Source organism: Pogona vitticeps, chromosome 2 (genome assembly GCF_051106095.1).
Source record: "Pogona vitticeps strain Pit_001003342236 chromosome 2, PviZW2.1, whole genome shotgun sequence".
Lineage (NCBI taxonomy): Eukaryota > Metazoa > Chordata > Lepidosauria > Squamata > Agamidae > Pogona > Pogona vitticeps.
In genome coordinates, this window is record NC_135784.1 from 219,749,138 (window position 1) to 220,012,845 (window position 263,708).

The 263,708-nt window shown below is 41.4% G+C and overlaps 2 protein-coding genes and 2 long non-coding RNA genes across 6 annotated transcripts; 1 reads left to right on the forward strand and 3 right to left on the reverse strand.

Moving 5' to 3' along the window:
• Positions 1–8,598: 8,598 nt before the first annotated feature.
• Positions 8,599–11,199, reverse strand: LOC140704079 (uncharacterized). The gene is made up of 2 exons (XR_012083197.2): positions 11,075–11,199; positions 8,599–8,728 (listed from the first exon to the last, which is right to left on the reverse strand). It is a non-coding gene; the product is annotated as an uncharacterized LOC140704079 (long non-coding RNA).
• Positions 11,200–11,677: 478 nt separating this feature from the next.
• On the forward strand, positions 11,678–147,150 carry SLC24A2 (solute carrier family 24 member 2). The gene is given in 12 exon segments (XM_072988874.2): positions 11,678–11,875; positions 14,364–15,435; positions 85,999–86,028; positions 89,411–89,519; positions 100,682–100,707; positions 100,710–100,737; positions 109,223–109,318; positions 116,207–116,280; positions 130,873–131,001; positions 137,742–137,831; positions 142,832–142,998; positions 144,835–147,150. Coding segments are annotated over 11 exon segments (1,929 nt in total). The 5' UTR covers positions 11,678–11,875; positions 14,364–14,505; the 3' UTR covers positions 145,085–147,150.
• A 67,564-nt stretch (positions 147,151–214,714) lies between these two features.
• ACER2 (alkaline ceramidase 2) lies at positions 214,715–245,184 on the reverse strand. 3 transcript variants are annotated; one of them, XM_020790347.3, is made up of 6 exons: positions 244,797–245,184; positions 229,286–229,400; positions 228,080–228,221; positions 220,322–220,459; positions 219,111–219,248; positions 214,715–215,580 (listed from the first exon to the last, which is right to left on the reverse strand). In XM_020790347.3, the coding sequence occupies exons 1-6, from the start codon at positions 244,902–244,904 to the stop codon at positions 215,394–215,396; spliced, it is 828 nt and encodes a 275-aa protein (XP_020646006.1). In that variant the 5' UTR covers positions 244,905–245,184; the 3' UTR covers positions 214,715–215,393. The 3 variants fall into 3 exon arrangements, 2 of the variants coding, with proteins under 2 accessions (XP_020646006.1, XP_078241054.1); XM_078384928.1 differs by lacking the exon at positions 244,797–245,184 and adding an exon at positions 244,322–244,744; XR_013541446.1 differs by lacking the exons at positions 228,080–228,221; positions 229,286–229,400; positions 244,797–245,184 and having other exon boundaries at positions 220,322–224,214.
• A 7,484-nt stretch (positions 245,185–252,668) lies between these two features.
• Positions 252,669–258,489, reverse strand: LOC140704083 (uncharacterized). The gene is made up of 2 exons (XR_012083201.2): positions 258,401–258,489; positions 252,669–252,718 (listed from the first exon to the last, which is right to left on the reverse strand). It is a non-coding gene; the product is annotated as an uncharacterized LOC140704083 (long non-coding RNA).
• Between the last annotated feature and the right edge of the window lie 5,219 nt (positions 258,490–263,708).

The window sequence follows — 263,708 nt, forward strand, 5'->3', positions numbered from 1 at the left end:
ATATACCTGACTAGCCCAGTGGTTTTCCCTACTTTCTTCAGTTTAAGCTTGAATTTTGCAGTGAGAAGCTGATGATCAGAGCCACAATCAGCTCCAGGTCTTGTTTTTGCTGACTGTATAGAGCTTCTCCATCTTTGGCTGCAGAGAATATAATCAATCTGATTTTGGTATTGCCCATCTGGTGATTTCCATGTGTAGAGTCGCCTCTTGTGTTGTTGGAAAAGAGTGTTTGTGATGACCAGCTTGTTCTCTTGGCAAAACTCTTATATAAATACTAACAGATTTATCATAGCACAAGCTTTAGAGACCGTTCAGCCTAGTGGACTGGGTGTCCATGAAAACTCCTGTTATAATAAATTTGTTGACTTAAAGGAGCTACATAAGTCACTGTTATCATGTTCATATTGTACATTAACATATGTTTCTATATCTTTAAAAACTGAGAATTGTCGGCAAACACGGGTCCAAGAACACACGTGTAAGCCTGGACAGAGAGCAATCAGGAGTTTGCACATGCTAAAATGGGCTGAATGAGTCCAAATTCAGCTAGCCATGCTACAACACTCCTTCTCACAGGTCTGCCCACATAAGAACACCCTAGTACTCTCAGATATTATTATGAAAAGGTCAAGTGGGCTTTGTAGTCCTTAGACTTAACTTGCACCACTGACAGGAATCTAAGTAAGCTAGGCCGAGGCAGCACTCTCAGATGACCCTATGACAAGTGTACTGTTCAGGAAAACCACTTGAGTTTTATAATCTTTATTTTATTAAAGAAAAAGCATGTTACTAAGTATCAAAGCCAAATTAAACCAAAACAAATAAACTAGCATTGTGCTGCTTTGTTACACAGATGTAGTGAGGCAAAGAAAACATGAAAAATATAAAAGAGTTCAAAAAACGTACAAAAACACAAAAAGCCATTAAAAAGAATAAAAACAGTTCCAGTCCAGTATTTCATTAGTAAAAACAAAATAATCCAAATAGGTTATAAAAAGGCTATAGTCCTCAGTGATCCTATAGAATAAAAATCCCTAAACAAAAGTAAAAATCCATTATATGTCCCATAGTCCTTAGAAAAGAAAAATTCAGTAAATATACCATAGTCCTTACAAAATTACAAGAGCATAGTCCATATGGAGTATTCCAAGAAAAGGAGTTCATAAAGAATATTCCATAGGTAACAGTCTATAGAAAATAGTCCATGCACAGTCCTTAGGAAAAATCCCATGAGTCCAAAAGTAATCCAGCAAAGCATAGGAACCAGTCCATGTAGGTAGGCCACCAGTCCGTCTCGAAAGACATTAGGGTGAGTCCCAAATGGCTGAAGAGTAGGTCACGAATCACTGAAAGGTCGGTCTTGGAAAGACAATGTCCATAGGGAAAAAGTTCCTTTTTCAAGAGTAACTGGCAAGGGCTCATCGCACCTTCCCACGATGTCATCCAATCAGAGTTCGTTACTATGCAAACAGTCCTGTCGCACCTCATGACTTCTTTCTCATACGCACCAGATGTTATTTGGGTTACGGTGGTTTATCAAAGAGTCACAACAATTCCCATCTATCTAATCACACAGAGTCCTTTCTCAGGCTTTCAGAATAACATTCTCTCGGCTCGCCTAGAAAACAACTTGTCAGCCTAGCAAAGATACTTTATACAAAGAAACAAGATGGAACCTCTCTGGCTCATTTCATAATTAGAAAACCCATATGCCTTAAAAGATTTTAACTCAAAAACCCATCTCATCAAAATGAACTGAGCATGTGTTCTATAATTCTGAAGACTAAAATGCATATGAACATCTGCCAATAGATGGCTGAAATTAGAATAAAAATAGTGGACATGTTAAATCAACTTTATTTCTATAAGAATTCTATCCATCCTATCTAGGCTTTCACATTTCAACCTTTTGGAATGATTTCCTACTTGTTCTTCCTTAGCTAGTTGCTATCAGGAAATTATTCTTATAGAGAATCATTTATAAATTACTGGAATTATTATTATTCACTTGCTCATACTCAGGGCTTGAAAAATTTTAGAATGTCTCACCAGTCAGTCAAAAATTTCACCATTCAGCATGACCAGACTATAGCCTTGCAATTTATATTTAGACTTAAATTTAAATTTAAACTAGGCACTTTCTACATAACAATGCGTTCAAACCCAAAATAAATATATCCTCAGACTTGGGTTGCTTTATTACCTGTGGGGACATGAAGCTTGTATTTTGAATGCCTTTCTTTAGAATGTCTCCAGCAAAAATAAACTGAAAGTAAAAGCACCCGGCTTCTTAAGGAGCCACGTCATTCAGTTGAAATTGGGAGCAGAGAATCTCCATATTCTCCAGCATGGGACTACACTACATTCTCCTGCAGAGCTATATATCTATGTGCCGCTCGAACTCTCTACTCATGAGAAGAGGGCTGTTTTTCCTTTTGCAATGGGAAGGGAGAGGGGAGGACTGCAGGATCAGAGAGAGAAACACTGAGGGTAAGGAGGCAAGGAGGGAGGGAGCTGTGGTTCGTCAAGCAGCATTTTTTCACTCGTCACTGATAAGTGGACAAGTAGATTTTTCAAGCCCTGCTCATATTAATATGGATATTTATTCCAAAAAACACCACCTCACTACATATACGTCTGCAGAAAAAATCTGTTTTATTTTCTGACTCAGCAATATTACAGTATTTAAAAAGTGCATATATAATCAAGATTCAATTATTACATATATGATTACATGTGTCTGCATTATGTGTTGTTGTCAGAAACAACTTATAGCAACCCAACAGGCTTTCAAGTTAAGTGACATATTCAAGGAGTGATTATACCAGTCTTTCTCTCTCTGTCTCTTTCCACACTGGGTGTAAGAAATGCATGTTAAAGATGGGGATATTTGTATTTGTACATGAATACAAATATCCCCATGTAGCTGGATCTAATGAGGGTACACCCCCCAGGACCAGACCATCCACTCACACGTCCTGCTGCAGTGCTGGTCCTGCTTGTCCTTCCAATGGCACCCAGAACTCAGCTCTCTTCTTCAGATTTCATACTACTCTTGTTTGCAAGACATATGTGTCTTCTTTCATAAAAAATGGCACAATAAAATATTGATTTGATTTTTATATGAATGCAAGCTTTTCTGCAAACAAGCCCAACTCTTGATGCTTTCTGGCATTTAAGTATCAAGCAGCTATAACTTTTACTATGTTGAACAAGTAAAAGATGCATGCATCTCTCTTTGTTCTATATAATACAATTCGCATTTTATCTCCCCCAGTCCTCTTCTTTTAAAAGAGCACAAGTTATGAAGTATTAGAAAAATGATTGCCATTTCCACCATCAAACCTCCTATTTCTCTATTGCAATTAGCATTTAAAAGCCTAGTCCCAATTTGCATTTAAATGTGCCACCTTTGTAGTCATAATAATCTCCATCACTAGCACTTTCCAGTTTTTGAATTTGCTGCTGCAGCTAGCTATTGTTGGGTTGCTCTCATATGATCTCTTTTCTTACCCTTTTCCAGCACATACATAAGGATATATATACTTCCAAAGCTTAAGATCTGTTAAGCAAAGAGAATAACAGCAAAAAAGGCCAATTTTAATAATCTCAGAACAGGGATGAATAAAGTCCCATGGCAGGAGATCCTAACAAGAAAAGGAGTCCAAGAAGGGTGGAGTTTGTAAAAAGAAATTCTAGATGCACAACTACAAACAATTCCAACAAAAAAAAACATGGGAGACAACAAAAAAGCCAGCGTGGAAAGCTCAGTGAGGACCTGAAAACAATATATGTGCTTTCTGGAATTTAAGTATCAAGCAGCTATAACTTTTACTATGCTGAACAAGTAAAAGATGCATGCATCTCTCTGTGTTCTATATAAGACAATTCACATTGTGTGTGTGTGTACACACACACATACAATGTGATTAGATAGATAGATAGATAGATAGATAGATAGATAGATAGATAGATAGATAGATAGATAGATAGATAGATAGATAGATAGATAGATAGATAGATAGATAGATAGATTCGACCCAGGCCCCTCCCCGATTGGGGAGGCTTTAGGATGATGTAGGGGGTTGGTGAGGTTACTGTGGACCTATAGGAGCGGTTCATAGATGCGGGGGTCCCCCATGATCAGAGAGTAGCCTCAGAATTGACCCCCGAAGTAGCTTGTTACCGCCACAACTCTGTAGGCCAATGGGAGAAGGTTGCAGGAATTTGGCTAGAAAAGGGTTGGCTGTCAGACCCTCATGGGTCTGAAACTCCACAGCGGTGATTTCGAGGCCCTTCTGCACGTGCTTGCCGCTCTTTGTAGAGACCGGGACGGTTTGGAGACAATGGCAGACAAGGAAAACCTACAATAAGTTGAATAGTACAGTGGTCCTCAACCTTGGGCCTCCAGATGTTCTTGGACTACAACTCCCAGAAGCCTTCACCACCACCTCTTCTGGCCAGGATTTCTGGGAGTTGAAATCCAAGAACACCTGGAGGCCCAAGGTTGGGGACCACTGGAATAGTACAAAAAAACAAAAACCCATATTTTAATAAAATTAATTTAATACTATTCAAAGTAAAAAAAAATCCACATTTTTATACTCATGGCCTTTTCCTAAAATCTGTGTGTGTGTTAAAATCCATTTTAATTTTCCAGGAATCACCCCATAGAGTTTTAAGCAATAGTCTGCAGAGAGAGGTTGACCAGACCTTAATAATAATCAACAAAATAGACAACTCTCATAAGGCCTATAAACTGTTGAATAAAGCTTGCAACTTAAAGACAATGTGTAACTCTCAAAAATGTCAGGCAGCCCTGTACGCCAATGGGCAGATGTTGGAGGGGTTTGGTTAGAAAACTGGTGGTCGTAGGGTTGAAATTCCACAGTGGTTGCTGAAATGTCACTGCAGTTGTTTTGGGGAACTTCTGTGCATGCCTGTAGCTCTTTGCAGAGACCGGTGCGGCTTGGAAAAAATGGAGGACAATGAAAACCTGATTCCTGGGACAAGCCAAAAGGAACCGGTGAAAGCTAAAAGTCGTTTGCGACCCCAAGGTTACTACCAGGGGCTTGTGGGCTTTTCCAAGCCCCTGTGCCCCTTAGTCCCCCTACAAGGCTCAGGGGGATACTGCCTGAAGACCCAGAAAATCTAAGAAGAAAATGCAGGTCTGCAGAAGGCCTATTCATATTTACCGCAAAGCCAAAGTAGAAGCCGAAAAGCACAAGAAAGCCAGCCTGCACCCTGATGTAGGGTGATGATGAAGATGATGAGCTTCATTGTGATTGTGAACAATGGTTAAAAAGAGATTTACACAAGCCAACCAGAGATGCCCTGAAATCAGCAGAGGCTGTGGGTGGCTTTGAGGGGTCTGCCGATGGTCCTGAGGAGCAGATGGTGGAAGAGACTTCAGATGAAGGCTTTGAGAGTGCTACAGAGCATCGAGTCAGCCAGGTAAGTGCAATTTTCTAAAAGGCATAGTTATGGGGCATGTTATAAGAGCATTTTCTAAAAGCTATAGTTATGGGGTATGTTAGGGGGTTTAAGGTCTTTTAAAAACCTTACTAAAGGCTTGTTTCATTCTTAACCACAGGAGAAGGCTTGGCATGATGATGAGAATGATGGGCTTCAGTGTGAATGTGGACATGGGCCAACAGAACTGACCTGAAATGCCCTGTATTAATATACAGCCTGTAAATATAGAATGTATTGCATGTGGTTCTGCCTATGCATCTTGTAAAGCTAATCTGTATGTCATGTGTTTCTACTATCCCTGAGGCTTAGATGTTTGCTTTACAATATCTTTGTAATGTACTGTCTTTTAATAGTCTTTATTGTACCATACCTTGCTCATATTTGTACACATTTATAGTAAGTTAAAACAATTATTTATTGCAGATTCATAGTTAGTCCACTTTCCTGCAACACAGAAAGGGAAAAGAAGGGTTTATTTCTTTTTTCTTTTTAGTATACAGGGTAGGGTATACAAAAAGTAAGGGGGAATAGGGAAAAGGGAAAAAGGGTTAGGGGGATAGGAGAACACAGAGTATACAATCATCCAATCAATTCATATTAGAATAACAAATCAACTTTTTGCTTTTTCACAGTTTGCTTACCCTCCTGCTTTCATCTTATAATTTAATTTTAGTTTAATTCTATGTTACTCCAACACCATCTGATAACTGCAGCCATTTATACAATACATCCCATTGTTCAGTTTCCTTTTGAGTTGAACAATCTTTCAGCCCATCTGACAGGATATCCATTTTTGTCACTTCCCATATTTTCACAAGTTTCTCTTGTTTCAGTATCTCTGCTTTCTTAAGCTTTTTAACATAATACTTTTTAATTTTGGGAGCTGCATAGGTCACTGGATAACTCTTTATCCCATCTATGTTACCTGGTGTCATGCCCAATAAAGACGGTTCTGAAGTTTGTGCAACTTCATTTAACTGTTGTTTGGCATCTAATGTCCCCTCTTTCATCACTTTCATCAGATCTTCTATTTTGCTAAGACCTTCATCACTTGCTGAAACCCTGTTATTATTGTCTTTTGCATAGTAATCTGACATTCCTTTTCTATTTCTTGTACAACTATTCCAAAACTTTGAGATTGAACAGACCAGGTCTCCATTAGTTGTCTTAAATTTTTGTAGGCCATCTCAGGCGTTCCAGTAGGTGGGGTTCGTATAGATGGTACTATGTCCTTAACCACAATGATTGCCCCTTGGATATCCTTCAACAGTTTCTACAATTTTATCAACAATCCAAACCCATAATCATAAACCTCCCCTTAAAACTCCCTCCAATCTTTATCCAAATATTATAATATAAAAATCAACTTTTAACTCAGCAAATTCAAATTCAAATAGAACCGTGGCATAATTATTTCTTCTTCTCCCGAGTCTAGCAAGCTGCTATTATCAGACTCACACACAGTCCGACAAACCAAACAATCAGAGCGTCCCAAACTGTCCAGTAGTTGTCCTTGAAGCCCATCTTATGATCTTTCCATTAACCCGTTTATACTCCTCAGTCCAGTCAATCACATTGCTCCTTTCTTCTCCAGAAAACCACCAGATTCTATTATCAAAAGTTCACAGAGTCCAGGAAAGGGAAAGGAAAAATACGTCCAAGCCAAACTGCATTCACAAAACTCAAGTCTCTTGAATCCTGTCTGGTGGTATTACCATCTAGGATTTTTTCCAGAAACACAAGATTTATTTTTCTGTCTCACTCTGTCAGCTTTGAAACCAGTCTGCTGTATTAAGAGTTAGTTAGTTTCACTTTTGAAGCAGACTGATAAGATAAGCTTGCCACTGCTTTTCTTCTTTCAGCCAAATATTTTCATTCTTATTTTCAGCTTAATGGGGCTGTTTCATAAATCAAACACTTTAGCTTACTTAGTTGTTATATATTTTAACATTACATTGATTGTTCTCTTCTCCCCCAGGTTACTCACGGCTCCGTGCTGTTACGGTCAGCCATAGCATAACCTGTCTGTCACAGCTGGGAGGAAAAATCTCAGCCAATGAGAGGGCGGAGGGTGGTGCAGAGGTGGGAGGAGCTGTGATATATAAGGTGTGTGTGAGGTGTGAGTGGGAGATAGGAGATAGCAGATAGATGAGAGATGAGTGTCTGAGCTGCGAGTTAAAGTAATCTTAGTGTCAGTGTGAAAGAGTCTGTGATAGCTAGTGCCTGAGAAACAGTGATTGATTGATTATTCCTTTAACAGTGATTTACTATTCCTTTCTTTTTGTAATCAATAAACCAAGTTTTTATTTTTAAAAGTTATACTAGCCTGCTGTATGATTTATTTATTAAGGAATGGTTGGTGGCAGTAAAGTGGAGTAAAGTGTTTTAAAGGGACGTGATGGCCTCCCTTTGTGAGTCATGAGGAAGGCCGTTACATGTGCCAATATGGCTCCCGCCTCCGATCCGTGCTGGGTGATTTCTTCAGAGGGAAGAGGTCCGGGTTTGCATCCCATTCTTCTCCTTCTGCTGCTCACTAACTGCTTCAGAGAGAATTCTCCTAGACTCTCCTTCGATCCCCATTTCAAAAAGGGGATCCCGGACTGGATGGTTCCAGTTTTTCCAGAGAGCTCTTCTCTGGCACTACTGGCAGCACTGCAACAAAGCCCCGCCTCTCAAGAAGGGTTTATTTCTTTGCAGATTCACATCTAGAATAAGTGAAACTCCAACCATTGCACATGTAAAGCAAGCAAAAGGCTACACAGGTGTGCTTTAACCTAGTGGCACTCATAAAATTAAGAGCCACTTTCCACATTTTTATACCCAAGAAAGATTCCTAGAATCTCTCTGTGTGTGCGTTAAACCCCATTTTGATTTTCCAGGAATTCCCCATAGAGTTTTAAGTAACAGTCTTGAGAGAGAGGTTGATCAGACCTTAATAATAATAAACAAAATAGACGCGAAGATTTTTAAAAATGTACCAAGTAATATTTCTACATATCACCTTAACCAATTATCAACATCTGTTGCTCATTCTGCATATGACAAACAGGACAGCTCAAGACTAAGAGGTCCAAACCCATACTGTCAAATGGGGCTCCAGAGAGAATTGTGAGGGAGAGCTAATAGTATTCAATAATGTTATTTCAATATTTGACTAACCAAAATTCTCAATGTTGGAAAAAGTGTTAAGAAAGTCAAAAGTGTTGAGATTGCTGATCATGTCCTGCCTGTCCAGCGTAGTTAGTCCACTTTCCTGCAACACAGAAAGGGAAAAGAAGGGTTTGTTTGTTTTTGCAGATTCACGTCTAGTATAAGTGAAAATCCAACAATTGCACATGTAAAGCAAAGCAAAAGGCTACATAGGCTACATAAGCTAGCTTTAACCTAGCAGCACTCATAAAAGTAAGAGTCAGCACATGCTTGTTTAAGGCTTTGTCAGCTTCAAGAATTCCACAGGCTAACAGTGCTGTAGTGATGAAATCTTATAGGGTTTTTTTGTCTGAACACTGTCAGAGGGTTAGAATAGAGCAATATACATCTACGCTTCTCAACCTTAGCATTGGTTCACCACAAGGATGTGTGCTGAGTCCTCTGGTCTATACAGATGACTGTATTTCTGCTTATAACAGCCATACCAGCGTTAAGTTCACAGATGATACCACAGTAGGGCACCCCACATTGGAGGTGGAACGATTGATTAAATGGTGTAGCAAGAATAACTTGCTTCTAAATACTTCAAAAACTAAGGAGCTTGTAATACATAGGAAGAAGGGATCGATATTCCACCATTATTCATCAGTGGAGACTGGGTAGAAAGAGCAAGGATTTTATGTTTTTGGGTGTCCATATTGAGAAGAGCATGACTTGGAGCATAAATACCTCAGAGGTACTGGAAAAGGCTGTACTTTCTGTGATGAGAAAATTACTCCAGAGGTTGATTAATACAGCACAGAAGCCTGTTGGGTGTCTCCGCCCTGCATTGGAAGAACTGTACAGAGACTGTTGTCTTTAAAAGCACAAAATACTATAAGGGGCACTTCCCCTCCTGGACACTCTTTGCATGAACTATTGCCATCAGGAAGATATAGATCTATTAAAACAAGGCCAAATTGATTTAAAAGATACAGAGATGAAACCTTTTTACTGGCAAAACAAACAAACAATGACTTGAAGCAGCTTGCAGTGAAAGAGGAAGAAGAAAGTGCTAAAGCAGGCCTGCAGTTGAACATTAAGACAAAAGTCATAACTGCAGAATACACAACATTAATGTACACAATGAAGAAATTGCAATTGTTAAAGATTTTGTATACCTTGATCTAAATGGAGACCGCAGCCAAGAAATCAGAAGACTGAGACTAGGAAGGGCAACAATGAGGAAATTAGAAAAGATAATCAAATGTAAGATTATGCCACTGGAGACCAAGATCACCTACACCAGTGATGGCAAACCTATGGCACGCCTGCCACAGCTCGCATGCAGAGCCCTTTGTGCAGGCACGCGAGTCTTAAGTCACTGGATCACTACTCCGCTCCCCCCCGCGGCCGAACCTGAGAAGGCGGCTGCAGCCAGCCACAATGATGGTGCCCTGACAGACAGCAGGCCAGGATCCAGAGCGGTGCTGGATCCAGAGTGGTGCTGGTCTTGAGGCACCTCCATGCCCAGGATTCCCCCTTCTTCTGCTGCCACCTGCTGGGTTTTTTCCCCCGTTTGGGCACTCCAGCCCAAAAAAGTTTGACATCACTGATCTACACTCTGGTATTTCCATTCACCACATATACTGTGTTTCCCTGAAAATAAGACAGGGTCTTATATTATTTTTGCTCCAAAAACACTTTAGGGCTTATTTTCAGGGGATGTTTTATTTTGTTCATGTACAACAATCTACATTCATTCAAATACAGTCATGCCATCTTCTTCTGGTTGCTGCACAGTGGGGCTTATTTTGAGGGTAGGGCTTATATTATGAGCATCCTGAAAAATCATACTAGGGCTTATTTTCAGGTTAGGTCATATTTTCAGGGAAACAGGGTAGGTGTGAAAGCCTGACAGTAAAGAAAGCTGACAGAAAAAAAAATGATTTGTTTGAGATGTGATGCTGGAAGAGAGCTTTGTGGATACCCTGGACTGCCAGAAAGATGAACAAGTGGGTCCTAGATCAAATCAAGTATGAACAATCACTGGAGGCAAGAATGACAAAACAGGCTGTCCTGCTTTCGGCACATCATGAGAAGGCAGGATTCTATGGAAAAGTTAATGCTGGGAAGGGAGAGCAACAGGAATAGAGAATGACCAACTATGAGATGGGGCTATGAGATGCTTCCCAATCTTGGTTCATCTTGAAATACAACTCCCAAAAATCCTGGCCAGCACAGCACAGAACATCTTGGGAACCACTGCCTTACCTCAGGCTTGATTTTAGAAGAGCCAAGCAGAGCTGTGTTGAGGACCAGACATTCTGGAGATTGCTCATTCAGAGGGTCATAAACCAGAAGCGACTTGTCTAAACCTTACACAACAGGGCATGTTAAGAATCCATTTCTCAAAGGAAAACATTCTCCCCTGGAGAAACAAAACGAAAACACTCCAAAGCCAGTTTACTTGGAAGCAAATCCACTGAATAAGGTGTTGCTTTTCCATAATCCTTACACGGGATTGGAAAGTATGGTGTTCAATGAAAGAGGTATTTTTTATTTCGTTGTTTTCATTTTTGTTTTTGCCTGACAACGGAAGAAAAATACTTCACGAGTTAAATTCTTGCTCATCAAGTTCCCGGCTACCCCATCTGCTCTTGAACCACAACTCTTAAAAAAAAAAAATCCCGCCCTTCGTTTAAGTAGCGCGTGTATCCTCACAACCACCACCAGTTGGGGCGGCCGAAGTCAAGTCACCAGCCTCAGGTTCACTAGGGAGTGAATTCGAAGACGGCCACTTTCCCCCATTACACCCCGGTTTTCTCCCTCTTTCTGTGGGATCGCCCCAGTTCCGTGTTTCCAGGCTTCTGCCAAGTAACGAAGCTGCTGCTTCCGGGGAAACAACGTTTGCGCTCTTTCCCTTGCCACGTGTGTGAGAGAGGGAAAAGGGGGGGGGGCGGCGGCAGCTCTTCTTGGTGGGAGGAGTTTCGTGCTTCGCCCGGTGGGAGGGCGGCTAAGAGCCTCCTCCCTGTGGAGCCGGGCGTCCGAGGGGCCGGCGGCGGCGGGGGTCAGATTATCGCGGAGCTCGTTCGCTCAGGTGTCCTCCGCCGGCTGACAGCACCAAACACCCCTGGTTCGTGTCTTGAGCCCATCATCACTTTCCGGAGAGCAGGAAGAGACGGGCAGGCAGGATTGCCTCCATCCCTTCCTCGATCGAGGGTGGCGGGGTCTCAGGCAAACGCCCTTCCGCCCAAGGGTACACTTTGGGGTAAGTACGGGGAGGGGAGGGGTTGCGCAGAAAAGATAAGGACGGCTTCTCCGGAGCAGGAATGGGCGGGAGGATGGCTGAAGGCTGTTGGGTGTAGACCTCCCCAGTGCAAAATCGGCTGTTCCCCGAGGGGAAAAATATGCACCATGCCAGGTTTATGAGTGCCGTTTTTACTTTAGCATTTGATGACTTTGTTTTATTGTTATTATTTAAATGAAGGTTGGGAAGAAAGCACGATGTAGTTACCAGCACCCCAGCCGGGTCTCTCAGGAGCGGAGCAGAGGGATGTCACCCTGTAATTTATAAACTAAACCCCTTCCCCTTTTCAGCTCACAAGGCACCCAATTTTTGTGTCAGGAAATGTAATTTTCATGCTTGAACAGCCAAAGCTTTTCTAAAATGTAATGAACCTACAGTACTTTTATAAAGTTTCCTGCCCTCTCCCATTTTACCCAGTGTGACATTGTGGATAGAGTGATGGACTAGGATTCAGGGGGTCTGGATACCCCTGCTCAGCCTGGAAACTTATTAGGGGAGTGGAACTAGTGGAGTGGAACAGTCCTTAAATCCCTATTATATACCCTGAATTCCCTTTTAGAGTTACTATAAATTGGTTCCATACTATAAATTGGTTCCGCACACAACGTCTGTTGCCAGACTACAGGCAACAGTAAATTCATTCTCTGAAAAACAAGACAGATTAATGCAATTTGTTTTTTTAAGACTGGCTCTCACAGTCTTAGAAGGACTACTAATAAATAAATGCCATTGAATTTAAGGGAAGTTATTTCTAGCTAAAATGTGTGTTTGACTGCAGCTTTAAATGGGAAATAGACTTCTTGCATATTTTGCAGTGAGGAAGCTGCAGCCTGTTCCGTGTGCATTTCCTATAAACATCTTTCAAGACTGTTAGATAAATAGAAGAGGTGAATTAAAAGGCAATATTAATTTTTCTCTGAGACTCATCTACTTGCATTTTGGAAGTTTTTGTTTTGTAGAACTGGGATTTTGGTTTGGAGAGAAATGCTCAGGACTGAAACTAGGGTGGAGAAATCAGGGTTTTCCCCCAGGGCACCCAAATTTGGAGGGCACTGATGTCTAGAGGTCAATCTAGTGCTGTTTGTTAAGCAAATAAATGAGAACACTGCAGAGCCATATTCACTTTGGGCTGGGTTTTTTTCCCCTATTCTGTTCTTATCTTAAAGAGACACTTCATTGTCATCATCCTCTTTCTGGGGATGTGGTGGTGTTTATGTACATGAGGGTGGAATAGGTGAGAGATGGTGCTAATTGCCTTGGATGCCAAAATGTCTAGTTATGGCTCTGGAAATGCTGCAGCCTCACCTTGACAGGCAGAGGCTTCCCCAAAGGAACCCTGAGTCTTTAGTGTAATAGGATCAATTTACTGGGAAAAGTGCAGGGGTTGAATGAGGAGAGGCTTAATTCCTCAGCCATACTTTGTGTCTGCTTACAAGAATAGAATGTGCAATGGGAAAGAGAATGGTTGGATCCAGTGTATGTGTTTCATTTTTATTACACAGGTTGATGGTGCATTCTTAGATAGAGTGGGAGATTTTTACCTGCTTTCAAAAATAATAAACATTGTTAGCGTTTATTTATACCCCGTTTTTCTTAATAGCACAGAACAGGACTTTGTTGGTAAGGACACCATATTAAGTTCTGTTTAAATATTTGCATTGGAAGACTTTAAGGAAACTTTTAAGAAATGTTTATACTTTATAACACTGCAAATCATATATGCCAGTTGGATATGTTAATATTTTAAATAAATTGTAGATCAACCCACAGTTTAATTGAATTGTATCTAGATGTAAACCACTCTAATTAATTTGACTTCACTGAGTATCAGTTAATTAAAATGGCTTAAATCATGATATTTTACCTCAGTACGGCTATGGAATTGAGCTATTCTTCAGAAGACTCAACTGCATGGTACCTTTGAGTTTCCTGATACTGTACTTATCTTTGAATTTAAGTGCTCTCTTCCCTGCAAATTGCATTCTCAGGGTTTTTAATAATGATGAACTTAATAATGAATATATGCACATCTTCGATATGCCGGGATAAATTTGATCCAGCATGTTGAGAAAAGGAGAAAGATGTCTGTAGACAGGTTCTGTGGATGCACACTGGCAATAAAAACTAGTCCTGGGAGCATGAAGTAGCCATGTTTGGTTTTCCTGTAAGAAACTGATAAAACAAATACACTTGTTAGCAGGTTCTAGTGACTCAGCGTCATCACAGAAAGGCTTTTTGAGTATATAAATGTACAAATCCAAGTTTTCTAACACCCAGGGAACACTGCTAAAGCTATGCTTACTGTAGAAGATAATCATTTGTTACATGTGACCGTGTAATACAGTGTATTTTAAAAAGGGGTAGGGATATGTAGAGGGAAATATATTTTGGCACATCCAGCATTATAACTAAGCTGATAAACATTTCTCTCTCTCTTTTTCAAACACAGTTGAGGCATATGCACTCCATATAACGTATAAAAATCCTTGATTCAGTGAGAGGACGTCAAAGCACTGTTCACAGGAACAGCAATAGAATGACAGAACAGTCTACCTGACTCTATATTATAGGACCACAGGAAGGAGCTCAAAATGTCTCACTATAAGAACTTTGCTGATCATTTCCTTGAAGAGTGGTGTCTTCAGGAGCTACCACCTGGCTGTAAGAAACACCGGAGTGTTAGGAAAAAAAAGAGACTGATACGAATAACAGGACTTTTTCTAGGTATTATGGCTGTGAGCACACTCTCTCTTTCCATTAGTGCCTTTTTCCAGTTGGAACCTTATAGCACAGAGACAGACGGTAATCGAGGTAGCCAAAAGACTACAGATGTACATCAAAGAACTCTGTTAGACTTTAAGGAGCAGACTCAAAATGATACGCCTGATTCACCTATTTCTATGAAATCTGAAGCTGGACAGGAGAATAACACAGAAGAACACAAAGGGGAATATCCAGAAGATCTTTTTTCTTTAGAAGAGAGAAGAAGAGGTGCTGTAATCTTTCATATTTTTGGAATGATTTATATGTTCATAGCCTTAGCCATTGTCTGTGATGAGTTCTTTGTCCCATCATTGACAGTCATCACAGAAAAACTAAAAATTTCTGACGATGTGGCAGGGGCAACCTTCATGGCTGCAGGTGGCTCAGCCCCAGAACTTTTCACTTCTTTAATTGGAGTCTTTATATCTCACAGCAATGTTGGTATTGGAACAATAGTAGGATCTGCAGTATTCAATATCCTGTTTGTGATTGGGATGTGTGCTTTGTTTTCCAAAGAAATTTTGCACCTTACTTGGTGGCCACTCTTTCGGGATGTGAGTTTTTACATCATGGACTTGATATTGCTAATAATCTTCTTTCTGGATAACTTTATTATGTGGTGGGAAAGTTTAACGCTGTTGGCTGCTTATATGGTTTATGTGACCTTCATGAAATTCAATGTGCAAGTAGAAGAATTGGTGAAAAGCATGTTAAACAAGAACAAAGTGGAGAAAGTATCACCAGAACCTGAAGTAAAGGTTAGTTTTTGTATCCGTATGTACAGAAAAGTAATGTACTGTATACTTCATTTCTGCAATGATGATATATCTGCACACTATTGGATTTGTTCCTCAGCCAGTTTATATCTGCTGGTGGCCTACTGTTTTGTTTTAACATTTTAAATTTATATTTTATTTGTCTTGTCTTCCTGTAAGAAACTGATTTCATTTATGGTATTTTCTATATGGATAACAATCACAAACACTCAGAAGCAATGGAAAGTGTTATTAATGTCTGTATTGCCCGCAGAAAGGTCAAACAAACAAAAAAGCAGTAATGACAACCCCTTCAAGGGTTGCAGTGCTATTTCTAAGATTGAAAGGGCATAAAAGTAATAGCATGGCTGGATGTCTGAAGGCAAGCAGCACAGTAGGCAGCTCTCATTGAGACAATAAGTGAATGACACCCCTTGGTTGCTGCACCACGTCTTCTGTAGTCAAGGGCTGGACTTCATACAACAATGAGACTGAGAGCAGCACTTGAAGTGAAGACAGAAAGGGAGGCCTAGGTGCTCCATTTCCATATAAGAATATGTACCAGACATATGGATGTTTATCTCTACAAAGAGATTATACACTTGGTTTCTGCAGATTTGGCAAGCTTGGCAGCTGTGTTTTTGAATGTTTGTGGTGGCAGAAATTTCTGCAGTGTAGAATTATATATGCACTAGGCTAGAGGATTGCTGCCGATGTGAAGTTCCAGCAAAAATAATAAATATTGCAAGCTACTACTCACTTAAGGAGCTTATTTGCTCATATTTATTTCATTTGCTTTTTCGACACTGGTTCAGTTAATTTGTTATTTGTTAGGCAGGTGTGTGAGTAGAGAAGATTATGACTTATCATAACAGAATGAAAAGTGCCCATTTCAGCATGTTTTGGCAACTGTATGTTGTTGTAGCTGTACATTCCTTTAGGTCCATTTCATGATCATTTGATGCAGATCAGAAACACCTTTCTAATACACCACAGTGCAAGAATTAAAATGGCAAAAAGTAAAGGTTTTCTCAATGAGGAACAGCATTATTATGCGGTGGTTTGTTTGTTTGTTTGTTTGTTTAACTTCTGTTCTGCCCACACTACCCAAAGGTCTCTGGGTGGCTTACAACAATTTGAATTCGATAAAAAGATAAAAACAATTAAAATAGAATTAAAAGTATAAGGCTCTAAAAATTGCCATCAGGACTGCTCACGACCCGGGGTTCAATCCCAGGCAGGTAGCCGGCTCAAGGTTGACTCAGCCTTCTATCCTTCCGAGGTTGGTAAAATGAGTACAGTACCCAGCTCGCTGGGGGGGGGGGGGCAATGTGTAGCTTGCATAATTGTAAACCGCCCAGAGAGTGCTTGAAGAGCTATGGGGTGGTATATAAGCAGCATGCTTTGCTTTTTTTTCTTTGCTTTGATACTATTTCAATTAAAAACCTTCTGGAACAGGGAGGTTTCGACCTGGTGCTGAGACTCATCAGTGTCAGCGCCAGACTAATCTTCAGGATGGAGTTCCATAGTCTGGGAGCAGCTGCCGAAAAGGCCCTTTGTCTACAAGCCATCCCCCTTACCTCCTTGAAGGATGGGCCCCCTGGCTAGATCTTAATTGCTGGGTAGTTCATATAAGAGAGGAGCTGTGGGAATATGCATTCTCCAGTCTGCACCTTAATTGATCATTGCAAATTCACTTTATTTTTCAAAGAAGATCTTTTAACTATGTTTGAGGTCTGTGTTGTGCTAATCTAGGCCTGGGTGACTAGAACCCCTAGTTAGCTTTAACTAATTATGATAGATAGCAAGCAACTGGGGGTGGGTGAGACTGACTTTAAAAGGTGAGGTGGGCTGTAGTGCACATTCCTGTGACCAGTTGTTATCCCTTTACCTTGGTAAGATATATGTTGTGTTTTGACCTTCACTGGCCCTTTCTAAATGCATGTGGTAAGAATATTAAGTTCATGAAGAGGTTTATGAACCTTGAACCAAGTCGTGTGAGTTACTCCAGAGCCTGAAGGAAGTCAGTTTTTGGACAGGACTCAGAATCCTGTAGCTTGCATGAGCACTGGTTATGAAAAGTAATGTTTCCAAAAGCTGTCATGTGCCAGCATCCATGATGAACGTGAGTCCTACTGAACTGAGTGAGATGATCTCAGTGTACATTTTGTTTGATGCTGGAGTCTACCTTTAAAATAGACAAGAAACCAAAAGGATTAATTTGTTTCTTTCCTTTGGTATACTATAGATTTTCTGGAACACTCCAACCGTTTTGATTTCATTAGTTCTATGTAATTAAACAGTTACATAATTGCTTCATTTTGGAATAAAAGGGTTCTACTGTGCAGTCCCATATATGCTTATATGATGAGTTCAATGGCACATAGCCTGTGCAATCTAAGGCTTTTTTTTTTTTGTTTTTGTTTTTTGCACCATCTAGACAAAATGTGGCATTAGAAGCACTGGAGAGACAGCATTCTCGACCCTTATGGGAAGAGATACCTCATATTATACCACCTGTTATTGGCTACAAGCTTTTTCCTCATCACACAGAAATTACAGCAGTCAAAGGCAGCCAGGAAGGCAGCAAGCAAATTGATAAGGAAACCGGACAGCTTCTCAGGGGAATGAGTGTTCCTTTTCCTAGAGGTGGTTAATATGAGAGCATCAGTTTGAGATATTCATCATAGAATTCATGTGAATTTCTCTAGCAATTATTCTTCTAGGCATTTATAATACTCAGGACTAATTAAGTAAATTACTCCTGTTTCTCTGTAACTCTACTGCCAGATATGTAAAATGAGCTTTAGCATTGTTAAGCTGAAAAGTGGTCAGTCAAGGAAACTGTTGTCCCTGGTATTTATCTTGAAGACTTTGTGTTGTAATCTGACAGCAGGTCAAGAGACTTCAGAGGGACCTAAATAAAGAACCAAAGAGCTAAGGGGTTATCCTAGCAACAAATCTCCAGTCCCAAACAAAGAGATGTACACATTTCTACTTACATAAAAATATTTTGAATCTTGAGTTTTCTGTGTAGCTAGAGGACAATATGACAGCTCTGTTTCAGTAAAATGTTAGTGCAATAGGTGTTAGTGCAAAGAGGTGTTTCTTTATGAAAACACAACAGCTGAGAGGTTTGAGCATTTTGAAATATCTTGTTGTTGTTTAGTCATTAAGTCATATCGGACTCTTTGTGACCCCATGGACCAGAGCACGCCAGGCCCTCCTGTCTTCCACTGCCTCCCAAAGTTTGTTCAATTTCCTGTTGGTAGTATGTTTGAAGTATCTTAAGTGGGTTCAATTTAAATGTTTTTCATTTAGGGCCTCTTGGGTCTTTTGGACATGTTTTAACACTTCAAGGCCAGATATGTCTGCTCAGAAGTAACGTCCAGTGAGTTATATCAGACTTACTGTCACATACATTTTTGTAGAAATGAAGCTTAAATTATTAAAATTAGATTTCATCATTTTGATAAACCATTGTGTTCTGTATTGAAATAACTTATAAGTCTGTCATGGCACAAAGCCTTGTTATGACCATGGAAATGGTAATTTGCAGAAGAGTTGAGATGTATTTTACCCTGATTGGCAAGCACAATTTTGCAGAAATTGCTAACTGCCTTAATCCTATTTACAAAAATAAGAAAAAAAATAGTTCTGCATATTTTGTGAAAATGATTGGTTATTATGTTCCACACACCAGGACAGTAGAACAAGTTTAAGATTAGAAGTTTGGTATGGCTCTTTTAAGTGGATATGTTGGCAAGTTGGCTATTGCTGAAATGTTCTAAGATTACTGCTATGTTTGTTTGTTTTTTATTTATTTGACTTGTATACTGCACCAATTAGTGATAAACATTATTCTGGGCAGTTTATATCCAGAGGGGAACAGATGTAAAATAAAACAAAGCTTAAATATAATAAGAGGCAAGCATCACATATAATCAAATAAAACAAGCATCAGTTGATGGAAAACCGAACAATGGTGAACGGATAGTCTAAAAATAGTCAGTCCATAGTATGTTAAGAGAGGATGCTCTCACATTGTTCTGAGTATAAGTGCTGAAAGCCAAGTAAATCAGTTTTGGATAGCAGAACAAGATAGTTACAACTATTGTTAAAACTAACACATTTTTATATATTATATATTGCTAGCAAAATAATCTTTGCTGCTTTGCAGAAGCTTGCAGTAAATCATTATTTAAAAGTAATGTGGCTTGAAAGTAGTGCCTTGCACTGATCAGGTGGTATACAAGTATATGGGGGGGGGAAATTAAATGTTTAGGCCTGCTAAGCACAATATTTTTTTAGGAAAGAAGAATGTAGGATGTTTATTTAGGAATATGCAGTAAAGAACAGTGAAAGCTGTGCTCATCAACAGCTTGTAGTCTGAGTGGAACTATAGATCTAATCCTCTGAATCCATTAAGACCATGGGCTGCATGGTTGCTGTATTATGCCAAAGTAACGACAATATTACTTTTTCTTTGGCATACAGTTAAAAAGGGTATTTTTCATATATCTTTGGACAATTTGTTATCTATAAGAAAAGCAAAGGGAGTTTTGCTTGTACACAAAAAAGTCCTGAGATCCATAGTTGTTATATAGAAAGCATACAGATTTACTATACTGTATAATGTTTTTTCAGAATAAAAAGCTCAATAACTAATATTTGTATTCACAAGATCTTGTACCACTAACAGATGTAGGCTTTTGTGAGTTGAGTAAGATAAGAGGCAATTTTGGATGATTCTCCCCTTCTCATGATGCCCCAGACCGATCCACCTGTTAGAACACCACTAGCAAGGCAGCAGGTGGATAGCTACTGGTCCAAAGGTGATTCAATCAGTGCAGTGATACCAGTGGGATATAACCCTTGATAAACAAGGTCAAGTATTACAATACAGACTTTTTTAAAAATATAAGAGTTCTGACATGCTAATCTTCCAATGAAAGTGAGGAAACCAGAATTTTAATAGTTTGACAAAGTACCTCCAGGTGAACTACAGCAGTAGCCATAGTGCAGTCAGCACTGAACTGAAGCCTTCTCCTCACCTGCATCTGAATGTCGACAAGCTGGACCACTTTATGGGGGGAATAATTAGATCCTAAAATAGTAATCTGCATCTGCTCTCTCTCTCTCTCTCTCTCTCTCTCTCTCTCTCTCTCTCTCTCTCTCTCTCTCTCTCTCTCTCTCTCTCTCTCTCTCTGTGTGTGTGTGTGTGTGTGTGAAAAGTGCACCATGTGTCAAAATGGTAGAAAGCTGTACTATGGATGCTATTTTTTAAAAAACTGGCTTTTCAATTGCATGGCCCAGTGCATATCCAGTGAATGCGCTGCGCGATGCAATTCTTTGAGCTATTGGTTGTCAGTGGTTCTCTCAGTGATACCTTCAGTAATGACCTCTTTGTATCAGAACCCAGATTAATTTATAGCACTGCTTAGTTGTTTTATGCATGGTATTAAAGTTTGGTTATCTACTGGGATCAAATAATACCTTGCCATTTATACAAGGATCTACATACAGTGGTGCCTCACATTACGATGTTAATTCGTTCCAGCGAAATCACTGTAGAATGAAAACGTCATAATGCAAAAATAAAAACCCCATTGAAATGCATTAAAACCTATTTAATGCGTTCCAGTGGGCTAAAAACTCACCAGCGAAGATCCTCCATAGGGCGGCCATTTTTGGTGGTTGTCTTGTGAGGAATCTGACCCAGAAAACAGCGGGGAGCCATTTTATTTACCCAGCGGCCATTTTGAAACCACCGATCAGCCGTAGGAAAATTGTCGTTTTGCGAAGAATTGGTTCCCGAAGCAGGAAACTGATCATCGCAAAGCGAAAAAAGCCTATTCAGACCATTGTTTTGCGATCGCAAAAGCGATCGCAAAAATGTTGTAATGTGGTTTTGTTGTAATGTGGGGCAATCGTAAAGCGGGACACAACTATACTGTATAATGTATATATATTTATATACACACACATAGCCTTTTCATATGCAGTTAGAGGTGTAAATGGGATTTTGTCATCAATCTTAAATTCATTTACCTAGAATAGTGATGGCGAACCTTTTTGAGCCCAAGTGCCCAAATTGCAACACAAAACCAACTTATGTATATTTCAAAGCGCCAACACTGAAATTAAACTTGAATATTGAGGTTTTAGCTTAGAAAAAAAACCAACTGCCCCTGCACTGCAAGGGTTAAATGCTCCCCCCCGGGGGGGGGTTGTATTAACAGAGAAATATTTACTGGCCCTTCAGACCCAGTCCCCCTCTTTGGGCTAGACTACCATTGCACCCCTTCGCTGGACCACTGTGCCAGCAGAGGGGAGTGCCGAGATCCAGGATTGGAGGGGTAAGTATTTCTCGATGGCGACTTATGGCTTGCATGCCCATAGAGAGGACTCTGCATGCTGGCTGTGGCATGCATGCCGTAGGTTCACCATCACTGACCTAGACATTTCACTAAAATCATGGGCCTGACTTCTGAGTATAGGGTTGTGCTGTCAGGAACAAAAAGGTGATTTTCTCTTTTAAAACAGACATCCATGGTTAAATGGCAACTGACACATGTGACGAGCAAACCTGGACCATGATAAGCTGGCTATGTTTGATCATAAAGAATCACATGACTGTGGTTCTTTTATATATCATAGTCAGGGAGGCTGTATACTTTTGCATTTCCATCTCCCAGTCCTCAATGGCCTATAGGTTCCCGGATCATGCACACTGCAAATGTGCTGATGAAATCATTGGTAGTAGCTATTCCAAAGCTGGCTTGATAACTGAGTGAATTAGATGTCTAGCTGTGGAGCCAGAGGCTGGGAATTCAGTTCCCACTATGTATCCCAGAAGAGCCAGTTCCAGGATGTCCTGGAAACGAGGCAGCCAGCCAGGCACGGAAGAAAACACTCCATGGCAACGCTGCTGTAACTTTCACTCATTGAGAAATGTATCTCTGCTTGCATCAAGCCCGGCCAATGTCCCGCCCCTGAGAGCCATATACCCCACCGTGATTGGTAGGTTTGTTCAGCTCTGCACACAACACTGTAAAGTGCCATACATATCAAATCTGCGGGCCGCATTAACATTAAACTTTCATAGTAAGGTGGGGGCCACAAACTTTCATCCCGTGGGCCGCAAGTTTGAGACCCCTGATCTAGAGGGACATACATTCCCTCTTCTGTGTCCTAAAAGCAGAGGAGTTTTATCCTTTCAAACTGTATTTGATTCTAGCCCAGTAGAAGTTTCAAATCTCGCTTGTGCTTCCAGAGAAGCTTAGCAATATTCATCTGCTCCATCCTGAGCTGGCTGCAACCAAAAGTGCACTTTGGCAATTTTATAGAGATCTCAAATGAGAATAAATTTAGAGATATCTCTGCTCCAGTCTTCTTGGTCGTAACGGGTTTCTTTTATTGATCTGCCTCTGCTCTGTTTCTTTTAGTCTGGTCTTCATTTTTAAAAGATGCTGTTTCTTAAAATGGTTGTGACCTTGAGTAACTTTTAAGGTCAGGTGTTGGAATAGGCTTAAAAGATATACGTTGTATGGCGTTAAATATTCAGCAGAAAAAGAGACACATTCAGAAAAGGAAGAGAGCAGGTACAAGAGAAATACCTGAGTAGTTTTTTCATTGAAGAAACAGGTATGTTTTAGAAAATTGCTTGGAATATTCACTGTCAAAAGGAATACAGAAATAATGTTTTTTGTTTTTAAATATGTAGATATTTTATGGTCATACTTGAAGCTTCATTAGGAAATGCAATAAATAAAGGAATTATAAATTATGCCCTGCAATTAATCCTGTTTTGTCACTATTTTAATCCTTGTTGCTCCAGTAGTTTAAATGATATTATGAATGACATTTATTACATAACTAGTGCTAACATTTCACATTTTTCAAATGTGATCATTTTGATCTTTGCATATGTAGAATATGCTGTATGGAAATGGAAAATATTCTTAACCAGATTTTGTTAAAGATTATATGGAAAAATAGCATGCTGCTTAGAAATTGAGAATACTGTCATATATCTTCTGTCTTTATATACCTTTCTTCTTTTGGTGGACTTTTGTTTTGAACCTACTTACATGTTTATTGCTTGGTGCAATCTGATTTGAAGACCTTCTGTGCTTATTTTTTTAGGTTACTATTTATTTAGATTATTTCAATTATAAAAGTTGTCATTGTTTCTTTCTGTTCAAGGAAATATATAGAGTAAGACTCCGCAAAAATAAAAATACTGCAAAGTATAAAATAAATCAAGGAAGTAGTATCAGTGAGATCTTAAGAACATGCCTTAATCTAAGCAATGCAGTAAAAAGCCTCAGATGGGCAATGAAATCAGTATCTCAGTATAATATAATAAATGTGTTCCAGCATCTTGTGATGATAGTACTACCAATGTGAGCAGGTACAGCTAAATTTAGGTTTCCACTGCTGGAGTAGAACAAAAAGTAAAGGGATAGAAAACTGTCTTACAGTTTTTCTGCTGAACCTTTATTTGCTGCTGATTCTAGGATTTCTAGGATTGTAATGTGTCAAGACTATTGGTCAGTCTAGCTTGGTACCATCAATTCTGATTGGCAGGGCTTCAGGCAGAATTCTTTCTTCACCTTACCTGGAAATCACTGATATTCCTTGGTGGCCTTTCATCCTAGTGCCAACATTACTTAACTCATACAATAAGGCAAGATCACGGTGGTATAGTGGTTCAGAAGATCCTTTCTCTGATACAAATATGAAACTTAATTTGTGTTCTGCATTAATCCTGTATTAAATGATGTTCTTTCCTATTTCTCTAGGAAGTACTATGGAGTACTCTCACCATTAAGGAGTAGAGATGGGCACAAATTTAAAAACGAATCACCAAATTTGTTGAACAAAATTGCTAATTTGTCCATTCATAGTCATACGAATCAATGCCCCAACAAACACCCATGTATAACTTGGGTATATAATTTAGAAGTCTGAAAGCCAATTTTCACCAGACGTGGAAGGATTGTAGAGGAGAGTCAGTAGAAGCTTCTCTGTGATTTTGGTGTCTCTAGATGCCTGAGGGTACTTTTCCTGGGGGAGTCCTACTTGGAGATGTATAACTTGGACATCTGAAACCCAAACTTCACCAAACTTACAGAGCTTGTAGGGAAGAGTCAGGGGACAGTTCCCTGTGAATTTGGTGTCTCTATGTGCTTGGGGGCCATTTTATAGGGTTTTAAAATAAACAAATTAATGAATTGATAAATCAAAAAAATCATTAATTCATGATTCATCAGCCCTGATGAATCATGAATCAAAATGAATCACCATTTTTCTGATTTATCTCCATCTTTATTAAGGAGATCTGCAGCATAAAATGACTTTGGAGTGGAAGCGGTTCTGCTGTTCTAACGTCTCTCCCCTGGATGAAAGCTTCAGCCCAGTTGGCAGGGCTCAGACTCCTCTTTGCCCACAGACAGTTCTCCCATTGGTTTTCCTAATCCAGTCTGAATATTCTCAAAGTTTAAACAGCTGGTTATTTCAAGACAGCTTTCCATGTGAGGATTGGATAGGAAGTAGATCCTAAAAGACTGTTGTGTTCCTGTTGAATCTTCTGTTCCTTTCAGATTTCTAGGATTCCTGCAAAGAAAACTGGTCTGACTTGAACGTGATCTGGTCCACCCACTATAGTTACTCCTAATAGGTTATCTCTTCTTCTGATAATAACACAATAAAATTAAATTCCAAAAAGAATGTAACAAGTGAAATGACTCTGTGTCTCTGTGTTGGTGTAATGAGTAACACTTATTTATTATTCCTTTAATTTCCTGATTCAAGAATAAACAAGCTCTGGAAAGTGGCCAAAAGATATTTGTCTAGAACAAGGTTAGCAGAGGTGTACCTCGTTTTAGAGAATTGCAACCTTCAATGTCATACTGTAGTTCTTCAATTTTATTTTAAAAAAGGAGAGAATCATTCTGGTGAGTACCTGTGGCCAGAAAGAACAACCTTAGAAATCTATATGTTTCCTACACTCCCCCTCCCCAATTCCTGCTTAATTTTAAAGGGCATTTAGGAGCATTTTGATGAGGGCATTCAGGTTTCGTGCCATTCTCTTCATCAGTTCTGTATTTTCCCCCATCCCTAGAGCAGTAACAAAAGGCTGTTAAAAATGCAGCAAGGGACTTAATAAGTTACTTTTTAAAGGATTGCAGTGGGTAGTGAAAACAAATTCTTTATTGCACTATTATGCATAATAACTGATAGCTTAATTTAAAAAGTAAATTCCCAAGCTCTCAGCCTTCCTTACATTTTAATTAGCATGTGTGATGTCTCTTGGCACATGTATGTTATTTATTGCTGTTAAGAGTTCCTGAATGTGCACTTTAGCTTCTAATTTTAAAACTCATCACTAGATTTTTAGGAATTCTCAGGAAATTTTTTAAAAAGTGCAGTTAGTTCACTTTTGTTGTCTAATGACAAAGTCTCTGAATTCAGCTTTCCAAATAAATGTCTCAGTTGTGAAAGATGTGCTGAACGAATCGCACACAAGCCCAAAGAGATCAAAATGTGAATTGAAAGTTTGTGGAATATAAAATTTGAACTTTGACTTGCATAATTCAAGAGCAACTGGCAAACTATTATTTTTATATTTTATCTTAATTAAACATTGGTCACCATGGTGAAATCTTTTAACCATAGACACTTTGTTAAAAGGGACTTGATGATAGTATATAATTATTAGAGCTGGCTGGGTAGCTCAGTGAATTGTTCACATAGCTGCAGGGACAGAGGTTGGGAGTTCCATCCCATAGAAGAACCAGCCTGCGTAGCCTTGGGCAAGCTGCACAGCCCTTCAGCACCTCCAGAAAAAGGGACTGGTAGACAATTTCTGAGTACCCTGTGTTACATACAGCACTGATGTTACCTGTCTGTCATGGGTTTGGAGGGAAAGTTCCATCCTATGGGGAGTGGAAGGCGGGACATCAGGAGGAGGGGCTGTACTGTATATATATGTGAAGCCTGTGTGAAGAGGGGAGCTGAAGGGAGAAGCTGGAGAAGAGCTGAGAGAAGAAGCTTGAGTGGGAGTCTGTGTGTCAGACAGGGTACTACTGTGTGTCAGCCAGTACCAACCTGATAGGTTCAGGTGTCTGTAGGGTTAGCCAGAACTGATAGGTTCAGGGTCTGTGCTTCAAGTTAAGGGTTCTGTGTGAACCAAACTGTGTGTATGTATGATTGAGACTAAGCCACGTTACTGTATCTTATTCACCTGATCATTTTATTTTCCCTGTGTGTTGTTTTAAATAAACCTTATTCTTTTATTTGTTGAAAATCCATCCCTGGTCTGTGTGACTTCTTATAGGGAATGGTTGGTGGCAGCTTAGTGAAACTGTGGCATATCCCAGTAGGTCTGGGTTTGTCACATTGATTGGTGTCCAGCGTGTGGGATACGACTGGTCCAGTTGTCCAGTGGTACAGCAAAGCCTTGGCAAATGTGCCCAGAGCAAGGGTGGTCTAGTCAGGGACAATCTGAGGCGCGTAGGTAATCTTCTAGGTGTACCTCACGGGGAGGTGCGCTAGTGGAAGAACGTGCCAACTGGGGGCTAGATTAGGGAGCTCTGAGGCAGCCTGTTTTGGCGGGAAAAAGGCTGAGGCAAAACTGTAAAGTAGAAGTGATTTAGCCTGCCTGCTGAGAGGCCTAGCAGAGGGGGGTAGAGTCTGGCTCGCAACTGTTGCAAGTTAGTGCTGAAGAACAGCAGCAGTCTATAGAAAGCTGGTTCTGAGGCAAAAGAGAAAAAAAAAGTGGTCGCTTTATTTTGAGGCTTGACTTTTGAAAGCAGCCTGTTCTGGGGGGGGGATTATGCCCTTGACTCGAAGCCAAATGGCAGAAATGGGTGAAGTGAAAGACCCCCAGGTTGACCAAGGTTCTGAGGATGAATTTGGCTCAGTGCAGGGTGACAGCACGGGAGAACAAAACCCAGAACTCAGAAAAATACTCCTAGCCCAACAGCATGAACTGAGGGTGAGGGAAATGGAGGAAAGATTAGAGAGAGAAAGAAGGGAGGAAAGGGAAAGGCAATTTGAAATGGAGCAAAGGGAAAGAGAGAAACAAAGGCAATTTGAAATCGAGAGAATGGAAAGAGAAGAAAGATTGGAGAGAGAGAAAATGGCGTTTGAATTAAGAAAATTGGAACTGATGAACCAGAACAATAATAACAATAGGGATTCTGAGGGAGGCCAATTGTCTAAAGCTGACCTGAAGAAATTCCCTGTGTACCACAAGGGAGATTGTCCTGAAGTGTTCTTTTCCCTAGTGGAAAGAGCGTTTGTGGACTTCTCAGTAAGGGAAACTGAGAAGATGACCATCATGCGATCTTTAATCAGTGGCAGCCTTGCAGAAGTCTATGCAGAGATGCCAGAGGAACTGATGAAAGATTTTGCAGAGTTTAAAAAACTGGTGTTTGCCAGACATGGGATAAATGCGGAACAGCTGAGGCAAAGATTCAGGTCAATCACCAAGAAACCAGAGCAGACTTTTACCCAAGTGGGGGCCCAATTGGTGAGGCTGCTAGAGAAATGGCTATCTCAGGAGGGGACAGAGACCTTTCAGCAGCTCAAAGACTTGATAGCGCTGGAACAGTTCTATTCAGTCCTACATGGGGAGCTGAAATTCCAGGTGAGGGAAAGGAAACCGAAATCTGTGGCAGAAGCAGCCGAGATCGCAGATTTTATTTCCCAAATAAGAAAGCCCTTGGGTGAGGGGAAATCGATGGGGAAACCTAAAGGAACCTACAGCAAGTACTCTCAGGGACCAGGGAAAAGCCAGCAAGGGGGAGGGGCCCATGGTGAAGGGAAGCCCTCAGACATGAAACCAAGACCTCAGATTTTGGAGGGAAAACCAAAACAAGATGAGAAAGACTCAAAATATAGCAGAAAATGTTATTTCTGTCAGGGAAAGGGCCATCTAATCTCAGAGTGTGAGAAATTAAAGCAGCTAAAAGGAATTGTGCCTCAGGATTCGAGTGGAACCAAGCCAAAAGCTGTGTTCTGTGTCCAGAAAGAGCAAAGCCCCTTGTCACTGAGGGAGCCTGTTGCCATGGCTACTCAATCTGGAACAGTTACATCTGCTGGTCAGGCTGAGGAAAATGGTCCTCTTGTGGAGGTCAAGCGCTGCTTGCTCGTGAGAACAGATTCTCAGTTGTTTGAAACCGCAGGGGTGGACGTAGGAATACTTGACCATCAGTATCGGGGGCTGAGGGACACTTGTTCCCAGGTGACCCTGTGCCATCCAGATATTATTCCTAGGGAATATATAATCCCAAATGAGAGCATGAAGGTGGCAGGGATTGAGGGGCAGGTGATCTCACTGCCAGTAGCGGAGGTACCTGTGAACTTTCAAGGCTGGAGGGGAGTTTGGCGGCTAGCGATTTCATCGACTCTGCCAGCAGCCGTGCTCGTGGGAAATGACCTGGCTGAACATGTGAAACGGGTGCTAGTGATTACATGTTCACAAGCCACCACGGGGACAGTTCAGGGGGGTAATGATGAGCCCGAGACGGAAGCAGAGGGGAGTTCAGAAGCTGTGGTGGAAACCTTAACCACAGACAGCCGATTTGGCCAAGAGCAAAAGGCAGACGCCACTCTCCAAAAGTGTTTTGAACAGGTGACTGACGCCCAGCTAACACCTGAAACCCCAGTGAGATTTCTAGAGAAAAAGGGGATTTTGTATAGAGAGACCCTGAGGAATATCTCAAAAGGGGGAGATGGGATCCGAAGTCAGCTAGTGGTACCTGAAAAGTATCGCCCCATGATCTTACAAAGGGGGCACTCTGACATGCTTGCTGCGCACTTAGGGGTGAACAAAACACAGCAGAGAATCACACAGAATTTTTACTGGCCTGACATAGGGAAGCAGATCAGGGAGTTCTGTAAGCAATGTGATGTGTGTCAAAGGCAGGGGAATAGCCGCGACAGGACCAAAGCAAAGTTGTGCCCTTTGCCTGTGATTGACACTCCGTTCAAATGCATAGGGGTGGATATTGTGGGACCTTTGCCCAAGGCCACAAAGAGGGGGAACAGGTTCATTCTCACCATTGTGGACCATGCCACAAGGTACCCTGAAGCCATACCCTTGACTAACATTGAAACTAACACAGTGGCAGATGCCTTGGTGGGGTATATGTCCAGGATGGGATTTGCCTCAGAAATAATCACAGATTTGGGCGCATCGTTCACATCGAAGCTCATGAAACGGTTATGGCAAATCTGTGGAATTAAGCACAAGGAAACCACTGCCTATCACCCTGAAAGTAATGGGTTAACTGAGAAGTTCAATGGGACTCTAATGCGCATGATTAGGGCTTACTTGGCAGAGAATCCAAACAATTGGGACCAGAAGCTGCAATCCCTTTTGTTTGCTTATCGATCAGTGCCACAAGCCAGTACCGGGTTCAGTCCGTTTGAACTTTTATTTGGGAGAAGGGTGAAAGGGCCCCTTGATTTGATCAAACAAAATTGGGAGCAGATCACCCAGGATGACCCACAAGACGTTGTGGCATACATAGACACCTTGATAAATGACCTAAAGAGAAACCTAGAGCTAGCAGCAGAGACCCTGCCAGCTCAAAAGGTCAGAAAGAAAGCTTGGGATGACCAGAAAGGCAGGGAGAGGCGCTTTGACCCAGGGGAGGAAGTGCTTTGGCCTAGGCCCTGCAAAGAGAACAAACTGCAGCTGGGTAGCCCAGAAATAAAATACTTGGGTCACATAGTAGGGGGAGGAGTGATAAAACCCCTCGAGGCCAAGATAGAAGCAGTTCGTGATTGGCCCAGACCCAACACCAAGAAAAAAGTCAAATCATTTCTTGGGTTGGTGGGCTACTACAGAAAGTTCATCCCGAGGTTTAGCGAGATTGCGGCTCCGCTGACCGATCTGACGAGGAAGAAGACTGATGACCGCATCCCGTGGACCAGCGACTGTGAGGAGGCGTTCCAGAGGTTGAAGCAGGTGCTCATCAACTATCCAGTGCTGCGTGCTCCAGACTTCGACCGGGAGTTCATCATCTACACCGATGCGTCTAACAGCGGGGTAGGAGCAGTTCTTTGCCAGGAGGATGAGAATGGTGACCAGCATCCAGTGTCCTACCTGAGTAGGAAACTCCAGAAAGGTGAGAGACATTTGGCAACCGTGGAGAAGGAGTGCCTGGCCATAGTCTACGCGATCCAGAAGGCCAAGCCTTACATCTGGGGAAGACATTTTATTCTGTGCACTGACCATTCACCACTGCAATGGTTAAAGACAATGAAATCCCACAATAGTAAACTTATGAGGTGGGCTTTAAACCTGCAAGACTATGACTTTGAAGTGAAGGTGGTCAGAGGGTCAGTGAACTGTGTTGCTGACGCCTTGTCAAGAAGACCTGAAGAATGAAGACGGCGAAAGAAACATGGACTATGTATATATTTTGATGACAAAAAGTCAAATGTGTCTGTTTATTAAACATGTTGGTTTGTATGAATAAAGGTAACTTGATGTATTGTTAATGGTAAATGTTTAAATGCCTAAAAGAGTGTAAGTATAAGTAAGTATGGTATTGTATGTTATTATATAACTGTTTTTGTGTATTTTAACCAGGTTGTTTTTTGGTGAAAAGCACCTTAGCTTTCCCCCTACAAAACAACTTATAAAGAGGGGAGGTGTTACATACAGCACTGATGTTACCTGTCTGTCATGGGTTTGGAGGGAAAGTTCCATCCTATGGGGAGTGGAAGGCGGGACATCAGGAGGAGGGGCTGTACTGTATATATATGTGAAGCCTGTGTGAAGAGGGGAGCTGAAGGGAGAAGCTGGAGAAGAGCTGAGAGAAGAAGCTTGAGTGGGAGTCTGTGTGTCAGACAGGGTACTACTGTGTGTCAGCCAGTACCAACCTGATAGGTTCAGGTGTCTGTAGGGTTAGCCAGAACTGATAGGTTCAGGGTCTGTGCTTCAAGTTAAGGGTTCTGTGTGAACCAAACTGTGTGTATATATGATTGAGACTAAGCCACGTTACTGTATCTTATTCACCTGATCATTTTATTTTCCCTGTGTGTTGTTTTAAATAAACCTTATTCTTTTATTTGTTGAAAATCCATCCCTGGTCTGTGTGACTTCTTATAGGGAATGGTTGGTGGCAGCTTAGTGAAACTGTGGCATATCCCAGTAGGTCTGGGTTTGGGTAGCTCAGTGAATTGTTCACATAGCTGCAGGGACAGAGGTTGGGAGTTCCATCCCATAGAAGAACCAGCCTGCGTAGCCTTGGGCAAGCTGCACAGCCCTTCAGCACCTCCAGAAAAAGGGACTGGTAGACAATTTCTGAGTACCCTGTAACTGGAAAAGCCCTGGAAAGGGTCACCATAAGTTGGAATCAACTTGATAAGTAACTATTTGTTGCTATAAGGAGCCAGCCCAGCCAAAGAGGAGTCAATGATTGTACAACCTATATATTATGCCTGATTAAAAAGTCACAGTCAACATGGAGAGTAATTATCAACCCACCAAGACAATACTCCTCAGTCAAGGTTTCACCATATTGAGTGGAGATTAGTGAAAAGTCTGAGCTTCCTATAATGTTGAAAGCTGCTTTTAGTACTTTTTTTGAGGGAGAGAGAAAGGCAAGTGAGATTTAATTTAAAGGTGAGCAATAATTAAATTAGCCCAAATAATGCCAACAAAGAATTGCATTACCTTGATTTTTATTAAAATGACTGTGTGTGAACTAAAGTTTCTTAATTAAAAGGAGAGCAATCATTAAATTAGTCCAAGTGAGGCCAGCAAATGCTGATTTCTGTTAAAATGATTTGTATTAAAATGGGCTTTCCTGTGTCAACTGGCAAGCACACACACACACATACATTTTGGGGATATTTCAAATTCTTAAAAACACATTTGTTGTTGTTTAGTCATTAAGCCGCATCTGACTCTTCAAGTCCCCCTTGGACCAGAGCACGCCAGGCCCTCCTATCTTCCTCTGCCTCCCAGAGTTTGGTCAAATTCATGTTGATAACTTCGATGACACTGTCCATCCATCTCATCCTCTGTCCTCCCCTTCTCCTCTTGCCTTCACACTTTCCCAACATCAGGGTCTTTTCCAGGGAGTTTTCTCATGAGATGGCCAAAGTATTGAAGCCTCAGCTTCAGGATCTGTCCTTCCAGTGAGCACTCAGGGATTTTGATTTCCTTCAAAACGGATAGGTTTGTTCTCCTTGCAGACCAGGGGACTCTCAAGAGTCTCCTCCAGCACCACAATTCAAAAGCATCAATTCTTCGGTGGTCAGCCTTTTTTTAATGGTCCAGCTCTCACTTCCATACGTCGCTACTGGAAAAAACATAGCTTTGACTGTGCGGACCTTTGTCGGCAAGGTGCCGTCTCTGTTTTTTAAGATGCTTTCTAGGTTTGTCATCACTTTCCTCCCCACAAGCAGGCATCTTTTAATTTCATGGCTGCTGTCACCATCTGCAGTGATCATGGAGCCCAAGAAGGTAAACTCTGTCACTGCCTCCATATCTTCCCCTTCTGTTTGCCGGGAGGTGATGGGACCAGTGGCCATGATCTTAGTTTTTTGATGTTCAGCTTCAGATCATTTTTGCGCTCTCCTCTTTCACCTTCATTAAGAGGTTCTTTAATTCCTCCTCACTTTCTGCTATCAGAGTGGTATCATCTGCATATCGTAGTTGATATTTCTTCCGGCAATCTTAATTCCTGCTTGGGATTCATCCAGTCCTGCCTTTCGCATGATGTATTCTGCATATAAGTTAAATAAGCAGGGAGACAATATACTGTACAGCCTTGTCGTACTCCTTTCACAATTTTGAACCAGTCATTTGTTCCATTTCCAGTTCTAACTGTTGCTTCCTGTCCCACATATAGATTTCTGAGGAGATAAGTAAGGTGATCAGGCACTCCCATTTCTTTAAGGACTTGCCATAGTTTGTTGTGGTCCACACAGTCAAGGGCATAGTCAGTGAACATATCACTGCTGTTAGAAAACTAAGAGTGTTTTTAAGCCAACAGAACAAATTGCAAAGTTGTTTGTTAATTTTAGATTTAGAAGACTAATGGTTCTTCATTTAATCCCATCAGTCGGGCAGAAGGGATACCTCATAAGCTCACTGGAGAAATAGTCTAGGCAGCTAGAAATCCTCTGGCTTCTAAGAAGATTTTTATGTGCTACTGATTAACAGAAAGGACTCAAAAATTGATAAAACATGTATATTTGATCGTCAGCTGTGAGTTTTCCAAGGAAGGTGATAGTCACAGAGCAGTAGCTCACCGCTACATGGTCTAGAATCTCTAGATCCATGACTAGTATGAGAGAGAGAGAGAGAGAGAGAGATGCCAATGCTACTGTATATCATCATCATTAAGTACAAAGCAGAAAAAGAGAATCCAGCTCTCTTTGCCATTCAAGGGACAAGCTGATGTACAGAAATCAACAGTTCTCAGTTTTGTTCAACAGAAACATTCACTAGCATTTTAGGACCCACTGCAGGCCCAAAGGAATGTCATTGTGATAAAGTCAAATGAGAAAGTATAGAAGATATAATCTTATGGGAAGTAAGATTGGTACCCAGATGCATTTGTTCAGTTGTCTTGGTTTTTTATTGCAACACATTTTGTGAGGGTGGACTCGCTCTTAAAGAAGGGTAGGAATAAACATGGATTCCTATAAAATAATAAGAAAAAATGGCAGGCGGTATATATTTTATAGTGGGGAGTACAAAGAAACTTTTAAAATCTGCTCAGATGAGTACAGGATGATGGTCAGAGATATGTGGCAAATCAAGTTAGAAATCATGAGCGTGAACTATGTTTCCTGTTCATTCTTCACCTTTGCTTGCCATACTGCAAAGAACCTGGAGGAGTTTGGCCATTAATTAATTAATTAATTAATTAATTAATTAATATGAGGGAATGAAAGGCACTGTAATTTTTGACGGCTCAACATCAGACCCCTTTGACATCCAAAGTGGAGTGAAACAGGGCTATGTCCTCGCACCAACCCTTTTTGGGATCTTTTTTGCTGTCATGCTGAGGCATGCCTTTGGAACTGCAACAGAAGGTGTTGTAGATCAGATGGAAAGCTCTTTAATCTCTTCAGATTGAGAGCAAAGACCAAAGTCCAACTGAAATGCATGTGGGACTTCCTCTTTGCAGATGATGCAACTATTGTTGACCACTCTGCTGAAGACCTCCAACAACTCATGAATCGTTTCAGCAAGGCCTGCCAAGACTTTGGACTAACAATCAGCCTGAAGAAAACACAAGTCATGGGCCAGGGCGTGGACCCACCTCCTTCTATTACCATCTCCACACAAGAATTGGAGGTTGTTCATGACTTTGTGTACCTTGGCTCAACCATCTCTGACACCCTCTCCTTGGATGTCGAGCTGGATAAACACATTGGCAAAGCAGCTACCATGTTCTCTAGATTCACAAAGAGAGTATGGCTCAATAAGAAGCTGACGACACATACCAAGATCCAGGTCTATAGAGCCTGTGTCCTGAGCACAGTCCTGTACTGCAGTGAGTCCTGGACCCTTTGTGCATAGCAGGAGAGGAAGCTGAACACCTTCCATATGCGTTTTCTCCCACACATTTTTAGTATCACCTGCCAGGACAAAGTTCCAAATAGAGTAGTCCTAGATCGAGCTGGAACTTTTAGCATGTGTATGCTACTGAAACAGTGATGTCTACGTTGGGTTGGGCATGTCGTGAGAATGGCTGATGGTCGAATTCTAAAAGATCTCCTGTATGGAGAATTAGTGCAGGGAAAGCGCCCCAGAGGGAGACCACAGCTGCGATACAAGGATATCTGCAAGCGGGATCTGAAGGCCTTAGGAATAGACCTCAACAGATGGGAAACCCTGACATCTGACCGTTCAGCCTGGAGGCAGGCAGTGCATCGCGGCCTCTCCCAATTTGAAGAGACCCTTGTCCAGCAGGTCGAGGCAAAGAGGAAGTCACAAAAGCAGCAAAACCAGGGAGCTGGACAGGGGACAGATTGGATTTGGCTTCAGTGTGGAAGAGGTTGTCACTCTCGAATTGGCCTCTTCAGCCACACTAGACGCTGTTCCAAGTCCTCCATACAGAGCACGTCACCATAGTCTTTCGAGACTGAAGGATGCCTAACCTAACCTAATTTATATGCCGCCCACACTACCCAAAGGTCTCTGGGCGGCTTACAACATTTAAAATCCAATAAAAAATCAGAACAATTAAAATACAATTAAATACATTACTGAAACCGAAAGCATTACGCAATTCAACTCTTACCTAATATCTTTCTTTTTTAATTACTAGACAAAGGTTGCTACCTGAATTGCCTTTGGATTGGCAGTAAATAAAGATTTCTTACTCTGTTCATTCAAGAAGTGAATTTAAGAAAACCAGTAGAATTTTGCTGCTACAGTGGTGCCTCAACTTACTACCATAATCTGTTCCAGAAGATGGATGTAACTCAAAATCGTTGTAAGTCAAAGCACTATTTCCCATAGGAATGTATGGGAACGCGATTAATCAGTTCCAGCCAAAAACAAAGCAAACCGAAAAATAAAAGTAAAATAAAACACTGCAAGCCCCATAGGAATGCGCTGGGACTGCAAACAAACAAACCCCAAAATAAACAGAGAAAGCCCTGAAGGCGCTGGGGCTGCAAAAAACAAAACAAAACTCAAAAATAAACATCGGAGCAAGCCCCACGCTGGGACTGCAAAAAAAAAAATCACCAAAAAACAAAACAACACAGCACAGAAACATAAACCCCCAGCCCAAAACGACTCTGCAAAACCCACCCAGAAGTTTTTAAAAGCAAAAAGCAGCACCTTACCTTACCAGTCAGTCCCAACACTCCTCTGATCACACTCATTCCCCGGCTGCCACCAAGCTGGCAGCGGCAGGGCCGGCCATGGTGGAGGGCGAGGCCAGGGTGAGTGGCCAGAGCGCCCCAGCCAGGAGAGGCCTCTCCTTCCAGCTCCTGGAGAGGTGGATTGCAGTGGAGGGGGTGGGTGTGGCCACAATGGTGGCTTGGGCCAGGCTCAGCCTCCCGCTGCTGGGACACTGACGCTGCCACCCCACTCCCCATTCCCATCCCCGGAGGAGCCCGTCAGGGGCAGTGGCACTCGTCCGGCCACATGGCTTCCTTCGGTGCCGCTTCCGTGCCAGCAGTGGTGCTGAAGGAAGTTGTGTGGCCAGGCGAGCGTTGCTGCCACCCAACAGGCTTCTTTAGGGATGGGGCGTGGGGTGGTGCCAGCGGCGTCGCGGCACTGGGAGGCTGAGTTTCGCCCAGGGCTGCGGCAGCCACTCCCTTTCAAATGAAAGGGGTAATGTCAACCCTAAAAAAGTTCCCTGACTCTTGCTCTAACTGTTGGGGCGAAAGAACTACTGTACAAAGAAGCAGCCTCTTCGCCACCAACGGTTAGCAATTTGAATTTCCTGCCTTTTTCCCCTTGCCTTTTTGTGTTTGTAAGTGGAAACTCCGGCCGCAAGTCAAAGCAAAATTTTGTGGCCAGAGCTGGTCATATGTTGAAATGGTTGTAAGTAGGGATGTACGTAAGTCGAGGCACCGTTGTAGTTCCATTTGGAGACAGGTTTGATTCAGAAATGAAAGTAAATTACTATCTGTGTAAGCTTATGGTGTGATTGTGAAGATTCTCAGTCATCTAGGTCAGTGGTTCTTAACGTGGGCAATAACGCCCCCCAGGGGGCGATTTCATTTTTCAGGGGGGCGGTAGAATGAAAAGGGGCAGTGTGGGGCCAAAGGAACGAAAGGGGGGCGGTAGGGGGGCGTTGGAGCAAGCCAAACCTGTGAAGGCGGCTGCAGCCACGTTGCTGGCAGTGGATCCGGTGCCGCTGCCACCAGACGATCCAGCTTTTTCTGCCTGCCACGTCTCGCCTTTCTCTCTTAGGGGAGCACCGAGTGTGGATTGGGTGGAAGGAAAGAGTCTCACATCCTCGCCCGGTGAAGTGCTGCCTCGCACCTGGGTGGGGAGGGAGAGACGAGCCCCATTTGTCCGTCCTGCCTTCCCGCCCACCTTCCCACCCATTGCAAGGGAAGCGTGGAGAGAAACAGGTCAGTTTGGGGTGGTGCGGCAGGATTTCTAGGGACGGGGCTGGCTTGGATCATCCTGGGTGGGTGGGAATTCGGCAGCTTTTCCGGCTTTTCTTGTAGTCCTGTTGTGGCCGGCTGGCTGTCAGGGGGGAAGAAAGTTCAACTGGCCGACTTTAAATGGCTTTGAGGGACATCAGACTTGAGATCTTCCCCTGTCTTCCGTGTACACGGTTGTGATGTGCCTCTATGTGTAAATCCTCTGGGAGAGAAAGCTCTCAAATTGAACTGAGAGTGCTGAGGGCTAAATCCACGGGGCTGTCATAGAGAGACTTAAGCAAATGCACTGTGGAAAGTCAGCCACTTCTCTTTCTCCCTGAACCCTGAAGATCCATTCAGTGAAGGCGAAAAGGGCAGCATGTCAGTGGCTTGAGTTTGCTTCAAAAAGGGGGTGGCGGAGGCACCCCACAAGGTTTAGACTAGAGTACAACTCTCAAAACCCCTGCCCTTGACCCACCTTCCCGCCCATTGCAATGGAAGCACGGAAAGAAACGGGACTGTTTGGGGTGGCACACCATCTCTCATTGATCTATTCAGCAGTTCAGTTTTTTATTGTTCTGTTGGGTACTTGGAAAGTTGTTTTTAAGGTAATTCGTTATGGATGTTGTTGTAACCCTCCTCCCCCAAAGTAATTTGTGTGAGTAAATGTTGCAAAGAGCCTTAGTTACTCATTACTTTCTGACTATTGTAAAACCCTTAGGACCGTGAAGTGATTGGCATAAAACTTGACAATTCTTCTCAAAATCTTCTGAAAAGATAATGTGAAAATGTGCTGCCTTGTCGTGGTAAGGGGGCTTGAGTAATTCAGAGAAGCTATGGGCTATGCTGTGCAGGGACACCCAAGACGGACAGGTCATATTGGAGACTTCTGACTAAACACTATCCACCTGGAGCAGGCATTGGCAAGCCACTCCAGTACCTTTGCCAAGAAAACCCCATGAACAGAAACAAAAGGCTAAAAGATATGACGCTGGAAGATTGGCCCCTCAGGTCAGAAGGCGTCCAACATGCTACTGAGGAAGAGCGGACAACAAGTACAAGTAGCTCCAGAGCTAATGAAGTGGTTGGGCCAAAGCCGAAAGGATGCTCAGCTATGGACATGCCTGAAAGTGAAAGGAAAGTCCGATGCTGCAAAGAAAAATACTGCATAGGAACCTGGAATGTAAGATCTGTGAACCTTGGGAAGCTGGATGTGGTGAAACAGGAGATGGCAAGAATAAACATTGACATCCTGGGCGTCTGAACTAAAGTGGACGGGAATGGGTGAATGTAGTTCAGACGATTACTATATCTACTATTATGGGCAAGAATCCCATAGAAGAAATGGAGTACCCCTCATAGTCAGCAAAAGAGTGGGAAAAGCTGTAATGGGATATAATCTCAAAAATGATAGAATGATTTCAATAGAATCCGAGGCAGACCTTTCAACATCACAGTTATCCAAGTTTATGCACCAAACATCAATGCTGAGGAGACTGAAACTGACCAGTTCTAGGAAGAGTTACAACGCCTTCTCATTCTAGGGGATTGGAATGCTAAAGTAGGGAGTCAAGAATTGATGCTTTGAATTGTGGTGCTGGAGCCCCCTGGACTGCAAGGAGAATAAACCTATCCATTTTTATGGAAGTCAACTCAGAGTGCTCACTGGAAGGACAGATTCTGAAGCTGAGGCGCCAATACTTTGGCCATCTCATGAGAAGAGCAGACTCCCTGGAAAAGACCCTGATGTTAGTAAAGTGTGAAGGCAGGAGGAGAAGGGGACGACAGAGGATGAGATGGTTGGACAGTGTCATCCAAGCTACCAACATGAATTTGACCAAACTCCGGGAGGCAGCGGAAAACAGGAGGGCCTGGCGTGCTCTGGTCCATGGGGTCACGAAGAGTTGGACATGACTAAATGACTAAACAACAATGAAGACTAAGTCTTTTGGTGAAACTAGAACGGGCCATTAATACATAGTCCTGGCTATGTTTTCATCAGGATATGGCCAGAAGCCATGGAGACATATTGTTTTTAATTGCCACCCTTTAGGCACATTTAAGTGTCAGAGGTTGTTTGTGGAAGATAAAGTGGAGCTCTATCAAGCTGCATTTTTTGAGCTTTGGAATACACAGGCTTGTGTCCAGTAAGGATCATCTTGCTGGTGGAAGGAGAAATTAGGCTGCTTCCCTACCCCAATTTTCTTTCTCTTGTGCTGTCCTCATTCTCCATTGCCACCACACCAAGCTCAGTTACCCAACTCAGACTTAACAGCACATCTGAAGTGGTCCACAAGAGGGAGGGGCATCACTGAACAATGTCTCCTTTTCTCTTCTGAAAGGGACAGTGTCTTCTATCAGTGGAGTGACTTCCACTGGATAAAAACCTCAGCACCCTTTTTTCATTTTAATGTGTTGTTTTGTGTTTTGCCCATGGGTGATTGATTGATTAGGCATCCTTCAGTCTCGAGAGACTATGGTAACGTGCTCTGAACAGAGGACTTGGAACAGCGTGGCTGAGAAGGCCAATGCGAGGGTGACCATCCCTTCCACACTGCAGGTAAATACAATCTGTCCCCTGTCCAGCTTCCTGATTTTGCTGCTTTCAGGACTGCCTCTTTGCCCCGGCCTACTGGACAAGGGTCTCTTCAAATTGGGAGAGGCTGTGATGAACCACCTGCCTCCAGGCTAAACACTTAGATGTGAGGGTTTCCCATCTGTTGAGGTCCATTCTTTCAGATCCCGCTTGCAGATATCCTTGTATCGCAGCTGGGGTCTCCCTCTGGGGCGATTTCGCTGCACTAATTCTCCATACAGGAGATCTTTTGGAATCCGATAACAAAGGGATCTGATGTTGAGCCATCAAAAACTACGGTGCCCTTCATTCCCTCATGAAAGAACCGGATGATGTTAAGGAGTCGAGGTGGACATCCACTCTTGGGAAGTATTTATAAAAGGCCATTCCTGCTAACCAAATCAAAGGCCTTTGTGAGATCTATGAAGGCCACAAAGAGTGGCTGTTGTTGTTCCCTACGTTTCTCCTGTAACTGTCTGAGGGAGAATACCATGTCAGTGGTGGATCTATTAGCTCGAAATCCACACTGTGATTCTGGATAGACTGTCTGCCAGGACCTGGAGCCTCTTCAGCACAACACGAGCAAGCAGCTTCTCTACAACGCTGAGCAGAGAGATGTCACGATAGTTATTGCAGTCGCCCCTATCTCCTTTGTTTTTATACAGTGTAACAATGTTTGCTTTGTTTTTGAATTCTTGTTGTGCTCTGTAAAATTTGTGTGTCTCTTAGTATTGTACTTTTTTAACGTGCACTCCAGTTCGATATTATATTTTGGATTCTCGGTTTTATGGTTTCAATTTTTTTTGGTGCTCTTCGTGTAAAAATTTTGTGTAGATATATATATTTTGTCACTCTGATTTTTCTGTAAAATTTTCTTTGTGTCTTTTTAACCCTCTTGAATATATATTTTCCTTGAATCTTAATTTAATTTCAGAATTTTCATCTTGAAATTTTATTTCTTGCATTGTGGTTTGTTTTTATGCCCTTTTAATATTTCTTTTTGCATCTTAACATTCACTTGTAATTAAATAATTAAATGTTACTGTTTTTTCGGGCATTTCATTTTCTTGCAATTGAATTTTATTTTCAGGGATCATTGGATTTAAGTGTCTTTCTTGAATGAATGAATGAATGAATGAATGAATGAATGAATGAATGAATGAATGAATATCGTCGTGGGGAGGGGGGCAACGATAACTTCCTCAGTGGCTCAAGGGGGCGTTTCTTTCAAAAAGATTAAGAACCACTGATCTAGGTGAGGTTATGTGGAAATTGAGTCATGGCAACTGGACTTCTTTCTTATTAGGTTGAAACATTTCACTACTCATCCAAGTAGTCTGAAGAGAGTCGGTAGGAGATCCCTGATATATCCTCCACGTTGGTTTCACTTCCCCCTGGTCTGAATAAGCTCATTAGAAGGACAAAGGGCTGGGCGAGAGTGAAAATCCCGCTTCTGTAGTCCTTCTCCACCTATTGTCATACGTCATTAACTGTGACTCAACTTCCAGATGACTTATGGTGTGATAATTGTCAGGGGGAAAAAATCATATTCTTGACTGGAAGCAATCCAGGCCATTGTTTTGAATGAGGCCCATTTATTTTTATGTCCAAAAGAGGTACTTTCAACAGGATAGAAAAGAAAATGCAAGGCTAATTGCTGTTGTACACAGCAAATGTACAACACATTTGTTGTACACAAATAAACGTACATATATTTAGTTATCATTTTACCACTTTGCGATGAACTGTAATTTTATACTTCCACATTGTTCACAAGTCACAACAATGTAGGGAGAGAACATTTTGTTCAAGGCCACACAGAGAGTTTCCATGGGTCAATGGGCATTTGAACATGGTTTACCAAGATCTCAACAAAAAAATTCATCCAGTTATTCTTGGGAAAATCCATCCAATAATGGGTTTCTTCAGACAACAGGTCATCCAGGGTTATGCTAAAGTTTATTGCAAGTTCAGTCTGCATTGTATATACCAGGGATGCACTGTCCAGAGTGCATGTCTTCTTCCAGTGCTGAGTAGTTTAATATTCCTCTTCTCGTCTGCAGGCCCTCAAAGTCTGCTGTGGAAGACTGGAAGAATTTCCAGAGCAAATTGGGTTGGCATGGGGACCAAAAGACCAAAAAGCCCCATTGTCCAAGAAAACCTCTACTTGTGCAACATTGAATGTCTTGTATTAGGGTCCTTCAAGTCTAGAGACAGGGTTCGTAATTGGTTACCAGAAATGATAATGTGTTTGAACTTCATTTGCTGGCTGCTAGGTTTCTGATGGGATGAGTAACCCACCCCACCCTATGCTGGCTCCTGTCTCTCCCTTATGTTGCTGCTGGCTTTGAACTTTGGTTGAACTTCCCATTTATCCTATCGAAGCATTCCTTTCAACGGGTTTTGTATGGACGTATGTGGTTCCATCCAGCTGCCAGTCTCTAGGTTTAGGTATCCAATTGTTTAATTAATTCATTGCATAAGATGGGGGGGATATTTCATATATTGATGGAATCTCTGCTTTATTAAATTACCTATAGTAGGAATCCTCATATTGGTGGAAGAAACTACAAACAGCAACAATTCTGTGAAAGGGCTGAGGTCCTTGAAAGAGATCACTCAGCAGCTTCACAGAATGGGCATGTCTTTGATATTTTAAGGGCTTCCAAGGTGCTGAAACATGGTTAATATTTCTGCGTTGTCATCTCTAGATTAGTTTGTGCTGCCATTGACTGAATGAATAATATTTGCTTTGTGCTTCCTCCAGAGAAAAAAGAGATAATCTCTGTGGCTACTTTTGTGTGTCAAAGCAATGCAGAGTCCTGTGTTTCAAGACTGTTTTTTATAAGGAATACATTCCTGATGTTCTTCATGATATATAGAGAGAGATGCAGAAGAAACACTGAAGGACCAAGATTTGTTTTGTCAGTTTGCCTCAATATAAACCAGAACATATTTGAAGATCCTATTTTCCAAGGTGGTTTTAAGATAACAAAATAAGCTCTATTATATAAAAGGTGAAAGTACTTTCCCTCCTCACAAGCAGTTTTAAGAAGTATGTCTGATGCCGAGTGGGGCCTGCAATATACTGTATTTTTCCATGTATAAAACAACACTGTCCCCTAAAATAATTAAAGGAAAAATTGAGGGTTGTTTTATACACAGTAGTAAGCAATTCCTTCAAAGTGCTTTGAAGGAATTGCTTTCCCCCTCCATTTTCTTGAAAGAAAAGTGCTTTCCTCCTCCCACTTTCTTTGCAAAAAGCTGCTTTCCGCCCTCCACTTTTTTCTGCTAAGGCAGATTCCCATGTTACTAAGACAGATGTGAACTCCTATCCCTAGATCATACTGTGCATCCCTAGTCAGGCAAAAGTAAATATAAAGAAGTGCAAGTGCATGGTGAGGAGCTAGTAGGTCCAAGTATCCAGGCATTCAAAGGTGTCGAGTTAATGTACCATCCAGAGGAAGATAGAAAGAATGCCATATTCCACAGAGTGGAGTTAAAAGAGTGGCATCCAGTGAATCAATTGCTTCCTCTAAACTGGGAGTATGAATCTGCAAAATAAATGTGCTTCCTTGTACTGTTATATCTATGTGGTCTAAATTGTTTGTCACACTGAGCATTGTTAGAGGTTTGGGGGGGCATTTTTAGAATAGAAACTAGAGGTGTGCATGGGATGTGCTTTCTCCAAAGGGGCAACACTCTAGGAAGGGATATGTGTTGTGATCTGTGGAAGAGGTTTATTGGAGTTCACTAACCCATATAGCAAAGAAAGGTGAAGGGGGAACTAAGAAGTTCAGTGGTTTGGTGAGGAGGGATCACCCACACTCTGGGGTGAGGAGCGAGCAAGGCTTTGAATCAAGCCCCCAAAATTTAGAGGTCACAAAAATTACTGGTGTCAATCTATTTGTTGATACTGGTGGCTGGAAAAGTGCAGATCCATCCACCTCAAGTACACTGCCTCTGCCTCTCCTCCATAAGCAGATCTAAACATTATGCACTCAAACTCAGTCTTCCCTTCACTCGCTCCTCTCCCTATGTATGCCAGTCCCATGTGACAAATAGAGTGTTGAAGCCCAAGTGCCAGGATTGCAAGTTATAGCTCTGTTTAGGCTTTCCTAAAATAATCTCTCCATCTGCTATCATCCATTGTGCTACTTCTCTGACTCATATTGTTTAAATTAGGCTACAAAATATTTTGAGATAATTTTATTCATTAATAAAATCGTTTCATCCTGTGTCATCTGTGGATTTCTCACCCACCAAGATATTTTTTTTCTTGTAACCCTTCACAATTACTGCTTTTTAAAATGAGAGGAATTGCCCTTTTCTTTCCTAACTGACAAGCAATGCTCATAGTAACCATAAATTTTATACTAAGGTTTTTAAAATACCATGATCACGTACATCATTAATCATTAATTCTAAATGTACTGTATTTGAGTTGTAATTAATTTCATATAGCTAATCTTCACATTAGCATCAATTGGTCTCTGAACAGGGTAGATAAAACCAATGATTTTTAAAAATCAAATTGATTTAAATTAAGGTTTAAATTAAAATCTATTTTTGATTTAAATCATTAAAATATCATGCAGTGGCAGGTGAGGAAGGGTATCATCATTGTACTTCTTGCTATCATCCCTTTCAGAACTGACAAACTGCCTCCCATCATATGCCCTAAAACACATGGGAACAGCTGGGAATCCACAGGAACCTTTTTAAAAATAGAAAAGGTTATAGCAAAAAGGAATGCCAAGAAAATCTGGATTCCGTTGATTTGTGATGCTGAAGGATTTCACACTTCATTGGAATTTGAGTTAAAATAGTATTGTGGGTATCTAACATAAATCATGTTTTTGATCATTGCATGGGCCCTGTAAGTTTAATTCTCTGACTCAAATAATGTTTCAGTATGTAAATCTGATTTTTATGTCTTTTAATCCTTTCCCAATATGACATAATTCTTTTTAAGAAGTCAATACCACTCATTTCTCTTGCTCTATGTAACTGTGCAAGAACAGAAGGCAAAATGCCACCAGTGGCCATGTGTGACATAATATTAGTAGCATTTACAGGATTTCTTCATTGATTTTTCCCCTTACAGAGTAGCAAAATGAGTCACACTTGGACTTTTCGTAGATCTTTTGGAAGAGGGTTCTGAAGACTTGGTGCTGCCATCAAGAATATTCTGTCCTGTCCTGTGGTGTCTCTAAGTGGATGCAACTTTACGAATGGCAGACACGCAATAATGACTTCCAAAGTGTTGTTGTTTAGTCATTTAGTCGTGTCAGACTCTTCGTGACCTCATGAACCAGAGCACGCCATGCCCTCCTGTCTTCCACTGCCACGCGGAGTTGGGTCAAATTCATGTTGGTAGCTTCGATGACACTGTCCAACCATTTCGTCCTCTGTCGTCCCCTTCTCCTCTTGCCTTCACACTTTCCCAACATCAGGGTCTTTTCAAGGGAGTCTTCTCATGAGATGGCCAAAGTATTGGAGCCTCAGCTTCAGGATCTATCCTTCCAGTGAGCACTCAGGGTTGACTTCCTTTAGAATGGATAGGTTTGTTTTCCTTGCAGTCCGAGGACTCCCAAGAGTTTCCTCCAGCACCACAATTCAAAAGCATTAATTCTTCGGTGGTCAGCTTTCTTTATGGTCCAGTTCTCACTTCCATACATCACGACTGGAAAAACCATAGCTTTGACTATACAGACCTTTATCAGCAAGTCTCTGCTTTGTAAGATGCTGTCTAGGTTTGTCATCACTTTCCTCCCAAGAAGCAGGTATCTTTTAATTTCTTGGCTGCTGTCACCATCTGCAGTGACCATGGAGCCCAAGAAAGTAAAATCTGTCACTGCCTCCATATCTTCCCCCTCTATTTGTCAGGAGGTGATGGGGCCAGTGGCCATGATCTTAAGTTTTTTTGATGTTGAGCTTCAGACCATTTTTGTGCTCTCCTCTTTCACCCTCATTAAGAGGTTCTTTAATTCCTCCTCACTTTCTGCCATCAAAGTGGTATCATCTGCATATTGGAGGTTGTTGATATTTCTTCCAGCAATCATAATTCCTGCTTGGGATTCCTGCAGTCCAGCCTTTCACATGATGTATTCTGCATATAAATTAAATAAACAGGGGGACAATATATAGCCTTGTCGTACTCCTTTCCCAATTTTGATCCAATCAGTTGTTCCGTATCCAGTTCTAACTGTTGCTTCCTGTCCCACATATACATTTCTCAGGAGATGGATAAGGTGGTCAGGCACTCCCAATTCTTTAAGAACTTGCCATAGTTTGTTGTGCTCCACTCAGTCAAAGGCTTTTGCGTAAATGAAGCAGAAGTAGATGTTTTTCTGGAACTCCCTAGCTTTCTCTATAATCCAGCGCATGTTAGCAATTTGGTCTCTAGTTCCTCTGCCCCTTCAGAATCCAGCTTGTACTTCTGGGAGTTCTCGGTCCACATGCTGTGGAAGCCTACCTTGGAGGATTTTGAGCATAACCTTGCTAGCCTGTGAAATGAGTGCAGTTGTACAGTAGTTGGAGCATTCTTTGGCACTGCCTTTCTTTGGGACTGGGATGTAGAGTGATCTTTTCCAATCCTCTGGTCACTGCTGAGTTTTCCAAACTTGCTGTCATATTGAATGTAGCACCTTAACAGCATCATCTTTTATGATTTTAAATAGTTCAACTGGAATGCCATCACCTTCACTGGCCTTGTTATTAGCCATGCTTTCTAAGGCCCACTTGACTTTGCTCTCCAGGATGTCTGGCTCAAGGTCAGCAACCACATTATCTGGGTTGTCTGGGACATCCAAATCTTTCTGGTATAATTCCTCTGTGTATTCTTGCCACCTCTTCTTGATGTCTTCTGCTTTTGTAAGGTTCCTATCATTTTTGTCCTTTATTATGTCCCACTTTGCAAAAAATGTTCCTTTAATTTTCACTTTTCCCGTATAGATCTCTGGTTTTTCCCTTTCTATTACTTTCCTCTATATCTTTGCACTGTTCATTTAAGAAGGCCCTCTTGTCTGTCCTTGCTATTCTTTGGAAGTTTGTATTCAATTTTCTGTAATTTTCCCTATCTCACTTGCATTTTATTTCCCTTCTCTTCTCTGCTATTTGTAAGGACAGCCACTTTGCTTTCTTGCATTTCCTTTTCTTTGGGATGGTTTTGCTGCTGCCTCTTGTACAATTTTACAAGCCTCCATCCATAGTTCTTCAGGCACTCTGTCCACCAAATCGAGTTCCTTAAATCTGTTCTTCACTTCCACTGTGTATTCATAAGGGATTTGGTTTAGGTTGTACCTGACTTGCCCAGTGATTTTTCCTGCTTTCTTCAGTTTAAGCTTGAATTTTGCTATAAGAAGAAGAAGATCTTCTCATATAGGCTAGTTGTATGGTGAAAGTGCTATTTCAGATAACCTACATGGTACCTAATATGAAGACATTAAGGTCTTTAAAGGTAAAGACCAGCACATTGAATTAAACCTTAGAACATTTTGGTGATGATGCATCTAATGAAAGATTGATGTTAGGTTTTCAGATTCCACTTTTTGCATTTCCATAGAGTTTAGGCCATCTTCAGAGTCAGTCTCACATAATCTGGTGTGGTGATAACCAGACTGTGCTAAAGTGACCAGGTCTGCTGCTTTAAATAGGACCACAGCTGAGATAATCTTCCTTGCCTGATGTCTGAATCTCTCTGCTATATTTAGCAAAAGTGTTCTATCTATCCAACCACCACCCACAGCAAAAAAGAGGCATAAACAAAACACTGGTAGACCGTGCAGATCAGAACTGTGAAGCTCAGCTTCTCAGCACTGAACTCAACCATCTGAATTGGGCCCTACAGGCAAATGGCTACTCCAAAAACGAAATCAAAAGAGCCATCAAACCAAGAAAACAACACCAAACTGAAGAAGAAAAACAGCCACCCACAAATAAAGTATTTCTGCCATACAGTGGTGCCTCTAATAGCGATGTTAATGCGTTCCGCAAAAAAACATCGCTATTGGATTTAATCACTATTCAAAATGCGATTTCCCATTGAGATGCATTGAAAGCCGGCTAATCCGTTCCAATTGGAACAAATTGCCATCATTAATGGAAAATCTCCATAGGAAACCTCGCTATTTAAAACGCGGTTCCCCCATTGAAATGCATTGAAACCTATTCAGTGCATCTCAACGGGGGAAAAATCGGTTCCCTCCTTGCACCGATGGTGAGTTCCCTTCGTGCGGGGGGGGGGGAGCTCAGCCCAGCGCGAAGGGAACTCAGTGTCGGGTGAAAAGAGGGAGCTGACCTCTCCCTGGCCAGCGAGCTTGCTTTTCCAAACGAGAAGCAAGCTCGCTGGCCAGGGAGAGATCGGTTCCCTCCTTGCACCCGATGCTGAGTTCCCTTTGCACGGGTTGGGAACTCAGCCCAGCGCAAAGGGAACTCAGCGTCAGGTGCAAGGAGGGAACCGATCTCTCCCTGGCCAGTGAGCTTGCTCTTCCAAATGAGAAGCAAGCTCGCTGGCCAGGGAGAGATCGGTTCCCTCCTTGCACCCAACGCTGAGTTCCCTTCGCACGCGGGGGGGGGGAAACGATCGCTATTCGGTAATCGCCCATGGGAAACATTGCTATTCAAAGCAAAAAAATGCCCTGAAAACCTCATCGCTATTCTGTTTTTTCATTAATAGAGGCGCTCGCTATTCGAGGCACCACTGTGCGTTAAAAGGGGTCACGGACCGCATGGGAAAACTTTTGAAAAAACACCACCTACAAACAGTATTCAAGCCCACCACAAAAATACAACAAATATTACGGTCAGCAAAGGACAGAAGGGACCGTCTCACCACTGCGGGAGTATACTGGATACCTTGCAGTTGTGGCCAGGTATATTTTGGAACCACAAAATGAAGCATCCACACCAGAATCAAAGAACATGAGAGATACTGCAGACTAAAACAATCAGAAAAATCTGCAGTAGCTGAACATGCCCTAAAACAAACGGGACATGAAATTCTATTTCAAAATACTGAAATACTGGACAACGCCAGCAATCACTACGCCAGACTGCACAGGGAAGCCATTGAAATCCACAAGCACCAGCAGAACTTCAACAAAAAAGAGGAAAGTTTGAAACTCAACAAAAGTTGGATCCCAGATCTCAAAAATACAGTGTGCAGAAGGTCAATGAACTCTACCCAGCCACAAGGACCGGGGATCACTACACACAAAAGACCAGTTAATGACACCCATCAATCACAGTGATAGATAATCTCTCCTCTTTATCACCACAATACACCCACAACGACACACTAATCACCCTTCTCCAGAAAAGGACAAAAGCCTATCTCACAGCCATAAATACTCCACTCCAAAGCCAACTACACCAGAGCACAGAGTGCTGTCCTCTGAAGATGCCAGCCACAGAGACTGGCGAAACGTTAGGAAGAACAACCTTCGGAACACTGCCAAAGAGCCCGAAAAACCCACAACAGCCATTGTTCTATCTTTTGTTGGACTAAAAGACTATCACTTTTCACTTATTCGCATACTGCTACTTGCTCAATCTGTAAAATTATTCTTTCCTATCCAGATACAAATGCAGTTGTGGTTAAAATCATGCTCCAGAAATGTTTTGATCCTGAGGGGATTTTCCAGGATCTTACATTCAAATAAGTGTGCATAGGATTGCAGACCAAAATTGTTGGATCACAAAAATTTAGACTTCTGGCTGTGCCTCTTTAACAGGCTGGACTCAATGATCATTAGGGTCCCTTCCAGGTCTGCACTTCTAAGGTGATTATTACAGTGGCCAAAATCCTGTTGCTTAGTGTAGTAAATCAGAGTAGAGTAGGCCCAATAAATCACTGGGGATTTGATGAGTCAAGTTATCTGTAAGTTCTTTTGATTCAAATGGGCCTACTCTAATAATGACTTACTATGCTAAATCTCCATTGATTCAGTGGGCCTACTCTAGTACCATTTACTATGCTAAGCAAAAAGAGTTTTGGCCACTTAGTTTTTCATATCTGATCTTTCTTATCTTTTGGGAAACCACCTCACCTTTCAGAAGATGACTGACTGGCAGGAGCCTCCGAAGGAATGCGGGGGAGCCCTCCCCCTAGTCCTTCCAAAGCTCCTGCTGCTCAGCTGGGGGAAAATGCTGGCGGTGGCCTCAGAAAGACCCTTCTGAAGGGTTCTTCCTTCCGAAGCCACCGCCGGCATTCCCCTTCGGAAGGGGCATTTTTGCCCAGCTCAGCGGGAGCCCCACCGCTCAGCTGGGGGAAAATGCCGGTGGGCGGCGGCGGCCTCGGAAGGACCCCGAAGCCTCCGCCCACTGCTGACATTTGCGTTCCGAGCTCTCAAAGCCCCCCCCCCCCGACATTGGAGAAAGCCCCTTGAGAGCTTGGAAGGCTCTCAGCGGCGGCGGCGGCAAGGTAGGGGGTGTCCGGATGTCCTCCAGGCGAAGCACTGAAAGGCATCCGGATCCCCCCACCCTGCCACCACTGCTTGGAGCCGCGCTGTGCCTGGTCTCCCAGCCATGCTCGGACTCCCGGGAGTCCAACCATGGCTGGGATAGCCGGGCGCGGCGCGGCTCCCGGCGGCGGGGGCAGGGTGGGGGGGTCCGCATGCCTTTCAGGACTCCCAGGCTTTGAGCCACGCCGTGCCCGGTCTCCCAGCCATGCTCGGACTCCCGGGAGTCCAACCATGGCTGGGATAGCCAGGCACGGTGCGGCTCCAAGCGGCGGCGGCGGCAAGGTGGGGGGATCCAGATGCCCAGAGCTGCGCCGCGCCCAGCTATCTCAGCCTTGGTTGGACTCCCGGGGGTCCAAGCATGGCTGGGAGACCGGGCGCGGCGCGGCTCCAAGCGGCGGTGGTGGCAATGGGTGGGGGTCCGGATGCCTTTCAGTGCTTCGCCTGGAGGGCATCCAGACACCCCTTACCCTGCTACCGGCGCCGCTGAGAGCCTTCTGAGCTCTCAAGGGGCTTTCTCCAATATCAGGGGGTCCCTTTGAGAGCTCGGAAGGCAAATGTTGGTGGTCGGCGGTGGCTTCGGGGTACTTCTGAGGCCGCCGCTGACCGCCAACATTTCCCCCAGCTGAGCGGCGGGGCTCCCGCTCAGCTGGTCGAAAATGCCTCCTCCGAAGGGGAATGCCGGCGGTGGCCTCGGAAGGACCCTTCCGAAGGATCCTTCCGAAGCCACCGCTGGCACCCTCCCCCAGCTGAGCAGCAGGGGCTTCGAAGCTCCCACCGCTCAGCTGGGGGAAAATGAGGCCCCATTTTCGGCCAGCTGATCGGCGGTTCCAAAATGGCCGCCCGCTGTGTTGCCTCGCTTTAGAGGCACCGAAAATGGCCGCCCCATGGAGGATTTCCGCTTAGCGGTGAGTTCCCCCCCATAGGAACGCATTAAACAGGGTTTAATGCGTTCCTATGCGGTTTTTTGCCCCGTATAGCGACGAATCTGGATAGCGATGATTTATCCGGAACGGATTATCGTCGCTATGCGGGGCACCACTGTACTTCATTTAGCTAATATTAATTAGCTTCTCTTTCCTAATTCCTTGTACTGGGTTAAACTGACATACTTCATGCTGATTCAATCAGATTTCAGTTGACTGCATGATTGGTTATATTAATTGCTTTTAAAAACAATAAGTGTGGGAACCCAACTCTGGATTAAGACCTAGGTTGGAGGGCTTTAGAACTGCCAGCGTGGAAAGAGTGCCAGACTAGGACTTAAAGGAGTCTGGATACAAATCCCTGCTTGCCATGGAAATTCTTTTGGGGGGGGAGTTAACACTGGCAAAACTACTCCTGAAATGTCTCACATACCGTACCTTATTAAAATTGTCATAAATTAGATGCAACTTGATGGCACATAACAAGCAAAGGAGAACATTTACCACCTGCTGGGATCCAGACACATATCTGCTGTTTGCACTGGGACAATTCAGCCATGTACAGTACCGTACATAATTGTTAACTTCATGAATGGCATTTCGGCTACTTCAGCCCTTAGTGTGTTTAGTTCTGCTACTGTCAGTTGATTAGTTGGGGACCAGATTGTATCCATATTCCGCACTGTGTCAGTTTTCTTTGCAAATAAAACTAGTTAACTTTTTTAACACACTGCATGTACAGCAAACTATTTTCTTAGAAATGCTGATGTTCCTAATAAAGGATTGACCTCTCTAACCTGGAACCATAATTCCCCTCCCTTGCTGGCAGTGGGGGCCAGATAGGAAAAGCTTCTCTGCCTAATCCGTGGCAGGTGTTCAAGAAACCTAGCTATGCAGTCTTGCAGCAGATTTCATTATTCAAAGAAGCACTAGTTAACATTGCAATCCAGCTTAAAGAGTCACCAAGCAAATAAAAAGCCAAAATCAAATAGTTGTTCCTCACAGCACTGCCAAAATTTAACCTAGCTTTTGCACTGGCAAACTTAAAGATTTGGAATTCCTAAATACTGATTAAAAACATAATCAGGACCACTCTAGCCGCCTAGAGTGGTCCTGAGACGACCAGATAGGCGGGATATAAATAAAATAAAATAAAAATAAAAATAAAATTAAAAATGTACAAAGCAGTGGACCAGTTGCTAGTTGGCAAAATTTAAGTAGCAATAAGCAGCACCAAAAGCCAATGAAAGAAAATCAGTACGGTTGTTGTGGGTTTTCCGGGCTCTTTGGCCGTGTACTGCAGGAGTATCCCGGATACCTTGCAGTTGTGGCCAGGTATATATTGGAACCACAAAATGAAGCATCCACACCAGAATCAAAGAACATGAGAGATACTGCAGACTAAAACAACCAGAAAAATCTGCAGTAGCTGAACATGCTCTAAAACAAACGGGACATGAAATTCTATTTCAAAATACTGAAATATTGGACAACACCAACAGTCATTACGTCAGACTGCACAGGGAAGCCATTGAAATCCACAAGCACCAGCAGAACTTCAACAAAAAAGAGGAAAGAGTGAAGCTCAACGAAACTTGGCTCCTGGCTCTCAGAAATACAGGGTGCAAAAAGTCAACGAACTCCACTCAGCCACAAGGACGGGGGATCACTACACAGAAAAGACCAGCTAATGACACCCATCAGCCACAGTGACAGGTAATCTCTTCTTCTTAGCACAACAGTACACCCACAACAATACACACTAATCACTCATCTACAGAAAAAGACACAAGCCTATCTCACAGCCATAAATACGGCACTCCCAAGCCAACTACACCAGAGCACAGAGTGCTGTCCTCTGAAGATGCCGGCCACAGAGACTGGCGAAACGTTAGGAAGAACAACCTTCGGAACACTGCCAAAGAGCCCGAAAAACCCACAACAACCATTAGATCCCGACCGTGAAAGCCTTCGTGAATACAAAATCAGTACATCAGCTACAGAGGTCTTGTCACATTCAAAAAGTCCTTACGTGGTCTCTGAAAGAAGATAGCCCTTGCCTGGCCTCTTAGCCTACAGAAAGATTAACTTCCCCTGGGTTGTGGTTCCAAACTCTAGGCATGCTTCCGTCTCTGTAATATTTCAGAAAATGAGGGAAACAAACTGGCCTCATGGTGCAGTGGTTAAACTGCTGTACTGCAGCCAAAACTGCTTATGACCCAGGTAGCCAATTCAAGATTCACTCAACCATTCATCCTTCCAAGGTCAGTAAAATGAGCACCCAGTTGGCTGGGGAGGTGGGCAATGTGTACCCTGCATAATTAACTTGTAAACTGCTCAGAGAGTGTTTTAAGCACTATGATGTGGTTTATAAACAGCACGCTTTGTAGGCTCTGGCTGGGTTCACCTGTTTGGCTCAGTTCACTAAGTTTGAAACAAGTGGTATCTGGAGGGTTTCCTGCCACTGGAAACTTGGAAGAGGTTAATTAGTAGAACAGCTAATGCTAGACACAAACATGTTGTGTTCTCAGTAGAATATGAGTGTGGACACAACCTTTGTAAGGTAAGGATTTTTCCCTGGCAAAAATTGGGATGTACCAGTCAGAATGAATTCCAACCAGGATGTATAACCTCTGTTTCTCTTCTATCAGTTAATGAAAAATCCTTTATAATGTATGTTGCTTAATGAGATGTGCCTTTCATAAACGTACTGTAAGATTATGAATCTTCCAGACTAGTGAAATTGCATGTTTAAACGAATTATAAAAGTTTGAGTGTAGTATTTCCTTCCCCCATTACATTAATAAACATATTTTATTCCTTGATACATATGTTCAAACAGACTATATTATATTCTCTGGACCCTCTGAAATAATGTGACTGAAATAATGTGAAATAAACCCCCCAGATGCAGTTCAAGGGTTATTTTTCCTTTCCTGCCTAATTTTCATAATAATGTGAAAAATGCCCTCCTCCTAGATGGAACTTAGAATAGCTGTTTTTCTTTTTGTCAATAATTTCTCACCCCATCCCAAGGATAACTCTTTTAAAAAATAACTAATACAAGTTTCCAACATAGTTTCCTATAGGCAACAGCAGGAAAAGCTCACCAAGACCCAAATGCCAGAGGAATTCTGCAAATATTTTTTGCAGTGTTCTTTGACATAAAAGCTGTCATGGAGTTGAAATGGCTGGCCCAGAACGCAATCTGGTGAACTATCAACAGCATCCTATCTACCCTTACTTGGGAGTAAGGTGTGTTGAACACAGTGTTTCCATTCCAGTGATTATGCAGAGGCTTGTACTGTACTCATGTTGAGAAGCCATATTCATATTGCAGACAAAGAACTGGTCTTCATGGCTATCTAGAAGAGTTTTTAAAAGGATATCATATCTTTTAAAATATTATTTTATTTTATAAAATAAAATGTATAAGATAAAAACATTTTAAATGTTTAATTAAGTACAAAGCAATAAAAGTAGGAAGGAAGGGTGTATTTTGATAGTTCCTTTTTCTTTCCTTTTGTGCCTGGTCCACTTCTTGTTTTCATATTTCATGAATCCAGTCTCTGTTAAAATACAGTGGTGCCCCGCTTGACGATTACCCCGCTTCACGATGAAATCGCTTCACAATGAGTTTTTTGCAATCGCTATTGCGATCGCAAAACAATTATTGAATGGGGAAAATCCACTTTAGAACGATCAGTTCCCTGCTTCGGGAACCGATTTTTTGCATTACGACGATCAAAAACAGCTGATTGTCGGGTTTCAGAATGGCCGCCTGCTGCTTTCCAGACCTATTTCTGGAAGACAGCGACCAAAAATGGCTTCCCCTATGGAGGATCTTCGCTGGACGATAAGGTATTTCACCCATTGGAATGCATTGAACCTGTTTTCAATGTATTTCAATGGTTTTTTTTTCTTTCGCTTGATGACAATATCGCTTAACAGCGATTTTAACGGAACAGATTATCGTCGTGAAGCGGGGCACCATTGTATCCCAAATTGCATAAAAATCAAAATATTGCACTTTGATTAGGGAATACAAAGTAACTTTACATTTGCCTAAGTACAAGAGGATTTGTTCTGTTTTGTTTGACTTTTTTGTGAAGCTTGAAATCTTTGCGTTTAAAAATGAAGTATTTTTGAGAGTACAGGTCATTTTTGGCCCTGCTGTAACGAACTCTAGCAGTACTAAACAGGGAGACTGTTGGAAGCCGATCTCATTTTTATACACTAGAATTTTCTGAAAGGTCCTTAGTGATTTCTCAGGATTAGCAATAATATGTCAGAGAAAGAGGAGGGTCATGCTTATCTGATATATGTAACATTCACTAAGCAGATGGTGCTCTGCTTCATTTTCTGCTCCAGAGCTTTTTCTGATTGGAACCTTAGCAGATTTAATACCCTGTGTACTCTTTTAATAACAAATATGAAATTATCTAATATCTGTTAGAGTAAAAGTAAGTGGAGACACATAGAACATTTGAGCTTCTCAGAGTGCTTGTGACTTTCAAACTGAAGTACATTTTAAAGTACATGTAAATGATGGAAAATACTGTATGTTCACATAAGTTGCTTTCTGCAAATAATTTTTTCAGGATTTTACCAAAATTTCTGTAGTGTTCTAGCTTGCCATACTTAGTTATATACTGATGTGTTGTTTTAGAACATTCGTTATAATGAGACTCTTTAAAACCCTGTTATGTTTTAATGGATCTGTTTGTAAACTAGGGGACATATGAATGCAATCTAAATGCTAGAATTGCTGTGTTAGGGCAGAATGCAGAGTTAAACAAAGCAGTCCTTTCAGGATCCATTATGTCAGTGCTGCTAAATAAGTACTTAGGTCAGCTTCAATATGTCGTTGATGGGCATCAGGTTATTGCTGTAACTAGGGATTACACAGCCTAAAATCACTTGCTTGCAAACTTTCAGGCTGGATTCAAAAACTGATAAACGTTGTATAGTTACTGTAAGAGATTCATTTCAAGCTTTCAACACTACTGTATTTTATTTCAACTGGACAAAATCTGTTTTGGTTGGCAGTTTGTAAGCTCAAATTACAGTACTAGTGTACAAAAAGCATGCCCAAACTCTGTTTTGTGGGATTGTGAATAGCAGGGAACTTGAAACTCTCACTTTAAACCTGTGTTTTGCAAAACAAAGTTTCATATTGCTATGATTTTCTTGAGTGAAAGAAGAAACAATATGTCAGATTCACTCCAGGAATCCACATAGAGATTTCAGCAATCATACACAAAAATGAAGCAGGCATCCTGTATGTGTTTTCAATATACAACTCTTCTTGTGCTTCCTGTTTGTGATCCTCATAAAAATAGGTCCAAACAGGTTTGTTAGGTAACTCGAGTAAACCTCTACTGGCTGTAGGTTTGAAAGTACTTAATCTTTTCCGAATTGGTGGTTTTGTTCAGGAGGCCTACTTCAAAAGAATCTTCAAGGGGTATCTTTGAACAGTTGAGAGAGCTTGTCTTCATCACAAGAACAATTGTGAAACTAGTCCAACAGCAGCATGGCCTCATGTTGGAATAAGGGTTTAAATTAAATTGTTAAATGTTAAAATTGTTAAATATTTTAAATTAAAAACTTTTCATTGTATTGTCTGAAACTAGCGGGCCCTGTCTAATCCACATGTCTCTAGTTAATGTAAAAATCGGCATCTTTGTTCATTTTCTTGCAGGAATGTAATACTTGGTTGGAGTAGAGGAGAAGCAGATTCTCCAGCCTGTGTTTTCATAAAGTTGATGCATAAGTAAACTAATGAGTAGTTTACTTCTTTTGAGATAAAAGGAAGGGATTTAGAACAGAAGCGGGGACCTGCAACAAAATGCTGCAATGTGTCTCCGCTATTAGGATGTTGTTGTCTTCATTTTTTTTAGCAATCTATTCCGAGTGGTCGGAAGACCAGATGGGTGGGGTATAAACTAACTAACTAACTAAAATAAATAAAAATAGTTCAAGAACATATAAAGCCACTTTGGTTTGATGCTGTTTTTTTAAATTTCTGGAGGAGTAGCCATGTTCATCTGTGAACAGCAGCCAAGAAAGAAAGAAAGAGTATAATATAGGGTTCTTGATGTTTAAACTGCCACAGTAATCTTCCTAAAAACAAATATTAACAATTTGATTTACAAACTTATATACAGATGGTGGTCCATTGAATTTATAAAAATTCTTATCATTTTGGGTGGTGCTGTTTCAGTTCCAAATTCATGGGTACTTAACCATCCAGATTTCTTCTTGGAGAAAATGATGATACACTGGTGCGAGGGCGTAATGAGCGCACCATTTAACGACAAATCCGCATAGCGATGTGGATTTTGCGATCGAAAAAGCAATCGCATTGCGATGTTTAGATAGGGTAAACATCGCATTGTGATGATCGGTAAGTGTTTCACTTACCGATCTTCGCATTGCGATGTTTTGGAACAGCTGATTGGCAGTTCCAAAATGGCCGCCGGAAGAAGAAAATGGCCGCCCGCAACATTTTCGTGCCGATTCCTCACTTACCGAGGTGGTGAAAATGGCGGCCAGATTGAGGATTTCCGCTTAGCGGTGAGTTTTGTCCCCATAGGAACGTATTAAATGGAGTTTAATGCGTTCCTATGGGGGTTTTTTGCCCCGTATAGCGACGTTTCCGGATAGCAACGATTTATCCAGAACGGATTATCGTCGCTATGCAGGGCACCACTGTACATGTTTATCACTATAAATATGCTGTCCACATTTTTATGTTACTTCTAGAGGAGGTTATTCTGTTTCTTCTATGAAAATCATTGGTAACATAGTGGTAGGGGGATCCTTTTGCTTTTGGAAGAGATCAAATCTCAGGTTGACTATGACCTTGAACAACAAGTTGAATAGATAATAATCCCCTAAATCAATTGTTCTAACTAATGGCAAGTATATCACTAATGGGACGTATAAGCAGCATAGAAAGGCCACAGGTTTCCCATATACTGTACAGTGGTGCCTCGCTTAACGATGTTAATTGGTTAAAAAAACATCGCTATGGGAAAACATCGCTAAGCGAAACACCATTTCCCATAGGAATGCATTGAAACCCAGATAATCCATTCCAATAGGAATGAATTGCCGTCCTTAAGCGAAAATTGCTATAGGAAACATCGCTAAGCGATACAATGTTTCCCCCATTGGAATGCATTGAAACCTTTTCAATGCATTTCAATGGGGGGGCAAATTCAACAACAAATTAAAAAAGAGTCAGAACAAAGTCACATTTGGTTAACAAAGGGTTTATTAAGTGCACTTTAACATCATAACACTGTGCAGGTGATTTCAAACATTTTAAACAGTAAACTTAAACTTTATGAATAACAGAAAAACTTTTTTAAAAAAGCAGACATGAGGCAGGAACTTTAAGTTTATACACTTTAACTTTATAAATAGCATAGAATTTTTTTAAAAAAACAGCAAACATGATGCAGGAACATTGGATTGTACAAAATTCTTTAGAAAGTGCATCAACATACAGAAAGTCTTCATGAAGTGCATAAACATAACATTGGCTTTACAGAACTCTTTAGAAAGTGCATCAACATACAGAAAGTCTTCATGAAGTGCACAAACATAACATTGGATTGTACAAAACTCTTTAGAAAGTGCACAATGTACAGAAAGTCTTCATGAAGTGCACAGACATAACACTGGATTGTACAAAACTGTTTAGAAAGTGCATAATGTACAAAAGGTCTTCATGAAGTGCACAAACATAACATTGGATTTACAAAACACTTTAGAAAGTGCATAATGTACAGAAGGTCTTATTGAAGTGCACAAACATAAAACATAAATTTTTAAGGACAGAAACTTTTAACATTTTAACATTGTCAGTCAGTAAACATTACAGTAACAGTACAGAAACATTTTTAAAGTGAACAAGTGAGGCTGAAGCCTCTAAACCACCTGGACCAGTGTTCAATGCAGGGACCTGGAGGCACACAGAACTGTCCCCACATCACTGCAGCAGTCTTCTAGGAGGTTGATGAGGGGGAGAAAGAAGAAGAGATGGTAGAAGGCAACTGGGCACCACTGGTGGAAGGAGAAGGTTCCTCGTCCTGTCGAGGCCTCTTCGTGAGGAACCTCCCCATGGTGAGTTGCCTCTGCCTCCTTTTCAGGATCCCTCTGAAAGGGGCCACGAGCTTCTCATCAAAACTGTGCACCATCTTATGTGCCATAGCCTTGTCCTTGTGGTGCCGCTGTAACAGAGTCTGCACGTTCTGCCACTGGGTCAAGAGCTCCTTCAGGTCCTTTGTGGACAAATGTTTTTCCTCTGGGTCTTCTTCCTCCTCCTCCATAGCCTCTGCCTGCAGATCAACCACCTCCTGGGTGGTCAGCTCCTGGTCATGGCCCTCTACCAGCTCAGCAATGTCTTCCTGAGTGACCTTGAGGCCCATGTTCCTCCCAAAGTCCACAATGTCCTGCATCACTGTGGACTCAGGTGCAGGTGCAGAAGCACCAGTAGCCACGCAGTCTGGCCAGAGCGGGCGCCACGCAGAGTTCAAGGTCCTCTGGCTGATGCCATCCCAGGCCCTGGCGATCATCTTCAGGCAGATGACGATATCAAACTCCTCCCTCCAGAAATCACGCAGGGTGAGGCTGGTGGTATCGGTCACCTCAAAACAGCGCCGGAACAGCTCCATAGTGTACCGTTTTTTGAAGTTGGCGATGACCTGCTGATCCATCGGCTGGAGTATCGGGGTGGTGTTCGGAGGCAGAAACATGATCTTGATGAAGGAGAACTCCTCCAACAAGTCATCCTGAAGGCCTGGAGGATGGGCAGGAGCATTGTCCACGAGGAGCAGGCCTTCAGTGGCAGGTGATTGTCCAGCAGGTACCGCTTCACAGCTGGGCCAAAAGCATGATTGACCCAGTCCACAAGGAGGTGCGTGTGACCCAAGCCTTGGCATTGGATCACCACATCACCTTCAGCCGGGCTTTGTCCACCTTGTGCTTCTTGAAAGTACATGGATTCTCAGAATGGTAGACCAGCAAGGGCTTGATCTTAAGGTCCCCGCTGGCGTTGGTGCAGAAGAGGGTGAGACGGTCCTTCATGGGCTTGTGGCCAGGCAGCTTGCTCTCCTCTTGGGTCAAGAAGGTCTTTTTGGGCATCCGCTTCCAAAACAGGCCGGTCTCATCGCAGTTGAAGACCTGCTCTAGACGGTACCCCTCTGTCGTCACGACCTCCAGGAACTCCACAGCAAAGTCCTCAGCTGCAGTAATGTCGGAGCTGGCAGCCTCTCCGTGCCTCACCACACTGTGGATGCTGGATCTGTTCTTGAATCTTTCAAACCAGCCTCTGCTTGCCTTGAACTCTTCAGGCTCAGCTGATGTTCCGGGCTGTTGCTCCATGAGGTCTGTGTACAAGGCCCTGGCCTTCTCACAGATCACAGCCTCAGTCACTGTGTCCCCTGCACGCTGCTTCCCTTGTATCCAGATAACCAGGAGCTTCTCCACCTCCTCCAGGACAGCTGGCCGGTTCTTGGCGATCCTGGTGACATCCTTCGCTACATCTGTGGCAAGGATCTTCTCCCTGTTCGCTACGATGGTGCCAATGGCGGATGCATTCCGGCCATACTCCCTGGTGATGTCCGCGATGCGCTTGCCTCCATCATACTTTCTGATGATGTCTTTCTTCATCTCCAGGGTAACCTTCTCCCTGGTCAGCTTGCCAACCTGGGCAGAAGCAGGCTTCTTTGGACCCATGTCAGCTGTTGCTACATTTAAAAAAAAACAACAGTCAGTGCTTTACATCTGATTCACCTTTCCACACCTGGCCAAAACTGCCCTGGAGAAACAAGTGACAGTTTTGACACACATCCCCACTGCAACCTAAGGAGAAAAAAACCACAGGAAAATAAAATCAGACCTACCTCTTGATTTACCAGATGTTCTGGAAAAGGCCACCAAAGGCCACACCACACCACACCACACCACAAGAGGATGCCTGGCCAAAGAAAATTTGAGAAAAAATTAGACTTAACATAACTACACCCCCCCCATCACAACCTAAGGGAGAAAAAACCACAGGAAAAGAAATTCATACCTATCTCTTGATTTGCCAGATGTTCTGGAAAAGTCCACTAAAGGCCACACCACACCACATCACAGAAAGGAATGCCTACAGTAAAAAAAAAAATTCAAACTTGGCATCCTACTTTTGCATTTAAACCCCCACAACATAAGCTAATGTACCCCCTAAGTTTCCCCTGCAGGCTACAAATTTTGAAACTCATGTTTTAACTTAGGGATCCAATTCCCAGAGCCAGGCATGCACAGAACACCATGAAAAACCATTTCAAATGAGACTTTAGCAACTTTCCGCACAACCTTCCCCCCCAACCAAGAAGCAGCACGGCCAGTAAAAAATTTTAAACTCAGGTTTTAACTTAGGAATCTAAATCCCACACAAATCCACACAAACCCCCCACCAAAAAACCCCCTGCAATTTCCCCAATGAAAAAAACCCCCATAACCAAAGCCAGAGCCAGCCAGACCCAAATTCCCCCTTGAAAAAAAATTCTGAGTTTTGCAATAAAACCCACCACCCACCCAGGAGAAGTAATGCAAACTTACCTTTTGCTGTTCAAGAATTTCTGCAGATCTTCTCTTCAGCTCTTCAAGCACAGGATGCACCCACAAGACAGACCAAAGTTGCAAAGCCAACCTTGGAACTGCACGTGGAAAAGTAAGCCCAGGATGCATGGGGAAGGGGTTTTATACCTTCCCCGCACAAGGCACAATGCATCCTGGGTACCGACAGTTACATTAGCATTGCCAAACAGCCACTATTCCCACTCTTTTAAAAACATCGCTAAGCGAAACGGGGACCCAAAACTTAATAGTTATGCAAAGCATGGTCCCGAAATTGCTAAGTGGAAATCTCCCATAGGAAACATCGCTAATCAAGGTGGCAAAATTTTCCGAAAAAGCCATTGCTATGCGGATTCGTCGTTAAACGTGGCACCACTGTAATTAAATTATGGGATTATTATTTTTGCTTTTGTTTTGTTCATAGCAGTACGATTTATTCTCAGTAATGTTTATTATCTTTCTGTTTTACAGTTACTGACCAGAACCTTGTTTGCATTTATGTCAGGTTTGCATAAACATCACTACAGTTAATTTTGACTAGTAGATACAGTCCCAAGGGACATTTCAGTTACATGATTGGTAACCAAGATGCACCAACACCTAGTTAATTAGTCACAATTAGCCGTGGCAAGATATAAAAAATTTAATAGAAATCCAATAGGATTCTGGCTACTGTAGCAGTGAAATTTATCGTGCACAATATTATTAAGGTTTTCAACCACTAAATGGATTGTTTTTCTTTCCTAGCATTGCTTCCAGTAATATTGTGCCCTTAATTCTTGCTGCAAATATATTTATTTATTTATTTATTTTATTTTATTTATATGCCGCCCACTCTACCCAAAGGTCTCTGGGCGGCTTACAACAATTAATAATAATTAATTAATTAATTCAATAATAACTGAAATGCCTGCAAACATATACATGCCCTTCTTTGACAAGGTGAACTTGTTTCCCTCATAGTGGGACCTAAGTGCTTTTATTCATTGATTTGTGGAACATAAGATAGAAAAATGGAGAACCAGTGTCTCGGATCCACTAAAGCTGCCTACTCCTGTCTTAGAGGATTCAAACAATTGCTTTGCAGCTTACTGTCATCATAACTACATGTATGAACAAATTTATCCAGGAGTGATAGGATTCTGTTAACTACTGCTATGTGTTTTCTGAAATGTGCAATAGGATGATGCTGTTTTTTACTCTGAAGGTTAGGAGTGATCAACATCCTGAAGAATTTTTGAAGATTATTTTGGTTGATTGATTCCTTTATCAATACACATTTTAAAATCTGTTGTTATCATTGCAGTTAGGCTTTAGTACCTAGCACAACTGAAGGTGTCTGCAATCTCAGGCACAAATCCAACATACTCAGAATTTAAGGTGGTATCATTCATCCAGTTTTTCAGGTGGTGTGGTGTATAGGGCTTTAAATGCTACAACAGAAGCTTGCTGTGAAATCAAGGGACAGTGCATTTCAGGCAAACAACTGTTAGTCTGTTTTGTATTTTTTTGGCATAATTAATTATTATTATCAAGGATTCTGTTGAATGTTATCTATTCTATAGACTAACTTGCTGAAGGCTGTGTTGGAGCCAAATGACACAATCATTTCCACAGAAGATGGAAAATGTTCTGAAATTTTCAGAAATTTTCATACCCATTATCTCATGTGTGAAAGTGGATCACAAAACAACTTCTGTTATATTGATTATTATATGGATACTAGGGATCATCACTTTGCTGACCACATCTGATGGTTATACAGTCATGGAGAAAATGAGTTCAGTTGCATCTGGCAATTATACTTTTGGGTAATTGTTGTAGGTTTCCTTCCAGACCCTCAGCATGAAACATTTTCAATTTGGAGTGAGACCATTCTGTAACAAGGATTTTTCATGCCACTTTCTGTCCAGGGTACACCTCTTGGGTGGGTGACCGAAGGGGCGGGGAGAAAAACAATCAACCGTGCAAGACCCATTGCAAATGCAAACAAGAGAAGGCAAAAAGCAATCAAGCATGGAAGACCTAATGCAAAGAAAACAAACCAAAAATGAATCAACTGGAACTGGCTGAAAAACTCTCAGAATCGTTATCCATTATTTTCTTGAAATCATGGGAAGCAGGTGAGGTGCTGGAGGAGGGCCAATGTTGTCCCTATCTTCAAAAAGGGCAAAAAAAGAGGAATGTGGGAACTACAGGCCAGTCATCCTGACATCAATCCAAGGCAAAATTCTGGCACAGATCATAATGCGGTCATTGTGGAAGCACCTAGAAAACAATGCAGTAATAACTAGAAGCCAGCACGGATTTGTCAAGAACAAATTTTGCCAAACAAAGTTGATTATGTTTTTTGATCAGGTCTCCTCCCTGATAGACAGAAGAAATGCTGTAGAGTAGACATATATCTTGACCTCAGCAAAACTTTTGACAGAGTGCCCCATGATATTCTGATTAGTAAGATAACTAGGTGTGGGCTGGATAGATCAAGTGTGAGGTGGATACACAATTGGCTGTAGAATTGTACTCAGAGGGTGATGATTAAGGGGTCTCTAACTGGGAGGAGGTAACAATTGGGGTAACTCAAGGCTCAGTCCTGCTCCTGGTGATCTTCAATACAGTGGTGCCTCACACAACAATGTTAATTGGTTCCAAAAAAAATCAACGTTGTGTGAAACATCGTTCTGTGAAACACCATTTCCCATAGGAATGAATTGAAAACCGGTTAATACATTCCAATTGGAACGGATTGCCATCGCTGAGTGAAAATCCCCATAGGAAACATCGCTGTGTGAAACAATGTTTCCTTCATTGAAATGTATTGAAGCCGACTCAATACATTTCAATGTCTTTGCGAAGTCCTTTTTTGCTCCTGTAAAAGTGTCTTACAATGTTTGGAAGCCGTTTTAAATTATTGCAATGGTTAGCCCACCTCCTGAAACCTATGCAAACTGATTTTGGTGTTGTTCTGACACTTCGTTAATTTATGATGATTTTTTTGTTTTCTCCATTGGAAACCATTGGATGGTCTGTCTAATGGTTTCCAATGGAGAAAACAAAAAATCATCATAAATTAACAAAGTGTCAGAACAACACCAAAATCAGTTTGCATAGGTTTCAGGAGGTGGGCTAACCATTGCAATCATTTAAAACAGCTTCCAAACATTGTAAGACACTTTTACAGGAGCGAAAAGGGAGATTGTTGTGTGAAAATCCCCCATAGGAAACATCACTGTGTGAGGCGGCAAATTTAACAGAAAAAGGCATCGTTGTGTGAATTCATCGTTGTGTGAGGCACCCGTTGTGCGAGGCACCACTGTATTTTTATTAATGACTTGGATTAGGGAGACAATGTCAAATTGGGTGAGGTGGCTGGCTAATACCCTAGAAGACAGAAACAAAATTCAAAATGACCTTGATAGGATGGAGCAGTGGGTCAAAAGCAACAGAATGAAATTCAGCAGGGATAAGTGCAAAGTACTGCACCTCGGAAAAAGAAACCAAGATGGGGATATTTGGCTCAGCAAAACTACGAGCAAGAAGGATCTTGGAATTTCCGTAGATCACAAGCTAAATAGGAGCCAACAGTGTGGTGTGGCTACAAAAAAGGTAAATGCTATTTTAGGCTGCATTAATACAAGTATAGTTTCAAAATCCCATGAGGTGCTAGTCCCCCTCTATTCAGCACTGGTTATGCCTCACTTTGAGTATTGTGTCTAGTTCTGGACACCACACTTCAAGAAGGATGCTAACAAATTGGAACAAGTGCAGAGGAGGGCAACAAGGATGATCAGGGGGCTGGAAAAGGCTGAAAGAATTGGGCATGTTTAGCCTTGAGAAAAGAAGGCTGAGGAGTGATATGATAGCACTTTTCAAGTATTTGAAAGGATGTTATACAGAGGAGGGGCAAGAACTCTTCTTGATCATCCCAGAGTACAGGACATGCGACAATGGGCTCAAGTTAAAGGAAGCCAGATTTCCGTTGAATATCAGGAAAAATTTCTTAACTGTTAGAGCAGTACAACAGTGGAACCAGTTACCTCGGGAGTTGGTGAGTGCTCCAAGACTGGAGGCATTCAAGAAAAACGTAGATAAACACCTGGCAGATATGCTTTGATTGTACGTATTCCTGCATTGAGCAGGGGTTTGGACTTGATGGTCTTGTAGGCCCCTTCCAACTTCACTTTTCTATGTTTCTATGAAAATTGGGAATCATGTTTACATATATTGTTCTAGGTTCCAGTGGTAGGGATGTAAATTGTTGGTTATCTCACGAACATTTTTTTTAAAAACCAATCCAAAATCATGTTCCTGTCCTCTTTACTATGGCATGTATGTGGTTATTTGTTGGTTTATTGTGAAGTCATAGGGAAGCAGGGATCTGTGAAATGGGTTTTGTGCTCAGATAAATATGGTTGATTTAATTTTGTTGTATTTCAGCTAGCTGGACTCAAGAGACCCTCTGCAATAGTGTTGGTTAGGGATGACAGCATCTCTGTAAGGCAAACCTGATTTAGTACATGATTGAATCTGTTGGGTCCTGACAGCACAGAAAGTGCTATATGACTGATATGAATGAGAAAGAGAGAGGGAAGGAGAAAGGTGACCCTGAAAGACAGGTACATGTATGACAGAGGACTCCTTATTTTAAGGTCATTTTTGGTCTAAAGAATTTGTGGAAATGGACTGTGTGAAGATGTATTTTGCAGGTTATGTTATAATAAAGAATGAACTATCCCAAACACTTGAATAGCAGAATTTTGAAAAGATAACAAGTGTGAAATACAAGTGAAAATGGGCATTTGTTCACATACAGTCATGCCCTGCTGGACGATTACCCCGCTCTATGACGAATCCACATTACGTTGATGTTTTTGCGATCACTTTTGCGATTGCAAAACGATGTTTTAAATGGGGGAACTTTGCTTCACATTGATTGGTTCCTTGTTTCGGGAACCCATTTTTCACTTTACGGCGATCAGCAAACAGCTGATCGTCGGGTTTCAGAATGGCCCCCCGCTGTTTTCTAGGACGGATTCCTCGCTATACAGGCACCGAAAATGGCCGCCATATGGAGGATCTTCGCTGGACGAACAGGTATTCAGCCCATTGGAACGCATTAACCGGGTTTTAATGCATTTCAATAGTTTTTTTTATTTCGTTTGACGATGTTCTCGCTCTACAGCGATTTCGCTGGAACGAATTAACATCGTCAAGCGAGGCGCCACTGTACTTTTTATTCTCCTTTTAAGCCAAAGGGTGAGTGCTGACAACTAGCCTTAAAGAGATGAAAATATACAGAGGATCTCTAAAGAGCTGTCATGTTAGATCAGAGTGGGAGGCTTCCAGGTATCCCAGGGCCAATGTTGTGATCTACCAAGCTTTGGAGAATCATTGTCCCTGAATAGTACTGCTGTTTGAACCATCCCTTTCCAAATTGCTTTCACACCCCAGAAGCCTTATAAACATAATACAGTGGTGCCTCGTTTAACGAGTGCCCCGTTTAACGATGAATCCGTATAACGATTCATCTTTTGCGATCCCAAAAGCGATCGCATTACGATGTTTTAAATGGGGGGAAATCGCTTTGCGATGATTGTGGGGAAGCGCTTCCCCACGATCATCACAAAGCCCCCACTGATCAGCTGTGTTTCAGGGGGTGGAGAGAGCGAGCCCCAAAGAACAGCTGATGGGCGGGTTTTTTTGCGAAGCTGGCTTTTGAGCCAGCTTCGCAAACCCCTCCCCGCCGCCCGTCAGCTGTTCTTCGGGCTACCTCTCTGTCCGCTCCGATCTCCAGCCCTGGCAACCCGGGCTGGAGATCGGAGCTGACAGAGAGGCAGCCCGAAGAACAGCTGACGGGCGGCGGGGAGGGGTTTGCGAAGCTGGCTGGAGAGCCAGCTTCGCAAACCCCTTCGAGCTTCGGGCTGCCTCTCTCTCCCCTCCCATGTCCAGCCCTGGCAACCCGGGCTGGAGATCGGAGCTGACAGAGAGGCAGCCCGAAGAACAGCTGACGGGCGGCGGGGAGGGGTTTGCGAAGCTGGCTAGAAAGCCAGCTTCGCAAACCCCTTCGAGCTTCGGGCTGCCTCTCTCTCCCTTCCCATGTCCAGCCCTGGCAACCCGGGCTGGAGATGGGACAGAGAGGCAGCCCGAAGAACAGCTGATGAGGGGGAGGAGGGATTCTCCCCTCATCCACTTGAGCTGCATGAAAATGCCGGCTTTGGGTGGATAGGGGGGAGGAGGGATTCCCCCCTCATCCACCCGAGCCGGGCTAAAATGCCGGCTTTGGGTGGATAGGGGGGGAGGAGGGATTCCCCCCTCATCCACCCGAGCCGGGCTAAAATGCCGGCTTCGGGTGGATGGGGGGGGAGTAGGGATTCCCCCCTCATCCACCGGAGCCGCATGAAAATGCCAGCTTCGGGTGGATAGGGGGGAGGAGGGATTCCCCCCCCGCATCCACCCGAGCTGGGCTCAAGGAGGGGGGAAGCCGGGCTGGCTAGCTGGCAGTGCTTCGCCATGATCGGAACCGATCATGGCAAAGCAATGCTTAACAGCTGATTGGCGGTTTCAAAATGGCCACCGGCTGTTTTGCCTCACTTAAGAGGCACAGAAAATGGCCACCCCTATGGAGGATCTTCGCTGAACGGTGAGTTTTCAGTCCATTGGAACGCATTAATTGGGTTTTAATGCGTTTCAGTGGGCTTTTTTATTTCCCTTTACGATGTTTCCGTATAGCGATGTTAATCCTGGAACGGATTAACATCGCTATGCGGGGCACCACTGTACCACTAAACTTATTTCAGGCCTTAGAAGCTCTTGAAAGAATTGTGACCAGCCAGTAGTGATTAAGGATATGTAGATATGCATGGACAAAGACAGAGGTAGGAAAAGTTACTCTTTTGAACTACAACTCTAGCTGGGGCATTCTGGGAGTTGTAGTCCCCCCCCCAAAAGAAAACCCTCTTCTGTCTCTGAAAAGGATTATATGAGATCCAGTCCAGTCCCAGACCACAGGCAAAAATGTGTGGCATTTATCTAATTTAATGCCAAACAGTTGGTTCCATTTTGGGTGAGGAGCAACACAGTTGGTTTAGATAACCATAAAGTGCCTTGGGAAGAGAGACTGGCTCTTCCAGTGATCTTAAGTAGTGATCTTAATTATAAATATGATATCTGTCTGGCTCCATTGAAGTGTTTCCTTTTAAAGCCAGGACAATTATAAAAACGAGCATAAGGAACTCTGTTTAAAAATGCATCTGTGTGACATAAATACCCCTATAGTATAAGAAAAATGAGTTGGTTCAATATCAGTTTCATGACTCTTTCACATCTTACATGGCACTGATCACCCTGTCAAGAATGTGAGTCCCAGAAAATAGAAAAATCTCTACATATACAGACATGCATTTTGCTACTATATTTGTCATTTATGAGAAGTTAGTTGGCAGGAAGGAAGAAGGTGGGATCAGAAGAAACACCAAATGTCCAAAGTTATTGCTAGCATGCAAACAAACAAACAAACAAAAATGCAGATGGCTGCTTTGTGGCACATAAAATTAGTAGGAAATTGCATCTCATACTTGCAGGAAGACATGGCGATTGAATGAGAATAAATTTTTAGCAGTTATCACAATGCTGCGTCTTAGCTGGACTGCTTCTGTGTCTTTATATATCAGTGTTTAGTGTGTTCCTTGATCTGTTTATAATGCCTGGCTTTTAGAGTAGTTGTGGTCAGCACTGGTTTTCACTAAGCCGAGAAAATGCTACATAATGGATGAAATCATGTTTGTTTGTTTATTTGTTTATTTTGCATATGGAAGACAAATGGCATAATATGTACTCACTTCTAACCAGAAGTTAAAAAGTCACTGCTGCAGCTCTCAAGCACACATTCAGCCAGTGGGCTTAGGTGTCCCCAAGAGTCACAGTGGTTTGTCAATTGCTGTCTGGAAGCAAGTGAATTTTATGTTCTCTGCTTTTCACATGATAAAAATCGATAGGATTTCAACCAGTGCTTTGTATTCCATTCTGGAATGTTTGGGTCATCCCCTGTAAATTTACAGTACATCATTTTAAAAGAAAGGAAAATAAGTAAACCTAAATAAATCTTTTTTTAAAGCCAAACTGACATATTCTGAGCCATACACAACATAAAAAGCAAATAGGCTAGCTGAATGATCAAAGGAAACATAATTGTTTCACACAGAGTAGCTTGTAGTGGGTGTATTTGTATGTGTTTGACTAATAGGAAAAAAGATGTAATAGACAAGGGAAATCAAAACAACTGGAAAAGGGGGGCAGAAAAAAGGAGAATAGCCACTGGAAGCCACTTGGAAATACACCGTGGTTGCTAGTCACCCTTGGGCTTCAACAAAGAACCAAAGAACAACATTCTCTTCTATCAAGGGTATATAGGTGTGGATTTCCTGCTTCAACAGGAAGCTCGACTTGATGGCCCTTGGGGTCCCTTCCACCTCTGCAGTTTTATGATTCTAGGACTCCATGGTACAGATAGAGCAGGATTGCTCATATAAGCAAGGGTTGGGCAGCTCAGATCTGAAGTTTCTAAGAACAAGGTACATTATAAGCTCAAAAGGACTTGTGAGAGTAAGAATCCTTAAACACTGTTATAACCTATTAAGGGAACCAAATAAAGCATCTTGAATTTTCGGTATGGGTTCAAACAAACCATTAGCACCAACTGGTCCTCTTTGTGCTATGCAGGCTGGGATCTCCAACAGCTTGAAAAATTAAGAACTGCTTAATGCTGTAAGCAATGATTGGACTCAATGTTAGTACGAATTTTTAAAATGATTTTAAGAGCTCCTTTTCTTTGTTAAACAAACTAGAAAGTAGAGGTGTGACTAAACTGTTTTATTTTGATATCTAGAATCAAGCCTCCTGCTGTGGTCTCTGTGATTACTGCCTACACCTCCCCAAGTACTCACTGTCCTGTCTCCAGTCTAACAGAGCAATTGGGACATGGATTCTAACAGCACCTGCTAGATAACCATAATGTCCTCTGTACAATGGCTGTTATCCCATGGGACTTTTCAGCAGAAATGTGGTTCAAATGCTCCTTCGTGAGATTTACTGTTGTTAATATTATTTTTCTCCATACAAAGTGTATGCAACAATTTGCTTACTTGAAATTAGTTCAATGTCCTGAATACACTGGGGGTGCAACACACATCTAAAACTGCAGGAAGAGGGGTGTTGTTTTTTTCTTTTCCTCCATATAAAATGTACTGTACTGAGGTTACAAATAACTGGAATTTCCAGATCTCAGACAGACAGCTAAAATCTCAGTGAATCCCTATCTCTGGGTGTCTTAGTTGAGGAGACCCATCTCAGGGTGAGCATCAATAGCAGGGAAAACCATTTCATATGTGTGGAGTTAGATGGCTTTACAGCAGACGTAGGCGTCTCCATCTGTGTCCAGCTGGTTTCAGGACTTCCTGATGCAGAGATGTTGATGGGTGACTTGCTGAGTGCACAGTCCCCTTGCTCAACTACTGTATGTAACACCTCTCATTTCAGCAACACTGTTCCCCTCTTCCAGACCCTGCAGGATTCTTCTAATTATATCCAAAGACGATGGCAATAATTGTGTTGCCACTCAATCAAACAATATTTTGTCATTTCTGCAGCTGGAGGCAAACAGAGATGGTCTGTTTCAGTGGCAAAAATATAACATGCATAGTGCAGTATCTCTGAGGATGAGGAAAGCTATAAACAGAGAGGAGGACAAAAACCTTTCAGCTTTCGGTAAAGGTTTACAAAAGACTGGCATTCTGTGTGATTGCTTCCCCCTCCTGCCTGTTTTCCCATGTGGCCTGATTTCTTAGAACATAAAGGTCATGTAGCAGGAAAGCAGATGAAACAGAGATCATTCTAAATAATCTCTTTCAAGAAATAAAAAACACAAAAAAATTAAAATGTTTTTTCCTATGGGCATGTTTAAAAAAAGTTCCACTATGTTGACTTATTAGGCCATCTATCTGGATGATGATGATCTTAATGGTCCTCAGTTTGAGTCATGCCCATATTGAATTTTTATCATGTTTTCCATCAATATTTTTCAGGTGTTGTCCATTTAGTGGTTTATTTTTCCAATTGTTTATTTTCAAATTATTGTTTCTTACAATGAGCCTATGTTTCTGTTGTTTTCAAAATACTGTATTCTCCATATATATAATTTAGGCTTCTTTTTTCCTTCTCCACTACCTGCTGTATTTGCAGCAATCCACGGACTCCAATTTTTCATGGTAAATATAGAACCATAGAATCACAGGATAATGAAGTTTAAAGGGGCCTATGAGACTATCAAGTCCAATCCTCTGCTCAATCTTTCCACATCACTTTTTAGTACATGATGCATGTTCGTTAGTTTTCATGTTTTTTGATCCAATTTTTCTAATCCATTTTGGGTCCAATCTATTATTCCATCCAATGGGTATCTAATTACTGAAACTGCTCTTGTGTTTATGGCTTTGATTGTATTTCCACCATTTCATTTTGATTTTAAGATTTTTTCACAGTCTTTAAGTCAGTTCTTTAACTTTTGTGTACAGGATGTTAATTCCGTCCAGTATTTATTATTTTCTTTTTTTGATGGTGATTTTTAACACTATTCCATCTAGGTTTTGGACCTTGCGATGGTGTATAGACAGAGCGCCCTTCCAGAATGGATTAAATCAGTAGGTCGAGGTTTGACTGTACTAGTATATTACAGTGGTGCCCCGCTTAACGATTACCCTGCTTGATGACAAATCTGCTTCACAATGTTTTTGCGATCGCAAAACAATGTTTTAATGGGCAAAATCCGCTTTACAACGATCGGTTCCCTGCTTCGGGAACCGATTCTTCGCATTACGACTATCAAAACAGCTGATCGTCGGGGTTTCAAAATGGCCACCGGCTGTTCAAAATGGCTCCCTGCTGTGTTCAGGATGGATTTTTCGCTGCACAGGCATCGGAAAATGGCCGTCCTATGGAGGATCTTCGCTGGACGCTGAGATATTTTGCCCATTGGAACACATTGAACCAGTTTTCAATGCATTTCAATGGGCTTTTTAATTTCACTTGATGAGGATTTCGCTCTACAGCGATTTCACTGGAACGAATTATCCTTGTCAAGCAAGGCACCACTGTACTCAGTTTACCACAATCTTTTCCAAATCAGAAAGCCATGCTTGAGTGTACTGCAAAGGTGGACCTGGATTATATAATTGCCTATTGTCGTAAAAGCCAGCTTCCTGAGAAACTGCTTATACACGGGACAGAGAGGATTCAGAATGATTAGCTCCTTTACCAGGCAAAACTGGGTCCACTAATTTTACCTTAGGGCAGCTGAATCACTCTTTCACCAGGTCTGACCCAATTTCATTGAGAACCAAGGTTCCCACGTGAGTACTAGGGAAATATAGCCTTCTAGCACTCAGGAATATGTTGGACCCAAATGGTAGCGTAAGTAAACGTGGCCTTATTAAGTACATCAATTTAAAGAAGCCAATTAATTATTGTAGCTTATGGTCTATCCAAGAAGCCAACTTCCAGACATTAATCATATTTTGTTTTATTAGAAAAATAAAGTTCTGAAAGAAATAAGTTTAAGCAAAATTAGGCATATTCACACATTTAATTATTTCCAACCCCATCCAATCAACAAAAGACAGAACTCCTCTACAAAAAACAAAAATAACAAATAGCTAACTATTATAATTAGAGGAAGGCTGACCTTCTCTCCAATTTCAGAAAAACTACATCTTCAAACTGTAATTTCTATTAAGTAAAGTTCATTCTTACTGTCCTTTCAAAAACAAAGTCCATTCTGTGCATTTCTTCTGACGTCCATCTTCTCTTTCTCCTCGTGCTGGAATTCTTCTTCTTCTCTTCTCCTTCCCATGAGTGTTAAGTAAAAATGTTGTGTCCTTGCTCCTTCTGTACTAGGATAGTTGCTAAGTTACGAGATAAAGGTCACTTTGAGCAGCACAGAGTTGCAAACTGCAAAAATAAACGTCCTTGGAATTTTCACCTCTCCAACTCACACACAGAATCAAACGGATTTTTCCAGGCTAACTTTGTAACTATAAAGTAAATCACTATTTAGCTTTCATAACCAAGTTCATCACACCTATTTGAGAGACTCTGGACATAAAAGGGTAATAGATAATATGCCTGAAAAATTGCCTATATTAAGAATGAGACCTGATCCTAAAGAAAGGCGGTGCTACATATGTTCAAAGGCTGGACACATTACCAAATATTGCAGATTTAAAGGCACAGGAGCTCAAATACCCAGAGGTGCAATTGTTTGTATTGAAAGAGCGGCCTCTAGTGTCCGAGGACATTTTAGCAGCCATGGAAATTTCAGACCATCACAAGGCAGATCAAGTATGAGTTGCAAGCAAAGTTCCAATGATGGAAAAATTGTTCATAATAATAACCAAGTGTTCCAAATATCTGATTATCAAGGTGTGGATAATAAGAGATATTTCCTTCTTCATAGTGGCAGTTTTATACATATTTGTTGATTTCGAGAAAGCTTCAGTTGACTTGATACAAAGAACACACCAAAGATATTACAAGCAAACCAGCAAAGTTTAAATGTGCTTGGAACTGGAACAGTACCTTTAAAGGTTCTTACTGTCATGAATTTGATTATGAAAATAGAATAGAGATGAATATCATAGGATTTATTTCAGAGCAGCAACGAAAAAGCTAGAAATCCGCTTGTGTCCAGGTGCTAATTAGAGAGAAAAAATGTACAAGGTCAGTTCTTCTTCAGCAGAAGAAAAAAAAAGTCAAGAAGAGCAAGATGACCTTTATCTTATCTAAACTCCGACGGACAAGGACATAACTTGTTAATTTAAGAAAGATGGGTGAAAAGCAGAGGGGAAGAAGATGGACGGAGAGACAGCCTGGACGTCTGCCCGAACGCAGCAAGAGAATTCCAGCACGGAAGAATGAACGCCAGAGAAAAACTCCAAATGAACTTTACTTTTGGAACTGGCAGTAAGACAGATCTCTGTTCTAAAATGTAGTAAGCTATTTTATTATTTTGGGTTTTTTTAGAGGAAAATGCCTGGTGGTGATGGCTGGGGTATTTTGGAAATGATTGTTTATGTAAAGATGTCTTATTTTGCTCATTTAAATTCATTTATAGCTAATCTCTGTTTTTCTAATAAAATGTGAAAAGGCTGATTGTCTGAACGTTGGCTTCTTGCAATAGACCATAAGCTACTGATTTGTTTAATCAGGCCACGTTTATGCTACCAATTTAGGGTCCTACCTATAAGAGAGGAAGTTGTTTATTCAAAAATCGTATCAGACTTGGGAGAAGGGGTGAAACAGTTGGCTAGGGTAAAATTAAAGGACCCAGTTTTACCTGATAAGGCACTGATCATTCGGGACACCTCTCTGTTCCGTGTAAAAGCAGTTTCTTAGGAAGCTCGCTTTTATGACACTTACTTCTAAAAATGAGGTGGTGAATCTTACATTAACAAATGTTGCTTTTGTCTCTGAAGCCTCAAATAATTTACTTGGCACTAAAAGGATTGTAAAATATGGTTATACTGTAATACTTAAAGGTGACTCAGGAAAGGTTATCAATGATAAAACTGCTCTAGTACTTAAGGTTGATGAAAATGATGGTTTCCATTATATAATTGATGTTAGTGATGATTTAAATACAGTGGGGCCTCGACTTACGAATGGTTCTACATACAAACTTTTCAACTTACGAACCTGCCCGATAGGAAATTACATACTCAACATACGAACTTCCCTTGAGTTACGAACAGGTAAAAAGTGCCCCTTCCCTCCCCTTAGAGGCTTCTGGAGGGGAAAAAAGGGTCAGAAACATAAACATAAATAAAAGAAAGTCACTTACGAGGCCTTGGTACCCCCGAACTGCAGGAAAAAGAGCAGCAAACAGATAAAAGCCGACACCCAGAAGGGAGCCTGGCAGCCATTTTGTGCTTTTCTCTGCTCCTTCCCCCTCCTCTCCCAGCCTAACAGCTGATCGGCTGGCTCTGAAGAGGCTTGGGGAGGCTTGCTCAGCACCTAAAAAGCCTGCCTGTGTGTCTTTGTGCTGAAAAAATCAGCACAACATGCTTTAAAACATGCTTTAAAATTGGCTTTCTTGGGGAAAAAAAGATTTCAAAAGTGCTTTTAAAACTGTTTCCTGCCTCCCCCTCCTTTCCTGAACTTTTCTTGACCTAAGAAAAAAATAAAAATATCCCCATCTAGTGGCAGAAGGCGAAATAGCAGCTTCCCATTAGTTTCCCATTAGTTTCTATGGACGGAAAAGAGCAGATACGGATTAAATGGTTTTCAATGCATTCCTATGAGAAATGCAGATTCAACGTACGAACTTTTCGACCTATGAACCGCCTTCCAATACGGATTAAGTTCGTAAGTCGAGGCCCCACTGTAGTAGATGAAGGAAGATCTGTATGTCAAACTAGGCAAGATACTTGTGATCATAAAACTTGTCTTTATTCATGGCATGTAAAAGTGGCACATAGTAACATGCAAAGTATTGAAACATTATTGACATAATGTGGAATTGATGCTTCTAAATGTGATAAGTCAAAAGAAATATGTGAAATTTGTATAAAAGCAAAGGGAACTGCTCCCAGTTATACAGGACAGAATAATATACAAGATAAAGAATTTCTATAAGAGGTCTATACAGATTTAGTGGGTCCCATGCCATTATCTGCAGACAAAAATAAATATTTCCTTACCTTCACCGAATGTAAAAGTAAATATGTATATATACTAAAAGGTAAAGGTGAGACTCTTGAAAAGTTCAAATGCTGTATAGCTGCAATTAAAAATCAATTTGGCAAAGCTCCCCTAGCATTATGTAATGATGGTGGTGGAGAATATTGTAATGCAGATTTTTGGAACAAGAAGGTATAGAACATAAAATAACCAAATTCTATTCCCCACAACAAAATGGATGTTCCGAAAAACTGAACCGTACATTACAGGAGATGTCTAGATCTATGCTAATGCAAGCTGGATTACCAACTTCTTTGTGGGCTGAAGCAGTAGTTACAGCAGTTTATTTGCATAATAGAGTCTGTAAGCAATCTCCCATCTCCAAGGAGATTTAGGGGATGCCAGAGATGGAGAGTTTCCAGAAAATTAGTCAGTCCTTAGGAGCTAAGATGAGCCCTAAATCTCAGCAGGCCCTGAACCAATTTTCCTTCCTCAAGTCCATCCCCTTTGTTAAGAAAAAGTAACAAACACAGATAATCCATGAGTTTACACTCAGGCTAATCTGGGCTCTATATATGGTAGCAAAATATTCGTGGCCAATTAGTTAGGCTAGTTTGTACAAGAGACCAATGCATGCAATCTTAAACATTATTGCTTTTATTCAGAAAGATAGTTCTAGACAGAATTCAGATTATAGTAAAGCATTTCAGTCAGTAACATTTCCATATCAAGTCAGACAGACCACCCCACAAACTCCGGCTAAGAAAAATAACACAAGAAAACATGCTAAGCTAGAATTATGCATAGGCGTTGTCTTTCTTACGTATCCTGTGACTCCATAATCCATAGTCCTTCAGGAAGGTTACATTCTTGTTGTAATCCAAAAGTCCATGTTGGCAAAAAGCTCCATTCAAAAGATATAATCCATTTTGGGAAAAAGCACATGTCTGTCCTTTCTCAGTCAATCTCCATCTTTTCCCTTCTACCCACTTCCTTCTCCTACCCAGGATGCCTCATAAGGAACACCCCCTCCTGGGTCTTGTTGTCCCGCCTAACTTTCTCTTGGAAGCTTGAGTTGTTATCATGTCTTGTGGCAGAATTATTATGACTACCAGGAATGTAACTCTCTGGCTCTCCTTAGCAACTAGATAACCAGAGAACGAAGCTTCTCTGAAACAGCATGTAAAATTTTCCTACCACAGACACAGACATTAAATCAAGATGGATGCTATTGGGACAATTTTAGGACTACATATCCCATTCTCGTAACACATAAAAACACAAATCATCACAGAGTCCCTAGTAGAACAACAGATAAAACACCTTTTGAATTATGGTTTGGAATAAGACCTGGTTTAAAGCATATAAAGGTTTTTGGCACTAAAGCATATACACATGTCCCAAAAGAAAAAAAGAGGAAAACTTAATCATAGAGCTGAAATTGGCATTATTGTTCGATACCCCATTGGAGGGAAAAGGTATTGAATTTGAAACCCTGAGACATATGTCCCAAAAGAAAAAAGAGGAAAACTTGATCCTAGAGCTGAAATTAGAATTATTGTTGGATACCCCATTGGAGGGAAAGGGTATTGAATTTGAAACCCTGAGACTTGTGAAATTAAATGTTGTACAGTAATGTTGTATATATAGATGAAAAACTTGTAAAGCAACAGATAAATGAATCCATAATGACAACTGATCTACAGAGTATAGAGACTGTTTCACAGGAATTGGTTGATTGGTTATCTGCTCAGACCACTGGTCAACTGGCAGGTCAATCTTCTGGAGGTGTTACCAGAAGAGAAGGGGAAGCAGAAACTGGACCAAGGGAAACAGAAATAACAACTTCTGTAAGACGATCAGATAGAATTAATAAAAACAAACCTCTAGAAAGATACGGATTCTGTGAAAACCTGCATATAATAAAGGAACCAACAAATTGGAATGAGATCACTAAAATTACCTATTTCAGAGAGAGAGAAATGGGTAGAAGCCATGAAAGAAGAATATCAATCTCTACAGGAGAGACAAGTTTGGACTCTCAAAAATCTACCTCCTGATAGACAAGCTATTGGGAGTAAATGGGTTTATAAAATTAAATATAATCCAGAAGGCAGTGTGGATAGGTATAAGGCACGTCTGGTTGCAAAAGGTTTTTCCCAGAAATATGGAGTTGACTATTTTAAAACGTTTGCACCAGTAATTAGCCATACAATACTTAGGATACTTCTTAGTGTAGCAAGTTCAAGAAACATGTTTGTGGAACATCTAGATGTTATAACAGGTTTCCTTAATGGAGATCTTTCAGAGGAAATCTATATGGAGCAACCTGAAGGATTTAAGAAAAGGGACAAGAAAATCTTGTTTGTAAACTTAACAAAGTATTATAGACTTAAACAATCAGCCAAAATTTGGTATGATAAATTAACAAATCTCCCACACTGCCAAGGGTTTAAGTAAGGGAAAGCTGAACATTTTCTATACAGTGGACCCTCGACTTACAGACGGCTCGACTTACAGACTTTTCGAGTTACAGACTTCTGTGGCTGCAAAATTTAGATTCGACTTGCAGCCAGAGAATCGACTTACAAAACAGAAAAAAACCAAAATGGAATAAAAATAGAATAAAAACCACTGGTTATGGGATTAATCGGTTTTCAGTGCATTGTAGCCACCATTCCAATACGGATTAATTCCTTAAGTAGAGGGTCCACTGTATATGAGACTTAAGAATGGACAGTACCAATATATTCTAACATACGTAGATGATTTATTAATATGCTGCCAACATAAAGAGGACATTAAAGAGACAGCTGATAAACTGAAAAAGGAAATAGAGATTTAACAACTAGGAGAAATAAAACAGTATCTTGGAATGGAAGTTGAAAGACTTTTAAGTCAGAAACGAAAAATCCTTTTAAGTCAGAAACGAAAAATCATGAACTTTATTGAATCAGTTGGCATGAAAAACTAAAACAGTGAGTGCTCCACTAGAACCAGCCTATTTAAAATTGAAAGATGGACAGCCACTTAAAATTAACACTATCAAGAAGCTATAGGCAAGCTCCTTTATTTAAGTAAAACCAGAAGGCCTGATATTACAGCAGCTGTTAGTATTTTAAGCAGAAAAGTGAGCTCACAGAATCATCATGATTGGAGTGCCATAAAGTGGCAAGATATTTGAAAGGAACAGAAGATTTAAAATTAAAGATATAACCTTGTGACAAACCTTGATTAATTGGATATATGGATGCTAGTTGGGGAGGAGAATTAACAGACTATAAATCAATGGATACCTGTTTTATTATGGAAATAATCTTATTGATTGGACTAGTAGAAAGCAAACTATTGTGGCCCAGTCTTCAGCAGAAGCAGAATGTATCTCAGCAGCAAATGCATGTAGTGGGTTGGAATGATCTTTGATCTCTTGAAGGATTTTGGGATTGATGAATCTATTCCCATAATGATGTTTGAGGACAATCAAGCCTGTATTACAATATGTAAATCAGAAAGTACAAAAGCTAGAAGTAGAGCAATAGGACTAAAATGTCAGCTTGTGAAGGATTTATACCAGAAGGGATTTATTGATACCAAATATTACCCTACTAATGAAATGGTGGTGGATATTTTGACAATACCACTGACGAATTAGAAATTTATATATCTCCGGGAAATGTTAAATATGCTCAATGTAAATACCAACAGAATTGACCATGGTTGATGTAATTGATTATGTAACCAAAATGCATTCCTGTTACATCTTGAGAAGGGGTGTTGAAATATGGCAATCTGTAACATTCTTCCCACTACGGAAATCCTTGTCTCCTCTACCCCCTTTCACACCTTCCTTCGATGGTGCTGAGTCAAGGAGGGAGGCAGAGACTGTGTGTGTTTGCCTGTTTGTCGGCGTTACCTGAGTTGTTTTCTTTGTTTACTCTTTTGGTATGTTATGTAATTACAGTTTTAGCACTTTGTTTTCTTAGGAACCCCCATTTACCCTTCCCCTAAGAGAACTAGATAAAGTATATATAGTATTTGTCTCAGTGTCTCGAAGCTTCCCTTTTTTCAACAGCAAAGAGTGGCTGTCGTTGTTCCCTACATTTCTCCTGCAACTGTCTGAGGGAGAATACCATCTCAGTTGTGGACCTATTAGCTCAAAATCCACACTGTGATTCTGGAAAGACTCTGTCTGCAAGCACTTGGAGTCTCTTCAGCACAACACGGGCAAGCAACGCTGAGAAGAGAGATGCCAGGATAGTTATTGCAGTCGCCCCGGCTCCTTTGTTCTTATACAATGTGACAATGTTTGCATCCTTCATGTCCTGTGGTACTCCATCTTCCCTCCAGCAAAGACAAAAGATTTCATACAGCTCAGTGGTGATGATCTCTTTACAGCACTTCAACAGGAATGTTATCCTTTCCAGGTGCCTTGCCAGAGGCGAAGGAATCCAAGGCCACTTTTATTTCTGCGTAGAACAGATATGCCAGCCATGAAACCCATCATTATTGTTTCAAACATTTTATTTAATAGATAGTCCCTTTTTGAACTTGTTCTCTTGAGCCGTATGTTTTAGATTTTGTGGAATCCAGTCACATTTTAATTTGATTTTGTTTTCTGTTTGAAAGGGCCATTCATAAGTTTATCATGATGGACAAGAGGTATTGGGAATTCTCTTGCTTGCTCCCCGCTCTCCCTTTGTTAGTTTTGAGTGTCAGGGGTGTTTAAAAGCAATTAAGCAGAGCTTAGGTTTTCCCATTTCTTAACATACAGTATGCAATTTTAAGAGAATTTGTCCATGAATTTGTCATGGCAATTGCCTGACAATTTTCAGTTCAATCCTCAGAGCATGTTAACTTGGATACTTAGCTATAGTCTGATCAGGATCCATTGTCTCCCTTGACTCAACAATAGAGAAACTGTGTTCTGAGAAGGAAAGGAGCTAATTGTCTTACACTTGCATTAAGTAAGGAAAATGTGCCAGATCAAATGAAGAGGCAGAGTTTTATTTCTGAAACATTTTCACATGTCTGTATTATTTACCAAGTAATCACCAAGTATCTGAATTTTCTCTAAAAAATAATAATATGCTGATAGCAGCATATATAAAGATAGCAGCACAGCTGTTTAAAGATTTCCTATGCCTTGTTTCAATCATCAATCCAAATAGAGAATGCAGCCAAGAGATCACAAGACTCAAACTTGGAGGGGTTTGTATGAGTGAACTAGAAACTATGTTTAAGAGTAACAGTGACCAAAGTCCTGTTTCTTAGTATAGTAAATTATACTGATTGAATCAATCAGAATTTGGTGAGTCAACTCTTCCATAAGTTCCATTGATTTAAGTAGCCTACTACTAACTTTAGCATAATAGTAATGGTAGACCCATTTGAATAACTGGAACCCTAAATCCTCATTGATTCAGTGAACCTACTCCAACTGTGACTTACTAAGTTAAACAACAAGATTTTGGCTAAAGTGTCTCTTTAGCCAAACCAAAGCCAAGAACATACAGTGTGACAGTTTGGTAGTGAAGAAAACTAAAAGGGAGAAAAGATCAACACATTAGAAACGTGTTGGAGATTATGCAAATAGATCAGTGGTTCCCAACCGTGGTTAGCCCAAGTATTCTTGGATTGCAGTACCCAGAAGCCTTCACTACCAGCTGTGCAATCCAGAAACAACTGGGGTACTCAAGGTTGGGAACCGCTTCAATAGATACATACCATGAACCTTCAGAAAGACTAATAAGTGGATTCTAGATAAAATCAATCCTGAACTCTCTTTTTAGAAGCAAAAATAATTAAACTGTCATACTTTGGGCACATCGTGGAAGGAAAAGACTCACTGTGAAAGACAGTAGTACTGGGAAAATTGGACTACTGCATGAAAAGAAGAAAACCCAGGGTGAGATGGATTGATTCCATTTCAAAAAGGAATCCACAGTTTTTGCAAAACCTGAAATAGGACTGTTGATAAGATCTTTTGGAGCTTCCTAATTCATAGGGTCACCATACATTGGAAAAGACATGACAGCACAAAGGAATAGCGACAATATCACAACCTATGCTACTTTCACGGTCTTATAGCATATCTGAAAACAGCTATCAAAACATTTCATATGGATCCTATTCTTTTTTTGGTAACAGCAAACACATTCTCTGTAGGATAGATCCTTCAGTAGACCCATGTTTTATATTGATGAATTATTTTATGTGTGTTTAACTATTATTATTTTAGGAAAACAAATCATGTATCTCCCTCTATGACTAGGATCCTCAGTGTACTTGGTGTTCTCCTTTGTTAATTTAAAATCATTTCACTCTGACTGTATAGTCGGGCAATGGTTTGCAGTAATCAAGACCTGACTGAAGCCCAGAAAACTCTGAAATAAGATAATGATGCAGCAGGATAACAAATCAATCTTGCACACTGTAGATAAGATTATAAAAGAAAATTGCCTGTGCTTACATAAGAAATGTTTTCCATATTTTGAAGGAAAAAATGGGCATTTGGTGGTCTGGATTAAGGTGGAGAGAGCGACGGAGAGTTTAATTCAGTTCATGTTAGTGACTATAAATGAGTGGTGCCTCGACTTACAAACATCCCTACTTACGAACACTTCGACTTACGAACAGCTCCGCTCGCAAATTTTTGCTTCAACTTGTGAATGGAGCTTCAACTTACGAATGGAAAAAGGCAGGGGGAAAAGGCAGGCAATTCAAATTTCTAACTGTATGTGGCGACAAGGTTGCTTATTTGTACTATAGCTCTTTCACTTTCGGCAGTTTAAGAGTGTATTGTCGTTGTCGGAGGCTTGGAGCTGCCTCCTTCTGCTTCGGAGTGAGCGTGTGTGTGTGTCTGCAGGGAGGTAAGCTGCTGTTTTCTCCTTTTAAAAACTGTTCTGGGTGGGTTTTGGCTGGGGTGGGTATGTTTCTGTGCTGTATTGTTGGTGGCTTTGCTGTTTATTTTTGGAGTTTTTTCTTCTTAAAGCCTCAGCAACGGAGGTGGCCTTACTGTTTATTTTTGGAGGGGTTTGGGAGGCACTTTTGCTATAAAGATACTGTGTTTACTCATTCACATTCATGAGGCAAAGTCCTCTAGAACAGAGGTTGTTAACCCCCTGTCCGCAGCCTGGTGCCGGTCCATGGCCCAAGCTGGACTGGGCCACGAAAACAGACCTCCCACCCCCCTGCATGCTCTCCCCTCCCCACAGCTGCTTTGCACGCGTGCCAGCACTGCTCCCCCACCCCTTCACGCATGCACCCAAGAGCACGCACCTGCTGGGGGGCCACCTTCCTCAGAGGCTCAACCAGTCTGCGGTCCCAAAAAGGTTGGGGACCGCTGCTCTAGAAGCCCACAAAAAGGATATCTTGGGTCCACAGAGTCAATGTAGGGATCCTGAAATCTCACAATTAAGTCACTAACCTGGATGCTCTGATTAGCTCAGTCCTCAGCTGACAGATGTCAGGGAAGACAACAAGAGCAGTGTTTGGGGCTATAACAGTAAGGATGTTAGGTACAGAATGGGGACCATTTCATGAATGGCAGTGGGATGATTTGTGCTCACAACTCTATAATTAAGCTCACACATTAATTCTATAAACTACTGTTCAGGTTAGCTGTTTATTTCACACACACACTCTACATGCACACACATACTACAAGGCATGTGTTTTCACACTGGCATACTTGCTGAAAGTCATGAAATGCAAGAATAACTGCAAGACCTCCTTGGCCTAAGAAACACGGGGTGGTCCTTTTCCCTACAGACAAAGGCTTCATATTCTGATATGAATTCTATGTCATGCTGTGATAAAATCTATCTGTCTTCAGAGAGAGATGACTAGTTAAGTATTGAACAAGAATTTTCATTTCCTTTTTAGCTGATGTGAAAAATAAATGCTTATACTTGGCTGTCCTGTACTTAACTCTGGTTATTGAAAATCACTTACTAAAGGATTTATTTTCAGATACTGTATTTAATCTTGATCTGTGTCAAAAAGGAGTAGTAGCTAATTTCCACTGTGAATGGTAGTGTAAGGTATAATGTGTGCTGATATGGAGTGAGAAGTGGACTAATTAAGCAACATTTGTTGTATTAGAAGAGATATGCATTATTATTTTCTTTAAGCCAGTTGTATTTGGTATTCATTTGGCCCTTCAATAAGAATGGGACTCCAGCTAGACCATGCAAGATTTTTTATTGGATTAGTGTGGGATGGTGGAACAAGGAGTTGTTTGTCAGTCACAGACCTTTTAATAAGGTGCAGAGATGTCATTTCTCCCTGCAGTGTAAAGGCCAAATTAGATTATTTCTGTTAAAAACAGTTGTTGGAGAAGCCGGTGAAAGCTTCAGGATGGTAAGGAGGTCCCCTTCCATACTCTTGCTATGGTCTTACCAAATTGTTGCCTCTCTGAAACTATTTTAATATCAAAGGATGTTGTCCTGACTTTTAATGTCGATAGCATGTTCAGCATCATTTACCAGAATTCCAGAACAACCAGCATAATTCTTTCAAGCTATTCCACTTATTTTTAAGAGTGCTTTAATTTTCCATGGTCTTACTTTAAATAATCATGCATAAGATTGAGTTCCATGCAAGAGTGTCCTCGGGGGGGGGGGGGACTGTGTGTGTGCGTGCGTACGTGTACCTAATTTGCATGATGCATCCATATAACGCACACCACTACAACACAGTCTACGGGCCATTGTTAAAAGTAAGCATTAACAAATCCAGTTAATATTCTTGAGTGCACATGAAAGTATGAAACTTCTCTTAGCTTGAGTTGGATAGTCCTGAGGTGGGCTCTCATGGCCTCTGAAATGTTTCTGGAGTATACCAACTCCCATAAGAACCCACTATTTGCTACATTGACTAGGGCTGATACAGTACATTTGAAATCACAGTTGTTTTTGTTACACCTCTCTATGGACATGCATTTCCATAGCTTTCAGATGAGATTTCTTTCTAGTTAATTTACACTAGCATATTTATATATTTGCAGAATAGCACACAGGTAGAAAGACCCACGCAAATTACTGTTGTGTTGTCTTAGCACTTTGTTTTGAATGCTTGTTTCTCAAGATGTTTGCATGCCTTATTACTCATTCTATTCTTTTCTCCTCCTCTTGTGCAGTCTAATGCTGGAGATGAACAGACACTCATGGTAAGCAGCAGCCAGTATACTTTTTTTCCTTATTGCTAAAAGGTGTTTGTTATTTGTGTGTATGAATATAATGGCAAATCTGTGAATTTGTAGAAATTTTCCAGAGATAAAATTAAAATCATAGTTGCATCAAGATTTCCAATGCTCCCCTGGAGTCCATTCTGGCATTTTCTCAATCCTCCAGAGTCTAGAGAACATGGGGGAGGATGCAAATGAAAAGACACTCTTCCCTTACTTCTTGTGCTTACAAAACTGCTTCCAGAAGCACAATGGTAGCTGGCCAATAGATGTTAGTGGCAAGTGAATGTATGTACCCAGGACCCTGTGTTTTGGTCTGGCTTTCATCAGCAAGCTCCACATTGTAACGCTTTGCCTTTCCACTTCCCCTTGTTGGCTTTCAGTCAAGGAGCCCCTGTTTTCTCCCTTTCCCTTGAGAAACCCAAGATGTCAAAGCTGTCAATCTGAGTACCCATTTGGGCAGGAACCACTGCCCTTCTTGCTTGCGCAGTAGCCAGGAAGGCCCCCTTATCTCCCTTCCCAAAGGAAAGGAAAGTATGGTCCAGTTTGGTGCAGGTCCTCTGAGCTCCACAACCAAAGGAACGGGGAAGGAAGCATTAAGGGAGACATTAGTTACCATTCAGCCAGGAAGCTCCAGCTGCTCCAGCTCCATGTTGGCCAAGACTCACCCCTTTCCTTTCCTTTCCTTTCCTTTCCTTTCCTTTCCTTTCCTTTCCTTTCCTTTCCTTTCCTTTCCTTTCCTTTCCTTTCCTTTCCTTTCCTTTCCTTTCCTTTCCTTTTATAGAGCAGGAAAAAGTGGTGGGGAGCTGCATGGGTGAAGTGTTCAAGCCACATCAGTAACACAGCAGCCAAACTCGTCCCCAGCCAGATTCCTGAGTTTGGACTTGGGCAAGGAGGTGCCTACTACACAACTGCTTAGATCAACTGGTTCTCAGTTTTGAGTCCGCAGATGGTCTTGGATTACAGCTCCCAAAAATCCTGGCCAGCAGAGCTATTAGTGAAGGCTTCTGGGAGTTTTAGTCTAAGAACATCTGGGGACCCAATGTTTGTGACCATTGGCTTAGATTATCTGTTCACATCTGTCCAGCTCCAAAGCAGAGAAAAAGAATTACTTGGCTCATTACAAGCCAAGGCTTGCATTGATATTTTGCCAGAATAAAGGCATCTGTCCTGTTATTGAATTGCAATGGCTAACTCATGTTCATTTTACAAACCTCTGGTGCTGGCAACCATTTCTCCCGATGAATAGCAACAGGTTATTTGGAGAAACCATTCTTATATATAGACTCCTTCCCCGCTTCTTTGGACTAGCAGAATTTTACATTTGCTATCTTGTGTTAGCTCTATTGGAATAATAATGAAACACTCTTACAACTGCATGTTATGATAATCTTTGGTACTTGGCTACTCAGGTACCTGAGTTAAATTCTCATCCTTGTAATTCCAAACAACCCAGATATGTAAATTACAGCCTTTTCTTTTGAAACATGTGGGCAGCAACGGAAAAATTATTTCTCCTTTACCCACAGCACCTTCCCAGGGATTTTTAGGGAGAAACAGTCACTGGAATAGAATGCAGCATAACTGAAATCTGAAATGCTGCTTCCCAGATGGAATATTTTCAGCTTCTGTTATAACATCTCTTTGACACTGATCGCTTGACACTGGGGTATAAAGTGATGGTATAGAGCAGTGGTCTGGGAACAGGGTTAATTACCCCAAATGGGGTAAAAATGAAAATCCTGGGGATAATGAGCAGAGCCTACCTTGCAGGATTTTGAGCATAACCTTGCTAGCATGTGAAATGAGTGCAATTGTACAGTAGTTGGCACATTCTTTGGCACTTCCCTTCTTTGGGATTGGGATGTAGACTGATCTTTTCCAATCCTCTGGCCACTGCTGAGTTTTCCATTGATGATGATAAAAAAGCGCACTGGTCTTTGATATTGGGCTGTGGCACCAGGGTGGGTGACATGACCTTTAGCCTTTTTTTGTTCCTTTTTGCACACCACACACAGAATGATTAAAGTGGTAGGAAAACCCCCCCCCGTCAGCTATCAGCTCCCCAAGAGGATGCTTGATCGGTCGGACAGAGAGTAATTAGGAGATTGTACACCCTAAAATGTGCTGAGAGAGTCCCATAGCTCAGCTAGGCGTGTTCAACTCTCCATCTTACAAGTCTGCCCTAACGAGAATACCCTTGTACCTTTGGATATTACTGATAGAAAACCATGTGTTGGCTGTCTCTAGCAAGCATGTCATTGCTAGCACCACTCTGGCAGCCACTGATGATGATTAAATCCTGTGCGAGCTAGCAAAAATTTAATGCAGCTTGCTAGGCACGTTGGACACCTTACTACTCCCTATACCACCCCATGGCTGGAGTGCAATGTGTTCCAGCAAAAATAGTGCACATCTTTATCAAATCTGGTGAATCCTGCTAGTTTGGTACATAGCCTGGCAGCCATTGATACTTATGATATATCCTCCTAGTTCGGTACACAGCCTGTGTAGATTCAATAATATTTTGAATTCAAATAATGTATGATTTCCTTCCTTTCAAATCAAGGGGGTAATGTCAGTGTATATAAATTTTTCAGGGGTAAAATGTAAAAAAAGTTCCCTGACCCCTGGTATAGAGCAAAGAGATTTTAAGAAATAAATAAACAAAACATCCCACCTCCTTCTGTGTTCACTTGAACCCTGCAAACTGCAGTGAAACATGGCAAAAGGTGGGATTTTGATGAGTCATGTACTGCATTTGTTGCAGTTATCCTGGATTAATGATTGTAATGTGGAATCTATGGAACAATCTAAATACTATGGACTAGAACCTACAAATCTCAACCAACAGGATCTGGAAAGCAGGCTCTTGATAGCACTGTTACCTTAGCCTTTACACTCACCATTGGTTTTCCGTGTTGTCTGACTGCTACACACCATTTTGCTGTGTCACATTCCTAGGCCTCATATTTGGGCTCTGAAATCTTGGAGAATCAGATGCTTCTGCCAAGCACCAATTCTCAGGAACCAAGAATCATCAACATTCTATAGATTTGTCAGGATTCTGTTTGTTACTTGGCTTTCTTCCCATCTGTTTCCACATCCACGTATCAGTTCAATACAGAGGTCAAAAACATTTCTCCCAGAATGCTATAGCCAACATAGCCATCTGTGGCCATGACACAGAATACCACTTCATAAATATGGTTTCCTTGTAAAATAAATCCTTTGTCTTGAGACAAGAACAGCTGTTTGATATATGTTATAAAGCACTGTCACCTTTTCATAATATATGAAGCTATTATGCTTCCTAATCAAACAGTCTCCCCCTCTCTATTTTTCTCCCTTCCCCCTTCTTTAGACTAAGCCACGGCTCCAGCGTGGTGGGAGTTCTGCATCTCTTCACAACAGCCTAATGAGGAACAGCATTTTCCAGCTTATGATTCACACCCTTGACCCACTTGCTGAAGGTATCACTGTAATGACTTTCTGTGTGATTTTGTTCTCTCTGTAAATTCCTTTCTTCACCAGCCAACATTTCTTCTTCTTTGTTCTTTGTGGGCGCAGTTCTGCAGGGTGTTCTTATTAATCCTAGTAGAACATGCACACCTTTACAACCCCACTATGCGTAGATATTTAGTGAAATGTTTGCTTTATTTATCATAGGCCCTGGTGAAATTTTCCCTCTTCCTTCTGCTTGGTTTAAAAGTAAATATAGCCCGGCATGCATGTGTGTGTATGTTCTTCTGATGCTGTGGCTTAGATTTCCAGCAGATAAATATGTATTCCAAAATAATGTCTATGTTGGCAAAGTTTGCATTTCTCCAGAAACATGACTTAGTCATATTTTACCACTGATATTGATTGTTCTAATGATTTCCAAACTCAGGTGACTGCAAAAAATTGCACTGTGCTGGAAGCACAAGAAAATTAAGCTCTAGTTGTGAAGAAGAAAGCTTTCTAAATCTCTTTCTAATTGTGAAAGTTCATAGTACCTGAGATTGAGAATCTATTAATTTGTTCTTATTACAACTGAAGTTGATAATCAACATTGTAAAAGAAAATGGTTTTACTCTTTTATTCTCTGTCTTCATGTGTCACCAAGTACTTCTGTTGATGCTTTGTGCCATTGAGTCAGAACTGACTTATAGACAGGGCTTGAAAAATTTTAGAATGTCTCACCAGTCAGAAATTTCACCAGTCAGCATGACTATAGCTTGCAATTTATGTTTAAACTTAAATTTAAACTTAAACTAGGCACTTTCTACATAACAATGCATACAAACCGAAAATAAATATACCCTCAGACTTGGGTTGCTTTATTACCTGTGTGCCTGTGGGGTAATGAAGCTTGTATTTTGAATGCCTTTCTTTTGAACGTCTCCAGCAAAAATAAAACTCAAAGCAAGAGCACCTGGCCTCTTAAGGAGCCGGATCGGTCGTTGAAATTGGGAGCAAGGAATCTCCATATTCTCCAGCATGGGACTACAGTGGTGCCTCGCTTAGCGATCGCTCCGTTGAGCAATGAAATCGCTTAGCGATGGACTTTTTGCCATCACAAAAGCAATTGCTTAACGATGGTCCCTATGGGGAAAATTCACTTTGCGATGATCGCGGGGAAGCGATCATGGCAAAGCGACCCTTTTTTAACAGCTGATCGGCGGTTTCAAAATGGCCGCTGGAAAAAGAAAATGGCCGCCCGCTGTTTTGCCTCACTTAAGAGGTAGCGAAAATGATGGCGCTATGGAGGATTTCCATTGAAAGGTAAGTTTTAAGCCCATAGGAATGCATTAAACGCATTTTAATGTGTTTCTATGGGCTTTTTAAAATTGCTTAGCGATGAAATTGCTTAGCGACGTTTTTTCCGGAATGGATTAACGTCGCTAAGTGAGGCACCACTGTATTTTGCATTCTCCTGCATAGCTATATATCTATGTGCTGCTTGAACTCGCGAGAAGAGGGCTGTTTTTCCTTTTGCAATGGGAAGGGGGAGGGGAGGACTGCAGGATCAGAGAGAGAGAGAGAGATGGACTGAGGGTAAGGAGGCAAGGAGGGAGGGAGGAAGTTGTGGCTCATCAAGCAGCCTTTTTTTCACTTGTCACAGATGAGTGGATGAGTGGATTTTTCAAGCTCTGCTTATAGTGATCCTAATAGGGATTTCAAGGTAGGTGAGATATTTAAGGAGTGGTTTCACCAGTTCCACTTCCCTAGTGAGTTTCCATGGCTAAGCAGGGATTCGAATGCAGGCCTCCTGAGTCTTTGTCCATCACTCCATCCACTACACCACACTTGATTATTAGAAATGATATTATCTTCCTATGTTAAAAAACTAACACAGGTTTCAGAGTAAACGCATCTTAACTAGAAGAGATCCACTGAAATGAAAGGGATGTTTTAGTCACAAGTTTGGTAGTGATACATTCTATTGATACACAACCCATTGATTTCAGTGAGTCCCCTCTAGCTGGAACTAACACTGTATTTAGATCACAGTGGATGAAACCTGTTGCCTACAGTAGTATATTACACAAAAGTAGACATTAAATCAGCAGGGATTTGGTGAGCCAACTGCTCTGTGAGATCCATTGATTCAGGAAATCTTTGTAGTGCAACTTTGCTATATTAAGCAACAGGATTTCAGCCCCTCTATTGTTGGGTAATTTTTAAAACTGCATATTGTGAAAGGAGACACACTCTTGAATTCCTGTTCTGATCTGGAAAATCTATAATGTTGCATGTTAGCAAAATTAATAAATTCTAAATTAGCCAAAGGGTATGCTGTTCTGTAGCAGAGTAACAACCACTTCTTAAATTAGCTGGGTCACTGTGGCCAGGGAAAGTGATATGAGGTGAAGACTCTTTTTTCTCCACTCCTCTGTGTGTGTGTTTTTTTTTTAATGTTTGGCAACAATAAAGAGGGAGCTAGCCATACAACTTCAATCTGCTGAGCCATGGGCATATTGGAGGAACAAGGGAGCTTAATACCTTGTAGTTAAATGCTTATAGTCTGATCATGCTGAAAGCAAAACACATGAGTGCTGTCCTACCAAAAACAACCTTTGCTTCATGTCTCTCCTCCTCCACAGAGGAGCAGAAGAAGCTTTCAATTTTCTAGATCTGGTAAGTGGCTTCTGCTGTCTGCTTAAGCCATTTGTTTTAGTTCGATCCCAGCAATTGCACATCTTGGGACTGAACCAAAACAAAGGGATCCTAAGCACACCTAAAACAGTAGCTCCTGACAGCAAATTGAAAAGGAATGAACACATCAGGGATGGACTGGCCTATCCTGGTTTCTTTGAACTAGCAAATGTGCCTAGCTTTGCTTGGCTTAGAAACCCACTAGTCTCACCCACCTCCAAGTACAGTGCTCTTCTTCCCCACCTCTGTGATTTTTGTTTCCTTCAACTCCAGTATTCAAGCCAGTAATCAGCCTGTTACTGATGAAATAGAAAAAGTAATTACCTTTAACTAGATCTCTTTAAATCTCCCCACCAGAATAGCCAGTTAACCTATCTAGCTCTTTGTTTTTGGAAACTTAGTACAGTATCTGTACAAAACCTTATGTTTCTAGCTTGTGTCTTTTAATTAAGAGGACTGGAGAATCCTCCATTTCAAACTCCCAGAACAACCTCACTTGACAGCACAACCATTTGGGATCTGAATTACCCAGTTATTTAGCCTGGGAAGTCAATAGTATTTCTGCAAAATGTCATGGTTTTTGGTCTAAGGATTCCAGCACGAGGCTGCAACTCTGAGAATTCCTCCCTGCCCCATATAGCATGATCTAAAACTCACCCACTTACTTCAGCTGGGACTTCAGTAGTGTCTGTGCAAAGTTTCACCATTCTAGCTCTTACTGGCTGAAATTCTCTTGCTTAGTGTAGTAAGTTACAGCCACAGTAGGCCTGTTGAATCAGTGGGGTTTGGTGAACCAGCTCATCTGTAAATTCTGTTGATTCACTGAGTCTATTGTACTTGAAATTTATTATACTAAGCAACAAGATTTCTGCCACTACAGTATTTAAGATATCTTACAAGACAAACACATGTATACACATGCATAACATTTGGTTGTGTGCTGGTGGATATAGTCTGTTTCTTCCCCCTTTGTGCGAACAAATAAAGGTAGAGATGAGACAGTAATTTATTTTACATTCAAACCCAGGATCCTTAAGTTATTGCTCCCAAACACGTCACCCAACAGTAAACCTTTATTTTTGTAAGGTAATAACAAACATTTTTTTTTAAAGTTGGCTTGTGATCAAGTTTGAGACCAGTAAGCCAGGATGCTGGCTTTGGATATCACACAAGCCATCCCTTTCTGAGTAGTTCTATCTCAATACACAAAGTGGGAAGCAAACCAGCCTGCTGTTTGTTTACAATGATACAGAATAAGCCGGGAATGTGGCTTATCATTTTTATAAATGTAATTGAAATTCTCAGGAGCAACTACAGGTTTCTCTTCAGCTGTTTTTTGTTGGACCTATTCCACAGTGTTGGCTTCTGAAAGCTTGTCCTTTCACCTAATGACACTGTAGAGCTTCTTTTGGATAGAGATATACCTATTGCAGGAAGCTATGACTTCAGGTACTTGCAAATTGATCCGTTTTTCAGGAAGAAACCTCACACCCTTCTGCCTTAGCTTTTCCTATCAATTACACAAAGGAGAAGTGGGATATCTGTTTTTGTCCTTGAACTACTACTGAAAATACAGGTGGAGTGGGAAGAGGGGGAAACCAGTTGGAAATACTGTACCATGTTTCCCCGAAAATAAGACAGGGTCTTATATTAATTTTTGCTCCAAAAACACATTAGGGCTTATTTTCAGGGGATGTTTCATTTTACAGTCATGTCATCTTCTGGTTGCTGCACAATGGTGGAGGGTGGGGTTTCCCTTAACTGGGGCTTATTTTGGGGGTTGGCTTATATTACGAGCATGCTGAAAATCATACTAGGGCTTATTTTCAGGTTAGGTCTTATTTTCGGGGAAACAGGGTACAGTGGTGCCTCGCGCAACGGTCGCTCCGTAGAGCGACGAATCCGCGCAACGATGCCCTTTTCGCGATCGCAAATGCGATCGCAAAACGGCACCTAGATAGGGGGAAAATCACAGAGCGAAGGGCGGTAAGCGGTTCGCTTACCGACCTTCGCTTTGCGACCCGCCCATCAGCTGTTAGGCGGGTCCAAAATGGCCGCCGCGCACCCCAAAATGGCCGCGTGCAGCGTTTTCGCGCCCTCGTTCAGCGAGGGGAGGGCGCGAAAATGGCTGCTGGCCATAGAGGAACATCGCACAACGGTGAGTATTCGGCCGAATTGGAACGCATTAAACGCTGTTTAATGCGTTCCAATGGCTTTTTACTTTCCGTTGAGCGATGTTTCACACAGCGAGGGTTAATCCGGAACATTTTTTTACCTTGCTGTGCGAGGCACCACTGTACATTCCTTCAAGCTGAGGTAGCACATTTGGTAGGTCAGTTGATACCTTATCATGACAGAGCGTGTGGGGGATATAATCCTCATCCATTATTCTTTTCATCAGAGAATTCTCAAGCCATAGCTTTCTGGTTGAAAGCTCAAAATGACTGAAGATTGAATTCCCAGCTTCTGTCGGGTATATATTAGAAATAAATGATACTCTAGTGGCAGAGATGGTACTGATTTACACAGAGAAAAGGACACTTTGTACATGAGAATTTTTATGTTAGAATAAGAAGGAAGCTTTTATTGTTACATGCTTTGGGATAATTTAGCAACATTTCCAACTCTGAAGTAAAATCGAGAGAATATTTGCAGGTTTTAATTTGTTACTTCACTGTCAAGAGATAGTTTCTCCCTGACTTTCCATTTTAATAATAGATTTGCCATTCAGAAGATAAAATTTTTAATACTTCTAGATTTTATGTTTTTTATGTGGAACCTAGAAGATGTAGAAATGACTTTGTAGAGAATAACAAGTTTTAGAGTTGCCTGGAATAATTGCAACAAGGGAAACTACTTAAAAATCAGATACTGAGATGAATTTGGAGATGCTTGTCACTGATTGTCTGATTTCATTCTGAGATTAACTCTTTACTGGGACAATGTCAGCTATGATGAATCATGGGCTTCCGAGAATTTACATAACTTATAATCTTGAGAGGACTTCCTGGGAGGTGTGACATGTTCCTCAGGTCTGCTTTTCCATAATCTAGAGCAAAGCCTTTAGCACCATGACACTAAGTGGAATGTCCTTTTTTCAGATCTTGATAAAGATGCCTGGCTCCCCCAGGGGTCCTTCTCAACAGTGATGGAAATGGCACTGGTTACTGTAGGAAAAAAGAGGAAGGGGAAAATCCCTTCTCCACTTCCTGCCTCTGGTTGGTGGTTTCTCTTGGATTGTATTCTCTTTCAGTTCACAGAGGGATAAGTCTGGATCTAATTCAATTTCTGCATAGTTTGAGGACGTGGACTCATATCTGTGGCATCATCAATTTCAGTCAGGTTTATTAAGGATGTCACCCTTAGCCTTGAACTGATGATATTGTTTATGTGTATTTTCAATTAGTAGCAGTTCCAGTGGGTTAAGGTTATATCGTCTTAATGTTGTTGTTTTTTATTAGAGTTATCTATGCTCACCTGAACCATGCTCCCTCCCACATTCTGTCTGTCAGATTTGTAGAACCTGGCTGAGAAATAATACTGGCAATTTGATACCTATTAAATATTTCCCTTGTAATCTCCGAAGTATTGTTTCAAATTTTCCTTCTGTCCATTTGAAATCACCACAGATTCCAGGGTATGATCTTCTGCTTCTCCCCACCACCATATATCATTAGTTATACTGATTTTAAATAGTTCGACTGGAATGCCATCACCTCCACTGGCCTTGTTGTTAGCTGGGCCTTAGAAAGCCTGGCTAACAAGGCCAGTGGAGGTGATGGCATTCCAGTCGAACTATTTAAAATCCTAAAGGATGATGCTGTTAAGGTGCTACATTCAATATGCCAACAAGTTTGGAAAACTCAACAGTGGCCAGAGGACTGGAAAAGATCAGTCTACATCCCAGTACCAAAGAAGGGCAGTGCCAAAGAATGCTCCAACTACCGGACAATTGCACTCATCTCACACGCCAGCAAGGTTATGCTCAAAATCATACAAGGTAGGCTTCAGCAGTATGTGAACTGAGAACTCCCAGAAGTACAAGCGGGATTCCGAAGGGGCAGAGGAACTCGAGACCAAATTGCCAACATGCGCTGGATTATGGAGAAAGCCAGAGAGTTCCAGAAAAACATCTACTTCTGCTTCATTGACTATGCAAAAGCCTTTGACTGTGTGGACCACAGCAAACTATGGCAAGTCCTAAAAGAAATGGGTGTGCCTGACCACCTTATCCATCTCCTGAGAAACCTATATGTGGGACAGGAAGCAACAGTTAGAACTGGATATGGAACAACGGATTGGTTCAAAATTGGGAAAGGAGTATGACAAGGCTGTATATTGTCACCCTGCTTATTTAACTTATATGCAGATTACATCATGCGGAAGGCTGGACTGGAGGAATCCCAAACTGGAATTAAGATTGCCGGAAGAAATATCAACAACCTCCAATATGCAGATGATACCACTCTGATGGCGGAAAGTGAGGAGGAACTAAAGAACCTTGTAATGAGGGTGAAAGACGAGAGTGCAAAAAACGGTCTGAAACTCAACATCAAAAAAACTAAGATCATGGCCACTGGTCCCATCACCTCCTGGGAAATAGAAGGGGAAGATATGGAGGCAGTGACAGATTTTACTTTCTTGGGCTCCATGATCACTGCAGATGGAGACAGCAGCCCCGAAATTAAAAGACGCCTGCTTCTTGGGAGGAAAGCAATGACAAACCTTGATAGCATCTTAAAAAGCAGAGACATCACCTTGCCAACAAAAGTCCGAATAGTCAAAGCTATGGTTTTTCCTGTAGTGTTGTATGGAAGTGAGAGCTGGACCATAAAGAAAGCTGACCGCCGAAGAATTGATGCCTTTGAATTGTGGTGCTGGAGGAGACTCTTGAGAGTTCCCTGGACTGCAAAGAGAACAAACCTATCAATTCTAAAGGAAATCAACTCCGAGTGCTCATTGGAAGGACAGATCCTGAAGCTGAGGCTCCAGTACTTTGGCCATCTCATGAGAAGAGAAGACTCCTTAAAAAAGACTTTGATGTTGGGAAAGTGTCAAGGCAAGAGGAGAAGGGGACGACCGAGGATGAGATGGTTGGACAGTGTCATCGAAGCAACCAACATGAATTTGACACAACTCCGGGAGGCGGTGGAAGATAGGAGGGCCTGGCGTGCTCTGGTCCATGGGGTCACGAAGAGTCAGACACGACTAAACGACTGAACAAACAAACAATACTGATTTCATTCTTTACAAATATTATTTTTCTTCTAATTCATTATTTGCATATGCCTTTCTTCTCCTTTTCTATTATTATGCCTCTTTTGGATAGTAACTAGAATTTAGTAATGCCACAACTAAAGGAGGGCAAATGAATGAAGAGGCATTCAGTGAATCAACTCCTCTCTAGTTGCGAGTTATTACACATTTCAGCCAGTATCTTCCTTTTCCACTTGTCAAGACTTTCCCATTTCCCTAGATTAGGGATAAGCAGCATTGAGCATAAACCCTAATTCCAAGGATTATTAGCTTGAAACAACTAAGGATACTTCTGCACCCCCAGGATGTTGTCATGTAAGCAGAGGCAGTTTGAGGTACGCTGGTCTTCAGTATGAAAGAACTGTGTTCCATTAAACCTTCTTACTCCATCACCACTCAGAGTGCGGCACACATCAGAATGCAGTCATTCTTATATGCTGCATATATTTCAGGGTATAGTTGCCTGTCACTACACAGCCGCTGAACAGTCAGCCCATACCATGATGCAGATTCTAACATGAATTTGATTATTTACTCAAATTGAGTAGATAAGTGAGTAACTGAACTGCATTCATGCAAATGCACCTACAGTAACAGGCTGATAAAGCATATAAAATAGTTGGATGACTCTTGTAGGCTCTTAACTGATCATGCCCTCACAATCTCTCAGGGCATCAATCACACAGTATCATAGAATAGAATCATAGGGACATTGGAGGTTGTCTAGTCCAACCCCAAGCCCAAGGCAGGAGACCTCATACCATCCCGGACAGATGGCTGTCCAATCTTTTCTTGAAAACCTCCAGCGATGGGGCACCCACAACATTGGGAGGCAAGAACTTCCACTGCTTAATGGTTCTCACTATTAGGAAATTCCTCCTTATTTCCAGGTTGGATCTTCCTCTGAAGAGTTTCCACCCATTGGTTCTTGCCCTACTCTCAGCTGCAATGGAGAATAAATCGATGCCCTCTTACCTGTGGCAATCCTTCAGATATCGGAAGACTGCTATCATGTCTCCCCTCAGTCTTCTCTTCGCTAAACTAAACATACCAGTACAAATGTTGGGAGCTGTGGATTTTTTTTAACACTAAGATTATATTCAGGCTTGAACAATTGCTTTCCTGTCCTTCCACAAAAAATTTCTGAAAAACTTAAAAAATATATATCACAAGCCGTCCTTTCCTTCACTGTTTGTCTTCTGAAGAAGCTTTGTAGGCCTGTGTTTCTTTGACCATGGTGCTGCAGCAAAAGCTATGTCAACAATATGAATACAGGACAGAAAGCAAGGGCTGGTTGTTCTTAAACTGAGTGGTCATTCTTGCAAATACAGGAAAACACAGGCAAGCTACATTTCCTTTTGTGAAAGAATCAGATTTTTCAGCTCTTCGGTGGTTTGCAGAAAATTGTGACAGATTTTCCAAAAAAAAAAAAAAAAGAGTGATATGAAAATATGCCTGAAATAAGCATGTTTTTAGAAGAGAACAGGCAAGAGCCACTAACAAAGTAGATGAAAAGCAATTTGAGTGTTTTTATAATTTCAACTGGTTCCATTAAAAGGGGGAGGATAACATCTACAATTCTATTATTTAGTTATTAATGTGTTAATCTTCAATTTTGTTAGTCACTGATAAATGCTCAGAAAAATGTTACTGAAGGAATATTGGAACTTAGTGATGGGTAAGTCAGAATGCAAAAAAAAGTCTTAATTTCTTACTGCTTTGCATCTCAACGTTTCTCATGAGTATTTTTTTAATCATTCAGAACAAAAGTGTGAATAGAATCTCAATAGCAGTTTGGGATAAAGTTTGAAATTGCATTTAGAGAGTTTTATTTCCCATATAGTTTCAATGTATTAGTTTCAATGTATTACAGGATATTATTTTATTTTACAGTGGCTTTTCCTTTTGTTTGACAAGTAGATGAAACTCTTCAACACAGATATTTTCTTTGCCTCAGTCCTTATTCTCAATTTTTTTTAAAAGCGTAGCTTATAACTGAACTGCATTGTGGAAATTATTTTCAAAAGGGAGGTTTTGCATTTCAATACCCGTATTATCTGGAACAAAAATATTGTGCTCCCAGGCCATTTGTAGGCCAGATGGATGTGCTAGAATCATTATGCTTTAATTGCTTTTGCGAGAAAGCTCTTACCTCTTTCTGAACCAGGCTTCAGAAATCAGACTGAGATGACAAAACAACATAATTTCAAGCATGGAATGCAGTTGTCTGGATTACATTTTCTTTAAAATATGCTTGTTCATATTTCTATTATAGTTTTTACAATAAATAAATGACAATTGAGTAGAAATAAATATATTTTAATATAGCAACAGTAAATAATAAATAAAACGTTTAATCTATGATATCAAATCTGCTAACTGCAGTGAAACTGAATATTGTGAAGAATTGCAAAAACACAAAATTGAACATCCATAAAGGCATAAATCTAATGTTACATTAGCAGCACTTTCTTCCCATCCCTCTCACAGGCCTTCAGCACACCACAAAACTATAGTAGAGGATTTCCCAGAGCAGGTTTCAGCAGCCATGGAGTCTCCTGAAAGAGGGAGAAGAAAGTCTTGATCTAGCCCATTATATAGCTGGGATCTGGTACCAGCCTTTCACAGGCAGAATAGTGGCATCCAGTGCAATCAAGTGGGAGGGGAACTCCCCTTCCCTATTGCCATTTAATCATACATTTTAAAAAAACCTACTTGGGAAGGTTGAGATTTCCTGGAACAAGTTTTCATTGTCTCTGAGAGCTGTAAGGGAGGCAGTTGTATCATGTTGTTGATACAGTGCTCATGCCATGTTAGAATTAGGCTTTTGTAAGTCAGAATATTAGTGGGCTAGTGTTGTGGTTCCCAGCTGCACAAACATTCCTTTTTATGATCAAAGAACATTGATGTGGGAAGGAACCACCATTCCGTACCTGCCTACATGATCCCTGGATGTAAATTTTACTGGAGTTGTGTTGTCATTTCACAGAGACAAGACATAAAACTCATTTTCCTGCTACAGCTTATTGTAATATGCAGCTTAAAGAATTACACTGTTTGTCTCTATCATAAGAGCCTCTCTTGTAGGAAAAAAATACATGTGCCATTTCGACAAACTATGTTTGTGTACTCCGCAGAAAGATCATTCCTGTGAACTGTATTACAATGTGAAAGCATGTAAATTATTTTCAGTGTCTGCTGGATCCTTATCTCTGTGTCTTTTACTGTGATGTTGTAGAGCTTGGATCATATGGAAAACTAAAATACTGTATTATGACACAATGACTAAAGAAGGTAAGAAATATTTTAGAATTTTGTGTCAGCGTTTTAAAACTTTTTTGAAAGTGTCATTACTTTTTCCTTTTTGAGTCCTTTTCCATTCCTCTCTGCATGACTCACTGGCATCGTGTGATGTGCTGCAATACTTCTTAACATTTTTATAAACACCTCTTAATTTTTTTACTTTGCATTTGCTGTTTTTCCTTTAATATCATAATGCAAATACAGGTGGTGTTTTTATAGCACATATTTGGACCATGTATTAATATATACATAACATATAGTACATATTTTAAAAAATTAATTCCTCAATTAAATGTGTTTATGGTTATCAACATTAAGACTTCAGAAGAATTGTTAATCAAACATTTTGTCTCTGACATTTTGATTTTGCAAACACATATGTTGGAATATTAGAACTTTTGTTGTTGTTCTCTGTCCACAAGCCTCTTCCCATTTACAGTGACCCTGTTAGCATTTTTGAGACCTGAGATATCCAAAGAGTAGTTTATCATTGCCTTGCCTCACCTTGCACAATGAGTTCCCATGGCTGAATGTCAGTTTGAACACAGGTCTCCTGAGTCCTAGTCTGGTTAACTATCCACTACACTGCGCTGGCTTTACTGTTTATTTCTTTGTGCAAAATATGCCACATCTTTCTCCCAGAAATGAAAACCAAGGTCTAGTTTCAGTAACTCAACAGAAGTGTTCATCGTCTGTTCTCAAAAGAGAGAAAAATCTCCTGCTGGAATGAAGAATTGGAATTCAGTAGTGTCACTATGTAGAAGCAGCAGCTTTTCTATCCATAGTTAGATAATCTTTTTTTAGTCCAGAACAACTCATCCTTATTAAGACAAATGAGGTCTTGCTGCCTAATACAGAGGTCCCCAACCCCCGGTCCGCAGCCTAGTGCCAGTCTGTGGCCTGAGCCGGACCAGGCCGCAGAGACAGACCCACCCCTGCACAGCCCATTTGAGCCTGCATGCGCCTGCGCCCACATGAACGCTCCCCCAGCCCTTTGCGCATGTGCATGAGTGCCCCCTGAGCACCCCCCACTCCATTGCACATGCGCACAAGCGCAGGGGGTGCCCTGCCTTCCCCAGCCAGTCCGTGGGGCTAAAAAGGTTGTGGACCGCTGGTCTAATAGACTGAGTCCTAAGTAAGCAGATATTTTGTTTCCTCTTTAGAGGTCACTTTTGCATTTGGAAAAAGCTGATAGGAAAAAAGTGCTCCAGTCTATCCCAGTTTTGAGTGAGGATGATTTATACTCAGAATTTCCTTGTCTTTGTGGTGGGAATAGCACCAACCATAACTTTTTTTTTCCTCATTGGGGAATTTCCTCCTTTTGATTTAAGGAAAAGGAAGTCTGAGTTTACTGAACAAAATAAAGTAAGAGAAAAATGTTTTACATTGACATATCAATAAGCAATGCAAACAAACAGCAACAGAATAACATCTTGGACTCACCGTACACAGTAGAACAACTCTCAGTAACATCTAGCTCATTCTCTAAGGAAGCCACAAGGGATGTTCAGTTCTTTTGTGTTTTCCGACTGCAACCCCCAGACAGAATTGTGAGTTGCAGCCCAGAAAAATAAATCTACAGACCTGTAGGTTTTGTGCAAGCACCCCTGTCCCCCACAACAGCCAGAGTATGTCTTTCAGGTTATTTACCTCCATTGCAGCTGCTCTAAGCATTGGCTGCCTTCTCTGGCTTATGGTTTCTGTTTTTAATTGTTTAAAAGAAGTGTGCTGCAGCGGTTCCTGGGAGCCATGGTTTGTTGGGAGGCATCCTCTAGAGCAGTGGTCCTCAACCTTGGGCCTCCAGATGTTCTTGGACTTCAACTCCCAGAAATCCTGGCCAGAAGAGGTGGTGGTGTAGGCTTCTGGGAGTTGTAGTCCAAGAACATCTGGAGGCCCAAGGTTGGGGACCACTGCTTTAGAGCTTAAGGGACAATGAGACTATGGCTCCCAGCATCCTTTGCGCCCAGGATTGCCTGATTCCTGCTCGTTGGTCATGTGACAGCAGGGATGGTTGTGTACAGTTATGCAGTGGCTAAAGATAGACTCACTTTACAAGTCCCAAGCATTCTGGCAAAAACTTGTTGGGGTGAGTTAAGTTAAATCAGCAGTTTTTGAGCTGTATTTGAACAAAATGGTTTTTCCCCCAAGCTTTTCTATAAGGAGCTTCATAATGACATATAAACTTCATTTAAAAAAAATAGTTTGCCCTATTAGCACCTGTATAGAGGTGGGCAATGTCCAGAGTTTCAGGAGTGCACATGCCTTATCCCTGGACCTGGAATATCATATTCACTTCTGGTCACTTTTCAAAAAAAATCCCTCCTTGTGCTCTAATGACCAATTTCAAGAGAGAGGGGGGTTATTAGGGACAGGAGTGTCAAGTGGCCCCTCAAATGTGACACCATAGCCTGCACATTACCAAAAGGGCACAAGGCAACTTTATGATCCAGTTTTTCACAAATGTGAAGAGGGACCCTTTGGCATGAGGAGGTACCAGAAGGTCACATGTACTAGGAAAAAAAAACCCAGCCCTGCATAGAGAACCTTATGAAAGTTGCTGGTTATTGTCTGTCACACTTTTCATTCACCTGAAGTTATGGTAAGAGCCACGATTAGACTAACGTCTTTGATAAAGTAAAGGTGTACCTTACCATATGACCCCAAGGTTCTCTGTAGCACTGTGGACTCCTGTAGCAAATGCATACACATTCCTGAGCAAATGAATGGATGTGCAAAAACCTCCACAAAGCCAGGAAGCTTGAGACACACTGTCAGTCATGCCAGCCACTGCAGTTACATAACTCAAGTGGAAATAATGTGTTCTAGTAATCTTGGAAACCAGGGTCTTACTGTTTGTCTGTCTACTTGGAGTTTCTGTGTTATCTTCAAATGCAGTTATTCTGTTTGTGATGTCCATTTAACATACAGCTGGGCCACACACAGATTGGCCACATGTGGGCTGCATGCTCCTGACGTTGACAATGCCTGATGTTCCACTGCCATATTTGCCTCTGTGCTGTCAAATATGGATGGTGCTGATTTTTCACTTTAAAATAGGTTATGCAAGATGAATGCCTTTACCCTTCTGACAAGACTGGCAGTGGTACCTGGATGCGGTTTTAGCAAGTTTATGGGCCAAAGTGTGCCTCCTATCTAATAAGACTTGCCTGACCTTAACTTTACACCCTTCAGAGGGTTACCCAATAATTTCAGTGTTTTCATTCTGAACATTAATCCAAATATGAATGTGAGGAAATACAATTTCCTTCCTTCAAAATGCTTACTTACATTTTGCTAAGTAATAAAAAAAAATAAACAGCATTTGATAGCTAAATGCTGGCCCGAGTTTTTGAGTGCTCCTTATAACTGCTTTCTGACAGAAAACTAAGGCAGGCAGTGTTATGGTAGAAAACAAGGAGAGGTCCAGAGGGACAATTTTCTTCCCCCAGAAAACTGTACAGCATGGCCCATTAAACAAAAATGAAAAATGGGGGGGGGGGGGGGAACCTGCAAGTGACCAGATACATAATTGGTTTTGAAAAACTGGGGGATTTATGTTAACTAGTATTGGAGAACTGCAACTTATTTAAAAGGTGAGTTGCTGCCTCTAGAGGCCTCAGACGTGGCCAGACTTTCTTTTGCTTGGGCTAACCATTTGAGGGCCATGAGGGATCCACAGAAAGAATGCCAGGGAGATGCCTTTTGTCTGGTTCTTCAGCAAATCTTTGTAGAATTGAAGTTGAACTTAATCCAAGTTAAGCAGGTGGCAGTGGAATGGCCCTGAGATCACTGATGTCGCTCATCCACCTGCACCCTTTGTTGTGAAAACATAAGAGTGAGAACTTAAGGAATGGCATTAGATAATGTTTCCGTTTAGCCTAAGTCTACCTTTTTTTCCAAATGTAGCCTTGCTCTGTATTCCAGAGAAAACAAAAATGGGGAAGAGTGGCTTTTGAAACATTTATGACCCAAATAAATTAATATTTCTATGCAGCGGCAAATCCTGACAAATCTTATTTTGCGATATTCCTCCACATTTTTTGCCTTTTCAGGGCAAGCCACGGCAGAACAGTTTAAATGCAGAAATGGAAAAATGGGAACAGCAACTACCTCACATAAGAGTTTTTTGCTATCTTGTAAATGATGGTCATTCTCATCTGGAATGTCCTTGAGTTATAAATGAAAAATGAGTTTTCTTACTGTTCTTCCCATCCACCCACAGCTGAATGAAAGATACAACTACACTCGGGGTTTTCAATCAGAAGGGCACTTGACTGAAGCAGAAATCAGTGTGAGAGAGGGAATGACTGGATCCTGTCCCCTCAACTGGTCATCTTGCAAAGACTCCTCCAGTTATTTTTGCTTTTACCTTTGGGAGGAAAAGAACATGCCTGACTCTGTGTCTGTTTTGACTGAGCAGTTTATGTTTGGAAAACACTGGTTTGCTGATACAACATGGGATTTTGCTGTTGAAAGCAGCTAAGGGAAAAATGAATTTCTGTTCTTGTAGCTGAAAAATCCTTCGGCCACACTCATGTTCCACAAGGTGGTTCACTTCCAAATAGCTTGAAATGACAAGGGGCATTGCACAATGAAGCATGGCCTTGTTTCCTGGGGATGGAAGGATGAAGGAACAGCAATCTCATCTATGTGATGCATGGACTTAGCTATGATACATACTGTACTTAGAACCTATTCTTCTTTGGGCATCCTTTGTTACTATGAAAATAATTTTCAAGAGTAATCCATTGTCACAAGCTACCCCATGAACTTCAAGGATGCCCCTACCCCACCTTCTCTATACCAGTTCTCAGAAATGTTATTGCCCTGCATGAGAAAAGCAAAATTCAGGTTTCCTATCTGTTTCCTTTGCATAATGCACCCCTTCTATCCCTCGTATGCTAATCACACACCTTCTTGGCTTTTGGGAGCACTAGGGTTTAACCATGGCACTGTAGCAACATCTTAGGAGAGACAAAGTAGTTCAGGAACTTTTCATGTAAACTCTCCCATTACCCCTAGTTTGGATAAAGGAATGGATAGTTTTAGAAAATGACAGAGTACTAAAAACTAGAAGGACACAATCTAAACCTAGGGTGGCATGCTTTCCTATAGTATCAAAAAGCAAAAGACCATAAACAATTTAAGAACCATATGATAAGGAAAGCTTTGAATTTGGCAGGAAAATTACCAGAAAGGTCCTGAATGGGTCTTGCCAATGGAAGCATTCTCACAACCAACATTAATGGAAAAGAGGAAACTCCTGAGATAAAGGGATTTGTTAAAATAGGACTTAAGTATGAAATCAAGGAAAGAATTAGAAGAACAAGGTATAATACTCAACTGGTGGACAAAAACGCAAAGAGATTCGTATACAAGGGATAATTCAATAGGCTTTTGTAAGGAACAGACACCATTAAATAAGATACTTCTGAATATAAAGGAAAAACTAATTAAAACTTACAATTATTTACTAGAATTAAAAATGCAAGATGAAATAGATAGAATGTATGATAAAATGGGCCCAAAATATGGGCCACAGTATTAACCTGGAGCCATGGTCACAAGTATGGGAAAACAATATTAAGTTAACAAAATCATAAAGAAAATGTATATATGATGTTCTACAGACAGTATATGAAAAATTATCAAAAATATATCAGAATACCTCTAAAAATGTTGGAAATGTAAATTAAAAAGGTAGTTTTTATCATTTGTGGTGGACTTGTAGGGAAATTAAAAGCTTTTGGAAAGTAGTCCGTGAGATTTTATCCAAAAATATGTTATCTTGTCCCATTCTGTATGAACCTGAACTGTTTTTCTTGAATATAGTACCAGATTCAATAGAAAAAAGATACTTGATCATACATGTAACTACAGCAGCAAGAATTTTATATGCAAAATACTGAAAACATGAGGAGACACTAACAATCCAGAGTCAATAGAAAAAGTATTTGATGCAGCAGAGATGAATGTTTTAACTGAAGTATTAAAGGACAAGGAAACTGTTGAGGCTAGGAAAAATGGGAACCCTTGTATAATTGCTCCTTCGCCACTTTTGTTTATTTCTTCTCTACTTTAAAGTCAGCAGCTTGAATTTGATTTATGCTTGCTGATCCTCAATAAAAGTCCAGTTACTCACTGTTCATGTAGTCAGGCGAAAATTTTCTTCACACACTTTCCACCTTGGTAAAGTTAGGTGGCTAATTCACCAGACATGGTGTCTCCTGAGCCAGATGCTTTGAGAAAGGGGACAGATTTGTGAGCAGAGTTTTTCCAGCTCTGCTCACTGCAAGCCCACTCTCCTGTGGAACTTGCCTCCCTTTCCACTGCTGGGGGGGGGGTGTCTGCTAACCTGGAGTTTACACAGGGGTTCCCAGAGCCCTGGGGATTCCTCTGCTCTCACTCTCTCGCTCCGCCCCTCCCTCAGCTTTGAATTTTCCACAGCATAAATACTGTATATCATTGGATTGGACCATATATCATTAGTGTTCCTTCCTTCATTTCTTTCCTCCTTAATGGTTCATTAATTGCTTTCTTTCATTGAAGTTTTATGTTTTCCTCCCCTGTGATCTGTTGAATTCTGTTCTCATAAATGCTCTTATTTTCATGTGCACCAAATACACTATTTTGTGTAACTTTTTTTAAAAAATACTCTGAAACAATAACAGCAATTCTTTTGAACGGCTGCATGTTCCACCTTCCAGCTAGAAAAGGAAATTGGATTGGTGGCTGTTGGATATCTGTATTTCACAATATGATATCTGCATTTTCTGATCTCGCAGGTGGTTTCTCTGAGTTCCAGTATGCATTTCTTCATTGTCTCTAGCTATCCTCTGCTCTCCAAAAAAATTTTTTGCAGAAAACCACAAAAGGATATTATTACTACTAAGTCCAAGCCTTGATTTATCAGAGGTGAATACTTGGCATAATCTATGACTCAGAAATGTGACAAGAAGGAAAATGGAAAACATTTTTCTCACAAGAGCTCAGATGAGCTTCAGAGTCTTTTGCCTACCATTATATTTTCGTTATGGCTACCCTATAATAAAAATAGATCCAGGGGAAGCTTGGGACCTTTGGATCGGAATCAGAAATATTTAATTTAAGAAAAACCACCTCAGTCTTACGCAGGGTAATTTACACTGCTAAATTTCAGCTGTGGCCTGAACCCCAGGGCACTGTATCTCTGTTCACTCAGGCAATTCCTGGTGACTCTTCAGTATCAAAATGGAGAAAACAAACTGAAGCAGACATACTGAGTTCACATGGTTGTCTCACTTATAAGATCAAAGAGAATTTCTGTCTTATCAGTCAGTGGTCAGATCTCTGAAAGAAATTCACATGTATGGCTATGTGGGCAACAGCTAACTGTATCATTATTTTTTGAAGTTTGACGGTGACGCAGTTTCTTAGTCTGTAATGTATTATATTTAGTGGGACTTTTTTCTGTACAGTGGTGCCTCGCATTGGGATGTTAATTTGTTCCAGTGAAATCTCTGTTGAACAAAAATGTCACAATGCAAAATAAAAAAGCCCATAGAAACACATTAAAACGTGATTAATGCGTTCCTATGGGCTTAAAACTCACTGTTCAGTGAAGATCCTCCATAGCGCGGCCATTTCTGGTGCCTCTTAAGCGAGGAATCTGTCCCAGAGAACAGCGGGCGGCCATGTTTTTTTCCCAGTGGCCATTTTGAAACCGCCAATCAGCTGTGCAAAATTGGTCGCTTTGTGATGATCGGTCATCGCAAAGTGAAAATACCCCATAGGGGACATCGCAAAGCGATTGCAAAATGTTCATCGCAAAGCGATTTCGTCGCTAAACGGAGCGATCGCTATGCGAGGCACCACTGTATAAGCATATGGCAGATTAAGTTGTTACTTGCAGCTTTACCTAGAACAGCGATGCCAAACCTATGGCACATGTGCCACAGCTGGCATGCAGAGCCCTCTCTGTGGGCACACAAGTGATAAGTCACCATCAAGAAATACTTACCTGCCCTCCCGGATCAGCGGAGGGGTTCAGTGGCAGCCATTACTGGTCTAGCCCAAGAGGTGGAGGACCGGTAAGTATTTCTCTGTTAATATTGGCCCGGGGGGGGGGGGGGGAAACCAAGCATTTAACCCTTGCAGTGCAGGGGCAGTTGTTTTTTTTCTAAATTAAAGCCTCAGTATTCAGGTTTAATTGCAGTGTTTGAAATAAATAAGTTGGTTTTGTGTTGCAGTTTGGGCACTCAGGCTCAAAAAGGTTTGTCATCACTGACCTAGAAGAACTTGACATGACATGCTTTTATTGAGTAGGCATCCTTCAGTCTCAAGAGATTATGGTAACATGCTCTGAATAGAGGTCTTGGAACAGCATCTAGTGTGACTGAGAAGACCAATTCGAGAGTTGCTTTCATGATGTGAAATTAAAAGCTCTTACAATGGCCTAGAATGGCTGTGCTTTAACAAGAGTGATGTTTTCTTTCAGGGAAATTCAAAGAAAGGGCATCAATTCTTCATAAGATGGCCAAAAAATGCCAGGTAGAAGATAGTGAAAAAAGGAATGGAACTGCTAATCATGCTGGTAAGTGGAAATATGTAAACAAGTTTGCTGTTTTCCTCAGGGTGATTTCCTTAGATATTGTAGACTAATAGCAGTCAACCTGCTTGCCTCATTTCCACCTCACCCGTTGATTTGTATTTTTATGTGTTTCCAAATCAAGGTTCTCCTTTGTAGCCTCTGTGAATACACACTAATGGGTTAATCTGTGCTCAAGCAGAGTAGTTTCGGAAACTTTCACAGCTTTAAGCACTTAGTGCCAGGACCTCCCCTACACCAGCTATATAACTCCACCCCTGGCACCCAGTGCCTCAGTTCTTTTTTTGACCACCACTGTAGCAGCAGCATCGTTCGGAACTTCGCAAGTAAAAAAAAAACAATTCTATTCCTTTCCTTTCATTTCTTTGACCTCTCCTTGTTCTTTCTTCATTAACAAGTTGTTTCTTCTGCCTGGGGGAAGAGCACTAGCTGGCATTAGGTATTCTGTGTAAAAGCTTTACAAAGCTGGCTTTGGAGCCCTCAGGGCTTTTCTCTTAAAGAAATAAGGTCTTTTTTACCTGGTTACCCCCAGGCTCAAGAACAACAGCTATCCACCTGTTTGCAATCTTCCTCCTCGTGTCAAAAAAGAAGAGGACAGCATCTGAGCTAACTCTGCAGAGAGCTGGGCACCAGTAGCCCTAGCTTGCCCTTGGAAGAAGAAATGGCCCCCTGCAGCTCCGGTTGCCATCCCCGCTTGTCAGTGATTCGCCTGACTGGGGTAAAGCCTCTTTGGAGGTTGGCGTGAAACAGCCCTCTTGCATCAAAGGGATCATTCATACAGCTGTTAAACCTCCATTGAGTTGGGCATCTGTAGCCCTGCCCTTGGAAAAAGAAAGGGTCTCCTGCAGCTCCGGTCGCCATCCCCGCTTGTCAGTGATTCTTCTGACTGGGGTAAAAGCCTCTTTGAGAGGTTGGCGTGGAACAGCTCTCTTGCATCATGGGCTCGTTCATACAGCTCTTAATTCCGGAGGGAGCTGAGTGCCGAGGCTGAAGATGTCCTGGCAACATATGGTAAGCCTTGGCTTTGCCTTTGGGGAAAGAAAGGGCCCCCTGCAGCTCCCACTGCCAGCCCCACCTGTCAGTGATATTCCTCACTGGGGTAACACATTTTGGTGGTTTGGCGTAAAACAGCCTTCATTTATCATGGAAATAGCAGCTCGTTCACACAGCTGCTATTTCCAGAGACAGCTCGGTGCTAAAGCAAGAGCTTTCTGGCAACATTTGGAACCCTTGCTTTGCCTTTAAAGGGGGGGGCTGCAGCTACCACTGCTAGCCCTACTAGTCAGTGATATTCCTGTCTCTGGTGGCTGATAATTTAGCACAAAACAGCCCTCATTTATCAATGGGCTCGTTCACACAGCAGCCTGCAGTCCCACCTCAGCTACCGGCGCCACTGTAGGCTCATTGGGAAAGGACTCATAGGAATCAACCCAAGAACCCTGCTGCTGTCAGGTAGACCCAAGTAATTTTCCTCAGGAGGATCTTATCACACTGACAAGTTTGTGCAGGACCAGTTCCTTTCATTTGGTATGGGAGGTATGAGCCTTTTCTGCCAGCACCGCCACCCCACTCCACCTGGCATTGTTCTGAGCCACAGGCTAAGGAGTGCTTTGTGCCTCCACCTACGTTGCAAAGGTGCAGTGCTCCCTCAAACTCAGCTCCGGCAGCAAAGTGTCTGTGGGCTCGACCAGACCCGCTGTTAACACCTTCAGCCTTCTATATCCTGCCAACTCATGAGACTGAGCTTGGTCAGGCTCATGCTAGGAAAGACTTCTCCCCTGATCATCAGAAGGACTTACCTTATTAAGGATTGGGACTCACATGAGTCACAGGGAGAGGAAGATTTTCCAACCAATCTTCCTACACCTATACTGTATCAGTTGCCGCAGATAGTCACCCTCCTTTATCATTAACAGATAAGGAGTTCTTTGGTTGCCGTTTTTATTTTCTGGCCACTATGTAGCCAATTGCTCTGTCATGGGTGCTTATCATCACCACTTATGGAATTTGGCACTGCCCATTCTGCAGGTAGCTCCTGTGCACCTTTACAGTGGTGCCTCACTTAACGATTACCTCATTAAACGACGAAACCATTATACGATGACTGTTTTGTGATCAAAACAACCCCAGAGTTACCAGTCGCCACCCCCTAGACAAGTGGGCAGGCAGCGCCCTGACCAACAGAACCGCAGGCAGTACCGCAAAATCGAGCAGTCCCTTTACTGCACCTGACTTCTCTGCCATTGACCAATCAGTTCGTTTGACCCCTTGTCTTTCGAATTGGTGTTCCTTCACGTACAACACTTCGGCACTCTCTATCATAGCCACCAGCTATGCCACTGAATTCGTTGTACCCCCTGTCACGGGCCACATTATGGCCACCCCCCAAAAAAGGATGGAGGCCTCTGGCCTGAATTCTTTTATTACTCCACAAAGATTCTGTATGGCTTCCTTGAACTCTGTTATTCACATGTTACATCCAAGGAGTTTACCGTAAGATGCTCATTTTCATGCTGGCATTGGGTCAGACCATCAACGCTTTCTCAGGGTTTCAGTTGGGAGAATCACTGCCTCTTTTGTCAGTGTTAGGAATAAAAGTCAACACAGAGAAGTCGACTTTGCAACCTGCACATTGTGTAAATTGTATTAATTCGACTTTGGATGCTTTCTTGAAGCAGGCTTTTTTCCCCCTGACAACAAGTCTGTGTAAAGTCATGATTTGTTATGCTCCTTTTCTTCAGGCACTTGGTTCACTGTCCAGCAACTCCTGGGGATGATGGCATCTACTGCAGCTGTGGGATAGCATGCTCGACTGAGGATGCGGTCCCTTCAAGCCTGTTTTCTCTCACTCTTTCAGATATCTTGCAACAACCCATCCACGTTGCTCCAGATGACTCCAGAACTTGCTGCACAACTGGACTGGTGGAATTCCCCCCCACCAACCTATGGATAGGGAGACCCTTTGGTCTCTTGACCAGGTTGGTTCAGTCAGTGGTGGATGCCAGCCCACCAGGCTGGGGGGGCTTGTCTATGCCATCATGTTGCCCTTGGCTGCTGGTCCACGAGAATAGCCAGCCTGCATATCATTGCGCTGGAGCTCCTGGCAATCACCAAGGCCTTTCGGGCCTCTGAGCCCCTACTCTGAGGTTGGGTAGTCCAGGTCACATCAGACAATGCCACTGCAGTTTATTATATAAACAAGCAGGGCAGCATTCACTTGTTTCACCTTCTCGTTCACACCATCAACTTTTCAGAATGGTGTTATGCTCGCCACATTTTACATTTGGCAGGCGAGAACAATTCTGTAGTAGGCCATCTCAGCAGACTACAGTTCTGCTCTCATGAGTGGGCTCTTGACGACACCGTCTCTGTCATTGATGGGGGATTCCAGATATAGACGTTTTCGCATACTGGACAAACAAGATGTGTGCCATGTTCTGCTCCCCAACCGGCATCAGCTGCAGCTCCCTAGGGAATGCTTTCCTGGTGAATTGGTCACGGGGCCTCCTTTACAGGTTTCCACCTTTCCCCCTTCTTCAAAGGACTGTTGTTTGAGTCCAACATGAGTGTGCAAATGTCATGCTTGGTTGCATCGCTAGCCATGGTTCTCGATCCTGATCCCGTGAGCTGCAGAATACATCAGGCTGCAGCTGGTCCCTTACCTACTATCTCGGGACAAGGATAGGATATCTCATCCAGACCTCGAGTCCCTCTACCTGTCAGCTTGGAGTCTTCCCCAACAGTAATAGACGTGCTCAATCATGCTCGCAAACCTTCTACCACCTGTGACAAACACGGTTCCCTGGAGAATGCGTGAATGCTCGGACAGAGAGTAATCAGGAGAATGGACACGCTAAAATGTGCTGAGTGAGTCCCAGAACTCAGCTAGACGTGTACAACTCTCCATCTTACAAGTCTGCCCTAATAAGAACACCCTTGTACCTTCAGATATTACTGTTAGAAAACCATGTGGGCTTTGTAGTCCTTAGACTTATCACGCACCACAGGCAGGACTCCTTAAGTATGCAAGGCCGAGGCAAGCACCATCAGATGACCTATGACAAGTTTACTGTTCAGGAAACCAATTAATTTTTATAATCATTATTTTATTAAAGAAAAAGTAAGTTCCTTAAAGAAAAAGTCAAATTATGCAAAAGCCAACAAATAATCATTATGCTGGTTAATTACCAAGCTGTAGTGAGGCGAAGAAAACATGAAAAATATGCAAGTGTCCAAAAACAGTAAAAGAATTCAAAAAGCCAATAAAATGAATAAAAACAGTTCCAATAAGGTAATCCATCAGGAAAACAAAATAGTCCCATTATGTCAGAAAAAGTCTATAGTCCTCATTAATCCTGTAAATGAAAATACTGTACAAAAGGAAAAATTCTGTAAAAGCAAATGTCCCATTGTCCTGAGAATAATCCAAGAGAATAGTCCATTAAGAGTAGTCCATAGGAATAGTCCATGAATCGAGTCAAAAGTATACCCTGAGTGCATGTATGAGCAATCCATGTGTGTAGGCCATAGGTGACCTAGGAATAGGTCCTGAAAGACATTAGAGTGAGTCACGAATGACATTGTCCATAGGTAAAAGTTCCTTTTTCAAGAGTAACTGGTAAGTCCTTATCTGCTCCTTCCCACGATGTCATCCAATCACAGTCTGTTGCTAGGCAAACAATCCTGTTGTACCACATGACTTTCTCTCTCATGGGTAACAGATGTTATTTGGGTTTCTGTGGTTTTGCAAAGAGTCACAACAATACCCATCTATCTTATCACAAAGTTCCTTCTCATGCTCTTAGAATAGCATTCTCTGAGCTCTCACTAGCAAACAACCTGCTAGCATTGCAAAGATCCCTTATACAGAGAAACAAGATGGAACCTCTCTTGCATTTTTCTTAATTACAAAACCCATGTTCCTTACAAGATTTTAATCACAAATCTCATCTCATCACACCACCTTGACCTACTCCTTTAATGGGTAGGCGTTCTGTCACTTTGCATCAATACGACATTTGCTTACTAGGCCAATGTCTCTAGACACATTCCTTCAGTTCCTTTTACCGGTTTCATCTGCAGTCTGCCTCAAGGCCACCTTTCTCCTGGTGATATCCTTAAGCTTGCAAGGCTGGAGGACTGACTACACTAAGAGCAGGTCCTCCTTTCTGCCAAGTAACCTTACAGCCAGACCTTACCTTCCTGCCTAAGGTATTTTCTGCCTTCCGTTTGAACCAGCCTTCCTGTCTTCTTTCCCACGCCATCTTCACTGCTTGAGACAGCTTTGCACGCTCTAAATGTAAAGCGTGCTCTGTCATATTATGTGCATCACACGACCACTTTGCTTTGTCTGCCGGCTCTTCCTTCGGAGTACTGGCTTCCTCTCATATCATTTCTAAATGGTCCAGACCATCTGTCTTCCCTATGATTTGGCAGAGACTCCTCTTCCAAAATCAGTGAGCGCTCACTCTACTAGAGTTGTAGCATCCTCAACAGCCTTTCTCTGTGGACTGGACATTGCGGATGTCTGCCACACTGCCACATGTGCCACTCTGTCTATCTTCATCTCGCTCTACCGCCTGGATGTCCAGCTGAAGGCTCAGGCTGTAGTAGGGTGAACTGTCCTGGCATCTGCACTTTCGTGACGTTCTTCCTCCTGGTTGGTCAGCTTGCCAGTCACCCATTACCGTGTGTTCACAGAGGACACAAAGGAGAAAAGAGGTTACCTACCTGTAACTCTGGTTCTTCGAGTGGTCCTCTGTGTATTCACACGTCCCACCCTCCTCCCCGCTGTTCATCACGTGTGCCATGGCATGTTGGGCAGTGGCAGTCGGTTCCTTAGAACTGAGGCACTGGGTGCCGGGGGTGGAGTTATATAGCCGGTGTAGGGGAGGTCCTGGCACTAAGTGCTTAAAGCTGTGAAAGTTTCCAAAACTGCTCTGCTCGAGTGCAGATTAGTGTGTATTCACAGAGGACTACTCGAAGAACCAGAGTTACAGGTAAGTAACTTCTCTGTCACACTCCCAGCCTACATTCACAACCTTTTTTAGAAAGTTGCTGCAAATCAGGAACATGCTGTGGAGAAAGCATAACTTTTCATGGCTTTTTTCTCCTTCAACCATTCATGGAAATTTATAGTATGTCTTCAGTTATCCTGAAAGATCAGATAGCTTTCCCACAGTTGGCATTGGGAGAATCTCAGTGGCAGTTCCCATAAATACCCAAGTATGGGCAAAGAGGGGCAAATCACAGACTGTCTCTCTAGTTGCATAATGGGAACTTTGCAAGTTTAAGCCCCTTAGCGGCTTCCTCCCAAGCACTTTTGAGTTGGCCAAGTCTTCAAGAGATAATTGCAAGGTAGACACAAGATCAGATATTTTACCTCTGTTCTAGCAGCCATATGGAAAAGATCTGAATGATAAATTCATTGCCATAAGATCAAAGTTATTGCTTTGGTCTCTATTAACATTTGATTTGTTGTTGTTTTGACTTCTGTACCATCACATAGTGCTAAAGCACTCTCTGGGTGGTTGGAAACATTACTATGCAAATAGCACTTTGCCCCCCCCCCCCCAAGTGGTCTGGTTACTCATTTTACCAACCTCTCTGTCAGGATTGAACTTAGGTTGTGAGCTTGACTGAAGTACTGCAATTTAACCACTGCAACACAGAGCTCTTCTAATTGATTTGGCTGCAAAGTAAAGTCTTCAATAAATTTAGTTTTCAGTAGTTTTTCTGATAATGACTTTTCACAGAGCACATTATGAATTTATCATTAGTTATTCACTGAGATACATAGGACTGTGATAAAAATATCTCATTCACCTTAATTTTAATTTTGTATCTCTTTTTAATTTGTTTATCATACTTCAGAAAAAATTGAAGTTGCTGTCACACCACCAAATGATGGACCAGTGCAAAATGGAACTGCTGTTGGTGCTTCTGAGGTTGCTCATTTTTTTCCATTTTTCTTTTCTTTACCTTTCCAAATGTATTTATGTTTGACTCTGTGTTCAAGTACCTCAGAGTACTTTCATGATTATAAACTTCAGAACAATGGAGGAGGGAAACCGAAACTCCTTTTTTCATTATTAGGACTAGAGATGAGCACAAACTGCCAGTTTGGCCCGGTTCGTTTACCACCGCAACCTCCAGCAAGCACCCACTGAGAATTAGCATCCAGAGGAGGTGGGGGAGGTAAGCTGGGACACTGCTTTCAAGGGGGGACCCACTGGAGGGAGCAGGGTGTCAAACCACTCAACACCTGTTGCGGCAGTAAATGAACTGGGAGGAACCAACAAATCAGCAGTTTGTGCCCATCTCTAGTTAGGACCCAATATATATACTATACAATACAAGCTTATCTGTGGCAGTAGTAAACAACTCTGGGTCATTTAGAGACCATTTTTTTTACTTCCTGGCCCTGTAGGCTTTCTTTCTTTCCTGCTGAGACTGGAAACCATCAGAAGTCCACTTCCAGTTCTTAAAAAAACACCTTTTTCTAAAAAAGCAAAACAAGTTGTCCGTAGGATATTAATTTAAATTAAAATCATGCTTTCTGGTCTTGATGGTTTAATCAGAAACTATTATTGGGGGGTGTAAGGAATCTCTGAAAGCCACATATAGCCCACACTTCATGTTTTGCTCAGAGTTATGACATTTCAGAAAACCATATGCTGGAATTCAGGGTTGAGAACCACTTTTTCAGAGAATTAAGCAAAACACAGAGGAGCTATCCATGATAGCTAAGTGAAAGTGTGATAAAGAGCATTCTTGGTTTCATGCCCGCACTGGAAACATCCAGTTCTGCAAGTAGAAATCTGGTGTAGCTAAGTGAGCCCGATCCAGCTTGATTCATTTAGTCTTCCTAGTGAGGTGTGTTTTTTAAATTTTGTATAAAAAGAGACAGGGAGAAAAAACTTTTCTTATGGCTCAGAAAGGAAATGTCTTTCCATGAAGCTATTAGATTAAGAAGAAATTATGCTTGCATGGAAGATTATATAACAATGCCATGTGATTACAGCAAAGGGGGCGGTATTTATTTTAGATTTGTTGAGTTATCACTTTATGCAAGGCAAGGCCAAAGTCAGCAGTGTTTTTTTCCAGGGTACATTTCTAGAATCTTGCCTGAGTCATTAATGTACATATCACCTTGCACCATTATGAGAAACTGGTGGCATTGAGCAAAGTATTTTCTCCTAACACTGCCGTTTGTCAGCTATTAGTAATGAGATGGATAAAACTACATATTTGCAGGTTCTGCCGCTTAACCCATATTCTTTTATTCTGGATGACCTGTACTTCAACCCAGTAATACAAATAGCATAATAGGTTTGCTGTCTTATGTAAGCAGAGAGACAGAGGAAGATATTGATAACAACAGAGTGGTGAAAATGTAGAAACTGAAGGAAGGAAACTGGATTGGTAGAGGTTTCTGTCTGATATTCTACAGATATGATGTCCGAAGATTTTAATTCCACCACAGATTAAATGGGCCATATGTTGCCATATGCTGGGGATATATGGAGGGGAAGTGCATGAACAGGCAAAAAAGATGATTTTCTAGTGTTCATTCTGCTTCTTTATGGATATCCTTATGGATATTATATATTCCCTTACTTTCATTACAGAAAAAAACTAAGGGGTCGAATTCAGGATAAATAAGGTAGAATAACACTTTGTGAGGAACATGGCTTTAATTCTAGAGATTATGAAAACTCAACAACTGTCAGGTTTAGCTATTAGGTTGGATAGCTTTATGTCTAGAGACACTCCAGTTCAAATCATCCAAGAAACTCACTTGATGGCTTTGGATTTATTACCACCTTTCAGCTTTTTATCTACTCTTTTTATTTTTAATGTATAGCCTCCTTTTCTTCTGTTAGTTGACACATTAAAAAATCAATTAACATGATTAAAAGCCTTCATTTAAACACCTAACCTGTTCCATAAGCATGCAACTATTTATGCACTCCTATGTTTCATGAAATTTGGTATGGTCAGTAGTCCAAAGGGGATGGGGAGTATATGCCACAGTAAGTCTTGTCTTTATGGGGCTGCAGTACATACAATTACGTGGTGACCAGGGAAAGAGTTTGAGGGAATACTTGAAAGTATTTCCCTCAGCAATGACTATAAAATACCCATTCCCAACATCTTCCTTGACATGGATTATCACTTCACTTTTAAAAATGGAATTCTGTCAGTGGAGTTGCTATAAGGACAGGAGATTTCAAAGACTCTCTCCTTTGTTAAGGAGTGGGGGAGCCCATAGTTAGTGGTGAAGTGTGAATGAGTGAGGTTTACATGGAATGAGTTTACATGGAAGGACAATTAGGTCTATAATTACTTGTTGACAAAGAATGAATTTTTGAGTCATTTATGAAGTAATTTTGATTTACACCAGTAGCTAGAATTCAGTGTTGAAAGCATCTCAAGACTTTATTTGAACAAAAGAAGCCCAGGAGCACAAGAGAAAAAGATATACAACTGGACTATTTTTCACATTCTTTACTATCTCTTGCTGACACAGAGAATAATCAGGTGCTTTAATTTCTCTTTGGGCTTCGACTTCCGGCTTGACGTCGCGATGAGAAAGCAGCAGGAGGGCATAGCTCTGTCCTCTGGGCTGAATTCTGACCCATTTTGGGACACCGTAGGGTGTCGGAACCACCCTGGAGGGGTGGTGAACTGGGGGAGAAAGCCTGTTGATCACGGGGGGCGGCGGCCACCCCAGTTCGATCCAGGAAACTCCCTAATCAGCCAACGGGCAGAAATAAGCAGCTTCGGTGAGCTTCCAAGATGCTGGCAGCCAGCTGAGAGAAGCAAGGAACAGCACCTGGCATCGCTGTTTTTCCATCGGGTGAGAATCTTTTTACAACTAATTGCCTACGTACCCTTACATATGGAAAAAAAGAATTGGTATCTTATCTCAGTAACTTTTTAAAGCGGCAGAAAATCTGGTGAGAGGGATAGCTGAAGAAAGTAACTTTTTAAAATTATACTTTAAGAATATTTACAATCTGGCGTTATAAGCTTAAGAGACCTTCCTGCAAATTAAGTGTGGACATTGTTTTGACTATCCAGAGCATTTGGAATGATTCCCAGAAGATGTGACCTTGAATATACTGTTGTTGCTTAAGTCTGAAAAACTGTTTATTTCCTCGTGAGCTTCTGGCTGGAATTAACCCTAAAGTGGATTTTTCAAAAACTGTTCCTTGGGTCGAATTTGGTTCAACTTTATATAGCCAAAGCGGAACTCTTGAAATGATTCTGGAAATTTGGAATATCTGTTTATAAGCATCTAGGCAGCAGAAACAGAATGGCACAACAAGGACAATTTTGGAATGAAATAAAATCTATGCTTCAAAAAATATTAACGACCGTGAGATCTCATTATCAAGAGGCAAAATTATCTAATCAACATCAGAAGGACTATAGTCCACAAGCAACAGAAAACAACAAGGAAGGAAATGGGAGTATCACAGATGATGTATGCCAAACCAAGCAGCAGCTTGAGAAAGTTAACCTAAGATAAACATCAGTCTTGGACCAGAGGAGAGTACCAGGGGAAGACAAAGGGGAAAAAAAACAGCAAAATTAACCAAAAAAAAAAAAAAAAAGCCTGGAAGACTCATTGAAGATAGACCAAATACAAAAGGAGTCAGTGGACATCAATCAGAGCTACAAAATGGTATCAGAGGACATGAAAGATGACAGAATGTTTAGAGATATAGCAGGGAATGAAAAAAGAGGAATCACAGAGGGAATTACCTAGAAAGATGAAAAAAGGGAAAACAAGGAAGGGCCCCTTAATATTGGAAACATGTTTATATTTATCATGTGGATCTGTAAAAGGGTATATTCTATATATTAAAAGGAGAACTAAATTGAAATAAGGGAGACCGAATCAGGGTAAAGATGTAATATGGTGATTTTTTATTTTAGGCAAACTAAACTAGATATAAAGCTGGGTCATTGATCTGGAACCACTTTCAATAAGAATGTTATTAGAAGATCCTGAGAACTTTATATAATATGAGAGTAATATTATGATAATAGTTATATTATATACTAAAATCTGTATATGAATGGTTTGAAAGATGGTTGGAATTTGGGGGGATAATCGGGAAGACACTGAGATGTAAAAAACAAATAATTGCAAGCAAGTATGTAACACGATGTTTGACAAGCACAAACAATGTAGATAGATTGGAAAATTAATTTAAAATGTTTTTAAAAAATTCTCTTTGGGCTTTGGTTTCCCATTAAATCCACACAATTTAAGAAAGCTAAGTTTTGTTTGGACCTTGCCTTCTGTCTAACAAGGAATATTTTCTTCAGAGGAAACACAAAATGGCCCAGCACTGAACAAATCAATATGGACATCTGTTCTTCCTGTAACTTATATCTCAGAAATTGTTCAGGAAAAATGGTGCCAAAGGAACACAGTTGTATCTCATAGAATATTCAGAGTGTAATCATTCTGTGTTGTATCTTTTAAGTTCAGTGGAAAACCTTGCAGAGTCAGGAGCTTTGATCTTCAATACCACAACACTGAGATGGCTGTATTTTAAATAAACTGCATGGAGAAAAAGCAACCTGAGTTATTGGATATAATTAGATTTAACTACACTACGAGGGATGATGCAAACTAGGAGAAGGCTAGAGAGCAAGTAGAGAAAGAAACCGACGGATTATAATAGGGAAGCTGTCAGGGTCGCGACTAACCATTATCTGGCCAAGATAAGGGCTGCTAGCCGAGTTCACCTCGGTGACCGGATAAGCAAGGCTTCAGATCAGCAGGCGGAAATTTTCCGTATAGTTCGTGACCTACAGTGGTATGTCACTTAATGATTTCCCCACATTACGACGAGGTCGTTGTACGACAATCTTTTTGCGATTGCAATTGCAATCGCAAAATGATGGTCTAAATAGGGTTTTTTTGCTTTGCGGTGATCGGTTCCCTGCTTCGGGAACCGATTCTTCACAAAACGATGTGTTTTTTAACAGCTGATCAGCGGTTTCAAAATGGCCACTGGGTGGTTAAAATGGCTCCCCGCTGTGTTTAGGGATGGATTCTTCGCTATACAGGCAGTGAAAATGGCCGCCGTATGGAGGATCTTCGCTGGACGGTGAGTTTTTACCCCATTGGAACGCATTGAATGGGTTTCAATGCGTTTCAATGGGGTTTTAAATTTCGTTTTACGATGTTTTCGTTTAAGAGCGATTTTCCTGGAACGGATTATCATTGTTAAGCGAGGCACAACTGTATCTGGAATTGGTCAAGGTGAAGGGCCTCATTCTAGTATCTCACCTGACCAATTTGCGGCATTTTTAAAATCTAAAGTGGAAGCCATCCACCGGGAGCTTTCTCTTTTTTTGGTGACAGTGGATCGAGCAGAGATGTCCAGCGCTCCACCTTGCCCGGTGAGTTTTAATCATTTCCAGCCTGTGAAGCCAGACATTGTGGACAAAGCGCTAGTTCGCTATTGGGCCACCACCTCCTCCCTTGACCCTTCTCTGGCCTGGCTAATCAAAGCAGCCAGGCCCACAGCAACTGAATGGGCCAGGGAGACACTCATTAGGCCCATTCGAAAGAAATTCAATCTTGCGGCAGACGATATCGGCAATTATAGGCCCGTCGCCAATGTTTCTTTCATTAGCAAAGTGGTCCAGAGGGTGGTGGCCAATCAGCTTCAGGCGCACTTGGATGAAACAAATGCCCTGGATCCATTCCAGTCAGGCTTCACCCATGGTACAGAAATGGCATTGGTTGCCCTGTTAGATGACCTGTTGAGGGAAGCCGACAGGGGAAAATTGCCGCTGTTGGTCCTCCTCGATATCTCAGCTGCCTTTGAAACCATCTACCACAGTATCCTCCTGAGGAGGAACTCCGAGTTGGGAATTGGTGGCCTGGTGTTGGCCTGGCTCCGGCCCTTCCTGGGGGATCGTCCTCAGAGAGTTCAGCTTGGGAAGAGTGACTCGGCCCCGTGGAGCCTCAATTGTGGAGTTCCATAGGGCTTGACTATCTCTCAAATGCTGTTTAGCATCTATATGAGGCCGCTGGGCGAGGTCATCAGGGGGTGTGAAGCAGTGTGCCATCAATATGCGGATGATACACAGCTCTACATCTCCTTTTTTCCAACCACAGTGGATGCCGTTGTGTCCCTGAAGTGCTGTTTGGGGTCTGTACTGCAATGGATGCAGGAAAACGGGCTGAGGCTGAACCCGGACAAGACGGAGGTCCTGAGGGTGGGCGGACCTACCATCAGCGGTTTAGAAAACTCCCTCTCTTTTGGGGGGGTGACTCTCACTGCGAAGAGTGAGGTTCACAGCTTAGGGATCCATCTGGACCAGGCACTTACCATGGAATCCCAGGTGGCATCAGTGGTCTGCACCGCCTATTTCCATCTTTGGCGGATTGCCCAGCTGCATCCCTATCTAGATGTCTGGTCGCTCACCACTTTGGTCCATACACTCATAATCTTGAGATTAGACCACTGTAATGCTCTCTACGTGGGGCTACCTTTGAGATCGATGCGGAAACTCCAAATGGAGTAGAATGCAGCGGCCAGACTTCTTAGTGGTGTGAGGAAGCATCAACATATCACTCCCACTCTGGCCGCCTTACACTGGCTGCCCGTTCGGTTCCGCGTTGATTTCAAAGTTCTAATGCTTATGTACAAAGCCCTAAACGGTTTAGGGCCTCGATATCTGGCAAAATGCCTTCTCCCACCTAAATCTACTCATATCACTCAATCTAGCCAGGAGGTGAGGTTGAGGAGCATAACGCTGAGGGAGGCCCAGAAGGAAAAAATAAGAAACCGGGCCTTCTCAGCAGTGGCTCCTCACCTTTGGAATAACCTCCCTTCTGAGATCCACATGGCCCCTTCGCTGGGTGTCTTTAAAAGGCCAAGCCACTACTTGATTTACTTTTTCTTATCTTCCATCTTGAGTATTGTCTATTGATGTGTTATATTGTTCTTATATTTTAAATTGTTTTATATTATATGCTGTTAGCCGCCCAGAGTAGTCAATTTGACTAGATGGGCGGGGTATAAATTCAATAAATAAATAAATACACAGCACAACCATGTTGACACCCACAACAGTTTTCAAAATCTGACAGTAATGTACTTTCCAAACATTGACGTATATTTTATAATGTCGCAAAACAAATGGCAGATCAGAATCCCACAGTAAATCTTAGCACTGGCTTTCCATCACATTGAGGATATTGTAACCCAATATGGGAAATAAGTTTCATTTCTGGGTTGGAAGCAGAGTGTACAAGCAAGATCCAGTCAATTCAGAGTCAAATTAATTTGTTCAGTGCTCCCTTGCAGTTGTATAGCTGTTGCATTTCTTCATTTAGTATCCAGAGTTTTCTAGTAATCTCTCATATTTTACCCATGATGCATCACACCCAGATTCAAGGAAATCTTTTAGGCATCTGTGAGTGTGTGATGTACATCAATGGTTCCCAAACCTAGGTCCTCAGGTAGTCTTGAACCACAACTCTGAGGAGTCCAGATCAGTAGCTGTGCCTGGCTGTGAGAGTTACAGTCCTACAGCATTCAGGAATCTACAGTAAATCTGAGAACTACTGACAGACATATTTTCTGGCCACAAGACTTGAGACCCAGTAGATTGTACAAGGTGTGCTCACTTTTGTTGCCAGCAGTTTTGTTGCTGTGTGTTGCATTATTTTGATTGTTATACAATCTGAATACTCACTGCTTTACATTGTAGCCAAGTGTCATTTCTTCAGTGTTGTCACATGAAAAGATATACTAAAATATTTATGAAATGTGAGGGGATGTACTCACTTCTGTGATATACTGTATCTCCTCTCAGTCGTCTTTTCTCAAGGCTAAACATGCCCAGTTCTTTCAATTCTTTCCTCATAAGGCTTGTTTTCCAGCCCCCAGATCATCCTTCTCGCCCTCCTCTAAACTTGTTCCAATTTGTCAGCATCCTTCTTGAAGTGTGGCATCCAGAACTAGACACAATACTCAAGATCAAGCCTAACCAGCACTGAATAGAGCGGAATGAATACCTTACGGGATTTGGAGACTATACTTCTGTTAATGCAGTCTAAAATAGAATTGGCCTTTTTTGTAGTTACATCACACTGTTGACTCATATTCAGCTTGTGATCTACAACGATCTGAAGGTCCTTCTTACTTGTATTATTGCTGAGCCAGGTATTTCCCATCTTGTAACTGTGTTTGGTTTCTTTTTTCTAGGTGCAATATTTTACACTTATCTCTGTTCATTTTCATTCTGTTGTATTCAGCCCAGTGCTCCAGCCTATCCAGATCATTCTGAATTTTGGTTCTGTCTTCCAGGGTGTTACTTATTCCACCTAATTTTGTGTCATTCACATATTTGATTAGCATTCCCTGCGTCCCCTGATCTAGGTCATTAATAAAAATGTTGAAAACCACACAGCCCAGGACTGAACCCTGGGGTACCCCACTTGTTACTTCCACTCAGTTTGAAAAGGTGCCATTAATCATCACATTCTGAGTACAATTCTGTAGCCAACTGTGTATCCACCTGACAGTTGTTCTATCCAGCCCACACATAGTTAGCATGCTAATCAGAATATCATGGGGCAGTTTGTAAAAAGGTTTGCTAAAGTCAAGGTATACAGCATTCCCACTGTCCCAATCAAAAAATGAGATCAGAGTAGTCTGGCATGAGATGGTCTTGACAAATACATGTTGGCTTCTTGTTATTACTGCATCGTTTTCTAGGTGCTTGTATAGTGACCATTTTATAATTTGTTCCAGAATTTTGCCTGGGATTGATGTCAGGCTGAGTGGCCTGTAGTTCCCAGCTTGTTCTTTTTTGCCCTTTTTGAAAACAGCAAGAACATTAGCTCTCCTCCAGTCATCTAGCACCTCACATTTTCCGTGACAGTGGTTCTGAGAGTTCTTCAGCCAGTTCCTGCAATATTTTCGATTGCAGTTCATCCAGCCCTGAAGATTTGAGTTCATGGTAGTAAGGCATTTCTTGACTGTTTATCAATTTCCAGCCGCAGTCCTGTCCCCTCCACTTGTACGTAACATTTGCTGGGAGCATCATAGTCTATAGTTTGAGAAAAGACTGAGGTAAAATAGGAATTGAGCGCTTTTATTTGTCTTCTGTTATCATTTTTCTATCTCCATTGAGTAGCTGATCCACTGTTTCTTTTCTTTGTCTTTTGCTATGCACATATCCGAAGAATTTTTTTTGTTCCTTTTAGTGTAGCCTCCACTCATTCTCAGCTTTTGCCCTTCTAATACAATTCCTTGCTACTTGTCTATACTCTGCCTTTGTAGCTTGGCCTCCTTCCTATATGTGTACTTTTTTGTTTTCAGGTCCTCTCTGAGTTGTGAAGCCACACTGGCCTTTATTGCTGTCTCTCACTTTGTTTTCTTGGTCGAATTGTTTTTAGAATTTCCTTTTAAAGAAATTCCCACCCTTCTTGGACACATTTTATTGTTAGAATTTCCTGCCATTGGACCTTACTTCATTCTCTTGAGTTTGTTAAAATTGGCTTTTCAAAAATCCAGCATATATGTGTAATCATATATGCTTTGGGTTCCTTTGAAATCAAGAATTCCAGTAGAATATGGTCACTCTCACCCAGAGTTCCCCATAATGCCACTTCCTTCACCAAGTCATCTCTACTGGTTAGAATCAAGTCAAGGATAGCTAGCCCTCTAGTTTCTTTCTACACTTTTTGTAAGAGAAAATTATCAGCCACACAAACCAGGAATTTATGGAAGGGCCATAGCTGGCAGAATTTGCCTCCCAACAGATAACAAGATAATTCAAATCTCCCATCTATACTACTTCATGTCTTTTTGAAATCCTTGTAATTTGTTTTCAGAAGTTTCATCCGCATCCTCTTCTTGATTGGGAGGTCAGTAGTAGACTCCAGCTGCCATGCTCCTTTTGTTTTTTGCCCTAATTATATTGATCCAGATGCTCTCAATGGGACAGCCAATCTTCTCCTCCTGTATTTCTGTGCAGGAATGTATATTTTTCACAGATACTGCAACTCCGCCTCCCTTTCTATTCTTTCTGTTCTTTTTGAACAAATTATATCCATAAATTGCTGTATTCTAATCATGGGAGTTGTTCCACCAAATTTTAGTTATTCTTATCAAGTCATATTTACTCTCCTGAACTAAGATTTCCAGTTCTTCTTGTTTGTTTCCCATACTCCTGGCATTTGTGTATAGACACCACAGATTGTGTGATATGGTGCCTGCTTTTCTTTGTACATTTATATTAGTATGATTATTACTGTTATTATTGACCCCCATTAGAAGTGTTCGGTCCATTCCTCTTATTGTACATAAAGCTTCATCTATCTGTACCCCTGTGCTTCTGTCTCCCTCTCCCTTCCAGTTCAGTTTAAAGTCCTCCTGATGAAGTTCTTCATGCTGTGGCCAAATACAGTGCTGCCCCGCTAGACGCTTACCCCGCTAAATGACAAAATCACTTGATGATGACTTTTTTTGCAATCGCAATTGCGATCACAAAACGATGTTTCCTATGGGGGATTTTTGCTTTAAGTTGATTAGGTCCTTGCTTCGTGAACCATTTGTTTGCAAAACGATGATTTTTCTGGCTCCGCAAAACGGCTTCCCTTCGCAAAATGGCTGGCTTCCCTTCGCAAAATGGCTGCTTTCGAGACAGAAGCTTCACAAAACAGCAATTTTAAACAGGCGGTTCTCTATGGGCGATGTTCGCTGGATGATGCGGTATTTCCCCATTGGAGCGCATTTCAGTGCATTCCAATGGTTTTTTTTCACGTGACAACGATTTTGCTATACAGCGATTTTAACATCATGCGAGGCACCACTGTACGTTCTTCCCAGTCCTTGTGAGGTGCAAGTCATCTCTTGCTAGCAGTCCATCTTCTAGGAAACTTAGCCCATAATCCCAAAAACCAAATCACTCATATTGATATCACCTTTGTAGCCAGTCTTTCACCTGGAGTATTTCCCTTTCCCTTTCTGTACTCTTCTGAGTATTAATAGAATGGATGTGAAAGCTATCTGGGCACCAAAGTCCTTAGGTTTCCTTCCCAGAGCTTCAAAGTATGATGGAATCTCTTTGAAATTGCTCTTGCCTGTGTTGTTTGTTCCCACGTGGATGAGTAGAAAGGGATATGTATGGGTTTTATGAGTGGTGTCAATCCTTTTGTCACATCCCTAATCTGTGCTCCAGGGAGACAGCATACCTTGTGGGTCCGTGGATCTTCCCGGCATACTTCAGTTTCCATCCCATGCAGTAGGGAGTCTCCTATTAAAACTACTCTTCTCATCTTCATTTTATAGGGTGTGGGTTCAGTACCTCTGCTTTTCAGTCCCTTTCATGTACTCCTGCATGGTCTGCTCTTTGACTTCATCTGCTTGCTGTCTTCCAGATTTGTCATCAGGAACCTGAAAGTGGTTTTGCAGTTCCACCAGTGAATATAGTCTTCTTCTTCTTTTGCTCCTAACTCTGGCTCTTTCCCATGGTGCTTCCTTCATTACCTTTTCTCTCTCCTTGGCATTCTCCTCCTCTGATTTCCCTTATTAATCTTCCCCCTCCATTGCCTCCACTGACTGCTGCTGCTCAAGAGATCTGTCAATTTATACTTCATCTTTCCTTATACAGTGGAGTCTCGACTTACGTTCGGCTCTACCTACGAACTCTTTGACCTACAGACTTCTTCAGCCACAAAGTTTCACTTCGACTTGCAGCCAGAGAATCGACCTACGGACCAGAAGGGTGAGGCGGGGAAAGCGCCAAATTCAAATTTGGTGCTTTCCCCACCTCCCCCTTCCAGTCCGTAGGCTGCAGGTCTAAGCCCCAAAAGCCCAAAGCTGACAGCGGGTGCAGGACGGCTTTCAGCTTCCAAAGCTGCATGAGGGGAGGCAGGAAAAGCTGAAAGCCGCTCTGCGCCCGGTCGACTTTGGGCTTTCAGGGCTTAGAAAACTGGACCCACTGGCCTCTTGTCTCCTGTCCCCAGTGCCCACACTGGGGACAGGAGACAAGAGGCCAGTGGGTCCAGCTTTCTAAGCCCTGAAAGCTGGCAGCGGGTGCAGAGGGCGGCTTTCACTTCCAAAGGCGATCCGCGAGTGAGGGGAGGCGGGAAGCCGCCCTGCGCCCGCTGCCAGCTTTCAGGGCTTAGAAAGCTGGACCCACTGGCCTCTTCTCTCCTGACCCCAGTGTGGGCACTGGGGACAGGAGACAAGTGGCCAGTGGGTCCAGTTTTCTAAGTCCTGAAAGCCCAAAGCCGACCAAGCACAGAGCAGCTTCCTGCCTCCCCTCACTCGGGGCTCGGCTTTGGAAGCTGAAAGCCGCTCTGCGCCCGCTGTTGGCTTTGGGCTTTCAGGGCTTATGTGTGTGTGTGGGGGGGGGGGGTTCTTGGGCTGGGTATGGATTAGTTGGTTTTCAATGCATTCCTACGGACTTTTCGACCTCACTGTAGCTTTAAGTGTGGCTACACATGCTCCAGTTGTCTCACTTTTTCTTCTAGCAATGCCACCAGTTTGCACTTGCTGTTTGCATGCACCAAAGGCAAACATTGCATAAGCTTTGCAGATCACCACAACTGAAGTGTCCCTTACCTCTGTAGTTCCTGGTAGCTTTTTGCTTTGATCTACGGTATTTGTCTGTGGATAACCTTTCTCTTTAATTTTTTACCTTGGATGTAGCTGGAAAAGTTCACTAATTTAAAACTACCTGTTATAAATAACCCATATTTCCAGAACCCCCCCCCCCCAAAATTGTTAAGTGTTTCCCCCAGAAAACTCATGTTAGTTCTACCTGTTTGCTCGCTTTGGTCATGAGCTCCCGGGGTCTGCCTCAGCTTTATTCCTCAGTTGTGCTTTGTTAGGAATTAGCAATCAAAAATCAAAAGTTATGACTTACTACTCAAAGAAACAGTATTTCATCTGTCATATGACCATCGGGCCATCCTAGTCATAGATACTTGGAAGTGAACCTTATTAATTTCACTGAGCCTCTCCCCAGGTATGCATATGGGGTTGTAGCCTTAATCATCTGAATTAAAAAGAACAAATTTAATTAATTTAAATATATATGTATTTCATAAGCCTTCTCATATCAAAGGCAGTATAATATTAGTTGCTTTTAAAAAAAAAAACGTGCCACCTTCTGTTGGAAGGAAAGGCCATGTTTTATATTTTCTTCATCATAATATTAAAATGTTCTGTTCTATAATATTGTGCATTTTTAGCTTTACACTGAATATGGTTGATAAAAAAGACAAGAAAAGCCAAAGGGCCTATAGAAGATTCTCACTGAATACTTTTTAGTCTAACCTTAAAAGACAAAAAGTAAGCACCTTTCTTTTAGCTTGGCAATTAATCAAGTTCAGGCATAGTTGTTCTGACCTATAACTGTCCTAAAAATAACATTCAATTTCACATTAACATTTTCTCCCACTCACGCATGCTTCTTTTTTGCTGGTTTCTATGGAAATGGAAGCAGGGAAAAATCGTTTGTGTCTACTATAGCAAAGATCATTTTAAAATGAAAAGAAAAGGCACCTTAGATCCAATAAAGAAGGAACTATGCACCTACATTTTTTTCTTTGTGATTACTAAACAGCTTATTGAACTATCATGACAAAAAGGATTTAGCCTAACACACCGAGGGACCAATGCATGGCTAGCTCCTTTCAGGAAAACGTCATGTGACAAGTACTTATCTATTGAATTCATATATGACCATCAAACTAGCCTGACATGTTACTGCTTTGGGATGATAGAGTCCACCAGACATCTTTTTGCTAGGATGTAATAGGAATAGAATTAGGAAAGTAATTTGATTAGAAATGTGTATATTTGTAGTTTTGGACGACAACGTCTATAACTCTCCAGTGTTCGGTGTGGTCATACTGCCTGAGGATCTCTGAGAGTTGTAGTCCAAAAAACACAGATATCCCTCTTAGGATATGCAAATTTACTTTATTTACTTATTTGTAACTTAACATTTATATCCCACTAGTCCTGCATAAGCTCCTCTCCTCACCACTTTTTCCTCATAATATTCTTCTAATGTAAGTCAGACTGAGAGGATGTGAGCAGCTCAAGGTCTCTCAATATCCTGTTTTGCCAAAAATAAGACCTAACCTGAAAATAAACCCTAGTATGATTTTTCAAGATGCTCGTAATATAAGCCCTACCCCAAAATAAGCGCCAGTTAAGTGAAACCCCACCTTCCACCACTGTGCAGCAACCAGAAGAAGGTGACAAGACAATATTTGAATATATGTAGATTGTTGTACATGAAAAAAATAAAACATCCCCTGAAAATAAGCCCTAATTTTTGGAGCTAAAATTAATATAAGATCCTGTCTTATTTTCAGGGAAACATGGTAGCTGAAGAAAGTTTTTTATAATATTTTATAATGACTACTTTTCCTCCATTAAAATAGTAACACTTGTAGAATGCTTTTCATTTTGAGCCATAGTAATTACTGGAACTATATTTATTTGCCTATTTGTCTTTTGCAACAGGAGGAGGAAGATGAAGATCAGCCACTTAGCCTAGCCTGGCCTGACACCCCACGCAAACAGCTTACCTATCTGTTCATCTTCCCCATTGTTTTTCCTTTGTGGCTTACCTTGCCTGATGTCAGGAATCTAGTAAGTAAAACACCATATGCTTTATGTATGAATTCAGATGTTACAGGCACTTCCATTTCATTTAAAGAGCAGATGTTGCACATGTATTAAATTACTGGCTACCCGTTAATAAATTTGTGGTTTCTCAGCCCCCATTATTTTCCTAGTTAATAAAATGCTTGGCATGAGCACCATGGTAAATGACATTTAATTTGAGCTGTTCGAGCTCTTGCCTACTGAGATTAGTTGTGAATTTATTGCCATTTATTTGTATAAATATTTAATGGCCACTTATAAAATATGGTATTAATCTTTCACGTTGATCCCCAGAGCTACTTCTTTAGATGTCTCTACTGGTACAGGTGGTTAAGAAATATTTTTCCTTAGATTCCATAAGCACCCAACACGATGTGCATCTGTCAGTCAACAGAGGTTCCTGTGCTCATTTTGAGAATACTGTATGCATGTGGATTTCAATAAAATGAGCGTCTCAATCCTTTAAAAAAAACCTTGTTTTTTTTAGTTCTTCATTTTTCTGTATAAATATAAATAACACCAGAACTTTAAGAATGCATGTTTTTTTAGCATAGCTCTAGTGTTCCTCTTACAACTCTAGGTTTTAGCAGGATATTTCATACTCTGCATAACACAGAATTAGTACAGGATTCAGTACAGCCAATGTTCAGCATTTTTAAGTCTCCAGATTTCAACCAATATCTGTGCTTAGCTGTTTAAGCACATAATCCTTGGCTAGGTCACACCCACAGTCTCTTCTGAAAAGCTGACAGATAACACATCAAGGATGAAAAGTGACCATGGGTATTTCTGGATAATACTTTCATTGTTCACTTGCCCTGTATCATTCTTTGTATTTTCTAAGAAATCTAGACAATATTGTCTTCTGTTTGTGACCCTCCCACCTTTCCCCCTTTTGTATTCCATCTGCTTTTTTACCACAGCAAAAAAACAAAATGAAACAAAGCAAAAATCTGTTACGCACAAGATTCCTCGTTAGATACACTGCACCTGGAAGTATATTGTAAGCATAAGAAATATTTCCCCTTAAATTCTGCAAGCACTTAATGGGTTGTGTACAGGTCTTAAATTAAGGAGAAAAGTTTGTTAACTAAAGAAAAATAGACCTTGTAATAAGACTCAGGAGAAGAGAGAAAGTCAAACAGCTTTATATAATTAGATTTTTGTGAATATATTTTTCATCTTTAATATTTACAATTTTTTCATCCACAGAGCTTCCACAGAGAAACATTCACACCCAAGATGTATTTTTATGTCTCAGTAGCTGTATCACATTTTCCCATAGCATGCCTAGACTCAAAGTGAAACAAGGTTGTGTCCTTCCTGAGCTGCTGAATAACACTGAAAGATCAAAACCAAGTAGAAACATCCTATGCCACTACTGATTTTTCTTAAAGTGGTGCCCATCCAGTCCTTTGATGGGATGTTGCAGCCATAGGAAGGGCCGCAGCTTGGACTCCTGAGATGATATCAGACTTCCCAAATTGATGAGGGGCTCTGGAGACGTAGTCCCACATTGCTAAGTATATTGTCAGGAAACACCTCAATCATCTTGTGCTACAGTACTGAAGTTTCTCCTCATGTATGGATCCATCAGCAGCACATGTTTTTCAAAGGCTACTAGCATACTGGGGATTACCAATAATATCACACTTCTCTTCCCAGCATTATTCTCCTGATACTGACCTGAAGAAGAATAGGCTAGAAGTTGAAGCCTTTAAAAATACATGGGACCTACCCTGTCCACAAGATTGCTGACCAAAGTTGACCTAGCTTAGTTTAACTGACCCTATTGGTTTCCAAGAGCACCCAAGATCACAGCACAGCAGTAGGTCACTGGGCAACTCAGTGCCTGTGGGGCAGATAGGGAAATGGTTCTCTGAGCAAAGCAGCGTGAGTATGAACTGGTTAGGAAAAGTGACAAAATAATTATTTGGTGCCACTTAAGAGCAGTGAGGATCCTGCCCAAATTAAATAATAATAAAAATGAGGAAGAAGAGAAAGTCTACCTCTTTATCAACTAATAAAGAGTATTGCTGTTTAGTCGTTTTGTCATCTCCGACTCTTTGTGACTCTATGGACCAGAGCACGCCAGGCCCTCTTGTCTTCCACCGCTTCCCAGAATTGGGTCAAATTCATGTTGGTAGCTTTGATGACACTGTCCAATCATCTCATCCTCTGTCATCCCCTTCTCCTCTTGCCTTTACATTTTCCCAACATCAGGGTCTTTTCCAGGGAGTCTTCTCTTCTCATGAGATGGCCAAAGTATTGGAGCCTCAGCTTCAGGATCTGTCCTTCCAGTGAGCACTCAGGGTTGATTTCTTTCAAAATGGATAGATTTGTTCTCCTTGCAGTCCAGGGGACTCTCAAGAGTCTCCTCCAGCACCACAATTCAAAAGCATCAATTCTTCAGCTCTCACATCCATACATTGCTACTGGAAAAACCATAGCTTTGACTATGCAGCAAGGTGATGTCTCTGTTTTTAAGATGCTATCTAGGTTTTTCATCACATTCCTCCCAAGAAGCAGACGTCTTAATTTCATGGCTGCTGTCACCATCTGCAGTGATCATGGAGCCCAAGAAAGTAAAATCTAATGGTTGTTGTGGGTTTTTTGGGCTCTTTGGCCGTGTTCTGAAGGTTGTTCTTCCTAACGTTTCGCCAGTCTCTGTGGCTGGCATCTTCAGAGGACAGCACTCTGTGCTCTGGTATAGTTGGCTTTGGGAGTGCAGTATTTAAAACTGTGAGATAGGCTTTGTCTTTGTCTGTAGATGGGTGATTAGTGTGTATTGTTGTGGGTGTATTGTTGTGCTAAGGAGAAGAGATTATCTATTCCTGTGGTTGATGGGTGTCATTAGCTGGTCTTTTGTGTGTAGTGATCCCCTGTCCTTGTGGCTTTGACCTTTTGCACGCTGTATTTTTGAGAGGTGGGAGCCAAGTTTTGTTGAGCTTCACACTTTCCTGTTTTTTGTTGAAGTTTTGCTGGTGCTTGTGGATTTCAATGGCTTCCCTGTGCAGTCTGATGTAATGATTGCTGGTGTTGTCCAGTATTTCAGTATTTTGGAATAGAATTTCATGTCCAGTTTGTTCAGGGCATGTTAAGCTACTGCAGATTTTAATGGTTGTTTTAGTCTGCAGTGTCTCTCATATTCTTTGATTCTGGTGTGGATGCTTCATTTTGTGGTTCCAATATATACCTGGCTCCATCTGTCACTGCCTCCATCTCTTGCCCTTCTATTTGCGAGGAAGTGATGGGACCAGTGGTCATGATCTTAGGGTTTTTTTTTATGTTGAGCTTCAGTCCATTTTTTGTGCTCTCCACTTTCACCCTCATCAAGAGGTTCTTTAACTCCTCCTCACTTTCTGCCATCAGTGTGGTATCATCTGCATATCTGAGGCTGTTGATCATGTTTCTGGCAATCTTAATTCCATCTTGGGATTCATCAAGTCCTGCCTTTTGCATGATGTATTGTGCATTTAAGTTAAATAAGCAGGGAGACAATATACAGCCTTGTCGTATTCCTTTCCCAGTTTTGAACCAATCAGTTGTTCCATATCCAGTTCTAACTGTTGCTTCCTGTCCCACATATAGGTTTCTCAGGAGATAGATAAGGTGGTCAGGCACTCCCATTTCTTTAAGAACTTGTCATAATTTGCTGTGGTCCACACAATCAAAGGCTTTTGCATAGTCAATGAAGCAGAAATAGTTTTTCTTAACTCTCTGGCTTTCTCCATAATCCAGCACATGTTAGCAATTTGGTCTCTAGGTCCTCTGCCCCTTCGAAATCCAGCTTGTACTTCTGGGAGTTCTCAGTCCACATACTGTTGAAGCCTACCTTGTAGGATTTTGAGCATAACCTTGCTAGTGTGTGAAATGAGTGCACTTATACGATAGTTGGATCATTCTTTGGCACTGCCCTTCTTTGGGATTGGGATGTAGACTGGTCTTTTCCAATCCTCTGGCCACTGCTGAGTTTTCCAAATTTGCTGGCATATTGAGTGTAGTATCTTAACAGCGCCGTCTTTTAAGATTTTGAATAGTTCAACTGGAATACCATCACCTCCACTGGCGTTGTTAGCCATGCTTTCTAAGGCCCACTTGACTTCACTCACCAGGATGTCTGGCTCAAGGTCGGCAACCACACTATCTGGGTTGTCTGGGGCATCCATATCTTTCTGGTATAATTCCTCTTTGTATTCTTGCCACCTCTTCTTGATGTCTTCTGCTTCTGTGAGGTCCCTCCCATTTTTATCCTTTATCATGTCCATCTTTGCACAAAATGTTCCTTTAATAACTCCAATTTTCTTGAACAGATCTCTGTTTTTTTCCTTTTCTGTTATTTTCCTCTATTTCTTTGCATTGTTCATTTAAGAAGGCCGTCTTGTCTCTCCTTGTTATTCTTTGGAAGTCTGCATTCAATTTTCTGTAACTTTCCTTATCTCCCTTGCATTTTGCTTCCCTTCTCTTCTCTATTTCTAAGGCCTCGTTGGACAGCCACTTTGCTTTCTTGCATTTCCTTTTCTTTGGGATGGTTTTTGTTGCTGCCTCCTATACAATGTTACGAGCATGTCCCCCAAATCGAGTTCCTTAAATCTGTTCTTCACTTCCACTGTGTATTCATAAGGGTTTTGGTTTCGACTATACCTGACTAGCCCAGTGGTTTTTCCTACTTTCTTCATTTAAGCTTGAATTTTGCTATGAGAAGCTGATGATCAGAGCCACAATCAGCTCCAGGTCTTGTTTTTGCTGACTGTATAGGTATTCTCCATCTTTGGCTGCAGATAATATAATCAATCTGATTACGGTATGATTTCCATGGTGATTTCCATGTATAGAGTCGCCTCTTGTGTTGTTGGAAAAGAGTGTGATGTCCAGCTTCTTCTCTTGACAAAACTCTATTAGCCTTTGCCCTGCTTCGTTTTGAACTCCAAGGCCAAACTTTCCTGCTGTTCTTTTTATCTCTTGACTCTCTACTTTAGCATTCCAATCCCCTATAATGAGAAGAACATCTTTCTTTGGTGTCAGTTCTAGGAGGTGTTGTAAGTTTTCATAGAATTAGTCAATTTCAGTCTCTTCAGCATTGGTGGTTGGTGCATAAACTTGGATTACTGTGATAAGTGAAAGGTCTGCCTTGGATTCGTATTGAAAACATTCTATGATTTTTGAGATTAAATCTTCGTACAGCTTTTCCCACTATTTGTTTGACTATCAGGGCTATTCCACTTCTTCTACGGGATTCTTGCCCACAATAGTAGATATGATAATTGTCTAAATTGAATTTGCCCATTCCCGTTCATTTTAGTTCACTGAATGAATTGTGCTAAAATAAATAAAATTGATTTTAAAAAATCTTATTGGTGCTGGCAAGGTGGAAATTGGATGTTAGGTGTATGAAAAATACTTATTAAGATCTCCTGTTTCTATGACCAGAGGCATAGAAACAGGAGATGTTACACAGAAGGTGTAACACAGAAGGTTGTTTGGATGGAAATGTTCTGGAGGAAGATAGTTGATTAATAATGTCAAGAAATTCTTTCAGAACTGTTTTAAGAACATTCCTGCCATTCCCCTCAGAGTTATTTATAACTTGTGAAAAAAGTGTACAGTATATTCAGGGACATTGTTTTAGGTTCCATCCTTCAGGGTTGAAGGATAGAATTCAAAATTATTCAAGGTCAGCTCTTAATCCATTCTGGGTGACATTATGAAATGGATTATTGTGCAGCATTGATCAGGATTAATTTTGTCTGCTTGAAGTAATTGATTAAGAGAGCCAGACATTCAGTTAATGTAGATTGCACTGCTGCTTTTATAATAAAAATAACAATCTTAGAACTGCAGAGCTGGAAGGGACCCAGTGGATCATCAAGTCCAGCCCCTGTCAATGAGGCACAGTTGGGGAAATTGAATGCTGGCTCTGCAGCCAGATGCCTAAACCACCGAGTTATCCAGCAGTTCCTAAGAATATCTCTCTCAGAATATCTCTCTCTTAATACAGTTGTTGAACACTACTGTAAAGTACTGGGAGCTGAGGACATTAGGATGAGGTGGGGACAAGGGCATAAAATGTGGGAAGGTAGATACCAAAACAAGACCTATCTTTTTAAAATGAGAAACTACAAATCTGGGACACGAGCATGACAAAACATAGATTATTGATCCAAAATATATTGAATATGCTCTGAAAAAGATGAAGCAGAGTATCCTTCTTGTATGTCGTTAACAAATAGAGTTATGTGTTTATCAGGCATACAACTATAGATAAATTCTTGTACAGGGAAATCTCAAACAGCATGTTGTTTTTATTCATGCCTTATGCAGCAATGTCCTTACAACAGCACACTAGCAATTGCACTTATGTGCAGCAGGGTCATCCAATAGCAGCTTTGTTGTACAAATAGTTGGGCAAGAGGTTGTGCAGACTATTTTACAACCAATTCTTCAAGCAGCAATTTGTGCCAAGTCTTGTACAGCCATTTGTACTATGGTCTAATTCAGCATAGCTGCTCTAGGGGGGGTTTCTCTTCACTTGCATGATATCGGATGTATGCCATAGATGTAATACAAGTTAATTAGTTTGCAGTTTGGGCCGGTATGTGTTAGAACTTATGAGAAGACGACTGTTTTGGTGCTGCATCCAAATATTATGCCGTGCTGCACAGGCCTGGAAGTAAAGTGACAGCGATTAATTCATGTGTTCACTTTTTCCATTTTCTGTCTTGTAGTCATCAAAGAAGTTTTTCCCCTTCACATTCTTTGGATCAATCTCTTGGATAGCAGCATTTTCTTATCTAATGGTCTGGTGGGCCCATCAGGTAAGTTAGTGATAGGTTGTCCTCTTGTCTTTTTGTGTTCATTCATTTCAGCGTCAGCAATTCACTGTACTTCATGCAGACAGTATGGCTTATCTACACAGCTGGGCTGGAGCAGGCTAAACAGGATTGCTCAGAGGTCTGTTTTGCCATTTGGTGCAATCCTTGCATCCATAGGGACATCAAGCAACCCTATTTGGTCCACAGCAGTCTGCTGTCAATTTGCCACTGTTGTGAAATGGCTTAAGAAGAGAGCTAGTTCAGGATATTGGCAAATTAATCACTTCCTCAGCTCTGGGGGGCTGAGAAATTGAAAAAAATATAAGTGTGTAGTAGAGCAGTGAATATGTATTGTGTCACTTTAAAAACAGCATTAGACATGTGTATTACAAGTTAGGTATACCTACTTAATGCACATACCTAACTTGGCTGGCTTCATGATATTGGCAAATTAAAAGAGTTAGGCTTCCTTCAGTTTATTTCCAACGATCACACATGTGGACCAAAATGAAGTGATTCTACCCACACCAAAAAAGTAGAAGCCACTGACAGGGGCCTATGGAAGTGGGCTGGTTTGCTCCAGCAATTACGGGTCCAAAATGCTACAGCAGGGCTGGACAAGGATCACATAACACCTCCTGCCCCCATTACAGCAACTCCACTGCCAGTCTGGTTCCAGACACAATTCAAAGTGCTGATTCTAACCTCTAAAGCCCTACATGGCTTGAGTCCCAGGTATCTCAAGGACTGTGTCCCCCACTATGAGCCTACCCAGGTGTTAAGACCATTAGGAGAGGCCTTTTTCTCAGTCTCACCAATCTTCACAGGTATGTTTGGTGGGGACCTGGGAGAGGGCCTTCTCTGCCGCTCAACCAAATCGTGACGATTTAATTTGTTTTATTTGTTTTCAACAGGAATAGGATTTGGGGATAGAGGGATGGGGGAGTGGACATGGGTAGGGGAAGGGTAACATTCCAGAGAGTGTGAGGATAGTATTACAGCCACTTATATAATTCTACTAGAATAAAAAATAACAAAAAATAACAATTTAACAGGTTTTACCAGAATTACTGTAGTTGCTAATCTCTTCATTTCCTGATTGGACCTTCAGATTTTTCTTTTATCTATGCCTTCCAGTCCATGTTTCAGGTCCAACTATAAAATCATTCCAAATTTTTGCATCCTTTTTAAGATAACCGTGTTTCTGTTTTCTTCCAATATTTCCCATATTATAGCTACAGTAATACCATGTATTATCAAATGTTTCATTTCTTTATCTACAATCTCAGACATAATACTCAATTAACATCATTCCAGTTTAACTGATGTCTCACAAAATATAATTTTCCCCCAACATTTCAATATATACTAACATATAAGATACATAATATATAATATATACTAACCTGCAATAATCTTCACTAATTTTCTGCTTCCCTACCTGTCCACCCAATATGGCTAAAATTACCCTTTCCAACACTTATTAAAAAATATTTCATTAAGCGATTCCTGATTTTCATATTATAAGTTTTGAAGACAGATACTGTCCAATTTTAATTTCTATATTTGATCGTGAATTCTTTTACATCTGATGTTACTCTGTTATTTTCATATGAGTTACTTGGAGGCTCATTTTATCCATCTTTTGTTATTAAGGTTTTTTTCCTCTTCTTAAATCCTCTTTTTTCCATGGTGTGCTTTCCTTTGGTGCTTTCCATTTGGTTTTCTAGCTGAAATTCTGAACTTCCTTCTGAGTTTGGTCCTAATGATCCACTTGATTGCTCCCCTTCCTGTTTCTCATCTGTCTTTTTCTCTTTTTTCCTACCCAGCCATTTCCCCCTTTTTTCATAAAGTGTTGTGCCTTCATTGTTGAGGTAACAGAATATATCTGCAACTGGAATTGGATAGAGACACCTTCAGATATCAGCCACTTAGATGTAATTGAATTTTTTCTCAGGAAATATATCAGCTCTGCCTGTTGTCTCCTTTTCTGTCTTATTTGCCACAGAATATGTTTCAAAATCTTCATTTCTTTTCCTTTTATAGTGGATCCTTTATCTTGCATATTTCTTAGAACTTTTTTCGAAATACCATTCTTGTGATTTAACATGAATTTCTCTGTGGAGTTTGTTATTCCTGGTGTATGCTGTATTAATTCTTTGAGCTGTATCTATATTTTGCGCTACTTCTTCTTGTCGCATCTCCATAAGTGGGGCTAAAAAGTTAGTTACCAGTTGCACTGTGTCTTCACCTTTTTCTTCTGGAAGATTCTGGAATCCAAGTATAAGGTTGACTCTCACCATTTGTATCTTTAGCAGGTTGGTTTCATCTTGTTCTCTTTCATATGAATCACTACCAGCTCTGCATTCGTAATCTCCATTTTTTTCTCTTTTTTTAGGTTTCTTGTATTTTGGCTATTTCTTTTTTAATTTTCTATAATTTGGTGTTTGATATCAGTCATTTGCAACCCTAAATCTCTAATTTGTTCAGATAGCTGAGCCATTCCTCCTTGTATCTGCTGTAATCCCATGGATAACGTATTGTGAATGTTCTGTTGACAATCCTTAAGTGTCTCTCGCCCCAGTAACTTCAGATTTTGTTCCTGCGCAGATGAGCCTCTCGGGGCCTTTTTCTTTCCTCCTTTCACTGTTATGTTCCAATTTATTTATTTTTTTATGATTAATCTTCTAAATTTGCTATCTGGTTTCTTTCCCAGCGGGTGTAGCTGCTGCCCCACCTTTCATTCAAACAGTACTATTTACCTAGCCCATCCAAAACATAGGTCAGCTCCTCTCTCTCTCTCTCTCTCTCTCTCTCTCTCTCTCTCTCTCATCAAAATGTTCTCACAGCCACCAGTCAAAACAACGAGTGTTTAAGATAACAAACAATGCCTTGAGACAAGTAACATTAGCAGTTCAATCTTTCTTTCCAGCCTCAGTAATTAGGGGAAGGTCCTCCAATCAAAGCTGTTCTGAGCTACAGGAGGGAGGGCTGCCTCTACCATGGTGCCAAAGGAAACAGAAGTGCCTCCAAACCGGTGATGTTACAAAATCTAAGACTCTTCTTAAGTTCCAAAGTTCTATTTTCTGATTCTAGTTTCCTCCATCAGCATTGTAATTAGACAGTTGATGATTAAAATAGTTCGCAGGAGCGAGTCTTTGCCTTTGATTAAAACAGTTCATTCACCAAGTAACCTTCTCCCCTCCTCCCTCTTTTTCTTTCTTCTCCTTTTCCCAATCAAGGCTGAGGGATGGGAGGGGAGGCTTGCTTCTACTGCAGCTCGAAATGTTGCAGGATCTAATCCACTTCCATTAACTCGTTAAGCCCAGCTTTCTTCTGTGTCATTATTTTAGGTCCATAAAGGTTTCTTTATACAAAACACATATCTTGACTTACTTAGAGTCCTGCTCAGGATATTTTCCAAAATCCTTCTGTACTCTTCCCCTCCTTGCAAGGGGTGTTCCCAGCTCTTTACACAACATAGCCTCCACCTCAGTCTGTGCACTCAGAAAGACTTCAGGGGGAGAAAAACAGCTTCTGCCAACTTCTCTCCCCTTTCTGTCACCTCTGCTGTTTCAGACACAGCTTTTCCTAGCAGACCATCCTTTGCCTCTACATTGGGGGCCTTGAAACTGAGGGGTCAGTTTCAGGAGCTCTCCCAAAACTTGACCGGTCTTGCCACAACAAAACTCCACCTCCCCCGCTCACCCAAACTCTGGAAACCAGGCTGGCCCCATCTTTGCTGTCCTTCCAGAAGCAAATGGTGACCTTTCTCTTCTGACAGGCTTTCCCTTAAGTGATTGACTTTCTTGGAGGAATTTTTTAATGAAGCCTTTTTGCTTTGAATTTGATTTTAGTGATGATTTTGTTTACCATTTTTAATGTGGTATTTGCTTGATTCTTTTTAGTATTTGTATACTTAATGTTTTTAGGTTTTAAATATTCTCTTTTAAGTATGTAAGCCACCATGGATCCTTTTTAAGGAGAAAAGTAAGGTAAAAATCCATAAGGTTTTTATAAATCCCAAGTCCCAGGCCACTTAGGGCTTCACATTTTAAAACTGCTATTCAAAAATGTATTTGAATCAGTATAGAAAAGCTGACAAAAGCCCTAAGACCTCAGGTGGGATAATACGGTCAGATTATTTTAGAAGCAGTTTTCTTTAGTATTGGCAGTGAAGAGAGTCAAAAGGAGAAATAAGCCAGTAAAATGCAAGTGATTTCACTGATGTAGGGGAAATTGTACTAACAGTGTTGCAGTTATATGAGCCTAAATCTACTTGCTAGTCACAGCTATAGTAAACTCATTGAATGCGTGGGATCTGTATGACTTACATGTAGCAGTTGATTCATTGGGTTTGGTCTAGGTGGGACTAGCAGTTGACTGTAGGCCATGGCAATAACTGGTCCTCAACAGAGCTGTGGCTATCTGTCTGAAGTGCTCACACACTGCAGAAATTGAAACTTTACAGTGGATGATGGATTGCAGGGGCAAGACACCAGCACTTTCCCCATCATTAGCAAGATCATCATCATCACTGTCTTAGACTGCAGAGGTGGAAGGGATGAGCACGTTATGCAACATGAATATAAATATGACCCACTGTCTTTATTTTCAGAATGCATACAAGTCACAGTGGACATCACTTTACCACACAAACATGCTCTCTTAGTGTAAGAGTGAAAAAATGCAATACAGTTCAACAAAATTTTAAAAAAAGACATGAAAACAATGCAATCAAACATTAAAGCAGTGCAAAGCACAGAAGTAAAATCAACAACAAAACCACACAATTGAGGGACATCCAAACATTATACATTGTTTTTTGAAATCATCTTAATTAAACAGTAGGAGGGGCCATTTCATCCTCCACTGAATCCCCCAAGAGCAAAAGGAAACTCTGGATGGATATTCCAAGCCCCATCCCAGTCAGGTTAGCTCCTTTCTGCATGTGTTTTGCAAACATGTATGCCTTGTGCTTCTTTTGATTTGTTCATATTTAGGTTGGAGAAACCATTGGCATCAGTGAAGAAATCATGGGCTTGACCATCTTGGCTGCTGGCACATCTATCCCTGACCTAATTACCAGTGTTATAGTAGCACGGAAAGGGCTGGGGGACATGGCAGTGTCCAGCTCTGTAGGAAGTAACATATTTGACATTACCGTGGGGTAAGTAGAACCTTTTTTAAAAAAAAATGTACTGAGCTTTCAGCAAGGCACTGAATAAAACTTTGCTATGCCAGTTAAAATTATTTTTGCTTGTGTTTTCAAAAATATCCAAAAATACAAAATCTCAGGGGGAGATCAGACAGAAGGCAATGTGTATCTGACCACCTATGGACCAAACCTGATTCACAGGAAACTATAGGAAACTCACCTATAGTAGCAACAGAAAGATCAAACTAGCCTGGGATATGCCAAAAAGCTCATAAAAGAGTCTGGAAACACTATTTTTCTGAACTACAACTCCAAGAATCTTGCAGCTAGTATGGTGAAAGACAATCCAAACAGCAAGGAGCCATAACCCGGTGACAGAGCACATGCTCACAGCAGATCCTACACTCAAGTTCTGCACATTTCCATATAGAGCTGGAAAAACTCCTTCCTGAAATCCTAGAGTGCTGCAGCCAGTCGGGGGGGGGGGATTATTAGACTCAATGGGCCAAGGGATGTGGCCAATTTACATTTTGGACCACTTTTGGCTTGGTCAGGATTTATCTGTTTTCTAGCAACTACTGGAGATGCAGGCAATCACAAACTGGCTTGACCCTTTTTTCATAGCTATCTACATCTTTTTGGGTCACTGACCGAGGCTACTTTTTTAAAAAAAGCATAATTAGATTGCTCCATTTGAGTTTGAGCATTCATGATCACCACTATTGAACCAAAACAGCTGGTGGGTGCCTCATGTCACTCGGGTGGCAAGCCAATTCCCACTAATTTCCCCCCAAAATATATTAATATATATATATTAATTCCAGTTTTCTCCCACTCTCCCAGAGAGAGGGAGACAAGAGAGGACACAGAGGGAGACAAGACAGAATGTGAGAGGAAGACTTTTTAACGTATTTTTTCTTAGAATCCAGCACTATATCACTTTGACAAGATGGGCCAAGAACTATACTAATTATAAGCAGCTTCCTGTGTTCTAAGAAATGAAATCCAACAAACTATTTTTCCCAAACAGCTTGGCTCCTGCCTCACCGTATATCAGACCCTTTGACTCACTGAGTCAAAAAACAGTGTACAGTGCCATCAGGAAGCCTAGGCCTCCCATCAGTTCACACCAGTCTCCAGGATCCTTTTTGGAGGTTGATGGGAGAGGGAGGCAGATAAGCCGGTACCTTAAAGAACTCCCTGAGAAATAGATCAGCTATGCTAAGGGAGGAGAGCAAATAGAAGAATGCTCTGAATAATATGCAAATATGCAAACTGCTGCAACAGCTGATTCTTTTTCCCTTTGATTAACTGGCCAACAGATGACTTATGAACTGCTTGCGGTCTACAAGGCTTTTACATCAACCTTAGTCAAGGCATAGTTTCACTGGGGGGAGGGTGTTTCTTCTCTCTTGGGATTCTCGAGAGATGCATAGTAATTATGATATCTTTATGTTGTATCATTTTAGCTATTAGCTTTAGTACCACTGATAATTTTAGTTTTGTAACAAAATGCATTTCCACTTCTGATGACCTGACCATTGTCTGGAACAGACTGACCCTCTTTCCAAAGTTTATGCAGAATCTGGCTGTCCTGGTAGTAGATTTTAACCTTCGGTCTCCCTACTGTTGCCCTGCCATCTTCTGGAAGTAAAAGCATCAGATTAGCCATGCTTCCTTCTTGTTCCTACTACAATAAAGAGGTTCACACCACCAATTTATATAAGGGATGTTTCACTATGTTTCACTACCCAATATTCCGAGTTGGCACACAGTTTTCAAGACATGCCATTTTTCAGTCTTAAGATCACTTTTCTGAGTATTCCCAATGGCTTCTTTTCCCAACAGCCTCCCTCTCCCATGGCTCCTTTTTGCGGCAGTCAACAACCTTGCTCCAGTGGCAGTGAGCAGCAACGGGCTGTTCTGCGCGATTGTCCTCCTGTTTATCATGCTGCTCTTTGTCATCCTTTCCATTGCGGCCTGCAAGTGGAGGATGAACAAACTCCTGGGCTTCACCATGTTTGGGCTCTACTTTGTTTTCCTGGTTGTCAGCGTCCTTCTCGAAGACAGGGTCATTGTTTGTCCCGTGTCCATCTAGTAAGGATGCTGTTTCCTCACAGCAAGCTGAGAACTAAGAACCTCTCGTGCAACCTGAGATAAGCAGCGTCTTTCGTCCCCTTTAATTTGAAACAGTGGAAAAAAGAGGGGCTGAAGGCAGAAGTGGACAGGCTCAGCTGTTACATGTAATGCTGATGAAAAATGACCAGGTGTGGAAAGGGAGGCTGGCTGCTTCGGAATTTGCTGCTGGCAGTGTTCTTCTGCTTATCCACAGGAGGTATTGTGCATGTGTTGTTTAATAATGTTCGGCTCATTATAAATGCTACACATAGGACCTGCTTCTACATTCCTCTCTCTCTCTCTCTCTCTCTCTCTCTCTCTCTCCATGTACATATTAAGATACTCATGCCATTCATTAGCCACCCAGAGTAGACTTTGGTCTAGATGGGCGGGGTATAAATTTGATAAATAAATAAATAAAATAAATTCAAAGAGAGAGCAATATCTATAAATATACAGAACAATGTTACTCTCTATGCTTTCGGAGACACAGCTCTATGGTTTGGGTGTTTCTCTGTTCATGGACACTGGTGGAAGGGGTCTTCTAGTGCCATTAGCATGAACAGCATGACAAACCTTGGAAAATTAGTCTTCTAACTGTGGATAAACTGGTATTCAGAAGCACCTGGCACCCCATGTGAGCTCTCATGCTTTCAGGTATGATAAATGAACAGAGTACAACACAGTGTATCAGTGCCCCAGAATATGAGAAAAACAAATGAAGTAGTAAAAACCTATGGGGTCCAGTGGTGTTTTTCAAACTACCTGCAATTCAGGTGCTCCCATATCCTGTATTTTCACAGTGTAGATCTGCTCAGGATGCATGCACATGGGTGCATGATGACAAGTGATTCTGTGCCTATGTGAAAGAACTGTTAGAGATCAGATACCTCCCAGAGAGGTTTCATTCTACCTTGTGTATCTATTGTCAAGAGGGAAGCAGTTTGAACATTCAGCATCTTGTTGGTGAGGAGTAATCAAGGGATGTCCATGCACCTGTGACCCAGCTACATAGTCCAATAAAGGTACTGCTTGACTTGTACTAGCTTCCTATAAAATTCTCTGCATTTTGACTCATCTACATTGCCCTATATAGAACGGCCATAACTTAGAAGCACATCCAATATACAGTACTTACAGGTAAAACCCACACTAAAGGTTCAAAGTCTCTTATGCCATCATCTTGGGATCTGTGCAGAAAGTACAGCTACTGTGTTAATAAACTCTTTTTACTCATGCAGCAATGCTATAAGGATATTAAGTCATTTCAATAGTATTTCCATTAGTGCATTCACCTTACATATGACAGAGGCTGGAGTAGCTTTTGTGTAGCTTTTGAAATAGTATATAAGAAGCACAACATGAACAGGATATGAGAAGAAGTGGGCATGTTCTGTACAGTAGTTCCTTTTCTGGATTGCAGCATTGAAAAGCTTCAGAGATGTGTATTTTCCTTGTCCACAAAATCTTTGGGAAGGTAGAACATTTCAGTAAAAGGGGTTATTTGGAATTAAAAGCGAGACCCAAGCAAAGACCTCCTGCAATTGAAATGTTAAAAGTAGAACTCATTGGCTGAAGGACAAAGATGCAGTGAAAGGGGTATCTCCAGTATCAAAGGAAAATCCTCAGAAGAAGTTTTGTATTTGGTACGATTCAGCATCTAATTTAACAGCTGAAAACAACAAACTGTCTTTCTTTGACAATAAGCAGTACTTGTATTTTCTATCTGATTAAATAGGCAATGCTATTTCTCTGAATGACTTATTACAAATGTTCTTAATGTATTGTCAGCCTTGCACAATGAAAATTTGATACCTCAGATTGTATAATGGAAAGTTTGGTGAATTTTATGAATGGCTCTGACATTGTTGCAGAGTTTTCTTCTTTGCTTCATGCTTGCACTTTTATTCTATACAATATGCATTAAATGTTGTGTGTATGTCTGTGCTGCACAGACATATTATAGAATAGCAGCCTTAAATACTATCCATGTTACTAAAGCAATGTCCATGTTAAAATAAATGGGTGAGAATGAGGATATGTACACCCAAAGTGTTGGAGGTTTTGTCGTTAAGGTTCTGAAGCAGTAACCCCCACATGCCACATGACCAACCACTCTTGAAATCCACATAAATTGTCATAAAGACATGGGAAGGCAGGTTTGAAGGACAGGAATCCAAAAACTGTTCTGGGTGCATCCATGTTCTTGTGTATGCCTGAAGCTCCTGTTTGAACCTTGACACTGATGTCTTTTGTTCACACTCATAAAGATTCTGAAGACAAACTAAGCTTCTGCCAAGCAACATATTTCTAAATAATTAGAGTTTCTCTTGCATCTCATTTAGGTAACAAAGGTTGTTCAGACAAATGGATGTATTAGAAAACTTGAAAACTGAAATACAATAATTTGGGCTACAACTTTACATATACTTTTCAGGAGAAAATCCCACTGAGCATGGTGGGATTTACACAGATTCTTCTTTAGAATATTTGTGGAAGGCAGTTGCAAAACCCAACCCTTCTTCATAGCTAGAAAACCTCCTATGGAACAACTGAATTCAATTGATTTATACACTGGTTTTCAGTGGTCTCCTCTTTTGATCCTCAGGAGTTTTATGTCTTGAAAAAAAGTACTGACATCGTTCAGGGAATTTTATCTTTTAGTTCAGGGAAGCACATTATGCATTGAATGGATGAGTGGATTTAGCTGACAATGTATGAAAAATGGCTTTTATCCGATAGCTGTGGTCACCTTTGCTACAAATCCATTCTTGCAACAGAATGTGGGAAATGTATGTATATTCTGTGGGAAGAAACTGCAACACGTATAGATCAAAATTAACGTAAGTAAAATTGCAGAGGCTTTAAAGACAAGACAATGATTAAGGGTTTGGGATGCACGTCATCAAAGGAAAGGCTCAGGGAACAAGGCAGGCGTTTAGTCCTGACTGAGAAATAGACTCCTTTTACAAAAACACCATTTGGGGAGACAACTGTGCAGGAAGTGCTGAGGTGGGTGGTACTGCAGAAAGGAACACTGGCATTTGGAAGGGGACAGAGAACCTTTGTGAGAACAAATCAAGTAAATTGCTGGAGCTTCCATTCGACAGAGGTGTGTCTCATTAACTGGCACTGCTTGGTTTCCATGGCTTCCACATTCCTAGCCATTTCAGATTTTAAATAGCACTACTAAGCTACCAGAAGCTTATAGCAAAAGAATGGGCTAGTTCTTTAGCAGCAGCATAGGAAATGCAGGCACACACAGTGTTCTGATCCCCATTGCCCACTAAGGCAGACCTGGACAAAGTGCGGCCCACAGGTCACATATGGCCCACAAGCTGCTCCTCTCTGGCCCGCCCGTCGCCGCTCCTTTTCAGCCTGCCCGTCGCCACTGAGTGAGCCAGAGCTCTGGCTCCGGTCACCCAGCACGGCAGGAAGCAAAACTCGTGAGATCCAATGCTGGGACCTCGCAAGTTTTCACTGTTACTCTTGAGCAGCAGACTGCAGAGCCTGCGGCTCAAGAGGCCAGAAGCGATCATTGCGCAGGTGACTTGATGATGCATCACGTCATCCGGACCGGGATAGAAGACAATTGGAAAGGAAGGCCTCGGGGGAACAGAGGACAGGTGAGTTAGTTCAGTGTCGGGGTGGTTTTTTTTTCCTCCCCCACCGCGGTGAACAAATTGCAACGCTCACATAGTTAACTCCCTAAAAAGTTAACTCCCTAAAATTTTTAGGGAGTTAACTATGTCAGCCTTGTAGTTCGTTCACCGCAGGGCCTCGCCCAATGGGGGCCTATTACTAACCACAAATTGGGGGCCTATTACTAACCACCTAATGGGGGCCTATTTTTAAGTAAAGTTGGTTCGACCCCCGAACACAGTTCAGATTTTTTATGTGGCCCCCTATAGAAATTAATTGCCCACCCCTGCACTAAGGGCTGCCAAACGAAAAAGGCTTTAAAGATAAAAGACATAGTTGGAAGAATTGCTACAATCAGGGTGTAGATCTCACAGTTTCTAAACCTCTGTTTCCTACCTGTTTCTCTTGTGTTAGTAAAGCACAGTGCTCTTGCTCCTGGCCTACAGGACGGTATCTCATAATCCTTTCTTCTTATCTTCTTCCTGCAATTTTCATTCAACATTGGGAATTGTTTCCTTACATTTAAAGCAAAGTGTGCTGTTTATATACCACCCCATACCTCTTAAAGCATTCACTGGGTGGCTTTCAATTTAATTATTCAGACTACTCATTGCTTCCCCCCTCCCCAATAAGCTGGGTACTCGATTTGTTGACCTTGAAAGGATAGAAGGCTGAGTGAACCTTGAGCCAGCTACCTGGAATTGAATGGAGGTTGTAAGCAGAGTTTTGGAGGCAATATTGAAGTTTAACCACTGCACCAACACAGCTACTTTCAAGTTTCTGCCTACCTGCCCCATTTAGCCACCTTGTCTCTTAACCAGTTTTCCTACTGCTGTTGACCCACAGGGACATTTTGTTACCTGAGGAACAGCAAAAACCAATGCCCTTCTAGTCTCCCAACTCAAGATGCATAGCACCCTGCGTCAGCCAGGTTATTTTGGTGCATGAGGCAAAAGATTCCATAAGCAATCACTTGGAGTAAAAATACAATAGTTAGAAAGTAAATAACAAAACCTTTGCTGCTGTTCCATGATTTCCAAAATCTGCTACCTGAGGAAGCTGCCTCATTCTGTCTAATTATAGGGCCAGCCCTGCTCTCTGTTTTCCTACAACGTGGACATTCTCCTAAAGAAGAATCAGGGTCTCCTACTTTCCTGGGTTTTTTTTTTTTTTTTTTTTTTTTTTTTAGTTTCCTCTATGAATTACCCATTCTTCTCACTTTCATGACACCATGCTCTTCTTCTCCAGCATCTTATGCTTTTTTCAAGGTCATCTTTTTCAAGGTCATCCATTTACTATCTACACTTCTTTCAGCTTCTCCTGGGGTTTCTTCTCCGTCCTCATCCTTGTGCCCAGGTAACTTTTAATTCCAGCAAACTGCCAGCAGTTAATGACGGCCACAGTATTTGATATTGTGTGGATGCTGTAGTTCTGCAGGAACATGGAAAGAGTGCAGAATGTGTTCCTGACCAAAATCTTGTTGCTTAGCACATTACATTGAGTCAATGGGGATTTCATGAGCCAACATTTCCCATAAATTCCACTGATTCATACAGATCTACTCTAACACATTTTACTTTAGCATGCTGTCATTTAGCCGTGTCTGACTCTTCGTGATCCCACGGACCAGAGTACGCCAGGCCCTCCTGTCTTCCACTGCCTCCCAGAGCTGAGTCAAATTCACATTGGTTGCTTTGATGACACTGTCCAACCATCTCATCCATAGTAAGTTGCAACTAGAGTAGGTCCATTTGAATCAACAGAGATTACATAGGAGTTGACTCACTAAATCCCCATTGATTCAATGTGATTTACCACACTAAGCAATAGGATTTTAGCCACTGAGTACAGAATTTAGTTTTAGAAAATTTAAGCTTTAGCTTTTGCTCATTTTTAAAGCAACATCCAAGCTATACTTGGAAGTGTGGTGGCCTTTTGAAATCTCAGAAGCCAGAGAGGAGACTGAATCACCAGCAGTAGACAGTGTGGCTTTTCTCTCCTTTGTCCCCACTTTAAATATTTTTTCAGACTGCTGACTTCAGATTTACTTCAGATTTCATTCATTGTATTTACACTATAAAAAGGTAAAGGTAAAGGTTCCCCTTGACAATTTTTGTCCAGTCGTGTCCGACTTTAGGGGGCGGCGCTCATCCCGCTCTTCAAGCCATAGAGCCAGCGTTTGTCCGAAGACAATATTTCCGTGGTCACATGGCCAGTGTGATTTAGACACGGAACGCTGTTTACCTTCCCACCGAGGTGGTCCCTATTTATCTACTCGCATTTGCATGCTTTCGAACCGCTAGGTTGGCAGGAGCTGGGACAAGCGACGGGTGCTCATTCCGTTGCGTGGATTCGATCTTACGACTGCCGGATCTTCTGACCCTGCAGCACAGGCTTCTGCGGTTTAGCCCACAGCGCCACCACGTCCCTATAACTCTCCGAATAAAGGTATTTTTCATAAACAATATTTAGACATTAGAACTACTGTAAATTACAGTATTTAAAAGCAACATGTTACCTATTAAACAATAGAATAAATCAGTTTTAAACAATCTGAAATAATATTTAAAAGGTAAAAGGCAAAATGCCCCCATTAGAAGTCCTTCTTTGACAGCCAGTCACTTGTCAAAAGCGTACTTTAACAGAAGAGCCTATAATTAGAAAACTGGGTGATCTCCTCAACGAAACCAGAACTGTGTAGATTAATCTGAACATTTTTGGGGACACTTGATGTACATACTTATGAATAATTTTATGCTTTTCCTAATGTCCTCAAATATGACTGAGCTCTTTAATCTGTAAAGTGATATTTCAGCAAAATCAGGCTTGATTGATATTTATATGTTCTGTGGAAGGCCCTGCTCTGGGAAGCATCCGTGGGAGTTAAATGTTCTATAGTTCTTGATGGTCTTTTGTGCTGAGACAAATCCCAGCCTCCTTGATAGCTGCAAATAACAATCCACTCACTCCCTGTATGATTCATCTGTAGATAATTTATAAATTAATCAAGATCTTATCAGAGCCAAAAAGTGAATGTTGCTTTCTTTGTACACAAAAGTGATGTAATGATGGGTTGTACCAGAAATAAATCATGATTTTCACATTTTAGCTTGGAGAGTGTGCAGTATAAATGCAGATATGGGATAAACACTTCATCTCTAGGTTGGATGTGAGCACAATAGAATGTCTGTTTATTGAAAATATTTGCATTTTGCCCTTGTGCCTGAGCAAGGCACCAAATTGATATGACAAGTGGACAAATCTGACTACCTCCCGAAATCACACAAAGAAAGCAAAGCTGTCTTTACTTCTCAAGTAAGACATTCAGAGCACCTACTTCTTACCTAATAATAGAAAGAAATTGTCTTTGGCTTAAATTTCTAGAATATCATACACCTTCCTAGTGGTCTTATCCTCCTCCAGGGGACTTGTACCAAGCTGGAAGCACTCTATCCTAAACATATCCCTCGATTTCTAAGCCTAAAATGAATCTGCAAATTTTTACAGAATATCACAGAAGTGATTACACCCCCTCACATTTCATAAATATTTTAGTATATCTTTTCATGTGACAACACTGAAGAAATGGCACTGGGCTACAATGTAAAGCAGTGAGTATACAGCTTGTAATAATGCAACACCCAGCCATTAATCTCTAAACTGGTGGCAACAAAAGTGAGTACACCCCTAAGTGACAATGTCCAAATTGGCCCAAGTAACCGTTTTCCCTCCCTGGTGTCATGAGACCCATTAGTCTTACAAGTCCAAGGTGTGAAGGGGGAGCAGGTGTTATCGCTCTCACTCACTCAGACTGGTCACTGCAAGTTCCACATGGCACCTCATGTTAAGGAACTATCTGAGGATCTGAAAAAAAAAGAATTGTTGCTCTACATAAAGATGGCCTAGGCTACAAGAAGATTGTCAAAACCCTGAAATTAGCTGCAGCACGGTGGCCAAGACCATACAGCAGTTTAACAGAACAGGTTTCACTCAGAACAGGCCTCACCATGGTCAACCAAAGAAGTTGAGTGCCTGTGCTCAGCGTCATATCCAGAGGTTGGCTTTGGGAAATAGACGTATGAGAGCTGCCAGCATTGCTGCAGAGGTCGAAGGGATGGGGGGTCAGCCTGTCAGTGCTCAGACCATACGCTGCATACTGCATCAAATTGGTCTCCAGGGCTGTCATTGTGACGAACACGGGTTCGAAAACACACGTGTACGCTTGGACAGAGAGCAATCAGGAGTTTGCACATGCTAAAATGAGCTGAAAGAGTCCAATCCAGCCAGCCATGCTACAACACTCCTTCTCACAAGTCTGCCCACATAAGAACACCCTGGTACTCTCAGATATTATTGTGAAAAGGTCAAGTGGGCTTTGTAGTCCTTAGACTTAACTTGCACCACTGACAGGACTCTAAGTAAGCTAGGCCGAGGCAAAGAAAACATGAAAAATATAAAAGTATTCAAAAACCCAAAAAAGCCATTAAGATGAATAAAAACAGTTCCAGTCCAGGAAATCATTAGTAAACAAAATAATCCAAGTTGGTTATAACAAGGCTATAGTCCTCAGTGATACTATAGAATAAAAATCCCTAAACAAAAGTAAAAATCCATTATATGTCCCATAGTCCTTAGAAAAGAAAAATCCAGTAAATATACCATAGTCCTTACTAAATTACAAGAGCATAGTCCATATGGAGTATTCCAAGAAAAGAAGTCCATAAAGAATATTCCATAGGTAACAGTCCATAGAGAATAGTCCATGCACAGTCCTTAGGAAAATCCCATAAGTCCAAAAGTAATCCAGCAAAGCATAGAAACCAGTCCATGTAGGTAGGCCACCACACTCTCTCTCAAGACATCAGGGTAAGTCCCATATGGCTGAAATGTAGGTCACGAATCACTGAAAGGTCGGTCTTGGAAAGACAATGTCCATAGGTAAAAAGTTCCTTTTTCAAGAGTAACTGGCAAGGGCCTAATGCACCTTCCCACGATGTCATCCAATCAGAGTTCGTTACTAGGCAAACAGTCCTGTTACATCACATGAATTCTTTCTCATACACAGCAGATGTTATTTGGGTTACGGTGGTTTCTCAAAGAGTCACAACAATTTCCAACTATCTAATCACACAGAGTCCTTCTCAGGCCTTCAGAATAACATGCTCTCTGCTTGCCTAGAAAACAACTTGTCAGCATAGCACATTTACTATATACAAAGAAACAAAATGGAACCTCTCTGGCTCACTTCATAATTACAAAACCCATATGCCTTTAAAAGATTTTAACTTAAAAACCCATCTCATCACAAGCCTCCTGAAGATTAACAAAATTCCTAAACAATTTAAGTTTTAATTTTGATAACCGAATAAGATGAGATGTCATAATGAAGCAGTAACAAAATAGAGAAAGATATTAACATGAGCATAAAGTTATACATTTCAAATATGATTCCTAAATAGCAAAACAATTGATACATGAGAACTATTATAATTACAGTATTTACCATACATGAGAGAAATTTGCGTTAGACACTTCTACTAGTCTGAAAAACAGAAGAATAAACACGTTAGTATACTTAATCAAATACATCACTCTGCATATGCTCAGATAATACTCTAGTCATCAAACAGTAAAATAGTGAAACAAGGGTTAACATCATAATAACTTGTTAAGCAAATATACTGATATGAAGTAATAATAGTGAAAACACTCTATGTATGCTCAGGAACATAGTCATACAAAATACCAAGAAAATCAAACATCAGAGCTTTATCAATTCTAGCCATTTTCTCCCCTTGCATCTGCACTAAACACTCGAGATAACCAATGAGGAATTAAAGCGTCCTTTCCTGGTAGTTGTTCAACATCAAAATTATATTTTTGCAAACTGAAATACCACTGCACTAATCTTGGGCTTCGATGTCTCTGCTTCTCTAAGAATGACAAAGCATTTTGGTCTGCTTGAATTGGATCAGGGCTGTAAATTACAAGGTTGCCTACATAGCCAATCACATAATATAAATCACCAAACAATTCATCAACCAATTTCTGAAAAGTAACATAGGTATTTTCCATTTCAGGTGCTAATTTTCTGAGTTGGTAAAGCCCTCCTTTTATTCCAGTCACAGAAACAATTTCTACCAACATCTCAACATTAATTGTAAGGATTGATTCAGTCTTCGTGAGCTCATTTAACTGGCTAAAATCCAAGTCCACTTTAGGATTAGGTAACACAGACTCCAATACCTGTTCTGAGCTAAATTGATCAATGCCTTCCACGCCTTGGTCCAGAAATGTCACACCTCTGGACACATGTATTGCTGAATTAGCTGTGCTATCAGGTTTGGTCACAAGAGGCCGCTGTTGCAACAAAGTTCCCTCGGGAGTACTCTGCATAGCCTCAGAAACCGTACCAGCATTCTCACCACTTCCTTGGAAAATAGGCTGTTGAAAATAAGTATTGTCCCAAACCTCTGCTTTTCTTTCTAAAGATCTTTCTGAGAAGATTAACTGTGGTACTGGGCCAAATCTTTCAGTCTCTGGAGAAACATCAGTACTTTGTAATCCCAAAAAGTTAGCGCTTCCCCCATCGTTGGTTGTGTTAGAAACAGTCTCACAATGTGAAAGTCCATGCTGCAAGGTCTCTGTACAAATAACTCCTCCTGTAACATTACTCAACGTCTCTGGTAAAGGTACTTTATCTTTTTCGGTCTGCTTTGATGTGTTCTGTCCGGTCCTAATTAGTTCCCCCTTATGGAGCATTGCCTCCCTGCAAAGCTGCCAGGAAGACCAAGGAATGCCCTCCAACTTCACAGTATCTAATTTCACTGAACTCGCTGGGCTAAGAGAAGGGGGGTTATTGGAGATCTGACATGCATCAAGATCTGCTGACACAAGTCCTGTTGCTTCTAAGCTCTCAGTCCCAGCAATTGCTTTATTACTTTGGAAAATCCCTTGCTCTCCTTCTTCTAGCAAACCCATAGTCTCATCCCGAATTATTTTAGAACTTCTCACCTGTCCTGTGCTCTGAGTAAGAGCTGAGGTTGGTGCTGAGCTGATTTCCAATGCACTGCAGTTTTCCCTTGCGCCGTCCGATGCTATTTCCCGGCAAACTTTCGGCTGCATTCCTCTCCTTTCGCGTGGCTCCAGGGCCTGTAAATCCTTTGTTTGGACGGACGATGAATCGCTGTCTTCTCTGGAATGCTCCTTAGCATTCCACTGGGCCTCGTTAACTCTTTCCACACAAACATCTAGCATCTCAGGGTTGCTCCCAGTTGTTTGAAGCATCTCATTGCAGTAATCCCCAAAGGAACCCTGCTGAACTTGGAAAAACCGTTGCATCAAGCCAGGTTCTGTGCTAAGAAAACGTTTTAAAAGGATGTTTTCCTGATAAAGCTCACGTATCAGGAAATCTCTTTCCCTAATTTTCTGCTTGGCTTCCTCGAAAAATCCTGAAGCCATTTTTAAGAGTACATCCACGGTTTTAGACTGATTTTGCTCCTCCATTTCTGCTGGCACTCTAGCCTTGGCTAGGTCAGCAAACAAAACTTCTAATAATAGAAATGAAAATTCAAAAATCTCCTCTGCACTTCTGACCAACTGCTGTCCCTTCTGCTATCCTAAGATAAGCGAGAGAACAAACAGCTGCCAAACCAAAATAAAATTAAAAATCTCTTCTGCACTTCTGACCAACTGCTGTCCCTTCGGTGACCCTAAGGTCTGTGAGAGGCCAGACAGCTGCCAAAACCAAAATACTGAAAAATCCAAAAGGAAGAGAAAAGAAAAACTGTGATCACTCTGTGAACCCTAAAGTTACAGAGATGATCAATGACTGAACTGGGTGCAGATAGATACCTCCAAGATCATAGGGCATGACTCTAGGCCAAGCCAGATGCAACTAGGTACTCCTGCCAGATCCTAAGATCGTAGTGGGGAGACCCAGAGCTAGTCTGGAACACGGCCAGGTGCTCCGGCAAATCCTAAGATTATAGGAGTACACTTAGGCCAAAACAAAAAAAGAAAAAACCTGGATGCAAGTTCCAAAACAATGCAGTCAGAGTCATTTATGCAATCCTAAGATTGTGAAATGACCTGCTCAACTTGGATGCAAGCACTCCAAAAATAAAGGACATGCATCTTGGAATTTCTTCACTACAACGTTGTAACAACCTGCACATGCCTACTGATTAAATCCAATTGTTTCCTAACAGTTTGCTTGTCCCACTGGGAATCTCTTTCTTAAAAGAGCACCCCAGATTCTAACACACATTACTACAGCCTGAAGATTTAACACCTCTTACCACAGCCTTTAGATCTAACTGCTGGCAAACAGTGTTTCCTAGGAAATTACTGTTTACACCCAGGGAAGCACCTAGCTCCTTGAAGCCTCAGTGTCCCACTGCAATCAAAACTTAGCTTGTGGATCAGAGTCACTCAAGCTGTTAGATAGAACAAAAATTGGTCATCCTGAGGTACTACAAAACCTAGCACGTGGTCCATCCCGCCGCTGCCACCATGTGACGAACACGGGTTCGAAAACACACGTGTACGCTTGGACAGAGAGCAATCAGGAGTTTGCACATGCTAAAATGAGCTGAAAGAGTCCAATCCAGCCAGCCATGCTACAACACTCCTTCTCACAAGTCTGCCCACATAAGAACACCCTGGTACTCTCAGATATTATTGTGAAAAGGTCAAGTGGGCTTTGTAGTCCTTAGACTTAACTTGCACCACTGACAGGACTCTAAGTAAGCTAGGCCGAGGCAAAGAAAACATGAAAAATATAAAAGTATTCAAAAACCCAAAAAAGCCATTAAGATGAATAAAAACAGTTCCAGTCCAGGAAATCATTAGTAAACAAAATAATCCAAGTTGGTTATAACAAGGCTATAGTCCTCAGTGATACTATAGAATAAAAATCCCTAAACAAAAGTAAAAATCCATTATATGTCCCATAGTCCTTAGAAAAGAAAAATCCAGTAAATATACCATAGTCCTTACTAAATTACAAGAGCATAGTCCATATGGAGTATTCCAAGAAAAGAAGTCCATAAAGAATATTCCATAGGTAACAGTCCATAGAGAATAGTCCATGCACAGTCCTTAGGAAAATCCCATAAGTCCAAAAGTAATCCAGCAAAGCATAGAAACCAGTCCATGTAGGTAGGCCACCACACTCTCTCTCAAGACATCAGGGTAAGTCCCATATGGCTGAAATGTAGGTCACGAATCACTGAAAGGTCGGTCTTGGAAAGACAATGTCCATAGGTAAAAAGTTCCTTTTTCAAGAGTAACTGGCAAGGGCCTAATGCACCTTCCCACGATGTCATCCAATCAGAGTTCGTTACTAGGCAAACAGTCCTGTTACATCACATGAATTCTTTCTCATACACAGCAGATGTTATTTGGGTTACGGTGGTTTCTCAAAGAGTCACAACAATTTCCAACTATCTAATCACACAGAGTCCTTCTCAGGCCTTCAGAATAACATGCTCTCTGCTTGCCTAGAAAACAACTTGTCAGCATAGCACAGATACTATATACAAAGAAACAAAATGGAACCTCTCTGGCTCACTTCATAATTACAAAACCCATATGCCTTTAAAAGATTTTAACTTAAAAACCCATCTCATCACAGTCATCCCAGAAGGAAGCCTCTTCTAAAGATGAAGCAGAAGGAAGCCCACATATGGTTTGCTGCAGACAAGCAGATTAAGGACATGGATTTCTTATAAACTTATTTGGTTCAGATGGTGTCATGCGTGTGTGGCGACAACCAGGTGAGGAGTACAAAGACAAGTGTGTCATGCCTACAGTCAAGCATGGTGGTGGGAGTGTCATGGTCTGGGGTTGCATGAGTGCTGCTGGCACTGGGGAGCTCCAGTTCATTGAGGGAACCATGAATGCCAACATGTACTGTTACATACTGAAGCAGTGGAGACTGGGCTACAGGACAGTATTCCAAGATGATAATGGCGCCAAACAAACCTCCAAAACAATCGCTGCCTTGCTAAAGAAGCTGAGGGTAAAGGTGATGGCCTGGGCAAGCATGTCTCTAGACCTAAACGCTATTGAGCATCTGTGGGGCATCCTGAAATGGAAGGTGGAAGTGTGCAAGGTCTCTGACATCCACCAGCTCTGTGATGTTGTCATGGAGGAGTGGAAGAGGACTCCAGTGGCAACTTGTGAAGCTCTGGTGAACTCTGTGCCCAAGAGGGTTAAGGCAGTGCTGGAAAATAATGGTGGCCACACAAAATATTGACACTTTGTGCCAATTTGGACACTTTTATACAAGCTGTATACTCACTGCTTTACATTGTGGCCAGATGTCATTTCTCCAGTGTTGTCACATGAAAAAGTACACTAAAATATTTATGAAATGTGAGGGGGTATACTCACTTCTGTGATATACTGCATCTATTGATGTCAATTTAATCTACTATATCCTTGATTTTTTTTAGAAACGGAAGTGCTGCATAAGTACAGTCCTTATTTGGAGTGTGGAGTGATAGGAAGAGAGAATTCACTGTCAAAATGACAAAAGAAACTGTCAAGATACAGGTAGAATCCATTTGATTACAACTGAATATATCTCCATTCTTGAAATCTAGCATCAGGACCTTTAAAAAACAAAAGAAGAAAACTTTCACTGTTCACTAGCAGTTGGGTGATCAAAACAATGGCTTGCATGAGAGAAAACAAGAACACACAGAGGTGTTTTATATTGAGCCACACCTTTGTTCCATCTAACCTAGTATATTTCTCAATGGTTGGTGTTGGTGTAGATCTCCAGGTGTTGTTGGTCTGCAAATCCCATCATCCTTCACCATTGTTGGCTAGCACTGCAATTTAGCAGCCCCCATCCTTGGAAAGGCAGCAGTTCTGGAAGTGGTCATGCAAATATCTCTTCTAGTCTTGCTACCTGAGATCCTTTTAGTAAGAGAGCCAAGATTGAAAAACAAGATCACCTACATGTGTCCCAACCTGATAAGGATTCCATGGCTTAGTATTAGACTACTTTAAATACTCTTTCCCAAATAGTACCACACTAGTACCATAGAACAATTTAACATGTAAATTAAGCTCTTGGTTCTTTCAGACATCATCATAACCTGAATTAATTTCAGTTGCAGTAAGTGTTCCAGATGCTTTAAAAAATCCCAAGAATGAGCATTAGATCATCATATCAACAAGCAAGCTGCATGGGACACACTGGTGCTTGTGCACAGTGGTCAACATGTGCAGAGTTACATTACTAATCTGATGTCTAAAGTAATTAATCATAAATTGTGTTTCTAGCATTTAAGTCATACTGTATATGTGCTGCAAATTATCCAAACCTAAACAATGTGAGTAAATTACTTGATAATATTTTTAATGCTTTGGAACTAGTAAGAGTGTTTCTAGACAGAACAGACTGAAGTGACTGCGACATTACACATGCCTCCATATGAAATGAATGCACCAAAAAGTACTCTAGCTGGATCCATCACAATTTAAAGTCCTTCAACTGTTAACTTTGTTGAGTTCTTTTGTAAGGTCCTATGAAATAAATATGCCATTCTCAATTCATTCTTCCAAATTAATGGTTTTCTGTCAAGACATAATCCCCATCCTGGTCATACTAAATGATAAGGGTAATTTTTTTAAAAAAAATCTGTTTACTTGGCTCTAGGTCAGTTTCATGGTCTTGGTGGATCAGACCTTCTGATAAGTTTTCAAGTGGTACTCCCAAGTATAGCCATTTCATGAATTAGTGCATAAGTCAACCTGCTTCTTGGTTGGAATCACAAATATAGTGGAATCCATTGGTTGAATGATCCAGGTATGACTACAAAATACTAAGTCTTCATAGAGGCTGGCCTTTAGTAGCTAATTTTGTAGATGTACAGTTCATTGGATCACATTCTTTGACCAAAATCCTGTTGCCGACCATAATACATCACACTAGAGTAGGCCCATTGAATCAATGAGGATTTTGTAATTCAACCCATAGAGGAATTCCATTGATTCAAATAGACCTGCTCAAGCACAATTTACAACACTAAGGTACAGTATTATCATAATGCAATGCCAACAATAATTCTCTTTAGTTCAGACTAGCATGTTGTAAACTTGTTGAAACTTTGAGTAGTCTTCAAAAGCAAGTATTCTAAAACTATGTTTAATCAATGGGATCATATTTAGTCAATGATGTAGGAAACTGTGTGTGTTGCATTCCACACCTGTTATTTCACACATGATAGATTCTTGAGTAGATGTACCTTAGTCAGTAATGCAACTCCAGAACAAGGAATCTATGGACTACAAATCCAAAAACAAACTTGCTGGACTTGCAAGAATAGATGTTAATGGTTGAATATGTTGGTAAAGAGGTATACATAAAAATCAGGAATGTTTATTTTTGTAATTATTTTTAAACCCAAAAATGCTAAGCCCTTGATCTCTTTGTTTCTAATTTAAAGGGAACATTTTTATTTTAAGCTGCTAAACTTTATTTTGAATATATTTTTAAAGAAAATTAATATATGCAGTTAAATTATTATTCCAAACAATAATTTAATTTTGTCTATTGAGTGCTATTAATTGAATGAAAATGGGATAACCAAATCTTTATATTTTGTGTGTGAATACAAATTTATATATAGTGTGAACACTCTTGTACAAAGATTTTGCAGAAATTATCTTGCAGAACCTATAGTAAATATGGTTCTTGACTATAAGTGCTGAGTTATAACTATGGTTTCATTTATATTTTTCCAAACCAATACTCTGTATTGCTGGTCTCCGTATCGCTTCATAAGGCACTCTGTATAACCTGAATTTTCTGAATGTAAAAAAATAATAAATTTTAAAAGTGAAATGATTAAATAATATTTTGTTTTCCTTTTGTCAGCCAGCCCAATATAATTATTTGTAACTCCCCTGGAATAGAAGATTAGACATCAGTCTGGTGCTTTGAACGGCAGCCCTTTGTTTCTGTAGTCACAGACAATATATGGCTAGATTTTTAAGTTGGTAGATTTCCAAGTCTCTACACAGTAAATGTGATCCTAGGTATTTTTAGATCAAAAGCCGCTTAATAGCAAGAAAGTAACGGTAACCTCCAAGCGAAATGCCCTCTTTTTTGTTGATAGAAGTGGTCCCAGATTGTCCCATGAATTGAAGCCCAGCAATCTTAATTTGCAGTTATTTGATCTGATGCAGGAGGGTTGCACCCCTTGAAGAAAACACTTTGCCCATGACACCTTGCTTGGTCGTGATGCCTCTAAGTCAGTGAAAAAAGCAGTTGCCCTTGCCACCAAAACTGAAATGTCTCATTAAGGTAAGCTTAATGGAAGCAGCTGTCAGAGCAGACTTATCTCAGGACATGTAGACTGCCAGAAGGACTTTTGGCTGAGACTTTTCGTACACGCTTTAATGAGAGGAAGCAGACGGGCATCAAAAGTGTCTGGAATCTGATTCCCTCAGCAGAAAGAGAAATAAACTCAGGGGAACATGTCAGTACCACTTAACTACCATACCCATCTACCATAATATGGTCTAGGAAACGTGCATTATGAACAGTGTCAATATCTGTGTGCTTAGGACATTTACCTATGGCCACATGCAGAAGAAATACACACAGACGAAGATATAAACATATACATACACATACATACATACATACATACATACATACATACATACATACACACACACACACACATACATATATACATATATACATACATATATACATATATATACTGTATATACACATACACACACACATATATACAGTACACATATATACATACATATACACACACATGCATACGTACATACATACATACATACATACATACATACATACATACATACATACATACATACATACATACATACAGTATGTATAGTTATTTTCTCCTGCCTTTTTGTATGCAAGTGTACAGTAATTATGTTAGCACAGAATGTACATATACATACTTCCAAAAGAATTATTACCGTGTGGTATGATATCAGTTATGTATCGCAACATCAAAGGAGATCTCTTTCAGCCCATGGCAAGTGCAATAAATGGTGTTTTAGCCTTGCTTGTTCATGGTGGGTGGGGGGAATTCCTTACCCCCAAAATTTTGTGTTCCAGTCACAATACTTCACTGCACTTGACCCTTGAGTCAAACTCCAGAGCACCTAAGGAAAATAAGTTTTTGCTTTTTCTGTATCTGTGGGAGTTCTCACCAGTGTCTATCCCACCACTAGCTGTAACAGTAAATAAGTAAATAAAAATCATGAATGACAGCCAAAATCCATGACTTTGAGCACTGGGCAAACATGGAATGATTAAAAATGGACAATAAGGACATTGTCTAAAACCTTTGTAAAATTGTATGAGGGATTTAGAAGCAGCCACTGTATTATCTCCAAAGGCAGACAAAGACCTTTTTCTTCAAGCAGGCTTTTCCTTTGTGACTGGAGGTTTTTAAATGGGATGGTTTATATATATTTTTTCCTTTCAAATCTGCTTTAGTAATACTTTTGGCTAACATTTTTAATATAATTATTACTTAATTCTTTTTTAAAATATTTGAATAATTTACTGTTGCTGGCTTTTAATATTGTGGTTTTAATTATGTAAGCTGCCTTGGATCCTTTTTTAAGAGAAAGGCAGGATAAAAAAAATTTTGCACACATTTCCCCATCCTCCTCCCAATAAAATTGCATCCAACTGAGCATCTTCTTTCCAGTCCCCTGTGTGCTTTGCACAAATCACTCTCCAAAGATTGACACTAACTTTCATTTGGAAAAGATAGCATCTTGACAGTCATGATTTGGGAAACGGTTAGTGGACTAAGAAAAGTAAAGCATGGGGAGGGAAGACTGATTGCCCTGGCACCTGCCCTATGTCTGACTGACTAAGTCAGCCTTGGCCGCTGAGGTAAAGTCGTTTCACTGGAGTGCAGCACTCTCTAAATGGCACGCATAGACATGCACAGGGAGAGGCCATGTGCTGTGTCCCTTGTGTGCTGCTCTTGCTCTGAGCAAACCCTCGGTGGCAGAAAACAAATGCAGGCTTCTTTATTTATCCTTAAACCTCTTAGAAGTACATCTTAAGCGTGGGCATCTTCCCTCAGGGCACCAAACAAATACAAGCTCATGGAAGAATGGGGGAGGAGGATAATTTAAATGATACAGTACAGTCAAGAATGATAGATTAAATGACAAAATCAGAAGTCACTCAAGAACAATCCTTCGGCTAGTTGGTTTAATTCATATAGAAAGATTTGAGGCTCCCTTACACAAATTGTTTTGTTGATGAGTTATATTACAAAGGCATTCCTGCCACAGCTGACCTGTAATACCACATCATTTCTCTTATGTGCAGTTAACTGTTGATTTTGGATGCAAAATGCCTTAGATGCATTTTTTCTTTTACCCACAGAGGCATGAAGCCTCTAAGATGGCTCTCGGAATACATCGGATATCTGAAACTAAGGAATGTTTTGCTCAACCTGCATCAGCACTAGTATGTTGTTGTTGCTTTCAGTATGGAAATTTTATGCGACTATTAACTACTAAAATGAATGTGCTTTGCAGTGCAGCCTAATGCAGGTTTCCCCCAGTGGGGCACTGCCAGCGCATGACTTTACTTTTGGTGATGCCATGAATCCACTTTGAGGTATTTAGTCTACACTTTGCAGGAGGTATCCTTTTTAAAAAAATTCTTAACATTTTATTAGTTTTTCAATATATCTACATTCAGTTTGTGCTTGTTAAACATTGTGTTACATGGCTTGCTTACAATTATTTGTTTTTGCATCTTGGTGTTTTCTTAGTTGTCCCTTCAAAATCTATACACTTTTTAAGCATTTGAACCAACCATGTGTGCAGTTTAACACACAGTATTGGCTACTACAGTGGTGCTCCGCAAGACAATGTTAATTCGTTCCACTGAAATCACTGTCTTGTGAAAACATCATCTTGCGAAAAGCATTTCCCCATTGGAATGCATTGAAATCCGTTTAATGCGTTCCAATGGGGAAAAATTGTCACTGTTCTGCGAAAATCAGTCATAGGGAAGCAATTTTGTGAAGCGGCGTTCAACTGTTAAAATCACTGTCCTGCGAAGCATCGGTCCTGAAAACACCCGTTTTGCAGAGCACCGATCAGCTGTTTAAATTGTCGTCTTGCAAAAAACGGTCTGCGAAGCACGGACCCAAACATCGTCCAGCGAAAATCGTCCATAGGAAACACGGTTTTGCGAAGCGCTATAGTGATCGCAAAAACTCATTGTCATGTGGATTCGTCATTTTGCGAGGTCATTGCCTAGCGGGGCACCACTGTACCATAATATTGCTGTCACAGTATACAATGTTCTCAAAATCCTCTAATAAAATACCTAATAAAAGGACTTCTGGTTTCAAATCTATATAATTTTGAGCCCATTTAACCGACCAACTTTGTATTTTATACCAATAATAGTTAAATAGCTTCCTAACACATAATAAATGTTATCTAAAGCATTTTATATACATTTTCTGTATATAATTGTCTAGCCATTTCTATCTCCACATTTTTCTGTTATGTCTATATCAATATCATATCTAATATATGTTAATTAAGTACTGTTTGTTTTACCTCTTTCTTATGTCTAGCTTCAATTTACCTTAAGAACCACCATGTTATGCCTTTACCCTGATTAGTGATCTCTTATTTCAATTTGATTCCCTTTTCTAATATATAAGATGTGTCCCCTTACAATTCCAGAAGCTAGGTATATACATGCTTTCAACGTTGAAGGGCACCTTAATATTTTTCCCCTTTATCTTTCTCCTTCTATTGTTTGTCTTTTCCCAATTCTTATTCCTATCACTCTTAAAAAGTCTGTCATCCCTTGTACCATCTATCATTTTATGCACTTGTCCTTCCAAGCTATTTTTAATTAGATCTGCTGGTTCTTGCCCCTTGGCACACCTAAGACTCTCCTCAGCTCCAGGGTTAGTTTTAGGTCTCCCAAATTTTCTCCTCTGATTTCCTCCAGCCTCTCCTTTGGTTGGCATACATCATCCACCACCCTCTTATTTCCTTATTCATTATTCCCTGTCTCCTGTTGACTATAGTTCTTCCTTAACTGCTCATTGAATAATTTTGCCTCTTTGTTGTAGGACCTCACTATTTCTAAAATTGCTTGAAGGGTAGATTTTGTTTCATCCCAAAATTTTCCTTGTTGTAACATTATGTCCCAGATATCAAATAATTGTATTCCAAGTGAAAGTTCTCCAGTTTCTTAAAGTAAATTAGTCCAATTCCATAAATACTTGCTTCTATAGGTCCACTTTAATAGATTGTTCATCTTTAGGGCTAAACTTGAATCCAGTCTCAGACTTAAAGGGTTTCCCCCGCTTGGAGGCTCAAGGACACTTGCTCACCAAATAGTTCACTCAATGTTTGTATTCATGGTGTGATGTCTTTTGTAATCCAGCCCCAGGAGCAGTCCAGGATACATTCAAATGTTTTTATTGGTCCACATAGGTCCACATTAGCCAGATATATATTCCAAAATGAATCGTCTTTGTTAGACTTCCCAGGGTTAAATTAAAAACAAGAGTCAAAACTGATTCCCAGCTTAGGGCCACCATAGAGTGTTCAAGGTCATGTGTTCTGGGCTTTTTGCCAATGCTTAGATAGCCATAGGTTTAACCCTCAGAGTTGTTTAGCTAATGATTTCAAGAGAAGGATTTCTTAAGTTTCTAACGCCAAAGTAATACTAAACTTCCTTCCTTGAAGTATAATTAAATGTCTAATTACTGTAGAGTCCAATTTATTTTCTTTGTGTCTCTTTGCATCTCTTCCCTCTCTCCAGATTCACCACTGCTCTATAAGGGATTGTCTCATCCAGGGATAGTCATAAAGCAGCATAGTTATAAAATATTTCTCACCCAATGGTAACAACTATGTTAATTAGCGGATTTATCGCTTCTCTATTGCTGGCTGCCAACACTTGCAAGTGAGCTATCAGCCGCTTGTTTCCACCTGCTGATGATTGGGGAGTTTCCCAGATCAAAGAGGAGTAATTGCCATGTCCCCCCCATGATCAACAGGCTTCTCCCCCATTTTACCACCTCTTCAGGATGGCTTTAACCCCCTGGGGGGTCCCAAACAGGTCAGAATTCAGCCCAGGGGACAGAGTTCCATCCTCCTGTTGCTATCTCATCACAGCATCAAGCTGGAAGTCTTTGCAGAGTGCTGAGAACCCTGTTGCCAAAATAGCTTCCTCACTTTAGAGAACTCCTATAATGTGCAGACTAAAACCTGGAGTGGATTCAAAGCCATGCTGAAGATTGGAGCCACCAATCACCACTGCAATGATCTTCTTGTCAGAGGTGAGCATGTACTGCCATCCCTCCCCCTCAGATCAACTATGGGCCACATGAGGCTTGAAATGGGGTTAAGAAAATTTAAACCTCAACTGAGCAAACATCAATGTTAAGATGGTTTTTTTCTTTTCCTTTTTATAATTTAGGGGACTAAACAATTTCATGGATCTCAAGAAGTGTGCATTCACATACCGACTGCAAAATTCATTTTAAAAAATTTGCTACTACAGTGGTGAATCGCAAGATGGGCGCTCCGTTTAACGACAAATCCGCATTATGACAAGGTTTTTGCGGTCGCAAAAGCGATCGCAAAATGACGTTTTGAATGGGGGAATTTCGCTGCGTGATGATCAGTTCCCTGTTTCGGGAACCGATTTTCGCTTCCTGACGATCAAAACAGCTGATCGTCAGGTTTTCAAAATGGCCACCGGGTGCTCAAAATGGCCCCGCTGTGTTTAGGAGCCATTTTTCACTGCACAGGCACCCGAAAATGGCCACCCCTATGGAGGATTTTCACTGGATGGTGAGTTCTTAGCCGATTGGAGCACATTAACCAGGTTTTAATGCGTTTCAATGGCTTTTTTATTTTCGCTTTACGACATTTTCGTTCTACAACAATTTTGCTGGAACGAATTAACGTCGTAATGTGAGGCACCACTGTACTCTACTGCAGGGAATCACCATCCTCTGTTCCCTATTGGTTCCAACTAAGAAGTATATTCCATAAATAATGCTTCTATAGAACTGCTGGATAGCTCAGTGGTCTGGGTTTCTGATTAGGAGTTTGATTCCCCACTGTGCCTCAATGATCCATTGGGTCCTATTCAGCTCTGCAATTCAAAGATGATGATGATAGCACATGTAAGGACTACTAAGACTTCGGGATCTGCTGATATGTGGGGAAGCTCTTAGACTGATTTTCTGTTTATTTTCAGTTCAGTGCCTGTAATTCAGCGGTTGCAGGGAGGGCTGAGGAAGAGAAAATGAGCTGGAGTGGGAGAAAAAAATGAGAAAACATTGCATTGCAAGAGCAAATAAATCACGGGAAAGGAATATAGGGATAGGAGTCAAAATATTGCTTTGTGGCTTGTCAGAAAGTTTTTCTTGGCTGGTGCATCAAACTTACACAGAAAGGGGGGAGCTGTGTGGCCAATACAAAATACAAATGAAAGAGTAGGTGATACCTTTACAGATGACTAATTATAAAAATATATATAATATGTAAGCTTTAGATTTAAGAGTGCCTGGCAAAATCCATCTTGCCATGAACATTTGGACTTTTAGTACTTTGCCTTGAAGAAGTGGGATTTACCCACAAAAGCTCGCATCTGGTATAATATTTTTATTTAGTGGTCTATAAAGTATATTGCTTACTCTTGCATATGCATTTTGTATCAACTACATGGCTCCCCTCTTTATTTCAATGGAATTATTAAGAAACCAAGAAAAAGCCACCTCCTCCACTTACCAAGAAGACACATGGACCATCAGCACAGCAGGATTGCAATCACGACCTAATGCGTTTAACTACATTATACCTTAATTCACAGATGGAGGACATGGGTTTTCTACATCAGTGGTTCTTAACCTTTTTGAAAGAAATGCCCCCTTGAGCCATTGAGGAAGTTATCATCGCCCCCCTCCCCGCACTGATATCTTATTTATTTATTTATTTATTTATTTATTTATTTATTTATTTATTTACTTACTTACTTACTTACTTACTTACTTACTTACTTACTTACTTACTTACTTACTTACTTACTTACTTACTTACTTACTTACTTACTTACTTATTTATTACACTTAAATCCAATGACCCCTGAAAATAAAATTCAATTCCAAGAAAATGAAATGCCCCCAAAAAGCAACATTTAATGATTTAGTTGCAAGTGAATTTTAAGACGCAAAAAGAAATATAAAAAGGGCATAAAAACAAACTGCAATGCAGGAACTAAAAATTTCAAGACGAAAACTCTGCAACTAAATTAAGATTGGAGGAAAAAATATATATTCATGCACACTGTAAAAAGGCTGTAGCCATCTTCACAGGTTTGGCTTGCTCCAGCGCCCCCCTACCGCCCCCTTCTGCTCCAGCGCCCCCACGCCGCCCATTTTCATTTTACCGCCCCCCTGAAAAATGAAATCGCCCCCTGGGGGGCATTATCGCACCACTGTTCTACATCACACACACACACCCAGCAGAAAGATGTTTTTTCGAAGAACTGCCAAATGGGGAGAGGGGTGTATGTGTGCATATGTCCTGTGCCCCTTTGTTGGAAGTACTGGGGTGGGAAATCCAGTCCACAGTAGCCTGAGCTATTAAAACAACATTACTGCTTCCTGCTTCCACCAAAAAAGACTGCCTAGTGAAATTTATCTTGCCAAGAAGTTTTGGACTTTACATCTAAGTCCATCTTTACATCCACAAAATCCATCTTGCCATTAATAGTTGGACTTTTAGTATTTTGCCTTGAAGAAGTAGGATTTACCCATGAAAGCTTTCATACTGAATGATTTTTTATGTTTTTATTAGTGTTCTATAAAGGTATTGTGACAAACCCAGACCTACTGGGATATACCACAGTTTCACTAAGCTGCCACCAACCATTCCCTATAAGAAGTCACACAGACCAGGGATGGATTTTTAACAAATAAAGGAATAAGGTTTCTTTAAATAACACAGAGGGAAAATAAAATGATCAAGTGAATAAGATACAGTAACGTGGCTTAGTCTCAATCATACATACACACAGTTTGGTTCACACAGAACACTAAACTTGAAGCACAGACCCTGAACCTATCAGTTCTGGCTAACCATACAGACACCTGAACCTATCAGGTTGGTACTGACTGACACACAGTAGTACCCTGTCTGACACACAGACTCCCACTCAAGCTTCTTCTCTCAGCTCTTCTCCAGCTACTCCCAACTTCTCCACACAAACTCCACATATATATACAGTACAGCCCCTCCTCCTGATGTCCCGCCTTCCACTCCCCATAGGATGGAACTTTCCCTCCAAACCCATGACAGACAGGTAACATCAGTGCTGTATGTAACAGGTATCACCTACACTTGCATTCAAATGTACTCAGGTAGAACACTGCCCTCTTGTGGAACTAACATATACATAGGCATCCTTCAGTCTCGAGAGACTATGGTAATATGCTCTGAATCGAGGAGTGTCCTCTCCAGAGCATGAAGCCTGGGTAAGGTAATATGGAGGATAGGCTGTTACCCAAGCAGCAGATTCCCCCCTCTCCACATTGCTGAAATGGTCCAATGGAAAGGCAAGAGCCAATACAACTGGTTCCAGCAATGTCGCAGGAGTTGGCAGAACGACAAATGCTGCCTTTGGGACTCCAGCTCCGGATTTTGCCTCGAGGTTAACTCCTGAAGCCTTTTCCATGAGTGGATATAGCCACAAGGCAGTGGAGGTTTTTTTTTTAAACTTTTTTTATTATATAAATCCATCCATATTGGTTTAACATCATGTCACCAGGGTACAGCTTATAATCATTTGTAAAACAACTACTACACACATTGTACTCCTAATCTATACAACATCCTTCTAACCATTGATAGAATAAGTCCCATGTTTGGTAATATTTTGTATCTTCTTTTCCTTTGATTTTCAGTGTTAGTCTGTCCATTTCGGCGCAGTCCAATATCTTTTTAATTATTTCTTGATCGAGAGACTATGGTAAAGGTGTTCCTTTATTTTTCCAGTACTGTGCATAAATAATCCTCGCCGCTGTTAGAATATGCAGTATTAAATATACATTTTGTCTATCAACACTTTCTGGTATTATACCTAACAGAAAGAGCTCTGGCCTAAAATCTACATGTTTTTTGATTATTTTAACAAGCCATGTATGTATTTTGTACCAAAATTTTTTTGCTTTATCACAAGTCCACCAGAGGTGATAATAGGTTCCAGTTTTTTTATGACATTTCCAACATTTACTTGACCTGTTAGAGTACATCTTAGCTAATCTATCAGAAGGTAAATGCCATCTATAAAACATTTTATATAGATTCTCTTTATAAGATGTTGCCATTGTCATCTTATAGTTTCTAGACCACAGCCCTTGCCATTTTTCTAAGTCAATATTGTACCCAAAAAAATTTTCCCATTGAACCATCGTTTCTTTGACCTGTTCATCCTCCATTTTCCAATTTAGAAGGTATTTATATACTTTCCTAATTAATTTGTCGTCTGATGTTAACATTATTTGGTCAAAAGTTGTCTGTTCTTTATAAAAATTGTACATTTTTAGGTCCCGTTCATATCTTGATTGTATTTGCATTATAGACCACCACGATGCATCTAACCCCTGGTTTATAAGGTCTTGTTTTGGCTTTAATTGCCTATCTTTGTCTAAAATATCTGTATAAGTCAAAATTTTTCTAACATTCAAAAGGTTGGGATGAACAAATGCTTCTATGGGTGAAACCCATCCTGGTATTTTCGTGTACATTTTCATTTTTATTTTTTCCCATATTATATACAAGGAGTTTCTAATATAATGGTTTTGAAAATACCTATGAGATTTGGCTTTCTGATACCATAAAAAGGCATGCCAACCCAACTGTAGATCATGTCCTTCTAAATACAGAAGTCTCTTGTTTTTCAGGCTAATCCATTCTTTCAGCCAAGTTAGAGCAGATGATTGGTAATATAAGGTCCAGTCCGGTAGACCAAATCCTCCGTTTTCCTTGGATTCTTGGAGCATTTTTAGTTTGATTCTAGCTTTCTTCCCTTGCCAAATATATTGTAGTATCACTTTGTTTAGATCGTCAAAATATTTCTTCTCTATTTTCACTGGCACTGTTTGGAACAAGAAAAGTAGCTTTGGCAAAATGTTCATTTTGATTGTTGCAATTCTTCCTAATAGTGATAGTTGTAAGTTTTTCCATTTTTCTAGATCTTTTTTATTTGGTTAAATAGTTTCATATAATTATCTTCTTTTATAGTTACACATCTAGCAGTTAAATATATTCCTAGGTACTTAACTTTTTTAACTATTTGTAAATCTGACATCTTTGAGAGTTGATTTTTTTGCTTGGCTGTTAAGTTTTTCACTATAACTTTAGTTTTTTCTTTATTTATCTTCAATCCTGCTACTTTCTCAAATTCATCGATTTTGTCCAGTAGTCTCAATGTTGTTTCCAATGGGTCTTCCAATATAAACACTAAGTCGTCTGCAAATGCTTGTAGCTTGTAGCTCTCGTCCTTTTGGTACCTTTAATCTCTGGGTCGTTCCTCACATTCCTATTTAATACCTCCAGAGTTAATATAAATAGCAATGGAGAGAGCGGACATCCTTGTCCTGTGCCTTTTTTTATATTAATATTATCCGTCAGTTCACCATTTACAATTACTTTAGCTATTTGTTCATTGTAGATTGTCTCAATTACATTTGTAAAGTTTTTGCCAAAATCCATAGCTTTTATTTGCTGTATCATAAATTGCCAGTTCACATTATCAAAGGCTTTTGGGGCATCCAAGAAGATTAATGCCATTTGCTTCTCTGAATGTACCTCATAATATTCTAATATGTCCAAAATTATCCTTAGGTTATACCTTAGTTGTCTTTTTGGCAAAAATCCATTTTGGTCTGAGTGGATGAACTCCATTAAAAACTTTTTCAATCTTTCCGCTATAATTACTGCAAAGATTTTATAGTCCACATTCAACAGTGATATTGGTCTAAAATTTTTTATATGTGTGGAGTCCATATCTTCTTTTGGTATTAACGTGATATATGCCTCTAGCCATGTCTTGGGTATTTTAGCTTCTAGTAGGACTTCATTGCAGACCTCTTTTATTGGTAAGCTTATTATATCTTGGAAGGATTTATAAAATTCCGCTGGTAATCCGTCTGGTCCTGGAGTCTTATCATTTTTTTGTTTTTTAATTGCTTCCATTACTTCCATCATTGTTATTTTCTCATTTAGGAGATTTTTAATGTTTTCTGGTACTTTAGGGAGATTTGCTTTTTTAATATATTGTATTATCTTTTCAAGAGAAACTTCTTGAGTGTCATAGAGATTAGCATAATATTCTTTAGCTATTTTTTTATTTGCTCTTTTTTATATTGGAGGTCTCCGTTTTGATCTTGTAGCTTCGTTATCAGTCTTTTTTGTTTTTCTTTTTTCAATCTATAGGATAGCCATCTTCCAGGTTTGTGGGCATTCTCGAAGAAATTTTGTTTAGCTCTTTTGACTTGTTGAGCTAATTCTTCTGATTCTATTAAGTTTAATTTATGTTTCACTATCTCCATCTGGTTTTTAAGAGTTTTCTTCTGTGGTTCTTTTTGTAGCTCTAGCTCCAGTTTTTTTGAGTTCTTCTTTCAGTTTTGTAAGTTGTTGATTTTTCCTTTTATTCCTCTTGGCTATATATGATATGGCCAATCCTCTGAAGTATGCTTTAGCTGTGTCCCAGATTGTCTGCAGGGATGTTTCCTCTTTTTTATTCTCTATGAAGAAGAGTTCCATTTCTTTTTTAGTTCTTTCCACAAATTCTTTATCCTTCAAAATTTCCTGATTTAAAGTCCATCTTGTCTTTTCTTTTCTCTCTCCTTTCCACCGCATTTTCATTGGATTATGGTCTGCCCAAATATTGGTTTCTATTTCTACATGTATTTCAGTTTTTAATTTTGAGGATAGCCAGATCATATCTATTCTCGACCAGGATTTATGTCTATTTGAATAGAAGGTAAATTGAGAGCTTTTAGTATTTGTTTCTCTCCATATATCTTGTAGTCCTAGTTCTTCTGCCATCTGAAAGAAAACATTTGGCAGTCTTCGCCTTCCATTTTTCCGTTTTTGCCATTTTTGTAATCTAATCTCTCATCTACAATTGCATTAAAGTCACCTAATATGCAGATGTTTTGGTATTCTTTTTCCAATATTGTTTTGTATAGCTTACGATAAAATTTTTCTTGTTTACTATTAGGTGCATATATTGCTATCATCAAGACCTTTTTTTGATTTATTGTTATTTCTACCATTAAGATTCTCCCTTCTTCATCGGAATAGATATGTTTAGAGTTTAACTTTTCTTTCACATACAAAGCTACTCCTCTTTTCTTTTGTTGTGCAGCTGAGTAGTACAGCTTCCCAATCTTCGGGTAGATCAGATATTTGTAATGCTGTTGTTTGATGTGTGTTTCTTGAAGACAAATTATATCTGCTTTGTTTTTTTTTTAGTTTTGAAAAAACATGATTTCTTTTTCTTGGTGCGTTCAAACCGTTAATGTTCACTGAGAAGATCCCAATTTCATTCTCCATCTTGTTTACTTGTATTTAGGTTTTACTGCCCTAGTGTTCCTTTTTTCTCTTTGTGTTTTGTTCAAATCTTGTTCAGTATCCTTTTTCTGACTCTCTTCTTCACTTAGCTCACTCTCCTCTTCTGGTGTTTTCTCTCTTTTCTTTCTACTTTCTCCTTCATTTATATCTTGTCCCTGTGCTTCTTCTTCAAAGAAGGTTATATGTCTTTCAAGGAATTCTCTTGCTTTTTGGATAGAGTCAAGTCTGTGTCTTCTTGAGTTCCAATTGACCAGGATCCCTTCAGGTACAGCCATCTGAAATTCACTCCTTTCCTAATCAATTTAGTGGTCAAAAATTGATATTGTTTCCTCCCCTCTCTTATTTTCCAAGGTATCTGTTTCAATACCACAATTTCCTTTTGTTGGTACTGTATTGGTTCTTCACTGGCCCTTCGCAGTATTTCATCTCTTGTCGATCTTTTCACAAATTTTACATGTACTTCACATGGTATTCTATTCTTTCTCGCATAGCTTGAATTTAATCTATATGTTTGGTCTATCTCACTTTCCAACTCTTCTTTTTCAATTCCCAGTGTCTCTGCCAAAATGGTTGCCATCAGTTCTGGTAAGTCCTCCTGTTTATCTTCTGGTATGTTTTGACATCTAAGAATGTTTGAGGCTCTTTCCATCTCCATCACTGCAATTGAGTCTTGTAAATTTTTATTAGCCTGAAAAAGTTCGTGGTTTTCTCTTTTCAGTTCATCCAGTCTCTTCTCTGTTTCTTCTGCCTTATTTTCCAATTTTTCAATTCTTTGTTGGTTCTTTATAGTATTTTGCTGAATATCTTGGAGTTGCGTATTTATCATCCCGATCTGTTCATGGATTTTATCCATTTTCTCTTCCAATTTCTGTTGATTGAGCTTGGCTTCTTCATGGTTTCTTCTTGCTTCTTCTTGATTTTTCTTTGTCTCCTCTTTGTGTGATACAACTGTATCTTGAATTGCTTGGCAGTGGAGGTTTGAAATCGGAGTTTTCCTTCTCCTAGATGGGCTGCCTTCCATGGCTGATGAGCCCCACCTACCCGGCCTGCTCTTTAATAGTGCAAAAGTATGATCCTAAAACTTTCCTGACTCCCCAGCTTATGCAAATCTAATTGGCTTTCCTTTTTACCATATTAAGGCTAGATACAAAATTTGATAACGGTGCGTGGTCCTGGGACACGCTCTTTTAAAGCAGGAAGTCCCACCCCTAGCCCCCACCCCCAGGCCATGTGGTCAGGAGACAAAAAGAAAGCCCAGGAAAAAAAACTCAGCAAGGCATCCATGCAAACAGACCTGGCCTTCGCCTCAGTGTGGAACTAAATGCTTCACCTTTTTTTTTCTTTCAGGGAAAAGTGTTTAATAGATCTGACAAACGGACAGGTGCATTAGAGTCAAATGTGACAAATTAGAGCATGTGCTCCCTGCGATATCTGTTTGTCATGGACTCCTAATCTACAAAAGGTTATGAAATGATAAATGTCTTAATTGTCTTCAAGGTGCTGCGAGACAATGTTAAAGCACGTTCCTACCAATGTACTGCTTTCCTCCCAAACTCTATATATTCCCAGAGCACTTCTACTTTGCCTCTTTATCAATACAATTATGCTAGTAAAGCTCCCCCCCCCCCCCGGAAAAAAAATCCACACTACAAGAAATTCCACACATCTAAAAACAGCTTGGGTTCATGCTGTTATGACAGAGGGCTGGCATTCCTATTAAGCAGAGGAAGGCAACCACCGCAGCAAAAAATGACAGGAGGGAGGGAAACAATGATGCCTAACCTTTCTGTTCTGTTGAAGTGCAGAGTAACACATGTCTACCCTGTACTCCACACACACAAACACTAGCCTGCTACCTTGAGATATACTGGAGGACACTGTCCTCCAGTATATCTCAAGGTATATCGCATCACCATTGCGATAAAATTCACCTGCTAGTCTCATTTTTGCCTGAAAGGCACTGTGTGTGTGTGTACATGCATACCCTCTTCACCAGGGACCAAACTGTAACAGCCACCCTCAAACCTCAAAGAGTGGTTGCTACTTTACTTCAAAACTCTGCTGCCACCAACTTATCCTTTAAAAAAAAATAAAAGGACAAGTATATCTTTTCAAACAAAAACTGGTTTATTGATTTCAAAAATAAAAATGGTAAATCACTGGTGAAGAATCAATTAAACAATCACTGTTAATAAACGCTGGCTCACACAGACTATTTCTCCACTGACAGGCTCGCTCACTCACTCACTAAAACTAACAATCACTTTAAACTCTCAGCTCAGACTCTCATCTCCAGTCTTCCCTCACACACTCTTCACCCCCCTTTTTATACTAGCTCCTCCCCTTAAGTTCCACCCTCCATCACACCATAGGCTGATGACTCACTGCCCAGCTGTGACGGACATGTAATGTTATGTCTGCCCGTTACACAAACAAGGCGGCTACCTGAGCAGGGCAGGTAAAAACCTTTGAAAACCAATCCATAATATGAGGGTGAGGGTAGGGGTGGGAGGGTTTTCATTCAAAAGGGGGGAGTGGCAACAACAAATAAACCAAAATGCTGTTCCCAAGACATTGCTCCAGTTTACAATTTCTCCTTACATTACCGTACTTAGCTAATAGAAATGAATATAAGACAATTAACTGAAATGGACATACTCTGTTATCAATCCATTAATTTATATAAATTATGCCCAACATGAGTAGACTGTTGTTCATTTTTTGTTCACACAGGACTCCCATTCCTCCCCTCTTCTCTGCCCCAATGAGACCCTTGTGGGTGTTTAGGAGCCATTGGGTAAAATGGGAATCATGTGCACACATGTGCATCTGTCTTCAGCTTACCTGAGGTTGATGAAGCCCTCCCTCAGAAGAGTTATGGAAGCGTATAGTTTCACACACATATTAATGTGTCTGAAACCACAAATGAAAGCCTAGTTTTAGATCTGGAAATTTTGAGTAACACTTTTCCTGAAATTGACATCCACAGCAATGATACCAGACTGCTGGCACAACTAGATAGCTTATATGTTTCTGTTATCTTTGTCAGTGTGCTCCAGATGTCTTTTAAATGCTTGTGTTCAGTTATAACAATATTATGAGTAGCTCAGGTCTGATTCATACATCTATGTATCCAAATGTTGCTTCCGAAATAGTGATTTAGAGCCATGATTGACAAAAATGTTTGGTTCATTGCTTCTCTGAGCTTTGTTCCCTGGCCTCTTGGAATCCTCAATGGTGTGAGAAGTAACCATACCTTCCTGCTTGTGTATGTTGTTCTTTAGTCATTAAGTCATGTCCAACTCTTCATGACCCCATGGACCAGAGCACGGCAGGCCCTCCTGTCTTCCACTGCCTCTTGGAGTTGGGTCAAATTCATTCTGGTAGCTTCGATGACACTGTCCAACCACCTCGTTCTCTGTCGTCCCCTTCTCCTCTTCCCTTCACACTTTCCCAACATCAGGGTCTTTTCCAGGGAGTCTTCTCATTAGATGGCCAAAGTATTGGAGCCTCAGCTTCAGGATCTGTCCTTCCAATGAGCACTCAGGGTTGATTTCCTTCAGAATGGATAGTTCTTCATCGTGGCCTCTGTGAATGCACACAAGTGAGTTAAACAGTGTCTGCGCTGTTCCAGAAAAGCTTCCAGAGCTTTTAGGAGAAAAGTAACAAAGTTTAGGTTGCCCCTATAGCGCATGCTCCACCCACCTCAGCCTTCAGTTCCATTTTACTGCCGTTGGTGTTGGAACCTCTCGTGTTTAGAGCTTATACTTAATTATTACCTTTGATTTATTTTTCGGCTTTTGACATGGACTTTTATCAGACTATGCTTATCTCTTTGTTGCCCCTGAACCTTGGACTGGTTGACCATTCTTCACTTCATGGTTCTATTAACATACCAATTGGTGCAGTTTCCCGCCTTTTTTTCCTCGCCGTTCCTTCTACTGTATTGTTCATCAATAATTACCGGACTTCCTCAATCAAGATAAAACTTTCACTTATTTTCCTACTTACCGCTTTATGTCCCCCTCTGGACCCTTCAGCTGTTGTAGCTCTTGCTCCCATAAACTGCCATTTTCAGACGGACATGATCTCTGTGTCTTCTGCCTGGGTGAATCACATCAGCCCCATCTCTCTAAACATTGTAAAAAAGGTTTACCAAGGCAACACTAAAAGCTAGACAGTAACATCTCAAACTATTTATCTGGGACAAGACTCTTTCGGCTTCTCAACCTTCAGAAATGGAAGCTGCTTCAGCTTCATCTGTCAGGTCAGAAATAAGGATTGCCTCACTACCTCCCATCCTGGCCCCTAAAACTGACAAGCCCGCAAAAAAATCCACTGCCAGGAAACCAAGCACCTCTGCAACCAAAACCACCGCCGGTGACCTGAAACATAAGAAAATGACAGCCAAAAACAAAGACAAGGATCAACATATGAATATTCCTCCTGTGTCGGCGTCAATACCTTCACCTATATTGGAAGTTTCTTCTTGAGACCAAGAATCTCTTTCAGAGGCGGCTACCTCCTTACCTCCTTGGCAGCAAGAAACTTTTCCTGTCGATGGCGGCCAGTCGCTTATTGATAGCCAGCTAGTTCACACTCTTACTAGCTCTGCAATTGCCCATAACAGCCCTGTTTCTACCAGGCGGGCTTCTCTGACTCCCTCGTCGGTGTCGATGTCTTCGAGACCCGACTCACCATCTAGGAAGAAGTCGGCTAAAACAAATCACCTGTCTCCTAATCAGCGTCGATCTTCTCAACATGAAGTGGTGGTGGTGCCTAAATCGTCTCGGCGTCGACACAAGCATAGACTATGATGCCGACCGCAAAAGATCTTATCGTCGGCATCGACACAATGACTCTGAGTCCGATTCTTCTTCAACCTCGGAGGCCTACTGAAGAAAGAAGAAGGTTCATTATGTGTATGCCTCATCGTTCTCTTCTTCATCGCCATCTCCTCCTAAGTGTCGACGCCAAAAACACCTTGACATCAACATAAGCCTCCAAACATGCTCACAGAACAGCAACTGCCCCTATTCAATCACAGAGGGCACAATCGACGCCGAAAGGTTCAGCATTTACCAATGAATCTCAAACATCTGAACCAGGCGCGACTAGGCAGATCTTAAAAAGACCTCATCTGCCTTCTAATTCTGAACAAGAGCAAAGATTATCCACAAGCATTTCGGACCAAGAGGAAGACATCCTCTCTGAAGCCTCTGGAGAGACTCCAGTAGGAGAAGACCCTCTGGAGTCGGATGCTGGGGATCCTCATCCATCTTCTCCATCAGATGACTTCACCTCTTATGTCCAAATGATATCACTTAAGATGCATACAGAACAGCCTCCTCCTCCCACTGAAGGTGATTTTTGGAGACATCAATCAAGAAAGGTCTCCCCCTTTGAGTTTGGCTTTTATACCTGCCCTCATGGAACTCATCAAAGAATATTGGATTCAACCAGCTAACTCTGCACCTGTTTCCCGTAGAACTGAGAACTTGTATCGGATTCATGGGCCAGATACCACCTTTCTGGCAAAGCATCCTATTCCTAACTCCTTAGCCATGGAGTCCATCTCATCCAAGTCACCTGGGAAAATCCATGTTACACCAACTAATAGGGAAGGTAGAAAATTGGAAGTGCTAGGAAGAAAAATACATTCTTTGTACTCCGTGTGGCAAATTACCTGGTTGCCATGGGGGCATACCAGAGGCAATTGTGGTTGCGAATTCTCCCAGCTCTTCATTTGGCTCCTGAAGACGTCAGACAAGGATTTCTGAATACCCATGCAGAAGCTCTCACTGTTTCAAAGCACCAAAGGCTGGCTTCCAGATATATGTCACCATCCACCCAAACCACAGAAAATATCTCTGGTTCCTCTTTCAGCACACCATCTATCAATATACCAATATACTGCTGTCAACAGCTCCACGAACATTCACCAATTGTATGGCCCCAGTGGCAGCCTACCTTCGTCTTCACTCTCCACTCTCAAATCTTTTCTTAAAGGTCTCTCTAATATGAGACCACCTGTAAAGCCTTATGTTCCACAATGGTCACTACAACTGGTTCTGTATGCGCTTACGCGCCAACCATTCAAACCCATGGCGTCCTGCGACATCTGGCTTCTATCATTAAAGACTTTATTCCTGGTCGCTATCACCTCAGCATGTAGGGCAAATGAGTTAGTTGCACTTCGATCTGATACGCCTTACCTGCAATTCTTCAAGGACATGGTTATGTTGTATCTGGATGTTTCCTTTCTGCCCAAAGTTCTGTCTGAGTTTAATGTTAATCAACCTCTGATATTACCAACCTAGTTTCCAAATCCCACATCCGACATTGAATGCATGCTCCACTCCTTGGACATGAAAAGAGCCTTGTCATATTATGTGTCACGTACCAGAGACTTCTGTACAGCTCACAGATTATTCTTGTGTTTTTATGGACAGCCTCCTCGTCTACACTATCTAGATCACTGGTTCTTAACTTTGGGTTACTCAGGAGTTTTGGACTGCAACTTCCAGAAGCCTTCACCACCAGCTGTCCTGACTGGGGTTTCTGGGAGTTGCAGTTCTAAAGCATCCGAGTAACAAAGGTTAAGAACCACTGATCTAGATGTCTGGTCTTGACTATCTCCCTTGCCTATGAAATACAAGGCAAAGCTCTTCCTGAGGGTCTCAAGGCTCACTCCACCAGAGCTGTTGCGACATCTACGGCCCTGCTGCGTGGTGTTGATATACCAGACATCTGTAGAGGAGCCACCTGGTCTAATATGTCCACATTTGACACACACTACAGACTGGACCTAAGGGCTAAGAAAGAGACCAACTTTGGGAGAGCAGTCCTGACATCCATGCTTCAGTGACGGCCCTCCTTCCGGTAAGTGAGCTTGCTAGTCACTCACTTGTGTGCATTCACAGAGGCCATGATGAAGAAAGATAGGTTACTTACCTGTAACCATGGTTCTTCAAGTGGACCTCTGTGAATTCACACATCCTGCCCAGCCTCCCCACTGTTCGTCACTGACTAAGTCTAGGTTAAGCTCAGGCTATTGTGGCGGATAAATTGAACTGAAGGCTGAGGCAGGCGGAGCATGCACTATAGGGCCAATCTAAACTTTGTTATTTTTCTCCTAAAAGCTCTGGAAGATTCTGAGAGGACCAGCGCAGGAGCTGTTTAACCCACTTGCGTGAATTCACAGAGGTCCACTTGAAGAACCATGGTTACAGGTAAGTAACGTGTCTGTTTGTTTCCTTGCAGTCCAGGGAATTCTCAAGAGTCTCCTCCAGCACCACAATTCAAAAGCATCAATTCTTCAGCAGTCAGCCTTTTTTATGGTCCAACTCTCACTTCCATACATCGCTACTGGAAAGACCATAGCTTTGACTATGCGAACTTTTGTCGGCAAGGTGATGTCTCTGCTTTGTAAGATGCTGTCTAGGTTTGTCATTGCTTTCCTTCCAAGAAGCAGGGGTCTTTTAATTTCGTGGTAGCTGTCACCATCTGCAGCGATCATGGAGCCCAAGAAAGTAAAATCTGTCACTGCCTCCATATCACCCCCTTTTATTTGCCAGGTGGTGATGGGACCAGTGGCCAAGATCTTCTCTTTTTTTATGTTGAGCTTCAGACCATTTTGGGCACTCTCCTCTTTCACCCTCATTAAGAGGTTCTTTAATTCATCCTCATTTTCCGCCATCAGAGTGGTATCATCTGCGTATCTGAGGCTGTAGATATTTCTTCCGGCAATTTGACCTCTGGCTTGGGGTTCCTTCTGTCCAGCCTTTCCCATGATGTATTCTGCATATAAATTAAATAAGCTGGGGGAACAATATACAGCCTTGTCGTACTCCTTTCCCAATTTTGAACCAATCATTTGTTCCAAATCCAGTTCTAACTGTTGCTTCCTGTCCCACGTATAGATTTCTCAGGCGATAGATAAAGTGGTCTGGCACTCCCATTTCTTTAAGGACTTCCCATAGTTTGCTGTGCTCCACACAGTCAAAGGCTTTTGCGTAGTCAATGAAGCAGAAGTAGATGTTTTTCTGGAACTCTCTGGCTTTCTCCATAATCCAGCGCATGTTAGCAATTTGGTCTCTAGTTCCTCTGCCCCTTCAAAATCCAGCTTGTACTTCTGGGAGTTCTCGGTCCACATACTGCTGAAGCCTACCTTGTAGATTTTGAGCATAATCTTGCTAGCATGTGAAAAGAGTGCAGTTGTACAGTAGTTGGAGCTTTCTTTGGCACTGCCCTTCTTTGGGATTGGAATGAAGACTGATCTTTTCCAGTCCTCTGCCCACTTGCTGGCATATTGAGTGTAGCACCTTACCAGCATTCCAGTCCCCTATAATGACAAGAATACCTTTCTTTAGTGTCGGTTCTAGAAGGTGTTGTAAGTCTTCATAGAATTGGTCAATTTCAGCCTCTTCAGCATTGGTGGGTGGTGCATAAACATGGATTACTGTGATGTTGAAAGGTCTGCCTTGGATTCGTATTGAAATCATTCTATCATTTTTGAGATTGTATCCCAGTACAGCTTTTCCCACTCTTTTGTTGACTATGAGGGCTACTATGTTTCTTCTATGGGATTCTTGCCCACAATACAGTAGTGCCTCGCTTGACGATTACCTCGTTAGACGAGTAAATCACTTGACAATTAGTTTTTTGTGATCGTTATTGTGATTGCTAAACAATGATTCAATGGGGTTTTCTGTTTTATGACAATCGTTTCCCTGTTTCGGGAACCGATTTTTCGCTTAACGACCATCAAAAACAGCTGATCGTCAGGTTTCAAAATGGCCACCAGCTGTGCAAAGTGGCTCCCCACTGTGCTTTAGGACGGATTCTTCGCATTACAGGCACCAGAAAATGGCCATCCAATGGAGGATCTTCGCTGGATGCTGAGGTATTTCGCCCATTGGAATGCATTGAACTGGTTTTCAATGCATTTCAATTGGCTTTTTGTTTTGCTTGACAAGGATTTCGCTTAACAATGATTTGAATGGAACGAATTATCCTCGTCAAGCGAGGCACCACTGTACTAGATATGATAATCATCTGAATTGAATTCACCCATTCCCGTCCATTTAGTTCACTGATGCCTAGGGTGTCAATGTTTATTCTTGCCATCTTCTGTTTGACCACATCCAGCTTACCAAGGTTCATAGCTCTTACATTCCAGGTTCCTATGCAGTATTTTTCTTTGCAGCATCGGACTTTCCTTTCACTTCCAGGTGTGTCTGCAGCTGAACGTCCTTTCGTCTTTGGCCCAACCACTTCATTAGCTCTGGAGCTACTGGTACTTGTCCTCTGCTCTTCCTCAGAAGTATGTTGGACGCCTTACAACTTGAGGGGTTCATCTTCCAGCATCATATCTTTAATCCTTTTGTTTCTGTCCATGGACTTTTCTCGGCAAAAATACTGGAGTGGCTTGCCAGTTCCTGCTCCAGGTGGATTACGTTTAGTCAATGTGTGCCCCCTTGCTTGTTCAGGTAGTACACTACTGTGGTGTTGTCGGATGCCACCTGCACCATTTTCCCAGTGAGAAGACGCTCGAATGCTCAGAGCCTTGAAGACAGTCAAGAGCTCCAGAATGTTATTGTGAAGACAGGCGTCTTCTGGAGACCAGTGACCATTGGTTGTCAGATCCGGGATGTGTGCTTCCCAACCAGTCGTGCTGGCATCTGTAGTGAGCTGGACCGATGGCTGGAGAGGGCCGAAGGGTCTGCCCACAAGGAGGTTCGAGCAGAGGGACCACCAGATTAATTGCTCTGCCAGCTCCTCTGAGACTGTAAGAGTCTTGGAAGGTGAGATGAGAGGGTTGAACAGTGCTGGTACCAAGCCTGAGGGGACCACATCTTCAGCCAGGAATGTTGAATGACCACTGTGGTGGGGGCCATCAGGCCTAACAGGCGCTGGACCACCAACACTTCGACTCCTGCTCCTGCAGTGAAGTGAGGAAACAGTTCTTGTCTCTTGAGAATGTGGCTTTCTGAAATAAAGGCATGACCTGAGACCACATCCAGGACACCCCAATGTAAGTTATGTTCTGGGTAGGCGTCAGAGTGGACTTTTCTTTGTTGACCTATAAACCAAGCTTAGACAGAAGAGACAGCGTAAAGGTTACATGCTGTGACAGTACTTCAGGGACGGCGCTACCAGCAACCAATCATCAAGGTAGGGGAAGACTGTGATGCCTTGCAAACGTAGGTAAGCAGCCACTGGAGCCAGACACTTCGTAAATACCTTGGGGAGGTAGACACCCCAAATGGGAGAGCTTTGAACTCATATACTACGCCATCTAACAAGAAGCAAAGGAATCGCTGGTACTCAGGATGAATACTGATGTGAAAGTACATGTCCTTGAGGTCAGTAAGTACAAACCAGTCTCCTTAAGCATCTGGATAGTACCATCAAGGGAGACCATGCAAAAATGTCGAGGCATAATGTAGAAATTCAAGGGTCTGAGATCAAGGATAGGACAAAGTCCACCATCTTTCTTGAGTATAATGAAGTAGTATGGGAAAAAACTGCTTGCAATGTCAGGATTTTTCACCAAAACAATGCCATCCTTGGAAAGTAGCTTGTCTACCTCCTCTCGCAGGACAGGTGAAACGACTGTATTTCTGACAAAACCTGTGCAAGGTGTGGAGTCAAACTCAGTTGCATAGCCAGTGGCAATGATAACCCAAGAGTCAGAGGCGACTGACTTCCAAGCATCAAAAAATTGGGCTAGCCTAACCCTCTGGAGAAGTGGCGCTGGAAGCCGCTGAAGGCTAAACAGACTGCTTGGCCTTGCGGTCTTGGTGACGGGACTGCTGGCACTGTCTCTGTCTGCCAGCTTGCTGCCGGGACTGACCTTAGTAGGCCGATTGCTGGGACCTCGACCTATCAAAATAAAGCCTAGAGGAACGGCGCCACAAGCCTTGAGAAGCTCCCTGGGTCGAAACAGACCTGACCGTCCTACGATGTTTTAGGAGGCTCTTGAGCACCCCATCAGTCTTGGGGTCGAAGAGTCCCATCCCATCAAAGGGAGACTCTCAACTCTACAGTGGTGCCTTGACTTACGAACTTCATCCATATTGGAATGGCATGTAAGTCAAAGCACCATTTCCCATAGGAATGCATTGAAAACCCATTAATCCATTCCAGCCGAAGAAAAAAAATACCCCCCCAAAATAAAAAGCCCTTGAGGCTGCAATAAACAAAGCAAAACACAAACATAACCACACCAGCCCAATCCCACCCTGCAAAAGCCACCCAAAACAGTAAAAAGCAGCACATTTATCTCCCCACGAAGCCTCCTCTCAAGCCTCCTGGCTATGGTCAACTGCCCGGGCTGGGATCTGGCTGGGAGTCCACCTAGGAGCCAGAGCCCAGCTGGGATGGGCCCTCACCTCCCGGATGGACCCCCACCAACAACGCCACATCCCTTTACCTAACTGTTGGGGCAAAAGAGCTACAAAGAAGCAGCTTCTTCACCACCAACGGTTAGGTTTTTTTGAATTTCCTGCCCCTTTCCCCTGCCTTTTTTTCTTCGTAGGTCAAAGCTCCGGCTGCAAGCCAAAGCAAAATTTTGCGGACGGAGCTGTTCGTAACTCAATTTGTTTGTAGATCAGGGCATTCATAAGTCAAGGCACTACTGTATTTTGAACATTCTCCATAACTGAGGCTGATCTGAGCCAGGCATGCCATCATGACCAGCTGCTTTGATGAGACATCCACCAGGTGCCTGGCCACGACCCTCTTCTGGCAAGCCAGTGATATAGATGGTAAGCATGGCAGGAGGCCCTCAAGTCCTCTGGCATGGTGTTGAGTGCGGGTAAGATCTTGCTCCACAGGTGCCTATGATCGGCCCCCATGGCGGCCAGGTAATTAGACACCTGCACTATTTGTTATTGTTGTATGCTAATGTTTTATGTTTTTTAATTCTTTATGATATGCTGTAAGCCGCCCAGAGTGGTAGAATATACCAGATGGGTGAGATATAAATCGAACAAATAATAAATAAATAAATAAATAAATAAATAAATAAATAAATAAATAAATAAATAAATAAATAAGAAAGAAAGAAAGAAAGAAAGAAAGAAAGAAAGAAAGAAAGAAAGAAAGTGCAGAGAGAGTATAACCTGCGTCCCAACAGGTTGAGCTTCCTACCCTCTGTGACAAGCACGGCGCCCAAAAGCATGCGTGAATGCTCCGACAGAGAGTAATTTGGAGATTGTACACTCTAAAATGTGCTGAGTGAGTCCTAGAACTCAGCTAGACGTGAACAACTCCCCATCTTACAAGTCTGCCCTAATAAGAACACCCTTGTACCTTTGAATCTTTCTGATAGAACACCATGTGGGCTTTGTAGTCCTTAGACTTATCATGCACCACAGGCAGGACTCCTTAAGTATGCTAGGCCGAGGCAAGCACCATCAGATGACCCTAAGACAAGTTTACTGTTCAGGAAATCAATTGATTTTTATAATCATTATTTTATTAAAGAAAAAGTAAGTTCCTAAATGTCAAAACCAATCTAAGCCATAACAAGCAAATAAGCATTGTGCTGGTTATTTACAAAGCTGTAGTGAGGCAAAGAAAACATGAAAAATATCTCAGTGTCCAAAAACATTAAGAGAATCCAAAAAGCCAATAAAATGAATAAAAACAGTTCCAATAAGGTAATCCATTAGGAAAATAAAATAGTTCAATTAGGTAAGAAAAAGTCCATAGTCCTCAATAATCCTGTAACTGAAAAATACTGTCCAAAAAGGAAAACCCTGTAAAAGATAATGTCCCATTGTCCTGAGAATAATCCAAGAGAATAGTCCATAGGGATAGTCCATAAGAATTGTCCATGAAAAGAGTCAAGAAAATTCCCTGAGTGCGTGTATGAATAATCCATGTGTGTAGGCCACGAGTGAGTCACGAATGACTTCAGGGTCGGTCAGGAAAGACAATGTCCATAGGCAAAGTTCCTTTTTTCAAGAGTAACTGGTAAGTCCTTATCTGTCCTTCCCACGATGTCATCCAATCACAGTCCGTCGTTAGGCAAACAGTCCTGTTGTACCACCTGACTTTCTCTCCCATGGGTAACAGATGTTATTTGGGTTTCTGTGGTTTTGCGAAGAGTCACAACAATACCCATCTATCTTATCACACAGTTCTTTCTCATGCTCTCAGAATAGCATTCTCCCTGCTCTCACTAGCAAACAACCTGTCAGCATAGCATAGATCCTTTATACTGAGAAACAAGATGGAACCTCTCTTGCACATTTCTTAATTACAAAACCCATGTTCCTTACAAGATTTTAACCACATATATCATCTCATCACACCCTCCTTGCCCAAGGGGGAGGATGATGACTTACTCCTGCCCCTAGACTGGGTGGCATCCACTACCAAGGAATTAGGTGGCAGATGTTTTGCCAGAAACTCAGTGCCCTCACACTGAATTTTATAGAGGTTTTCTGCACGCCTGGGAACTTGTAGTGAGGTGGATGGCTTTTCCCAGGAGTCCTTGGCCAGGGTAAGGAGGGATGGAATAAAGGCCAACTTGATAGGTGCGAGCTGGTCCTTAGCCATGTCCTTTAACACCTTATCAGGATTTTCCAGCTGTGGCTGCACTACTGCCAGGTCCAGAGCATCGCCAATGCAATTCATGAGCTGTGTGTATGATGTGTGATCTTCGGAGGGGGAGGGGGGGTAGCTGCCAACAGTGACCGAAGCTGGTGTAGGAAGGTCGGCTGGTGAAGCCCCCCCAACCCTCCTTCCTCCGACCCTGAGCCCGACTCAGGTTCGAGGTCACAGTCTGGTGAATGGGTGTCAGAAGAAAACTCCAACTCCGAGTCCGAACCAGCAAGGGCTTCAATCAGCTCTTCCTCTAGAGCCCGAGAGGAGATAGCAGGCAACATCAGCGACCGTGTTGGTAAACCCAGTTGACGATGAACATCCCGGGTCGAGCTCGAAGCTGAAGGTCTTGCAGGCTCTGCTCTGGCATGCGGCTCTGGAAGAGGATCAGCCAGCCTTTGGAAACGGTCCTCCAAGTAGGGGGAGAACCATTGAAACTGCTGGCAGAAAGACTGCCACTGTTGAAAGGCGAAAAAGGCTGCAAGATCAAAAGTCCCCGGGAACGACAAGCCGTCGAGCCCAAACCCCAATGGTTTCAAAGAGTATTGTCATGGAGGAGGAGCTGGCTCAGGCTCAACTGCTTTGTCTTCCTCTTTGTTTTCTGAGGAGGAGGAGCCATGGGCTCGGGTGAAGGAGGGAGCAGTGCCACCAAATGAGCCAGAGGAGAAGCATGCGATGAGCTGGAGGAATGGCTTAGCACAGGGGAAACTGGAGCCATTGCCCCCCGAAGGTGGAATAGCCGCACCTCAAGCTCAACTGCAGGCAAAGGAGCCAGAGCAAGAGCTGAAGGGAGAGCCGGAGCCACTGCCAGTGCAGCCCCCTTCCTCTTCTTAGAGCAGCCTGGGCTGGAAGAAGGCCTTGATGCTACAGCAGAAGCCATTGACTTCGAGCCCGCAGAAGAAGCTGACTTCCCGGGTCTCTTTGGCAGTGGTGGAGAGCACCCAGAAGAAGTCTCAGATGACTGGGTTTTCGGGGGGTCCATTGCCAGGGCAGGCTGGTCAAGAGATCTAGACCACAAATATGCCTTCAGCCAGTCTTGCCTCCTCTTTAGCACGTGCTTAGTGAGAGCCTTACAGTGTGCGCAGGAGGCCGGCTGGTGCCCTGCCCCCCAACAAAAGAAGCACTTTGAATGGCCATCTTTGATAGGCACCTTTGCGTTACAAGCGGTGCAGCGCTTGAATGGAACTTCAGAGGTCATGCAAGCCTCATAACCAGTTTATGACAGAGTCCAAACTCACAAGTCGGAAGAAACAACAGTCCAGTCTGTGGTCAATCCGATGGGAAATCCGATAGAATTGTGTTTTTTTTCAAGGTATGGAAAGCAAGAATGCTGAGAAGCTCCAACCAATGCTGCTACAGCAGCAGCAGGAAACGGAACTGGGGCACTCAGTGCCGGAGGGTGGTGATATAGCCTAGGTGGGAGGTCCCTGGCACTCAGTGCTTAAAGCTATAGAAGCTTCCGAGACTGCTCTTCTCAGGCGCAGATTAACCCATTAGTGTGAATTCACAGAGACTACAAAGGAGAACCAATCTTTAATCCATGAGGCAGCTCTACAGTATAGCAACAATTAGGAAGGCCCATTCTTCCTCTCTGTTTCCTGTCCTGAAGTGACTAATTTTATCCTTGGTTTCTTTCCTTGCCATACAAACTTAGATATAATCTGATCAAGTTTTTTAAATATTGATTGTTTCAGAATCACTGGAATGTTTTGGAAAAAGAAAATCAACTTTGGTAAAATCTTCATTTTGACTGTTGCAATTCTGCCCATCGTTAATTGTGGATTTCCCCATCTAGTCAAGTCTTTCTTCAAGATTCAAGAGGCTGTCTATTTCTTTATGTTGCATGTTTTTCGATAATTTTTTTGTGTTTCTGTGGTTTATTTTCAGACCCACCATCTCTTTTAATTCTTTCAATAAGTGCTTTAGTTGATTCTTGTGGATCTTCTACCACTAGTAAATCATCTGTGAAAGCCTGTATTTAAATGACTTACCTCTAATTTTGAGCCCTTTAATTTTATCAGAGATTCTTATCTGATGCATTAGAATTTCAATTACTATCAAAAAGAGCAGTGATAATAAAGTGCAACATTAATTATGGAGAATTTGCACAGGATTATGGAGAGCAGCAACCGTTCAGTTGTAGTGACATGTAAAGTTTGTGCAATGTTTGTCTTTGTGCCTGAATGTAACATGGCATACATATACAGCAAGTACAATGTGATGGCATTGCTAGACAAAAATTTGTGAGGGAACTGGAGCATGAGTAGCCACACTTAAAGCTATAAGGGAAGATGAAGTACAGTGGTGCCCTGCTTGACAACGATAATGCGTTCCAGCAAAATCGCTGTACAGTGGGGTCTCTACTTAAGAACGTCTCTACTTAAGAACAATCCAACTTAAGAACAGCTCCATTTGCTAAATTTTGCTTCTACTTGAGAACAGAAATCCAAGATAAGAACAGGAAAAAAAAACTTTCCTGCTCTTTTTTTAAGGTCACCTTAGGTTAAAAAAATATCTCCCCCTAGTGGTAGAGTACGTATTAACCAGATTTGCATTAGTTCCTATGGGAACTAATGCTTCAATGTACGAACGCACCTCTACATAACAACAACAACAAAAAAAAGCCAGAACGGATTAATTGGTTTTCAGTCCATTCCTATGGGAAATTTTGCTTCAACTTAAGAACGTTTCAACTTAAGAACACCATTCCAAAACGGATTAAGTTCTTAAGTAGAGGTTCCACTGTAGTTTCTATGGACGGAAAAGAGCAGATACGGATTAAATGGTTTTCAATGCATTCCTATGGGAAATGCAGATTCAACATAAGAACTTTTCAACTTGAGAACCACCTTCCAATACGGATTAAGTTCTTAAGTAGAGACCCCACTGTACAGTGAAATCGTCGTCAAGTGGGAAAAAAACATTGGAATGCATTGAAAACCGGTCAATGCATTCCAATGGGGGAAATACTTCATCATCCAGCGAAGCTCCTCCATAGGGCGGCCATTTTTTATCCCTGTCTTGTGAAGAATCGGTCCGGAAAACAGTGCGGGGCCATTTTGCGAACCGCCGATCAGCTGTTTTTAATCGTCGTCAAGTGAAAAAATGGTTCCCAAAGCAGGGACCAAATCATCATTAAACGAAAATCGCCCATTGGAACCATCGTTTTGCGATCGCTATAGTGATCGCAAAAAGCATCGTAAAGTGATTTTGTCATCAAGCGGGGTCATCATCAAGCGGGGCATCACTGTATACATTGACAGATCTCTTGAGCAGGAGCAGCAGTCGATGGAGGCAATTGAGGGTGAAGAGCAACAAGGGGAAGCAGAGGACGAGAGTGCCAAGGAGAGAGCAAACATAATGGAGGAAGCACCATGGGAAAAAGTCACAGTAAGGAGCAAAAGAAGGAGAAGACTATCTTCACTGGTAGAACTGCAAAACCACTTTTAGGTTCTTGATGTTAAATCTGGAAAACAGGAAGGAGACAAAGTGAAAGAGGAGACCATGCAGGAGTACCTGAAAGGGACTGAGGCACTGAACCCACACCTTATAAAATGAAGATGAGAAGAGTAGTTGTAATAGGAGACTCCCTACTGCACAGGATGGAAACTAAAGTATGCCGGGAAGATCCAGGGACCCACAAGATATGCTGTCTCCCTGGAGCACAGATTAAGGAATGTGACAAAAGGATTGACATCACTCATAAAACCCATAGATAAGGTAAAGGTAAAGGTTCCCATTGACAAATTGTCCAGTCGTGTCCGACTCTAGGGGGCAGTGCTCATCCCCGTTTCCAAGCCGTAGAGTCAGCATTTGTCTGTGGACAGTTTCTGTGGTCACGTGGCCAGCATGACTAGACACGGAATGCTGTTACCTTTCCACTATGGTGGGCACCTGTTTATCTACTAGGATATACATGCTTTTAAACTACTAGGTTGGCAGGAGCGGGGACAAGCAATGGGAGCTCACTCCGTTGCATGGATTCGAACTGCTGATCTTTCGACTTTGAAGCCCAGAGGCTTTGTGGTTTAACCCGCAGCACCACCACGTCCCAAAAACCCATAGATACATATCCCTTTCTACTCAACCATGGGGGAACAAACAACACAGGCAAGAGCAATTTCAAAGATTTCACCATACTTTGAAGCTCTAGGGAGGAAACCTAGAGCAGCCCAGAAGGAAAGCAAAGCAGCCCAGAAGGGGACTTTGGCACCCAGATAGCTTTCTCATCCCTCCCACTAATACTCAGAAGAGAAATAGAAAGGGAAAGAAAAATAGTCCGGGTGAAAGACTGGCTACGAAGGTTGTGTCAATATGAGTGATTTGGTTTTTGGGATCATGGGCTAAGTTTCCTAGAAGGTGGACTGCTAGCAAGAGATGACTTGTACCTAACAAGGACTGGGAAGAATGTACAGTATTTGGCCACAGCATGAAGAATTTCACCAGGAGGGCTTTAAACTGAACTGGAATGGGGAGGGAGACAGAAACAGAGGCATGGACAGATGAAGCTTTATGTACAATAAGAGGAATGGACCGAACAGTGCTAATGGGGGTCAAGAATAACATTAACATTAATAATATTAATATAAACGTAAAAAGAAAAGCAGCCACCATATCACACAATCTGCAGTGTCTATACACAAATGGCAGGAGTATGGGAAACAAACAAGAAGAACTGGAAGTCTTAATTCAGGAGAGTAAATATGACTTGATAAGAATAACTAAAACTTGGTGGGACAACTCCCATGATTGGAATACAGTGGGCCCTTGACTTACGAACGGCCCTAGTTGTGAACATTTCGGGTTACGAACCCAATCTCCTCGCAAGTAGCAGACCCTACTTGCGAACGCAGATGAAGTTACGAACCCAAAAGGCAGGGAGAAAGGGCAGGAAATTCAAATTTCCTGCCCTTCCTCCCTACCTTTGGAGCTTTCAAAAGGCTTCCTCCAACATCGAAGGAAGCCCTTTGAAACTTCCAAAGCCAAAAAGGCAGGGAGAAAGGGCGGGAAGTTCAAATTTCCTGCCCTTCCTTTGGAGCTTTCAAAAGGCTTCCTCCGACATGGATGCTATTGGGACAATCTTAGGACTACATATCCCATTCTCGTAACACATAAAAACACAAATCATCACATGCCACCCCGATAATCGTTAAAATTCAGAGCAGTTAATCTGATCTAATTTTAAGAAATCAAGCAAAAGTAACTAAAAAGTAATTCAAAGTAATTAACTGGTTACATCTCAAAAATCAACTACAAATTAACTATAACAATACTGAAACATAGCACACTGTTGAATACATTGTTTCAACGTTCAGGTTCATAAGAATCTTCACAGTACATTCTAGAAAGACCGTCTGCTACAACATTCAATTTTCCAGGAATGTGTTGAACTTCAAAATCAAAATCTTGCAATGCTAGACTCCATCTCAACAATTTTTGGTTGTGAGATTTCATCTTCTGCAACCAAACTAACGCTCTGTGATCTGTTTGGAGGGTAAACTTATGCCCCCATAGGTAAGGTCTAAGTAAATTTAGAGACCAAAATATGGAAAGTGCCTCTTTTTCAGGTACTGCATAATTTCTCTCTCTTTCCAAAAGTTTTCTAGATAAGTATGAGATAGGATAAAGGTTCCCATCCTCTCCTTGCTGTAACAATACGGCACCAAGGCCCAATTCAGAGGCATCTGTCTGTAAAATAAACGGTTTGTCGAAATCAGGGGATTTCAGTATAGGTGCATCCATAATCTTAGCTTTTAAAGCATCAAAGGCACCTTGACACTCTGGTGTCCAATTTACCTTGACAGGCTGTCTCTTCTTAGTGAGCTCTGTCAGAGGTGAAGCCAAATGACTGAAATCAGGAATGAACTTTCTGTAGTAGCCAACTAGGCCCAAAAACGAACACACCTGTTTCTTAGTTTTTGGAATAGGCCAATCATTAATAGAGTGCACTTTGGCTTGCAGAGTCTGAATTTCTCCTTGCCCAATCAAATGACCTAACTACATGACTTTTCCTTGCATCCATTGACATTTGCTGGCTTTGACTGTCAGTCCTGCTTGCTGAAGTCTGGACAAAACAGTTTCAATGTGAGACATGTGAGAATCAAAATCAGAACTGAAAATAGCAACATCATCAAGATAAGCACTTGCAAAAGGTAAACCTTGTAAAAGTTTGTCTATCATCCTTTGAAATGAAGCACCAGCATTCTTCAACCCAAATGGCAGACGTCGGAAACAAAACGTTCCCACGTGCGTGATGAAAGCGGTCTTATCTCATGAATCTTCGGCCAAATCGAGCTGCCAATAAGCATTCTTTAGATCGAGAATGCTGATGAAATTAGCCTTTGAAAGATGTTCAATTAAATCATCCATTCTAGGTAATGGGTATGGATCTGGAACAGTAACACTGTTTAACTTTCTGTAGTCAACACAAAATCTTACTTCCTCGAGAATTTCACCCATAGCGTTACGTTTTGGCACCAGTACCACCGGAGAAGCCCAAGGGGAGAATGACGGTTCAATCACCCCCAAAATTAACATCTTTTGTATCTCTTGTTCAATCTGGATAGCATGATTACCAATTGCTCTATATGGGCTAGACCGTATAGGCTGGGCATTGTTCTCAGTAGTTATCACGTGACTGATCAAATTGGTGTAACCTGGTTTATCTGAAAACACATCTTGGTATTGTTCTAAAATTTGAAACAACCTTTCTTTCTGATCAACGGTACCTGTTAAAACAAGATTATCAGACCATGTACCTGCATCTTGCAATTCAGACAACATATCAATAGGTTCATTTGCAGCATGAAAATATTCAGCATGACATTGAAAAACCATTGCAGATCTATCTTTGTACAGTTTCGGATTATTGACATGGTAAAGAACAGGTTTCTTATTAGAATTCAACATTTTGACAGGATAATTGACATTTCCCAATTTTTGAACAATTTCACCTGGACCTTTCCAGACAACTTCTAACTTAGAAGGTCTGAGTGGGTTCAGAACAAGTACCAAATCACCCACAGAAAATTCACTGTGTCTGGATCTCTTGTCGTGGAAGAACTTCTGACTTGTTTGAGCGTCCAACAAATTGTCTCTGGCCAACTCCTGGACAGCCAAGAGTTTCTCTTGAAGTTTTCTGACAAAATCAGCAACTGGCACAGTACTACTTTTAACCACAGCTTCCCAATTGGATTTCAGGAAGTCCAATGGTCCTTGTAGATTTCTTCCAAATACCACCTCACTTGGAGAAAAGCCACCTAACGAAGAATGAGCTGAGCTACAGTAAGCAAACAAAGCAAAAGGCAAAAGTTCATCCCAAATGTTTCCATATTCTTGGGTCAACGTTTTAATCATCCTAAGCAAAGTTTGTTGACCCCTTTCCACCATACCATGAGATTGAGGATGATGGGCCGTGCTAAAACTGATGGTTATTCCAGTTATCTCGCAGATCTTACACATAAGTTCACTTGTAAAGGCTCCTGCTTGATCACAAATTATTTTGGATGGTACTCCAATACGTGAGCACAAGTCCACGATGATTCTAGCTATGGTGGTAGCTGTAAGGTTGCTAATAGCATAGGCTTTGATCCACCTACTGGCTGAACAGATGAAAGAAATGATGTATTTCTTCTTAGATTTAGTAGGAACAAAAGGTCCTAGCACATCCATTTGCAAACACTGAAACACTTGGTCAGGAATCTCCATAATCTGCATTTCGGCCTTTACCTTGTCGGTTTGATGGCCTGTGCGTTGGCAATAGTCACAAGAACTGACATAGTCCTTTACAGTTTTTGAAATACCAGGCCAGTAAAAATGTTGAGAAATCCTCTTTAGGGTTTTTTGTATTCCCTGGTGCCCACTACTCGGATGGTCATGAGCCATTTCTAGTATTCTCAGTCTATATTCAGTAGGCACGACTAACTGTTGAATAGGTTGGGCATCCAATTTGGATTTGGGGAAATATTCTCTGTACAAAAGTCCATTTTCTCCCCACAGGAAACTAACTTGCTGATGCACAGGACGTTCAGCATAGTTGTCTGCTTGTGACCTTAAAGAAGCTAGAGTGGGATCATTAAGTTGTTTCAGTCTAAAGTCAGCTGATCCCGTTGGGGTCACATCCTCCATTTTAGTCTCTGTAGTAGCTGCAATATCAGGTTTGGTCACAAGAGGCTGCTGTTGCATAAGGTCTCCATCTGAGCTATCTTCAGTGGATTCCTGCTCCAGTTCAGGATCATGCATCTTCCTACTTTGAGAACGAGTGACTACCTGCATAGAAGCTGCATTATGACTTTGGATGTGATCCAAAAAAGCAAGATCATTTCCAAGCAGAAAATCAGGTTTTCCCTCATGAGTTAAAATATGCTTGGACGCGGACCAATTCTTGTAAGTTACTTTTACATATGCCAAAGGGTCATACTTCTGCTCAGCCTCCTTAGACCCATAAGTTTTTACTGGACACCTCAGGTTGTTCAGGATCAAGGTGGGGTCTAGAAATTGTTTACTTATCGAAGATATATCAGCTCCCGGATCGCGAAAAGCACTTAAAGCAACATCACCTCCTGGTGTGTGAAGAAAAACAACCTCAGAAAAAGTTCTGGTTGCCCAGTCCCTTTGTGTAGTTGGCACTATGCAATCAGGGTCCATAATGGAAAATCTCTCTCCTGATTCTGACTCTTTCACAATTTCTGATGAAATTGTAGCAATTTGTAAGTCCAAAACTCTAGGCACATATTGGTTTACTGTTGCCTGCATTCCGCTGGCTTGTGAAGGGGCTACAGTTAACTCCTTCCTGACTCTGTGTAGGCACAATGCTTGACTGGTTATGCACAGAAACTGCATTGCTGGCAGCTGGCACTTGCTGAGTTCCCGCTGGCACAGAACTTACGTACACCATCTTAGGAGTGCCTGGTTTGGATCTACGTGGTGCTGGGAAAGGAGTTTTTCTAGCTGGCTCCTTAACTTGGCTAGCAGGCACATTTAACCTTGGACAATCCCGTCGTAGATGAGAGCCACCGCATTCAAAACATTTAAGAGGCTTTTTAGTCTGGCTAGGAGCTAGGCTCCTGCGTTGCTCAAATGAACTTTGCCTGGGCTCTTGAGCAAAAGGCTTTCTAAAATCAGACTGGCTCTGTCTTTTAGGCACTACTGGTGCAGTCTTTGCCCTAACAGCTGGTTCAGGCCTTTTAAAGGAGAGAATCTCATCAGTTTTTAAAGCAAGAGTTTGCAAGTCTTTGTATTCTCTCTCCAACAAAGTATTCCTTATTTCTGAAGGCACTAAATTAAGAAAATGCTCCATGTACAACACAGTTCTCAAATCCTCAAAGGTACTAATGCCCAAGGAGCTCAACCACTGGTCACCTAGATGTTCTATCTTGTCAGCTAGCGCAGAATAACACTCATTAGGCTGTTTTTTCAGTTTTCTAAAGTTCTGCCTCAGTATTTCCGAAGCAAAACCAATTTTTTTCTGTACCACAACTTTAAAACCATCCCAGTCCGTTTCTTCATCAGACAATTTGGCTACAATGTTGGCAAGCTGCCCAGAGCACTGCGCACGCATTAATTTAACATACCAGGCCTCAGGTATCTTAAGATCTCTACATGCTTTCTCATAGTTAGATAAAAAAGATAAGATATCATCGCCATCATGGTAGTAAGGTAGATTGCTTCTATCAACACTGGCTATTGAGTTCTTAAACTTCTCTTTCTCCTTCAGCTCATAAACCAAATGCTCCACCTTCCTCTCTCTGTACTCCTTCAATAAACGTTCAGAAATGTTCTGATTATGAATAGATTGAGTGTGACAAGCAACAAAATCTGCAAACATCATTGTTAACTTATCCACTGGTGGATAAGACTCTTGTTAGGATCAGGCCCCTCAGCACCGGCTGCTGCTGCTGCCACTCCTGCTGTCTCATCAGGAATGTCCCTGGCTGGCACTCCCTCCCGGACTGGAGTGCTAGAGCCTGCCATGTCCTCTGACTGATCCATCTGCCTCAATTTAGACCAAATTGGGTCTGGGTCAGATTCCAGTAGTTCCTGGATATCCTCTGCTGTGAGCTTGTATGTTACACTACCTGTTTGTAATCTACGAATTCTAACTGTTCTCTGAGTCACAAACTGTTTTCCAGGCAATTCCAAGAACACCTGGTCCTCAGACTGATCCTTCATGCAGACTGCGTGTAACTCAGCAGCTAGTCACCAAAAAGAAAAAATCCTTTCTCTCCAAAAGCCTTTCAACTCTCCTGCTGCTGCAGCCAAAGCGTTAGAGCAGGGAAAAGCCGTAAAAGCATAAATCCATTCTGACGAAAAACAGACCTACACTGGAGCTTATAGAAGTGTCCGCTGACTTGTATGAAAATGCATCTGAATTCTCAGAACATAACATAATCAAAAACACATACAGGATTGATCTCTTAACAGACTTCGCCCTAAAGCTAAGTCTTTTCTTTAAGACCCTTAGCTGGAAAGAAAAAAGCAGTTTAGCTCTGATTTACAGCCCTTCAAAGTAAAGCAGTATGGGAATTCCTCTGCTGGAGCTTGGAATTACCCAGCTGTGAAAGCACATGCATCGAGATGCACTGCTGCATTCCACAAGTAAACAAAATAAATCACAGCCCGTGTTCTGTCCAACCGCTGCGACCATGTAAACACGGCGCGTGATTAAGATCGCACCCTGCCACCATGTAAGCAATCCCCCATCTCCAAGGAGATTAAGGGGAAGCCGGAGAAGGAGAGATTCCAGAAAATTAGTCAGTTCTTATGAGCTAAGACGAGCCCTAGATCTCAGCTAGGCCCTGCACTAATTTTCCTTCCTCAAGTCCATCCCCTTTGTTAAGTAAAAACAAGAAACACAGACAATCCATGAGTTTACACTCAGGCAAATCTGGGCTCTATATGGTAGCAAATACATGTGGCCAATTAGATAGGTTAGTCTGTTCAAGAAACCAATGCATGCAATCCCAAAACATTACTGCTTTATTAAGACATATGGTTCAGAAAAGAATTCAGATTATAGTAAAGCATTTCAGTTAGAAACATTTTCATATCAAGGCTGACAAATCACCCCCACCACTCCAGCTATAAAAATAAAACAAGAAATGCATTCTAAACTAGGATATGCATAAGCGTAGTTATTCTCACGTATCCTGAGACTTCTCAGTCCATAGTCCAACAGGTAAGGTAAAATCCAGTTGTAATCCATTAGTCCATGTTGGCAAAAAGGCTCCATTCAAAAGTTATAATCCATTTTGGGAAAAAGCACATGTCTGTCCTTTCTCAGTCAAACTCCATCTTTTTTCTTTTAACTTCTACCAACTTCCTTCTTCTTCCCAGGATGCCTCATAAGGAACACCCCCTCCTGGGTCTTGTTGTCCCGCCTAACTTTCTCATGGGAGCTTGAGTCGTTATCATGTTTTGTGGCAGAATTATTATGACTACCAGGAATGTAACTCTCTGGCTCTCCTTAGCAACTAGATAACCAGAGAACGAAGCTTCTCTGAAACAGCATGTAAAATTTTCCTACCACAGACACAGACATTAAACCAAGATGGATGCTATTGGGACAATCTTAGGACTACATATCCCATTCTCGTAACACATAAAAACACAAATCATCACACTTTCTCCTTAAGTTCCCCTCTAAAATTGGTTTGTGGCACACACAAAAATAGATTCAACTTTTCTGAGTTCATTTGTTTGTTACAAGAAGCCTAGGAATTAAATACAGATTATGTGACAATAATCTACCATATTTCAGAAAAAGCAATTTACCTAGTAATCTTTTTCCAAGAACTTTCCTTATATATTATTTAACTGTCCACAATTCTGGCTTCTAAGGAGGGATAAGTTTCCCTTACCAATGTCATTGAAGAGCACAGTTAATCTCAACATGAATTGCTTTCCTTTTTAAAACCCTGTTTTGCAGTCAGATGGGGGAGCTATTAAACCAAAAGCAACATGTCTCAATGGAAAAGTGGGCAGAACAACATGTACTGTTTGCATATGTTAATTACACATTAAAATAAATGCCTAAAATCCTATTATTTAGTTATGCTGATTTAAATATGACAGGATAAACTGCAGAAGCAAATTGTTGCTAATCAACAAGTTGCCACTTGTTACACTTGTCATGCACAAGCCACATGCACTGATGGGCAATGAGGAATACAAGCAGCAAATCATCAAGTAGTGGCAATCTGGAAGAAGAGGAGCTGGGTTGTGTGCCTATGTTAAATAACACCAAATCCCCCACATCAGAGATTATTCATCCCTTGAGATCTAATATCTGTAAATGGAGCCCCTTTAAAGATGAATTTGTATGTATTGATTTAGAAGGTGAACAACCTCCAAATCTACTGGATAGAGCACCTATAATGGCCTGATATAATAGGGCTGGTATGATACAAAAAGAGACCTTATTACCAACGTATTTGCACCCAATTCCCCCTGGTTTGGTAAATATTTATCCCCATGTCCACAAAACCCATAACACCAGTTAAAATGGTTTCCTGGAACATAGCCAGATGGCATACAAGCCAGAATGAGGGTGAACTTTTGAATTTTTATCAAACTTTGATTTGATTGCTCTACAAGAAACATGGATTATAAGTAAGGATAGGGATGTCTTGTTGGGATATAAAACATTGTCTGACCCAGCTCAAAAGTTCAAAAATAAAGGGAGAGCAGAAGTAGGATTGTTAACTGCAGTTAAGGGAAACCTAGGATGGGAGGAGGAGTTGGTGACAAATACTAAGATCACCCAAAACTGTCTAGTGGTCAAGTTTACTACTCCTTGTTCAGCTTTGATTTTAGTCAACATCTATATTCCACCAGCAAATTCACTGCATTATTCTGAGGACGTTTAGGCACTTCAATTACTGGAAAAGCAAATCATAGGATTCCCAAGTGCTATAATTATATTGCTGGGTGATTTTAATGCATGCATTGGATCACCATCCCCTAAAATTGGTGAGTTATGGGGTCTCCAACTTGAATTGCAAGAAGTGTTCTGTTGGTTTTCTAGGGACAAGAAGTCAAACAAAGTCAGATAAAAAATGCTGCAATTATTGCTTACATTTGATTTTCAGATTCTTGGGCCCATTGACTATCAGTCACCTTATCTCTTTACATACTTCACCCAGAATGCAGGTAGTATTGTTGTGTTATTGATTACATTTGTGTGTCAAGTCATAAAAACCATCTTTTCTCCGGCATTACAGTAAATGTAAGAGAAGATAGTGATCATCAACCCATAGTGTCAGTTATAACTCTTCAATCTAATCTAAGAAATATAATGCCGGTTGACAATCAGGTAATACAAGAACTGAACATAGTGGCAAGAAAAAAGATTAAGATGGCAGCATGTTGATATGAATTATTTTTTAATTCATTTTTTTAAAAAAAATTATTTTATAATACAAAAAAACACCAAAAACACATATGTAACAACAAAAATACAGAAAAAAATACAAATAATAGTGCTTATTGTAAACTAAATTCTAACATGTACCCGTACCCACAGGACTCCATTTAATAATATTTTATTACAAACTACCTCTCCAAAATGGTATTGAGTATTCTTTAGAGGCTTTCCTCCTTCCTTTCACTAACACAAATTCCACAAATTTACCCCAAATATCATAAAAATTGTTGTAACTTATTTCCCCTCTTTTTATTTTAAGTTCAATAGTCAATTTATCATTTAATGCAATGTCCCATACTTCACAATACCAGTCTTCTATTTTAATATCATTTTTGTCTTTCCAGAATCTAGCTATTAATATTCTAGCACTTGTCATAAAATTAGTGATTAATTCTTTCAAGTAATAATCTAAATCTGTTATTAAAAATTGACAATAAAGCAATTTTAGCATTAAAATCAATATCTTTACCAAATATACCACACATTTCCTTATAAATCAATTCCCAAAATTTCTTAACCATTTTACATTCCCACCACATATGAAAATGCGTACCAATTTCCTCATCACATTTCCAACATGCTTTGGGGTATGCTGGATTTATTATATTTAATTTTACAGGAGTCAAATATCACCTTAAGCAGATTTTTTAAAAAAATTCCTTTATTCTTGTTGACATTAATCTTAAGACTCTCATCCTCCACATTTTTATCCAATCCTCTATTTTAATTTCTATTTTAAATCATTTTCCCAAATTAATTTCAAACCTTCTATTCCCCATTCTTTTTCCTCTTGTTCCAAAATTATATTATATATTTTACTTACTATTCCTTTCAAAATTATATCTTGCATACCACCAATATAGCGGCAAAAATGTTAGCATCTTGGTTTATTAAAGATATGGGTCTATAGGATCCCGGATCTGTTTGCTCCTTATTGGGTTTTAGAATAAGAATCATTAATGAATGCTTCCATGAAGCAGGTATTGTCTCTCCTTCCATTATCTTATTATAAAACATTTTTAACTTAGGTATCAGAATGGAACTAAAGTGTTTATAATATTCTGGATCCAATCCGTCAGGGCCTGGTGTTTTACCATTTTTTAATTTATTTATAACTTCAGCAATCTCTTGTTCCTTGATCTCTTTTTCTAATATTCTTTTATCATCTTCCGATAATTTAGTTTTTAAATTATCATTTATATATTGTTCTATACATTTTCTTTACACTATTTCCTTTATACAATTTCTGAAAAAAATTGTGAAAAATCTTCAATTTTTCTTTTATTATATTACAATTCTTACTGTTCCATCTTTAATTATCCCTATTGAATTTTTTGCTCTAAAATTTTTTACACATTCTAGCTAGAAATTTTGAGTTTTTGTTATTACATTCAAAAAAGTCTCTTTAAATACATCAAATCTCTTTGAACTTTCTCTATTTCTACATTATCTAATTCCTTTCTCTTAGCCTGAATTTCTAATAAAATTCTTCTATCTCTTTCTGTAAAAAATCTATTTTCTAAATTTTTCAAATCTTCTTCCAATTTTTTTCACATATCTCTCCTTAATTTTTTTTAATTTACACGATTCTCTTGTTATTCCTCTTGTGATTGCTTTCATTGTGTCCAACAACAGGCCTGGTTTAGCACCTCCTGTTTCATTTATTGTCCATAATTCTAGCCATTCCTTCTTTATCTTTTCTATTATTTCTAGGTACTGCAAAATATTATTATCGATTCTCCACCTTTTGGAGTCTTTATAATCTTTCTTTATTTCAGTCTCTATTAACATCAATGCATGATCTCTTATTTTAATAGGGTTTATTTCAGTATCAACTATCTTAGAAATTAAATCTTGAGATATAAATATATGATCTATTCTAGAGTATTATGTACCACTGAAAAATAAATATCTTTTTTCATCACCTTTCATTTCTCTCCAAATATCATTCAAATGGTTATTTTTTATCTTTTTATTTAATATTGTGTTTTTTGATAAATATCATTCCAACCATATGCAGTTTTATCTTTTATCTTATCCATAACCATATTGAAATCTTCTGCCATGATAACATAACCTTTCTTTACCTTTTCCATTTCTTTAAAAACCAAATCATAAATTTCTCCTTGTTTATTATTAGGTGTGTACACATTTACCAAAGTATATTCTTCCAACCCCATTTTACCTTGCATTATTATATATCTACCATTACAATCTTTTACTACCTTTTCTACTTTAAATTCACAGTTTTTGCAAATTATAATTGCTGCACCTCTAGATTTAGTTCAATTTTTTTTCATAAATGTCTATATTATTCATCTTTAACTCATTAACTCCATTTTCTGATTGATGAGTCTCTTGTAGAAAGACAATATCCAGCTTGTTTTTCCTCAACAATGCTTCTATTCTTCTTTTCACTGTTGATCCCAGGCCTTTAATGTTTAAAGTCGCAAGTGTTATTTTTCTACCCATGTGAATTCAAAAGTTTTCTTTCCAATAGGTCCCGTGTGTAACCTTGCCTCCCACCAACCTACCAAAAATAAACTAAAACATAAAATAGACATTACAACACCCAATAATTGATCTTTACCAATTTTGTGAACATATACCTTAACATCCTCTCCACCATAGTCCCACACCATGACCACTGGCATGAGCAAAAGGTGGGGGGGGAGACGCCACCATCGTCCGGCGGAACCACGACCGGAGCCTCGCCTCTGATCTTTTCATTTGACTTTTGCATTTCTACTTAGTATTTAGTACTAAAATAGTAATAAAATGAGAATAAGAATACCCTTGTCCTTCCTCCTTTCCCCTTTATTATAATCATTTTAAAAAAATTAAAATTTAGTTTTTAGTAATTTTAATTTTATCACTCTTACTATCTAAATTTAGTGTGTTTAGTATGATTATATGAATATAATTTATACAAGAAAGAGAAAGAAGAAAGTAAAGAACAAGAATAAAGTAATAAAGTTGATTAGAAAACAACAACCAAAATCAAAACTTAAAAGAGGGAAGGAGGAGAGGAGAGAAACACACACACACACACACACACACACACACACGCATATAAAAAATTTTATTAGGAGAAAGATAAAGGAAAAAATAAAAAGAAGAAAAAACTGGTCCATCTTCTTCCACACATCTGATTATTTCTGGTTCAGCCTTCTAGTTCTTTGCTTGTAGTTGGAGTTAACTCCTGGCTTTCTCCTTCGTAAATTTTCCAGGCTTTCAACAATTCTAAACCTTTTAAACAAAATCTTGTCTTTCCAGATTTTCAAAAAAATTGGATAGCCCCAATAATATTTGATGTTATTTTTCTTCAAAATTGCTGTAACCAGCTGCATAGATCCTGTCCATTTCACAGACTCATTACATAGATCCTGGAAAATCTGAATTTTTCTGTCCCGATAAACCAGCTGGTCTTGTTTTTAATTACTTTCAAAAATTGTTTTCTTAATTCAAAAACTTCACAGCCACTGGTCTGATTCTGAGACTGCTTGGATTTCCCAGGAAATATGCCTTTTCTATATCTGTTTCAATCAGATGTTGCATGTCCATTATGGAGTTAATCCAAACCATAACCTCTTTTCTGAGATCTTGTCCCTGTTGCACTTGGAAATTCATTATTTTAATATTAGACCTTCTGAGGTTATCTGCCATATATATGAGCTTTTTATCAGTTTCACAAATTTGTTGAGCCATGGACACTATTTTTTCTTTATTTACTTGAACTGTATCAGCAAGGTCTCTAGTTTTGCTTTTGACATCCTTTAGTTCCTGTGACACCCCTGAAATTTGATCTTGAAGCTTATTAATACTCCTTTCGATGGACTTAGATCTTTGCTCTGTTTTGTCAAAGCCTTCTGACATTTTACAAGATAGATCTTTTATAAGCTTCGTAACCTCATCCATCTTATCTTCTTCAGTTGGTTGCGTCGTCAGTCTTTCCAAACTGCGGTCTGAAGGGGTTTTGGCAGATTTATCCCTCCTCCTTGACATAGAGAGGTCTAATTAAAAATAATTATTGTTGTTTCAGGCTTTCGTTAGGAGCAGGGCAACTGGAAAAAAACAAGCTAATCGGACTCAAGTGAAAGTAATTTGTGGCTTTAAAACTATAGTCTTTAGAGATTTTAATTAGCTGTACGCTTTCCTTATCCTTCTTTTCAAGGATTTATGTTAAAAAAAACAGTCTTCTAAAAGAAGAAATGCATTTTAATAGCTTTTTACCTTGCTAGGCAATACGGAGGTTCACTCCTAGCTGGTCATCCCCCCGAGAAGCCTGTGCCCTGGGATGTAAGATATGCCCTACTATGGCAAACATCAATCAGGTTCTGGATATGCTCCAAACTATCTGTTCCATGGTTAAACCTTTATTAATATCTCAGGTTATATCAAATAATTGTAGGAACAAAAAGTCCCCCTGGTTTGATGCTGATGAGGGGGTACCTGAGAAAACAAATAAGAAAAGTACATAACTCTTTCTGGATATGCCAACAACTTCCCCAGCTCAGGCAGTCAGAGCTGAATTTGGAATTTTAGCAGCAGCAGACATTGCCTTCTTAAGATATTTAATTACTGGAAGAGGTTAGTGCAGATGACCAATACCGTATCCCTTAAGGCATGTTTAGATAAACAAATGATTACAACCTCTAAAAATCTTGTTTTTTAAATCTTTTACAAAATAGTTTTAGTGTTGAAACTCTGCCCATATGGAATAGACAAAGTCGAAGATCTTGCATATTATCTGTTGTAATGTCAGTTATATGACAGCATTAGAGAACATTACTTTGCTCCTTTTCTTAATAGGATGAAAATGGGATCATAAGAGGTAACTGGACCTTCTGCTAAGTGGATGTAGCCTATATATGACACAGTCACCCTTTTCACCCCTTAGGAAGAAAGAGGAAGGAATGTGTGTGTCTATTTGAGAATGAGGATTTGATTGATGTAATCTTATATATCTGATTAATTTACTTTGAAATCCATCCATTCACTCATGGGTTGGGAGTCTTTGGGTTTGTGTATATTGTGTATGGTGTATTTGAAATGGTCTGAGGACCTCTTCAATAAAACTTATTCTAATTCAGATTAGCAAAAGATTAGTAAGCAGCCCCAAATTCTACAGACGAAACCCAGAGATCTAGCAAGTGGGCCAACATTTTAAGTCTCCCCACCACCTTCCCTTACATCCATGTTTTGAACTCCAAATGGAAAGCTGGACTAGAGAGTGGACAAGAAAAAAGGAGAGATTAGAAAATTGACAACATTTGAGGAGATTATCAAACAAAGACAAGATCAAGAAGAAAGTAAAAAAAGGGGAACAGTTAGTATAATTTATAAAATGTTAGTGCCTTCAGGATCCGATCAAACAACGATGAAATATCAGTGGCAGGAGGACTTTGAAGAAGAGATTAAAGGAGAGGACTGGAATAAGATATGGTCACAAAGAATAATGAAGAATATGTCTATATGGGTAAAATAAAACTTCTATAAGGTAGAATGGAGATGGTATATAACTCCAGTAAGATTGAATATAATAAATAAAAATATACCATCTCATTGCAAGAGATGCAAAAAAGGAAAAAGGGACCTGTATGCACATGTGGTAGATGTGTGAAATAAGAAAGAATGGCCACTGTTTTTAAAAGTAATCAGGAAAATTGTTGGATGCAATATCCAGATATCGCCAAGTATTGCCCTCACGAACATAATTAAGAATGATCATTCGAAAAAAGATAAAAAAAGAGTTAGTAGTTATAATGGTTACCATAGCAAAATTAATATTTGCAAAGAATTGGAAAAATGACAAATTAATCTTGAAGACTGGCATAATAAATGTGGAGTTTAGCAATTAATGATAAGTTAACATGCAAAATGAAAATAAGAAGGAATTGTAAAGTCTAATGATTTCAAAGATGTATGGAATTTATACTTGGAATATGTCTTTTTGAAGGGGGAAGGCTATAGGGCAGCAGAAGAATCAATATATTTTTGGAGAGGAATTGTGTGAAAATTTTTAAAAATATATTATTGGTTACCTAGTCCCAATGGTATAGATGGCACAGGTGGGGGGCGTTTGATTTGTATTGTTTATAGTTATTACAGAATTTGTATTTTAATAAAGTTTTGTTATTTTTTTTTCCTTTAATAAAAAAGAAAAGCAAAAGTTTGAGAAATTTTATCATTCCAGTTCTTTATTGATGAGTAAATTGTCATGTATTCAGAGCTCCTGAAGCTCTAACTCAGTGGTCTGGGAACAGGGGTAAATTACCCCAAATGGGGTAAAAATGAAAATCCTGGGGGTAATGAGCAGAGCCTACCTTGCAGGATTTTGAGCATAACCTTGCTAGCATGTGAAATGAGTGCAATTGTACAGTAGTTGGCACATTCTTTGGGACTTCCCTTCTTTGGGATTGGGATGTAGACTGATCTTTTCCAATCCTCTGGCCACTGCTGAGTTTTCCATTGAGGATGATAAAAAAAAGCACACTGGTCTTTGATATTGGGCTGTGGCACCAGGGTGGGTGACATGACCTTTAGCCTTTTTTGTTCCTTTTTGCACACCACACACAGAATGATTAAAGTGGTAGGTGTAAGCCGCCCCTTATCTCCAAGAAGATTTATGGGGGTGCCGGAAACTGGGATGAGTACGAAATCCAGACAAACCTCTAACTGCTGAGCAGAGCCACTTAGATCTCAGCCAGGTCCTGTCTAAATTTCTTCCTCAAAAAGCCAATCTCCTTATTAAGAAAGCAACACACACAGACACATCCTTGAGTTATACTCAGAATAATCTGGCTCTAAATCTTCGGTAGCGAATACACATGGCCAATTAGACATACAGCCAGTCTGTGCAAGAATTAATACATGCAGATTTATTCATTACTGCTTTATTGAAAAGAATTGCTTTAGAAAAGATTTCAGTTGATAGTAAAATAGTATAGTAGGTACATTTTCATTCAAGACCAACGGAATACTCCACTCCCCCCACTCCAGCTGGAAAAATAAAGAAATGAAACTATGCTAACTAATATAAAGGGTAACATAGTCCATCTCACGTATCTTGAGTCTTCATAGCCTGATGCTAGATGAAAACCAGTTGACCTCCATCAGTCCAAGGTAGGAAAAATAGTCCATTATGGGAAAAGCACGTGTCTGCCCTTTCTCAGACCATCTCCATCTTTTTTCAACTCCTCACTAACTTCCTTCTTCTTCCCAGAATGCCTCCTGGGTCTTGTTGTCCCGCCTAACTTTCTCATGGAGCTTCAGTTGTTATCATACTTTGTGGCAGAATTATTTTGACTACGAAAGTCTCTGCTCTCTACTCAGCTTAGCAACGAGATAACCAGAGAGCGAAGCTTCTCTGAAACAGCCTGTAAAACTTTCCTACTACAGAACAGACTTTAAATCAAAATGGATGCTATTGGGACAATCTTATGACTACATATCCCATTCTAATACACATAAAAACACAAATCATCACAGTAGGAACCCCCCCCCGTCAGCGATCAGCTCCCCAAGAGGATGCTTGATCGGTCGGACAGAGAGTAATTAGGAGATTGTACACCCTAAAATGTGCTGAGAGAGTCCCATAGCTCAGCTAGGCGTGTTCAACTCTCCATCTTACAAGTCTGCCCTGACGAGAATACCCTTGTACCTTTGGATATTACTGATAGAAAACCATGTGTTGGCTGTCTCTAGCAAGCATGTCATTGCTAGCACCACTTGGCAGCCACTGATTATGATTAAATCCTGTGCGAGCTAGCAAAAATTTAATGCAACTTGCTAGGTACGTTGGACACCTTACTACTCCCTATACCACCCCATGGCTGGAGTGCAATGTGTTCCAGCAAAAATAGTGCACATCTTTATCAAATTTGGTGAATCCTGCTAGTTTGGTACATAGCCTGGCAGCCATTGATACTTATGATATATCCTCCTAGTTCGGTACACAGTCTGTGTAGATTCAATAATATTTTGAATTCAAATATTTATGATTTCCTTCCTTTCAAATCAAGGGGGTAATGTCAGTGTATATAAATTTTTCAGAGGTAAAATGTAAAAAAAGTTCCCTGACCCCTGCTCTAACTCATAATCTGTTACTGGCACTATGATGGAATATGACTCTTCCATTTCATGTCTCATTCTATAAAGCAGCAACGGCTAACATCCTGGCTCTCCACATATTTTGGACTACAATTCCCTCTATCATTTACTGTTGGTCATCTGGGTAATATAAAGGCCAGGAATTTCCAGAGGGGAAACAATAATGTGCCAACAATAATATCTGTGAACTTTGGTCACAACTATCATGAAGAACCACCAAGAAGAAATATTCTAAGGCCCAAAGGAACTCCCACTTTTCTCTGCACAATCCTGAGTAAACGCAGTATAATCCAGTAGTAACCATGAATCAGAACAAGTTCAAGACTGCCATAAATTGCACAAATACACCAGTAAAGAACATAGGATAATAAGTGAAAGCCACTTCAACTTCCCCTCTGTATAGGTAGGTACAGGTGATGTTCTACCAAGAGGTATAATACTCATTTATCCAGTGGCGTAGTGTGTAGGAGGTGACAGGGGTAGTGACCCTGGGCGCCAGATTCATAGGGGTCCAGTGCACTCCTGCAGCTGCTCCTCACACTCCTCTTCCCCCTCTTGGTGGTTCGAGACACCAGGGGCATTGGGCCCACCAGGCAGGCCACGATGCGGGTGGCCATTGAGTTTGAGAAGTGGCTCCAGGAGGGAGAGGCTTGGGCTCCCTTGAGGGCAGCATTGAGGGGAGGGGAAGTACCTCAGCCTCCCCCTTCCCCTTTTCGTCACCAGGCCTTGCAGAGGGGGAGGAGGTTCTGGTCTGGAAAGAGGCCCCTCCTGTGGCTTTTGTGTCTGGGGCCCGCCCCTGAGGAGGAAGAGGGCCAGGAAAAGGGCAATCCCCCCAGGCTCTATGCTGCTGCCACAGCCAACTTGGAGGCGGCATCTGCAGCAGCGGCACCATTACCCATGGGAGGGGAAAAATGGAGACCCAGGAAAGCGCATCCTGTAGCAGCCTCTCGGAGAGCGGAGGCTAGAGGGATCTGAGGCCCTCCCTTCTCGTGCCTCTCCTGCAGCCTGGCTGCCCTGAGCTGTGTGGCCTCTGCAGTGGGGTTTGGAACGCTTGCTAGCTCAGGGCCTGCCGGGGACTGAAGAGATTTGCCTTGCCAACTCCAGAGAGGCTGCTTTTGCAGTTGTTGGTACTGGGAGGACCCTGGAGAACGGAGGGGCGTTGGCAAAGCAGCTGCCCTGGTCAAGGAGAGGACAGTGCAGGAGCAAGACTCAGGAAAGAGGGAAGGCAGGCAGACGGGCACCAGATCCGGCAAAAGAAGAGAATCAATATGAGAAAGGAAGACTGTCTCCCAAGTTCCAGCAGGCACTCACCAACCAAGGCACAAAGAAGTTTAAGGCATCCCTTCTGAACACTCTTCATCCAGCATAAAGTGGATGAAGAAAGGTTCTGCCCGCACCAGCAGAGCTGGGATCCATTGAAACAGGAAGTGGGAAAGAAAGGCAGGAAGGAGAAAAGTTGCTCAACCCCCCCTCCCGTATTTCACCTGAGGCTCAAATTAGGGAATGCTGTGGTGGCCAAGATAGGGTTAAGCTTTGTAGGGCTAAAAGGGGAAGGGGAAAACCAGATCCAACACTGTTCCTTCAGGGATCTTCGTTCTTCTACCTGCATGGATGAGACCCAATGCAAAGCAATCCTTCCACCCACCTCCCAAGACTTCTATACCTTTCCCTCTTTTAGAGTCCCCTTCATGAGGCAGTTTCCCATTTAAAAAGGCCAGGCTTGCCAGGGAACCATGCTGCTAATTTGGGGGGAGGGTGATGGGGAATCTCTCTTTCGTGCTGCCCCAAAGGATGGGAAACCAAGCCCCCCCCCAATCTCCTTTAAAAGTATCCTAAGTTAAAGTCAAAGAGGAGGGCAGTGTGGAAGGGTAAACACTTCTCCAGAAAGGAAGTGGTGACAGGAAAACTCTTAGAATCCCCCAAGAAGCAGGAGCTGTCGTCTAAAAAAGGAATGATGCCCAACTCTGCATTGAGTTCGCACCAAGACTTGAGGTCCAGACCTCAGCCTAGCAGAGCAGCGACTGGTCTTGGGAACAGGCTTCCCATTTGAAAAGAGTTGCTCATTGGAACCTGGCACTCCGGGGTATGAAGTTTATTTTCTTTCTTTCCACACCTGTTATTGTTTCAAACCACAAAGGGGTGCTTATTCCTAAATTCCTAAATAAAACCGTATAGCAGCAGAACCCATCAGAAGAAGAAAAAAAAGGACTAGCTCAGCAAGACAATAATTCTAGGAAAAATTTTGTTCCAAATTTCTCCTGGTTCTATGTGGCTGTTTCCCAAAAAGCTTTGTACGCAAAATAAATTCGGAGCTTTGTCTAGAAGCAAAAATGATTACACAGAGGCTGTTATACTTTAGACACATTGCTAGAGAAGAAGAAAAAGCTGGTGACATCAGAAAGAGAGAAAGCCTTAACATGAGAGAGACTGACCCTGCTGTTATGTGCTGTCAAGTTGTCCTGACTTATGGAGACCCTATAAATGTCCTGTACTCCAGAGGTCCTCAACACCCGCTGCATGGCCCAGTGCCGGTCTGTGGCCTAAGCCAGACCAGGTTGCGAAGACAGACCCCACACGCACTCCCCTCCCCACAGCTACTTTGTGCACATGTGTGCGTGCCAGCACCAGCGTGAGCGCTCCCCTACCCCTTCACGCATGCGCCTGAGTGTCCGAGTGAAGTGGTGGGAGGGCACGCAGGTGGGCCTGCAGGCGCCCCTGTGCATGTGTGAAGGGGCGGGCGCTCCCCCATCGCATGCACCCGAGAGCACGTGCGCACCTGCAGGGTCAGTCCAAATCATATTTGGTCTTTCTCTTTTCCTACTGCCTTCCACCTTTCTCAGTACAGTATTAGTGTATTTTTCAGAGAATCCTGCCTTCTCATGTGCCCAATGCAGGATAGTCTCGGTTTCAAAATTTTTGCTTCCAGAGGTAGTTCAGGCTGGATTAGACATATGATCTACTTGTTTGTCTTTCTGTTGGTCCAGGGTATCCACAAAGCTCTTCTCCAGCACATTTTAATCATTTTCTTCCTGTCAGCTTCCTCCACTGCCCAGCTTCCATATTCACACACACAAAGTTGAAATATAATAAGGTGGATGATCTTGGTCTTGGTCTTTAGTGACACATCCTTGTAGTTGAAGATCTTTTAGAATTCCTTCATTGCTGCCCTTCCAAGTCTCAATCTTCTTCTGATTTCTTGGCTGCAGTTTCCATATGGATTGATGACTGAGCCAAGATATACAGAATCTTTAACAATTTCTGTTACATCTGAAATCTGAAGATTTTTTTGTCTTCTTAATGTTCAACTGCAGTTGTGCTTTGGCAAGTTCTTCTTTCACTTTCATCAGAAGTCACTTCAAGATGTAAACAAGAAATAGCACAGGCTGTGAGACTGAAATGTAACATCCCCACCCACCAGAAAGGAGATGCCTAGCAGTGAAGTAACTCTAAGGCTGCAGCAGCAATTTCCCATGCAAGCAAAGTGCTATATAGTAAAAGGTTTTGCAGCAAAACCTTTTTCAATATATAGAGTAAGAAATGTCCACAATTCAAGCTCGACTGAGAAAGAACTGATCTGCTGTGGACTTTTTGGTTCAGCCCAATGGGTGGGAAAGGTGCCTGGGATGGCTGAATCCATGTAGTGAACTTATGTATATGTATTTGTATTTGTGTTTATAATTTATTTTAGGGCGTTAAAGGCTATATATCTGGAGCTGTTTCCTTCATATTGTGGATCTCCTGCTTGAGTGGATCAATATACAGTGGTGCCTCGCTTAGCGATTGCCTCATTTAACGATGTATTCGCTTAGCAATGAGGTTTTAGGAGCGATCTTGCGCTCTGTTTAGCGATGTTTCCAATGGGGAAATTTTGCAAAGCGATGTTCGGGACCTTGCTTTGCTTAGTGATGACAGTTTAGGTCCCCCTTGTTTCGCTTAGTGATGTTTTTGACAGCTCCGTTTTTCCTATTTTTAAAAGGTGTTAAATTGTTTTAAAAGGGTTTAGAGTGCTTGAAAGCGTTAATGCACTTAATAAATCGTTTGTTAACCAAATTTGGCTTCATTCTGACTCTTTTTGAATTTTTGGTGATTTTTTTTTCTCCCCCATTGAAATGCACTGAAAAGGTTTCAATGCATTCCAATGGGGGAACCGCATTTCGCTTAGCGATGTTTCCTATGGCGATTTTCACTTAAGGACGGTAATCCGTTCCCATTGGAATGGATTATCTGGTTTTCAATGCATCTCTATGGGAAAATATGTTTCGCTTAGCGATGTTTTCCCATAGCGATGAATTTTTTGGAACCAATTAAAATCGTTAAGCGAGGCACCACTGTATTTGGAACTTTGTTTTTCTGTGGCTTCAAAGAGACATTTCTGTTCTTCCTTATTTCTTGAAGCAACTCCTGCTCTGGTGGCTGGGGGAGGGGGGCACAGGAACGGTTGCCCTTGGATGCAAAATTCTTAGGGGTGAAGAATTTCAGCTCTATCATGGAGCCACTGGGTGTGGCAGAGTGCACAGAAGGTGAGAAATTGTGTGAGCCTCCCCTCCCCTTACTCCCCACATCTTGCTTCCTCTTTTCTGGCTGTGGCTGCCTTGCTCACTGTGTTTCTCCCTCTGGGCAGGCAGCGGAGGGGTTTGGTGCCTGAGTGGACCAGCCTCCTTGGAGAGGGTAGCCCGGAGCAGTCTGGACTCCTTCTCCTGGTGTAAACAAGGCAGGAGGGCAGGCCACGGGGAGGGGGTGGTATAGGAAGGGAACTCAGCCAGTACTGAGCCCCCTCCCCTGTCTCTTCCCAAGGCGACATTGAGGGGGCACAATACCTATCTTGCCCTGCATGCTGGGAACCCACACTACACCACTGCATGTAGCCATCTGGTACAGTAATTAGCCCAGCAAATAGGGCTTCCAACTGACCAAAACTGGCTTGGTCTGCTCCTAACCCTTTAACAATAGCTTGATATTCAGATATCAGTAGGTTTTCATAGCATTATCACTTGCTAATGTCTGGAGATTATGCTGCTCTTAAATATTACAGGAGCAGTGACTTGGTGGGGGAAGGTGACAAGGTATAGAAATCTGGCAGAACAGTAGTCAAAAGGGTCTCAAAACTGTGCATAGAAGTAACCAAACTGAGAGGAGAACCATCTTCCCAAGTATTTATTTATACAGTACATCCATTCCCCCTCTAAAAACCTCTGACCACAGAAGTTGGAAAAACATTCATACATGTAGTCAATGTACATGTACATGAGTACAATAGTACTCATATTTATATATGCATTGACTGCATTATTATACCCATGTCAAAACAAAATAATGAATTCATATGCACACACTTAAAATACAACATTCTGAGATATGAGTTCTTCTCTTCCCATAATACTAACAAAACTAGGACAGTACAACACCAGCATATTCAGAGTTTCTCTGCTCCTCATGAGCAACAGTCAGCCAAGGATGAGCGCTTGATCATATCACATATTCATGCTACTAAACTGACCAGCAATGAGAGGAAATAGCTTTGCTGTTTTGACAGTATCCATTCATAGCCCATTACATACTGTTGTATGCGAGAAAAAAAAACATTGGGAGAATGCTAGATAAACAAACCAAACTTAGCTATTTAATAGAAAAGCTCCAAAGTTACCAAAACAAAGGTATGGGAGTCCCAAAGTTGGGAGACAAAGGCAGTGTCTTACTGCTTTGCACCTAATTGTGCTTGAGAGTCAGAAATAGAAAAAGGTCCACACCAGCTCCCATCACACCAGTCCCAGAGAAAGGATATCTAGTTCTATTGCCTTTGCTCTGCGTATTAGCATTTTCACGTGATCTTCAAGGGTGATTTCTTGCAGGCACAGACGAGGCTGACATAAGGAACTCCAATGAAAGCCCACTTCTCACTTGGCCAGAATTTAAGAACAGGACCTTGTTCGGGGATTTCAGAGACTGCATCAAAGTATGCAAAACAGACACAGCCTAGGTAGGCAGCAATGCAGATGAGAATGTGCCTACAAAGAAGATTGGAGAAGAAAAACAAAAAATGAAAGGTAAGCCCAACATCAATAACTTGGATCTCCAATGCTGTACCTTACTCCAAAGTATAGTTACTTTATTCCTTGCTATTTTGGAAAGCAAATGCACATATCCTATTGGGCAGAGATATACATATCAATAAAGGAACGCAGGATTCCTGTATCGGTTACATTTTAGCTGTGTTTATATATGTGTGTGCATGTGCGCACAGCTGACTCATACTTAGATGAATACGTTGAATAGAATAGAAGAATATGGAGAGGTACAAAAAATTAAAACTTTGCAATGTAACAACTGGAAAATGAACATACAAAGATGTCACATACTGAAATATATAATTGGTTCATGTAGTCCAAAACTATATAGTTTGAATGACAGTAGGTTTCCCCTTTCCAGAACTAGTCTATGAAACCCTTACTGGGGATGAACACAGAATCTTATGGATGCAACACATGTGCTCTACCAATGGGCTATGTATCTCCAGCAGGGATGTGCCATTTGGGTTCTTCGAACTGCAACTCCCAGAATGCTCCTAGAATTCCCTGGACAGAATTCTGAACAACAGAACTATACCTATATTTGCTCACCTGAATCCACCCTACTTCTTGGAGGCTGAGTGACATGGAGGACTCAGATTCTGCTGCAATGCTTCCTGGGAGGAGGCTGCCATAATGCTTTCTGGGAATACTAGTCAGAAGCTAAATGGCACTGAGACTACTACTCCCAGAAAGCATTGCAGCAACTACCACCCACATAGCTTTGCCTCAGGAACCGAGGCCCTAAATGCCATTCAGCTTCCAAGTTGTAGGCCTTGATTCAGGTGAGCAAAATATAGGTGTATATAGGGATGTTTCTGTGGGCTGGAACTACCAGAATTCTGCCCTGGGGATTTCTAGGAGTTGTATTCCAAATTTTAAAAAATGAATGGGACATACCTACCACCCAGTGGTACAGTGATGGAACATTTGCATGCATTGTAGTAGTAAGAGAGAATCACAGTACTCAAGAATAACATATTGGGAAATGAACTCGGTGGAAGTTGTTAATAATAATGTGCTTGGTTATCTACCTCTTTGGAGATAAATAGGAGGAGGAGACTAAGCAGACTTCTTTTCCGGAGATACTGATTTAGGACCTCAAGATGCACACCTGTTGTCTTCTTTTCAGGGTGCAGATTTTTAAGAATGTACATCACATCCCAGGGAATGGACATGGAATATGTAGCCCTCCAGTTGTCGATGGACTGAAACTCCCATCAGCCTTAGCAAGCATAGCTATTAATAAGGATTCTGGGAACTGTAGTTCTATGATCTTTGGTAATCCACACTTGGCCTGTTTCTGCTTTAGTGGTTTGTAAGCCGATATTACTGGGAGCTAATTTTATTGCTCTCTGAGTAGTCTGGAAGAAAACTGTAGTAGAACATTTTGCTACCACAAATAATTTTGGAAGAGGTACCAGGTATCTTACCACTAGGGATGAGAGAGAAGGGGATGTCAGCTTGTCCGTTCTCCTAAAAGAATCAGACAGCTCGGAATAGAGAGGTTCTGGAGTTAGTGTTCTCCTAAGTGAGATGAAATGAGTCCTTGTTTCATCCCAGGCAGACACACTACACTCCTTTCCCAAGTCTATTCCCATTCAAAATCACTGAGAAACCAAAATATAATCATGAGTCTCAGAGTCATTTAGAACTCTCAGTACTCAAGAAAATATTGGACTCAAGGCAGCATAGTTCCGTGGCCTGAAAGAAATAAATTAAGTTTGGTAGCAGGATTGTGTCTGTTCAAGAGATCAAACATAAGATCTTTGGTATATTTGTTTTATTAGAAAAATAAAGATTTAAAAGAATTCAGTTTGTTGCAAAAGCAAAGCAATCAGAAACATTTCCATAACTACCCAGTTAGAAATTTAACAAACTCCAGCCAGAAAAATAAAACAATAAAATTGCTATCTAAGAAAAATTAGGAAAAGCATTGCTTCCCCTCTAACTACTTGAAGAACTACATCCTAAAAGAATTTCAGGAACTCCAAAGTCCATCTAAGAATCCATAGTCCATAAAATCCATAAGGCAAAAAGTCCCTTTAGAAATCCATGAGGCGAAAAGATCTCTTCTCTCTCTGCAATGCTGCATTTTTCTTCTGTGCTGGAAAACCCCCCTTCTTCTTCTCACCCGTCGATAGCCAATCAGGAAGAAGAAAAAGTTACCTCTCTTTGTCCTTCTATCTCATGGGAATACAGGTGTTGTTTAGGTTTAGCTGCTGGAATGTTTAGACTTCAGTAGGAATGGAATGTTTAGAATTCCGTATCCCGGACACTAGATAAGAACACTGACTTCTGTGAAGGAAAACAACATCTAGAGACTTCTAGTAAAATGAACAAACTTCAGATGGATTCCTTCTGGCTAATTCCATGACTACAAATCCCATTTAGAAATTACCTTATGGCTTCTATGACCCATGTCATCACAGGGGAAAATAATAATGAAACCCTGTGTACCCTTAACATCAGATTTGCTTTCAATGTAATTAAAGAGGAACAACTAGCAACTCCTTTCTTTTTCATCACTTTTTTCACATGGAAAGCAATATGTCTGAAAAGGAGAATTTCCTGCTCTACACACAAGCAATAGCCCCAGGAACTCACTCACATGTAGAGTTTACACCTGACAGGACTTTTTCTTGTACAGTATTCCTGCATCAAGGAGAGTTGGACTTGATGGCTTTATTTGTTTGTTTGTTTGTTCGATTTATATCCCGCCCATCTGGTATATTCTACCACTCTTTATACTTCACTGTCCTATGTTTCTTCAGATTATCTCTCTCCATGTGCAGAGACTGAGAACAGGTAGAGAGGTTTTGATGATAGTGTCTCTAATCAGACTGATAGCTGGGCAAGTAACAAATGAACAGAGGCACAGCTTCAGTAACTTCCCCGTCGTCGCCCCTGATTGTTCTCAAATAGATTTAGATTACCTTTTCCCTCAGACATGTTTAGTTTATTATTTTGGTTCTAGGGATCCACAGAGAACATGTTTTTGAGAGGATATGGATAGTGAGAGGCAAAGTTTAATGTCTTCTGTTGTCTGGATTTTAAATATACAAAAGTGCATTTAAATTATTCCAAGTAAGATCATTTTTCTGTTGCACCCTGGATGACCTACTGTGATTGGCACAGAGTTTGGAAAAGTTTGTTTTCATTTATAACTCCCAGAATCCTTAATTCAGAGCACTAGGAAACTTTAGGAGTTCAAGCCCAGACCAAAACTCTCCCAAGCTCTGCTACCTGCTATTTCCTGCAGTCTAGAGCCAAAATCTTTTCCAGACCTCCACCTTTTTTTTTAAAAAAAGGAGATGCCAGGGACTGAAACTATAATCTTGTATGTGAAGAGCATGCAAATATTCAGTCTGTTCACATCTCATAAGCAAATGTGTGTGAATACAAAAATGGAGGGTGTTGGGAAATGCGAGAGGGCAAGGGAATATTTAAGATCAAAGCAGAAGACTCACCATAAACAGTGCAAGTATGGAAAATTGAATGATGACCAGATCTCACAAAACGCTTTGTCACTAATCCAACAAAAAAGTGCCAACATCCACCAGAGACCAGAAAGGAGTCCCAGCTTGTACACTCGCACATTGTCACATCTACAAGAAACATAGTAGATGGGAGGTTATCAAAACAGGCAATACTTTCATTGAATAAATTTGATCCATGCCAACGGTTCCCAACTTTTTTTGACTTGCATACTCATCAGTAACTTATTTCCATAAATTGTATGCCCCACCATTCACAAAAAAAAAAACCCAAAGTAGCAGACATTCTGGGCACCTCCCAACCTGGATCCTTCCTCCACCACCCTTCTTTCCTTTCTCCAAGTAACTAGCATGGCGTAACTCACAGAAGCCTTGTTCCACCAGCCCCTCTTCATTTCCATGCCAACTCCACCCTGGTCTCATAGAATCATAGAATAATTAAGTTGGAAGGGACCTATAAGGCCATCAAGTCTAACCCTCTGCTCAATGCAGCAATCCAAATCAAAGCAGATCTGACAGATGGTTGTCCAATTTTCTCCAGTGTTGGAGCGCTCACCACCTCCCAAAGTAATTGGTTCCATTATTGTAGTGCTCTAACAATTAAGATGTTTTTCTTAATATTCAGCTGAAACCTGGCTTCCTGTAACTTGATCCCATCATTAGATGTCCTGCACTCAGGGATGATCAAGAACAGACCCTACCCACAGCCATGGAATCGCTCTCATACTTATTTTGTCCAAATACCTCAACTCCACCTCTCTCTGCTTACCCTTTTTCCACTGTAATGCTATTTTTGTGTATCCCCAAATGTCCTGGTTTGTACCCCAGATTGGGAGCCACTGATCTATGCATTGAATCTGCTTGAATATACTTGCCAATACAATCAGGTACACTCTCTTCCATTCCTATCAGTTTCAACTGCAGGTGTGACACCAAATATAAAATGGGCAGATAGCATATTTAGCACTGTTAACACATTCCCTCTACCTCAGCAAGTATGTGAGGCGTATCATTTAATTACAAAGTGCTTCATTACACTTTTGGGAAACTTGTTGCATTCTTATTTCTTCAGGGTACAGTCCCATCCTTTCATCTATCATTACCACACCTGGTAAATGTTCTGGTTAACCTCTGAAGGGTAATAATAAGCTAATAAAGTTGCTTCATCACAGACAGGTACTCACCTTTTAAGTTCTGCAATGAGCAGCCCACTGCAAGGAAGACCTAATGTCATCAGAGATATGTTATTGATGGCTGGTTTGACAAAGGCAAGGCAAGTCATAACCCCTGAAAGGATGCAGACCACTGCTTTAAATCGGCCCCTGGAAAATAATAATTTTTTAAAATGTCACTTAGATTTGAAACCAAGAGCATCAAAAATATCAGAACTGACAGATTCTTATAATCAATGCCAAGATGTTGATATACATCACTCATGACAATCCTATCCCACAAACTGAAAAAGATGTGTAAATGTAATTGAAGCTGTCCTACTTTGGGCATACCATAAGAAGACAGAATAGATAATAATGCTGGGAAAGAGGGAGACTAAATATAAGATGGGTTGATGAAACCACAGGCTTGAGTTTGCAAGAGCTGAGCAGGATAGTTGAGGACACAACACTTTGGAGATTGTGCATAGGGTTGCCATAAGTCAGACAGCACATAACAACAATAAAGGGCAATAAAATTTCCCTAAAGCTAAAACAAATGCAGCTTGTATGGAGTGGGAGAAGCTACAACCAAGATCCACTGTTGTTATGGGAGGGACAATTCAGTCACTGTATGTATTGGTATCATGATTCTGCCAAAGATCTATAATAAGTGTAGGCATCCTTCAGTCTCGAAAGACTATGGTAGCGTGCTCTGTATGGAGGACTTGGAACAGCGTCTAGTGTGGCTGAGGAGGCCAATTCGAGAGTTACAATCTCTTCCACACTGAAGACAAATCCAATCCGTCCCCTGTCCAGCTCCCTGGTTTTGCTTCCTTTGTGACTTCCTCTTTGCCTCGGCCTGCTGGACAAGGGTCTCTTCAAATTGGGAGAGGCCGTGATGTACCGCCTGCCTCCAGGCTGAACGATCAGATGTCAGAGTTTCCCATCTGTTGAGGTCTATTCCTAAGGCCTTCAGATCCCGCTTGCAGATTTCCCTGCACTAATTCTCCATATAGGAGATCCTTTGGAATCCGACCATCAGCCATTCTCACAACGTGCCCAAGCCAGCGTAGACGTCGCTGTTTCAGTAATGTATGCATGCTGAAAATTCCAGCTCGTTCTAGGACTACTCTATTTGGAACTCTGTCCTGCCAGGTGATACCAAAAATCCGTCAGAGGCAACGCATATGGAAGGTGTTCAGCTTCCTCTCCTGCCGGGCACAAAGTGTCCAGGACTCACTGCAGTACAGGACTGTGCTCAGGACACAGGCTCTATAGACCTGGATTTTGGTATGTGTTGTCAGTTTCTTATTGAGCCATGCTCTCTTTGTGAGTCTAGAGAACATGGTAGCTGCTTTCCCAATGCGTTTGTCCAGCTCGACATCTAGAGAGAGGGTGTCAGAGATGGTTGAGCCAAGGTACACGAAGTCATGAACAACCTCCAATTCTTGTGTGGAGATGGTAATAGAGGGAGGTGAGTCCACACCCTGGCCCATGACTTGTGTTTTCTTCAGGCTGATTGTTAGTCCAAAGTCTTGGCAGGCCTTGCTGAAACGATTCATGAGTTGTTGGAGGTCTTCAGCAGAGTGGGCAACAATGGCTGCATCATCGGCAAAGAGGAAGTCCCGCATGCATTTCAGTTGGACTTTGGTCTTCGCTCTCAATCTAGAGAGATTAAAGAGCTTTCCATCTGATCTAGTCCGGAGATAGACACCTTCTGTTGCAGTTCCAAAGGCATGCTTCAGCATGACAGCAAAAAAGATCCCAAAAAGGGTTGGTGCGAGGACACAGCCCTGTTTCACTCCGCTTCGGATGTCAAAGGGATCTGATGTTGAGCCGTCAAAAACCACAGTGCCTTTCATTCCATCGTGGAAGGACCTGATGATGTTAAGAAGATGAGGTGGACATCCAATCTTGGGAAGTATTTTGAAAAGGCCATCCCTGCTAACCAAGTCAAATGCTTTTGTAAGGTCTATGAAGGCCACTAAGAGTGGCTGTTGTTGTTCCCTGCATTTCTCCTGCAACTGTCGGAGGGAGAATACCATGTCAGTGGTGGATCTATTAGCTCGAAATCCACACTGTGATTCTGGACAGACTCTGTCTGCAAGCACCTGGAGCCTCTTCAGCACAACACGGGCAAGCAGCTTCCCTACAACGCTAAGAAGAGAGATACCATGGTAGTTATTGCAGTCACCCCTGTCTCCTTTGTTCTTGTACAGTGTGATGATGTTTGCATCCTTCATGTCCTGTGGTACTCCACCTTCCCTCCAGCAGAGACAAAAGATTTCATACAGTTCGGTGATGATGATCTCCTTACCGCATTTCAGCACTTCAACAGGGATGTTGTCCCTTCCAGGTGCCTTGCCGGAGGTGAGAGAATCCAAGGCCGCATTTATTTCTGCTAGGGTTGGTTCACTGTCCAGCTCTTCCAAGACAGGCAAGCACTCAATGTTATTTAATGCTTCTTCGGTTACTACATTCTTTCTGGAATATAGCTCGGAGTAGTGCTGCACCCAGCGTTCCATCTGCTGTGCTCGGTCCTGGATGATCACACCTGTAGCAGACTTCAAGGGAGCAGATTTCTTCTGTAATGGACCTAAGGCCTGCTTGATACCGTCATACATTCCTTTGATGTTACCTGTGTCCGCTGCTATCTGTATCTGAGAGCAGAGCTGAAGCCAATAGTCATTGGAGCATCTCCTGGCAGCCTGTTGGACTTGGCTACGAGCAGCTTGAAGAGCTTGCAGGTTGTACTCGCTAGGACAGGTTTTGTATGCTGTTAGAGCTCTTTTCTTATCCTCAATGGCTGGCATTAACTCCTCCGAATGGGCTTCGAACCAGTCAGCCATCTTTCTGGTCTTCTTGCCAAAGGTGGACAAGGCGGTGTTGTAGACAGTGTTCTTGAAATGTTCCCATCGTTCAGATGCGTTTCCATCAGCCGGACCTGGAAGGGCTTCCTCAAGCACTTGGGCAAATTCCTCCACTTTCCTTTGATTGCGAGTCTTGCTGATGTCAATATGTGGTCTTCCTTCCTTTTTCGTGTGATACAATCTCTTTCTTCCCAGTTTTACTCTACTACACATCATGGAGTGATCAGTATCGCAATCAGCACTCTGGTAGCTGCGTGTGATCGTAATACTAGGAAGGCTAGAACGTCTAGTGAGGATCAAATCGAGCTGATGCCAATGCTTGGATCTTGGATGTCTCCAGGAAACTCTGTGTTGCAGCTTCGTATTAAAGAATGTGTTACTGACACAGAGACCATAATAACAGCAAAACTCCAGTAAGCGTTGGCCATTTTCGTTCATCTTTCCAATGCCAAAACGGCCTAGACAAGTGGGCCAAGAATTGTGATCAGCACCAACTCTAGCATTAAAGTCTCCAAGAATGAACAGTGACTCTCTTTCAGGGACTTTTTTGATAGTAGCTGCCAGATCGTCGTAGAATTTCTTTCACTTCTGTAGTGGATGACAGTGTTGGTGCATATGCACTAATGAGGGTGACTGGTCCTGCTGATGAGTGGAGCTGCAGAGACATTTTTCTTTCACTCCCCGTAGTAGGTGGAACAATGGATCTCAGCAGATTATTTCTGACTGCAAAGCCAACACCATACTCCCTGGTCTCATTCGATGGTTTTCCCTGCCAGAAGAATGAGAAGTTTTTTTCTTTGACAGATCCCGAGTCTGGCAGTCTTGTCTCTTGCAGGGCAACGATGTCCATCTGCAGTCTATTCAGTTCCATGTCAATGACAGCTGTCTTGCGCACATCGTCTATTTCTTGCAGGTCGTTAGGAAAGCCGTAGTCAGGAAAGCCAGGGGTCATTGTCCGTACATTCCAGGTGCCCAGCTTTAGGGCAGAAGTTTTCTTATGATTGTTGCATGGTGCACGGTTGTCGATCTGCTTGTCGGGTTTCACCCTAAACCCCACGCACCCCGTGAGGTTAACAGACCGTGGCGAGGTAGCACCTTACTGGCTGGGGGCTGCCCAGCTTAAGGCGGGCGGTATCTACCTAGTGAGGTGCAATGACCTCTCCCACCGTCAGAAGTAGCCCCTGGCATCCTGCTCTACGCCAATTGAGCAGAGACTTATAACCGGTAACTGCTACTTCCCGTGTTGTTTCGACGCTGTATGCGAAGCTGGAGTGTCCTCTCCTGAGCACGAAGCCTGGGTAAAATAATATGGAGGATAGGCTGTTACTGGAGGCTGTGTTCATTCTCTGTAAGAGTTTTTGGCTGGGAAGTAAGAGGAAGGTAGGCATTTTCTGGAGAAGTCTGTTTTTTCCTCTCTCTTTGTTCTGGCTCATCACATGGCCTAGTGGGAGGGCCTACTAGTTTGCATCCTGATTTTAGTGGACCGCGCACCGTTAGGCGCGCGAAATACTCTAACTCTATGTCCAACCCAATATGCTGAATATGGATGGCCTGAAGGAGGGCAGAATTTCAGCTTTAAAAAGAGAATGAGGAGGAGAGTGTGTCACATGAAATCCCCTAATCCTATCTCTTACTTAATTTGGTAAAAGAGAGCAGGCCGGGTAGATGGGGCTCGTCAGCCCTGGAAGGCAGCCCATCTAGGAGAAGGAAAACTCCAAATTTAAACCTCCACTGCCTTGTGGCTATATCCACTTATGGAAAGGGCTTCAGGAGATAACCTCGAGGCAAAATCCGGAGCCGGAGTCCCGGAGGCATTTTCTTTCATTCTGCCAACTCCTGCGGCGTTGCTGGAACCAGTTGTATTGGCTCTTGCCTTTCCACTGGACCATTTCAGCGACGTGGAGAGGGGGGATTTGCTGCTTGGGTAACAGCCTATAATAAGTAATGGCTACTGAATTGTTATGTCTCACTCTGTAGCTGCAGATGCTTATCCACCCATCCCGCCTGGCCAGTTCAACAAGATAGAGAGGTCTCACTTCCTTGCAGATTAAGGGGTTCTTTTAACCTCAAAAAGACAATTCCCTAACAGCAGAACCAGAGATTAGAAATGTTGGTTTGGACTATAAATTCCAGAATCCCCCAGCTAGCTAGGCAATTCTGGAAGTTACACTGCAAAGCTTTAGTTTTCTGAACTCTGACTGGAGACTTCCTTATATGCCTTCTCATCAACCTAGGAAAAGATCCATGTCTTGGTATGTTTTGGCAAGGGGAGCTTCTCCAGATTGGATCAGATAAGCTGAGAGATCTCCTGGGTCTCAAGAATTTCCAGGGCCAACAACTGGAATAAGAGAAACAGACATTATTTCATGGCAGTAGTTGAAAGCACACTTGAAGAAACAACACTAAAGTGCTTTTTAGTAACATCAAAACCTAAAACAAAAAGGCTCAGCTATATGCAGGATTATCTAGACTTCAACTAATGAGAGGTATCAGCGACAACGCATGATCTGGACCAATGCTCCTTATTTAATTGTTTTTTTAATCTGTTTTGTTAAAAAAAACTGCCTCAAAGTCAAATATCCAACCTTATTAACATATTTGTGAAGACATGCTGAGGGCTGATTCTCAATTTACATTTTGCATTTGGGTATAAAAGGCACATGTCTCTTGTTAAATACGAAGACAAGTACATGCCTCTTTAAAATATGCAAAAGCAACAACTGGAATGAAATGAGGCTTTTGGGACACTCTGAACTCATATCCTGCAGTCACATTCAGTTCCCATGTCTTTTAGCTCCCAAGGTACAAATCAAAACACAAAAGAGCTTATTAGTTGTTTAACAATCCCTGTGCAACTATAGATGCTTATGGCCACAAAGAACCCACTCAGCTGCCACTCAATTGCATGCTAAAAGTCTGCCTAGTACCAAAGCAAAACAGTTGTAAGGCCTTGGATTTCTTTAGGCTTTGGAGATGGACAAAGTAGGCTATCAACAAAAGCATCTTGTATGCAGTTTCACAAGGAATAAGTTCATTAGAAGCATGCTGAAATCTCAAAAGTTGGTTAACACTAAGGAACTATTTCAGAGAAGAGTGGAGGTTTTCTCTGCTGCTTGTGGCAGTTATTTCATTCATTTCATTGAAAGAGATTCCAGCTGCATTCTACTTCAAAGTTCAAGTATGGGTGCTTTGAAAAACAGTGTGAGAAATAAAACAGGTTAATAGGGAAAAGACCATCACTTGTGATTTTTCAAAGGCTGAAAGCCAAAACAGAGTCAATTGCAAAGCTCCTGTTCTTTCATGGAGCCCTCCTTCAGTATTCACTTGTCTGCCTAGGTATCTCTAAATACAGCTAATGCCTGTTGGCCAACGAGGCTAGCAAAATAATAATCATGCCTTCAATTCAATACAGTGGAATCTCGACCTTAATCTGTATTGGAACAGTGTTCGTAGGTCGAAAAGTCTGTAGGTCGAAAAAGCATTCCCCATAGGAATGCACTGAAAACCCATTAATCTGTTCCAGCCCTTTCTCCCCCACCGGGCAGCTTCTCCGCTGCTGAAACCATCATCGGGTGCAGCACTTTGGGAGAAGCCGTGGTGGGGGAGAAAGACCGGATCGGCTCCTGCCTTTCTTCCCCACCACCCGGCTTCTCCCAAAGGGCTGCCCCGATTGTGGTTTCAGCAGCGGAGAAGCTGCCCAGTGGAGGAGAAAGGCCAGATCGGCTCCTGCCTTTCTCCCTCACCACCCAGCTCCCTCCCTTTTCCAAACCATTGGGGCAAAAGAGCTAAAGCAGCAGCCTCTTCACCACCAACGGTTTGAATTTCCCTGCCTTTTTCCCTGCCTTTTTCATCCGTACGTCGAAGCTCTGGCCGCAAGCCGATCCAAAATTTTGTGGCTGGAGCTGTACGTACATCGAAAAGTCCATAAGTGGGGCATGAAACCTATCCCTTGAGAAATAAGAAATAAAAGCAAAATGTATGAGAATGGATAGACTACCAGCTACATAATCAATAATTAGAACAACAATATATCTGTCTGAATTTTATTTTCCCCTCTCGCTCACTGTTTATATTTCTTTCTCATATGTGGAACTATTACTAGAAGAGAATGTATAGAATTACTATGAAAAATATTGATCTGCAATGTATCCGTTCAATTCCACCTCCTCCAAGGGTATCCCTATCCCAGCTGCCCCTTACCTTACCCTACCTTTATATGGAAATTTAAAAAAAAATTAAAAATTAATTTGGCCACTGGCCACTACCAGTGTTCTGGGTCCTTTAGTGAATACAGTGGAAGTTTCTGGGAGATTCTCCCATGCCTTTTAAATATGAAATCAAATATCAGGGGTGAAATAACATGTTTCTTTGTAAAATTTGTATCAGTTTGGTTCTATTTCTTTAACATTCTAGGCCACAATGGAAATGCTTCTCTGAGTTTTTTTTAAAAATTAGACACTAGGGTAAATAGTTCATATCTAAGCTTGGTGCAGTTTACTAACACTCTGAGAGTGTTCCTGGAATACAGTAAAGACCACCCTGCCTTTATAGATTGCAAGGGGAACATGGGAAGCAATAGGCAAACTGCATTTTCTTTGCTGCTATTGATTTTCTAATTCACAAGAGGGGATCCCTTTGTTATTTTATTTATATATCACATTTCTGAACTAGATTGATTGCATAAACAGGCTCCACTCCAAACACTGCATCAGATATTTTGCTACTTAGATGTAAGAGACAACTTTGCCCTCAGCTCAAACCTGCCCACTTCTCATATTAACTTCAAGAAATCTACTCCCTCGATTATATTCTGCCAGCAAGCTAAAAAAAAGAAGGTGGGCCTTCCTTCTTGCAAAAATATGGGTATAATGCTACTGATTTCGCCCATGAATTATTCAAGATCATTAAGAAAAGTTACCTGTCATTCCTGAAAATTTTGGGGAGATAGCGTCTGGGAAACCACATAGCCAAGGCACACATAAGAACCCAGAGTATAGCTAACTCATCAAGCATCTGACCCAGGAAACTAAGTGTAGCATGGAAGTAGACAGATCCAATTCCTAGAGGGATAGAGATAAAAGGCAAGGGATCACTTTAGTAATCTCAGTGAGGTTTAAAAACAGAAAATATGATTATGATTAATGTCAGAAAATTAGCATTCCTTAAATCAACTGAACAAACAGAATGAAAAGATATAAAACAAAAATCCTAATTAGTTACAAAACCAAGTTAACTTGAAACCAATTTATTTCTGAAAATCTTAAGCTATGTGGATTTTGTTTGAACAAGTTTTCCTGACAGACATCTTAACTCAGAAATAAAGTGTTTAAAAGTTTTCAAGTGGTGATAAAAGAAGTTAACTTATATATCTTCCAGTTTATTAATTCCACTAGTCCATTTGCCCACCATCTTCTCTTGCCTACTGTAAGAAACAAAGAGGGCTTTTGCCCTATGGTTATTCCTCACCAACTGTGATTGATTGATTGATAGTGCAACAGCAACAACAACTCCCCTCCTCTCTAAGAGATTCTAAGGGAAAAAATTATAACTTCATGGGTCTTACTTGTTAATATCACAACAAACCTAAAGTTAGTCTAAGTTTAGCCAGTGAAGCTCATGGCCAAGTGTCAACATTAACATGGACTTTTCAAGTACTAATCCAGCACTCTAATAACTACTCCATATTTGATAAAGAATCTAATCACTGTATTTTAACCAGTACAGTACAGTGATTACTACATCACTAATCTCAGTAGAGCCTCTGCTCAGAGTTCCATCTATTGCCTAGGTAAAATCACTGTGTACAGAGAAGAAGCTTTTCCACTATGGCACTCATATTTTAGAAGAGTATTGAGTTTCTAGGCAGGTTTGAATAGTTAAGACTACCCTTCAAACATCAGACCAAGGATACGAACTTTTGGCCTTCCAGATACTTTGGACTTTGACTCTCAGATGTCCTAGCCATATGGCCAGTTATAAATGAATTGGGGAGATTAGCCCAAAACATTTGGAAGGCCAAAGGTTCGGCAGTCCTGCATTCAAAGCAACTTATTTTCTCCCTGTGTATGTATTTTAAAAATTACTAACAACTTCCTCATATACAGAGAGATACAGAAAAACTTACCGGCAACCACCATCAGGGTCCATATTAAATAAATTCCACTGTTGAAACACACTGCATATTGTCGGAATAAGCACATACATATTGGTGGCAGTACAAAAAATAAAATGTTGCTTATCTGCAAGAAAGAATGAACAAATATCAAGTAAGCAGAAGGGAATGGTGAAATAGAACTCTTTTTGGAAGGAAGGAAGGAAGGAAGGAAGGAAGGAAGGAAGGAAGGAAGGAAGGAAGGGAGGGGATGGCAAAATTGTTAAAATTGTTGGACAACAGCAGAAGGCTCTATGGGCCCAAGCCATGGCACAGAAAGATTCCTGCAGTGTGTTGGTTGGCTTCATTGCCACTTCCTGACCAAAGAACACTAAAACAAAAATACAATCAAGGTGAAATTTGCAAGCTGAATGGATAAGAGATATATATTTACAAAAACAAAGACACAGAGGAGCAGCAGAGTATCATGATTTGGACTTTATGCAAATAACAATTATTGCAAAGGGTATCAACTGGTAGGATCCTAGGCAGCATCCACATGAACCAAAGCAATGTTGAGTACATCTCTCAGTTTAACTGGAATGGAGTGGGGCTAGGTCAGACAGCATAATAAAAAGAGATTCCAGAAAAGTCAGGCTTATTGGGACAGCGCAGCATGCCACTGCATTATTCCAACTCCACACACTGTTCTTCCTGCATGTAGGAGTGGCGAAACAATCAATGAATCCTCTGCCTGTGATTTGTCTCTCATGGTGTCCACACTGGGCCTTGCTTCCTTATTGAGAAGCCACAATGATAAACCAAGAATAAACTACAACTCAGAACTTTTTTGGGGGGGGGGGGAATAAGACAACATTCCCAGTTCAAATGAGGGTGGAAAAAAATCAATGATTTTTAATAAAAATCAATTAGATTAAAATCACGATTTAATTTTTTTAATTTTTTTCTTTAAATCATTTAAAAATCTATTTTAAATTTAAATCATAATTTAAATAAATTTTAGCTAAATCAAATCCACCTGGTTCAAATATCACAATTATCAAAGCAGAAATTGACAGTTGGGGTTTTTAAGCCATGTCTTGATAACCCAGGCTACTTCAGAGCCCTTGGTTACAGTATTTGAACTAACTCAGTTTCCTCCTTTCACTAATGATTATACAGGATACAGTATACTGAAGGGCTACTAGGTTTTCTCCACAAGAAGAAACATTGGCTTTGGGTTATTTTTAAATCTAGGAAGAAAAAAGTATAGAAGATATTGAAGGCAAATTGCAAAAACTGCTGTCATTTTCCTTCCTGCCAAAAGATCCCTTGATTTGTTGATTGTGGTCTTAGAGTGCCCACAGATGTTCAATTGGCAAGTGCAATTTTAAAATGCGAGGGGGAGGAGGAGAAATATTATTTGGAGAATGAAACTGAAAACCCAGGATAACCACAGCTATTCTGATGTACTTTTATTCTGATGTACAGTTATTCTGATGTACTTTTACACTAGATTTCAGAGGCTTCAGTGACACCTCATCTCACTTTCCCCAATTCATGGCTTTTTGGAATCCCTGAAAGAGAGGATAGGGAGAAAAAGAAGAAAGATCTCAATATTCCACTCCATTCTTCTCAATTTCAAATAACAGTCTTGCAGTGTATTATTGTTTATCTGATTTTAGTTGTAAACCATTGAGAGTGGCCCTGGCAGCCAGATGGGCAGTATAAAAGTCAAATACATACATAGATACTTTTTTTTTACAGAGATTAAATCCCACTGCATTTCCTACCTGTTGCTTTTCATGGAAGTACAAACAGTTGTTTGAGATAAGTTAATCCTTTTATTACACTTTAAATGGAAGTTAAAGCAAGAAATATCATCCTTAATTTTGTACAGATATTCATATGGTATACCCACTTCATACCTGTAATCTCTCAACCCAAAATGGACACGACGCAGAAAGAACTGCTGGCAGAATTTACTGCTTGGGTGTCCTAAGTGCCACTTATCACACCATAGTTTTGCCATGATTCCTGGTTCCAAATCTAATGGAATTTCCCTAGTTTTTGCCGCACTTGGTTTTGAGAGTGCCATTTTCTAGTATTTTCCCAAGGATTCTGGAGAGGAGGGACCTTAAATCAGAGGCACAGCATACATTCTCCATACAGTGTCCCAAGTTCAACCCCATGACCTGCAGTGAAAATCTGAAGTAGTGGAGCTGACAAAGACCAAGTCCTTGATCAGAGCAGTCCACCCTGGGTAAGATGTGTCAGAGATCTTTAGAGTCACAGTACATCTATAGTATGCATAGATTTGGCAGATACAGAAGTTGGCAGAATTTTTTTGCAGCCTACCATCCTCAACTGCTTTCCAAATTTGCTTTTTGCTCCAGCGAAGAAACAGTACAGATATTATGATCTGCAAGAGGGACGGAGAAATCCTGTTGCAATATGTGCAATAATTATGACATTACCATCAGTGATAAATTGCTGCTGATTAAAAGTGATTTCAGGGTGTACACAATGTGATGAAGTGATTTTAACTCAAAAACCCATCTCATCACACCGCCTACCATCCTGAAAGTCATGGGTTAATTGAGAGAAGTCAACAAACCTTACTGAGGATGATCAAGACCATGGTACAGGTGTATGGTAACATTTGGGACGATCTATTACCATTTGCTTTATTTGCTTATCGAAGTTCTGCTCATACTTCTCTAGGTGGTTTCTCTCCAAGTGAAGTGGTATTTGGGAGGAATCTACAAGGACCTTTGGATTTCCTGAAATCTGATTGGGAAGGTGTGGTGAAAAGCAGCACAGTTCCAGTTGCTGATTTTGTCAGAAATCTGCAAGAAAAACTGTTAGCTGTGCAAGAATTGGCTAAAGACAATTTGCTAAATGCTCAATCAACCCAGAAACTCTACCATGACAGACATTCCAGGCACAGGGAATTTGATGTGGGAGATTTGGTTCTTGTTTTAAACCCCCTCAGACCTTCTAAATTAGAAGTTGGCTGGGAAGGTCCAGGGGAAGTGGTACAGAAACTGGGGAATAACAATTATTTAGTAAAAATGTTGAATTCTGATAAAAAGCCTGTAAGTTACCATGTCAATAGGTTGAAATTGTATAAAGACAGAACTGCAATGGTTTTGCAATATAAGGTTGCTTGTTACCAGCCTGAATATGAGCTTGTAGATATGCTAGCTGAATTAGAAGATGCTGGTACTTGGTCTGACAATCTTGTTTTGACAGGTACTTCACTCCAGAAGGAAAAGCTGTACCAAATCCTAGAAAAGTATCAAGATGTTTTTTCAGATAAACCAGGTTACACAAATTTGGTCAGTCATGAAATCATCACTACTGATAATCAGCCAATTCGGTCTAGTCCATACAGAGCAATTGGTGATCATGCTCTACGGATTGAACAAGAGATACAAAAGATGTTATCTCTGGATGTAATTGAGGAGTCATCATCCCCATACTCATCTCCAGTGGTTCTGGTTTCGAAAAAAGATTCTACTGGCAAGATCCTTGATGAGATAAGGTTCTGTGTTGATTACAGAAAGTTAAACAGTGTTACTGTTTCAGATCCTTATCCACTGCCTAGAATGGATCATTTAATTGAAAAATTGGCCAAGGCAAATTTCATCAGCATAATTGACTTAAAGAATGCTTACTGGCAGCTGGATTTAGCCAAAAATTCACGAGATAAGACTGCTTTTATCACTCATGTAGGCACTTTTAGATTCAAAAGGCTACCATTTGGATTGAAAAACGCAGGAGCATCATTTCAGAGAATGATAGATAAAGTCTTAAAAGGTCTACCTTTTGCTAGTGCTTATCTTGATGATGTTGCTATTTTCAGTTCTGATTTTGACTCTCATATGTCTCATGTTGAAGCTGTGTTGTCTAGAATTCATCAAGCTGGTCTTACTGTCAAAGCTAGTAAATGTCAATGGATGAAAGGGAAGGTCACATATTTGGGTCATTTGGTTGGTCAAGGTGAAATTCATACTCTGCAAGCCAAAGTTCAAGCTATCAATGATTGGCCTATTCCAAAAACCAAGAAACAAGTGCGTTCATTTTTAGGTGTAGTTGGCTATTACAGGAAATTCATCCCTGATTTCAGTGAATTGGCTACACCTCTGACAGAGCTAACTAAGAAGAGACAGCCTGTCAAAGTCAATTGGACCCCCGAGTGCCAAGGGGCTTTTGAGGCCTTAAAAGCGAAGATTATTCATGCCCCTATACTGAAATCACCTGATTTTGATAAGCCTTTCATTTTGCAAATCGATGCTTTAGAATATGGATTAGGAGCTATTTTGTTACAGCAAGGGGAGGATGGGAACCTATATCCTATCTCATACTTCTCTAGAAAGCTCTTGGAAAGAGAGAGACATTATGCAATCCTTGAAAAAGAGGCTCTTTCTATATATTGGTCTCTTAATCTTTTAAGACCTTATCTATGGGGGCGTAAATTTACACTCCAAACTGATCATAGAGCCTTAGTCTGGTTACAAAAGATGAAGTCTCAAAACCAAAAATTGTTAAGATGGAGTTTAGCATTACAGGATTTTGATTTTGAAGTTCAACATATACCTGGAAAGCTAAATGTGGTGGCAGATGGACTTTCCAGGATGTACTGTGAAGATCCAGATGTTCCTGACCGCTAAAGAAGATGGAAGATGGTTGGAGTAATTACTGTGGTTAATAAACTAACATGCTTGTTTCCTTTTTGTATATCTGAATGGTGTGCCAAAAGATTGTATTGCTGTTATTGTTTGTTATAGTCCATATCTAATCATTTACTTTTAGTTGTTTTATCAATTTACTTCAAATTAGATCAGAATAACTGTTCTGAATTTAGAAGAAATTTAGCGGGGGTGTGTGATGAAGTGTATTCTTCTAATTAGAGATGGGTTATGTAGTCATGTCTTAACCATAGAGGAATCCATTTTGAGTCTGACACAGGCTAAGTTCTGGAAAATTACTAATAGTTATTTTCAGCTTTATGTCGCTAACCTTATCGCTGCAGCTGGAGAGAAAAACACGGCAGAGTCAAAATATCTCTAACCTGAATGATAAACAAGTCTTTGGTGTTGGTGGGAAAGTAGGGCGTACCCTATGCTAATTCTTTCCTTCGTGATTGGTTGAATATGTCAGGAAGGGGCAGGTTGGAGAAATTTACAAGAGGTTGGAAAAAGAAACTCTGAGAGAGAGAAGGATGAAGAGAGTTTTGGGTATCTGAAAACATGGCGTTGAATTTCTTTGATCCAGACGAAGGAACCTGATTTAACAATATGGACTGCGTAAGAATATCGTTTGTTTACCTTAATTTATAGTTTAGATTTTGTTTTGTTTAATAGTTAATTTTTATAGAAGGTGCTGAAACGTTATGCTGTTGCTTAGAAATGAAACTGTAGAGAAATGTTTTCTTTGTTCACTTAAATAAACTCATGTTGTTTAATAATTGGCCTTTCTAGTCCTTTGAACAGAACAGTTTCCCTATAGATAATAAATTTGGCTTATGTTACCAAAATGGAGTCATTGAACAGTAAAGATACGGCATTAAGTGGTTTCTTTTCAGTAAAATCGAAACAGCCTTAAATGCAGGTTTGCCAAGAGTTCATGTCCCGGAAACTGTGTTGACTCAAGCAGTTAACTTAAATCAGGAGTGAAGTAAGCCTGGATTTTCCTGTTTCGTGGTTTTTGATCTCATTTATGGGACCAATAACTCACACACAACATTATTTATTTATTAATTTCCTACTGCATTGTTTAGTTTAATGCTAGATTTTGATAAATAATTTGTAATGATTATATCTGAATACTGACAATACTGATAATTGTATTTATTATTTAGTACTGTTTGATAATAATGGATTAATTTTGAACTTATTTTTATATTGAATAATGAATCAGTCAATCTCTTTGCTTCCCAAAGGGAGAGAGGGCTCATTTTGCAGAAATTTTACACAAATTGCTGGGAAGGGTTAGAATGCCATTTTGAAACAATTTAAAGTCCATCATTCTATGATGAGGAAGATTATTCACAAGTGGAAAACCTTCAAGACAGCTACCAGTCTTCACAGGAGTGGACATGCAAGCAAATTCACCCCAAGATCAGATCGTGCAATGCTCAGAGAAATTGCAAAAAAAAAAAAAACAACAAAAAAAAACAACAAAAAAAAAAAACAAAACAAAACCCAAATTACAGCTCAGATTCTTCCAGGTCTCAGTTAGCATATTAAATGTTTACGTTTATAACAGTACAATTAGAAAAAGACTGAACAAGTATGGTTGGTTTGGAAAGGTTGCCAGGAGAAAGTCTCTTCTCTCTAAAAGGAACATGGCAACATGGCTTAGGTTTGCAAAGTTGCATCTGGACAAACTACAAGACTTCTGGAACAATGTTCTTTGGTCAGACAAGATGACAGTGGAGATGTTTGGCACAGCACCATGTTCGGAGAAAACTAAACACAGCACATCAGCATAAACTCCTCATACCAATTGTCAAGCATGGTGGTGGAGGGGTGCAGCCACAGAACCTGGGCACCTTACAGTCATTGAGTCAGCCATGAACTCCTATATATACCAAAGTTTTCTAGAGTCAAATGTGAGGCCATCTGTTCAGCAGCTAAAGCTTGGCTGAAATTGGGTCAAGGAACGGGAGAATGATCTCAAGCACACCAGCAAAATAGAATGGCTGAAAAAGAAAACAATCAAAGTGTTGCAATGGCCCAGTCAAAATCCAGACCTCAGCCCGACTGAAAAGCTGTGGTGGGAGAGCTGTGCATAAGCAAAAGCCGGCAAATCTCTATGTACTGAAGAAATGTTGTAAAGAAGAGTGGGCCAAAATTCTTCCATAAAGATGTTAGAGACTGATAAAGTAATACAGACAACTACTTCAGGTTACTGCTGCTAAAGGTGGTTCTACAAGCTTGCATACTACAAGAATCACATACTTAGTTTCTCACACATGACCTCTCCATTTTGGCTTTATTTTTGTTAAATAAATCATGACACAGTGTAATATGTTATGTGTAGTTGTTCATCTGATGATGGATTTGCGTAATTTCAGACCTGCTAAGGACCAGATATTTATTATGTCCTGATACATAAAACCATAGAATTCAAAGAGGGTGTACTTTTTCACATGACTATATACATACATGCATGCATACATACTTACATACATGAGTTTATGACAACTATATTTATGAAAGTCTAGCAATTCAGGTTTAGCATCTCCCATACTATAAGCCACATGAAAGACTAGGTATGCAGTATGTCCTGCTGAATTACTGGTTTTCTCACCCACTTCCATGACCAGCAGCAGTAGAAAAAATTTCGGAAAACCAAAAGTTTGCATTTGTTTGGTTATTTTTGAAGGGAGTGCTAAGTTTTGTGTTATTATTTTGTATGTTATTTGTGTGGATAGAATGTACATTTTATGTTATATTTTATTAATACGTGTAGTTTAAAAATTAATTTAATCCTTTTGGTTATTTTTGCATACTTTCTTCAGATAAGATAATTTCCTTGGTTCAGAACTATGCATTTGAAGCCATTTTTTGACAAACTTCAGCCCTCTAGGTGTTGCTGGATGGACATCCCAGTATTTTTCAGTGCTGACTATGTTCCATAATAGGTCCAATAGGAACCAGTCCAACAATATCTGGAGGACCACATTTTCCGTGGCCTTGGCATTAGAACATGGAAGAACTGCAAACACATGGCAAATATAAACACCAGACGTATTCTAGTTATCCCCTTCATGGATTGCTGCCTTGTCGTGGCGAGGAGGCTTGAGTAACTCAGAGAAGCTATGGGCTATGCCGTGCAGGGCCACCCAAGACGGACAGGTCATAGTGGAGAGTTCTGACTAAACGCAATCCACCTGGGGTAGGAACCGGCAATTCCACTCCAGTATCTTTGCCAAGAATGCCCCATGATCAGAAACAAAAGGCTAAAAGATATGACGCTGGAAGATGGGACCCTCAGGTCAAAAGGTGTCCAACATGCTACTGAGGAAGAGCGGAGGACAAGTACAAGTAGCTCCAGAGCTGATGAAGTGGATGGGCCAAAGCCGAAAGGACTCTCAGCTGTGGACGTGCCTGGAAGTGAAAGGAAAGTCCGATGCTGGAAAGAAAAATACTGCATAGGAACCTGGAATGTAAGATCTATGAACCTTGGGAAGCTGGAGGTGGTCAAACAGGAGATGGCAAGAATAAACATCGACATTCTGGGCATCAGTGAACTAAAATGGATGGGAATGGGTGATTTCAACTCAGATGATTATCATGTCTACTATTGTGGGCAAGAATCCCGTAGAAGGAATGGAGTAGCCCTCATAGTCAACAAAAGAGTGGGAAAAGCCGTAATGGGATATAATCTCAAAAATGATAGAATGATGTCAATACGTATCCAAGGCAGACCTTTCAACATCACAATAATCCAAGTTTATGCACCAACCTCCATTGCTGAGGAGACTAAAATTGAACAATTTTATGAAGATTTACAACACCTTCTAGAACTGACACCGAAGGATGTTCTTCTCATTCTGGGGGATTGGAATGCTAAGGTAGGGAGTCAAGAGATAAAAGGAACAACAGGGAAGTTTGGCCTTGGAGTTCAAAACGAAGCAGGGCAAAGGCTAATAGAGTTTTGTCAAGAGAACAAGCTGGTCATCACAAACAGCCTTTTCCAACAACACAAGAGGCGACTCTACACATGGAAAGCACCAGATGGGCAACATCGAAATCAGATTGACTATATTCTCTACAGCCAAAGATGGAGAAGATCTATACAGTCAGCAAAAACAAGACCTGGAGCTGATTGTGGCTCTGATCATCAGCTTCTCATAGCAAAATTCAAGCTTAAACTGAAGAGAGTAGGAAAAACCACTGGGCCACTCAGGTATAATCTAAACCAAATCCCTTACGAATACACAGTAGAAGTGAAGAACAGATTTAAGGAACTAGATTTGGTGGACAGAGTGCCTGAAGAACTTTGGACAGAGGCTCGTAACATTGTACAGGAGGCAGCAACAAAGACCATCCCAAAGAAAAGGAAATGCAAGAAAGAAAAGTGGCTGTCCAACGAGGCCTTAGAAATAGCAGAGAAGAGAAGGGAAACCAAATGCAGGGGAGATAGGGAAAGTTACAGAAAATTGAATGCAGACTTCTAAAGAATAGCAAGGAGAGACAAGAGGGCCTTCATAAATGAACAGTGCATAGAGGAAAATAATAGAAAAGGAAAAACCAGAGATCTGTTCAGGAAAATTGGAGATATTAGAGGAAAATTTTGTGCAAAGATGGACATGATAAAAGACAAAAATGGAAGGGACCTCACAGAAGCAGAAGACATCAAGAAGAGGTGGCAAGAATACACAGAGGAATTATATCAGAAAGTTTTGGATATCCCGGACAACCCAGACAATATAGTTGCTGACCTAGAGCCAGACATCCTGGAGAGTGAGGTCAAGTGGGCCTTAGAAAGCCTGGCTAACAACAAGGCCAGTGGAGGTGATGGCATTCCAGTTGAACTATTTAAAATCTTAAAGGATGATGCTGTTAAGGTGCTACATTCAATATGCCAACAAGTTTGGAAAACTCAACAGTGGCCAGAGGACTGGAAAAGATCAGTCTACATCCCAATACCAAAGAAGGGCAGTGCCAAAGAATGCTCCAACTACCGGATAATTGCACTCATCTCACACGCCAGCAAGGTTATGCTCAAAATCATACAAGGTAGGCTTCAGCAGTATGTGGACCGAGAACTCCCAGAAGTACAAGCGGGATTCCGAAGGGGCAGAGGAACTTGAGACCAAATTGCCAACATGCGCTGGATTATGGAGAAAGCCAGAGAGTTCCAGAAAAACATCTACTTCTGCTTCATTGACTATGCAAAAGCCTTTGACTGTGTGGACCACAGCAAACTATGGCAAGTCCTAAAAGAAATGGGCGTGCCTGACCACCTTATCCATCTCCTGAGAAACCTATATGTGGGACAGGAAGCAACAGTTAGAACTGGATATGGAACAACTGATTGGTTCAAAATTGGGAAAGGAGTACGACAAGGCTGTATATTGTCACCCTGCTTATTTAACTTATATGCAGAATACATCATGCGGAAGGCTGGACTGGAGGAATCCCAGGCTGGAATTAAGATTGCAGGAAGAAATATCAACAACCTCCGATATGCAGATGATACCACTCTGATGGCGGAAAGTGAGGAGGAACTAAAGAACTTTGTAATGAGGGTGAAAGACGAGAGTGCAAAAAACGGTCTGAAACTCAACATCAAAAAAACTAAGATCATGGCCACTGGTCCCATCACCTCCTGGGAAATAGAAGGGGAAGATATGGAGGCAGTGACAGATTTTACTTTCTTGGGCTCCATGATCACTGCAGATGGAGACAGCAGCCCCGAAATTAAAAGACGCCTGCTTCTTGGGAGGAAAGCAATGACAAACCTTGACAGCATCTTAAAAAGCAGAGACATCACCGTGCCAACAAAAGTCCGAATAGTCAAAGCTATGGTTTTTCCTGTAGTGTTGTATGGAAGTGAGAGCTGGACCATAAAGAAAGCTGACCGCCGAAGAATTGATGCCTTTGAATTGTGGTGCTGGAGGAGACTCTTGAGAGTTCCCTGGACTGCAAAGAGAACAAACCTATCAATTCTAAAGGAAATCAACCCCGAGTGCTCATTGGAAGGACAGATCCTGAAGCTGAGGCTCCAGTACTTTGGCCATCTCATGAGAAGAGAAGACTCCTTAAAAAAGACTTTGATGTTGGGAAAGTGTCAAGGCAAGAGGAGAAGGGGACGACCGAGGATGAGATGGTTGGACAGTGTCATCGAAGCAACCAACATGAATTTGACACAACTCCGGGAGGCGGTGGAAGATAGGAGGGCCTGGCGTGCTCTGGTCCATGGGGTCACAAAGAGTCGGACACGACTAAATGACTGAACACACACACACATTCTAGTTATAGTGGTGAGGGACCTGTTTCATGTAGATGAAGATTACAGTTTTGATTGTGCACTGGAACAGAGCACCCAACTTATTAAACATTTGCTCACACCTTTGGTCACTAGATTTCATTTGAACACCTTTTCCTGAGGCAAGCAGAGTAACAGTACAAGACAGCTTCAAAATTGATATGTAGACACTTATCCTGGTAAAGTTATTAAGATGGCAGTTGTTTCCATTACAAGTTTCCTGGAGAGGATTTAAAATTGGGAGTTTTTAGATTTTGCATTACAGGTTGGAGAAAACTTGAAATTCGGGTAGACAAAACCAGCACACGTATTGTTTTTTCTTCCAAAATACCTGTTTTAAAATAAGAGTGGTGGCAAGGTAACTAATCACAACTCAATCATTTTCTGTGCCTTATATAGTGTATGAAACCACACATTACACCCAATCTATTGTCTGTCTCATCAAACTGCTGGCATACAAAGCTATGTACATATAGGTGCAAATGTGAAGAAACAGTTAAAAATGAAATGTATTGGAGAGCTCACCTCAGATACTCAGCCTACACACAGATATGAGATGCAGGGCACGGAGAACTGTCCAATCTGAGTATTAAGTATTGGGTCACTAAATACAGCAGGTTATCATTTACATGAGTAGACTATTTGTACTGTATTCAAAAGAGAAGAAAGTTGAATGTATCAATGCATTCTCCTGGCAATGTAGTGGACCGTTTTTCATTTTATTTTATTTTGGAATGACACAGAATGTTGCTTATTTCAGGGACTGTGTGACAGAGAGTACCCCAAGGATCATCAATATCCCCAATGCTGTTTAACATCTATGTTAAGCTGCTGGGGGAGGTCATTAGGGGATTTGGAGAAAGATGTCATCAATATGCTGACAACATGGAACCCTCTCTCTCCTTTACCACTTCTGCAATGGAGGCCGTCCAAACACTTCAGCGATGCCTAGATTCGGTACTGGAAATGACCAGGGCTAACAGGCTCAAACTGAACCTGGAAAAGACAGAGATTATGTTCCTGGGGGGGCCCTCAGAAAAGTTGGGGGTTATCCCTAGACTGGATGGCATCTAGGGATTGAGTTCATAAATTCTGGATCCAGTTCTTTCTTGGGACTCCCAGATTGCAGCCATGCCCATATTAGCTTTTAATCAGGATAGGCTTATCATCCAAATCCATCCCTAGCTAGCACTGATCAATTCCTGGATCGACTATCACAACACTCTCTATGTGGGGCTGTCCTTGAGCCTGATCTGCAGACTACAGCAGGTCCAGAACACAGCAGCCACGTTGTGAGCAGATTTGACCACATCACCCAGTTCTGGCTAGCTTTCACTGCTTACCTGTTGTGTCCCAGATCAGTTTCAAAGTTTTGATACTCATGTATAAAGCTCTCCACAGTTTGGGACCACATTACCTGTCAGAGTGTCCTGCCCCTATGTCATCTGTCTGTTCCATCAGATCCTCCCAGGCCACACTCTTCCATGTGGCCAGCCTGAGAGGGGCCAGGATGTCTTCTACTAGGGATAGGGACTTCTCAGTGGTGACACCAAAGTTATGGAACCAATTCCCAGAGGAGCTGTCCCTGGGCCCCTCTCTGTACTAATTTAGAAAGCAGCTAGAAACACTACTCTTCAAGGAGGCCTTCGCACCTCCTCTATCTGTTTCAGGCTGAGAACTGATTGCACCATTGTGTTTTCCAGTTTTTAGACTTTTTTTAAATTATGAGTATGATATTTTAGTGTTTAGTGTTTTATTTTGCTGTAGCTCTACTTTAACTGTTTGTAAGCTGCCCAGAATAGTGTTTCGGCACTAATGGGACGGTATAACAAACAAACAAATGGTGATCCAAAAAGTAAAATTTTCAAGCTTAGCTTCTCAGTTCCAACCTCACGGAAAGGGATGAGCCTGTCTCTTTCAACTCTATCATTTCACAAACACACTTGAAAGTAATTACAGCTAGTCATAAGCTGACAATTTATACTGCAACTGCACATGCAGTTACTATAATTACTATATATTTGGACTAGGAGTCACCTTTAAAGCATAGAAGCACTGCCATGACGGAGAGAGGAAATTAACCTGTTTGTCCCCTTCCATGTTTACCGAGGTCATCATCAAATACCCAGTCCCAAGTGCTGTCACATTCTGGGGTCCATGTCGATTCTCTGTGCCACCTTAGGAATGAATTAGCTGTCCCAGACACATATGTTTGGCACTTATTAATTTTTTCTTTTGGTTTGCATCTCATCCTATAGTGCAGCAATCCCCAACCTTTTTAGCCCCGTGGACTGGATGGGGAAGGCGGGGCACCCCCCTGCGCTCATGCGCATGTGCGACAGAGGGTGCACGATCGTGCACATGTGTAAAGGGCAGTGCGGTGCTTGTGCAGGCGCTCGCGTGCAGGCACAAACAGGCTGTGTGTGGGGAGTGCATGTGGCAGTGGGGGGGGTCTCTCTTCGTGGCCCGGTCTAGCTCAGGCCATGGACCAGCACAGTTGGGGACCTTTGCTATAATGCACACATTCTCTGAGTGGTTTACAACACGTTAAACATGTAAGTACAACAAAGATCCAACAATAAATATTTAAAAGGGACAAAAGTCTGTCCCTACCTAAAACCTAAACAAATTAAAATGGATTTGAGCAGCTCAAGTAGTTAATAAAAGGCAGCTCTGAACAATACACTTTTTACTAACTTCTTAGAAACAAAGGAGGAAGGTGCCTGACAAGCATCTATTGGAAGTTTGTTCCAAATGAAGGGGCCTCAGTTCCTTGTGTTGACTCTCTTGGCCTCCTTTAGTGTCACAATTTTCAACATCAAGGAGGGAGTGTGACAGGTAGCTGTTTTGTGGGAGAGACATTTAGACAAATATCAAGGCCCTAAACTGTTAAGGGCTACTTAATTTACTCTTGTATCCTTAGCTAACAGGCTAATATCAGGTTATTTCAAGTTATTGTTATTATACATTTTAAAAGATAATAATTTATATAGATTTTATTCAGCATTGGTTTATTTTGAATTGTGAACTGCCCTGAACAACTTGGAGGGAAAAGGAGAGGTAAGTAATTAAATCAAAGGAGACACAGGACAGTGTACAGCAGCTTTTTTTTTACTGGAATAATTTTACTGTTTTCTAAGTTGTCAAAGGCAACAAGATGAATAGCTAAGAAGAACTATCAGACCAAACAGAGAAATTTCTGTAGGCTGGAAGAGAACCTTTTCTTTCTGTTCAAACAATACAGGTGCACAAATAATATCATATGTTGGGCCAGAAGTACATATAGCCAAAATATTTGCAAGCCAGTTAACCTTGGGCTAATTAAAATGGCATCCTCAAGTAGGTTGTACTGTTAATCACCACAGGTACATCTGTGCCATAATTTATATGTGCCTTGTACTTTTCCATCATAATAAATAATATGCTACATCATCTTTAATAAGTAGTTATATTGAAAACATAGCATCTTGTTCCCATTTTGCAAAACACTATTATCCTAAATGCTTAGATTGACAAGAATGTATCCCTGGTGATTTCATCGTGTAGGGACTGAAACCTATGAGCAGAATAACACAAGTAACATGTCTGCGTAGAAGTGAGTCTGGGGAACACTTTGCTACAGCATTATAAACCCTGAAAGTGATTGGATTGATTCAGAACAGCCAATTTTGTAAAGCAAAGTTACAACTGAGGATTATGACAGAATAAAATCCCTGTTTTGCTCCATTAATCTAATGCACTCAATATAATCTTTATCCCCCAATTTGTACATTTGACAAATTGAAAGTCTTTTCCAGTTCCAGTCAGAGGTGCATATTCAAGGTAGACTGGTACAGACACGTTCCAATTCTAATAAGAACACAAGTGCCTTGGAACCCCCACTCCCCCCAAATTCTAGAGATCTGCTGCAAAGAAAAAGAAAATATCACCCAAAGCAGCAGCAACTGTTATAGCTACTGATCCAGTATGCATTAACTGATGCTTCAAATGAAAATAAAACGACTAAGAATAGATTTGCTCTTTTTTTTACAAGAAAAAAAGAAAAGAAAAAAGACTACTAACCTCTGAAAATAACTATGCATTCAGTAGTCCCGCAAACTGGGCTCACTCCTTATTCAGAATTGCAACCTAGCTTTATTGTAAGTAAATACAGCGTTTTGTTCCCATTCTGCAAAACACCATGTTGACAGCCAAGAAAACGGATGCCCATCTTGTGCACCACCGAGTGTGCCCCTGTCAAAAAGCAACTCCCGGAACCCAGGTCGAACTTCTCTGAAGATCCCATCAGAAGTCCGCTGAGGACCGGATCCGGATTCATCCACTTCCAAAAACCACAAGTTCGAAATCGCTATCTTAAAAAATAAGACGCGAGGAGGAAAGGCCGCCAGACGAACTTAACACGGAGCACCACCGCTTCTTGACAGACAATTTCCCCTCGCCTCCTTTTCAGATGACACGTGCTGGCACGTGAAGCAACGCTCTTGTGTCGCGCGCGCACACACACCCCCGCCGCCGCCCCCCCCGCCCCAATACGCACCGTGTTGTAGAACTCGGCAATGGTGGGCACAACGGTGTAGTTGTTCTCGCACCAGTCCAGCTCGGAGCTACCAGCCTTCAGGTGATCCCACAAGCGGAGGGCAGTCATGGAAAAAGCCACGCCCAGCCGCCGACCCCCCTCAGAGAAGACGGCCACGGGGCGGAAAGGCAGGCAGAGACCCTTCAAGGGCTTCTTCTATCAGACCCCCGGCGAGGCCACCCAAGCTACTACAAAACGACCGCTGTTCCGGCGGTTGTATCCTTTTCTGCTTTTATCAAGCCGGACAAGTCGCTCTCAGCTCTACCTTTGTCCCCCTTTTTTTCGCTCAGCCTGTTGGACCTCTGACTAGATTCTCTCGACACTCCTCCTCTTCCCCCCCCCCCGCAGCGCAGAAAGCTTTCCAACGGCACGCCTCCCTCCCAGCTGACCCAACTCCTAGTCCGCTCCCCTCCAGTCCTCAGCGCGCCTGCGCAGCTTTCGCTCTGCAAGTCTTAGGCCCCGGCAGCTGTATCAGGGTGCTCTTCCTTCCCTCCCGCAAGCCTAATCCGACACAAACGGGTGCAATCCATCTCATTCCTGTCCTGCCTTTTGGACGGCTGTGCAGCTAAACGCTAGCTTCTTCCCCTCCCCTTTTATTTTTTTTAATTTTTGCCTTTTTTTTAGCTGCAGTGCCTCGCCAGGCGTATTATAGAGAGCTGTCTCTAAAGAACCAAGACGATTTTTATTTAATATTTAGTTTTCTATTATTTGTTTCTTTAAGTGCTTGTTTTTAAATTTTCAGTGTGAGCCATGTTTGCAATGCACACAGTGCTGGAGTCTTCAATATGTGCATTCTTCAGAATTCTTAGTGTATGGCAACTCTGCACATTTTACTCAAAAAGATTCCAACCCCCCCCCCCCAAACACACACATTTTCCAAGGTACTGCTCCTAGGGCTGTAAACCTTGGGCTACAAGCCAGTAGCATATACCGGCTGGATCTTGCTGCTTCCCCCTAGATTTTTTGTTACTTATACTATATTGCTATCCCACCAGTCTTCACATGAGGTCAAGGGAGCACCCATGGCTCTACACCGCCTCACCTTATCCTCACAAACAATACTGTGAGGGGAGGTTTAGCTGAGCTTCCTGGAACCCAGCTCTTCCAAGTGCTGAGCCCAGCACTTCAACCACCACACCACTCTCCCTCTCCCTGCTCCTGCAGCCACCACCCCCATGCATTTTAAAACCTGCTCTAGAAAGCTAGAAAGTACAGGTTCCATTGGCAAAGAGATGATAAAGTACACCACTGGATCTTGGCTTTCATATATTGAAAAATACAGCAACAGGAATGTATATCACTGTTTTGGGGTAAAGGAGATACTGTACCATACTTACCAAGCAGGGATGAAGACTGGAGTCGCAGGACTCACTGTCAAGTTGGACTAAGTCACACTGGTGACTCAACTTGGAGTTGACTTTGGTGTTTTGTTTTTCAGTGACTCGGATTTGACTTATGACTTAAAACCCATCCACCACTCCCTTTTTTCAGGGGGGAGCTTGTTTTGGGACTTGGGGTTCAGGACTTGGTACCAAAGACTCAGACTTGGACCTAAAGACTTGCCAACATCCATGACTCAGTGGTTTAGGTATCTGGCTGTAGAGCTAGATACCTAGTTCACTGTGCCTCCTTAACTGAACTTAGTGATCCATAGGGTCCTTTCCAGCTCTGTAGTTCTAAGATTATTATTACTAGCAAGGTAATGGTAAAGGTTCCCCTTGACATTTAGTCCAGTCGTGTCATCCCCGTCCCCAAGCCGTAGAGCCAGCGTTTGTCCATAGACAGTTTTCATGGTCACGTGGCCAGCGCAGCTAGACACGGAACACTGTTACCTTCCCACCGTGGTGGTACCTATTTATCTACTCGCATTTACATGCTTTCGAACTGCTAGGTTGGGAGCAGCTGGGACAAGCGACGGGAACTCACTCCATCACGTGGATTCGATCTTACGACAGCTGGTCTTCTGACTTTGCAGCACAGAGGCTTCTGCAGTTTAACCCACAGTGCCACCACATCCTTCTGCAAACTGTATATCTTATGGGAAAGTGTTGTGGGGAAAATTGCAGACTCAGGACTTGGACCCAGAGACTTGCCAACATCCCTGCTACCAAGGAAAGCTGTCCTAGAACATACTGTTGCCTGAGTCATCAGATCAGCAAATTGTGCTTCCACCCCCTTTAGTGTTTAGTTCAAACAGCACAGTAAAATATAAAAATAATTATTTTAAAACAATTTAGTACCCTTTCAAAACACCCCAAATCTACTATCTGGTTTGAACTTTTAGAAGAAGCCATGTTAGTCAAAAACAAAAGAAAAAGAAAAAATAAAGAAGTCAAAAACGTTGTGGCACCTTAAAGATTAGCTGGTATATTTTAATGTGAGCTTTTGTCTTCAAGATTCATCTTACAGCTATTAGGTTTTTCTTGCTTTAACATTTGTCTTAAATACTTCAAGGATTCTGTGGGTCAGACAGCATTTTTTAACTTTCTCTAACTTCCTTTTCACATCCACAACACATCAAGACTCCGATCTTGCCCAGTCTCTGGGTTGGACAAGATCAGGGTCTCATTGTCCCATGTCTCCCCTGCTCTGTGCAATCCTGATGGCTGCTCCCTGGCTCCCCTTGCTACTCTCTTTCTCATGAAAACACATCCCTCTGTAAGCAGATAAAATAGCTTAAGCTAAAAACTGTTTCATAAGTACATTGAAAAGTAATGACAGCAACCATCAAGAATATGAAAAAATAAGTGGGAGAGGGAACAAGTTTGGGAAGGTTACCATGTAGTTACTAAGTGTAAGGGAAGGGGAGATAAAAAATCAAATTGTAGCAGGGATCATCCTGGAAGTTCAGCTGAAGGCACAACACCCATCTCTTGACATGCACCTCCTCCTGCAACTGCCAGGTGCTGCTTCTGGCAAGGTGCCTGGCTTAATATACCTGCAGGAAGAGGAGCTACCAACGCAGTTGGGGGCTCAGGTATTCCAGCTCCCAGCTTTTCTTCTCCCCTCAACAGCCTGCACACTGCCTCTGGCCAGACACTGCCATGCTATCCACTCACCATCACACCACACATCACAGCAGCTCTACTGTAACTTCTCCCTTAGTCAGGTTCTAGGAGTAAAACTATGTTGTGTGCAGAAATGGAGCATGTGTATAAGCCTTGTCTAGAACCATGCATGGCTTATCTCTTTGTTCTTATAGGGCTTTTGACAATTCCATGAAAGACTACAAAGTAACAAGGTTGACCATCTTTATAGGTACACCTAATACAATCTTGCCTCTCATGCTCTTTCAAAAGGCACAGGGGGGAAATGGTGGCAATCTCACACCACTATACTGTGTTTTCCCAAAAATAAGACAGGGTCTTATATTAATTTTTGCTCCAAAAATGCAGAAGGGTTTATTTTCAGGGGATGTTTTATTTTTTATTTTTCATGTACAACGATCTACATTTATTCAAATACAGTCATGTCATCTTCTGATTGCTGCACAATGGTGGAGGGCAGGGTTTCACTTAATTAGGGCTTATTTTTGGGGTAGGGCTTATATTACGAGCATCCTGAAAAATCATATTAGGGTTTATTTTCAGGTTGGGTCTTATTTTCGAGGAAACTGTAGAAGAAACTGACAGGAATTATATACAGTATATTTAATTATCCAACACTTGTGATACTAAAACTGAATCTCTATGATTGTAATAAGCAAAATCTAGAGGAAATACTCATTCACTAGAGGAAATACTCATTCACACTCTCTTGTTATTTATCCTTTAAGGTTGAATCAAGCTGATACTTTCAAAATTCTTTTCACATCATATGTATAAATCTTAGTTTGGTACATTTGCCCCACTTTTGTATTATGGATGAATTATAAGAAACAAGTTTCAAGTTCTGTGTGCCTGCAAACACTGAACAGGAATAAAGGAAGCCTGTGTTACTGAAATACATCAATAGGGTATGGTTTTGAACAAGACATTTTTCTTAATAACTATGACATGTTCTTGGCTGTGAACAGGTGTACTTGTGGAACAAAGAGAACTAATCAAAAAGATACTTCCCATTTCCTTCAGTATTATCTTTATTTTACATGATCTACAGAAAGTACAGTGGTGCCTCGCTAGACGATTACCTCACAAAATGGTTAATTCGCAAGATGATGGGTTTTTACGATTGCTATAGCGCTTCACAAAACGGTTTCCCCTATGGGCAATTTTTGTTAGACTATGTTTCGGTCCACGCTTCGCAAGCCTTTTTTTTTTAGGGCGTTTTTCGCAAGATGATGATTTTGACAGCTGAGTCCGCACTTCGCAAAACGGTTTCTCTATGGGCGTTTTTCACAAGACAACAATTTTCCCCCATTGGAATGCATTAAATGGATTTCAATGCATTCCAATGGGGAACCGCATTTCGCAAGACAATGTTTTCACAAGACAGCTATTTTCGTGGGACGAATTAACATCATCTTGCGAGGCACCACTATATTTCTGGGAAGGAGCTGTCCAGGAGAATGGAAAACGTCAGTTCAGAGTTAAATGAGATTATAAAGGAAAATTAGAGAGTTTCATTGTAAGTAACCTTCAATGAATTCTGACATCATGTTGTGTTGTGTCTAATACCACTCTGGAACTAGTTCCAAATGAGGCTTTTATCACACCATCACCCTGTCACATGATTTTCTACCTCTTCTTCTGAAAAAAAAAACATTAGAGAAAGACAAAATAGGTGCACAGAGTCTACTACTAGCTAGTGTGAGGGCTGCAGACTGGAAAGGACTTGATGTACTAACCCTAAAATGCAGCTTCTCAGAATCTGCCACAGTAAGGCAATCTCTTTAAATTGTCAATAGGATTAAGAAACTCTTCACAATGAACATAGCATTCAGAAAGATAGACAGACCAGTATAATTGTTTTTGCAATACAGAACATTGCCTTATACCAAAATATCCAACCCAATACATTCTCCTCTGACTGGCAGTGGAACTCAGACTGACATTCTATCTTGTATTGGGGGGGTTCCAGAATCCAGATGAAATGGAGATTTTGTTAGTGGGTGGTTTGTCTACCCAGCTGGCTTCCCCCTGAAGAATCAGAGCTAGCATCCTCTTCCAACCAAGCAGTGTCAGTCTTCAGGCTGCAGTTAACTCAGTTCACAGACCAGTCCATAACATCATTGCTTGGGCCAGAAATTACTTGATTTCCCTCTTGTCTGTGTGGTGTGGAAGGAGGAAAAACACATGAAACAGACTATTTCACAGTACAGCTTCAGGCAACAGGATACTAGTCCAAATCTATGGTGTGAGATTCTCTTAAATCTACATTGCCACTTAGAGGTGTGGCTAGCCATGGTGACATGAAGCACCTTTATCAGTTTAGGCACCAGCTAAAGTCCTAAATAGGCAGAAATAGCTTAGTTGGAGTTCTCACATTCTGGTAGCTCTAATTTGAATTACTGCAATGCACTGGTTGCAGGTTTGCTTTTGAAAATGGTTCAGAAATTGCACTAGAATAGGTTCATTGAATCAATAAGGATTTAGTGAATCAACTCCTCCTCAAGTTCCACTGAATCAAATGTGCCCACTCCAGCTATAACTTAAGTTTAGCGTAGTAAGCTGTAGTTACAGTAGGAGCATTTAAATCAATGCAACTTATACAGGGGTTGATTCACTAAATCCTTATTGATTCAATAAGCCTATTCTAGAGCAATTCCTGCGACATCGCTGGAACCAGTTGTATTGTCTCTTGCCTTTCCACCGGACTATTTCAGTGATGTGGAGAGGAGGGATTTGCTGCTTGGGTAACAGCCTATCCTCCATATTATTTTACCCAGGCTTCGTGCTCTGGAGAGGACACTCCAGCTTCGCATACAGCGTCAAAACAACACGGAAGTAGCAGTTACCAGTTATAAGTCTTTGCTCGATTGGTGTAGAGCAGGGGTGTCCAACCTTTCACCTTCCCTGGGCCACATTAGAAGATGAAAATTTGGTTCGGGCCGCACATAAAATAAAATAACAGTAACAATACCTGATCATCCAAAAAAACCATAGAAACCATAGTTAACATATTAAATTTATTTGGAAATGAAGTTAGTGAGATGTTTGACATTGTTTCTCAACCACCAATGCATCCATATTTGCTTTGATGGAACTTGTTGCAATTCTCAGTGAGTGCTCAAGGTGCTCATCAGATATTTTGGTTTAGTTTTATTCTTTATGTGCTTCATCCTTGAAAATAACTGCTCACAAATGTAAGTGTTTCCAAATAGCGATGACATGAATAAAGCATGATTGTGAAGTGACTGATATTTTTCTCTGGGAAGATATATCTTATAGAAGTCCATTAAAGAGACATTGTCAAATTTTTCTTTCAGTTGAATGTCAGATTGGAGCTCTATGCATTCCATTTGCAAATTGGCAGGTAATATATTAATGTCCACTGAAAATGGAGTTGCAAATATCAGAAAAGATGACTGATTTTTTCTAAAATCTTGAAACCTGTTCTGATATTCCTGTACCAAATTGAAAAGCAAGGCTGCATATTTTTCCGTGTTCACAGAGTTGTGTTTAGCTAATGTGCTAAAATGCATCAAATTTTTTGCCTTCATTTGAGAATGCCATAGTTGCAGTTTCATTTCGAAGGCTGTTATAGTTTGAAACATTGTGCTGATCAATTGGTTTTCACCTTGAAGGCGCATGTTTAACTCATTTAAATGAGTGGTCAAGTCGACTAAAAATGCCAAATCTGTGAGCCAGTTTTCATCGTAAAGTTCTGGCACACATTTTTTCGTAGATTCCATAAATGATTTCATTTCTCAGATCGTAAAATCTTGCCAGCATTTCCCCTCGACTTAACCATCTTACTTCAGAAAAGTTAATGATGCCCCCATACTCAGCATCCATAAATTTAAGGAATTCCTGGAATTGGCGATGATTCAATCCCTTGGACCTTATGAAATTTACAGTCTTAATGACAATCTGCATGACGTTAGCCATCTTTAAAGCTTTTGCACATAAATTTTCTTGGTGTACTATGCAGTGATATTTAATCATACTGAAATTTTGGGAGGCAATTGCATCATCTTCTATCAATTTTGCAAGCCCATCTCTTTTACCTATCATTGCAGGGGCACCATCAGTAGCTATGCCATTACTGACGAAGAAAAACGCTGTAATGTATTTTTCACAGCTTTATATAAATCTCTTGCTTTAGTTGTGTCTTTCAGTGGAACTAAAGCAGCCATTTCTTTGGTGATATTATATTTGTCATCAATGCCTCTAATAAAAATTGCCAATTGAGCTGTATCTGTAGCATCTGTACTTTTGTCTGTCACCATAGCATAAAATTTAAAATGAGCAGCTCAAATCTTCAAAACTTTTTCAATGGGTTTTCCTATATTTTCAATTCGTCTGGCTACAGTCTGATGAGACAAACTGATTTTTGAATAGTCCCCTTTTTTATCAGGGCAAATTATATCAGCTACATCTTCCATGCACTCCTTAATAAACTCACCATCGCAATATGGTTTTGAATGTTCAGCTATCTTGTTTGCAACCACATAACTGGGTTTGACAGTAGAATCTGATTGAATCAATACTTTTTAAAGATAATTTTGTTGAGATGATATTTTTTTCAGTTCAGCAATTTTGTCTTTACGACACATTCCTTCATACACAGCAAATTTCTCAGCATGTCTCGTCATGTAATGCCTTTTCAAATTGTAGTCTTTGAAAACTTGCGCTATTTCTTTGCAAATTAAGCAGACCGCTTTACTATTGTACTCAGCAAAAAAGTATTCATCTGTCCACTTTTCTTGGAACACTCTTCCTTCATCTGTAATTTTTCTTTTTGTGTGTTTGTTTTCATTTTTTGACATTTCAGAAGCCATGCTGGAATGTTAAAAAAAAAGGACTTTTAGAAAGCTTGGTTTAATAATCAATGTGATTGCTGCATTGTGCAGCAACCACAAGATGACATGACTGTAAAATAAAACAGCCCCCCACAGCTGGGTCCCTTGGCCAGGGGTTATTTTTAAAACCTGGATGACCCATCCTGGGTTATTTAAGATCCCTTATTAACTCGCCACAGAGCTGGGAAAATTCAAAACCCCTCTCCACCGGGCTCCTGTCTCCTGTGCTCCACTTTCTCTCTGCGCTGCTTCCTTCCCAGCCGGGCTGGAAAGCTAGCAGCATGGAAGGACAGGGCTGCAGGAGACAGAGCCCTGGCTTCCCAAGTAGAAACTCCGAAGTTTCTACAGTACTTACATTCCGCCTTTCGCCAGCCTTTCTCCCCGCTTGACGGGAAAACCCAAAACCTGGCAACTGGACAGACGAACCACCGGCTGACTTCCTCCCTAACTCTGGGCAGCAACGGCGTTGAGCAGCTTGGCTACATGCTTCCCCCCCCCAGGCGTTGAGTTGGCTGAGCTGCGGGGCGGATTTGACGCCCAACACACACACACACCATGGATGGGGGGGCAGCTCCTCCCTCTCCGCCTTCCCCTCGCTGCGTCTTTCCAGCTCAGGCTGACTGCCCTGCTGCACTACAGCTTTCTGGCTCCAGGAGTTGCTGCTCTGCCTGCCTCTTTTTTGCATTCTAGCACAGTGTTGTGGGAGGTGCGGGACCTTCACTGGGCCGCATTAGGAGCCGACCTGGGCTGCATGTGGCCCGGGGGCCGCGTGTTGGACAAGCCAGGCGTAGAGCATGACGCCAGGGGCTACTTCTGACGGTGGGAGAGGTCATTGCACCTCACTAGATAGATACCGCCCGCCTTAAGCTGGGCAGCCCCCAGCCAGTAAGGTGCTACCTCACCATGGTCTGTTAACTTCACAGGGTGTGTGGCGTTTAGGGTGAAACCCGACAAGCAGATTGATACCCGTGCACCATGCAACACTTGTAAGAAAACTTCTGCCCTAAGCTGGGCACCTGGAATGTACGGACAATGACCCCTGGCTTTTCTGACTACGGATTTCCTGACGACCTGCGGGAAATAGACGACATGCGCAAGACAGCTGTCATTGACATGGAACTGAGTAGACTGCAGATGGACATTGTTGCTCTGCAAGAGACAAGATTGCCAGACTTGGGATCTGTCAAAGAAAAAAACTTCTCATTCTTCTGGCAGGGAAAACCATCAAATAAGACCAGGGAATATGGTGTTGGCTTTGCAGTCAGAAATAATCTGCTGAGATCCATTGTTCCACCTACTACGGGGAGTGAAAGAAACCTGTCTCTGCAGCTCCACTCATCAGCAGGACCAGTCACCCTCATTAGTGCATATGCACTGACACTGTCATCCACTACAGAAGTGAAAGACAAATTCTATGACGATCTTGCAGCTACTATCAAAAAAGTCCCTGAAAGAGAGCCACTGTTCATTCTCGGAGACTTTAACGCTAGAGTTGGTGCTGATCACATTTCTTGGCCCACTTGTCTAGGCCGTTTTGGCATTGGAAAGATGAATGAAAATGGCCAACGCTTGCTGGAGTTTTGCTGTTATTACGGTCTATGTGTCAGCAACACATTCTTTAATACGAAGCTTCAACACAGAGTTTCCTGGAGACATCCAAGATCCAAGCATTGGCATCAGCTCGATTTGATCCTCACTAGACGTTCTAGCCTTCCTAGTATTACGATCACACGCAGCTACCAGAGTGCTGATTGCGATACTGATCACTCCATGATGTGTAGTAGAGTAAAACTGGGAAGAAAGAGATTGTATCACACGAAAAAGGAAGGAAGACCACATATTGACATCAGCAAGACTCGCAATCAAAGGAAAGTGGAGGAATTTGCCCAAGCGCTTGAGGAAGCCCTTCCAGGTCCGGCTGATGGAAATGCATCTGAACGATGGGAACATTTCAAGAACACTGTGTATAACACCGCCTTGTCCACCTTTGGCAAGAAGACCAAAAAGATGGCCGACTGGTTCGAAGCCCATTCGGAGGAGTTGATGCCAGCCATCGAGGATAAGAAGAGAGCTCTAGCAGCATACAAAGGCTGTCCTAGCGAGTACAACTTGCAAACTCTTCGAGCTGCTCGTAGCCAAGTCCAACAGGCTGCCAGGAGATGTTCCAACGATTATTGGCTTCAGCTCTGCTTTCAGATACAGATAGTAGCGGACACAGGTAACATCAAAGGAATGTATGACGGTATCAAGCAGGCTTTAGGTCCAATACAGAAGAAATCTGCTCCCTTGAAGTCTGTTACAGGTGTGATCATCCAGGACCGAGCACACCAGATGGACTGCTGGGTGCAGCACTACTCTGAGCTATATTCCAGAGAGAATGTAGTAACTGAAGAAGCATTAAATAACATTGAATGCCTGCCTGTCTTGGAAGAGTTGGACAGCGAACCAACCCCAGCAGAAATAAAAGCGGCCTTGGATTCCCTCGACTCCGGCAAGGCACCTGGAAAGGATAACATTCCTGTCGAAGTGCTTGTAAAGAGATCATCACCACTGAACTGTATGAAGTCTTTTGTCTTTGCTGGAGGGAAGGTGGAGTACCACAGGACATGAAGGATGCAAACATCATCACACTGTACAAGAACAAAGGAGACAGGGGTGACTGCAATAGCTACTGTGGTATCTCTCTTCTTAGCACTGTAGGGAAGCTGCTTGCCTGTATTGTGCTGAAGAGGCTCCAGGTGCTTGCAGACAGGGTCTATCCAGAATCACAGTGTGGATTTCCAACTAATAGATCCACCACTGACATGGTATTCTCCCTCAGACAGTTGCAGGAGAAATGCAGGGAACAACAACAGCCACTCTTTGTGGCCTACATAGATCTCACAAAGGCCTTTGATTTTGGTTAGTAGGGATGGCCTTTTTAAAATACTTCCCAAGGTTGGATGTCCACCTTGACTCCTTAACATCATCAGGTCCTTCCATGAGGGAATGAAAGGCATTGTAATCTTTGATGGCTCAACATCAGATCCCTTTGACATCCGAAGTGGAGTGAAACAGGGCTGTGTCCTCGCACCAACCCTTTTTGGGATATTTTTTGCTGTCATGCTGAAGCAGGCCTTTGGAACTGCAACAGAAGGTGTTTATCTCCGGACTACATCAGACGGAAAGCTCTTTAATCTCTCTAGATTGTGAGGACCAAAGTCCAACTGAAATGCATATGGGACTTCCTCTTCGCGATGATGCAGCCATTGTTGCCCATTCTGCTGAAGACCTCCAACAACTCATGAATCGTTTTAGCAAGGCCTGCCAAGACTTTGGACTGAATCAGCCTGAAGAAAACACAAGTCACGGGCCAGGGTATGGACTCACCTTCCCTCTATTACAATCTCCACACAAGAACTGGAGGTTGTTCATGACTTTGTGTACCTTGGTTCAACGATCTCTGGCACCCTCTCTCTAGATGTCAAGCTGGATAAACACACTGGGAAAGCAGCTACCATGTTCTCTAGACTCACAAAGAGAGTATGGCTCAATAACAAGCTGACGACATATACCAGGATCCAGGTCTGTAGAGCCTGTGTCCTGAGCACACTCCTGTACTGCAGTGAGTCCTAGACCCTTTGTGTATGGCAGGAGAGGAAGCTGAACATGTTCCATATGCGTTGCCTCCAACGCATTTTTGGTATCACCTGGCAGGACAACGTTCCAAATAGAGTAGTCCTAGAAGGAGCTGGAATTTTTAGCATATATACATTACTGAAACAGCAACGTCTACGTTGGCTTGGGCATGTCGTGAGAATGGCTGATGGTCAGATTACAAAAGATCTCTTGTATGGAGAATTAGTGCAGGGAAATCGCCCCAGAGGGAGACCACAGCTGCAATACAAGGACATTTGCAAGCGGGGTCTAAAGGCCTTAGGGATGGACCTCAACAGATGGGAAACCCTGACATCTGAGCGTTCAGCCTGGAGGCAGGTGGTGCATCATGGCCTCTCCCAATTTGAAGAGACCCTTGTCCAGCAGGCCAAGGCAAAGAGGCAGTCACAAAAGCAGCAAAATCAGGTAGCTGGATAGGGGACAGATTGGATTTGTGTTCAGTGTGGAAGGGATTGTCACTCTCGAATTGGCCTTCTCAGCTACACTAGACACTGTTCCAAGTCCTCCATACAGAGCACGTTGCCATAGTCTTTCGAGACTGAAGGATGCCTATGATGATGATGATGAGTGCAATTTATGAAGCTAAACAACAAAGCTTTAGCCATTAAGTTAAAAAACAAAACAAAAATAACTACATATTCAAATATATTTTCTTCTGAATAGGGAATAGCAATACAAAGAAGAAAAGTCTCAAAGGCTGAGAGACTTCTCTTACTGCAAGCCATCGGCAGGTTAAAGACAGCTGGGTTCAGATTCCATAAAATGTCTGGAATTAAGACTAAGAAATGTGAAGTTCTGACATCACTTAAGGAGGGTATAAAGAAAGGGGTTCCTAGTGAAGAAGAGGTAGTTCTTCATTAGGGACAAAGCAAACAGATAGTAATGCTGCCAATGGCCAGATATAGTTTGAAGGTGCCAGGGATCATCTGTTTGTGATCGAGTTGGATCAACCTGAAGTGGCACTGGGTAGGGCTGTAATTCTTGGGGGAACAGTGTTCAGCTGATCTTTAGCACAGGCACTGCTCTGGAGACAAGACAAGCTAGATATGGGCCTCTTAGTGGTTTTGACTTAAAATGAGTAAGGCAGCACTGTTCCACAGGCATCAGAATTCCTTGCAGCAACAGAATCAGCAGGAAGGCCTTCTTGTAGGATTAAGGCAAAAGGCAGAGCAGAGCTGCCTTTCAGGTTGGCAGCTGCAAACCTGAGCTTCACATTACAGAAATTAATGTCTCTATCAGTCACACTGCTAGAGGTGATCTCCATACCAATACAGGATTATTGCCTGGATGCATGATATATGTATGGCAAACAAAGCTGGGGAATTCATAGCCAATCGATTACTTCTAATATCCAGCAGTTAACAGGGATTGTCTGGAATTATATTCCTGAATTTTGCTGTAGAGTCTCAGAGTATAACTACATTGACATATATGTAATGTGGGATTGCAATGGGATTGGGACAATCTCGTTTGTGTTTTCCCCACTGACCAAATGGCAAAAAAGCCAATACAAATCAGCCCATACTCCGCCCCAATCCATAGTTTTTTCCCTATGGTGCTGAGGCTTCTACTTTTTTTTTGACATTGGATCCATTTATATCGGCTCAGACAATTTGATTGCTGGAAACAACACAGAAAAGTATGTGCAGGGGTGCTGGTGCACAATGGCATGGCAGCTGGGGTCAGTGTTAAAATACCAGGAGGGCTGGGTCTTTGCAAATAATGTCTTTTTTAAAGCTTGGTGCCAGTGCCTTTGCACGGTGACACCATGAAATGAGAGCAAAAGAAAGATAGTCAGACAGACAGGCATACAGAGAACACAAGAGAATAAAGAGAGGAAATTGCCACTTATCCTTTCTTACAGCTTACAGTGGTGCCTCGCATTACGACGTTAATTTGTTCCAGCGAAATTGCTGTAGAACGAAAACGTCGTAATGCAAAAAGAAAAAACCCACTGAAACGCATTGAAACGCGTTGAATGCGTTCCAAAGGGCTGTAAACTCACCGTCCAGCGAAGATCCTCCATAGGGTGGCCATTTTCGCTGCCTGTGCAGCGAAGAATCCGTCCCAGAAAACAGCGGGGGGCATTTTGTTTACCCGGAGGCCATTTTGAAACTGCCAATCAGCTGTTGGAAAAATCATCGTTTTGCGAAGAATCGGTTCCTGAAGCAGGGAACAAAGCGAAATTCCCCCATAGGAAACATCGTTTTGTGATGGCAAAAAGTTCATCGTAATGCAGTTTCATTGTTAAACGGGGCAATCGTAAAGCGAGGCACCACTGTATTAAGGTAAGCAATGCCTCTTTTGAAGCAATGCCTCCTGAAAATCAGGAGGGCTACAGGAGATGTATGTTAACAAACTGCAAACAAGGCTGTTTGTTGATTTCCTTCCCTGTCCCTGTGTGACCAGTTAATGTGAATTTACCTATGGAAGCTTGACTTCCCAGGTGTAATTTCACAAGTTTGCTTTTTTCTATCTGTGTCATCACACTGATAAGAGAGGGAATTTTCAATCACTGGTTAACCTCTGTCAGTCCTGAGACTTTCTTCCAGATTCTAGTTGAATCATCAAGACCATGTGATTCATACATGTATCTGTATAGCTGTTGTGCAAATGAAACTTCTTGCCAAAACAGGACAACCTGTTTGTTCTAATAAAACTATAATACATCAGTGTTAAGTGATGTGCTCTGCCTTCCAGTCTATTTTCAGGCTCAATGCAAAGGGATAATATTAAACTTCAAAGCCATACACAGTTTGGACTTAGATTAGCTTAAGGATCATGCCTCATATATGCCATCATAGTTAGATAATGCTAAAGTTTTAATAAATTCCATGCCCCAATCAAATAAGTTGGTGTGACTATCAGCTTTTCCAGTGCTGGCACCTTATTTGTGGGATGCCTTCTCCAAAGGCATCCCACTGTGTTGTGATCAGTGTAAAAATAAAGTTATTTCTATATTCTCAAGGTTTTTTTAGTATTAAAAGCATATTTGGGTGCTGTTTTGATTAGGTTACTACTGTTGTTAGTTTTATTCTAACACCATTTAAATTTTTCATCTAACATTTGTTCTCAATTTTTATTGCAAATTTTTCATTTTTAAAAATTCACTGTCCACTGCTTTCTGTCATGAATTTCCCATTACTGAGCTTCATTGGATAACTACAAATACTATTACTATGACAGAGAATGTTATATCTTCTAAGCTTGGAAAGAATTTATTTATTTATTTTTGAAAAAGTTAATGCATAGATAAGGCATAGTAAACTGTGTTCCATCAAGTCAGTTCTGACTCATGGCAACTGTGGGATCTTGAAGGCGTGGTTTTGCCATTTCTATCCTTCGGTAAGTTTTAATGGTCGTTGTTTAGTCGTTTAGTCGTGACCGACTCTTTGTGACCCCATGGACCAGAGCACGCCAGGCCCTCCTATCTTCCACTGCCTCCTGGAGTTGTGTCAAATTCATGTTGGTTGCTTCGCAGACACTGTCCAGCCATCTCATCCTCGTTCGTCCCCTTCTTCTCTTGCCCTCACACTTTCCTAACATCAAGGTTTTTTTCCAAGGAGTCTTTTCTTCTCATGAGATAGCCAAAGTACTTGAGCCTCAGCTTCAGGATCTGTCCTTCCAGTGGGCACTGAGGGTTGATTTCCTTTAGAACTGATAGGTTTGTTCTCCTTGCAGTCCAGGGGATTCTCAGGAGCCTCCTCCAGCACCACAATTCAAAGGCATCAATTCTTCGGCGGTCAGCTTTCTTTATGGTCCAGCTCTCACTTCCATACAACACTACAGGAAAAACCATAGCTTTGACTATTCGGACTTTTGTTGGCAAGGTGATGTCTCTGCTTTTTAAGATGCTGTCAAGATTTGTCATCGCTTTCCTCCCAAGAAGCAGGCGTCTTTTAATTTCATGGCTGCTGTCACCATCTGCAGTGATCATGGAGCCCAGAAAAATAAAATCTGACGCTGCCTCCATAGCTTCCCCTTTTATTTCCCAGGAGCTGATGGGACCAGTGGCCGTGATCTTAGTTTTTTTGATGTTGAGTTTCAGACCGTTTTTTGCACTCTCCTCTTTCACCCTCATTACAAAGTTCTTTAATTCCTCCTAACTTTCTGCCATCAGCCTGGTATCATCTGCATATCGGAGGTTGTTGATATTTTTTCTGGCAATCTTAATTCCGGTTTGGGATTCCTCCAGTCCAGCCTTCTGCATGATGTATTCTGCAAGTTTTAATGGGACAGAAAGGATTTGAAGACAGGTCTCCTGAGTTCTAGTCCGTCACTCAATCCACTATACTGCATTGGCTCTTGTACAAAGCTGCTTCAAAACGGTAATGTAAGATAAAGTACCGTATTTTTCCATTTATAAGATGATATTTTTCTTAAATAATTTGAGGGAAAAATGGGGGTTGTTTTATACAGCGCTTTACCACGCCCTTTTGCGAAAGCACGGGGCTTTAGCAAAAAGGAAAGGGAGCCGTTGCTCCCTTTTTGCTAACCTCTGTGCCTTCTCAAAAGGGTAGGGCACGCTGGATTTAGCAAAAAAGGCTCCTTTTTGCTGACCCCCACAGGGGCTGCGGACTGGGGAGGGAGCGGAGAGGCGGGAGGAGGGCAGCGCTTGTTCTTGCATCCTCTTCAGCTGCACTCCGGTGTGTCCTTGCCCTGGTAACTGCAGGCTGCCGCCGCCGCCGCCCTCCGCACGGGCGGCTCCCCTTGCAGATCGCAGCCCCCTTGACGGTCCCGGCGTCTGGCAGACCGGCGAGCGGGCAGGCGGGCAAGAGGTGTCCTTCCTCCCGGTCTCCTTCAGCTAAAGGACCTGCTGCTCTTGCTTCCTTTCCCTCGTTTCGCTACCCGTCGACCCTCCGGCCCCAGGGCCGGGTGTACCATGTCTACGGGAGGCGATTTCGGGAACCCGCTTAGGAAATTCAAGCTGGTCTTCCGGGGCCCGTTGCAGCTGCAAAGGGTGTGCGCGCCGGTGCCGCTCGGCTGGTTGCGGCCGGTGCCTGCCAATCCAGGGCCGTTTCTCGCCTGCTGTGCCGGGGAGACAGGCTGCCTCAGAGCAACGCCCAGCCGTTCTGGGACGCTTTGCAATGGGCCGGGTCTGCCCGTTTTTCTCCCTTCTCTCTCTCCCCCTCGTCCTTCCTGGCGGGGACACCGGAGGTGAGACTGATGGAGGTCCTCGCCTATTTTGTTGCAGCAGCTTCTGCCTGCAGGAGTTCTGCCGTCGCCGCTCGCACTCCTCCCTCCCCCTCCCCCCTCCCCCCCCCCGCTCTCTGATCCGCGATGGCGGGGATCGTTGCTTTCGGGTGGGGAGGGACGCGCCCGGCGAGGCAGGTGGTGAAGGCAAGTCGTGGGAGGTAGGAGGGGGGCGGAGAGAAGAGGCTGAAGGGCGAGGCGTTCAGCCGAAGAATTGCAGGTTAGGGCTGCACAAGGAGAAACCGGAAAAGATCACAGGGGGAGAGGCCAGAAGGATCCGCCCGTGAGCCGGTGATCAGCTCGATGGTGGGACTGCTTTCTTTGCAGTTGCGTCCCGTGCCCCCGCCCCGGCGGCTGCGTTGTTAGGTGTCTGTGAAGGCGGTAATGGCCGCTGCCAGAGGGGCAACCCCAGAGAAGAGATGTGGGGTGACGGTCCAGATGGGGAGCCAGTCTAGGACTGTTGGCTTCCCGATCGCTTCTCTCGCCTTCTGCTGAGCCCGCGAGGGAGCGGGTTTGCGCACATAAAGGAGGAAGCGGAGCAGAGGAATGAGAGAGAGAGAGGACGCACCTTGCCTGCTGCTGTCCCAGTCGAAGTCCGCGGCACCCCCCCCCCGTGCCTTCCTGCTAAAGCTAGTTCACTCCTAGCAAGCCTGCTGCTACTTCTCAAGGAGGGCAACGCATTTGCGGGATTACAACTCCCATCACACTCCTTTTCTTTTTGCTAATTCAGCGCGCCCTCGCCTTTTGAGAAGGCAGGGAGGTTAGTAAAAAGGAAGGGGAGCAATGCCCCCCTTTTTTCTAAACTCCATGCCTTCTCAAAAAGCGAGGAAAAGCGGCAGTCACTTTGACAGCCTCTTTCCTTGCCTTTTGCCAAGGCACCGGGCTTAGCAAAAAGGGAGTCCTTTGATCCCTGCTTTTTCTAATTTAGGGTTAGAAAAAAAGGGGGGGGGTTCGTTTTATACTTTGGGTCGTTTTATACACGGAGAAATGCAGTAATTTTAGTCCTCCTGTGGTGTAACTGTGATTCTTTGAGTTATTTCTTTAGGCACAAAGATGCATTGCTTCCTTGCTTAGGTATGTTTTGTATCACATGACACATTCCGGAGAATTCTAATACGTGTTTTAAAGGCTACTAGAAGGTAACTATGATAGCTCCTTTTGAATAATTGCAATGCACAAATAAACGTAAATAAATACATAAGTGCTGTTATTCTGGACCAACTGCTTGCAAAAGTAATTAATTATTTGATGACTCTCCATAAATAACTACAGATCGTTGTTATATAACATCTAGTCTTCTCGGACTTATGGTGACACTATGAATGAGCAATCTTCAGAATGTCCTGTTCGGAAACAGCCCTGCTCAGTTCTTCTACACTCAAGGCTATGAATTCCTTTTAGGGAATTAATCCATCTCATAGTTAATCTTCATCTTTTCCCGCTAGCTTTAAGTTTTCCCAACATTATTTTATTTTCCAGGGAATCTTGCCTCATTATATGCCCTAGTTTCCTGGAAGAAGGACTGCTAGCAAGAGACAGCTTACATCTAACAAGGATTGGGAAAAATGTGTTTGGCCACAGCATGAAGAACTAACATCAACAATAATAATCATAATCATAATCATATTCATAAAAATGTACAAAGACAAACAGGCCACAAATCACACAACCTCCGGTGTCTTTATACGAATGCCAGGAGTTGGAAAACAAACAATTCTATTTCTAAACAGAAATACCTTATAAAATTGCCACTTAAAGTGTATTTGCTAAATGTTCCGCATTTTCTGTGTGGATTTCCAGGAAATCATATTATTTCTTACATGACTGAGCTTTTACCATATTCTAACTCTATTTTGTCTTTCACTTCTCACTCTCCATGCTCTCTCATGGAAGAATGTACAGCTAGAACTTGAGTGTTAAAAACTTTTCATTCTCACTATTTTACTGAATAAGTCAAGAACTCAGATTGGATTGTGTTCTATTTCCCCCTCAATATTCTGAAAAGAACCAGTTGCTTTTTAGAGCTTGCAGTTACACTCTGCAGCATTCATTACATTTCTGTAATGATTTTGAACATCTAACTTGAAGTGGAAGTAAAACTTCAATTAAACACAATCATT

Excerpts from the sequence above, each read along its gene's own strand:
- ACER2 (XM_020790347.3), bottom strand. The coding sequence starts at position 244,904 with ATGACTGCCCTCCGCTTGTGGGATCACCTGAAGGCTGGTAGCTCCGAG. Across the intron at positions 229,401-244,796 it reads TTGCCGAGTTCTACAACACG|ATAAGCAACATTTTATTTTT; the intron begins GTGCGTATTGGG and ends TCTTTCTTGCAG. Across the intron at positions 228,222-229,285 it reads GACCCTGATGGTGGTTGCCG|GAATTGGATCTGTCTACTTC; the intron begins GTAAGTTTTTCT and ends CTATCCCTCTAG.